The following is a 288,358-nucleotide window of genomic DNA, read 5'->3' on the forward strand; positions in this document are numbered from 1 at the left end:
ACTAAAGGACTTGTATGCATGCATATAAGCATAACCAATGGACATAAGACACTGGGTGATAGGGGAGGCTAGGGGACTGTCTAGGGCGGGGGGATAAAATGGATACATATGTAATACCCTTTGTTATACTTTAAGCAATAAAAATAAAATAAAATAAAATAAAATAAATAAATATTAGATATTATAGTCTATGAATTCCTTAACTATGATTCAATAGCTTTGTACAGCAAAATGATACAGGCCAAAATATAAAGATAACCACTTTAGAAAGAGAAAAGCCTGAGTTCACATATGAAGAATCTACATTAACAAAATAAATCTTCTCTGTATACCATATTTACAAAGTAACACGCTTCTTTCCTACCTTCCCATCTACATATACCACTCGTTTGCCGGATGTGGTCCCATGTTCAAATTCAATCCTATGAACTCCATCACTCAAAGCAACATCCCAAACGGCGACAAGATCTGTCATTTTTACCAGGCTATCCGGAGGGCTAAGGAAATAAAATACAGCAATTATAATAGGACAGCCAACCAATCCTTCCAAGATGAAAATAACAGATTTTTAAAACCCATAAAATTACAAAATATTAAAGTGATATTACTTAAGAAATCTCACTCTCAGTACATGTAACTATCTTCTCCCTCTTATGCACTCTTCCTTTAAGATGAAAGTATTCTCAGGGGTATACAGTCAGGTAATTCTAAACAAAGTCACCTTAACATTAATAGGATTAAGAATCTATGACAGTATCCTAAGCTAGGCTACAGAATAATGCTTGGAAAGGTCAGTAAGAAGTCTCTATTTCTCCCTCCCCTCATTGAAAAGCAGAGTAGAGTATTTTGTTGGGTGGTTTTTTGTTGTTGTTTTTTCAGATCCAATCATTCCAAAAGAAGAATTCTACAAACCTTTCATACTTAAACCAGTGACTAAGAATTAATTTTAACAAAAACACTTTTTAATTTACTAAAGTAAGACTGAGAAAAAGAGACGTCATGGAAGAAATGTCCTATAATAAAGGTTAAAATGTTACGGAAAATAGTAACTCTTGTCATTGCTATAGGAAATCTTATTTTTTTAAAAAGGAAAAAGAAAATCTTATTTAAAAAATAAAGGATTTTATTTAGTCAGGAGTTTCTGGCATAATTTAAACACACTTTAATATAAAACAAATATAAATATTTTAATATAAAACACGTTTCCTATGTACATGACATATATAATAATATATTGATAGAGGTTTTTAGCTTTGAGAGAAGTAACATGACAGCCTTAACGATCATCGCTAACAGTGAAGTGTTTCTGTGTGCCAGTCACTGTTCTAAGAGCTTTACACGTGTTAACTCATAGAATCCTCATCATGGATGGGCACTATCATTATCCCTGTTTTAAAGGTGAGGAAACTGAGGCTCAGAGAGGCTAAGGGCTTGTCTAAGGTCACAAGGACAGGAAGTGGGATGGGATTTAAACTTAGGACTCTGGCTCAAGAAGCTGTTCTCTTACCTACGACCAACCCTTCATTCCCTCTCATCTCCTCCATGTGCTCTAAATCAGAACTACTGGATGGGTTTTATATTATCTTGAAGTGATTGCCAAGAACTGTGTGCTGAGAGGGATTTGAAGATCTTACATCCAGGTCCTATAAAGGACGCCACGTTAGTGGTGCCCACCCTCGTGCCGGTGTGTACTACCCTCCTTCACCTCAGAGAGAAGCAAAACCATGCATTCTGCAATTGTACACAATGTGTCCTTTAACAAGTAGCCTGGATAAATAACTCTTCTGAGTGACTAAAACAATCTTGAAAGTTTCAGAAGCTAGTTCGATGGCAATGCAAGATATTTACCTTTCGTCATCTTCAAAGATAGGACTCTCATCTCCAGATGCCATGGTTGGCAAAACAGTCTTTAATCCAATTAGCAGCCAGGAAAGAAAACAGAATTGCAGGCAAGAAAGATTGAGAGCAATAAAGATGACATCTGTAAAAGGGCTTTTCTAATTTTGCAATCCATTTCTTAAAATGGAATGAAGTTTCTGATGAAACAGCTTTTACATACAATAGAAGTGCAATCTCTAATTTTCAGGGAAAGAAGTTAAGTCTTTCCAATCGGTTCATCATACTTTTCTGTGGTATGGCTTTATAATTCCCTAAAACTAGAGCATAAACTCTAGTTTATGTCAAGGGTTACACCACATCAGAGCATCACGAGACCTAGGGGTCCCCTGGGCCCCGTGCTTCTCAAATGGAGGCAGAAGGAGCCCCAAGGGTCTGAGGCAGTGGGTCAGGGAAAACATGAAACTGGAGGATAAACAGAACGCATCTTCTGGAAGCATCAATGTTACAGATGGTTACAAATTTAAAATGCAATCTTCATATTCAATTTTAGATGGCTACATTATGGTAGAATATATCCTTAAAACAAATTTTTTAGATAACTTCAAAGAAACGGTGAGTTTGCAGGAAGCAGCCAAGAATATGCTAGCTAGCTTTAGAAGAGCAAACTTAACCTACCTGTCTACTCAAGCCCACTTAATTTACTAGTGCCAAAAACGAATCCACAAAAATTATGTGGTTTGCTCAGGCCACTAGCAGGCCCAAGCCAAACCTAGAGCCCAGTGTTCCTGTGCGATTAACTAAGCGATAACAGGGCTATAATGCTAATTAAGTTTTACTGAGCTCAGAAGCACAGGTATACTCACATACACAGGAAACCCTCCATATTTGAAGATTTGGGGTTAACGGTTATTTATACCCCTGCCAAACCTACTAAAGAATGGGTTCGCTAATTTTTGCTCCCAAGTTCTAGCCTAGCCTAGCCTTCTTCCTACTGATGCCAAGGGTGCTCTCTCCTTGTTAGAAATGGAAGCTCAAACAACCAGAAGCCACAAATTGTTTTTTTTAAAGATGTTAAGAGATTAGCATCCATAAAAGCAATATAACAGGCAAAGAAAAGCTAAGAATTTTAGAATGAAAACTAGGTATTTAAAACACTTTGTACCTAAAATAAATCCCTCTTTTTTTTTTTTTATTAGCACCTGAAAATATTGTAGATTTTTCTATTCTTAGGAAGCCCTAGAGTACCTCCTATGAAAGTGGTGGGTAGATGGAACTTATTATGCTAAACGAAATAAGCCAGTCGGAGAAAGATAAATATCACATGATCTCACTCTTATGTGGGACATAATGATCAACATAGTTCGATGAACAAAAATAGATCCAGAGACAAATGGCAGGGGAGGTGTGTGTGTCTGTGGGGGGGGGGGGGGGGGTTAGAGAGCAACCAAAGGACTTGTATGCACGCATGTTAGCATGACCAAGGGACACAGACTCTGGGGCAGTGGAGGTTTGCCCGGGGTGGGAATGGTTTTGGGCGGGGGGGGGGGGGGGTCAATTGGGGAAAAAGGAGACATATGTAAAACTTAAGACAATAAATAAAAAGAAAGTGGAGGGTATTCTACAACTATGAAAGCAAAGGGAATACATAGCAATAGAGTAAGCCAAACAGTGTAATATCAACTTGGAGAAAGCATCTTCTGCAAATCAGAGTGGACTTAGGGATATCGTTCAAATTTTGCTCTACAACTTGTAGAGACCCTAGAAAGTTCAGTAATTCAGCATTCAAACTTGAACGAATTGCCCACTTTTCCATTACAAGGAACTTCAAGTATTATCGGACTAAGATAATGCATGGTACCATCTTAGTTATAATAACTTTTCATGTAGGTATAAAAGACAACACAACAAGTAAAAAGGGGGTTAGAAATCAATATTAAAATTCTTTTCTTTAAATTATCAACATCCATTCAAATAATTATTTATGGAGTATCTGTTTAAGATGTAAAAATGTTTTGGAAATAGTGGTGATGGTTGAACAACATTGTGAGTGTACTTAATGTTATTAAATTCTTAGCACTTAAAAATAGGTAAAGTGACGAATTTTATGTTGTATATATATTTACCACAACTTAAAAAAGCAATACTGTAATATACCAAAAAAAAATTGAATTGTATACTTTGAATGGATGAATTATATGGTGTATGAATTACATATCAACAAAGTTGTTTTAAAAAAAAAAAGGCCCAGGTGCCCTGCTGCTAATGTTTCTTGGAATGTAATTCACTTAAAATCAAGAGGTGATCACAGCTGCCCTTGTCACCTTACTCATCTGAATGAAAAGTCAGTCACACACAGATCTCTAACTTAGAAATTGGACTTAATAAACACGTCATATTCTGAGTGCATCCACCAGGCTAATAGTTATCAGTCACTTGTGTGCCAGGCACTGAGCTGGGCGCTAAGCTCAGAGTGAGGGACCCTGGAGAGATGAAGGCAGATCACAGCACCACCATGGGAGCGTCTTATACAAGGAACAGGAAAGGACAGTATGGGCCCCCGGAGAGAGGACCCCAGCCCTGCCAAGTGGCGGGAAGGGTTTGGTTTAATATTCGGGAGAAAGGAATCAATCCACTGTAATTTTTAAACTCTTATCTACACATTTAATTTTCAGGATCATGTGACCAAACAGGAAAATGATCACGACAAAGAAAAATTCCCTCTATTTTAGCACAAAACTTTTAAAATGTAAATGAAGTGAATGGAAAAACAAACTCCATGCATTTTCACTGATGAGGGCAATGTCACTCACTTGAAGCCCTTTTCAAGTCTTCAAGGAAAGATTTTTGAGTATCTAGTGACTAGCCATCAGCAGGATCTTAAAATCCCTTCCCTTCCAACCCAACACCCATGTTTCAGTGACTTAAACATTAAAACGTTTCCACGATCCATCTAAGCCCAGCTTGAATTTTGCATTAACCTACGTCTAACCGTACTGGGGACTGTGGTGGTTTGTCCAAGCTAAATCTAAATCAAATTTTAAAATTACTAAGATACTCATATTCCCTTTTCAGCAAAAGCTGTAGGTGCGGACAGCCACAAGGGACGTCACTCTTTAACAAATGGGTGTTGACAATTTGCTCCCTGTGCCTTGTGGGACCTACAACCAAGGCGACCAGGCAGTTCCGTGAACCAGGTATTCCCAAACACCAGTGACGGTAGAAAATCCAGAATAACCCTTCTAAGGAGCATTCTGCCACGTGCCTACACTGCAAGCCTGATGAAGGGGTCCCTGTAAACACAAACCAGGCGGAACAGTGCCAACAGCCTGCTTTTGCAACAGCCGAAAACGGAAAACCACCTGTATGTTCTCCATCAGGGAGGGAACCCATTAGGGAAATCACAGCCCGTCAGTCAACAATCCGGAGGTCGGGGCGGTCAGACTCCGGCCCCCGGGACCGCAGCCGAGCGGGCTCCACACACAGACACGAAGGAAACCCTTCGAGCCGCGGGTGCTGCCCGCGATGGAGAGAGAGAAAGACGCCGAGGTACACCGCTTTCCGATGCAGGTCCCGCAAAAGCACAGTCTGACCTGGTTTATAGGGAAAAGGAAGGAACGGCTGCACGTTGACCCGGCTGCTTTGCGGGCTCATGTGCTTCCCTCCTTGTGCTTTCCGGTCCCACTTTCCAACAGCGACAAGTTCTAACTTCAGAGCTGGGACGAGGCCGGAGGCCGGAGCGGCCGATCGCAGGGCCTGGCCGGCCCCGGGGTCCCCTCCGCTGCCCGCGCGGCCGGGCGGCCGGGAGCCGCCGGAACGCACCCCGCGGGCCGGGTGCCTCCCGCCGCTCTCCCCGCCGCGTGGACGCGCCGGCAGCTCGCAGCGCCTGCGGCTCCCGGAGATGGCGGCCGCCGCGCGGCGGAGGGGGGCCGGGGCTGCGCGCAGGGGCCTCCGGGGGGCCGGGCCGGGCCCCCGACCTGGGCCGCGGGTCTCACCTGTGCGCCGTGAGCTGCGGGAGGCTCCGGGCCTCGCCAGGGATCGATCGGTGCGGACTCGGCCGCTTAGGCCGCGGGGCCTCTCCCTCCGCCGGGAACCGGACGCAGCCCCCGCGGAAGCCGAGGCTCGGCGAGCGCGAGTCCCATGCGCGCCGGTTGTTTGTCGGCTTCAGGTCCCCGGGGGCGCCGGGCGCAGGCCGCCACCGCCTGGCCGCGCCGCAGCCCCGCCCCCTGCCCCCCCCCCCGCCCCGGGCTGGGCGCCGGGAGGTAACCTGGGGGCGAAAGCGGACCCTGTGCCTGCGGTGAAGACCCCGGGCAGGTCAATCTGGTCGTGGCATCCGCTCCTCGGAACCTCTTGATGGGTTCTGGCTACTGGTTTAGTTCAGAGACCCAAACCCCTTATGAGAGCCCTGAGGCCCGGCACACGAGGACCTTGCTACCTCGCTGGCCTCTGCAACGCTCCTGGCTTCTTCCCTTAGGTTACATCCACTTGGTTGTTGAGATTGTTCCGCATAGATCATTTCTTCTTAAGGAAAACTACTCTGGCCTCTTAAGATTTGCAGCACCTGTAACTCTCCTTCTTAGCCCCTTTCAAGGTGTGCAATTTTGTGTGTGATTTCTGTTGACTGTGTATCTTAGTAGAGTGCAGGCAGGGGCCAGGGCTGCTTGGCTGTCACTCTTACATCTCCCACACCTGCTCGGGGCAGGCTCACACAGAGTTGGCTCTGATGAGTGTTTGCTGAGTGAGTGAGTGAACATCAGGCCCCGGTGATGTTTTAGGCAGCCTTGGGTTTCACTTTAAGGAGGGGACGGTGTCACCTGCGGAGAGGGAGGCAGGTTGTTGAGTGGGCCATCTGAAGACAGCGATGGGTGGCCTTGGGACCAGCAACAAATGAGAGACATGTAAAGTGTTCTCCAGCGGTTCTGAGGGCCCCACAGATTAGGGGGCAGAGAGGCAGCCAGGCCCCTTATGTGATTTCTTCTTGCAGCTGATAATCCATGTAAAGGATTGTCACACCCTGGTAGGTAGCATGGATTTGTCTCTACATGCTGGGCCAGTACGCGAAGGAAGGGGGAGTTGGGAGACAACAGGTAACAACCTATTGATTAGGTTAACCAGTCTGCAAGGTGATAAAAACGGGTTCTTGAGCAAATTATGTTACAGGGATTCTGCTTAGACAGTGAGTGCTAAGTTCTTGTTTGCTACCCTGTGTTGAAAGTCCCCTGAAGACAAAGACTTTTCATATTTGCATTTTCTTCTGTACCCGTGTCTTGAACAGAGACTTTCCAATAAGCAATTGTTGAAAGAATGAATTAGGGGGGAAAGGTAAAAGGCTCCAGTGTGACAACATTTCCAGAGCTGGGACAAGGCTTGGTGAAGACACCTCCTTAATTCTTTCTTCCTCGGCCTTAGTACTTCTGAGAAACAATCCTGAGTAGTTGGGTTAGGACCAGGAAATCCTGGTTGGGGATATGTTAATGAAGGATCAGATTTTCTTAAGAAACTTTAGGAATCTGGATATTGTTTTATGAAACCAATACATGTAATTGAATACTCGCTATATGTCTTGTATATCATTACCTATAGTTCTTACAACAGCCCAGTGATTACATTTACACCAAATTACAGCATGTGGAGCCAGGCCTGGGGAATTTGAAATGTTCATGTTAGTAGGGCCTTATTAGAAAAGTGTTCATTATGACTGAAGAAAAATCTGAGCCCTGTCTTCGAGGCCTGGAAAGCTTCTCTGTCCAGGGACACCAGAGTCAGCGCATAAGGTACATCCAAGTCCGCGCCCAGAAAAGGCAAGGCAGTTTGCGATTCCGCAGATAACTTGTACCGTGCCACTATTTTCTCTTTGGGTCTAGTTTCTAGGATACCTGGAATTAATGAACATACCTGCATTTTCTACCTACTGATCCCCTCCGTCCAGGACACTGGAGGTAGGAATAGTGAATTGTTGCCAGACAGGATTGTTACGGAGAAAAATAAAGTCTGAACAAAACACTGTGAAAGGTATTGAGATTGAGTACAAAACATATTCACTCATTCAGAGGGATGCTGTTTTCGATTTTATTCTCACTCTGAGTTGTTTCTTTGTTTCCCAGGAAGTACCTAGATGCTTTTCTTTCCTCTTAAATGGCCTCTTACCAATTTGCCCTTAGACATCAGTGATTTATTTTAAGAGAGCAGCTAAAAATGCTTTAATTTACAAGAGTCCATGTTTTTACTGGGCCTCCTTTTGAAAAGGGAATTGTTAATGGATGGACTGATTTTCTGAACTTGTTTTTTAAACAGCATGAATGGAGATCAAAATAAAAGGAAAGGGTTACATAATGTGATACCTACAGATTTAAGATTTCCATGTGCCCTTCCAGAATTGTTTCAGTGTGACTACTGGTTATGTTAAAGGAAGAGGCACCGGCACTTTAGAAATGAGCTCAGGGCCCAGGATTCTGGCCTCAGAGGATTGAGTGTCAGAACCTTTGCCAGTAACTATAGCCTCATGCTGCTGGCGAGGCTCTCCCTCGGCTCAAGGAGGCTGTGGCACCAAATACAGAAAGCGGAGAGGCAGCAAACCAAGGGGATTTTGTAAAATTTCAAACCAGAAAATCTTGAGGAGAAAATAGGTTTGGTCTGAGTCATGTGGAGAGTGGGGTTTTTAGATACACCCTTAATTAGAGTGAAGAGCCAAAGGAAGGCAGTACCGACATATTTTCCAACTCGTTATGAGTTTTAAAATTTGTATCTTGTTCATTTTTATTTTTTAAAGATTTTTTAAAATTGATTTTTAGGGGGAGAGGAAGGGAGAGGAACAGAGAGAGAGAAACAGAGATGTGAGAGTGGAACATCAATCAGCTGCCTTCTGCCTTCTGCACACTCCCCATGGGGGATCGAACCACAACCTGGGCATGTGCCTGACTGAGAATCAAACTAGCAACCTTTCGGTGCATGGGACAACGTCCAACCAACTGAGCCACACCGGCCAGGGCATATCTTGTTTATTTTGAGAAGTTTTTAAAATATAGAGACCAGAGTGTAATTTCTACATTCTTGCTACCCAGAGTTGATTGACCATCATTAAATATTGACTCAATAAAAATCTTAATAGAAGAAAATGTCGCAGGTAAAACCCTATTTGACTTTCAATCCCAACGCCATTATATTCTTCTCCTTCCCAAAGGCGAGTGTTCTCGTGAATGTGGTGTTACCTTCCAAGTCCACTCTCTGTAGTTATATAGAGAGTATATACATAAGTAAATGTTCTTGGGTATGGATATAGTCCTGCTTTAAAAATTATTTAAATGGTACCACGAATGGCAGCTATCTGTTTGTTATATGAAAAGGATTGAGCTGAGTCCTGCGAACAGCCACATGTGTGAATTTGGAAGTAAATCCTTCAGCCCCTGTTGAATCTTGAGATGGGTAGCCCTGGCCAACAGGTTGCCTGCAAACTCATGAAAGATTCTGTCCAGACCATCCAGCTAAGCCACGCCTGTATTTCTGACCCACAGAAGTTCTGAGATAGTAAATGTTTGTTTTAAGCTGCTGTGATTAGGGGTAATTTATTGTTACACATCAATAGACAACTAATACAGAGACAGATGAAATAATTGCAAATGAAAATAAGTGCATACACCAACTTACAGCAGAGCAGATGCCCATCATGAGAAGTGGTATGATCACATGATTAATGGAATAGGTACTGGAGCCAGATTTTAATTTCAGATCCTGGTTCTGTCACATACTTGCTGTGAGACCTGAGTAAGTCTGGTTTGTTTGTTTTTTTCATTCTATTTTCTAATTTGATAATTTGTAACATAAGATAATAACAGTATTTACACTACAGTTGTTGTGAAGAGTCAACAGGTTAGAAGATGAAAATGTCCCAGGGCCTGGCACATTTTAAGGGCTCAATTAATGTAACTATGGCTATTCTGCATAGGTTCTTGAGCATTTGTTAATAATATATTTGCCTGAGCTATGCCTTGGTGGTCCATAAGAAGGGGATTTCTTTGGAGGACAATGAGATAGAGCTTCCTCCCCTCCACTTGCTACACACAAAATCCAGGAGTGATGAGAAAGGGGGCTCTATTGTTAGGAAATAGAGAGCAATCAGGCTTCTTGTGCTTTGAAGATTGTGAATACTGGTGATCTGTTCATCTAGCACCCACTGTCCTTTCTCTGCTTACAGGACTTCAGTTTCACTTATGTTGCCTCCACCTTCCAACCCGTGTGATTTAAGGAACACCCACCCCACTGCCAATTCCAGTTATGGTAATCAGCTTTTGCATGGGGGCCAGGCACAGAGATCAAACTCACAGTGCTCCCAGCTGCCTGGAATAAGGCTGTGTATGGACCCGAAACTATTGAGCTATGAACCTAAGACCTTCCTGTGAGAGGTACCATGGCCAATGTCTTGTGTGGGAGAAACCTTGTTGGCCATTGTGGGACCTGCATCGCTGCAGACCTGCATCATTTAACCAGTTGGAAAATACAGGTTGTTAACAGCGACATCATGTGGCTACATGATGCAATGACAGCGGTGGGCAGATGAGCCGCCTGGCCTCTTCAGGTGTGTGGAAGTTGGATTTTCCCTTAGGAATTTTTGGATCACTCAACTACCTATGAATTTTTAAAAATGGGTATGGACCCTATTTGTATATCCTCAGCTTATTAAACTGAGAACTAGACGATTGAGCTGACTTCCTTTTGTGAAAAAAAAATAAAGCAGCAATCATATTTGTATACTGTTGGAGCTGTTTTGTGTGGGTTTTTTTTTTTTTTTTTTACAGTTTTCACATGTATAACAGGATGCAAGAAAATTAGGCTTGAAGACACCCAGACAAAAAACAACAACTTTCCATTTCATGCCTCTTTTGAAAACTTGTCTAGTTCCCTATTACTCCAAGATAAAGTCCCAGCTTCTTAGCATACTTCCTGAGGCTTTCCTCCTCAGCCTCTCTAGTGATGTAACACATTCTTCAACTTTCTCAGGAAGCCCTCAGTAAGTCCCACAATATTTGTACATGTTTGGGGCATTAGGTTTTTTAGGGAGGGCAGATGTGAGCTGCACAGAAGGGACCCAGCCGGGCTTAATTACAAAAACAAAACAAAACAAAAAAAACAACAAAACGGTAAGGTTTGCTAAGCACTTGTGAAATAGGCATTGTAATGTGCTTTTGAGTTATTAATGTGCACATGAAGTTTTCTCTAACCTTTCTTCCCTGTATTGCTGGGGAATTCTTACTCATCATTCAGAATCATTCTTAAGTATTTCTCCAGGTTGGCCATTCTCTAGTATGGTTGCACATTAGAACCACTTGGGGAGCTTTCCAAACCATGGACACCTGGGTCCCACCCTGGAGATTCTGATTTAATTGGTCTGAGGCCTGAGCAACAAGGGTTTCAAGGCTCCCGGGTTAGTTCTAATGTGCAGCCAGGGTTGAGGACCACTGGTTTAGGAAGACTTCAGTGACTGACTTAGGTAAGCCTCCTTCTCTGTCCCTCCTGCGCCCGTCACAGCCCTTCTCTGATCAGATCACAATGTCTCTTAATTTCAGAGTGCATACCCATTCTCCTTAACTAGACGTTGAGTATCTCCAGTCAGCCACCTCTGCACCTCTGGAGCCCAACGGAGGTCCTGACGTTTTGTGGAGATTTGGAAAATGACGAATGGGAGGGTAAAATGTCACCAACAAACGCTTTTAGGGTCCTCCAAATGCCAGGCGCCGCAGTGCTCAGCCAGGTCTGGAACATAGAGAACAGCTGATGGGTCCTGCAGCAAGAACTCGCAGCGAGGGCTGGTGTGGGTGTCGGGCGGGCAGTCTGTGGCGGCCACGTGCCCCGGGCCTCCCTTTCACCGATAGCCTTAAATGTGTGTTTCTTACCAGTAAGTCGCCCGGGCAAAGTAGAGCTCCCGGTAGGTCAGGGGTTCTCAACCTTGGCTGCACATTAGAATCACCCGGGAATCTTTTTAAAATCCTGATTCCTGGGCCTCATCCTCCAGAAATTCTGTTTCTTTGTTACTAATGTTGTGGCCCCACCCCATAGCAAATAAACAGAATTTCCGGAGGATGAGGCCCAGAAATCAGGATTTTAGGAAGATTCCCCGGTGATTCTAATGTGCAGCCAAGGTTGAGAACCACTGCGGGAGGAGGTAAAACACCTGCGAGCCAAGAGCGAATGACAAGTGCGGAGGAAGCGCGCAGGCGCAGATGGCAACGCGGCGCCCGAGCTTACAACTCTTTTGATGTAAGCCCCGCCCCCAGCAGCGGAGCCAACCAGAGGGCGCGGGGCGGTTCCAGCCTCCCCCGCGCGCCCCGAGAAATCGCTCGCGGGCGTCCGGAAGCGGAGCGGAAGGAGACACCTCGACGCGCTCGGGCTCGATTGGTCGGCCTCCCGCGGCGCCGTAACGGTCGCAGAGGCGGGGCCCCAGGCAGCGGAGCCGGCCCAGCTGGGCGCGCTGCTGGTGGGAGACGGCCGGCCGCGGAAGGTGAGTGCGGCACTCGGGGTTCGCGGAGGCGGCGGCCGCAGCACCCCCAGAATCGGCTTCCTTTGGGCCCTGCGAGTGGGCAAACTGACGCTTGTTGTGGGGACTGGTTCGCGCCGATTGAAAATCTCAGTCGTGTGTTGGATCGGGTCCCCGAGGAACCCGGGTCCCTCCCCCGCTTTGTGATCTTCGGCGTCTCGGCGCCGCGATTTCTGCGTTTACCGAGCACAGCTGGTCCCTCTTGCCCGGCGCGGTGGTTGAGGAGGCCAAGGGGGGGCGATACGTATAAATCTTAGAGCAGCGACTTCCCACCCCTTCCCTCTCAGGGCACATCAACTAATAACGAAAATTCTGCGGCACACCAAAAAACATGTATTTTTTGCTGATATAATAAAACAAAAAAAGGTAAAATTTTGACTCATTCACCCCGGGTGCTGTTGTTGTGTTGGGCAGTGGAAGGGAACAGAGGTCGGTGCCCCGCGTAAACGGGCTGCACGTGTCAGCGGTGCCGCGGCACACCGGCTGACAACCGCGGCGTTGAGTGATGCCCGCGCCCGCTGGGCTCGGGTGCATTGTAGGTCGTCGGGAGGCTGAGGGGGGTGCGTGGCTGGTGGGCGCTCGGGGCGAAGCCGGGGGCCGTGTGTGCGAGGGGGGAGGAGGTAGGTGTCCTCTTCTCCGCGTTCTCCATGCTCTGTCCCGACTCGGGGCGCATCGGACTTTTGGGGGGCGTCTAGTAGGATTCCGTGAAGGAAATCCGTGAGGTGGAAACCTCGGAGGCGGAGAGACCAACCGGAAAGGGTTTCTGCCGCCACTTGTTTCCAGGCTGTAATATATTGTGTTAAACGCCGCGCAGGCATCACCCAGCTGCTGCTGCTGTTTTACTTTCCGTGTTGCCAAGAGGGCCCGGGCCTCCCCAGCTCCACTTTGGGGGGCAGGGGGCCCCACTGGGGTTTGGCCTCAGCTTGGGCTTCAAAGGGGGAGGGGGAGGAGGTGTGTTGGGGCCCCTTATGTATGTAACCTCTCCTGGGGCAGGATGGTTGGACTGAGATGATACCCAGTCCTAACTCCATGGCCTTATTTGTGGTAGATTCCGTTCTTTTCAGGAACGTTATTAAACAGCGTGTTGGCGTGTTTTTTGGAATAGAGCTTTTGCATTCGATAGACAGTAGAGACTTTGAAACAGTGCGTGTTCCATTTATGGCAATAATGTGAAGGGCATGCTTTTGAGAAAGCTAATCCCAGATTTTAACGCGACCCACCTGAGAAAGAACAGTGACTCGCCAGGGTTATTTCCAGCTTCTCCCCCACCCTCTCACCCCCAAATGGTGAAAAATATTTACATTTTAATGTACGGTGCGGTGCACGTTGCAGGCGTTTCAGGCCTGTCACGGGTAAGTCACCAAAGGGCTCTGGGGAAACCGGGACAGAGCCAGAAAATACAGCTGTGTTTTGCACTTGGCTTTCTGTGCCACAGACGAACCAGCTCCTACCCTGCAACCCTGTGCCCAAAGTCTTCCTTGAGGTGAGGTATCAGAAAGGCCCAGGTCTCTTCCTGCAGCTCTTCCTGGCACAGCTGGAGTAGGGAAGGGCCGCTGCAAACTATTGACATTAATTTCACCGTATGATCTCTAAAAAGGAGCATTTGGTTACAGGGGGAATTGATGCCTTTGCCTTTTATGTTCAGTGGTATTTATCTCTGAGCATGCTTCTTTTTAGTATCCTTGCAAATGAGAACATACTACCTGTGAAGCCAGGAGTCAGAATTGATGAAAGATAGATTTGGACCCCAGCAGGGAGAGGAAAGCTAAGAAGGGGTGGTGAGCATCGGAGGCCATTAGCGGATGACTTCAGTTGTTCAGCCTCAGTTTAGTGGTTACCAGTACCATGAATTCCTGCTCTGGGAGTATAACATAAGACCATTCCTACTAGGAGGTCGGACATTTTAAGATTTTGGCCTCTTTATTTTTTTGAAACCTAGATGAAGATCCAGTTTCAAACGTGAGATTCGAAATCAACTTGAATGACCAGATAAAAAGTGCAGGAGGAATGTGCTGTGACTGAGGTACGCCTAATGTGACATGACTCTCTGGATGTTGGGAGACCATGGAAAGAATCTATTGGTGTGTTTTGTTTTGTTTTAATCCTCAACGGAGGATATTTTCCCATTGCTTTTAGGCCAGGGAACCAACCAAAAACCCAGGTATGTGCCATTGATTGGGAATCGAACCCAGTGTAGGGGCTGATGCTCTAATCACTGAGCACACAGGCCAGGGCAAATCTATTGTTTATTGACTACCATACTGGGTATAATACATATATTTCCTTTTGACCTCCTGATAATCCTATCAGGTAGATATTTTAAATTCAGTTAAGGAAATTGAAGCCCAGAGAGGTTAAATATCTAAGTTAACACAGCTGATCACCCACTAACTCTAATCACCACTTCTGTCCTGCTATGTGCCAGGCACTGATCTGTTTCCTTTCTACAGGCAAAACTTTTTTTTATTGCACTTAATCTTTCTGCACTTCACAGATATTGTATTTTTTACAAATTGAAAATAAGGTCCTTTATCAGCAAAAAGATTACAACTCTCTGAAGGCTCAGATGATGGTTAGTATTTTTTAGCAATAATGTATTTTAAATTAAGGTATGTATATTTTTTTAGACATAATGCATTTGCACATTTAATATAGTGTAAGCATAACTTTTATATATGCTGGGAAACCAAAAAATTTGTATGACTTGCTTTATTGTGGTGGTCTGGAGCCAAACCTGCAATATCTCTTGAGGTGTGCCTGTATATTAACTCCCCTAATCTTCACAACTACCCTATGAGCTAAACACTTACTATTCTCACTTCATGATAAAGAAATGAGGCACAGAGAGATTAGTACTTTTCCTGGCTGTGTGGCAGAATCCACAATTCAAACGCAGGCAGTTTGGCTATAAAATTATACCAGGTTTTCTTTTGGTATTTCCTTGACTTTTATTATTACTTAATAAATTTTTTAAATAGTAAAATGAGTTTTATTATGAAATCAAGTAGAACACACATTCCAGATGCATAGCTTAATGAATTATTAAAAGACAGTACCATGTAGGTCAGGGTGTAGAACAGTACTAGCCATGCCACAACTGCTCTGTTGGCCCATCCCAAGCACAGCTACTTCCATTAGTAGCCATTCTTACTTTTATAGTAATTGCTTCCTTGTGTTTTAAAAAACATTTTTTTCATAAATGCATATTCCTAGATATTATGTAGTTTTGCCCATTAAACATTTTTTAAAAATATATTTTATTGATTTTTTACAGAGAGGAAGGGAGAGGGATAGAGAGTTAGAAACATCGATGAGAGAGAAACATCGATCAGCTGCCTCCTGCACACCCCCCACTGGGGATGTGCCCGCAACCAAGGTACATGCCCTTGACCGGAATCGAACCTGGGACCCTTGAGTCTGCAGACCGACGCTCTATCCACTGAGCCAAACCAGTAAGGGCCCATTAAACATTTTAAAAAATGTTTAATTTGTAGTTTTTCTCTGTTCCTTTCTTTTTTTTTACAATTTTGTTTTCTGATAAAGAACCTGAGTCAATTGACCTGTGTATTTTACAGTCTGGATTTTGCTGATTGTATAATCAGGTCTAGTTCATATGTTCATCTGCCTTGGGTAGTTCCTGCACATTAGTAGTTGGGTTGCAGACTGGATCAGACTTAGTCATCCCCTTGGCAGTTGTCTAAATGGTGGTTGGCAAGACCATAGGAAGTGCATAATGTGTCCTTGTTTCTCTCTTCCTGATCTCAGCAGCTGGTGCTACTCGATGCCTATATATCTATTCACCGAAGGTTGCAAAATAGTGGTATTTCTATCATATCTTTTTCACTTATTGGTTGGAATACTAGTCCCTTATCTATTATTTAAATAGGCAGCAGTATAATTCCTTCAGGAAAGGCAGCATTTATTCTTGATTCCTACCATTTACCAGTTTTCAAGATTATAAATTGGTTCTTTATTTCCTTTTTTTTCATTTTAGATATTATTGAATTTACATTTTAATGTAAATATTGATACTGTTAGACATTCACAAAGTTGAATTTTCCTATTTAAATGTATATATATTGAACATATTCACTTAACTTTAATAATTCTGGTCCTTCCCTAAAGTCAACAAATATTTTTTGTTTATTGTATTTCTTCTTAGGAAAGCATTTATGCATAAACAAGAAATTGAGTGCATTTATACTTTTCCCAGTGAAAATTATGAATTGTCCTCTACTTGATTTTTAATATACAAATATGTCTTTGAGATAATTCATAACCAGTACATGAAGAGCATTATTGTTTATATTTACATCTACATAATATTTCATTTGTCTATCCTGGTACATTGTATGTTACCAGAATTTATTTACCAGTTCCTAATTGATGAATATCTAGTTTGCTTTTATTTTTTTTATAAATAACATTGTAGTAAATAATATTGCTATTTTGTTGATGGTTTCTTTTGCTGTGCAGAAGCTTTTTTTTTTGATGTAGTCCCATTTTTTGTTTTGTTTTCTCAGTTTTCTTTGCTCTTGGAGATGTATTGGTAAACATATTACTGAGATGTCTGAGATTTTGCTGCCTATGGTTTCTAAGATTTTTATGGTTTCATGTCTTACATTTAAGTCTTTTATCCATTTTGGCATTATTCTTGTGTATGGTGTAAGTTGGTGGTCTAGTTTCATTTTATGCATTGCCCAATTTTCCCAACCCCATTTACTGAAGAGACTGTCCTTACTCCATGTCAAATATTAATTGAGCATAGTCTCAAATATTATTTTGAGCATAGTGGTCGATTTCTGGGTTCTCTGTTCTGTTCCATTGATCTATATACCTGTTCTTGTGCCAGTACCAGGCTGTTTTGAGTACAGTGTCTTTGTAGTATAACTTGGTATCTCCAACTTTGTTCTTCTTTCTCAAGATTGCTGTGGCCATTCGGGGTCTTTTTTGGTTCCATATAAATTTTTGGAGTGCTTGTTCTAGATCTGTGAAATATGACATTTGTATTTTACTAGGGATTGCTTTGAATCTGTAGATTGCTTTGGGTCGTATGGACATTTTAATGATGTTGATTCTACTAATTCATGAACACGGTATATTCTTCCACTTGTCTGATTGTTATGGCTAAGACTTTCAGTACTGTTAAACAAGAGTGGTGAAAGTGGGCATCCCTGTCTTGTTCCTGTTGTTAGGGGAAATGGTTTTAGTTTTTGCCCATTGAGTATGATGTTGGCTATCGTTTTGTCATTTATGGCTTTTATTGTGTATGATCCTTCTATTCTCTTTTTGCTGAGAGTTTTTATCAAAAAAGGGTATTGGATTTAGTTGAATGATTTTTTTCTGAAGCAGTTGCTATAATCATGTGGGCTGATGTTCTATCCACTGAGCCAAACCAGCCAGGGCCAGTTCTCATTTTTTTTTTAAAATATGTATTTTATTGATTTTTCACAGAGAGGAAGGGAGAGTGATAGAGAGCTAGAAACATCGATGAGAGAGAAACATCGATCAGCTGCCTCCTGCACACGCCACCAGTGGGGATGTGCCCACAACCAATGTACATGCCCTTGACTGGAATCGAACCTGGGATCCCTGAGTCCTCAAGCTGACACTCTATCCACTGAGCCAAACCGGTCAGGGCCAGTTCTCATTTTTATGAAGCCAGATTTGTTTATGGATCACGCTTTTGATGATATAGTTAAGAAATTTTTGCCTATTCCAAGGTCAGAAAGGTTTTCTATGCTTTTTTTCTAGGCACTTTGTATTTTTAGGTTTTTAGAGTTATGTCTATGATTCATTTTGAGTAAATTTTTGTTTATGGTGTGAGGTATGAATCAAAGTCTATTTTTTGGCACATAGATGTCCAGTTGCACTATTTTTAAAAAGACTATCCTTTCTCTGCTGAATCACTTTCTCACCTTTATCTTATATTTGTGGGTTTGTTTCTGGGCTTTATTCTTTATTTCTTTTCAAAAATATTTTTATTGATTTCAGAGAGGGTAACAGAGATAGAAACATCAATGATGAGAGAGAATCATTAATTGGCTGCCTCCTGCATGTCCCACACTGGGAATTGAGCCCACAAGCCAGGTATGTGCCCTGACTGGGAATCAAGCCATGACCTCCTGGTTCATAGGTCGTGCTCAACCCATGAGCCACACCAGCTGGGCTCCTTGATCTTTATTCCTTTCTACAGCTCTTTCTTTCTATCAAGGAATCTTCTGCATGAAGCATCTTTAGGATTTTTTATAGAGCAGATTTGTCCTATTTGTTTTGTTTGAAAATATCCTTTGTCTTTATTATTAATGGATATTTTCACTGGGTTTAGAATTTTAGATTGGCAATTATTTTTCCCCCCAGCACATTTATGATATTAGTCTACTCTTAGTTTCCATTGTTACTGCTAAACAGTTAACTGATGTTCTGTCACTCCTTTAATGATAGTCTTTTTTTCTCTAATTGCTTTTGAGATTTTTTTAATACTTTAATATATGTCTAGGAGTGATTTTTTTTTCTATCCTGATGCAAGATTATGTTGAGCTTCTAGAATCTGTGGACTTTTATTTTATTGGCTCTCACAGCTTCTTAGTTTTATCTCCAAATGCTGTTGCTGCTCCATTTTTTCCCTCTTTCTTGGATGTGCTAGTGTTCCTTCATTTGAAGTTGAATGTCTTCTGTGTTTTCCTGAATGCAGCATAGAGAACTAAAAAGGTGGTAGTCTCTTCAAACTTTCCATCTAGTTAATTAAATTTTCTCTTCTGTTCTTTCTAATCTACTCTAAAGCATGTGATTTAAGATCTTAATTTCAGTTACTGTAACTTTTTTGTTCTTAAGTTTTCATTCTTTTTCAAATGTGTTTTATCTCTTTTCAGTTTTAGTTCTCTGCCAGAAGTTTCAAGTTTTTATTTTTATGAACATTGTCAGCGTAGTTATTTTATGGTCTGTGCCTAACAATTACAATATTAGAAGTCTTTCTTTGTGGGTTAGTTTCGTTTGACTATTGGTTCCCTTCCCCTTATGTCTTGTTTCCTATATGTCTTGGTTATCTTTGGCTGTTTTCTGGATATTGTACTTGAAACTGTTTTTGTGGGAATAATTTTTAAAAATATATATTTTATTGATTTTTTACAGAGAGGAAGGGAGAGGGATAGAGAGTTAGAAACATCGATGGGAGAGAAACATCGATCAGCTGCCTCCTGCACACCTCCCACTGGGGATGTGCCTGCAACCAAGGTACATACCCTTGACTGGAATCGAACCTGGGACCTTTCAGTCCGCAGGTCGACGCTCTATCCACTGAGTCAAACCGGTTAGGGCTGTGGGAATAATTTGAGGCCTTTTTCCAAGGATTTCATTTGCTCTGCCAGCACTATTGTTATTTGGAGGCACTATTAATTTGGGACCTTGTTGAGATATTGGAATGAAATAGAGAAGTGGAAGCCAGGTTTCAGTTCATGGCCTAGATGGTTTACTTCTTGCTCACCTTTCTCCTGAGAGTTGTAGCACTTCCAGGTAGCAATTTTAAATAGGGTGGCTTTGCTCTTTTTAAAAAAATGTATTATATATTTACTTATTTAAAAAAAAATTATCTTTATATTTGAAAGTATTACAGGTGTCCCCTCCTTTCCCCCCCCTCCACACCCATTCTATACCTTTACCACACTATTGCCTGTGTTCATGGGTCATATAAGTTCTTCTGAGATTCGTCAGTCTGTTCCATGCTTCTGTGTCTCTGGATCTATTTTGTTCATCAGTTTATTCTGTTCATTAGATTCCACATATGAGTGAGATCATGTGATACTTGTCTTTCTCTGACTGACTTATTTCACTTAGCATAATGCTTTCTAGGTCTCTCCATGCTGTCTCAAAGGGTAAGAGATTCTTTTTGGGTTTGTTTTTTTTTTACTGCTGCATAGTATTCCATGGTATAAATGTACCATAGTTTTTTTTCCATGGTATAAATGTACCATAGCTTTTTTATCTACTCGTCTGGTGATGGGCACTTGGGCTGTTTCCAGAGCTTAGCTATTGTAAATTGTGCTGCTATGAACATAGGGGTGCATATATTCTATCTGATTGGTTTTTTGGGATTCTTAGGATATCTTCCTAGAAGTTGGACTATTGGGTCAAATGGCAGTTCTATTTTTAATTTTTTGAGGAAACTCCATACTGTGTTTGTTTTTTTTTTTAAATATGTTTTTATTGACTTTTCAGAGAGGAAAGGAGAGGGATAGAGAGATAAAAACATCGATGAGAGAGAAATATCATCGATCAGCTGCCGCCTGCACACCCACCACAGGGGATCGAGCCTGCAACCCGGACAGTGCCCTGACTGGGAATCGAGTCATTGGCCTCTTGGTTCCTTGCTGATGCTCAACCAATGAGCTACACCCAGCTGAGCCATACTGTTTTCCACAGTGGCTGCACCAGTCTGCATTCCCACCAGCATTGTATTAGGGTTCTCTTTTCTCCACATCCTGGCCAGCACTTGTCATTTGTTGATGGTAGTTGACTTTGCTTTTTATCACTCATTCTCACAGTTTTTTCTTTGGATTTGCAAATGCCTTCAGGGAAAAACTGTGTTCTCATTTTAGTAATTTTTTTTTTTTGTCCTGGTAATTCCTCATTATCTTGTTAGTTCTTCAGTGCTTTTAAGAAAAAAAAAAGTTTTATTTGGCTTTCTTAGAGGCAGATTGCCTATTTGACTATTACCAAAAAAAAAATAAGACTACTAATGTCCTGGAATTTAGTTTTACCTAGACATATTATGTAAAACAACTTATAACAGCTGAGTAATTTGTAGAAAAAGGTCTAAGATAATATGATTGTATGCTTAGGTAAGTTCCATTTTGTTCAGCATACTTGTATATAACAACTACCAATTATCTATACATTTCTATGTGTCACACACTTGTATTAAATACTTTCTACATGTTGTCTGACGTAATTCAACCTCTGAGGTGTAGATATTATTATTACTCTTTTACAAATGAAGGTATCAAGGATCAAAGATGTTAATTAGTTTGTCCATGTCACACAGTTTAATAAATGGTTAAGCTGGTAGTCACTCAGGCCATTTGTCTCTGAACTCTAAACCTCTATACTTTATTCTTTATAGTGCTACAAGAGCATATAACGAGAACCTGATCTAGTCATGGAATCAGGGGAGATTTCCCTGAAGAAGGAAATTTGAGCTGACATCAGAAGGTCAAGTATGAGTTAACTAAGTGAAGAAGAGATTGAACTCCTAGGTCTTGAACATGGAGGGAGATGGCATTTTGAAGATTAGAGAGAGGTCCAGGGTGGATGTTGGAAGACTGTTAGAATATGTGGCTCCATGCTTTTTGGGAGATTCTCTTACATTGATGTCTACTAACCTTATGTCTGGTTTACATGGTGTATTCTTCCCACTTTAAACTTTGGCTGATTACTAATGGTGATGCAGTAGGAAGAACAAAGCACTACCTCTGAATTATTCTTGCCATAAAATACTGAACTGAAATTTAATAAAGCTTCTAGATATAACCAGTTTACAAGAAATATAGGAGATGGATAAATATGTTAAATGATGAGAATGCAATAAGCTAAATCTGAAATGCGGGTAACTCTGAAGACAAATGGCCTATTTCTTTAACAAATACCATATTAAAAAGGAGACTGGGACTTAAAAATTAAAAGAAACGTGTGTGCTATATATGGAATTTTGAAAAAAATCACAAGATATTTGGGGAAGTTGAACATGGATTAGATGTTAGGTAATAGTAAAGAATTACTGTTATTTTTATTGGGTGTGATAATGGGTCTATATTTGTTAAACATGTATACCGAAATATAAGTGGGTAAGGAAGAAATGTAACAAGAATAGAAGAATGTTATTGGAGCTGGATTGATGACTACATGAGTTCATTGTAGTCTTTCTCTACTTTTGTGTAGTTTTAAAAAAATTTCTCGAATGAAAAGTTAAAAAGCTAGTAACTGAAGTTGGCTGACATTTTTTAAAAGGATCTTTTTATTAAAAAAAATATATATTTTATTGATTTTTTACAGAGCGGAAGGGAGAGGGATTGAGAGTTAGAAACATCGACCAGCTGCCTCCTGCACACCCCCTAACTGGGGATGTGCCTGCAACCAAGGTACATGCCCTTGACCGTAACCAAACCTCTGGGACCCTTCAGTCCTCAGGCCGACGCTCTCTCCACTGAGCCAAACCAGTTAGGGTCAAAAGGATCTTTATTTAAAATAAAGGCAGAAGGGTTTAATGTAGTAGGTGATTGAGTTATTGAAAGAGACCAGAGTTTAAAGGGAGAAAGGACTGATGTGAAACTGCAAAAATGGCAGCATTTGAGAAACTGTAATATGTTACTAGGTTTAGCTAAAAATAAATTATTAGTGACCAATAAATTGTTTAGTTGGATTTCACTATCTGAAGCAAGAAGGGTGCTTTGGATGAAACATTGAACTGGCAGGAAGGAGGCCTACCCCTAGTCAGTCCTGGAAAATTATTGCACATCTCTGGGCCTCAGATGGCTCTGGTACCTGATGTATTGGTACAGCTCTCCCTACACTCTTTTCTGCCAGCTATGAACAGCTAGAGATTTCGTATTAAACAATTTTCAAGGTCCTCTCAAGTTCTAAAATTCCATGATGCTAATGAATATGTGGGATTGTGCCTCTGGAGGGGAGGAATTATACCTATATATCAAACAACCCAAAGAATTTTTTTTCTATAGAATGGTACAGTCTTAGATAATGAGAGCAAGTGATGGTAGGTTAGACTGAATATAAACTTTGGTGTGTGCCTGTCAAACAGAATCCTTTGTTGCTAACCTCTGATTTACTTAGAAATAAAGTCCACCTAAGAAAGTGGCATTCCATTCATCCTTGGAGTCAGTCCAGTGAATTGTTAGACTGGCCCGTAACTTTTGGGTCAGGCACAATTCTTTCAGTTTTTTTGAAAAGCAGCTTCTAAAAGATAACAGTTTATTAGCATCATGTGCTTTTCATATCCAGTTAAAACAAAAATATTTTTCTTTGTGCTGGTATGTGTGTAAAACCCCATATTGTTTTATATCTAGACTAGATGAGAACATTGTAAGATAGGGTTTATTCTAATCATTCTTTAAATTAGCTTTCTAAGAAGTAACAAAAGTTTTGACACAGGAATGGCTTAAATTGCTCAAGAGTAGTGGTTCTTTTAAGTATAATTTCATTTAACACCTCTTGCACTTTTTTCTGTTTTAATTTAGGCAAATCAAAATTTTTCACTGCCAGTCTCTACTTCTTTGGTTCTGCAAAGGAAAACTCTATCTCCAGCAGCCCCTCAAGTCCAGCAGTCCAGTAAATCATCAAACAGACTCATGACTGAAAAACAGGTAAATGGGAAATATTTGAAACCAGTGTTTTTCAGAGTATGTGGTGGCAAATAATACTACATCTACAAATGTGAAAAATCTTAAATTCTTAATTTAAAAGATTTCAGGTGTACAGCATAGGGAGTATAGTCAATAATATTGTAATAACTATGTATGGTGCCAAGTGGGTACTGGAAATATTGGGTGAACACTTTGTAAAGTATATGATGATCTAACCACTATGCGGTACACCTGAAACTGATACAAAATAATATTAAATGTAAACTGTAATTGAAAAATAAAGTAAAAAGATTCTTTTATTTAGTAAAACTAGAGGCCCAGTGCAAGAAATTTGTGCACTGTAGCGTGTGCGTGTGTGTGGGGGTGGGGGGGGGGGCGGGGAGTTCCTCAGCTCGGCCTGCGCCCTCCAGGAACCCTTGGGGGATATCTGACTGATAGTGGGCCTAAGCCAGTGATGGCGAACCTATGACACACATGTCAGAGGTGACACATGAACTCATTTTTTTGGTTGATTTTTCTTTGTTAAATGGCATCAACACTAATAAAAGAGAAAAATGGTAATTGGCGTACGAGCTGCCCTTTTCATTGGCTAATCAGGGCTATATGCAAATTAACTGCCAACTATGATTGGCAGTTAACTGCCAACTAAGATTGGCAGTTAACTGCCAACAAGATGGCGGTTAATTTGCATATGTAGGCACAATGCAGGGAGGTGAAAGGGAAAGCAGGAAGAAGCCCCCTGCCACTGACAGTGATCGGAAACCCAGCGGGGAGCTAAGAGCAGGGGGGCAGGGCAAAGGCGGCCCTGGGGCCGCCTTTGCCCTGCCCCCCAGCCATGATCTGAGAATCAGGTGCCTTTGCTGCCCTGGCCAGTGATAGCAGGAAGTAGGGGTGGAGCCAGCGATGGGAGTTGGACACGGTCGAAGCTGGCAGTCCCGGGAGCTAGGGGTCCCTTGCCTGGGCCTAAAGCGGAGCCCACGATCGCGGGGCCGCTGCAGCTGCGGGTCCCCACTGCCCGGGCTGGACAGGCCTCAGGCCTGGTCAAGGGGCCGATCCGGTGATTGGTGATCGGAGGGTGATGAGGGTCAACTCCTCTGGCCGAGGCATCAGGCCTGGGCGGGGGCTGAGCCGGGGATTGGGGGGATATGATGATCCCCTTGCCCAGGCCTGAAGCCTGGGTCAGAGGCGTCAGGCTTGGGCGGGGGGTGGAGCAAGCGATCAGAGGGAGATGGGGGTCCCCTGCCCAGGCATGATTCCTGGGCCAGAGGCCTCAGGCCTGGGCGGGGGCCAGAGCCAGTGATCGGGGGGAGATGGGGGTCCCCTGTCCAAGCCTGACACCTCTGGCGGAGGCGTCAGGCCTGGGCAAGGGGCCGATCAGGTGATCAGAGGGTGATGGGGGTCTATGCCTCTGGCTGAGGCATCAGGCCTGGGCAAGGGGCAGAGCCAGCAATCGGAGGGGTCTGGGGGTCCCCTGCCCAGGCCTGATGCCTGGGCCAGAGGCATCAGGCCTGGTCCGGGGGCAGAACCAGTGATGGGGGGAAATGAGGGTCCCCTGCCCAGGCCTGTCACCTCTGTCAGAGGCGTCAGGCCTGGGCAAGGGGCCGATCCTGTGATCGGAGGGTGATGGGGGTCAATGCCTGAGGGCTCCCAGTATGTGGGAGGGGGCAGGCTGGGCTGAGGGACACTCCCCCCCACACACACACCCAGTGCACGAATTTCGTGCACCGGGCCCCTAGTTTAAATATATAAAATAAATATTAAAAATATACATCTTTGTTTTACTATGGTTGCAAATATCAAAAAATTTCTATATGTGACATGGCACCAGAGTTAAGTTAGGGTTTTTCAAAATGCTGACACGCCGAGCTCAAAAGGTTCCTACCAGCACTGCTGCGGAGGTGAGAGAGGCTCCCACCACTGCCTCTGTGCTCACCAGCCATGAGCCCAGCTTCTGGCAGAGTGGCGTTCCCCCTGTGGGAGTGCACTGACCACCAGGGGGCAGCTCTTGCATTGAGCATTTGCCCCCTGGTAGTCATTATGCGTCATAGCGACCGGTTGTTCCACCGTTCGGTTGGTTTGCATATCAGCCTTTTATTATCTAGGACTAGAAGCCCGTTGCAGGAAGATTCCTGCAAGAATAGGGCTTCCTCGGGCTGATTGTGCCCCCAAGCCCCGCAGCCCAGGGCCCCACACGGGGGTCCCGGCTGTCGGTGGGGCTTAGGTGGCACATGGGGGCCCGGATGGCAGCTTGTGCTGGCCTGCCCTGCCTGCAGTATGCAAATTAGCCGCCATCTTGGTTGGTGGTTAATTTGCATATTATGCTGATTAGCCAATGGTAGGCATAGCGAAGGTACGGTCAATTACCATGTTTGTCTATTATTAGGATAATTTTGGGAAATGCCAGGTTAAAAACTATTACATGATTTCTTTTTTTTTTTTTTATTGCTTAAAGTATTACAAAGAGTATTACATATGTCTCCTTCCCGCCCGCCCCCCCTTGACATTCCCCTGGCTTCCCCTACCCCCCTGTGGCTTATGTCCATTGGTTATGCTTATATGCATGCATACAAGTCATTCGGTTGATCTCTTACCCCACCCCCCACCCCCAAACCCTCCCCGGCCTTCCCACTGTAGTTTGACAGTCTGTTCGATGTTGCTCTGCCTCTGTATCTATTTTTGTTCATCAGTTTATAATGGTCTTTATTATCCATAAATGAGTGAGATCATACAGTCAATTACCATGTTTCTCGATTATTAGTTAGGATAATTTTGGGAAATGCCAGGTTAAAGACTATTACATGATTTCATTACTCTAAGATATCAGTCTCTAAAAGGAGACTCAAGTATAAAGTGTTCTGCAGCACATAACTTTGGAAAATGCTATTCTTAGCTCTTTTCAGAATTTGCAAACAGTTAATGTTATTCTTTCTCTTAAAAGGTATTAGAGGCCCTGGCCAGTGTAACTCACTTGGTTGGAGTGTTGTCCCATACACCAAAGATTGCAGATTCAATTCCTGGTCAGGGAACATACCAGGTTGCAGGTTTGATCCCCTGTTGGGGTGCATGCAGGAAGCAACCGATGAATGTTTCTCTCTCTCTCTCTCTCTCTCTTTCTCACTCTTAAAAAAAAAATCAATTGAAAAGATAAGGAGCAACTTGATCATTCAAAATTCATGACATTATTATTTACAAAGCATTTTGTCATTATGAGTCATACTAGCTAGACCTCCACTGAGATATCCACACAGAGCTTTTGGCTACTAAAACAGATATCAGTAATACTTTTTTTTATTTACTGATTTGAGAGGGGGGTGGGACAGAAACATAAATTTGTTGTTCCACTTATTTATGCATTTATTGGTTGCTTTTTTAAAAATTTTATTGATTTCAGAGAGAGAGGGAAAGGGAGAAAGAGATAGAAACATCAATGATGAGAGAGAATCATTGATTGGCTGCCTCCTTCATGCCCCCAACTGGGGATAGAGCGCACAACCCGGGCATGTGACCTGGGCTGGAATCGAACCCAGGACCCTTCAGTCCACAGGCTGATGCTCTATCCACTGAGCTAAACCGGCTAGGGCTATTGGTTGCTTCTTGTATATACCCTGACCGGGGAGCTTATCAGAACAACACTGTAACCAACTGAGCTACCCAGCCAGGCTATCAGTAATAATTCTAGTTCTGTGTCATTAATTTTTGTGACCAGAAGACCTAAGCATAAATAAGAGGAAAGGTTTGGGGAAGGAGGAGAAGTGTAGAAAAGATAAAGAAGGGAAAGAAAGTCAGCAATCAAAAGGAAAGATTTATTTGGTGCTGTGGGTCATAATGCTGTCAAAGAGTCATTAGGGTAATTTGTTCCTTTTTTGTCTTGATAAAATCTTTAATGTCAGAGGAGCATTTGGATGTGAAGAGTAATGCTTTTATTTGTACTTTGTCTGTCTAAATTATTATCATTATTATTATTATTTTTTATTAAAGTATTACAAAGGGTATTACATATGTGTCCATTTTATGCTGTCTAAATTATTAACCTTTAAGCTATTACAGTATTTATGTACTATCTATACTAATAAAAGAGAAAAATGGTAATTGGCGTACGACGATACCCTTTTCATTGGCTAATCAGGGCTATATGCAAATTAACTGCCAACTAAGATTGGCAGTTAACTGCCAACAAGATGGTGGTTAATTTGCATATGTAGGCACAATGCAGGGAGGTGAAAGGGAAAGCAGGAAGAAGCCCCCTGCCACTGACAGTGATCGGAAACCCAGGGGGGAGCTAAGAGCTGGGGGGCCGCCTTTGCCCTGCCCCCCAGCCATGATCGGAGAATCAGGCGCCTTTTCCACCCTGGCCAGTGATAGCAGGAAGTAGGGGTGGAGCCAGCGATGGGAGCTGGGCACGGTCTAAGCTGGCAGTCCCAGGAGCTAGGGGCCCCTTGCCTGGGCCTAAAGCGGAGCCCACGATCGCGGGGCCGCTGCAGCTGTGGGTCCCCGCTGCCCAGGCCGAACGCCTCAGCCAGAGGCATCCTGCAGGGGCAGGGGCGGAGCCCGTGTGATCGCGGCGCCCCCCGCTGCCACTGCGGGTCCCCGCTGCCCGGGCCAGACGCCTAGGCCAGAGGCATCAGGCCTGGGCTGGGGGCAGAACCAGTGATGGGGGGAAATGAGGGTCCCCTGCCCAGGCCTGACGCCTCTGTCAGAGGCGTCAGGCCTGGGCAAGGGGCCGATCCTGCGATTGGAGGGTGATGGGGGTCAACGCCTGAGAGTTCCCAGTATGTGAGAGGGGGCAGGCTGGGCTGAGGGACACTCCCCCCCCGCCCCCACACCCAGTGCACGAATTTCGTGCACTGGGCCCCTAGTACCAGTAATAAAAATGTATTTATTGTATAAATTATATTTTTTCAAGCATTTAAACATTGAAAAGTCACTCAAATTGGCTTTTTACAAATATTCTTTATTTTTTTAAAATATATTTTTTATTGATTAAGATATTACATATGTGTCCTTATCCCCACGTTACCCCCCTACCCCCACCCCCGCTCATGCCCTCACCCCCCTGTTGTCCGTGTCCATTGGTTAGGCCTATATGCTTGCATATAAGTCCTTTGGTTGATCTTTCCCCCTTACCCCTACCCTCCAAGGCCTGACAGTCCAATCAATGCCTCTCCGTCTCTGGATCAGTCAGTTTATGGTGTTCATTATATTCCACAAATGAGTGAGATCATGTGGTGTTTATCCTTCTCTGACTGGCTTATTTCACTTAGCACAATGCTCTCCAGTTCCATCCATGCTGTGGCAAATGGTAAGAGTTCCTTTTTCTTCTTCCTCTTCTTAAAGAATACCTTTCAGCATTTCATATAATGCTGGTTTGGTGGTGATGAACTCCTTTAGCTTTTTCTTATCTGACCTTCAATTCTGAATGATAGCTTTGCTGGATAAAGTAATCTTGGTTGTAGGTTCTTGCTGTTCATCACTTTGAATATTTCTTGCCACTCGCTTCTGGCCTGCATGGTTTCTGTTGAGAAATCAGCTGACAGTCGTATGGGTACTCCCTTGTAGGTAACTGTCTGTCTTTCTCTTGCTGCTTTTAAGATTCTCTCTTTGTCTTTAGCCCTTGGCATTTTAATTATGATGTGTCTTGGTGTGGTCCTCTTTGGATTCTTTTTGTTTGGGGTTCTCTGCACTTCCTGGACTTGTAAGTCTATTTCTTTCACCAGGTAGGGGAAGTTTTCTGTCATTATTTCTTCAAATAGGTTTCAATATCTTGCCCTATCTCTTCTTCTGGTACCCCTATAATTCTGATGTTGGTATGCTTGAAGTTGTCCCAGAGGCTCCTTACACTATCTTCATATTTTTGGATTTTTTTTCCTTTTTTCTTTTTCAGTTGGGTATATTTTGTTTCTTCGTATTTCAAATCTTTGACTTGATTCTTGGGATCCTCTTGTCTGCTGTTGGATCTCTGTATATTATTCTTTATTTCAGTCAGTGTATGCTTAATTTCTAGTTGGTCTTTTTTCATATCCTCCAGGGTCTCACTAAATTTATTGGCGGTTTCCATAAAATTCTTGAAAAACCTTATAAACGTGGCCTTGAACTCTATATCCAGTCGTTTGCTTTCCTCCATTTCTGTCATTTGTGACCTGTTTCTTTGTCTCCGCATTTTTTTGCTTCCCTGTGTTGATAGCGTGGGTTTGTGTGCTAGGTGTCCTATAGGGCCCAGTGGCTCAGCCTCCCCAGTTACCTGAGGTGGACACTCTTGGTGCACCCCCTTGTGGGCTTTGTGCACAGTCTTGTTGTAGTTATGCATTGATTGCTGTTGGTATCACTGGGAGGAATTGACCTCCAGGCCAATTGGCAGTGAGAATCAGCTGTGTCTGCAGTGGGAGGACTTCTGTGCTGAAGACACCCTTCTGGGGCAAGACTTGCTTCAGTGGGGCTTTGGTGCTCACTGAGTCTGCCCCCTGAGTGTGTCCCTTATGGATCTGAGGAGTTGTAATCTGGATGGTCCCACTCTGACCACTGGGTACACTGGCTCTTGGATCTAAGGAGGTGCTAATTTAGCCTCTTCCTGAGGTTACTCAGCAGGAGCTACGAAGAGAACTGCAGATTCCCCTTCCTTTTTTGGAGTTTGGAGGTGCCCAGATGAGGCCCAACTGTGAAGCAATGCAAGCTGATGTGGGGCCTTGGGCCTTCTCTTGGAAGTTCTGGGTCTGTCTGGCCCAGCTGCAATTTGTTAGGTAATTTTCAGGTTGCAAAGGGCCAGGGCATTCATATGCAAAAGCCTCTGCCGCAGCCTGGGTGGGGCGGGGTCTCGGAATCAAGGAGCAAGCAGCTATGGCTGATCCTCAGCCCTGCCCTAAGGGGCCCGCGAGTCTCAGTGTCCCGATAATTGCTGCAAGCACCTCTGAGGGAAAGCCGCCCTCAAGTTCCAAGTTCTGCCTGCTGCCAGACAGTCCAGTTTCTCTCCTTATGAGTCCTAGGTCCCCAGAGACTTCCCGGGACCGGAGTTCAGAGCAGTCGGGAGCTTGTGACTCCCTCCCGATTCAAAAAGACAGCTGCGTCCTCAGGTGCCGCCCCTTTCCGCGTGCGCTGGAGTCTCCGTACCTCTGCCACACCTCCTCTGAGTCTACGTGTGCTTTTCTTTTTCCTTCTAGTTGTAGAATTTCCACTCAGCCAGCCTTCCTGTAGTTCTGGATGATGTCCGTTTTGTCTTTTCGTTGTATTTTTAAAGTTGTTGTGGGAGGCAGAAATTTCCGGTTTTTACCTATGCCGCCATCTTGGTTTTCCACAAATATTCTTTAATACCTTAAAGAGCATGCAAAGCACCTCACACAGTGATTTCAAAATTGATTATTGTACGTAACATTAAAAGCCCATTATAAAACTATGTTAATATCAGGGATTTAAATGTGTCATTAAAAAATTATCTCTATTATTCCGATCCATCTTTTTTAAAATATATTTTTATTGATTTCAGAGAGGAAGGGAGAGGGAGAGAGAGATAGAAACATCAATGATGAGAGAGAATCACCGGTCAGCTGCTCACTGGGAAATGAGCCTGCAACCCAGGCACGTGCCCTGACTGCGAATCGAATCATGACCTGTTGGTTCATAGGTCGACGCTCAACTAGTGAGCCACGTCTGCCAGGCCTGATCCATCTTTTATGTCCTTATTTCATTTTTCTTCCCATTGTTACGTTTTTTATTTTATTTTTTTATTGATTTCAGAGAGGAAGGGAGAGGGAGAGAGAGAGACGGAAACATCAGTGATGAGAGAGAATCGTAGATCGGCTGCCTCACGCATGCCCTCACTGGGGATCAAGCCCGCAACTGGGGCAAGCGCCCTTGACTGGAATTGAACCCAGGATCCTTCAGTCTGCAGGCCAACACTCCATCCACTGAGCCAAACCAACCAGGGCCCCATTATATTTTTATTCACTTAATCTAGAGAGTTAGAGTTCCCCTCTCAGCTTTATGGCATAATGACATACTTAGAATCACTCAGAAAAACAAAAACAAAAACCAAAAAAAAAAAAAAAGAGAGAGAGAGAATCACTCAGAATGACTCTACTCAAATCGGTTACCTGAATGGACAGACTCCTTTTTATAGTTAGTTTCTTATATAATGGATATGATCTATTTAAATTATTGGCTCCAACCATTCAGATATGGTTTTATTGTGTGTGTGTGTCCTTAATCATTGTTAAAATGACACTTATTTCCAAGTGACTCACCTTCTCTTTACTATTCAATTAATGTAACTCAGTTTGCAGTTGTTTCTTTTGAGTGGGCCCTGATCTGGTTCAATTAAATGAAAAACCCAAGGTCTGTTTGATTCACTGCAATTACAAGGTGTTTTTTAGTTGTTTTGTTTTAATTTTAATTATTGTATGTACACAAAACTTAATATTAAAATTTTTTGGAGAAAAAGTTCTGTTATTCTGAAAATGAAGGAAATTATGTACAAGAAGGTATTTTTTCACTTATAAACTTGATCCTTTTCTCTCCTTTGTGATTGTAGCAGGAAGAAGCAGAATGGGAGAGCATAAATGTGCTGTTGATGACGCATGGCTTAAAACCTTTAGTTCTAATCAAAAGAACAGATCTTAAAGGTAACCAGATCCTATTCTTGCCCCCGATGGTAAAAAGCTGTTTTTTCCTTTACAATATTTTTTTCTTAAAAATTTTTTGCCTTACCTTTATTTTTACTATTTGTATTCGATTTTTAAAAAAATATAGATCTCATCGTTTTTGACAAACGGTCATCACAAAGGATGAGACAGAACTTGCAAACGTTGATGGAAGAAACAGCGCGTCAACAGAATGTGATCCAGGAGCTCATAGAAACTAATCAGCAGCTTAAGTAAGAAAATGGGGTAGGGGGACCTCTCTTGAATTTTTTGTATCTAGGTGGATGCAAATACAAATATATATTTTTAAAATATATTTTTATTGATATCAGAGAGGAAGGGAGAGAGAGATAGAAATATCAATGATGAGAGAGAATCCTTGATTGGCTGCCTCCTGCACATCCCCCACAGGGGATTGAGCCTGCAACCCGGGCATGTGCCCTTCACTGGAATTGAACCCAGGACTCTTTAGTCCGCAGGCCGATGTTCTATCCACTGAGCCAAACCAGATAGGGCACAAATATAAATATTTTTAATAGGTAATCTTTTGGTGATAGCTTAGCAAAGAAATTTTAGAAATTCATTATGTTATTAGATGAGTAGATTTGTTGATGTGATTTATGTTTATTACTAAGGAAGGACTTGTGTGTCTATCATTAGAAAAGAACTTCAACTAGAAAAATGCCGAGCAGTAGATCAGGAACAACGAGCTAATGACTTGGAAGAAATAATGGAGGGTGTGAAATCTAAAATTGGTGAATTGGAGGATGAATCCATAAATAGAGTTTGCCAGCAGCAGAATAAAATGAAAGATCTTCAGAAGGAGCATAAAGCTTTACAGGTACTGAGTTATATATTTCCTTACATAATAGTAGTATAAAACAGCTCACCAAGGTTACAGGTGACTTCCATGTTGCTTAATTCAATGGTCTTTACCTTACTTGGCCTATTACTGTTTCTTCTTGAGATTCTTCCCTTGTTTCTAGAATATTTTCTCCTTCGGTTTCCCTCTAACCCCACTGCTGATTCTTCTTATCTCCCTAACCTCTCAATGTTGGGATTCCCTAGTAGTAATTCCTTAGTCCTTTTTTCTTCCCTATATACTCTAACTCCCTTGGTGATGCTCAGTCTTTCTTAGCACCTAATTTAAATCTACAGTCCAAACCTCTTCCCTTACTTCCTGACTCATTTCCCACTACCCACTTGACATCACTGATAGGCATCTAGAACTTCACATGTCTAAAACTGAGTTCCTGTATTTCCTCTCCAAAACTTTCTTCTTTTAGTCTCCACTCTGGTCCAAGTCACCTTCACTTATCCCCTGCTTCTCTCTTGGGTTTGCTGCTTCTCACCTTGCCTTCTTTCTTTTTCTTTTTCTTTTTTTTTTGTTAATCCTCACTGAGGATGCTTTTCCATTGATTTTTAGAAAGAATGGAAGGGAGAGGGAGAGACAGAAAGAGAGAAACATTGAGGTGAGAGAGACACATCTATTGGTTGCCTCCTGCATGCACCCCAACCAGAGCCAGGGATTGAGCCTGTAACCAAGGGACGCGCCCTTGACTGGAATCGAACCTGAGACCCTTCAGGAAGGCCGTCACTCTACCTACTGAGCCAAAGCAGCTAGCGGTCCCCTTGGTTTTTTTTGTTTTTGTTTTTTTTAACATATTTTTTATTGATTTCAGAGAGGAAGGGAGAGGGGGAGAGAGAGAGAGAGAGAGAGAGAGAGAGAGAGAGAGAGAGAGAGAGAGAGAGAAACATCAATGATGAAAGAGAATCATTGATTGGCTGCCTTCTGCACGCCCCACACAGGGGATGGAGCCAGCAACCTGGGCATATGCCCTGACCAGGAATCAAACTTCTGACCTCCTGTTCATAGGTCGATACTCTCAACCACTGAGCCTTGCCTTTTTAATGTGCTCTCAAGATAGTAGCTCGATACTTTCCAATGGCTTTCCTTTTTCTTTAGTGTTAGGGAGATTCTCGGTTTCCTTTACTGTTATGAAACCTTGAATGCAAGCAGTTATAAGCTACAATTCCTCTATTTTATACCTATTTAACTTGTTAAATGTTAACATTTATGACTGTTTCTGGAGCTAGTACCTATTTAAAAACAGCCTCAGTACTGAAGTTCTTGAATGAAGCAGTTTGATAGAAACTGTGAAGATGGCTTTGTGTACAATACTGTTAGAACTGCATGTCCTAGATGTACATGTTGTAATTATGTTTTTTTAAAATTTCTTCTAGGCAAAATGTCAGCATTATAAGAGAAAACAAATGGAACAACAAGAGGCTATTGCTTTTTTGCAAAAGGATATCTGTAGATTATCAAAGGAGGAGGAAGAGCGCATTGCCACTCAAAACAGAGTATTTTCTTATCTCTGCAAAAGAGTTCCTCATACCATCTTGGATAGACAGTAATGTTTACTTTATTGATATGTGGATAGATTCATCATTTTTTAAAACTAATTTTATCTTGGGAGTGGTTACATATATCTCTTATAAATTGGGTTCTGCTTTCTATATAGCAGGATAAAAATCCCCAGGATTTCTGAGCAAAGAAATTAAGCCCAGAGACAGAAAGACAAGTTAATGATGAACTGTAATAGTCTACGTGGGAGATAATGAACGCCTGTGTTAGGGCTAAAAGAGAGATTGCAGAGATGGACAGAAATTGTCCAGACTGACTGGCTGTCGTTGTTGAGAGGAGGAGAGGAGTCAAAGATTATTAGATTTCAAGTTAGATTTGGGGAATGGAGAGGAAAGATGACAAATTCATTTTTGGACATGTGCCTAAGCACCTTGTGCCAGCTATGTAGAAATAGCAGGGCTGCAGTTAGAAGGACTGAACTCCAGAGAACTTACAAATTTCAGATAGACAAAAGAGAGGCAGAAGAGAAGTTATGTTTGGGCGTCAGGATAACCAAGGAACAGAATGTTTCAAGGAGAAGGTGGTACGAAGTGTTACATGCTGCCTCATCCGTGTATATGTTTACCTTCTTCCTGTCTTATTTGCTCAGAACTCCCATTTGACACAAATAACTCCTCACTACAAGTTTATTGAAGATAGCCGGTAGCAGTCACCCAGAATGAATGAAGTTTGCTAAGGAGGAAAAGATAAAAATGGAATGGTAGCTTAAGAGGGAAGTGTGGGGATGAGAGGGCTTGTGAAGGATAGAAAGGATGATATGTAAGCTAGTATGTGTGGGTATGGGGAAAGGTTGAAAAGAAAGACTAATCCATAAAGTTATAGTATTAAAAGCACAATTAGCTGAATTAGATTTAAAGGCAAGAGATTGTAAATTTCCCAAGATAGGAGAGAAATAGTATGAATTCTTATTTTAAAAAGAATAACATGTGAAAGTATAGTGTTATTTTATTTTTCTTTGAGGATTTTTTAAATTAAAAAAGCAGTACATGCTTATAAAAATTCAAATAATACAGAAGTGTTTAAAGTAAAATGTTATAGACCTGCCTGTCCCTCCTAATTACCACACCTTAGAGATAACCACGTTAATCGTTTGGTTTGTGCCCTTCCTAGTGTTTCACAACAGGAGGGCTCTTGGTATTTTGGGTGGGACATTTTATTATTGTGTAGGGCTGTCATGATCATGGATGAAATTTTAATATCTTGCCTTCTCCCCAACCAGTCTGCAGCCCCAACTCTGTTCCCTAGTATTATCCCCCAGTTAAGAACCTATAGAGTTCTTTTTCAATACACATACAAAATCACATACAATTATTTCTTTAAAAAATAGTAGTGGTATACATTTGGCTATGCAACATTAATTTTTCCCTTACTCCTTATTAGGACATACAAATATACATTGTTTTTCTAACGCTTCATCATTTTCTATAGTATGGATGTGCCATTATTTATTTAACTTTTTCCTTGTTGAAGAGTAAATTGTTTCTGTGTTTTCACCTTTCTAAATAATGGTGCAATGAGCAACTTTGTTCATCTTGACTACAACCTTGGGGCATATATTTCTGTGAGAGTGATTGCTACAGGTAGAACTGTTGGGCCTATGAGAATATACATTTAATATGCTGAAATATAATGATTGTGGTTATTTTTAAAACTATACTTTGAAAGTAATATATGATTTAGTATAATACTTCTGGCAAAACCACTTAAATTTTTTATAAACTTGCTAGATTATCTGTACACTTATCACTATAATTTGAAATTATGTAGAAAGAATAGTAAATGCTACAGTATCACATTTTGAAATAATTTATTTCCTGTTTTCTAGGTTGCTTTGCCTAATTGACTACTATGAATCCAAAATTAGAAAACTTCATAGACAAAGGTATAGCTAATCCTGTATGGCAGTTTTTAAAATACTATCCAGTTGTGAATCACACCAAAAGTAGTCAGCCTTTTGAAACCTAAAATATGCTTTGGAAATCTACCTAATATCTAACTATGAATTTTTTAATAAAGCTCTTGAAGACTGTATTTTACTACTTATGTTAAAATCTATTGTTGCATTTATATTAAATATATATATTTATTTCACCAAAATATTGGTTACAGAAGAAATAGGATTTACTGTATATTTTAAAGTATTATAATTTATTCTATTTGATGTCATCAAGCCATCAGATACTGAGTATATTCACAAAGTGATATAATTAGATTAGTTATCTACCAAAGTACAGTCTAATTAGTGTGCAGATTTATATGAGCTAAAGATAAAATGTCATAGAGAAAAATCAAGCAAGCATATAGACTAAAACATAGTTTACCTCTGATTAAAGAAATTAAAGGTAAAGATAAAAATAATGGTCTTCAATTAACCTAAAATAGCTGAATAATCTAAGGCCAAATGACCTAAAGTGCTTTCATATACGGTCATTAAAATAGTAGCTATTCTATTTCATCATTTATAGATGGGACAGTTCTTTTAACAGATACTTATTTGAGCACCTTCTTTGTGCCATGGTTTGGTTTAGGGACTAAGGATACCATGATAAACTAAGCAGATAAATCTCCACTTTCATCAAGCATACATTCTAGTATTCTTAAGAAAAATAACTTTCCAGAAACTCAGCAGGACCAGTGACAGAGCTGTGCTGGTTGCTGATTCCTTCTAGCCCCTTGAGACTTTAAAAAAGAGAGCAGATGGAGGGAAGAAGTGGAAAAAAGTGAAAGGAAGGAAAGACAAGAAAAGAACAGCTCATGGTAGAGTAACTCCTTGCTTCATTCTATTCAGAAAGCAGTATTATAAGTAACTTCAGGGACCTTCTGGTTTTCAAATGAAACTTGTGTTTTAGATGGTAGGCATGGTGTTAGCTTCTACAGAGATAGGACAGAGTTTTAGGTAGAATCCTTACATTCTAGGATTTTGCAGTCTGTTAAGGGAAATAAAATGTCCACTTATACTTTACATTTTTTCATATAGTTATTTTGGTGACATAAAAGTACTAGAAGGAAAAAAACAGTATGCTTTGTTTGTTTACTCATTCAACAAGTGCTTTTTCTTTTTCTTTTTTTTTAAAATATATTTTATTGATTTTTTTTACAGAGAGGAAGGGAAAGAGATAGAGAGTTAGAAACATCGATGAGAGAGAAACATCGATCAGCTGCCTCCTGCACATCTCCTACTGGAGATATGCCCGCAACCCAGGTACATGCCCTTGACCGGAATCGAACCTGGGACCTTTCAGTCCGCAGGCCAACGCTCTATCCACTGAGCCAAACCGGTTTCGGCAACAAGTGCTTTTTCATTCACTCTTAGGCTCCATACTCTTCTAGAAAATGAGATACCATGGCAAACAAGACAAAGTTCTGGTTTCCATTGATCTTATATTTTAATTAAGATGATAGCAGATATATTACTATTAGGTAGTAGTACCTAATACCTAATACCATTCTCTATAAGGACAAGTAGGAAATTTGGCTTAAATTTCAACTCATATTTGGGTTATCAAAATGTTACTAGATTGATTTAATTTTTGTTAGCTGAATTGTTCCTTTGAAGATAGATTTTTTCATAAGTGTACTGCATCTATTTTTTCATAGGCAATATAAAGAAGATGAAAGTCAGTCGGAAGAAGACTGCAGCAGCCTTGATGCCTCACCAACTTATAAAGGCCTTCTACTGGTACAGAGACTACCTGACTCGTACATACTTTTTTATAAAGTGAAGTAGTCATGTAGGAAAGTTAACTTTTTTTTTATGAAATGTGTTGCAGTCATTACAGAATCAACTGAAGGAATCAAAATTTAAGATTGATGCACTTTTAAGTGAAAAGCTGAATCTCCAAAAAGATTTGGAAACCAGGTGAGAGAAATTTAAGTAATTTTTATGTAATCTTTGAAAAGTAAACACATATTGGAATTTAGAATGTTAAATGAGTCATTCTAGCCCTTTTACTCTAAAACTAATCTTGAGGAAATTCATACTCTCATATTCATTTTAGTCAGTTGTCTGTCATATGATGGAAGGAATAAGAACACATAGGTAGGCAAGGGAAGTGAGAAAATAGGAGTCTACATTGAAAAGATAAAACTGGGTAGGAGCTCAGAATTGATTCAGTAGTAGATTCTTATACTAGTAGGTTTCCCATCCCCAAATTCCTTTAGGACATATTATTTCATCTTATCCTTATGTTATGGGAGAAGAATAAGATGAAAAGTTTAAATGGCATACTATAGAAAGGTATATTTATATACAGCATACTACCACAAAAGAATGAGACTCTACATGTGTACAGTGATTAGTAAGGAATGAGACATTTAATTCAACAAATATTTGTTGAACATCTATTATAAGTTAGACACTTTCCTAAGCTCTAGTATAATATAATGACCAAAACAAATACCTTGTTCTCATAAAGCTTATACTTTAATGGAGAGGGCACTGACACCTGTAGTATAAACCTCTTATATAAATTTTAACAACCTGCCACATAATAATATGGAAAATTATGATAATATAAATAATAAAAATTTTAAAACATGTATGGGAATCATGAACAGTGAATTCTGAATAGTGGTTACTTGTGTTATGCAAAAGAGAGGAATGACATTAATAAGGGACACACACGCAGTGTTAAGTATATGTATAATGTTTTAGTTAAGATAGCGGTTCTCAACCTGTGGGTCGCGACCCCTTTGGGGGTCGAACCACCCTTTCCCAGGGATCGCCTAAGACCATCGGAAAACACATATATAATTACATATTGCTTTTGTGATTAATCACTTTAATTATGTTCAGTTTGTAACAATGAAATACATCCTGCATATCAGATATTTACATTACGATTCATAACAGTAGCAAAATTACAGTTATGAAGTAGCAACGAAAATAATTTTAAGGTTGGGGGTCACCACAACATGAGGAACTGTATTAAAGGGTCGCGGCATTAGGAAGGTTGAGAACCACTGAGTTAAGAGATTTGAACCAAATCTGTTAATATTTAATTATAATATGGTAAAACTATTTGTAAAATACTATTTGTTTTACTATTTATTCTTGTCTGTACATTTGAAATATTTCATATATAAACAGATAATAGGTTTACAATGATAAAAATGGGTAAAAAGTTTTGAATAGAAAATAATAGAGAAGAAATCCAATGGCCAGTGAACCCTCACTAGCAGTCATATGATATTTTAAGAATTTTAATAAGCATATTTGTGACAAGTAACAAAGTATACACTATTGTTTATTATTAAATATTCTTACATGTTTTTTAATAAATTGAATATATTTAATATGATTTATTTTCTACAGGCCCACACAGCATGAATTAATACTTTATAAACAACAGGTGAAGAAACTGGAGAAAGCCCTAAAGAAAAGCATCAGGTAATTATATTTTATGAAAGTTACAAATTTATTAGGCTTTTGTATTTTATTACCTCTCATTTTTCCTCATAGTGAGCTTGGCTTAAAAATACCAGGCTGATGGAGGGAAATGACATTAAAAAGGGGTATTTCTGGTTCCACAGCTTAAAAACAATTTCTACTGTTTTGGATTTGGCTATATATTCATCTTAAATAAGAACAAGAAAACAGAATTTGCCTAATTTAATATGGACAAGATTTTAACTAGAAAATTGTCTTTGGAAATCATGGAAGGATTATAAGAGAATCATTGAAATTAGAAATGGCAAGCCCCAAATCATGGGGGTAGCCATGACCTGAAGAATATATAACCTCATCATACTTTAAAAGTACCAGAATGAATGCAGTGATCCATTTATATTCACCATTTGTATCTTTCTTGACTTTGAAAAGCACGTACTCAGAGGAGTTTCAAAAATTTTTCCTCTACTAGTGGTAATATTTTCTGAAGGTTATCTATGTGTACTCTTTGACTCAAGGGAAAGGGACTTAAGGGATCATTGGGATGAAATATTTTGAAAACTATGAATTAATATATGTATTAGAAGTATTATATCAACTGTATATAAGTTGATTCAGTTTTTAGTGACAGCTGTATTTCCTTCTTCCTGTGGCAACACATGCCACAGTGAAAGGCGAGTATTCTGGATATCCAAGAATTATATATTGAATTAAATAAAATAGTACAGAAGGAAAACTAAATAAAGAGAGAAGTGAAGGTTTGGGAAAGCTGCATTCATTCATTCATTCCATTAATATTTTTTTTCCTTCCTACTATTGCTTGACATTTTGGGTACCTATGATAACCTCCTACTATCTGCTTGGCATCTGGGTACTGGAATTACAGTGGTAAACCAAATAGAAAAGGTTCCTGCTCTCATGGAGATTACACAACGGGAGAAGGCCAGTGAAAATGACAGTTTTTATGTAAAAGTACTAAATGTAAAATAGTGTAAGAGTTGCTATTGTGTGAGTTTTGGACACGATCAAAGGTGGCAGTGGTGGAGGTGTTAAAGTGTTTGGAGTATTAGAATGGATAGATTGTGATAGATTGAATATAGGCAGCTGGGGGGCAGAGGGGAATCAAGACTTCTAAGTTTTAGGCCTGAATAACTAGGTAATTGGTAATTAGCCAAGATGGGACACTGGGTTGAGAAACAACTAGTAAAAGGAGGCTATAGGGGGGTAATAAGTCAGAGGAGAGAGTGTAAGAGAGGAAAAGCTTTTCATTAGCCCTCTTAGAGTCTCTGTCTGGGCCTGAAAACTAAACTGACAAGGACAGATTAACATGAGAAAAGCATACAAATTTATTGAATATAAGTTTTATATGACATAGGAGCATCCTCAAGGAAATGAAGATTTGAATATGCAGTTAAACCTGAGTGTTTTTATACCAGGTTTGATGAAGTGGAAAGTTGTGGTAAAATGTGATAGGACAAAAGAGTATGAGCTAAGGGTAGTAAACTGGGGGAAACTCAGATTCTTCTTGGTGTCCCTCTGTCTTCAGAGATAAAGTTGCTCCTTTCCTCCTGGTACAGGGAGGTACCTGTCACAGGAGGGCTTTATGATCTGCTTCAGGAAAGAAGAGGGAGGTCAGAAAGACCTTCCTGCACCTGCCATTTTCAGAGAGGATGAGAGAGAGAGAGAGGTCAGTGATGCGAGAGAATCATTGATGGGCTGCCTCCTGCATGCCCTGCACCTGCCATTTTAAAATTCCTTCAGCTTAAAACATTTCTTATGTCAATGTGGCATATTTTGTAGTGCCATATCTTGATCTCCTACAAAAGAATCTTACTGACTTCAAGGCAAGTATAATAGTGAAGACACATACCCACACACATGCATGTATTTATATATACAGAGATAAGAGTCAATCCTTATTATTTGCAGATAGCATGTTTGTGAACTTGCCTACCTGCTAAATTTTATTTTTAATCCCCAAATCAGTATTTGCCGCACTTTCATAATCACTCATGGACATGCCCAACACAAATGTTTCTAGCTGTTGAACAAGATGATGTTCTGCCCTCTTGTTTCAGCCCTTATATACTGTAAACAAGCATCCTTCTTGTTATCACAATGCCACTCTTTTTTTTTTTTTTTTTCATTTTTGGGCTTTTTATTGGTGATTTCTCTGAGATGGCTCCCAAGCCCTCATGTGACAGGTACCCTCCCTGTACCAGGAGGAAAGGAGCAACTTATCTCTGAAGATAGAGGGACACCAAGAAGAATCTGAGTTTCCCCCAGTTTACTACCCTTAGCTCATACTCTTCTGTATACACAAGAAGGCTGTGGTGTGCCTTACAGAAAAAATACATGCGCTAGGTAAACTTCATTTAGGCATGAGTTATAGTGCTGTTAGCCCTGTCTTTAAACATTCACACACAGTTGAGAAAGTGTGACCAGATGCATGCAGGAACCTGACCTGTGTTTCCCCTCGGAGCAGTGATTTAATCTTTGCTAATTTAGTGTATATTGTTTAATAAGCATATCTATGACTTTATAGAATATAGCTACCACAAATAGGAATGAACTAAATATGTTTTGTGTTGTTCATTTAGGCTCTGGTCTTTAAAAAATATATTTTATTGGTTTTTTACAGAGAGGAAGGGAGGGGGATAGAGAGTTAGAAACATCAATGAGAGAGAAACATCGATCAGCTGCCTCCTGCACACTCCCTACTGGGGATGTGCCCGCAACCAAGGCACGCGCCCCTGATCGGAATCTAACCTGGGACCCTTGAGTCCGCAGGCTAACACTCTATCCACTGAGCCAAACCGGTTAGGACTAGGCTCTGGTCTTTAGATTGACTTTTCACAATTAGCTTTTAAATTATGATTCAGAACCAATCCCTGCCATATTTTTCTGCTAAATTTGAAGAAATTATATTTTTTATTAATTTAAATTTGGAAGTTAAAACTGTTTTTGGCATATGGGACAGTGCTGCAACCAACTGAGCCACAGTGGCTAGGGCTTAAAAATCTATTTTTTTTTTTTTGAGTACCTACATGTGGAAACAGAATTTGGAATGTTAGATAACTTGCATCACATGGGTGGTACGTAGAAGAAATCAGATCTCTGCACACACTCCTAACCACCATACTAATAATTAGAACCAAACAAAACACCCAATGAAAAAAATTTTTTAAGGTAAAACATTTCAAATTTTTATTTTAAGTGGCAGGGGTAAAATATTTTTCAAACAACTGATGTTGGAGAAATAATTAAAAATATAATCTGTCAATCCAGTGAATCCTTTCTACATAAATAGAAAAAAAGAAATTGTTTCATTATTGAATAAACATTCAACCAGACTGATGTGTGCTATAGGCAGTCTGCTAAAGAGATGGCAAAGACAGAAAGAGATCTCGCCCTTTTGTACAGCCAAGCAGATGCTATCCATTACATACATGTGAATTGTCTTTATCCAAAGGGAAAAGAAAACTTTTCATAACCTTAGCCAAGCAAGAAGTTACAATTCAGAGCCAGGAGCCTTCGATAACCTCCAACAGGACGGAGACAAGGGACAGTCCTCCCTGATGTCCACATTCAGAGAGATGGTTCCAAAGCTTTGACGGCAGGCATTACAGAGATGTAAAGTTGGCAAGAGGCTTATGTAAATCTTACACATTTACATTTTTTTAAATATAGAGAGAGGAAGGGAGGAGAGAGAAAAACATTGGTGCAAGAGCGCAACATTGATCGTCACCTCCTGCACGCCCCCTACCAAGGATTGAGCTCTCAACCCGGGCTTGTGCCCTTGACTGGGAATTGAACTGGCAACCTCCTGGTGCACAGGATGCCCAACTAACTGAGCCACAGCATCCTTATTGTTATCACAGTTGCCACTCTTCTTTTGTGTGTGTGTGTGTGTTTTTTTTGTTGATTTCTCTGAGATGGCTTTTTGTTGGTGATTTACGTTATTCTTAAAGAGACAGAGACAGGATTTATAGCTACAAGTTTTCCAAAGGAATTACTACAAGAGAAGGAGGGGAAAGTCTCTTTCCCTTTTAGAATCAAAGAAGATTCAGTTTTTTTTCCCTTTAGAATTGTAGTTACCTTTTAACTAACCAACCTTCAATATCAGAGAAGGTGATTAATTTAACATGGGGAAACATGGACTCCTCTTGCTTGAGTTAATATTATGAACAAGTTAATTATAAAATTCTGTTGATAGGAAGTGATCAAATAGGTTTGCCATTGCAAGATAACCAAAGCACAGTTCCATTTCATTTTTCAGTGGTATTTGTATTTTGCGAGGAGGAAACAAAATAAGAGTCTCATCACCTAGTGTTGAGATGACAGCCACTGAGGTGGTCAGTTACACCAACAAGCCAAAGTGAAAGTAACAATGTAGGTATTATTCACTTACTGCAATAGTGTTAGCAAGGGGTCAAAAAGAAAAAGGCTGGGCCCTCGGTGCTCCATTTTCCCAGAGAATGGCACCAGGCAAGGGTCATCAATGACATGTAGAACAGATGGGAGGAAGCATCTCAGTGCCTTAGGAGCCTGGCACAAAAGACCCCTATTGTTTCATGGGCGTAGGAGGCGGCCCAGGAGTAGAAAACTAGAGTCAGACTGGAGAAAAGTGTTTCAGTTAAGGAGAAGTGAAAGCTCCCTCTCTCAGAGTCCCCCAATAATAAGGGCTCAGAAAGGAGACACTTGGGCTAGGAATGCAGAAATGCATATGAGCATGGCCAGCCGGGAGGGGAAAGGTTAGGGGGACTGAATTCTTGACAGCAACTCCCTTCAAAGATTGTGATGCACAAAGGCTGTACACCCAGTCTGGTGGGGGAAGGGCAGCTTTACTCCATGAGGCTTTCCAGGCAGCCTGTGTAATTGCCTACAGTTTGGGCCTGAAAGATAACACATAGGATTGGGGGCTGGAGCTGGACTCCCTCCCCTCCTAGAGAAACAGTTGCCTTTAGAGTTGTAACTGCTAGACTGAAGAGAACCATCCTTCTTTTCATCCTAATCATTCACAAAATCGTAGGAGTGTAGGGAAAAGGACTTAGGGAGCATACAACTTTGAGAGGCTCACATTGATGCAGATGTGTTTTGTATCATTGTGGCTAAATTAGCGTGATTTAAAAAATAAAATTGGCTTTCTACTTTTCAACTCGTTCCTCATCTTCGGAATGGAATCACATGAGATCATGGAAAGGCTTCAACAGATACAGTTGAAAGCTCTGAAGTGCCTGCACACAGAAAGTTATTTTATCGAGATAACACAGCATATTTTAAGTTGGAAGTGCAGTTTTCTGGTTTTCCCAGACTCCACAAAGAAGCAGTTGTCTACGTGGAATGAGTGTCTGCTAAGTACACAAAATATCCCTTAGTCACTCTTAGGGATGTTTATGGCCTTCAGGCCCTGCTCACTGCTTTGGAAACTACAAAACAACCCTAGCATATTTCTGAGTACAATATAGGTTTCTCAAACATTAACTTAATTGGAAAAAAAAGCTTTTCCTCGACTGCTTGAAGGTCAGCCACCATCATGAATGACACAGTAACTAGCTGGACCAGAAAGTTCACAACCAGTTGACTGCTTGTGCTGAAACAAATGGTCATTGATGTCCTTCACCCTGCAAGGCAATAGTACCTCAGACAGAAATTGGGGAAAAGCTAGCCAAAATGGATAAGACTGCTGGGAGCCAGTCCATCCTTGCTGTTTCAAGGGACCTGGCATGTATGGCATACTGTTCTTAGGATGTTTGCTCACCTTCTTGGCACTATGTGTTTTAACCAAGGTCTCTGAGAAAGGTTGTTTCCCCAGGTAGGGATTTTCCCCTGAAGTTGGGGAGGGAATAAAACCTCTTAACTAAGTGCCAGGCGGGTAATTGATCACTTTAACTATGAACAATCATACTTAAGCTACATAATCTTTACTCCCTGGAATGGAGTTAAGAAACGCCCTAACCTTTGTAATAGAGATTGATAGGATTGAATCAACTGGTATAAATATAGATGTAACAAGACAGCAAGACTCAGAACTTAGAACACAGAACTAAGAAGAGAGAACCTACAGACAGAACCTACAGACAGAAGAACTTCGCTGGAGAGAACATGGCAAAAGATCCTGGACTGAACCTGACTACAGAAATTGGCAAGAGAACCTGACTAGAACCTGGTGACTGAACCTGGCTGGAGAAGCTGGACAGAACCTGGCTGAAGAACCTAGTGAGGGAACATGGCTAGAGAACCTCGCTGGAGATCCGAAGCAGAACCTCTCTGGAAATCCAGACCAGAACTTGGCTGGAGATCCTGGCTGGAGATCCTGGCTAGGCTGCTGATCAACTGAACACTGTCTCCGTGTCATTCCTTCTTCTTTGCCGACTCCGTCCACACCTTTGGGGACCCCTGGACCCGCTGGGGCTGGACCCCGGCATAAGACCACACCAGATGTTATCTTTGTATTTGGATTCAGAGCTCACTTTGGGGATGGCAAAACTGGCTTCGGGATGATTTATGAGTCCTTGGGTTATGTAAAGAAAAATGAACTCAAACATAGACTTGTCAAACAAGGTCTCTATGAAAAGAGACGACTTCAAGAAAATAGTGAAAGGAATGCAAGAACAAAATGAAGAAAGTCGGCAACTACAAAGGCCAATGGTGCTGGCAAAAACGAGTCAGGATTCTTCAGTGACTCTCTGTGGTAATTGTGCAGATTTTTCATGAGAGGATTAGTAAACTAAGAACTTAAAAAAAAAAAAGGCCAAAATGAGACACAACAGCATTTTTGGTGGGATAAAAAAGAATTTAATACAGATTGAGACAGAAACTCAGTGTCCCAATTACAGGGTGAAAACGGGTTTTTATGAGAAAAGGAAGGAAACAATTATGTGAATAGAAGTGTTAATCTAAAAAAAAAGCCACAGTGAGCGACAAGCATTTGTTTGAAATCCAAAAGAATAGTTAATCAGGAAGCACTGATTCAGGCGGAAACCCAAAGTGTTCCAGTTGGGGTAATGGCAAATGGTTTATGAGAAAGGGAAGGGGAATAAGTACATGAATACAAGGTAGGAGTTTCTATTGATGTTAGTAAGTAAAGGAAGGAATTTCTATAGGGGCACGTAAGCTAGGTTATTGTTTAGCTACATATGGTGGTGCTTATTCTAAAGAATGTCTTTAATTTTCAGTCCAGAGTGTCTGAAAATTAGCTTTCCTGTTAGCTTTAGTTGTTTGAAATACAGTGATTTTTTAGGCCTACTCCAAAGGTTGTTTTGCTCAGTTTGAACATTCCAGAGGTTTAAGGAGCAAGACTGTAAAGTTAACTAACATTTAAATTCAAGGAGCAAGACTGTAAAGTTAACTAACATTTAAATTCAGATATATTGGTTTACTTGTATTCCCACTAGAGAGCATATTGGCTTTTCTGTCTCTTGTATTCTAGATAGTATGCTCTTGACTGCCTATAGGCAAAGCTGTGAAGTATGTGAATATGGAAAATAGGTGGGAAATCAACTGGAAAATGGATTATGAGGTCTTTGTGCCTACTAGAGGAAAGAGACTGACTTTTTACCTAGAGCTAATCCATTAATTAAATTTATTTTTATTTTGTCATATACTCACCAGAGAGCAGAGAAGAGCAATTGAGTGAAGATCAAGGGCAATACATGTGACTGGAGTAGATAATTGTAGGATAGTAGTAAGAGATGAGGTAAGAAAGAAGTCTGTAGGAATATTGGATTAGGACTAACCGCATGAAGAGATTCAAATGCTAACCCAAGGAGATTAGATTTAATTCACAAAGCAGTGGTAAGCAACTGATTGTTTTTTAGCAGGCAAATGACATGATGCATATTGCTATCCTATTTTACAGATGAGTCATGGAATCAGTTTGATGAGTCAAGGTTCTATAGGAAACTGATAGGCATACTCAAAGTTAAAGATAGTTAATTTGAAGTGGGTATAAATAGACCTGTTTTTTTCAAAGGTAGGATGGAAGCAGGAATGTCTACTACAGTTTGACTTCAGAAATTTTTGGAGAAGGGCAATGGTTGGCTTCTAGGTAGATACATTCATACATAGTTAGGTTTCTGGGCAAAGAGATTCCCCCAGCGTTCTAGTAGCCACCTGGAATAATGAATGTTCTCTTGGGTTTTTATGCCCTCTTGACTGGCCCATGCATCATGTTATCTGTGGAGCATGAAGAAGGAAGAACTATACTCTCTAGCTCAGTGGTTGCGAACCGGTGGTCCGTGAGGTCCAAAAGGTTGGTGACCACTGCTCTAGCTCTTGCTGATTCAGTGCCCAAACCAGTTGTCCTACCCATTGCTTCTTGCTTCCTTTCTCTGTAGCTTCCAAGCTTGGATCCCTCGGAAGCTGCTTCCATTCTTTACTGTAGTTCTTTCCTATTCTATATTTTTTGCAAGTGTTGGGGAGTGGTTAGAACTTTCTTCTTCAGTCTGATCCCTTTTGTTATCAGCAATTCCTTCTAATTTGTGGTCTATTGAGAGGACCTTCTTATTTCCAGTGACAATATGGTTTAAATTTTAAAAATTGCATGTATGCATGTGTGTGAGCACATGTACACACACACATAAAATGTTATAAAGCTGTTGAGAGGGTAGCAGGATCATTGACTGAGTTTGTTATCTTAATCCAGTATGTAGGAAAGCATTTTGTATTATCTTGATTTTTTCCCCCCTCTAGATTACAAGAGTGTCTCAGTCAAAAGACTGAGGACACAGAGAAAAAAGATGACCCCCGCAAAGATAACCAGCAGCAGGCCCTAATCGACCAGAGATGCTTTCAGGTATGGAATAGCTAGCAAAGAGACTAGTGTTTGTAGTCAACCTTGGTTTTAATTGCAATGTCATAAATTATCAGTTGGTAAGGAATATTTGTATCCGGTATTTGTTGTGCTTATCCTGTCATGTCTTGCCATGACATACCTGTTTGGCTAAAAACATTATAGTTAGCTTGACTTAGAATTTGTCTTTACCCTTAAAAGAGACTTTGGCCTAGTTCAAAGCAGGGTAATAAAAAGCTGGTAAGATTTTAGAAAGATTTTATCCTTTGCTCTCCATCCTTAAGCCATTCCCCTTTTTATTGTTTTTGGTATTATTATTATTACTAGAGGCCTGGTGCAAAAATATTTGTGCACTTGGGGGGTGGTCCCTCAGCCCGGCCTATGCCCTCTTGCAGTCTGGGACCCCTTGGGGGATGTCCACCTGCTGGCTTAGACATCCCTCTGGCAGCCCGGGAGCCCTTAGGGGATGTCCACTTGCCAGCGGGGAGCAGACCTAAGCTGCAGTCTGACAGCCTTAGTGCTGCTGAGGAGGCGGGAGAGGCTCCCACCACCACCACTGTACTGGCAGCCATCAGCCTGGCTTGTGGCTGAGCAGAGCTCCCCCTGTGGGAGCTCACTGACCACCAGGGGGCAGCTCCTGCATTGAGCGTCTGCCCCCTGGTGGCCAGTGTGTGTCATAGTGACCAGTCATTCCCAGTCTTTCTGCTGTTAGGGTCAATTTGCATATTACCCTTTTATTATATAGGATAGAGGCCTGGTGCACGGGTGGGGGCTGGCTGGTTTGCCCTGAAGGGTGTCCTGGATCAGGGTGGGGTCCCACTGGGGTGCCTGGCCAGCCTGGGTGAGGGGCTGATGAGTGTTTGCAGGCTGGTCACACCCCCTTCAGGGTGGGGGTTCCTACTGGAGTGCCTGGCCAGCCTGGGTGAGGGGCTGATGGCTGTTTGCAGGCTGGTCAAGCCCCCCAGTGGGGACCCTCACCACATGGGAGTTTGGCCAGCCTGGGTGAGGGGCTGAGGGCTGTTTTCAGGCTGGCCACAGCCCCTTCAGGGTGGGGGGCTCTACTGGGGTGCCTGGCTAGTCTGGGTGAGGGGCTGATGGCTGTTTTCAGGCTGGCCAAGCCCCCAGGCGATGGAAGCTCCCAGCCTCTCCTTTTTTCTTTTTTTCTTATTCTGGGGTTTATTTATCTTCTATAATTGAAACTTTGTAGCCTTGAGTGGAACCCAGGCCCGGCCAGGGCAGGTGGGAAGCTTGGCTTGCTCCATTGCCGGGGGCAACCCAAGCCTCCTGCTCACTCAGCTCTGTGACCACAGCGGCTGGAAGCCAGTATCTGGGATTTATTTATCTTCTATAATTGAAACTTTGTAGACTTGAGCGGAACTCAGGGCCAGCAAGGCAAGTGGGAAGCTTGGCTTCCTCCATTGCCTCCAAGCCTCCTGCTTGCTCCAGCTCCATGACCACCGCCATCTTAGTTGGGTTAATTTGCATATTTGCTCCTGATTGGCTGGTGGGCATTGGTGGGTGTGGCTGGTGGGTGTGGCAGAGGTATGGTCAATTTGCATGTTTCTCTTTTATTAGATTACTAGGGGCCCGGTGCACGAAATTCGTGCACTGGGTGTGTGTGTGTGTGGGGGGGGGTGTCCCTCAGCCCAGCCTGCCCCCTCTCACATACTGGGAGCCCTCAGGCGTTGACCCCCATCACCCTCCAATCGCAGGATCGGCCCCTTGCCCAGGCCTGACGCCTCTGACAGTGGCGTCAGGCCTGGGTAGGGGACCCTCATTTCCCCCCATCACTGGTTCTGCCCCCAGCCCAGGCCTGATGCCTCTGGCCCAGGCGCCAGGCCTGGGCAGGGGACCCCCAGACCCCTCCGATTGCTGGCTCTGCCCCTTGCCCAGGCCTGATGCCTCAGCCAGAGGCGTAGACCCCCATCACCCTCCGATTGCCTGATCGGCCCCTTGCCCAGGCCTCACGCCTCCACCAGAGGTGTCAGGCTTGGACAGGGGACCCCCATCTCCCCCCGATCACTGGCTCTGACCCCGCCCAGGCCTGAGGCCTCTGGCCCAGGAATCATGCCTGGGCAAGGGACCCCCATCTCCCTCTGATCGCTTGCTCCACCCCCCGCCCAAGCCTGACGCATCTGACCCAGACTTTAGGCCTGGGCAAGGGGACCATCATATACCCCCAATCCCCGGTTCCGCCCCCCACCCAGGCCTGATGCCTCTGGCCCAGGCATCAGGCCTGGGCAGGGGACCCCCAGCCCCCCGCCCAGGCCTGATGCCTCGGCCAGAGGAGTTGACCCTCATCACCCTCCGATCACCAATCACTGGATCGGCCCCTTGACCAGGCCTGAGGCCTCCGGCAGAGGTGTCAGGCCTGGGCAGGGGACCCCCAGCTCCCCGCGGTTGCAGGCTCCACCCCTGCCCAGGCCTAACGCCTCTGGCCGAGGCGTCCGGCCCGGGCAGCGGGGACCCGCAGCGGCAGCAGCGCCACGATCTCCCGCTCTGCCCCTGCCCAGGCCTAACGCCTCTGGCCGAAGCATTAGGCCTGGGCAGGGGACCCCTAGCTCCCCCCGGTTGCAGGCTCCGGCCCTGCCCAGGCCTAACGCCTCTGGCTTAGGCATCCGGCCCGGGCAGCGGGGACCCGCAGCTGCAGCGGCCCCGCGATCGTGGGCTCCGCTTTAGGCCCAGGCAAGGGACCCCTAGCTCCCGGGACTGCCAGCTTCGACCGTGCCCAGCTCCCATTGCTGGCTCCACCCCTACTTCCTGCTATCACTGGCCAGGGCGGCAAAGGCACCTGATTCTCTGATCATGGCTGGGGGGCAGGGCAAAGGCGGCTCTTAGCTCCCCGCTGGGTTTCCGATCACTGTCAGTGGCAGGGGGCTTCTTCCTGCTTTCCCTTTCGCCTCCCTGCATTGTGCCTACATATGCAAATTAACCGCCACCTTTGTTGGCAGTTAACTGCCATCTTAGTTGGCAGTTAATTTGCATATAGCCCTGATTAGCCAATGAAAAGGGTGGCGTCGTACGCCAATTTCCATTTTTCTCTTTTATTAGTGTAGATTACTAGAGGCCCGGTGCACAAAAATTTGTGCACTATGGAGGGGAGGGGGGTCCCTCAGCCTGGCCTGTGCCCTCTCGCAGTCTGGGACCCCTCGGGAGATAACGCCCTGCTGGTTTAGGCCTGCTCCCGGGTGGCAGAGGGCAGGCCCAATCCCTAGGTGCCGCCCCTGGTCGGGCTCAGAGCAGGGCTGATGGGGGGGTTGGGGCGCCGCCCCCTGTCATGCACAGAGCAGGGCAGATTGGGAGGTTGCGATGCCACCCTCAGTCACGCTCAGGGTAGGGCCGATTGGGGGGTTGGGGCACCGCCCCTGTCACACTCAAGGCAGGGTCAATGGGGAGGTTGCGGTGCCACCCCCTGTCACGCACAGTGCAGGGTCAATCAGGGTTGGGGAGCTCCCCCCTGTCATGCACAGAGCAGGGCCCATCAGGGGGTTGGGGAGCTCCCCCCTGTCACGCACAGAGTAGGGCTGATAGGGGAGTTGGGGCACCGCCCCCTGTCACACACAGAGCAGGGCGGATCAGGGGGTTGGGGCGCCGCCCTCTATCACCCACAGAGCAGGGCCAATCAGGGGGTTGGGGTGCCGCCACTCTCACACTCAGGGAAGGGCCGATGGGGAGGTTATGGCTCTACCCCATCACACACAGAGCAGGGCCTGTGGGGGGGGGAGGGGTTGGGGCGCCACCCTCTATCACCCACAGAGCAGGGCATATCAGGGGGTTGGGGCGCCGCCACTCTCACACTCAGGGCAGGGCCGATGGGGAGGTTATGGCGCTGCACCCTGTCACACACGGAGCCGCAGGGCGATCAGGGGTTTGGGGGGCTCCCCTGTATCAGGCACAGAGCAGGGCTGATCAGGAGATTGGGGCACCTTCCCCTGTCACAAACAGAGCAGGGCCGATAGGGAGGTTGTGGCCCCGCCACCTGTCACACACAGAGCTGCAGGGCGATCAGGGGGTTTGGGCGCTGCCCCCTGTCGCGCTGCCCCCTTTCACACTGATCCCGGTGCCGGGATGCCTTTCGGCTCCGCTGATCCCGGTGCTGGGAGGCCTCGCGGCTCCGCTGATCCCGGTGCTGGGAGGCATATTACCCTTTTACTATATAGGATAGAGGTCTGGTGCATGGGTGGGGCTGGCTGGTTTGCCCTGAAGGGTGTCCTGGATCAGGGTGGGGGTCCCCACTGGGGTGCCTGGCCAGCCTGGATGAGTGGATGATGGCTGTTTGCAGCTGGTCACACACCCTTCAGGGTGGGGGTCCCCACTGAGGTGCCTGGCCAGTCTGGGTGAGGGGCTGAGGGCTGTTTTCAGGCCGACTGAAGCTCCCAACTGCTCCTTTTTTTCTTTTTCTTTTTTTATTCTGGGCCAGCTTTAGCTCTGGCTCCAGCTCTGAGGCCCCTGTTGCTGAAAGCAGGTATCTGGTTTGTTTGGGTTCTGTAATTGAAACAATGTATAACTCCAGCTCTGAGATCCCGGGCTTACTGAAAGCAGGTTTCTGGGGTTTTGTTTAGCTTCTATATTTGTTACAATGTTTCTTAAACTGCAAGCTCAGAGGCCGGCAAGGCAGGCGGGGAATGTTGCAGTCCTCCATCACTGAAGCAAGCAAGCCTCATGTTAGTTTCAAGCTGCCTGGCTGCCGGCTGCCATCTTGGCTGGCAGTTAATTGCATATCTCGCTGATTAGCCAATGGGAAGGGTAGCGGTCGTACTCTAATTACCATGTTTCTCTTTTATTAGATAGGACTATTATTATATAAGTAAATTTTTTTTAATATATTTTATTGATTTTTTACAGAGAGGAAGGGAGAGGGATAGAGAGCTAGAAACATAAATGAGAGCGAAACATCGATCAGCTGCCTCCTGCACACTCCCCACTGGGGATGTGCCCGCAACCAAGGCACATGCCCTTGACCAGAATCGAACCCGGAACCCTTGAATCCGCAGGCCGACGCTCTATCCACTGAGCCAAACCGGTCAGGGCGTAAATTTTCTTAAGGTCTTTGTATGGTTCTTTTTTTAAATATATTTTATTGATTTTTTACAGAGAGGAAGGGAGAGGGATAGAAAGTTAGAAACATCGATGAGAGAGAAATGTCAATAAGCTGCCTTCTGCACGCCCCCCACTGGGGATGTGCCTGCAAACAAGGTACATGCCCTTGACCAGAATCGAACCTGGGACCCTTCAGTCCACAGGCCGATGCTCTATCCACTGAGCCAAACCGGTTAGGGCTGTATGGTTCTTTTTTTAAATTTAGATATTTAGTTCACCTGAAATTTAATGTTCTATGCGGTGTGATATAGAGATCTTACCTTACTGATTTTATAGAATAGGTAGATGAGCATTTATTGACTAGATGTGTAGTTAAGCCTGATTATTTACTGACTTAACTGGGCCTGCATTTTTATTTTATTGGCCCTACCCAGGGTTTTAAAAATTTTTAAATTACTGATATTTCTTAAATTAAGGGATTTTGCTTATTAACTTCTTATTTGTAGCTTCTCTTAAAAAGTGAATCTGGCAGCCTGGCTAGTGTGGCTCAGTTGGTTGGAGCATCATCCTAGGTATCAAAGAGTCATGGGTTCAATTCTGGTCAGGGCACGTACCAAGGTTGTGGGTTCAAATCTTTGTCATGGTACATATGGAGGCAACTGAGCAATGTCGCTATGTCTGCCTCTGTCTGTCAGTCTCTCTTTCTCCCTTACTCCCCTCTTAACCTCTCCTATGAACTTCTGAAGCTCAGCTAGCATCAATTCCCTGGTCTCTTTTAGGAGTGCTATTGCCCTCCTTACTTTTGGTCTGAGGCAGGAGGAGAAGGACTATGTGGATTCTAATATGTCATAACTACTTTCAAGTCTACATCATTTAAAAAGACATTTTAGGTTTTTTGTGAAGTTTATGGTTCTCATTAGAACTTATGTTTAATCATGTTGATGAAACTATTGTACTTCCAAAATATTACAAGCGTCAGTCTTATTAAAGACCTTGCTCTCATTGATAATTTAGTGGAGGGAAATATTTTCCCATTAAAATTGTATTAAAATAATTTAAATATAATAGAAGTGACATACTGAAATGCACTAAAATAAGCAATAAACCAAACTGCTTGTAAATAAGCATCAGAAGCCAAATTCTCAAGAGACCTGTAGCTTTTATGGGGAGAAAAGAAAAATAGCACAGCATTTTTCACTCACTAGTTCTGTCACTCCTTTAAAATACATTAATCTTGGTAAATCCTGTCCAATGAATCGCTAACATTTTCTTAGTCTGGTCACTATCCAGGATCAGTTTGATCACCTTTTAGCAAGACCTACATGATGCTTTTTAGGATTTCTCTTTAGAATGTGTTGGGCTTTGTAATTCATTGTCTTTACTCGGAACTTCAGCTGAAGCTGTGAAACATCAGGAACTGCTCCCATTTAATATCCAAATTAGCTTAAATATGAGAAGATAGGAATAGGGAAATGTGGAACTCTAGCTAAGGATATCTGGATGACGTTTCTTCTCTATGTGGATTAAAATAGGTCATAACTACATAACTACTTTCAAGTCTACATCAGTTAAAAATACATTTTAGTTTTTGTGTGAAATCTGTGGTTCTTATTAGAACTTATGTTTAATCATGTTGATGAAACTATTGTACTTTTGAATATTACAAGTGTCAGTCTTATTAAAGACCTTCTTAATGACCGCCTCAAATTAAATTTGAAAATGATGTTACATTGACATATAAAGCACTCCTTTTACTTATGTCACTTTTAAAGGATTATGGTAAAAATTTCAACTAAAAACAGCCTTTTTTTTAAAGGTACTGAGTAGCATCAATTCAATTATTCACAATCCAAGAGCTCCAGTAATACTTTATAAACAGAGCAAAGGAGGAGTCCAACATTTTAATAAAAATTTTGATCAAGATTGTGGATTTGAGCATCTTGTTCCTATCCTAGAAATGTGGGCAGATCAACTGACTTCCCTAAAGGTAAGGGGTTGTATAGTCTTTACATGCTTAGAAAATCTGTTGGCGTTGTGGACTTTATTAATAGGCTAGGCGTAATTTGTTTTGTTTGATTGTAAAGCTGAAACAGCTTATCTTATTAAATGTTAATCTTGCTACTTACATATCCATTGTAAGTACTGCCTGCTTGATGTTGTCATTACTATAAGCTGCCTCCTATAAGGTTCTACCAAACAAGACATTTTTTAGGCTCATTGCCTTGTTGGAAATCTATAGTAGATCCACTTTGACTTCTAGGTGCTTCCCTGTTCTACCTTCATCTCCCTCTTTTTGGTATCCCCATGGTACAGATTTTCCTGGCCCTTAATCCTCTTTAAATGTAATGTCTTATCCTTCATTCCATTTTAATTGAGAATGTTCCTTTTCTCTTCATATTTAAAATTATTATTTTTTTCTTTTAAAGTTTATCTCCATGTCTATTCTGTGGAGCAGATTTTGGTCAGATACCTAACCAGTACTGCTATTTCTTATTCTTTTTATCCATGGAAGATGAAATTTCCTTCACTTTAGAGAGTTGTATATTTTTGTTTGTTTGTTTTTGTGTTTTTTTAAAAAATATATATTGATTTTTTTTACAGAGAGGAAGGGAGAGGGATAGAGAGTTAGAAACATCGATGAGAGAGAAACATCGATTAGCTGCCTCCTGCACACCCCCTACTGGGGATGTGCCGGCAACCAAGGTACATGCCCTTGACCGGAATCGAACCTAGGACACTTCAGTCCGCAGGCCGATGCTCTATCCACTGAGCCAAACTGGTCAGGGCAAGAGTTGTATATTTTTTATTAACTTCAGGTTTTTCCAGTTTTTGTTGAGTAGCTCACTGAAAGGTGAATTGCTAAAGTCATAGTATTTAATTTCTGTACCCTTTAAATTTTTATTTTTTTAATTATATAGATATATATTTTAATATATTTTTTTATTAATTTCAGAGAGGAAGGGAGAGGGAAAGAGAGATAGAAACATGAATGAGAGAATCATTGATTGGCCGCCTCCTGCACACCCCCCACTGGGGATTGAGCCTGCAACCAAAGTATGTGCCCTTGACTGGAATTGAACCTGGGACCCTTCAGTCCACGGGCCAATGCTCTATCCACTGAGCCAAACCAGTTAGGGCTGTACCCTTTAAATTTTAGATTTTTCAATAACTAATACATACATAGCATTCCTCTGTTCATGAAGGTGTGATTCAGTAATAGTATTTGTCAGTAGAAGCCTTATCACAGGAAGTATAAAGGGTGCAGAAGATACGAGTAAGAATGTATAAGCTCCAGGGGTTTTGTCTTTGTCCTCTGATGTGTTCCAAGGAATCTCCTGATATATAACAAATGCTCAACATTTGTCAAAAGAATAAAGCAGAATAACACATTCCAAGGCAACAAAATAGAGAAGATAGTACTGAATTTTAAAAGTTTTTAATGAAAACACACCTGTAACTGATGAAAGAATCTTCACATTTCATCCCAATTTTTTCTTCCCATTTTAACTAGGCCTCAGTAGAGCTATAAAAAAGGAAAAATTTTAATTGAGTGACAGTGTTGGATTAATATACCTATTTTATAGGCTTGAGTTCCTCCAGTTTATATCTTAGGAGAGAGTGAAATAATTAGTGATTACTTATGTAAGTCATGGCATTTTCCAAATTATTACTTGTCAGGGGATTCTTCCGGAGTAGAGAATAGTGCTGACTTCAGTTCACTCCTTCTCAGGGTAGATGGGCTAAAAAATGCCCCAGCCTTCCCAAGACAAGGGCAAGACTAGAAGAGAAAGGAGGCAAGGAAGAATCAAAGAAATGGACAGTTACTGGTTATTTACTGTGTTCATTGTGGGAGGTATCAGAAAATGTGAACACAGGTTCAGACTAATTGGAGAGAGAAAACATGCTAAAATATATGAAATAAAATTTACCATAGGAAGAAATGAAAACAGATAGGCCATGAAGTGCCAAGTGAATGATGCAAATAATTTGTACTCCAAATTCTGGAGGAGGAAGGAGCTCCCAGGAAAAGCTTTACAGTGGTGGTGAGTTCTTGCTACTGTATATTTTTCCCACTAGAAGGAGACAAGGAGAATTTAATAATTAGAATATCCTGAGGACCCCCAACAGGGATTTAGTGACCTTGCCACTGAAGTAACTCAGAGATTTGGGGCCGTGTGTCAGGTATTTACCTTATACTGCAGAATCGGGATCCAAATTGAGGAAGTACATGAGGTTCTTTGAGGTCTCCTCATATGAAAGGTTTTCTATACTGTAGCAGCCTCTCAGTTTGGAACAGCCATTTTCCCAACTTAGTTTATTTCTCAAGTTAGATTTGGCTTAAAAGAGAAGGATAGAAAAAGCGTGGAGCTAGCTAGCTGTCTCCTTCCTTCCGTCTTTCCACCACCCACATTTCCCGAAAAGTTGAGCTACAGACTCTGTAGCTTTCCCAGCCCAATGCTGTGGTGTGCTGTAGCTTTCCCATCCCCTAGTGCTCCAGAGGCCAGCCATCCAAAGTCAGTCATGACCTGTACTTCTACACCCCTTAGCTGAGCAGTGTGGAGAATCTAGAAGACCCTCTTCTAGGTTTTTCAGGGCTTGCTTGGTGGACCGCTTACAGCCATCCTGCACTGCTAAGTACATCAGACATCTTCCCCCGCTTAATCTTGCTAAGACTTTTATTCTCAAGCAAAATTTTATAATTGGTGTGGTTTGTACCATAGGCCATTTGTTTATGACTGCATCTTGTTGATGGAACGTTGGTTAATGAAGATTTCATTACGCTGCAACTTTTGGACTTTTTAAAATATTCTGGTGTCACCTAATGTTTAAAACATTCATTTGACACTGAATGTATTGCCTTGAATTGCTACAATAGGTAATTACCTTCTTACCAAATGAAAGGTTAAAGATATCAATATGTGAAGTCTGGGCATTAATTGGAAAATGTTAAATAAGTGGTGGACTAAAAGAGTTGGAAAAGGAATTTCCTATATACCTGGTACTTCTTTCTGTATTCTGAATTGCACTACTACGGTAACCACCTGCCACACACAGCCTTGATCATTGAAATTGAGATGTGCTATAAGTATAAAATACACCATTTAGAAGACTTAGTGTGGAAAAAAATATTAAATGATAATAGTTCAGATATATTGGGTTAAATAAAATAAATCATTAATGTCAAGTGTTTCTCTTTTTAAAGTGTGGCTACTAGACAATTTAAAATTACTATGACTCACATTTCTTTTGGACAGCATTGTTCTAAAGGGCCAAGTACTGTGCTGTGCACGTATGGATGTTCAGTAAATATTTGTTTAGCAGTTGACCAGTCTTAAAGTTCTAAACTTTCAGTAACCTTGCCCCTATACAGTTTAAAATAGATTAGGGCAATGTGTCTAGACCAGGAAAACTAAGTAGGCCATCATCAAGATTAAATATAATTAATTTAGTCATCCTTTCAAATTAAAACCTGCTTGGAGATATATGCTATAGTATGGGTGAAGCTGGAAAATATTATCCTAAATGAAAGAGGCCAGTCACAAAAGGCCATTTATTATATAATTCCATTTTATGTGAAATGCCCAGAATAGGCAAATCCATAGAAAAAGAAAGCAGATTAGTAGTTACCCAGGGCCTAGGGTCAGGACAGAATGGAGAATGACTTCAAGTAGGTGCAGGTTTATTTTTGTGCTGATAATAATGCTCAGAAATTAAATAATGGCTTCATATCTCTGTAAATATATTAAAATAATTGTACACTTAAAGAGGGTGAATTTTATGCTGTGTGAATTACATCTTAAGTCTGTTATGAAAAATTCAAGGCCAAAATATAAAGAACAAGCTTATTTTTTATCCATCAATAATCAAGCCAATTACTTAAATTACATAAGCTAATAATAAAATAATATATAATTGCTTAAAACATCCAGTTCAAAGACAATTAATATAGAATGTTTTATGTAAGACCTATGTTTACCTGGAAAAAACTATTTTAATAGGCTTTCCTAAACTGGTAATGGTATTTAAAAACAATACTGATAATAATTAATGTACTTAGTAAATCCTAACATAAATACTGATTTAAAAAAATATATATATTTTATTAGAGGGATAGAGAGCCAGAAACATCAATGAGAGAGACACATCGATCAGCCGCCTCCTGCACACTCTCTACTGGGGATGTGCCCGTAACCAAGGTACATGCCCTTGACCAGAATCGAACCTGGGACCCTTGAGTCTACAGGCCAACGCTCTATCCACTGAGCCAAACTGGTTAGGACTAAATCTTGATTTTTAAAAAGACATTGAAACATAATTATATTTTATTAGTATTTTTATGGAAACTTATTTTTAAACCAATAAAATCTTGTTATTTCTTTTGTTATAAAGGATTTGTATAAGTCCTTGAAAACACTATCTGCAGAATTGGTGCCTTGGCATAATTTAAAGAAGCAGGATGAAAAGGAAGGTATCAGAGTTGAAGATCTGTTGTTTATAGTAGATACTATGTTGGAAGAAGTTGAAAATAAGGAAAAGGTAATACTTAATATTTATGAAAATGTTTATATTTTAACTAGAGGCCCAGTGCACAAATTTTGTGCACTGGGGTGGGGGGGGGGGAGGGCCCCTCAGCCTGGCCTGCGCCCTCTTGCAGTCCGGGAGCAGGCCTAAGCGAGCAGTTGGACATCCTTAGTCCTGCCACCACCACTGCGCTCACCAGCCTTGAGCCCGGCCATGGGCAGCTCCTGCGTTGAGCGTCTTCCCCCTGGCAGTCAGTGTGTGTAATAGTGACCAGTCATTGCACAGTTTGGTCAATTTGCATTATTAGCCTTTTATTATATAGATTATATAGGATGTAATCTTAACTTAAAATTGGTAACAATATGGATATTGATAGTCTACTAGGACTTTATTTCTCTTTTTAAAGTTTTTATTATTTTTTTAAAGATTTGGGATTATTTTTAACATGTGAACTTCCTTTTTCTCCCTCTTTTGGACAGGACAGGAACAAACCAAACTTTAAAACTTTGCAAGCTATTGTTTCTCATTTCCAAAAATTATTTGATGTGCCTTCTTTAAATGGAGTCTATCCCCGAATGAATGAAGTTTATACTAGGCTTGGAGAACTGAACAGTGCTGTGAGAAACCTCCAAGAACTCTTAGAATTAGGTGATGACCCTTAGTCATTTTGGGCCCCCATTTAAGAATTATTCCTAACAAATCAACAAAAAGTAGGTAAAAAAATTTAAAGTAAAAAAATTCACGATAAGTGAAGGATAATTGGTTTGATAATGATTTTGAGAATTCTCTTTTAAAAATACCTTATTCTTTTATTGTTTAAAGTATTACAAATTGTAGTATATGTGTCTCCTTTTTCTCCATTGACCCCCCCTCCCCCTGGCACATGCCCTCCCCCTTCTTCCCCCAGTGTCTTGTGTCCATTTGTCCATTGGTTATGCTTATATGCATGCAAGTCCTTCAGTTTATCTCTTATCCCCCCCCCAACCCTCCCCTACCTTCCTGCAATAGTTTAACAGTCTGTTTGATGCATCTTTGCCTTTGTATCTATTTTTGTTCACCAGTTTATAATGTTCTTTATATTCCACAAATGAGTGAGATCATGTGGTATTTATCTTTCACTGACTGGCTTATTTTGCTTAGCATAATGCTCTCCAGTTCCATCCATACTGTTGAAAATAGTGAGAATTCCTTCTTTTTTACAGCAGTGTAGTATTCCATTGTGTAGATGTTCCACAGTTTTCTAATCCAGTCATCTGTTGATGGGCATTTAGGCTGTTTCCTAATCTTAGCTTAAAATACCTTATTCTTTTATTTTATTTTTTTGCAGATAGTTCATCCTCATTGTGTGTGCTGGTAAGCACAGTTGGAAAATTGTGTAGGCTGATTAATGAGGATATGAATGAACAGGTTATGCAGGTATTGGGACCTGAGGACCTCCAAAGGTATTTGTTTTAAAAAGCTTGCAAAATATCATTCAGAATCATTAGAGTGGTGAAATTAAAGACACAACTTTTTAAGTTCTTTACCTTTCCTGTTTGGAATAGCATCCTTTAAATAACTTGAAAATCTAAAATAATCTCACACCTTAGGGATGGAGAGAATGTCAAGTATTTTCAAGATAAAAATAGATTGTAGAGCCCATAGCAGTGATGGTGAACCTCTTGAGGTCGGCGTGTCAGCATTTTGAAAAACCCTAACTTAACTCTGGTGCCGTGTCACATATAGACATTTTTTGATATTTGCAACCATAGTAAAACACTTATATTTTTGGTATTTATTTTATATATTTAAATGCCATTTAACAAAGAAAAATCAACCAAAAAAATGAGTTCGCGTGTCACCTCTGACACGCGTGTCATAGGTTCACCATCACTGGCCTATAGGCTTACGTAAGGTGTATATGTTTACATAATCTAGCATTATTGCTATAAGCCTGTTCTCAGGGGAAATTATATGTGGAGAAATTCAAACCTTGTTAGCAACTTCATGTGAGTTTAGAATGTATAAACCAGTTCTATTTTTAGTACACTGCATATTTGATTAGAAGATAAAATGTTAAGGAGTTGTTGTTTTTTAAATTTTATTGATTTTTTACAGAGAGAAAGGGAGAGGGATAGAGAGTTAGAAACATTGATGAGAAAGAAACATCAATTCAGCTGCCTCCTGCACACTCCTTACTGGGGATGTGCCCGCAACCAAGGTATATGCCCTTGACCGGAATTGAACCTGGGACACTTCAGTCCGCATGCCGACATTCTATCCACTGAGCCAAACCAGTTAGGGCAAGGATTTTTTTTTTTTTTTTTTTTAAGCTAGGCATCTCTATTATAAAATCTTTCCTCCCCACCCCCCACACAAATTTTATATTAACATATTGGAATGGAAACACACACTATTCCATATGTTCTATAAATTTTCTAAGAAGAACCTTTTCCTAACCTGACACTTTAGTTTTCTGATTCTTGATGCTTTTATTTTTAAATATATTTTTATTGATTTCATAGAGGAAGGGAAAGGGAGAGACAGAAACATCAATGATGAGAGTGAATCACTGATAGGCTGCCTCCTGCATGTCCCCCACCAGGGACCTGGACCAAGCCCACAACCAAGGCTTGTGCCCTGACCAGGAATCGAACCATGATCTCCTGGTTCGTAGGACAACACTCAACCACTGAGCCACACGGGCTAGGCTACTTGATGCTTTTAAAAGGATCATTTATCTCACTACTGATCTTTTTCCCCTTCCCACCATTTTACTGGCTACTAATACTTCATGTTTAAGAGAATACTGGCTATAAAAGCCAGTTATTATTTTTTTAAAATATATTTTATTGATTTTTTACAGAGAAGAAGGGAGAGGGATAGAGAGTTAGAAACATTGATGAGAGCCCTCACTGGTTTGACTCAGTGGATAGAGCATTGGCCTGCGGACTAAAGGGTCCCAGGTTCGATTCTGGTCAAGGGCATGTACATTGGTTGTGGGCACATCCCCAGTAGGGGGCGTGCAGGAGGAAGCTGATCGATGTTTCTCTCTCATCGATGTTTCTAACTATCCCTCTCCCTTCCTCTCTGTAAAAAATCAATAAAATATATTAAAAAAAAAAAAAAGAAACATCAATGAGAGAGAACTATCGATCAGTTGCCTCCTGCATACTCCCCACCGGGGTTGTGTTCGCAACCAAGGTACATGGCCTTGATCGGAATCGAACCTGGGACCCTTGAGTCCGCAGACCAAAGCTCTATCCACTGAGCCAAACCGGTTAGGGCAAAGCCAATTATTTTTTAATATATTATAGAACATGGTCTCTTAAGAATCCTTGAGCTACATGGTAGGGAAACTTTATATGAATTTACCTAAATTTAACCTTAGAACAGATATTTATACTGATAATAAGATATATATATTTTAGAAAAGTGATGTTTGATGAATGAAGAGCTCAAAAGAAATTATTACAGTAAATTATTAAATTTATATTTAAGTTAGGACAATTTCTATTTTGAAAATGTTCTATATTCAATCAGATGCAAGAACTTTAAGTTGGAAATTCAGTGTAAACTGCGTGGGTTTTTTTTTTGTGTTTTTTTTAAGCATTATCATCAAATTGCAAGAACACGAGGAATTTTTTCCAGCGTTTCAGGCATTCACTAATGATCTACTTGAAATCTTAGGTAAGATCTCTGTTAATGGTGTTTAAATTTCAAGTCTGAAGATGTCAGTGGGTTTGAGCGAAGATCGTTCTCCTTAGCCACTGAATTAGTGTTTTCACCTAGAGTGTTTGGTAGAAAGTGTCTGGAAACCATGAGTAGTTCTGCAAAACACTCTTAGCTTGCAGTTAGAGGTGTTTGGGATTAGTCTACAGAACAGAGAAGCACATATCCTTTAAGGAGTAAGGGGCTGCCTTTGTCCAGGGACCTTAAGATGAGAAGTGACAATTTACTCTGGCTAGGTCCTGACACTGATAGAATTTATGACCTTGAGTAGTGTTTTTTCTCTTCCTCCTCCTCCTCTTGCTCCTTTTAGAAGATAGTACTTATCTACTGTGTTTTTTAAATATACAAATGATTCCTGGCCGGTGTGGCTCAGTTGGGTCGAGCAGTGTCCCATCCACCAAAAGGTGGTAGGTTTGATTTCTTGTCAGGGCACATACTCAGGTTGTGAGTTTGATCCCCAGTATAGAATAATATGATTTTACTTGCTTCTGCATAGTTAACTTAAATAGTGAAGTTCTCATTATTAATAAATATTTTAATGGATGTACTGGTAACACTTATTTTAGAATCCTTCTATACAAACTTCCTCTCAGATGTTATCAGCATGGTTCATGTGAGATCATTTGCTTCAAGAAGCCAAGTCTCCCTGCAGGTGAAGTCTGCATTTTAGTCACAGTTGGAATTCTGGAGTTAAATATATATAACATTGGGAAAGTTAAATCTGTTTTGGCAAGCATGACTTTTTTATTACTAGATGTTATATTAAGCATCTAGCCCTACAGAGTGATGTACTGAATATCCGGTATGGAGAAGGACTTTCTTCCTTTCATATAATCTGAGAAAATTTTCGTATCAGCCAAGATTCTTCTCTGTGAGGTTCATTTATCAGGTAGATTTCCCATTTAGTGAGAAAATATGTGTGATTTCAGAATGGGGTTAGATAATAGCGTGCTCTTATACTTTACCAGGATGTAATGTGTGAACCAAATTCTATGTTGTAAATTTGCTTATATTTTTTCCTTTCTTTTATCTCGATGCTTTGTAAGTGGATCCAGACAAGTATTCTGACTGAAGTCAGAAGCTTAAGCAACATGGGTCATGTGTTTAGGCAAAAGGAAGAACGACCCAAATCCAGCTAAACATTGAGGGAGAAAGGTGGATACTAAGGAAGCATGTTTTATGTAAGGTTTATGAACAGTGGCCTAGCAGAATAATCTAGAAAAAGTGGTGAGAATCTAGAGAACCTGCCACTGGGGCTTACTTTAAGTAGGGTTGGAGTTTTATTTTTTTTTATTTTTTGTTGTTAATTCTCAGTTGATATTCTTCCATTGATTTTTAGAGAGAGTGGAAGGGAGAGGGAGAGACAGAGAGAAACATCGATGTGAGAGAGACACATCAATTGGTTGCCGCCTGCATATACCTTAATCAGGGAACCTGTAACCAAGGTACGTGCCCTGGACTGAATCGAACCTTGGACCCTTCAGTCCACAGGCTGACACTCTACCCACTGAGCCAGACCAGGTAGGGCATGGAGTTTAGATAATCAGAGAAAGGACTGTGCTTCCTCAGTAGCCAGGAGATTTCAGACAGAGTCTGATTTAGGCTGATTGGGAAAAGATCGTTTTAGGAAGAAAAATCAGATTCAGAAAGAAGCTGGTGGAGAAAAACCTGAACTGATTTATCTGGGAAGCTGGAGCAGGCTAACCTCTATAATACATTGCATCTGATATTTGTACTTTGGGAAGCTTCACATCTTTTATTAGATAGATGGGTTTCATCCTAAAAAGTATACTTAAGAGCGATCCTAATGAGAAATTTTTCCAAAAGAATTAAGGATAGGACTATGTTTCATGCAAAGAAATCCTTAGGGACCCAGGAGAGAGATGGCCTCTACCTGGGATTTCACCATGTAGGCTCACTCACGTAATTGTACAGACTTAAAGAGGCAGTAACATAATATCATAAATGTGGCCAGAAAGATCTATTAATAAAAGCATACTGCTAATGAATTTAATATCAAAGTCAGTGAATGCTTGTCGGTATGTGGTAGCTTTTACAAACAAGATGCCCTGTGAAGCATCTGTGTCTTAATTATTGCTAACTCTTACCACTATTGGAGAAAAATGTCATGTACATGAAAGCACCAGTGTTGTTGCTTTTGTGTTTGAGGTTTGCTTTTGCATAGAAATTCTCATTTCATCTGATCCTATCACTAGACAGTGCTACTCTTTTATTATTACTGTGTGTTTTTTATTACAGAAATTGATAACTTGGATGCCATTGTACCTGCAGTAAAGAAATTAAAAGTACTTTCATACTGAAAACAAATCATTTTTACTGTGTAAATTGCATTCTTAACATTCTAATTATTTTGTACAATTGAACTTACCATTGAGACAAGAGTTATAAAAAGTGTTTACTTTCAGACTTCATCCCCTTCTTTGTATTGGGTTCTCACTCACATTTTTTTTTAACTTTGAGATTCTTATGTAGAAAACAAGTTAAAGTAGTCAGTTAACTTTAGACCCTTTAATCATTTCTTAAGCAATTCTTGAGTGCTTAAAATTTAAGATTGATTTAAAGTATAGTGTGTAAGTACAAGAGAAACGATTGAAAATAATAGAAAGGTCATATTTAAGTTCAGGATTTAGTGACCTTTCTGGTTCTGGGAACAAGGAATGCCAATGGCTCTCTTAAATCCAGTAGGAAGATATTGCTTTCCTGGCAAGAAAATGGCACCTTCTATTAAGATATCCCTCATGGCACTTATCCTTTCAAAGCAAGAGTAAGAAAAGGAAGGAGGAGGAAATGTGTTAGGGTAGGAAATGAATTACGAGGTAACATAGATGAGTAGATAAAACTTTCTCATAAAAAAGTGTCTTTTTTTTTGCAATCTTGATGTAATGTACTTTTTATAAGGGCATGAGATCTTAAATAAAATTTTTATGAAGAATTTTCAAACATAAGCATCCTCAGTGACTTATTTGTATCACTCACGAATAATGAGTCATATTCTCTTACTAGGCTGAGCCTTCCTTGGGCAGCAGGTTCACCCTTGGCTGTCATCTACTTTTTCTTTATTTTCAATATTCAAGTCTTTATTTTCTTAAAGGACTAGTGTTCTGCCTCACATCTATGAGTATAAGCGACTTTGAGTTACTGCTGCTTCCCCCTACCACAGCCCTGTATCCCCTCCCCCCTCACTTTCATAAGTAGTAGGCCTAGGAAGAGTTCTTAGTTACTCTTGTTTGTGGTTGTGTAGAATATTCTAAAGAATTTCCAGGAAGCAGCAGGCTGGAGTGGAGAGAGTAATGTCAGTAGGTAAGCATCCAGGTCCTTGGTGTTGTGACCTTAGGGTTAGACATAGTTCTTTCTAGATTTAAAATGGTTTTGTTAGCCTGCAATTACATTTCCAAACACTAGCCCACAATTTGTGAAAGACCCTGTATCTGAGGGTTGGATAGAAAAAATATTTGGGACCTGGCCAGTGTAGCTCACTTGGTTGGAGTGTTATCCTGTACCGCTGGCTTAAAAAAAGGTTTTTCAGACTCTTCAGAGGCCTAGGAATTTTTTTGGAGGGCTGAGAGGGACAATGCCACTAGTAAAAATGTTAAGTCCTCTTTATCAGATAATTAGTTAAAATATAAGTAAAGTTCTGCAAATATTTAGCTCTTGATTTTCTTACAATTTTATTGATGTATAATTGACCTATGAATTATTCATATTTAAAGTATATAGTTTGATAAGTTCTTATACACTTGTGAAACCATCACCACATTCAAAATAATAAGCATACCATCACTCCAAAAGTTATTTCTTTGCCCTGGTAACAAATAATCTGCTTTTAGTCATTATAGTTTGCATTTGATAGGATTTTATGTAAATGGAGTCATACAATGTGTTCTTTCTTTTTTTTTTTTTTTAAGGGAAAATATTTTTTTTAATATATTTTATTGATTTTTTTACAGAGAGGAAGGGAGAGGAATAGAGAGTTAGAAACATCGATCAGCTGCCTCCACACTCCCTACTGGGTATGTGCCCGCAACCAAGGTACATGCCCTTAACTGGAATTGAACCTGGGCCCTTTGAGTCCGCAGGCCGACGCTCTATCCACTGAGCCAAACCGGTTAGGGCTGTGTTCTCTTCTTTTGTATTCTCACTTGAAATAATTATTTTGATATTTTCGCATGTTGTTGCATTTATTAAGTTTATTCCTTTTTATTGCTGTGCAGTATTTCACTGTCTGAATAGACCATAATTTGTCCACTCATTTGTTGTTGGAAATCTGGGTTATTTTCCAGTTTTTTACTATTTCTACAAATAAAACTCCTATGAATATTCATGTTCAGGTCTTTTTGTGGACACATACCTGATATTCAGTGTCTTGAAAACTATTGTTTTCATGTATTTTGTCTTTTTGTTATTTTGATTTTGGTTGGTATAGGTGGAAGGGTAAATTTGGTTTCTGTCAGTCCATCCTGGTTAAAAGTGGAAGTTTAGAAGAAAATAATTCAGGGTTGTCTCTTTATTTTTTTCTAATTTTATTGCATTGTAGTTAGAGAACATGGTCTTTTGGATATTAAGTATTTGGAAATTTGTTGACTATGTGATAAATTATATACCTGTTCTACATGTGCTTTAAAAAAGTCTAATTTCATATACACACACATATATAGCTATTATGTTGCTTAAATCTACTTTTTGTCTGCTTGACTTGTTAGTTTATGGGCGATACTAAAATCTCTGAATTTTTCAATTTTTTTTTTTTTTATTGCTTAAAGTATTACAAAGGGTATTACATATGTGTCCTCCCCCCCCCCCCCCCCAGACAGTCCCCTGGCCTCCCCTACCCCCCAGTGTCTTATGTCCATTGGTCATGCTTATATGCATGCATACAAGTCCTTCAGTTGATCTCTTACCCCCCTCCCTCCTGCCCTCCAACCCTCCCCGGCCTTCCCACCGCAGTTTGACAATCTGTTTGAGGCAGCTCTGCCTCTGTATCTTGAATTTTTCAAATTTTGTTTTATATATTTTGAATCCATTTTATAAGTATTTACAAATTCATAGTTGATAATATCCTCTTGATTAATATCTCTATTTATTGCTCCTAATGCATTTTGCCTTGAATGCAATCTTGTCCTTTTAATTAATAGTTGCTGGATATTCTTTTTCATTTATTTCACTAATCTTTTATTTATTGTAAAATATATGTTAAAAATGCTAAAAACCATAAATGTCAAGTATAACAAATGATTATAAAGTGAACACCATGCAACAACCAAGAAGTAGAACATCACAAGCACTCCAGAAGGCCTCCCCACCCACCATTAGAGGTAAGGAAGTGTTTATTTTGTAAAAATAGTTTGGTCATTTTTGTGTGTATGCCTAAACCAAGGTAGTTGAATTTTGCCTGTTTCTGAACTTTATAAAAATGGAATCATATGTGTATTTTTAACATTTCTTATTTTGGTCAGTACTATGTTTTTACTGTACATCCATGTTGTTGTGTAAGTCTAGGCCATTTGTTTTCATTGCTGTCTAGTATTCCTCTATGAATATTCTACAATCCATTTGTTCTACTGGAGATTGATATTTAGGTTGTTTCTAGTTCTTAGCTACTATGAACTGCCACTATGAAAGTTCTTGTACATGGAACTTTGTACACTTGTGTGCAAGTTTTCTAGAATCAATATCCAAGAAGTAAAACTGCTGGATCTTAGGGGAAAACACTTCTATATGTAGCCACAGAGGCTGTGTACTGTACAATGGAGGTAGTACCATTTCTATAGGTAACAATGTGAATGGAGCCTCTGGGATGATAGTGTGGCTACTTTTAATAGGGACTGTGTATCTGCAGTTTTAGAAGAAAACGCCAAGCTATTTTCCAAAGTTGTTGCACCAGTTTTATACTCGCAACACCTGTAAAGGAGTTCCTACTTTTCCATATCCTAACAAATACCAAGTAAATCAGTTTTTAAACTTTTTTTCCAGACTAGTGTATAGAGCTGTTATTTTAATGTTTATTCCTGTTGTTACTAATAAAGGTAAGCATCTTTTTATTTGGTTATTGGCCATTTATATTTCTTTTTTTTAAGTGCATTTATGTATCTTTATTTTTCTGTTGGACTGTCTTTCTATTGGTTTTTAAGAATTATTTGTATATTCTGGACATGAGCGATTTGACAGTTACATGTGTTGCAAATGTTTTCTTCCATTTTGTGTCTTTCCATTTTCCTATAGTTTCTTTTTATGAACTGCAGAATCTAATTTTGATAGTTATAGTTAGTGCTCTTCATGTCTTAGGAAATCTTTCCGTAGTCAGAAGTTGTAATGTTATTTTCCTATATTATCTTATAGCTATATAGTTTTGCCTTTCACATTTAGTCTAATATACCCCAAGTTGTTTGACTTGTGTATGTTTTTAAACAATCAAGACTTACGGAGGGTTACCAACATATTTTGCAGATTTCTTTACTCTCTACTGTTTCCCACACACCACTTCTGACTTCTTGCTGAAATACATCTGGCCATTTTTGTTTAATCTGCTTCATATTTGTAAATTATACTTTTTATAATTTATCCAGTGAGCTTCCCTTTAGGGCAGCGGTTCTCAACCCCTGGGTCTCGACCCCTTTGGGGGTCGAATGACCCTTTCACAGGGGTCGCCTAAGACCATCGGAAAACACATATATAATTACATATTGTTTTTTTGATTAATCACTATGCTTTAATTATGTTCAATTTGTAACAATGAAATTGGGGGTCACCACAACATAAGGAGCTGTATTAAAGGGTCGCGGCGTTAGGAAGGTGGAGAACCGCTGCTTGAGGGGAGTTATCTGCTGCAGTGGTCCACACGTGCCCTGGATGGGAAAGGCAACCCTAAGGGCCAGTTTGTGGTTGTCTCTTACGGGGCTTCACATGGTTCCAGGTTCCAAACCAGTTTTCACTTGTTTCAAGTTTGGGGGATTCCCATACCAAGTCAGTTGTGTTAACTTTAGACCCTGTGAACCCATAAGGGAGATTAGCTGACTGTTTTCACCCATTGCTGACAGCCAATTCCTTGTCTTTATTGAAAAGGTCTTTTCTTGATGACACTAAATTTTTCAGGCTCCTTGTCCCTCATATAGTAAGTAGCCTTGTCTCCTGGCTAGTGTATGCTAAAATTCAGGTTCCCTTCAACACTTAAACACCCCTTCAACTCCTATACATTGCATTAGATTGCCTCTTTAACCTTACCTGTGTTACTTTTTAATCAACCATGTTTAAAATAAATGTTCATGCTTTAGGTCAGCGGTTCTCAACCTGTGGGTCGCGACCCCTCTGGCGGTCGAATGACCCTTTCACAGGGGTCGCCTAAGACCATCCTGCATATCAGATATTTACATTACGATTCATAATAGTAGCAACATTACAGTTAGGAAGTAGCAACAAAAATAATTTTATGGTTGGGTCACAACATGAGGAACTGTATATAAAGGGCCAGAAGGTTGAGAACCACTGAACTAGGTTTTCTATGTGTTTGGAAGAGGAAAGATAGGTTTTCACTTGTCTGCTTTGCCAATTTGATCTGTTGTTTTAGGGTTACCAGATTTCAGGATATGATATCTGGTAACATTCCCTTTTACTTCACCATTTTCAAGACCTTTGTCTACTTAATGAACATGACAATGCCATTGTGAGGTAGATAGGACAGGCATCAGTTGCCCCATTTTATTATGAGAATTTGTCATTCAAGATAGAAATCTCAGCAGAAACAAATTACATATCTACCATGTATTTAGCATAATCTTGGATGTTGGAGGTGAAAATCAATTCAAATAGCTTATATAGTCAAAACTCATTTCTCCAATGTCTCCCAACTCCAACAATTCTGCTCTTGATCAAGTTGCTCACAGAAAAAATGTCTAGGTTGTGGAACCAAACTTCGGTTTTCAACCTGACAACCCTTTCATGCTGATATCTCAGCATGAAAGGCTCAGGCAACAAAGAGATAATGCTTTTGTTGCTGGGGAAGTCATTGATTTGCACAATTTTAAGACATAAAGGAGGCCAAGAGGTAGAAAAACGGTTGGTTTGGATAAACAAAAAGCAGTCAGTGACAGCCATTTCGGAGGCAGTGATAAATGAACAAATAAAGATGCTGCATGCTGACCTGAAAGTGATTCATTTAAGGCTAGTAGGGGGTGGTTTGATAAATTTAAGAAAATAAGTGCTTATTTATAGATTAAAAAGTACATTAGACATGTACTGTATATAAGAAAGATTAAAGCAGTGAATCATTTGGGGGTCTGGAATGGATTAATTGAATTAACATTATTTCTAATGGGAAAAATGATTCGGTTTTCGAACAAATCACTCCTTTAACAGCCTTCCAGAATGAATTAAGTTCAAGAACCGAGGTTCCACTATAGTTCAATTGGAGAGTAAATGGAAACAAAAAATACCAAACACAATATAAGCAGGGAATTGTTAAAATGAAAACTGCACAGTATTGACAGTATTGTATGCTATAGGTGGTGGGGAGAGGCCATTTCAGTGTGGATTGGCCTAGTGGAGGAGGTGGATTTGAGATAGGCCTTTAAGAGCTGAGTAGGATTTTAATAAGCAGGAGGTAATATTTGGACTATTCTAGAATAGAGCAAATAAAGTAGCAAAAAATTGGAGATTAGATTATGTTAAGTTTAAAAGGCAAATGGGCTTTAACCTTATAGAAAAGAGAAAATCATAGATAATTTATAAGTGAGAATAACAGAGTAAACTGTGCTTTAAGATGTTACTATTCTTAGAAAAGCTGCATCGGATGCAGTAGTGGGGAGAGAAACCTGATGGCAACGGGGCATTGTCTGAGTGGATAAAAGAGACAAGGACGTGACCTTCATAACAGCTCTAGGCACAGCTGAGAACAAGAATATTTGGTTTTATAGTTTGAAATGCAAAAGAGGCACTTATTTAAATATACAGTTTACATGGTTTGCTTTTTACATGTTATTAGGGGAACCAGCTGTCTCTTAGAAAAGTGGAGCTGAATTTCCACATCTGTCTGAGAGGATACTGAAAGCCCCTCTGGCACTGACTGCAGCAGAGTCCAGCTCTGCTAGGGGAGTGTAGACATAGACCTGAGTCTGGAACCTGGCCTGCATTTCCTATGGAAATAAGGCCACATGCTGGAGTTTGGTCCCAGGCCATCCACACTCGAGTATTTAACTCAAGGTGTTTAGGTATATCATTGTCTCATTGTTCCCCCCATCAGAAAAAAATACATTTTAGTTCCAATTCAGATACAGGAATAAATCCCCAGGCAGAAGAGTACCAGAGGTGGCAGTGGGCTTAGGTAGTATTATCTTTTGGCAATTTGGAGGTGGGTCACCTTTTAGTCTCATAAAAGCAGCCTCCTCCCCACCCCCTATGTCTGAGATAGGGCACTTTTGACACATTCAGGCAAGGCCTAAGTCAGATGGTCTATAATTACCTATCAAAAGTGAAAAAAATCACTCCTGAGGTTCTAATAATTGATTAGCCATGAATACCACATTTCTTTTGGGATTTGAACAATTAAATCCAACCAAGAGAGAGTAGTTCTGGCTTTTACTTATGTTTACCTCTTCCTAATACTATCCAGTTAAATTCACACAAGAATGTATGTATATATATTTTCAAATGGTTCTGAATTAAATTACAGACTATACATATGTACACATTTTAATATAAAGGTGATTATGTTGCTCATCAACTTCTGGGCTGTCCATCTGGAGTGAGCTCATACCTGTAAGACAATTGGGTTTGGATTTATGTTAGTATTGAGAGTGTGTTGTGATAGCATCAGGACAGTCTAGCCTGCATGGGTCTGTATGGGACCAGCAGAACCCATCTCTTTATAAGCCAGGATTAAGGCTAGAGCTGACAGATCCTCTAGGTAAGTGAGATCTGCAGATAGTAAAGGTGATTGATAATCAGCCTTCCTCCTCAACCAAAGGAACTGAAATGTTCTGAGAAGAGAAAAACTTTGGAGAGAGAATATGGGCAAATGAGACTATTAATGGGATAAAATGAAAGGGCTCACTTACCATTGTGAGAAGCCCATAATCAGATCTTCTTTTGATAAATCAATCAGCACCTAAAAAATCACAAATCAGTTCCCTTTAAAAAATGTTGCACTAAATGGAAACATACTGGGATAAATGAAATTGATCATAAAAAAGGTCTATTTGGCTTTCAACATGGAACCTCTCCAGAAGGACAGTGACCTCAATGTCCTGGGGAGGTGAATTGCTGTATACCCCAGGAATGTCTGTATGAATGTTACAGAAAGAGAGAACAGCTTGCCTTTACTCATTAACTGATCATAATTTAAAGCAAGACACTATAGTAGCCTCAACTGTAAAAATGGGGATAATATCACCTACTTCATAGAAGTGGGCTTTAAAAAGATGAGCATAAGGAAATGTTTATTAGAATACAACTATGAAGTATTGTACAAATATAATTCTTCTTTGCCTCCCCTTAGCATCTTTCTGAAGATTCTATTTCCTCTACTACTTTAAGCAAAATCCTATCATCACAAAAATATTGACGTAATAAGATCCTAGCTTTACAGCAAACAATGCTATATATGTAGAAATATATACAGAAACAATACTTCATACCATAGTAGATGTTCAAATACTTATGCAATAATGAATTGGGATATTCTTGAGTTTTTTACAGTAGGATTTATATTAATTTATTCATCTACATCTAGTTTCAAGAATATTTTAAGAAACACACCCAAAACCTCCCAATGAGGCCATAACTTCCTTGAATTCAGTTCTGGTAATAGTTAAATGATCCAATCAGAATTTCTACAATGGTGCCATTCCCAAGGAACTCTTGTACTTACTTTTCCTAGCTCCTTCCTTCTGTGTGAGCCAAGTGGCCTACTGTTTTTCACTGCAACATCTAGTGACCTCTTCTGTACTTCTTCCAAGGGAACAAAAAATTCAAATCTTTAAGAAGCAAAAAGTCAGGAAATCAAAGTTACATATTTTCATTGAAAGTGTGTCATCCATTTTCCTACTTTTGAAACAGAAGATATATAGACTATTGAGAATAGCTTATAGAACAGTATTGGCTCATAGCAGATACTCAGTGCATCACTGGCATGCATAATCAGTGTCCTGGAAGTGTCAAGAGCCTGTTTGCCTCTCTTAAGTCATTGGACTACTGTGCTTTGTGGTCCTGGTGCTGTTGTTGAACATTAGTTGATCATATAGGTGTGGGTTTATTTCTGGGTTCTCTATTCTGTTCCATTGATCTGTGTGTCTGTTTTTATGCCAGTAACATTCTGTTTGATTACTGTAGCTTTGTAATATACTAGTAGTTGAAATTGAGGAGTGTGATGCCTCTGGCTTTGTTCTTTCTCAAGGTTGCTTTGGGTTTTTTATAGTTTCATGCAAATTTTAGGATTGTTTGTTCTATCTCTGTGAAATATACCTGGGATTTTGATAGGGATTCTGTTGAATCTGTAGATTGTGTGGATAGTATTAATTTTTTCAATTCATGAGCACAAACTATCTTTCCATTTATTTATGTCCCTTTCAATTTCTTTCATTAATGTCTTATAGTTTTCAATCTACAGGTCTTTCACTTTCTTGGTTAAATTTTGGGATTAATTTATCCCCTGTTCATTAGTGTACAGAAATGCAACATATTTTTGTATATTGACTTTGTATCCTGTAACTTTCTTACATTTGTTGATTAGTTTCAACAGTTTTTTGTGTTGATTCTTTAGGATTTTCTATGTCATCAGTAACAATTTTACTTCTCTCCAATTTGGGGGCCTTTTATTTCTTTTTGTTGCCTGATTGCTTTGGCTAGGACTTCCAGTACTATGTTGAATAAAAGTTCATGAATGGGCATAGCATACTTGTCTTGTTCCTGATCTTAGAAGGTTTTAAGCTTTTTATCATTGAACATGATATCAGTTGTGGGCTTGTCATATATGGCCTTTGTTATGTTGAGAGCTTTTATTATGAATGAATGTATGTGAAATGCTTTGTATGCTTCTATTGAGATATTACTGATTCAAAATCCTTACTAGTAATTGGTCTATTCAGATTTTCTATTTCTTCATGATTGCCTTGGTAGGTTGTATGTATCTAGGAATTTATCCATTTCTTCTAGGTTGTTAAATCTGTTGGTATATAATTGTAGTCTTTTATGATCCTTTCTATTTCTGTGGTATCAGCCTGGCTCAGTGGTTGAGCACTGACCTACGAACCAGGAGTTCACGGCTCAAATCCCCGGTGCGGGGGCATGCAGCTGATCAGTGATTCTCTCTCATCATTGATATTTCTATCTCTCTGAAATCAATAATATATATATTTCTGTGGTATCATTTGTAATGTTTCTTTTTTCTGATTTTATTTTGTCTTTTTTCCTTGTTACGTCTAGCTAAAGGTTTATCAACTTTATCTTTTCAAAGAACCAGCTCTTAGTTTTATCTTTTCTATTGTCCTTTTAGTTTATTTCATTTATTCCCACTCTGATCTTTTTCTTTCCTTCTAACTTTGGGCTTTGATCTCGTTTATTCATTTAGAGATTTATCACTATGAACTTCCCACTTAGAACTGCTTTTGTTGCATTCCATTTTCATTTCTCTTGATTTCTTTGTTGACCCACTGGTTGTTCAATAGCACGTTGTTTAACACTAGAAAGACTGAAACTTAGTATATACCTATATTGCCCAAAAGCAGTCAAAATGACTGCATTGTGAAAGAATAATATCGGAGCACTCTTCACTTATGTTCCTTAGCTTTTCCAATAACTCACTTCTATTCAACATTTCTTTCATGAATTTAGGGCACAAAAGAAATAAAATAAACAACTTATTAGAACAAGTATCACTGCATAAAGATTCGAATAACAAGTACTAGTTTAGCTTATTGAGCAACTGCAACTTATCAAGTATCAACAATTTATCATGTACTTGTATGCTATCATGTGACGGTAATCGAAAAAAAATGAAAACTGTTATTTCAATACAGAGCCGAACTGGTCATATAAGAAATTTACTCAATTCAATAATAAGAGTCATTTGATTATTTAAAATTTCCCAAGCAGTCAAAATGACTGCTTTTGGGCAATATATATACCAGAAATGAAGGAGGGGGGAGGTAACTACAATTATTAATGAATGCATTTATATGTTGTACAAAAAGTCACAAAATTCTAAGACATTGTGTCCTTATATACATAATTGTTTTTCTAATTGAAATTAAAAAGCAGTCAAAACGACTTCCTTGGGCAATCTAGTGTTAATCTCCACATAATTGTGAACTGTCCAGTTTTCCTCTTTTAATTAATTTCTGATTTCATGCCATTTGATTGAAATCATATCAAGCATCTTTTCCAGTCTTCCTAAATTAAGACTTTTGTGGTCTAACATGATCTATCCTGAGGAGTGTTCCATATGCATTTGAGAATGTACCTCTATTCAGCTGCTTTGGATGGAATGTTCTGTATATACTTGTTAAGGTCAGTGTTGCCTTATTGATTTTCTGTCTGGTCCCATAGTCAAGGGAAGTAAAAGCTAAAATGGGTAGTTATTCTAAGATAAGAGGAAACCAAAATTATCAGGTATATCTTCCTTGGCTGGCTAGAAATGTCTTCTCAGGGTTCTGAAGAAGGAAGCAATTATGAGATTTTTATTTCTGTACCTTGAGGCCCACTTGAAATAAAAAATGGATAAGATTTACCACCACAAAGCCATCGAAAACAAGCAATGTCCCCCAAGGACATGGGTGGACAAGGTATTGAGGGTATCTGTCACCTATGCTTTGTTGTAGGAGGGAAGAGAGCCCAAAGGACTTGCTTTAGAGAAAATTTTAGGTTTATTTTTAACTTCTGCTCTAACACAGATTCAAAGAAAATATATTTAACCAGATTAAAATCCTTTTCCTGCCAGGCTTCATTTAAAGGTATGGAACATTACATAATCAGGAATACTTTAGCTCCTATGACCAAGTAAGTAGTCAGCTCTTTTCTTCCACTAAAGTATATAGAAGCTTCATGAAGGCATAGACCATGTTGTCCTGTTCAACCCTAGCCGTTCACATGATCTGGCAGACTGCCAGGCACACAACGGGTGCTCAGCAAGTACCTGAGTGGGTGAGGCACTCTGGGCAGGCCGACTGGACCACTTACGTCTCATCAAACCAGGGTTCCACGGTCTTCCGCTTCACTGAGGTCTTCTTACGACTTGCCCACCTCCTTTCTGGCAACAAGTAGATACGGACATAAGGATCAACTCCACTGCTGGTACAGCGTGTCAGGTTTCTGATTTGGTTTCAAAGACATTAAAGAAAAAAGGTCCTGATTTTCAAACATTGAAATCACTCATGTGGAGAAAGCTGTACTAGCTATTGAGCTTTAGGTGGCCTTGAGGATAAAAATGCCCAGGAGTCTAGATGACCAACAAAGCAAAAGTCTGTAGAATTGGGAGGACAAAACATCTGATGCGTGGTTTTGACAACATGAGTTTTCGTAGTTTGGAGTACAGCTAAATACTTTCCATCTCAAGGAAGTTGAGAAAATGTACTGACTCCCACTACCCCAGACAGTTTGGCAGCGCTTGCTTCTGAGCAAAGCCCTTGGCTTGAGCCCATCAACACCATTTGAGGACCTTGTCACTCATAGCAAGACAGCCTTCAAACCTCACTGGTTCCCACTGTATTGTCTACTAGTATCTTGGGGCTGCCCCTCTCTGCCAAGTGCCCCCCTCCATTTTGGGTCTTTACCTGCAGCCGTTGATTAGCACGCTGAGGCAGCGCCGCAGACACACATAACGCACCGTGAGCTGAATCTCGCCCAGCCTCCGTGGCCTGAAATCCCCGCCCCTGTAAAGAAAGGGCTTGTCACTTCTCCTGCTTTTACAAGTGTTGGCCTCTCTCCCTACCCCCAAGACAAAGCATGTCCTGCTTTCGGAACATGGGTTAATTTAAAAATTCTTCAGTTGGAAGTCAGTTCCATCCCACATTCACGTGTAATGATCCTGCTTTACCATAGGAAGAGCATGAGCCCTGGAGTGGGACCTGCCTTACAGCATGATTGCTTGTGGGACCTTGGGTAAGTTGACTTTTAGGATAGTAAATTCTATTTCAGAGGGTTATTGTGAAAATGGAATTAAATAATGCACTATCCCCATAATAAGCACTTACATGGCAGTCATTAATTACACAATTCCATATTATCCCTGTGTAACTCTTCAGAAATTCAGGAAAGATTTCTGCTGTAACAGCCAAAGTCCAGGGTCTATTTACAGTTTTGTATATAGACTGTTTGGTGTACATGTGCTCACTTGCTCTCCCTTCCACCCCACCCCGCCATGCTGCCTCTCGTGAAGCCATTCTGTGAAAAAACAGAACTTGAACAGAAAGTAAGTTCATATCTACTTTTCCCTCCAGGGAGTTATTTTTCAGGCAGGTGATATTAGAAAAGATTAAGCAAAGAAGTGCATACTCAATGGTGAGGCTGATATCTGTCAGGTCAAAGCAGGAGGTGGCCAGAGAGTTGAGTGAGGACATGCTGGGAGCCAGCCTCGCGGGTGGCCATGCGAATGGGGAGGCAAGGCATTTCATGGGTCTGGGTGACTTGATGGGCCCTGGAGAGTGGGAGCCTGGGACAGTCAGGAAGATGGAGGTCGAACTCTTCTTCTCCCCCATGGGCTCACAGAAACCTTTGGCACTGTCCTTGCCTTTCGGCTCTGGGCCTGTCGCTTGGGGTGTGGGCTCGGTGGCAGCAGTGGTGGCGCTGGTGGCTGTCATGGTGCTCTTGGAGGCTTCCTTGGTACCAGAAGCAGGGTCTGGGGGGCAGGGCAAGTCTGCAGGACCCTCTCCCTGGGGTGGATCTTTGGGACCTTGATTGGTGGCCACCTTCTTAATGAACAGAGGGCCTTTCTTTAGGGCTTCAGGTCCTGTGTATGGGCTCCCCAGCTCTCGTTCTTCCACACGTAGGAACTGCAAGCAAATGACAGGGTTGTTTATGGCTTGAGCCCACCACTTCCATTTCCCTCTCACCTTAACCTCTAGAAAATGGTTCCTTCTTTTTTTTTAAAATATATTTTTTTTATTGATTTTTTACAGAGAGGAAGGGAGAGAGATAGTTAGAAACATCGATGAGAGAGAACATCGACCAGCTGCCTCCTGCACATCTCCCACTGGGGATGTGCCCGCAACCCAGGTACATGCCCCTGACCGGAATCGAACCCGGGACCCCCCAGTCCGCAGGCCTACGCTCTATCCACTGAGCCAAACCGGTTCCGGCCCTTCTTTTTTTTTTTCCTGGGAGGAACAGTTTTCTCAAAACTCCCAATTCCTTCCTGACTACCCAATACAATTTTCCCTCCAGACCATGTTTTCCTTAACCTCTCTCGGCCTTGCCCCCTCTGACCAGTACTTCTCTATCTTCCCTCTTCCTCCTGCCTCACTTGTGGGTTTTCATGAAGACTCAGTCCTTGTCCCTCCTTGCTATACTCATACTGGCTGCACGAGAGTTGCACTCTCAGCATGCAATTCCCAGACCTACACCTTCAGTCTTCCCTCACCTTAATCTTCACACATATCACCAGCTACCTTCTGGATATGGTTGTTTTCCAACTGTCACCTATTCACCATTACTGTCCCTAAAATGTGTTTTCTATCCAGACATACCTCTGTAGCCTTAACACCAGATTTTCAAACTTCAGCCATTGCATTTCCTCTTTTCCCTTCATTATTTGTCAGGGCCCTTGCTAAGGGTTTCCATTTCTAGCAATATGGTGGTTAACATATTCTGAAAAACATCTTGTTAGGAATGCCCCAATAAAATAAGCATCCTTTTAAATAGCCAAAATCACAAAGTCCCTAGGGCTTAAAAAAAGGGGGGGGGGGAGAAAACTAAAAATAAAGGTTAAGCTTTCTGAGGGTCATTTATCAACCGTGGAATCCAAGGGATTAGGAAAAGAGGCCTTGGTCAGTGTGAGACTGGGAGTTGAAGTAGAACCTATGAAGGTGGGATCTCTTTAGTGAAAAAGTAGCCTAGGATACACATTCCACCCACCAGCAAAACCTAATGACAGGACACGTGTCTGTCTCAGCCTGAATCTGGTCGGGGGGAAAGTAAGCCTTTTCTAACAATAGGGCACCTGTAGGCCTCTCTCATGATTTACACTATCTGTGGTGTCTTGAAACCCAAAGTTAAAAATTAACATAGGCCCTGGCTGGGTAGCTTAGTTGGTTGGAGTGTTGTTCCAATATGCCAGGGCTGCAGGTTCAATCCCCAGTCGGGGCACATACAAGAGTCAACCAATGAGTGCATAAATAAGTGGAACAACAAATCGATGTTTCTCTTTCCCTCTCTTTCTCTAAAAATCCATACCTAAATTAACAAAAAGGAACCCATATTTGTAGTTCCCCTGAGGTTCTTGGCTGCAGCAATAGCAGAGTCTCTTTGGAAGTGAACAACCTCAATCCAGCTCACAAGGGAACACTGACCATGTTTCAACCCAAGTTGCCAAACGCAGAAATGAGTCATCATGAAAAAGCATCAACAGAAACAAAATTCAAATCATAAGATCTTCAGGTAATAGAATTCAGGTAATATGCCTTAAAAGTATTTTCAAATGACTAAAGATGAAATAAAGTTAGAGATGAAAAATAGCCTTTGAAATAAAGACCATGAACAGGTTAAAGAGCAGATTAGGCATAGCCAAAGAAGGATTTAGTGGACTGGAAGATCTGGAAAAATTTAGAATATAGCACCAAGAGACAAAAAAGTAGAAAATATGAAGATGATGAGACAGTTCAGCATGGAAGGGGCTCATGGAATGGGAAAGGCAATATTTGAAGAGGTAATGGCTGATAATATTCCAAAATTATGGAAAATATGAATCCATCTCCTAGCTTCTTCCCAACATAGAGCAAGTACTTAAGTGTTGGGGCCATCTACCTTGTACCAGAGCTCCACCCCCTACCTCTCGGGGCGGGGGGGGGTGGGGGGGGAGTTACCCGAAGCACCAGCCTCATGGAGATGAGGCTGTCCAGGCCCGAGTGGTCCAGCTGGAAGCGCTGCTCGAGGGTCAGGTCTGCATAGGGGAGAATCTGGCACAGGGGTAACTCCAGCACTCCCAGAGCACACTCCTGGTCGTCATCCAGGACCTGAGCAGTGGGCCAGCCACAAAACGAGAACCATCACCACCACCACCCTCTGGGCCTGGCCATGTCTAATTCACTTCTGTCAGCATGTACTGTGCTGCTACTGGCCCCTGGTCCTGTAACCGGGAATGGGATCAGTCCTGCTCCCTGCCTCCGTCAAGAAGAGAGGGACTCCATAAGGCAAGTGTGTCGGAGACAAAGGGCCTGGGGCTTTCAGGGCTGGTGAGCGCTGCTGTTCCATGACCAGACACCAGGCTGAGGCCCCAGATCCCCAAGGTCTCAGACACATCATTGTTTAATCCTCCATTCGCTCTTCCACAGATCCTTTGTGAAAATTAACATTTTAAAATAAATACATCAGAAATGTCCTGAGAAGATTTCAACACAGGCCACTTTGGGTGCTGTGTAACAGCCAGAAAGGCTTTCACAGGGAGAGGCAAGGGACCTGAGGGGTGTGCCCACAGCCTTTACCCAGTGACCTTGGGCACCAGCCTCCCTGGGATGTGGGAGGCCTTGGGGCGGGGCTGACTGGCCAGGGGAACCTGCTCGAGGTGCACTTCGAGCTCCCACCCTCCTGGCCGAGACACCTCTTAGCTCTGCTCCAACAGCCCAACTGCCAGCAAACCTTGAGACGCAGCTGCTCAGATGCCACACTGCACACAAAGAAGGAGAACACCTGGCTCCACACGGGGTCCTTGCTGCGGGGACAGGTCTGGGGACAGAGGAAGAGAGGCCATTAAAGGGTCTGGTTGGGCAGAGCAGGATACCCTGTGCGCTCACTCCAGCCCCCAGGGACCTCTGGTGGCCTCTGCCCATGGTCAGACCCACACATGCTTGTGGGAGGCATTAGGGCGGAGCAGCCAGACTTAAAGGGGCTGAGAGTCATGTGAGCGTGGTGCTCACTTGGGAGGGAGGTTTCTGCTGTTGGACTGGAGACGGGGTGGTGGAAAGGACTTAGAGTCACGCCTAAACTTGAACCCCAGCTCTGCTGCTTTCTAGCATGTGCCCTGGGGTAAGTCACTGATCTCTCACCCTCAGATTCATGAACTATGACACTATTTGTGAGGTTACTTTGGAGACTAAAATATAAAGTGTCTAGAATGGGTCCTGGCACCTACTTGGCATTCAGTGTAAGCTAATTCCCTCGTCTTTTGCTTCTCTCCCCGAGAAGGGCTGGGGCCCCCATTTCTGTACCCCATGGCTACACACCAAGCTGCCTTACCTTGCTCACATATGTCTTCTTGCCTACAGATAGCTTGACATAGGAAGAAGGGTCTCTGCTCACCTTATTCTGTGAGGGGAAAAATCACAATGAGGGTGGCATCATCAGTGTCAGCCTACGATGCACACCCTCACCCCACTCCCAGCCTCAGGGGCATCAGTGGGACTTGTGGCCAGCCAGCTGCTGCCGTCACTGTGCAAGCACCTGGACAGGGCTGACCCCCTGTGAACAGTGAACAGTGAGCTGGCTGGGTACAGGCTCTGGCTCCCTGGCATTATGGAGACACACAGGGTGGGTTCAAGTTCCAGCTCCTCCCTTAGGTGTGTGACCCAGGCCTTAACCTTCCAGGTCCTATTTGTAAAATGGCAATAAAATCGGACACGGTCATCGTGTCTCGCGGGCACAATGAATGTGGGGGATGAGTTGCCAAGCCCAGTGCCTGGCACCAGGAAATTTGACAAGGACAGCTCTTGCCAAGCCCAGGCTGTGTGCGCAGACTCGCCCGGAAAACATGGGCCTGGGGTTACTCTGGGGAAACCGAGTTCTGACTCGCTCTCGAGTTTTCAGCCGCACACACACTCTCACCTTGGCAAATCTGGAGAGTTTTTTGGCTCGATATTCACCATTCAGGTAGTCAAAAGGGTTTCTCTGCAGCACAAGAAGACATCTCCGTTTCAAGTGAGCATTAGAAAGGGGGGCACAAGGCAGGCGGGTGTGTGACCCTGACCAGGTCACCACTCACCGGCAGGTTGCAGGCGCTGTCCAAGAAGACCACGAGGATGGCAGTGGAAAGGCCCGCGTGGTCCTGCAAGCAGACAGACCTCGTTAGGTCCCCTGGAGGGAAGCCAGCCCCTGCCCTCCAGGCTGCTGACAAGATCCCTCAGCCTAGCTTTTCTGTTAGCGCTGAGACCCAACGGCAGCACGACAGGTGCAGGTCAGACTCGGTGGATTTTCCCTGTGGTCTAGGCCAGTGGTCGGCAAACTCAGCCAACAGAGCCAAATATCAACAGTACTTCTTCAAAGTAGACTCGCCCAGGCTGAAAATCGACTTCTGCGCACGGGCCATAAAGTTTCAATCGCACTGTACGCGCGCCCGCACGTGGTATTTTGTGGAAGAGGCACACTCAAGGGGCCAAAGAGCCGCATGTGGCTCCCGAGCCGCAGTTTTCCGACCCCTGGTCTAGGCTGACAGGCACCAGCAGCGTTTAAGGATCCCAGCTTCCCTGAAGGAGACTGATGCTCAGAGGAGAGAGAGAGAGACCAGGAGCTGCCCTGGTGGAGACAGGACTGAGGGACAGGTTCTCTAAAAGGCGGGGCTGGCCCGAAGATTAAGCAGGGTCTGGGGGCTCAGCCCACAGGTGACCAGCCCTGCTTTCTGCTCGGGAGGCCCAACACCTTGCACTCACCTCAGTCAGAGCCTCAGGGTCAGCGATCAGTGAAAGCCACTCCAGCCGCAGGTGCAGCCGCCCACTGGTTGTGTCATTCAGGACAAACCACTGCGGAGAGATGAGGGAAAGGAAAGCTTGGGGCCAGGGCCAGGGAGGTGCTACTGACCCTCCACAGGCAGCTCAGTTCTGGGACCCTGTGGGGCCCCCATAGAGGCTCAGGGAAAGGGGGAAGCAGCGCTGACTCTGGGCTGAGGGACTGGGACGTGGGTTAGGAGGAAGTGCTACAGTTGGGATGGACAAACCCTCCTGCCCAGGCCCAGCCCTGCAGTGTGACCATCCCCCCCCCCCCCCCCCCCCCGGCTGAAGGTCCTTGGTCGGGGCCTTCCAGGGACGCTTCTTCCCACCCAGGCCTTGGAGGGTCCGGGACCCATCTGTGTCTCGCCCAGCGCTTGGCCCTGGAGACCAGTATGTGTGGCTCAGCATGGGAGGGGCCCATTTCATAGACCAGCTGGGCTGAAGCATCCTGCGAGGGCTGTCCACAGGGAGGGCTGCACGCACAACTCTACCTCATCCACCACTCTGTTGGTCCTGACATCCCCGAGGCAGATCTGCAGGCTGGAATACACAGGGAGGGGTCAGCTCGGCTCCCAGGAGGCAGCAGCGGACTGTGGCCGCCCACCCTGATCTAGGCTCAAATACCTGAGCGGGCCCTCAAGACCCAGGACCTTATTCATGCCAGGGAACCAGTGGGAAGCCACGCTCAGCTCGAGGAGGAAGGGCTGTCTTAGCCATCAGGGCTGCTCTGGGCATGCTGCCCAGAGGCAGGTGGCTCCCACCCCCAGAGGGGAATAAGCAGGTAATGCTGGACACATCGGCTCCGACTTACCAGTGATGGTGCTACTGGCATTGGAGTGGAATGGTTTTCCATGGTGCAAAACTGCCCATGCGTTGCAGGAATTCAGTTTCCCTGTCCCGTGCCCTCTAAATGCCATGGCTCCACTCCCCGCAGTCATTGTAACAACCCCAAATGCCTCCATTTCCAGAACTGCCCCCAGTGCCTTCCACAGGATCAGCTGGCACGTGTGTGCAAAGAGGTGACACCCACAGTCTCAGCGTGCCTCCCACCTTCCCTGACTCAACCCAGGGGGGAAATTAATTGCATGTTACTATTAGAAGTGTGTTTGAGCTCCAAACACACTTGAAATCAGTTACACAAAATATGAACCACAAGCCACACTTCAAACCTGCAGTATTACGAAAATCACTAAGATGAGAAAAAAGATGAGCAGCATTGGCTTGCGCTGGTTCTCAGGCTGTCAGGCTGTGCCCCTCCCACTTGGTTTTGTTCGTTCTTTCTAAAATTCTGTGTTCAGGGAAACGGGCTAAACAACACGGGAGTATGAAGCTTTGTGTAAGATTCGTTTCAGCCGCCCAGTCCCAGCCCTCGGAGACGAGCAGGGTGAGCAGCCTGCTGTGTACATGAACACGTACGAACACACACACACAAGGGTCCCCCTGGGAAGGTGAATCGAACTGAGGGTCACTCCCACCTGCCCCTCTGCCGACTACATAACGGACGTCCTCCAGGTCCATACGCGGATCCTGCTCAGTTTAAAGCTGCAGAACATCCTCTAGTTTGGCGACAGCAAATTTACTCAAACACTCAGCCAGTGTCCTCTGAGGCTGGACACTGTCAGGCTCTTGCTTTGCCACCTCAGTTCTCCACTGAACACTTCCGGTTAAGGCTTTCAAAGGACCTGGAAGTGGGCCGTTGGGACCGGCAGCCCAGCCTGGCCGTGTCAGTCTGCACACACCCTGGGTTTCTGTGTGTTGCTGCCTGAGTGAGTGGCCAGGTTTCCCTGACACTGGGGACCGGCCATGCGTGTCAGCTTTGCCCCTGCCCCCTGCCCCAAATGGGGACCCTGGGTACATTATTAAGAGATCAGAAAGCAGGGCCTACGGCACATAAACCTTGGGTCCTCTCTGTATCCCTTGGGCCCAGAGTCCAGGGTGGAACACTCAGGAGAATGGAGAGAGGTGTGGACGGCCCTGAGACCGAAAGCCCAGCGCCCAGGCCCAGCTCAGCCCTCCTCACCTGCCCAGGAAGTCGTCCCTGTCAGTATCCTCGTCATACAGGTCCACCTCCAGGTCCTGCCCAGGGACTTCGTACACTAAGAACTGGAAGGAAAGAGGGGACGTGACCCGCAGGCCACGGCAGCGGGTGAAGCAGACTCACCCGTGACCCCTGGGAGCCAGGTTCAGCTCCACAGCTGCCAGCTGGAGCCCGGGCAGGCGCCGGCCTTCTCAGTGCCCGGGAAGCCCTCCTGGGAGAGGCCCTTCCCGGCAGGTGGGGGCACGTGGGGAGAGGAGAGGCAAGTGCGACCCATGGGGGTGCTCAGGGCACAGCAGCTGCAGGTGTGCTTGGCAGGCTTTGCAGCCTCCAGGGCACTTCACAGGCCGTGGGGCCCCCTACACGGAGTAGCGGGGGGGTGGGGGGGGCGGGGAGGGTGGTTAAGCTCAAGGGAGAACTTCAGCCCCTGGTGTCTGGCTCTGGCTGAGAGGAGGGGGCAGGACTGCCTTGAGGTTTTCCCTTTTACTTTGATTTGAAAGCCTCCAACACAGCTGACGGGGGAAAGGACAGGAAGCGCATCTATAAGCTGTCCCTCCGGGGCCACCGCAGCCCACCTCCGGGAGCACGGGGGTTTGGGAAGAGGGATACACAGCCCATCCTGCCAGCCCCCAAGGCCCACTCCTTTGGCCAGTGTTGCCCCACAGGCAGGTGAGGCCCATGAGGGCAAGGGGCCGCCTGTCCCCAATACGACCCAGAGTGGAGCCAGTTGTGGCTGAGGAGCCCCTCACCTCAAACACCTCGTTCCAGGTGGGGTTCAGGTTCTTGTAGACGGTCTTGCTGCGGAAGTGCTGCAGGCCGATGCCCACCTTGGCGTAGGGGTCTGACTTGCCTCGGATCCCCAGGAAGTGGTCCATCTGGGCCAGCTTCTCCGCCTCCAGCAAGTGGACTCTGATCACCCCCTGGAAACGCCCAGCGCAGGGCTCACCGCTGCTTCCTGGGCAGTACCAGCCCTCGAGGCCCACACTATCAGGCCAGAGCCTCGGACACCACCCCGCCCACCCCACCTGCTCCTGGGTCTGGATGGGGAGACGGCAGCCTCCTGGCCAAGGCCATGCAGCACGTGATGGCAGGGCCCAGAGCTCTGTCCACTGCACCTCAGTGCCCCGCCCACACTCCTGGCCTTCCCACCCGGCCCTGGGAATGGCTTCTTCCATGGCAGCCATTTCAGCTATGCCAGCAACCAGGGCAAACCAAGCCCCCTGAGGTTTCCTGTCTGTAACCGGCAAGCAGACTGACCTCCAGTGTCATTTCTGCCCAGTGCCCAGGTGTATACAGCCTGTGGGCACTGCTTGCTGCTGGGTCCCTGCCTCCTAGAAGCCCAGCCCTGTCTCACCCGACCCCCCTCCCCGGGCCATGTCTCAAGGCAGAACAGAGCCAAGGCCTGGGAAGAGTAGCCTTCCTGCCTGGAACTATTTCTTTTTAAATACCAGTAAGTACGTATGTCTTTTCCCTTGGACCCAGCCATCCCACTTTCTAGCCCTTAAGCCATACTGTGAGAATGTCCTGACAGCCTGTTTGTGCCAGCAAAACACAAGACGCAACTGTGTGTCAGGGGGAACCGGTGAAATGGGTGCAGCACGCCCACACGTGGAGCAACCGGTGGCCCCAGAATGAGGGCTCCACCCACACAGTCAGGGAGAGATCCCAGGACACGGCCTGACGCAGCAAGGCGGGGGAAGTGCTATGCGGCCGTCCACCGAGGAACGGGGGACCTGAGGACAGATATGCACACACCAACACGGGGGCGTATCTGCCTCGTAGAAAACAAACTGAGAAATCGGGGGGAGGGGGACCACTGCTTCCAGGGAGAAGGGGCAGAGTAGGTGGAGGGACAAGGGCTAGAAGCCCGACTCCTCAAACCATAACTTCGTCTTTATATTGCACGTTGGAAGCATGCACATGCTTTTATGATTGTAAAGTTAAGGTAAAAAACCTTAAAAATAGGAAATGGAGTGAAACAAATCGATATAAACATTTGTGGGCAGCTGGTGTCCCACACACACAGGCACGGTTCCTGGTGAGTCTAAGTCGCGGCCGCTTGACAGCACTGCTGGCGTGGGACACCCCTGGCGTGGGACACCCCTGGCGTGGGACACCCCTGAGGAGTGAGTGGCTGTGGCGCAGGTGGTGGCGTCGCGTTGTTAGTCTGCGCCTGCCTCACCAGGTGGGATGGAGCCACACTCCGCGTGGGAAGGCCGACAGGAGCCGGTCCCTCGCCCGCACGGCCTGAGGAGGCTGATGCCGCACCTGGTGCTGATGGTGAAGTGGGCACTTTCCCCTTTCCTGGGGCCCCGGCTCCCAGCCCTGAGGGCTCAGGGCCCCTTCTGTAGGGAGCCCCACGGCTGTCCTCAGGGCCTCCCTAGCTGGGCCCAGGATAGAGGGGGCAGTGGGGCTGAGCACCGAAGGAAGCCCCCGGCTGGCTCCGCCATTCTCCTTCCCAGTAGACCCCGTGGATGGAGCCGGAGCCTCGTGTCCCTGAAGGAGGCTGGGAGCTCCTGGAGGCTCCTGGGGCCGGGCTGACTGCCCAGCCCCAACCCAGGCCGCACGGTACCCGGATCCGGGAAGGAAGCCCCCTGGGCTTCGCCCGACCCTGGATGGGTGACTGGACAAGTCAATCCCGAGACTCAGTCTTCGCCCTGTGACCTGGAGGTGCCATGCGCCCCCCAGCCCCGTGAGAATGCATTCCCCTCCAGCCATCTGTCCCCAGCTCTGGGCCCGGGCCCGGGCCCTGGCTGGTGCGGGTACTCACGCAAGGCAGAGGGAAGCGCAGGTTGGTCACATCCAAGCCCTTCTTCACGGGCACAGTCACGCGGTTGGGCAGCACCAGGTGGGCGGCGATGAGGTCCTCCAGCAGGCTGTCTGACATCTCACTGGGACAGTGGGCACGACCATCTGTGAGAGGTGGCACTGCCTCCCCCAGGCCGCCTGTCCCTCCACCCATCCCCGGAGCCAGCACAGGAGCAGAGCGCCAGGGTGGGCCCTGCCCGGGAGCGTGCAGCCTGAGCCCGGCCTGCCGCCCCAGCATGGTAGCTAAGAGTGCCGACCTGACGCCGTGTTAGAGTCACAGAGGCTGTGTGACCTCTCTGAACCTCAGTTTCCTCATCCCTAACCCGAGGATAATTCCACCTGCCCCTTAGCAGTTTACGAGGATGACTTACATGTGTGAAGGGCTGAGGACAGTGCCTGGCGCCCAGTAAATGCTGGGTGAGTGGTCGCTACCTTAGCCCTCTGGTCCCTGACATCACATCCACATTCTCTTCCTCTGCTGGCTGACTCCATCCCCCAGAGAGGGAGCAGGGACGGTCCCTAGAAGAGGATTCCTCCCCGCAGGTGGGGGGCAGCTGCCCACGCCTGGCGAGCCAGGGTGAGTGCCCTGGCCGGCCCAGCTGGCCCTCCCTGCTGGGGCTGTGTCCACGCAGGGCTGGAGCCCTTCTCTGCTGGGGGCCTGCAGCTCTGGGTGCAGCACCCTCCCTGCCAGCCCCAGGAAGGAGGGATTTCCCAGACCAGCTCCTCCTCACTGGTGCCCCTTTAAGCACTGCCCGCTCCCAGCCTGTGCTTGTGGCCATGGTGGGGGCGGCCTCATGGGCTTCTCTCCACACACTTCTCACCACTCATGTGCATCCACACCCACTCGGCCACCACCACACACACCTGTGTTCTCCCAGGGGCCCCACGATAGAGGAATTGGGCTCCACTTTTACTGAGGAAGAGCCCAGAGAGGTGACGAAATTTGTCTAAAGTCACAGTTGCTACCCAACAGCGCCAGGAGCCTCAGTCCACACGCCTCCTCTAGGACATCCCATCTGATCAGAGCCACTCTCCCTGCTCTCCCACACACGTGTGTGTGCACATACGTGATGTGTGTGTGTGTGTGTTCTGAGCACAGTGCCTGCCCACAGAGGCCAAACAATGCTGTCAGCCTCCCACTCCCACACCCCAACGTTTCCCCCAGAGGGAGGGAGCTCGGTGCCTGCCCCACTCCTCACAGGGAGCCGGGAGGGAGGGCAACCACCGCCCGGCACTGACCACAGCCCCAGGTCCCACCTGGCTCTGCGGGCGGCTCTCGCAGGCACTCACTTGATTCCCGGCGCGTCCAGCAGGTTGGTCAGGCCCGTCCAGTTGATCTGCAGGTGCTGCGGGCAGAGGGGCTGCTAGTCTGGAAGGAGCCAGAAGCCCAGGACCGAGAGCCCTCTGCTCAGCGCCCCACACCCACCACAGGGAGAACCCAGCCTGCTGAGGGCGCCCTCTTGGGATGGGCAGGCTGTCAGACCTGCTGCTTCCTGCCAGGATCACGCAGGCGTGGCCCTGAGTGGCCCTGCAGCTTCCCCGAGCTGCTTCTGGTCTGGGGGAGAGCGGAGTCGGGTACCTCAGGCTGCCTTAGACTTCACGGGACGGGCATGTGGAGTGCCCGGGTCTAGGGAGGCTTAGGCATCTCCGTCCGTGGTTCAAACCCAGCGCCTGGGGCCCGGCAGGCACGAGCTCCCGCCCGGGGAGGGGCAGGCCTGCATCCCGGGGGCTCACCGGCTTCTGAAGGAAGAACACAGTCACGGCTCCCACGAAGGGCTTGTCCACCAGGAGGGGGTCCAGGATGACCCGCAGCGTGCCCTGCAACTGGATGGCACAGAGGGCTCCATGAGGGACTGCCTCCCTTCTTCCCACACCCGCTGTCTCACTGAGCCCATGCCACACACAGATGCCCAGGGCACGCACCGCTGGCTCGCCAGGCGTGGGCAGCTGCCCCCCACCTGCGGGGAGTGTGGTCACCACAGGGACCACGCTCAGAAACAGAAACCTGCGGCTCCCACTCAGCTCCCCAGGGGCCATGAGCTGGCCCCCACAGCCTTCCGAGGGCGGTGGGCTGAGGGCCTGCAGCTGCCCACATTCCCGGCCGGCCCAGCCAGCGGGGCCCAGGCGCGGCTCCCACTCCGCTCCTCGCCGCCTCCTCCTCGATCTGCCCGTTTGCAAGCACGGGGTCTGCATCACCCCACCCACAGAGCCTCTGCCTTCCCTGAGCCACGGACGTCTCTCTGGGGGGACTTTACAGACAGAGACAGGCATGGGCTGAGGGGCTCTGGGGCTGAGCCGCAGGTTGGGGGCCCAGCAGTCACTTCCTGGCCGTGTGACCTTGGGCACGGAATCCCTCAATCGTGACCTGTTTGGTGTCACCACCCCCTTTTGCAGCCTGCTCCAGTATGGGGCTGTTTTTCCCCACCCTGACCCCCCCACCCCACCTCAGGGACAGGAGTGGGGGCAGTACCATCGGGCCCCACTCACCTGGATCCCGTTCACACCAGCCTGTATCTTCTGCAGCTCCACGCTGATCTTGCAGTCCCCGATGTAGCTGAAAGGGGAGGGAGAAGGAAGGTCGGGAAGAGGGGCAGGTCCACCTCTCAGCGAGGTGGGAAACTTGCCCAGCGCCACCCAGCCCGAGCCCCGCCTCACCCAGATATGGTCACCCTCACCGTCTCAGCTTTTCTCGGCTCGTCACTGACCCAGGCCCCTGCACCCAGGAGTCCCATGCACATCCCCACCTCTGCCCGTGATGACCATGACTCTGAGTATCACCTTGTCCCACGACCCCATGGATGTGAAAGAGGGGCTTTTGGGGAACACAGGGCCCAGCCCTCTGCCTCGACTATGCTCCTGCCACCACCCCCCGCCGCCCCCACCTCGCCGCCCAGGTGTCTTTCCCATGGACAGAGCAGCCACACTGCCTACATCCAGCCCTCACCAGGCGGTTGCTGGGGGTGGTGGAGGGAAAAGGCAATGTTCTCAGGAGCCGAGTCCTGCTGGTGGCTCCTGCCAAGTGATGGGCACAGGGAGCTCAGAATGAGTGCCTCAGAGGCTAACGGTCCGGAGACCCTGTGAAAGGACTCGAGACTAAGGGGAGCGAGGCGGTGGCCATCAAATATCTGCAGGGCACAGGCAGGGGAGCTGGTATCCCCTGGAAGGTCAGGATAAAGCCTGGGGACTCAGGGAGCTGCCCGGGAAGCTGGGTGGGGAAGCCCGATGACCCTGACAGGCCCCAGCTGTTCACACAAGGCTCCGTAGCATGCCCTGGGGCCAGACCCCAAAGCTTTCACCATCCCGACACACTTGAGAACAGCCCCCAACTGGGGAAGGGCATTCCCAGAGCTGACCCTGTCTTCCCAATGTGCCCTCAGTGCAGCCTCTGGGATAGGGACACTGAAAGGGAACGGCAACATTCTGGAACCTCAGGAGACGATCCTGGTTCCTTTAAAACACAATTCCAATCTCACCACCTCCAGGAAGACTTCCTGGGTTCAATCTCCCTTCTCACCAACCCAAGCCTATTACAAACCTCATTCAAAAACAGTGCCCTTGCCCCACCCGCTCAGCTAGTCGCGCGTGTGTCTTTGCATCCTTTCGTTTTCCGAGGAGCCACAGGGCCCAGCTCTCCTGCTGGCGTCTCACAGCCGATGCGGAGCACCCTGGGACTCACCCCACGTCCCAGCATCTTGTCACCCGTGCTCCCTCTTGCTACATCCTCTCTGAGGCAGCTGCTCTGACCCTCGAGGTCAGACCTGGCCCTCGCCTCTAGGAAAGCTCAGCTCCTGGACCTTGGTACCCAGAACCCGCCTGGTGCCTGGTCTGATGGAGAAGCCGGGCCTGGGCTGAGGGGTCAGATGGTGGTGGCTCCCCAGGATCACCCTTCTGCTGAAACTCTTCCCCATCCCAGGCTCCAGCCCAGGGCAGTTGGGGGTATATCTGCTCTGAGGGGCAAATGAGTGTCTATATGCTACCCCATCTTCAAACTGCTGTTCCCACAGAATGTGCCCCGGACCCACCCCTGCCCCCAGGCAAGAGGCTCACCAGATCTGCAGGTCCAGGACCACCTGCCTCCGGTTGTGCTTGCTGATGTGCGCCTGGACCCCGTTGACCCTGGGGCACTGGAAGAGAGGCCGGGGCTGGGTCAGCAGAGGTCTCGCAGCAGGGAGGCTGCTCCCCTCCCAGCACCGGGTTCTGCCCAAAATAATCAACATGACCACTGCTCTCCTGAGGCATAAACACAGAAATCCACCCCATGGTCCCATCTGCCGTGGTCACCCTGATACTTCCCTCCCTAGAACGTGCACCCTTGTTTCTCTCTCTCCTCCACAGATATTTATTGAGCACCCGCGCTGCACCAGGCGCTGGCCTGGGAGCAGGTGAAAAGCAAGGTGGCCAGGCCTGTCCTCACAGCCCAGCAGAGGAGACGGTGGTGGTGGTGGGAGGGATGTGGGGAGGGAGGTGAGGTGCAGCCTGTGCTGTCACGTCGCCATCTGGGGACTTCAGGAGCACCACCCAACCCAGCTTGGGGTGGGCAGAGGTTAGAGAAGGCTTCCTGGAGGTGGCATTTAAGCAGTTCGGGCAGATGAGTAGGAGTTGGCCCCTAAGGGCAAAGGAAGATGCAGGGTCCCCGGCTAAGTGATCTGACCCTCGGAATGTAAGAGCCCCACGCCAGGACCACAGTCCCCAGGCTCTGGGCCAAGGGCTGAGCTCCTAGATCACCTTTCTTCCCCCTCTGCCCACTCTCCTCCTCCTGGCAGTGGCACTGGAGGAGGGTCTGGTTATTATTTAGCAAGAATCAAAAATAGGAGAATCAAGATGGCGGCACAGGTAAACACCTGTACTTGCTGCCTCTCACAATCACATCAAAATTACAACTAAAAGACGGAACAACTATCATCCAGAACCACAGGAAGGCTGGCTGAGTGAAAGTACTACCACTAGAGAGGTAAAGAAGAAAGCGCATTGAGACCGGTAGGAGGTGCAGAGGTGCGGAATGGGCTGGCACCCGGGTGCACTGCTTTTTTAATCAGGAGAGAGATAGAAGCTCCCGCTTGCTCTGAACTCTAGTTCCGGGTGAGACTCCGGGGGACCCAGACACACATGGGGAGAAACTGGACTGTCTGGCATCAGGGCAGGAATGCGAGGGCGGCCTTCTTTCAGATGGAGGTGCTCACAGCAGTCATTGTTCCTGCGCTGGGAACTCCCTGGTGCAGGGCTGACTGGCAGCCATTTGCTCCGCCCTGGTGATTCCCTGAGCCCCTGCCCCACCCGATTTACAACCCACCCAAGCTGTGCGCAGCGGCTTTTGCATATGAGTGGCCTGTCCTTTATCAGCCTAAAACCTGTCAAACAGGCAGCAGCGGGATCAGGGAGCCCCAAAGCTATTAAAAGAAGGCCCAACGCCGGCAGCAGCAGCCTGCCTTGCTTCACAGCTGGGCCTTGTCTGGGCACTTCCAAACCCAATACAAAGAGGAGGAATCTGCAGATCTCTCGGTAGCTCCTGCTGGGAGGCCCCAGGCAGTGGCTGACTTTGCACCTCCCTGCGGACCCAAGAGCCAGTGTACCCAGTGGTCAGTGTGAGACCATACCAGATTACAACTCTACACATCCATAAGCAACACACTCAAGGGGCAGACTCAGTGAGCACCAAAGCCCCACTGAAGCAAGTCCTGCCCCATAGAGATGTCTCCTGCACAGCAGCTCTTCCATTGTAGACACAGCCAATTGGCCTGGAGGTCAATTCCTCCCAGTGATACCAACAGCAATCAAGTCTTAACTACAAGACGGTGCACACAGCCCACAAAGGGGTGCACCAAGAGTGTCCACCTCAGGTGACTGGGGAGGCTGAGCCACTGGGCCCTATAGGACACCTACCACACAAGGCCACTCTATCAACTCAAGGAGACTTAGCAGCTCTACCCAATACATAGAAACAAACACAGGGAAGCAGCCAAAATGCAGAGACAAAGAAACATGTCATAAATGAAAGAAATGGAAGGAAGCAAAATACTGGATATAGAGTTATTACTCAAACATCTTCTAGAAACCTCCAAGAAACTTAGTGAGATCTTCAAGGATCTTAGTGAGAATGCCAAAAAAGTGGAAAAGGACCAATCAGAAATTAAGCATACACTGACTGAAATAAAGAATAATAAAGGTAAAGGTACAAATTATGAACAACAAATACATATCTATCAACAAGTGAATCTAAAAATCAAACGAATAAAAAATCTCATGAACAGAATAAACTGGTGAATGTAATAGAATCAGGGGCATAGAAAGGGAGCGGACTGACAATTCTCGGGGGGAAGGGGGTCGGGGGTGCAGGAAGAGATTGGACGAAGATCTTACACGTATGGATGAGGACAGTGGAGGGGCGAGGGCCTGGGGTGGGGTGGGAACCAGGTGGAGGGGAGCTATGGGGGGGGGGGATGGAGAGGAACATCCATAATAATCCGAATAAAGATTTTTTAAAAAGAATCAAAAATAAATTTCATTTGAATTTGATGCACATACTGAAGCAGACGGGGTGAGACTCACTAAGGTCTGGAATTTAGTGTGAAATGCGCTTTAGAAAAGATGCCAAGAGGGACAGAGGCATGGGCATGTGCTAAAGCATCACAGCAAACGGCTCACTGGGTAATCCAGATGTTCTCTCAACTTTGTTTTTGAAAAGTTTCATAATAAAATATTAAAGGAAAAATGTGATCAGACTAGAGGAAACACTTCATCATCTCTCTATTCTCCTAGAAAGTGATGTTTACATATGCACTGTCCCATGAAAAGTTATCAAAGAGCACAGAGCCAAACATGCAGGGAAAACAGTACGATAGGGGCACGTTGAGCAGTTAATTAAAATTATGTAGTTTTTCCAGAGTGTTTGATTTGTGTGGTATGTCAAATGTATAAGTTGCTGTGGTTTATTTTCTCATTCTCATATTTATTTAACATTCATTTTTGTCCTCATTTTACACTCTTTTTCTTTAAGGGAGTTCCCAGAATTGTAGAAGCTTCAGGCCCTCAGCCCCTGGCTCTACCCTGGCCCCCAGGGCTTTGGGGATAAAGGCCAGAACAGCCAGTGGAAGCCTGGGCTGTAGGGGGAGGGAGGGGCGGGGAGGGGGGTACGACATAACTGACTTCCCACAGCCTGGAGCCTGCTGCTCCCAGCGGGTCGGTGTGCGGACACCTGTGAAAGCTCAGCAGCCCCAGAACCCCGTCTGAGGACGGCTGCCCTCCTGAGCCCCCCCACAGGGAGGAAGGAGAGCCATCCTGTGTGCATCTGCTCTGCGCTGCAGGGCGGTCCTAGCCCAGGGCTCACAGCAGGCGAGGGCTCAAGGCTGGGTTGGGCCGCCCTGGCGGTCTCTCCAGGGGCCTAAGCACTACCACGCACACAGCCAGGCAGAGTGCCGAGGCCAGGCCCCTCAGTCTCACTCACAACCACCCTTAGAGGCAGGTCCTTTCCTTACAGATGAGGAAACAAGCTCAGAGAGGTTACGCCACTGACCCAAGGTCCTCACAGCACAGAGTGGAGTTGGGCATGGACACAGGAATCCGAGGAGCTGTAAACACTCAGGGGCATGAGGAAGGGCTGTGGTGAGAGCACTGGTCCTGGCCGAGCCCACGAGGGTCACTGACGAGTCCTCTGTGAGCCCCCAAATGGAGAGGAGTTGGGGGGTGGGGGGGAGAAGCTAGGTCGGGGAGGAGACGGGAAGGGCTCGGAATACCAGGAGTCGGGCGGGTACTTCTCCTGCAGGTCCCTGGCCAGGTTCCCCTGAGGTGCAAAAACCATCCTCGGGATCAGCCAGCTCTAGGCCTGCTCCTGCTGCCAGCAGGGGGCGCTCTCCAGCAGTGCCGCATCCCACCGGCACCACCAGACTGACTACCCGCCTGGCTGAGCAGGTTCTCTCCGCCTGCTGAATTCTTCAAATGCCAACTCAGCTATCACCCCTCCGGGAAGCCTTCCCTGACTACCGCGGCCCCCACTCCTGAATTCACGCATTCCTCCACCACGGTGCATACACTGCCATGCCATCATCCACCTGTATATGCATCTGCCTCCACACAGAACAGGGACTTTCCTGAAGGCAGGGACACAGCCACACCCACCTCCGTCTACAGTGGGTGCCTCCCACACAGCCATGCTCCATGTCATACGTGAGTGAACACAGAATGAACAAATGAACCAGCAGATTCTGGGACGAGCCAGGCCTGGCAGAGTCGGAGTGGCATGAGCCAGAATCTCCAGGGCTCAGGCAAGCCTGATCCAGCCCCCACTCGGGGTGGGGGGTCTGTGTGTGGGGGGGAGACATCCGAGCTGGATCCTTGCCCTGGGGCTGGCAGACAGCTCTCAGCAGACTGGCCTCACTCAGACACCTGCTTATTCCAGAGCAGATTAGAGGCCCAGGCCTCCGGTTTACTGGGCGATGACACCCCACGGTCCTCTGCCTGGGGATGCGTTTGTTAAACAGAAGCTTCTTTCACCCCGAGTCTGGGCTCTGGACGCCGACCGTCAGAATCAATGGACTGGTACAGCAACACACCCTGCTCCGAGGCGCTATCCACTCCCAGAGGCCCTGTTCTCCCCAGCTGGTGCCCGGGGGTAGCCAGTGTGACTTGGACATCTTGTATCTGGCTGGCTTCCCTGCATGACATCCTTTCAAACTCTGGCTGAAGAAATCTGGAATTGTTTCCCACCCCAGCTCTGATCCGAGTGGGGCTTGCTCAGATCTGCATAGACGGTGCTGGGACCCGGAGCCAGGGGTCTAGACGGAGGACCAGGGGCTGGGCAGTGCCGGTGGGGGCCGGGCCCCGGTGAAGCCCAGTGGGATCCTTTCCGCCTGCCGTGACGGGGTCGGCGGACAGAGAAAAGGCCCAGCCGCCCTTCCCGAGGCAGCACTGACCTTCCGTCCGAAGTCGAGCTTGGTGAAGGTGAAGGTCCTCAGGTGGACGCTCTTCTCCCGGATCTTGGGCTCGAGTTTCTCCCGGACCTTGTTTTCCATAATTAAGCTCAGGTAGGGCCAGATCTGGGAGATGATCTGTGGGGACAGGAAGAGGCCCTCGGTGGTCAGGTCTGTGTGCCCCACCCCAGACCCTCGGCTGCCTGAATGACGCTTTCAGGCCTTGGAGCTGGCCCTCTCTGGTCTAATCCCAGCCCGCACTAAAAACCTAACTTGAAGTTTCACTTCCAAAATTTAACAAAATTTTATATTTTAAAATTCCATTTTAAATATATGCATATAAGGGCCCCGGGATCCTTACTCTGCACTGCCCATCTGCCTGCCCGCCCATCTGCCCGCCCAGCCGCCGTCTGTGCGCCGCACAGCGCGTAACGACAGCACTGGTTCTCACTCTGGTGTAGGCAGCAGGCCCCCACGATCTGGTGCTGTTTGCAGAGCACCGTGAGACACACAGTCATGCGCTACACCCAGTGATGTGAAGCCCTTTGGTCCTGTGCTAACACATAAATGATCTGAATCCTCACTGTGGGATAAGTGAGTAGCAGCTGGCTAGAAGTTTAAAGAAAAAAAAATCATAGAAGAGAAACAAATTGTTTCCTGTGGATTTAGGCTTTTTCTAGCCATCAGAACAGGCTGCCTTCTCCGGCAAATTTCTATGCAGAATGACCCACGGCTGGTCTGGGCACCCCGTGCAGGGCCGGGGAGGGAAGGCAGCAGAGACGGGCCTGGTGCCCGGAGAGGGTGATCAGAGAGGAGCAGCGGAGGGAGGGCCAGGCAGCCGTAGGCTCCGCGCAAAGGCGTCTTCCTCTTCCTTCTCTCAGGCTGGGGCCTCCGTTTACAGATGCGCCTCCCCAGCCTGGAGGCGGGAGGCTCGTCCCCCCTCCCTCAGGGGCCTCTCTAGGGGCTGGTCCCATCCTCCCGTCTCGCTGCTCTGTCCTTTGCCAAGTGCCTCTGGAGCACTATGCTCTTTGGGACACACTTGCTGCCCGAGTGTGTGGTTCGTCTACGTAACTGTTTCCCATCCGGGAGTCTTAAACCTCTGGTCTGTGTTGATGCAAGACGATACCATGCATGCGGGGGCCTGTGGACTCCCAAGCACACAGAAACACACTACCGGGGGGCACAGGACACGGTTTGTCCCAGAGGCCCTGCCCACAGATATTAATTAATTAATTTATAGAAATTAATCCGCAGAAATCTGTTCCCTCTTCCTAAAGCAGCAAACTCCTTCCTCCAAATTTTACCCAGAGGCCGAGAACAATATATTTTTATTGATTTCAGAGAGGAAGGGAGAGGCAGAGAGAGAGAGAGAGAGAAACATCAGTGATGAGAGAGAATCATTGATTGGCTGCTTCCTGCACACCCCACACCGGGGATTGAGCCTGCAACCCGGGCATGTGCCCTGACCAGGAATCGAACACTGGCCTCCTGGTTCATAGGTCAACGCTCAACCACTGAGCCACGCCGGCTGGGCGGAGACCTCGGCAAAGACATTGGGGTAATATGAGAATGGCAGCCTTAGATGAAAAACAATCGGGCCCTACGTGTTTGGCTCAGTGGACAGAGCGTCAGCCTGCGAACCAAAGGGTTTCTGGTTCGATTCCAGTCAAGGGTATGTACCTAGGTTGCAGGCTCCTCCCCGGCCTGGTCGGGGCGTGTGCAGGAGGCAACAAATCAATGTGTTTTTCTCACATTGATGTTTCTTTTTGTCTCTCCCTCTCTTTTCCTCTCTCCCTAAAAATCAAGGGGAAAATATCCTCAGGTGAGGATTAACAAAAAACACAATGAGGAAATCCTTTTTTATATTTAACCTAAGTCATTCCTGTCCAGAACAGAGGCGAGGTTTGTGTTTAAGTCTCAAGGGGGACTGCATGCACCTTCACATACAGGGACAGCTTTGGGCAGGTCAGGGAGGAACAGTCTGATTTCTCACTGTAAGGGGAGGGAGCCTCAGAGCCCACCCTGGGCACCTGCAGCCGAGCCCACAGGCGCTCCCTGCGACCCTGCAGCAGTCACACCTGTGATGACAGCCATCCCGGCACCCGGCACCCACAATGCACCAGGCCCTGTGGTGCATTAATCGCCTCACTAATCCTCGCACCAAGCGCACGGGCAGGGACCATAATCACTCCACTGCACAGAGGAGGGAGCCAGCTCTCAGGCGTTCGGCAACCTGCCCGAGCTCGCCCGGCCCGTGCTGGCGGATCTGGGCTGGGAACCCGGCCAAAGCCAGAGGCAGCTGTGCAATCAGCGCCCTCCGCTCCGGGGAAGCTTCTCTGGGCCAGGCCGCTGGAGGCTGCACTTTTCTGTCTGCTCTGTATTTCCTAACTTTCCCGCCGCACCCATGCATGACTGACACAGGGAAAAGCATGGTTTTTCAAAGAAAAGCAAGTCGTTGGTGACAAGAAGAACCGGGAGGGAGGTAAGGGCTAAGGGGAGAGACCGGAGAAGACCACCACCCCTGGGGCAGGCAGGGCCTGGGCCCACATGCTGCCCGCCCCGCCCCTCCGCCCCATCCCTGCAGGTGACTCAGCAGAGGGCAGGGGGCGGCCCTGGAGTGAGGTCAGTCCCACGCACGGTGCCCTGGCCTTACCTTGTTGGCCCACTCGACCCGCTCCACGTCTGGGAAGTGGATCTAGAAAAAAGAAGGCCCGAGGGGAAGTTAGACTGGAGACCTGCACGCTCCTGGAACCGGACAGGCTGCCTGGGCAGGTCCCCTCCCTCCCGCAGGCGCCTGGCCAGCGACTCAGCCGGCCCTGCCCTCAAGGAGCAGCCCGGCCAGTGGGGCAGCCCGGCCAGTGGGCAGCCCGGCCAGTGGGGCAGCCCGGCCAGTGGGGCAGCCCGGCCAGTGGGGCAGCCCGGGCCAGTGGGGCAGGCTGCGAGAACCAGACAGCACCCACACACGGCTGACACTGACCGGGCACCAGACACCAGCTCCGCCAGTCCCAGGCTGGGGTGCCCTCCTGGGTGGCTCTGGGGAGACCCCTCCCTCTTCTCCCCCGCCTCCCCTTGGTCCACAGGCTGGAACCCCCTCATTCACTTGTGCAAGGAGCCCCCACCTGAGCCTCTCCTCGCATAACACTGAGTTTGCTCCTGGCAAATTCTGTCCCCCTGTTCCTTTTAATGGCCCAATACTCGGGAGAAAAACTAGAAGATGTAGCTAAGCCAAAGGGAAATATTTTATCACAGAATGCCACCAGTGGTAAGGTTGCAGTCGCCTTAGCAGGTTGATACATTTCCTTTCAGTCTTTTCCAGAAGCAAGTATGCGCAGTTTTCACAGAAATGGAGGTCACAGGGCTTTTTTTCACTTAACCATGTACTGTGATTGTGCAGACTCTAATGGTAACTGTTACCAATTTGAAAAGCCAGAAAGGGCATCCTGTTGCTTATTACACTAGCAAGTGGGGGATGGGCTGCTGAGGGGGACCATCCTCAGCTTCCAGGAGCCCCACCCCTTCCCCAGGAAGGAGGCCCCCCACGGGGGCTGGCCGGGGGGGGGTGGGGGGGTGGTGTCCCACAGCAGACATCTCTCCGGGTCACAGCCCCAGCCAGTGCCTGCTGCTGGGTCCTGCACATCCCGGGAGAGGGCAGGTCCCCAAGATGAAGTGAAAATCCTGTTGGCTAACCTTTACCGACCTGCTGGGAAGCAGGGAGCTTACTACCCTCCCACAGGGGTCTGTCTCCACGTGTATCTGCTGAGCTTCTCACCCCCTCCCCCGGGGTTTCTGGGATGGACAGAGGGCAGAGTGTACGGGGCGGCCGGCACAAAACACGGATCGATAACATGGCCACTGCTGCCGCCACGCCCCGAGTCCCAGAGCGCGAGGCCGGCTCGGACAGATCCACCAGGGCCCGCGGCCTCCCCAGGTGGAGAAAGGGCTCACTGTCCAGGGACTGAGCAGAGGTGCCCATGCAGCCCTCACACCAGTGCACACCCACCAAGCCCCGGATGCCCTCAAGGCCCAGACCCTGGCGAGACCACCTGCCCAGGGGAGAGCCATTCCCCAGGAGGCGGAGCACTGGATTCTCGCGGACACAGCGGACACAGTTCTTAACTTGCGAGGTCAGAGAAGCCCAGTCCTCCTGAGGCTCAGGTGCTGAAGGAATACTTCCTGTTCCCAGAAGGAGAGCTGGCCCAGGCCCCAGAACAGAAGGGGATGACGGGGAGGAAGTGGCAGGAGCTGGGGTCGGGCCCCCCAGTCCTGCTGGAGAAGAGCAGCCCGTTCACCACACATTCCCGGCAGCTGCCCCGGGCAGGTCCCACGCTGGGTACCTGGGGAGCGGAGGGTGGGACCTCCCCCTGTCCCTACCACAAGGCCCCGCACTGAAGTAAAAACGCCTGCACGAGGGCTCTGCGAGGGCCCCAGCCCATACCCTGGCCTCAGCCCCCAGAACAGCCCTCCCATCTGAAGTGCAGTCACCTTGACCTTTTCTGTCCCCAGCCAAGGCCGCACATACCTCTCTGTGGGTCTGCAGCACTTCCCTGTTCTCCTTTAATTACCCCGTTCATCACCATCCAGCCCTCACAAGTGGGGGATGAGTGTCCCTATTGCGTGGCTGCTGAGTCTCCCCCGCAGCATTTAGCACACGTTGGAGCTGCTCGCTCTCCCTGCCTGCCTCCTGACCGGACTGGAAGTTCTAGTGGGCTGACTCAGCCTGGGTCCCCATTATAATGGGCCTGCCCCTGGCATGCAAATGTCTTCATACATATTTGAGGAATGAATGAATGAATGAATGAATGAATGCAATGTGCTTGCCTTCAAGGGGCTCCCAGGCTAGTGAAGGAAGCAGGCAAGTCAGGGGTCAGAACCGAGGGGGCGGGCGGAGGGGGCATCACAGAGGAGAGTTTGTTTACAGCTGGGCTCTCACTGGCACCTTCAGGCTGGACTCCTTACGCTCCTCCCATCCTAACCACTGCACTTCCCACTCATCCTGCCCCAGGCAAACTTACATATATGTATGCCCCTTTCTCCCCAGGCAGTTCTGCACCCCTGGGAGCTGAGCGGTTCTCATCTCCTGGACCCTGGAGAGGTGACCCAGGTTGGCCACACTTGGGAACTAAGTCAAAGATCCTGAGCTGCCCCGCAGCTGCTGGATCGGTGCGGCAGGGCGGGGCCTCCCATTTTATTTTTAACAAGCTCCTGGCACGACTCTGGAGTTCAGCAGGGGTGGCTGGGAGGTGCCACTGGCCAGCCCATCTCTTGCTTTAGCGTGACCCACACTCACCCTGACGGTGAGGACGGCCACGGATGCCCGGGGCCCGCACTGATGACCTGTGCCTGGTGTCCCTGGGCCACCCAGGCCTGCACTGGAGGCTTCTTGCTAAGACATTCCTCCAGACAGCGAGCCTGAACCCCCAGACAGAGCAGCAATTCAGACCAAGAGAAGAAGAGACCATCAGGTTCTGCCTCGGGCACGCTGAAGGCCCTCCTCGGCCAGGCGGCCCCGCCATCTCTCCCCAGGGAGCCATACGGCAGCCGGGTGTATGGCTGTCCCTGACTAGGTGTCCCTGACTAGGACTGGACCAGGGAACGAAATGAAGAGACTGACATTTATGGAGCAGCTCCTAGTACCCAGTACTCAGCCCGACGTAGACAAATTAGTCTATTTTTCCATTATCATTGGTCTTTAGGGGATCTTTCCCTACTCCAAATTCTCAGTTACTCTCTGTTTTTATCTACTGGCTTTATTTTTTAGCTGTTGCACTTACATCTACCTCTACAATCTGGAATTTTTAAATAGTGGGTGAGATAGGCTTATCATTGCATTTCTCTCTACACTCTAAGGCAATTTTCTAACATCACATACTAAAAAAAAAAAAAAAAAAGTCCACTTTTCTTTTTCTCCTAACTTGTGAGGCTACTTCCCTCATAAGTCGTGTGCATTTTCATGTGTTGCTGAACTTGGTGCTGAACTTAGCATGGTCTGTTCCTGCGCCATTACCTTCTGTTTTAATCTCTCTGGCTTTGCAGTATCACCTGGGTAGGGTGAATCCCCTCTTTTTGCTTTTCTTTTTTAGGCTGATTCAGAAAACTGTAGGTATTTATACTTCCATATGAACCTTAGCATCATCTTATCAGTCTCAAAAAAAAAAAAAATCCTCCTGGGATTTTGATTGCTCTATTTTTTAATTTATAAATTGTAAGAGAACTGACATCTTTACAATATTAAGTCTGCATCCATGAACAGAATCTTTCCCTTTATTAATTCACATGGCTGTATTCACATAGGATCACAAACTGCGTTCTATGAAAGTCCTGGACATTTTTGTTAGCTGACTTTGCCGGTTTTACGGTTATTAGAAATTTCATTTTCTGGGCTACTTGGTTGAAACCTGTTACTAGCTCTAATCACTCACTGATTCCCAGAGGTTATTTACATACATTTATAATCTCCAAAAATAACAACTGTTGTTCTTTGCTCCCTGCCCTTATCTTTATTATTTATTTCTCTTGGGTGACTAGCAGGGTGGTAGCGAGCATCTCTACCTTGTCCCTGACCTCAAAGAGAACTTTCTAACACACTGCGGGCCAGTAGTTTTATTGCTAACTTTACCCAGTGGCCAGATAAGTTTCTACTGAACGAGTGAGTACAAAAAAACGTTTTACATAAATGTTAAAGGCACGATTTAAAATTAAACACCTATTGCATTTTGAAGTTATCACATGTTCTTACAAGCTTACAACTTTTTAAAGAATTCTCGTGATTGGCCACAAGCCTTCGAACAGAAAACACGAGAATTCTCGTGACCCGTCCGCAAGGTGTTGAGCACGATTTTTGCTGAACATTTTTAGAGGACGGCCTCTGTCAGGAGGAGGAAGTTCCCTTCAAATCCTACGCTCCCGAGAGCTTCATTATTTAAGGGTTTGAGCTCCATTCAATATTTTCTCATATCTAGTGAGATACATTATTTTTCCCCTTTTGTTCACGAATGTGGTCAGCTAAACTGACGTTTCTTTCTAAAGCAGAACCACCTCAAGTTCCTGGGTTAACCCCCCTGTTCGTAGTATGTTTAGTCGGCTGATAGTTCATTGAGGTTTGATACACTCAGGATTTGAAATGATACCTACAACTTCTGTTCTAGTTCAGTTCATATCTGGTTTTGACATAAAGATTTTACAATAAGTCGGAAAATGAGTGAGATAGCCGTTTCCTTATCTTTCTCTTTTCTGGAACGACTTATAACTATAGAAACTATCTGATTCATGAAGTTTAGGATGTCTTACCCAGAAAACCATCTTCGCCTGAGGGGGTGGTAAGTTACCATTGTTCTCTTTAGTGCTTAGCAATGTATTCAAGGTCTCCTCATCTCTTATCGCGGTAATTGTGGCATTCACATTTTTTTCTAGAAGTGTGTTTCATCTAGGTTTTCAAATGTATTGATATGTAGTTGTTTATAATATTTTATTATTTTACTACTAAATCTGTATCGTTATGTCTGTATTTATTCCTTTTTCATTCCATATTGTTTTTTCTTTTTCATAATCAAACTTTGACAAATATTTTGCCTATTGTATTAATCTTCTCAGAAAACTAACTTTTGTTAATTTTCTGTCCCCTTTTCCTTTATTTTAAATTTTCTATTTTCATCCTTATCTTTTTTATTTCCTTCCTTCTTACTTATTTGATCTAAATCTTACTTTGTGGAGTGTATGACTATCTGACCACTGTGCTGTACACTGGAAACTAATACAAATTAATATTGAATGCAAACTGTAATTTAAAAAATAAAACTGTTGCTTTTCTATGTTCTTAGAGTAGAACTCTATGAATCTTAGAGTTGAATAATTTGTTATAAATTCCCCTAAAATTTTTGACATAGTGGTTTCATTGTTTTTCTTTTATAATTTCCACTATCACGTCCTCTTAAACAATGACTTTTTAAAACAGTAATGTTTTTAGAAATCTACACATGAGATTTCTACAGCAATCCATTCATTATTGTTTTCTAATTTCATGTCTTTGTGGTCTGGACAGTCCATAGTGTGACAATTCATTGGAATATATTGATGATGCCCTTGTGGCTTAGTGCGTGATTAATTCCTATGACTGTTCCATGTGTGACCAAGTTATTAATCATGTCCTTTTAATATTCTTTATTCTTGTTTCCTCTTTGTCTACTTTTTTTATTTTCAGAGCAGAATGTGTGAAAACTTTTAAACCCAACTATTGACTTATCTCCTCCATGCAGTCTGTCAGTTGTTGGTTTATATTTCAAGTTTATTTTATACAATATATATGGCCATGATTATATCTTCTTAGTTATGGCTACTCTTATGAGACTACTAGAGGCCTGGTGCACGAAATTCATGCACGGGGTGGGGGGATGGTCTCTCAGCCCTGCCTGCACCCTCTCGCAATCTGGGACCCCTCGGGGGCTGTCCCTCTCACAACCTGGGACCGCTGGCTCCTAACCGCTCTGCCTGCCTGATTGCCCCTAACCACTCTGCCTACCTGCCTGATTGCCCCTAACTGCCTCTGCCTTGGCCCCCGCGGCTTCATCCGGAAGGACATTCGGAATGATGTCCGGAAGGTTGTTCGGCTGTCTGGTCTAATTAGCATATTGCACTTTTATTATTATAGATAATATCTTTCTTTGTCTTTATGATATATTTGAGTTATATTCTATTTTATCTAATATGAAATTGTTTTCTTTGTTTCAAAATTGCCCAGTTATATCTTTCTCCAATCCTGTTTTCAACCTTTTTGAGTTCCTGTTAGCTCATGTTATTTAATACTCACCTTAATTCCTTATTATAAAAATTAATTAAATAAGTAAATGGAGCTAGAGCTGCTATTCCAGAGGAATGGCCTTGCACACCTTATACCTCAAACCTTTGGAATGTTAAAACGGGCAAAAATCACCGTTGGACTTGGCCTAAAGCAGGGGTCCTCAAACTACGGCCCGGGGGCCACATGCAAATACAAATATTGTATTTGTTCCCGTTTTGTTTTTTTACTTCAAAATAAGATATGTGCAATGTGCATAGGAATTTGTTCATAGTTTTTTTTAAACTATAGTCCGGCCCTCCAACGGTCTGAGGGACAGTGAACTGTCCCCCTGTTTAAAAAGTTTGAGGACCCCTGGCCTAAAGCAACAGTATGACCCCAAAAACTGTTTGCAAAGATAACAAGAAAGTAGATATTATGACTAGCGAACTGATGACTACCAGACTGAAAATTCAAAACCTTATTTAGAATTAGCATCACTGTGCTGTGTTATCTGCACCAATGGAAAGGCCTCCTCCTGTCGATGCAACTGTTCCCCTTCCCCTCCTCATAAGTGCTACTGGCTTTGTCTCCTAATCGACACATGCTTTGGGCTTCTGCCTGAATCAGTGCCTCCCAAATAGCTACTCTTTGATCTCAAATAAATGCTTGATGCCTCTTACTTTGAGAGGCCTTTTATTTTTAGGTTAACAAGTTCCATTTTATAGATAAGAAAACTAAGGCTCAGTGGCTACTTAAAATCACCAGCTGTGGCGTGCTGGAGCTGAGTGCGGGCTGTGCTGCAGCCCTGCACCCCACTCGCTCCTCTTCTTTACTTTACACACTATGTTTCCTTTGGGGGTCGAACGACCCTTTCACAGGGGTCGCCTAAGACCATCGGAAAACACATACATAATTACATATTGTTTCTGTGATTAATCACTATGCTCTAATTATGTTTAATTTGTAACAATGAAATTGGGGGTCATGAGGAACTGTATTAAAGGGTCGCGGCATTAGGAAGGTTGAGAACCACTGTCTTAGATAGAAAGTCTAATTTAGCAGAGGGCCTGCCCTCAGACATTTTTATTTGTTCTTCTTGGAGCTGTAGAAGGTGAACAGCAAAAATACAATTATGCCCATTTTACAGATAAAAGACTAAGAGACTGGTGTGCACTTGCCAAGATCAGAACTCAGATCTTCCCATCTGCATTTGATTTGAGCTGAGCCTTCACATATTTTTCTCATTGTTTTCCTCTCCCCCTCTTCCACCTGAGATGTCAGCACTTAAAGTCCATTTATTAGTGTTTTGCTAACCTATTCTTGGCACATTTAAAAGTTAGCCTCTGTTAACCTCAGTTTTCTCATCCACAAGATGGGCACAGCACTGCCCACTCTACAGACTTCCTGAGAAAACTAAATGCGACTCGACAGTGCATGTAAGGTGCTCAGTATCCTTCCTGGCATAGAGGTGGTCACTTGTTGGAAGTTGTACAGACCCTGGAGGTGCAGACACCTCTGAGCTCAGGTGCATGCCAAGAACTAGGTCACCGGGCTCTGTGCCCATTTCTGCTTCACCCAAAGCCCAGCAAGTTCTCTACCGGGTCTCTCGGTGCCTCCAGCTCTGCACAGTGAGAGACCACCGAGACGGGAGAGTAACACGTGGGGAGAGGCTGACACAGCGAAAGTTCAGTCACCTGGTTGAGGCCACAGAGGAGGGACCACAGCTGACTTGTTTCCCTGGCCTCGGCTGACTGGCTGAGGGAGCTGTGCCCCCAAAGACGGCCACGGACAGTGGGCCCAAAGCCTGTGAGGCGCCCTGAGAAAGTCTGCCCACGAGGGGCGCTCCACAATGAGGTGCGGCAAAGGGGCCCAGGCAGGGCCTCTGTCTTGTGTCTTCCCCTCACCAGGCCACTGAAGGGAAGGCAGAAGAAGACAGGTGCCTCGCTCTCAGGCTGAGCCCCAACGTCACTGAGCTTTTGCTCCAATTCCCCACGATGCTGACGGGGAGACACCCACAGCCCCTGGCAATGCAAAGGGCTAGACTCGGGCAGTGGCTCTCAAACTTTTCTGCATAAAACCACCTCCTGGAGAGCTCAGAGAAGCATGGGTTCTTGGTTAGAGCCCCAGAAATGTTGCGTCAGGACTGGGGCAGGGCCTGGAAACCTGCATGTTTAACAAGCTCCCAGGCGGTTCTGATCCTGGAGGAGGAGAGTGTGGGAGATGCGTGCGCGGGGCTCCAGGCTGGAGGACCTGCTCAGGCCCTGGAAGAAGGTGGCTCCTGTGCCCCATGGGCTCCAAAGTCACAGCTGTCACTCCCGGGAGAACAAATTCTTACCAGTAGCCTACCGACCCCAATTCTTTTTTTTTTTTTTTTTTTAAATATATTTTATTGATTTTTTACAGAGAGGAAGGGAGAGAGATAGAAAGTCAGAAACATCCATGAGAGAGAAACATTGATCAGCCGCCTCTTGCACATCCCCCACTGGGGATGTGCCCGCAACCCAGGTACATGCCCTTGACCGGAATCGAACCTAGGACCTCTCAGTCCGCAGGCCGACGCTCTATCCACTGAGCCAAACCGGCTCTGGCTAGACCCCAATTCTTTTACCAAGGGGTTATTATCATTTGTGCCACTAAAAGCAAGGGGAGGAAAGAGCGAGCAGGCAGAAAAAACCCCCATAACATCATGATTCCACTGAGCTCTAGGCACTGCCCTTCCCCCTAACAGCGGAGCCACTCCCACCCCTACAGCAGCCAGGAACACCTCAGTGCCACTTCCTCCAAGGAGGCTGCCTGGGCCACTCCGGCCTGGGCTGGGGCCCCTCCCCGCGGCCTTGCACAGCTGCCTTGTCGACTCCTCACCCTGTATCAGGAAAGGCTGTTCTCGGGGCTCTGACGCCCCTCTAGCCCGGGCTTCCTCCAGGGCGGGACCTCGTGTCACTCGTGCTGTGGGCACCGAGCCTGGCATCCTGCAAACCCTCAGTAGATGTTTGCCAACTGAGTAAAGGATGCCTTAGATCCCTGTGCTGGGCTTGGAGGGAGGGAGGCCCACATTCTGCTCCTCTCTTGCCCAATCCTGGCCCAGGGCCTGGGAAGTCCATGAAGCATCGCGAAGACATGGGGCAGAGACTCTGGGGCATGGCTAAACCAACCTGCCTGCCTCCTGCTTCCTGAGGACGGGCCTAACTCCAAGCCACATGAATGACCTCGCCGGGCCGCGGGGGCCTCATGGGTAGGAAGTCCCCCAGTTCCAAGTGGCCTCCAGCCAGTCCTGATGTTCAAAACCAGGTTCCACACATGAGCTCCAAGAAGTGAGCTTTGTAATGTAATCTGAGAGCGCCCGGCCTAAGCTCAGAGCTGTCATCGCATTTTCTTCCCCTAATTAACAAAAGTCTCAGCGCAGGACAGATGGGACCGTGAGAGCCTGGGCCCTGGAAAACTGGGGCTCCACCCGAAGGAGGAATGCCGAGCTCCCAGGAAAGAAAAGCACTCAGCTTGGTTGTCCGCCTGGGCGGCTGGCACCGGGGCTTCGAGGGACCATCCCAGGGGACCAGCATCCCAGGGATGCTACCGTGAGCCTTGGGATGCTCACCACTTTAGGGGAATGGCTCACCTGTCAGCCATCTTCCATCAGATGCACCCGATTAGGTGGGGGGGTAGGCAGAAAGTTTGGGGAACAGGGTCCTGTGGGCAGGGGGCACCAGAGAAAAGCCAACTGGGGACGGATTAATCATGGCAGTCTCCTAAGTCCTCATCATGTCCAGAGAGAAATCGGGGACCCAGAGAAGACGGGACCTCCGCAAGGCCCCCAATGAATGAGCAGAGACTGCAAGTCCAGACCGCCACCAATCACATCAGCTCGCCCCACCCCAGCAGGTGCACAAGGGTGCACTGCGCCTAACAAGGCTGCCAACTGGTTGCTATCAGCTGGCAGAAGAGCTAGTCTGGCCAGGCCCGAGACCACAGGCGGACAAATTGCCACGTTTTCTGACAGTTTTTTCCTCTCTCCACCTGGCCTCAGGCCCTCATCCCCCAAACACCTCCCTCCTCTCACCGGCCCACTCTGGAAGGAGCAAAACAAGTATCAAACCACCTGAGCTCTGGGCAAGGGCTGGATGAATGAACATCATTGCTCGCAGCTGTGGAGGGGCCGCTGCATGAACCCAGGAGTGCGGCCTGCCCGGCTCCCACCAGGACCCTGCCAAGGGAGGTGGGGGTTGGGGGGTAGCAGAGCAGCAGCCAAGGTTCCCCCAGGTGGGTCTTGAGGAGCCCAGAGCATGAAGGAGCGACACTGAGGAGCAGAAGGGAGGTGGATGCTGGAGTCCCTGAACCTACAGGCCGGGCCCAGCAGAGCCGGGCGCAGGGGGAGCCTGGACAGCCCTACTCTGCACATCCCTCCTACTGCTCCACCCCCTGCGGTCACCCAGCTCATGTGCTGCTGGGACCCCTGGGAACGAGTTTCCCATTAGGAAGGTAGGGTCAGGAGGCCAGGGAGATTGAGAATACACGACAGCCCCCACGAGCCCTCACTGCTGGCTGAACAGGCAGCTTTCAGACACTCGGCTCACACAACTGCTGCGGAAACGCGTTCCAGGCTGCAGCTGCATGAGGGTGCGCTGGCTGTCACCAGCTCTGCAGCACCAAGGACCCCACTCCTGTCACTCTGCTGTCCCCTAGTCCGCAGCCTGGCAGGGAGGGCTGACCCAGGCAGCTCTCCATTTCTCCAAAAACAGCCCTAAAAGCTGTGTGCGAGGAGCACTCACACGTCCACACGGCAGCCACTCCTGTCCAGGGGCTGAGCCGGGGAGCCCCCGCCTGCTCTCTCCCTGTGCCCCGGCCACAGTCACAAGACAAGGGGTCCACAGGTTCTACACTCACAACCCTTCTCAGGCAGAAGCAGCCCTTCGCGCTGAATCGTCCACGGAAGGGAACCAGGCAGGCCCAGGGGGCTGGCGGAAGTTTTCACAGGTGGGAACAATGACTGAGGTCACCCGGAGCCCGGTGGTGAGGCGTCTCACAGGCAGGAAAGGCTGCTGGATTGAGAACTGAGCTCCAAGTCCCGGCAGGGGAGAGGGACGGTGTCTGCTCAGCCTCACCTGGCCTTGGCCTCTACCCCTCACAGGGCGGGTGTAAGTCAGAGGAGGTGAGAGCAGCAGGGGGCGGGCACGCACTGCACTCCCTGGGTGCCCCTCTGCGGGACCAGGTGGCAGCCACATCCAAGGCCGAGGAGACCGCAGCTTTTCTTCAATCCCCAACTACGGGTTTGCCGTGTTAATTTGGAAAATATGTCTTGATATCAACGGGGCCCTAAGCCATCAATCAGCCCCACTTCCATGCGAGAAAACCAGGTCTCAAGATGGGCAAGGCGGCGGCACAGTGCCGGCAGCAGGTAAGATAGAGACACCTGTGCTCCAGCACCGTGGGCAAGGGGCACGCTGCCCTCACGGTTCCCAGAGCCCTGTCTCTCCGTCTTCATAAACAGCAGGGGCTCCTGAGGAGGGAGAAGAATATTCGACGGAGTAGTTCCCAGGTTTTCCACATTTCGCCCCGCCCCCCAGCTAGTAAACCTTCCCCAGGCGGGTCAGAAAGCCCACATTTACACTATTTGCATACTCTTCACAGGAGTTCACATTTACACTATTTGCATACTCTTCACAGGGGTTCACATTTACACTATTTGCATACTCTTCACAGGAGTTCACATTTACACCATTTGCATACTCTTCACAGGAGTTCACATTTACACCATTTGCATACTCTTCACAGGAGTTCACATTTACACCATTTGCATACTCTTCACAGGAGTTCACATTTACACCATTTGCATACTCTTCACAGGGGTTCACATTTACACCATTTGCATACTCTTCACAGGGGTTCACATTTACACTATTTGCATACTCTTCACAGGGGTTCACATTTACACCATTTGCATACTCTTCACAGGGGTTCACATTTACACTATTTGCATACTCTTCACAGGGGTTCACATTTACACCATTTGCATACTCTTCACAGGGGTTCACATTTACACTATTTGCATACTCTTCACAGGAGTTCACATTTACACCATTTGCATACTCTTCACAGGAGTTCACATTTACACTATTTGCATACTCTTCACAGGGGTTCACATTTACACTATTTGCATACTCTTCACAGGGGTTCACATTTACACTATTTGCATACTCTTCACAGGGGTTCACATTTACACCATTTGCATACTCTTCACAGGAGTTCACATTTACACCATTTGCATACTCTTCACAGGAGTTCACATTTACACTATTTGCATACTCTTCACAGGGGTTCACATTTACACCATTTGCATACTCTTCACAGGAGTTCACATTTACACCATTTGCATACTCTTCACAGGGGTTCACATTTACACCATTTGCATACTCTTCACAGGGGTTCACATTTACACCATTTGCATACTCTTCACAGGAGTTCACATTTACACTATTTGCATACTCTTCACAGGGGTTCACATTTACACCATTTGCATACTCTTCACAGGAGTTCACATTTACACTATTTGCATACTCTTCACAGGGGTTCACATTTACACCATTTGCATACTCTTCACAGGAGTTCACATTTACACCATTTGCATACTCTTCACAGGGGTTCACATTTACACCATTTGCATACTCTTCACAGGGGTTCACATTTACACTATTTGCATACTCTTCACAGGAGTTCACATTTACACCATTTGCATACTCTTCACAGGAGTTCACATTTACACTATTTGCATACTCTTCACAGGGGTTCACATTTACACTATTTGCATACTCTTCACAGGGGTTCACATTTACACTATTTGCATACTCTTCACAGGGGTTCACATTTACACCATTTGCATACTCTTCACAGGAGTTCACATTTACACCATTTGCATACTCTTCACAGGAGTTCACATTTACACTATTTGCATACTCTTCACAGGGGTTCACATTTACACCATTTGCATACTCTTCACAGGAGTTCACATTTACACCATTTGCATACTCTTCACAGGAGTTCACATTTACACTATTTGCATACTCTTCACAGGAGTTCACATTTACACCATTTGCATACTCTTCACAGGGGTTCACATTTACACCATTTGCATACTCTTCACAGGAGTTCACATTTACACCATTTGCATACTCTTCACAGGGGTTCACATTTACACTATTTGCATACTCTTCACAGGGGTTCACATTTACACCATTTGCATACTCTTCACAGGGGTTCACATTTACACTATTTGCATACTCTTCACAGGGGTTCACATTTACACCATTTGCATACTCTTCACAGGAGTTCACATTTACACCATTTGCATACTCTTCACAGGGGTTCACATTTACACCATTTGCATACTCTTCACAGGGGTTCACATTTACACCATTTGCATACTCTTCACAGGGGTTCACATTTACACTATTTGCATACTCTTCACAGGGGTTCACATTTACACTATTTGCATACTCTTCACAGGGGTTCACATTTACACTATTTGCATACTCTTCACAGGGGTTCACATTTACACTATTTGCATACTCTTCACAGGGGTTCACATTTACACTATTTGCATACTCTTCACAGGAGTTCACATTTACACCATTTGCATACTCTTCACAGGGGTTCACATTTACACTATTTGCATACTCTTCACAGGGGTTCACATTTACACTATTTGCATACTCTTCACAGGAGTTCACATTTACACCATTTGCATACTCTTCACAGGGGTTCACATTTACACTATTTGCATACTCTTCACAGGGGTTCACATTTACACCATTTGCATACTCTTCACAGGGGTTCACATTTACACCATTTGCATACTCTTCACAGGAGTTCACATTTACACCATTTGCATACTCTTCACAGGGGTTCACATTTACACTATTTGCATACTCTTCACAGGGGTTCACATTTACACTATTTGCATACTCTTCACAGGGGTTCACATTTACACTATTTGCATACTCTTCACAGGAGTTCACGTAGACCTGCTTCTCATCCCGGATTCCTAATCCCAGGAATGGGCGCCAACTACCCCAATCAGAAGCCTCCCTGCCAGGCAGAGGGAGGAGGAGGCCTGACCCAGCCCCGCCAGCCTCTCCCCCGCCCCTCTCCGCCCCCTCCCCGCACAGCCATCTCTGGCCCTGCCTCCCGCTCGGTCCCGACCTCAGCCGAAGGCAACTAGTCCGCAGTTTCTGTCCCTGCATTTGCCCATCAGCGCAGCGCCCCGCGTTCCCTCTTTGACTCAACAGGCGGGCTGGTTCCCTCCTGAGTAACTGCGGAGGCGCGGACGCCCTTGTTTTCCTCCTGGGTGTGGCCCGCCCGTGACTTCTCTCCCAGGCTCTGGGCCCTACATGAAATCCAGGTCCCTCTCCCAGCGCAGCCGAAACAGAGGTGGGGATGAGCATGAGGAGGGCGAGGGGCACGGTCCCGCCCCCAGGGTACCTGAGTCGGGCCCGTGGGGGACCAGGCGTGCGGGGCCACCTGGCTCCTGCCCTCCCTCGGGTCCCCGCGTCCCGGCTCCCCGGCGCCCCGCAGGCTCCTTCCGAACCTCCAGGGGCCTCCACCCCACCCTGACCCCTGCCCGCCAGGTCGGCTCACCCAGGCCGGCAGGTGCTGGCCCAGCAGCTCGCGGCTGATGAACTGGCGCTCGTTGTCGAGGAACTCGAAGGCGGCCGCCAGGCGCCCGAGCTTCCCGCGGCGGTTCCTGCGCCACCACAGCCACAGCAGCGCGCCGAGCAGCAGCCAGGTGATGCTGAGCCCCAGGTAGCCGGCCAGGTAGACGGGCGCCAGGTAGAACAGCACGCGCGCCAGGAAGCTGTAGAGCTCGGGCAGCAGCTGGCGGGCCAGGCGTGGCTCCGGGCCGGGCGCGCGCGGCGGTCCCTGGGCACAGGGAGCATCGGGGGCACAGGGAGCATCGGGCGCACCGGGGGCGCAGGGAGCATCGGGCGCGCCGGAGGCGCAGGGGTTCTCCGCGGACATCTCCCGGCCGCCGTCTTGCCTTTTCCGAAAGCTTCACTTGGTCTCGGGTCCGTGAGCGCCGACGCCCGGACACATCTGTCCTCCAAGCGCAGGAACCGGACTGCCAAGCCTCACCTGCCCTGCGGGACTGGCCGGCGCCGTCTGGGCGCTCGGAGCTCGCGGTTCCCGGCAGCGGCACTCGCGCGGGCCTGGGAGTGCGCGCCGGGCAGCGCCTATCGGCTCCCAGCCCGCCGCCGAGGATGGCTCCGCCTCCAGGGGCGGGTCCAGGCGGAGGGGGCGGGGTCGGGAGTTGGCCTGGGTGTAAAAATGATCCTTTTTTTTTTTTTGGCAAGGGCTCCCTCCAACATCAACACCCCGCGCAGGCGTCAGAGGCGGGTGCAGTTGCAACAGCCGATTAGAAAACCCTGGGTGGACCAGGTGCTGCCCCGGGCAGTATATGACTCACCGAGACACGTGGACAAATGTCTTGTCATAGATAAACATCACCTAATGGCTGTCTCCTACACCCCATCTATCCACTCTAGTGTAGACTCTTGGTTGGGCATTCCAGGGCCTCCCGGCCCAGCGCGGACCTGAGCTTGTGTCTGAGCCTTCCAAGTGGCCCCGAGAACCCTGCATCCCCTTTTCTAGCATCTATAAAGCTTAGACCTAGCCCCCAGCCCACCTGGCCGAGCTCAGAGACCCTCCTGTGACCACAACACCCTTATTAACTGATAAAAAGTTAATTTCCAAAATATATAAAGAACTCATACAACTCAACACCAGGAAGACAAACAATCCAATTTAAAAATGGGCAAAGGACCTGAATAAACACTTCTCCAAAGAGGACACATGACTGATGGCCAATCCTATATAATATCCTATATAATAAAGATGTAATATGCAAATGGTCATTACGCCATGACACGTAATGACCGGATCATGGATCAGCAGGAGGGTGGGGCAGCAAGCTACAAGCAGGCAGGGGAGAGCTACAGGAGTGGGCAGGGCAGCAAGCTATGAGGGGGGGTGGGGCAGCAGCAAGCTACTGAGCAGGGATTAGTGCGCAGGGCTACTAGTGGACATATAAAAAAATGCGCAACATCACTAACCATCAGAGAAATGCAAATTAAAACTACAATAAGGGTCTAGCCCAGGGGTGGGCAAACTTTTTGACTCGAGGGCCACAATGGGTTCTTAAACTGGACCGGAGGGCCGGAACAAAAGCATGGATGGAGTGTTTGTGTGAACTAATATAAATTCAAAGTAAACATCATTACATAAAAGGGTACGGTCTTTTTTTTTTTTTTTTTTTTTTTTTAGTTTTATTCATTTCAAACGGGCCAGATCTGGCCCGCGGGCCGTAGTTTGCCCACGGCTGGTCTAGCCATTTTGCTCAGTGGATAGAGCGTTTGCCTGCAGATTGAAGGGTTGGGGTTCGATTCCAGTCAAGGGCATGTATCTCAGTTGCAGGCTCCTCCCCAGAGCGGACCCAGGTCGGGGCTCATGCAGGAGGCAACAATCAATGTGTTTTTCTCACATGGATATTTTTCTCTGTCTTTCCCTCTCTCTTCCACTCTATCATCTAAAAATCAATGGAAAAATATCCTTGGGTGAGGATTACAAAAATAAAATAAAGAAAACAACAATGAAGTATCACTTCACGCCTGCCAGAATGGCTATGTCAATAAACCAACAAACAACAGACGCTGGTAAGGATGTGGAAAAAAGAGAACGCTAGTGTATTGCTGGTGGGAATGCGGACTGTGCAGCCACTGTGGAAAACAGTATGGCCGTTCCTCAAAAAATTAAAAATGGAACTCCCATTTGACCCAGCAATCCCACTTCTAGGAATATATCCCAAGAATCCCAAAACACCAATCAGAAAGGATATCCGCACCATGTGCTCATAGCAACATTATTACATTAGCTGAGATCTGGAAACAGCCCAAGTGCTCATCAGTAGATGAGTGGATAAAAACGCTGTGGTGCCTTTCACAATGGAATACTATGCAGCTGTTAAAAAAAAGAAGGCTCTCTCACCCTTTGAAACAGCATGGATGGACCTGGAGACTATTATGCTAAGTGAAGTAAGCCAGTTAGAGAAAGACAAGTATCACATGATCTCACTTACATGTCAATCTAATGAACAAAATAAAATGACAAAATAGGGCCAGAAGTATGGATGCATGGAACAGAATAACAGATCTCAGTGGGGGTGGGGGATGGGGAGGAATAGGAAGAGATTACCCAAAAACATATATGCGTATGTGCATAACCCATGGACACAGACAATAGTATGGGGAAGGCCTGGGGTGAGGTGGGGGTTGGGTGGAGGGAGGTAAAGGGGAGAAAATGGGAGACAACTGTAATACTGTCAACAATCAAGAAAAAATTTTAAAAATGGTGTATTCTGTAGTTGTTGGGTATGATATTTTATGTGCCATTTAGATCAAGAAGATTGATAGTATTGTTCAGAATTTCCACATCGTTTCACATTTTTTGGACTAGCTATTCCACAACTTACTAAGAACAGGGTTTGATTTGTCTGTCTTCTTTTAGTTCTGTCAAATATTGCTTCGTGTGTTTTAAAGCAGAAATTGGGCGCATACACATTTATAGCATGTTTCCCTACTAAATTCACCATTTATATAAAATGTCACTGCTTATCTCTGATAGTTCTCCTTGTCTTGACGTCTATTTTGCCAGATCTGAATATAATCACTCCAGCTTTTTGGTGCTTACTGTGTGTATGACAATATCTCTTTCCATCCTTTTATTTTCAACTCATCTGTGTTCTTATATTAAAGTGTCTCGTATGCATAAAGTTGGGTATTTTTAAAAACTAGTCAGACCATTTCTGTCTTTAATTGTCATGTTTAATCCTCTTGTATTTAAGGTAGCAAGTGGCATACTGGGGTTTAACTCTGCTGTCTGCTCGTCGTTCCATCTGCTGTTTCCTTTTCCTCCTTCTACCATTAAAAAAATCAAGCAAAGGGAGGGCCAACAATTCTTCCATCCTAATTGGGGGTTTTAACACTTCTTCCTCAGTATAGGTAGACCTGGACATAAAATCAGCAAAGATTTAGAAAATCTGAATGACACCATCACACTGACTTAAATGACACTTACAGGACTGTACCACAAATGGCCAACTCTACTTTTCAAGTGTACATGGTGCCCCATATGCTAAGCCATTAAAGTAAAAGGATTGAAATTACACAGAGTAAATCCTCCTACCACAGTGATATTGAATTAGAGCTCAATAATAAGATAACTAGAAAAACCTGAAATATTTGGAAATTAAAACACTTCTATCTACTCCATGGGTCAAAGAAAAAAAAAAAACCACAAGAAAAAATGGAAAATATTTTTCTAATGATAAAATACAACACATCACATTTTGTGAGATGCAGCTAAAGCAATGCTGAAAGGAAAAGTCTAGCTTTAAATGCTTATGTTAGAAAGAAGAAAAAGCTAAAGCCAATGATCGGTGTCTCTGATGGGGAAAATGAGACATTTTTAGGGGGCTAGCGATCTGAATCTGTGCCATGAACCTAACGCACATTCTTGTTAGCCTACAGTCTAAGAGCACCAGACAATGGATTCAGGACCCACTCTAAAGCTCATGAGAACTTTATCATGAGATCTTTAACTGAATCATATTTCCAAAGATCCTAATTCCAAATAAAGTCGCATTCATAGGTTCTGGGGGTTAGGACTGGGGGTTATTTTGGGGGGGGGGGGCCACTATTCGACTCACTACACCTCTCTCCATAGAATCATAAGAAGTGGGTTGAGGGTTTCTGAGAAACATACATGTTTATTTGTAATTAGAAAAAAAAATCTACGTTCTGACAGCTTCCAGCATCACTGAGAGAGCCTTGTTTACATGATGCTACCAGCTCCATTTTCAGAGGAAACGCGTCCATCTTTCCTCTCTCACTGCACGTGTCCGGTGATCTGGATGGCAATGCTGAGTTCTATGAAGTTCCTCTCTGGGAGGTGACGGGCAGGGAAAGGAATGAACGGGTCACACTTCCTGTCAAACGTCTATCATCTACTGGAGATTGGGAGCTTGTGTGTGGGGCTGGCACCTCTCGCTCCTCCAGGAACCACGCTGCCCCATCCCAAGCCTGGTCCCTCCCAGGGCCAGGGGCTCTCATTAACATTATGGGGGGGGGGGGGGTGTGCAGGGCCTGAGCCTGCATCTCCTCCCCTTCACACGGTAACGCATCAATGCCTCAGGGCCACCTCCCCTTGCCTCGGGGAGGAAAATTGTAAAACTGTCGGAAACAAGATAGACCATGAAATCTGATCATCTGTGAAGTCCCCTGTCACAAGTCAGAGTTCTGTTTGCTAAGCAACTGTAATGAAAACATTACACATTTTCATCAAGATAAAAACTAAAACCGCAATAGCTTTGAGCACCTTCATATGGGAAAACACCCATCACAACCATGCCTGGTGGCATACCACACAGCCCACTAACCGCACTATTGACACAACACTTGGCCCCGTAGAAATGATGAATTAGACCTACCGGACCTCTGGCGAGAGCGATTTGGCGGTGTCTGTGGAGCAGGTTCCTGCAGCCACAGACGAGGGGGGAGTGCAGGCCAGTGTGCCTCAAAGCTCAATGCCGCCCAGGCGCCCGCCCGGAGGGCTTGTTAGCCACAGATTGCTGCCCCCGCCCCAGTTTCTGATTGGGCAGAATTTGCATTTTTTACGAGTTCCCAGGTGATGTGTAGCCGTGGTCCTGGGACCTCACCTGGAGAGCCACTGGCCAAAGTGGGGCTTTGGAATCTGCCTGTTAATAGGCTCCATCTGTGACTGAGGCCCTCCCACAGCGTGCTGTGAAATGCTGGCTGCCCAGCGAACAGGCCAGGGGGCCGGGACTGGGGTCTCCCCAGGTGGTCGCAGGGTGGGAGGATGAATGTGTGTGGCGCCTGTCTGAAACTCCTTCCTGAGGCCCACGTCTCCTTGTATTGACCTGGGAAGCTTGAAGCAGATGGAGCCATCCAGCCCCAGAAGACAATTGAGATCCGCAGTGAGGGTTTGGACTGTCCACAAGGAGCCAGCCTGGCCCGCGGGGGAGCTGAGACCCAGAGGGCTTCATCACACCGTTTCTGAGAAGGCCTGCCCCTGCGTGAACCACTGACAGCCTATACTGTGAACGTGCTGCGGTCCAGACCCTGAGTCCCCAGGGTGCACGTTTACCTGGGTACAAGCAGACCTGGAGGGCAGGAAGCCCCAGAGAAGCGGTTCTCAACCTGTGGGTCGCGACCCCTTTGGCGGTGGAATGACCCTTTCACAGGGGTCGCCTAAGGCCATCCTGCATATCAGATATTTACATGACGATTCATAACAGTAGCAACATTACAGTTAGGAAGTAGCAACGAAAATAATTTTATGGTTGGGTCACAACATGAGGAGCTGTATTTAAAGGGGCGGAAGGTTGAGAACCACTGCCCCAGCGGGTGGAGGTGGAGCTGGGGCAGGGAGCAGAAGGGTCTGGCCTTTGACCTCCCCGGGCCTCTGGGAGCGCAGGGCTTCCCTGGGAACCACACTGAGAGGCTGGAAATGGACCCGCTGGCTCTGCAGTGCTGCCACCTGGTGGACAAAATGACACGAGTCGCACTTCCCAGGCGCCCGCCCAGCCGGCTGCAGGGCGGGGAACCTCAAATGGGGATGACAATACCAGCTGCAGCTACCGCAGTCATAATGCTGAAACGGCAACTCCCCGGCATTGAGAACTTTCTGTGTGTCTGACCGGCAGTATTCCTAAGCTCTTTGAATGCATCAGCTCATTGAATCCTCACAACCAACACAGAGGTAAGTGCTCGCACAAGCCCTGTTTTTCAGGTGGGAGCTCTGGCAGAGTCCCCGCTGTGCCCCTCAGGCCTGTGAGACCTGGGGGAGTTACAGCGGGGCCTTGACTTACGAGTTTAATTCCTTCGGAGACCGAGCTCGTTAAGGAGCTCGTTAACTCAAATTACTCTGTCAACTCAATGCAAAAAATCAGCCGAGAGACAGCTGGTATCTCAAAAAACTCGTTAGTCGGGACACTCGTAAGTCAAGGCCCCACTGTACTTAACTTCTGCGAAGCTCAGTTCGCTCACCTGAGGGGCGTTTCGCTCCTCCTCAGACTCAATGAGAAGTGACTTGAGGAAAACTCTGGCACGTGTCTTGGCAGCTGTGCGGGCCAGGGGGCGCCACTGGCACGAATGCTCTGTGCGTAGTGCCAGATAGGCTGGGCCAGCACGGAGGGGCCCTCAGAAAGTGACCTTCAGCGCTTAGCCACACAAAGAGAGGCACCTCTGTCAATAGCTCCATCTCCTCCCTAACCTTTGATAGCATGGCCCTCAGAGAAGACGGGTCGCTTCTGAAAAACTTCCTCACAGAGGCGAAGAAGAAGAAGGAAGAGCAGTGAACATTTTTGCGCTTCAGACCATGAAAATCTGGCCCTTATTGGACCCAGGAACCAGCAATGGCCAGATAGCCTGGCTGGGTGACCCCCAGTGGATAGAGAACCCCTCACCCCCTCACTACTGTCCGGTGCAAAACAAAGGGCTCTACCTGGTGATGCTGACTAGGTTGGGGGGCAGTTGGGGACCTTGGCCGAGAAGATTCAGTGGGCTGGAGGGGGGAGAGAGGAGGGATGTTAGAGAAAACGGGAATCTCGCTGCCTCCAGAGGTCAAAGTGAAGGATTTGTAGAAAGACTGAGGCTGAGGCACTGCACCTGGGCTGGGAATGGAGACAGCAGGTGGTTCTGCACCCCATCCTTAGGAAACCTGTTGGGGCAAAGCTCTTGAACTTGGCACCGGGAAAAGTGAGCAGGGAGTTTGGAGTAGCCTCTCCCCCAGCTCAGAGCTCGGCTCATTCCAGCACAAGCTTTTAAAAATATATATATTTTTATTGATTTCCAAGAGGAAGGGAGAGGGAGAGAGAGATAGAAACATTAATGATGAGAGAGAATCATTGACTGGCTGCCTCCTGCAGGCCCCACACTGGGGATTGAGCCTGCAACCTGGGCATGTGCTCTGACCAGGAATCGAACCATGACCTTCTGGTTCATAGGTTGATGCTCAATCACTGAGCCATGCCAGCGAGGCCAGCACAAGCTTTTTGATGAGGACAGGGTGTATTATGAATAAATAATGTTGGGACAACTGGCTTAACGCAAAGCTAAAACCTATTTCACATCTGACTCCAGAATAAATCTCCAATGAATGAATGTTTACATTAATAATACAGCACCTACTATGTGCCAGTGATTGTTCCCAGAGCTTTCAAGAATTCACACATTTAATCTTCACTATAACGGTATGGAGTGTGAACAATGGCTAGAAAGTCATCTGGGGGAAAAAGGTATAAAGGCATTATATATAAATATTTATATGAGAAAAGACCTCATTAGCATTACACCAAAGACAAAAACCATGAATGATAAAATGAGAGCTTTGAATATTTAAAATAAAAAATATATAGTGTAAAAATAAATTATAAATAAAATTAAGAGAGAAATTACATTGGGAAATTTGGGGATAAATATAAGATATAAGTGGTCAGTAAACTTAATATGTAAAAGCTAATAAATAAGAAAAAGAAAATCACCGAAACCGGTTTGGCGCAGTGGATAGAGCGTCGGCCTGCGGACTGAAAGGTCCCAGGTTCGATTCCGGTCAAGGGCATGTACCTGGGTTGCGGGCACATCCCCAGTAGGAGATGTGCAGGAGGCAGCTAATCGATGTTTCTCTCTCATCGATGTTTCTGACTCTCTATCTCTCTCCCTTCCTCTCTGTAAAAAATCAATAAAATATATTAAAAAAAAAAAAGAAAAAGAAAATCCCCAATGGCAATTGAAGAGAGGGCATACATAGGCATCCCATAAGGAGTAAAACTGGACAAACCATAAAGAGTCCAGTCTTACTCGTCAAATAATGAAAATAAATAGAAGTTGATGCCATTTTCTCCACGTTTCCACTAAGTGAGGATTTAAGAAATGATTATAACACCCAGGGATCATGAAAGTACAGGAAATGTAGAGTTCCTCTGCTGATTCACACATCTTCTCTTAATAGTTGGACAACATCCCATTTTATGGGTATAACATTATTTCCTTAACCTTCCCCAATTATTGTTCACTTAGATCATTTCCAATTGTTTGTCTTATGAATGCAAAGATCAGCTTTGTTCATCATTCTGTGCATCTTTGATGATATCTGTAGGAGAGTGGAATTTTTAGGATAGAGAATTTTAAGCCTCTTGATGCCTGATGCCAACCTGCCTGCCATGTGGGTGGACTGTATTGTTTGACAAGAGGAGCCTGGTGAAAGCAAAGCTCCGACTAGCCCTGGGTCCCACGAGAAGAGAGGGCAACAGGCAGAGCGAGTGGAGTGTGGAGGCTGCCTTTCAGGGGAAGTGCGTTGGGGCACGGGGGTGAGGCAAACAAGGGAGTGGCTGGGGGCCAGGAGCTGTGGCCAGAGGATGGGGGTGCAGGGCAGAGCCTTCCAGGCCAGCGATCCAAGGGAGAGTGGTGATGGAGTGAGGCTGAGCCTCCTTGCTGATGCCTGGCCTAGGACCTGCCCTGCAAGGGTGGCAGAGGGGATGCTATGTTGGCCTGGGTGGGATCCTGGCACCCCACTTACCGGGCCGAGTGCTTGGGCAAGTCACCCAGCAACTCCAAACCTTAAGTGAGGTGACCCATGCAAAGCACAACGACTGGTACTTGCCAAGTGTTCAATAAGTGGTGGCTATACTTACTGGTAGGCACTCCCAAAGCATTTAATGATCTGATTCTGGGATCTTGGCTAACATTGAATTAGAGATTCTATATGCCAGCCATTTCTTCTGGAAGTATATCTCTAATTCAAACCCAACAATAGTCCAATCGCACTAAAAGTACAATTATTATCATCAACCCCATTTGACAGATGAGGAAGTTGAGGCATAGAGAGGCTGGGCCACAGCAAAGCTGGGCTAGACCTGGGCACCGCCCCACACACCCTCTGTGCACCAAACACGTCAGAAGCTCAGCAATGCCAACCACGAAGGCACAACAAAAAACCTGGGCTTATTTTTGCGGGGGAGAGGGGTGGTTCTATGAGCATTGTAGTGCCCTGCATCAAGGACTCGCGGCTGGGCGTGGGAGGAAGCCCAGTGCAGACGCTCCGGAAAGTGGCAGTGGCCTAACTCGGTTCAGAGCGCTGCTGCTGAGTCACCAGGGGAAGCGGAGCTGCATTCGTTCACTCGGATGTGGGAGGTGCATGGAGAGATTTTCCCGAAACAAGTGAAAATGGAAAGGGTGGGGTAGCCAGCTGGGATGAGCTCGTGCTCCGCATGGCGGGGGTGGTGGCAAACCGAGAAGGAGAGAGCTGGGTGCAAGTTCGGGCTCAGTCACTCCTGGGTTCCCCTGGACCGCGGGGTTCCGCTCGATGAGACAAGCGCCACATCACCCACCACAGGGTCCCTGCCGCGGGGATTACACGAGTGCCGGCTCACAGTAAGGGCTCCGCAAAATGTTCGCTGGTCACTCGTGCCTGCAGTGCGCGTTGCGAATGTGTGACATGCATGTGCTAATTCAGGGTGTACGAAGTGTGGTACCAGACCAGGGGCATCGCATTCGCAAGACGTTGCCGTAAGGACAAATTCTGGGGCCCCACCCCAGGCCGGCTGATTCAGAAGAAAAGCCTGCATTTTATCCAGCTCCTAGATCAGCGGTTCTCAACCTGTGGTTCGAGACCCCTTTGGGGGTCCAACGACCCTTTCACAGGGGTCGCTTAAGACCATTGGAAAACACATATATAATTACATATATTGTTTCTGTGATTAATCACTATGCTTTAATTATGTTCAATTTGTAACAATGAAATTGGGGGTCACCACAACATGAGGAACTGTATTAAAGGGTCGTGGCATTAGGAAGGTTGAGAACCACTGTCCTAGATGATGGTGATGGTTGATAAAGTTTGAGAACTGCCACCTAATTTATCGTGATTCATATTGTTCTAGATCAGCGGTTCTCAACCTGTGGGTTGCGACCCCTTTGGCGGTCGAATGACACTTTCACAGGAGTCGCCTAAGACCATCCTGCATATCAGATATTTACATTACGATTCATAACAGTAGCAACATTACAGTTATGAAGTAGCAACGAAAATAATTTTATGGTTGGGTCACAACATGAGGAACTGTATTTAAAGGGCCAGAAGGTTGAGAACCACTGCTCTAGAACAAGGTGACAGTTTTATTCTTACTAGTAGGGTGACCAACTATTGGACTTATTTTGGGGGAGGGGAGTGGGGAGGAGCTGTTATATGAACATTGTTTTGCCGGGACTGTGCTGGTGTTAGCCTGAAGATCCATGTCCCAGAAAAGCCCTCAGTCCTGAGCAAACTGGAAACCTTGGTCACCTAGTAACAACCGGAACCACACTTGAGCCCAGGAAGGGATTATGGGATCACAGCAAAGGAAGGTGAGAGGATCTGAGGGAGGGGGCTGGCGGTGGGGGAGCACAGGGGGTGGGGGAGGGTCTTGTGGAGCATGGGCTGGTGGCCAGTTGAGAGGCCCAGACAGCAGAGGGACCAGCCCTGGGACCCCGGAGTCCTCAGCAAAGCGCAGGGATGGTGACAGAGTGGGGTTTCTTTGTGGAAACTGAGGCAGGGGGGCTGAGGAACAGACCGACGTGGACATCACTGAGCACCTGACCCTTGGGAACGATCTGAAGTCTGCAGCTGGCCTTGGGGCGCCATGGGCCATGGGGCTGCAAGCGGAGAAGGGGTAGGAGCCGTCTGACTGAGGTGTTAAGGCTGGAGGCCCCTGCTGGTACCTGTAGTAATTATCCACTCCTTTAGTAAACACGTGTGAACTTCGTGCCGCCAGGCCTTCCATAAACTTGGAAGGGACGTGAGGGAATGAGGTGTTGGGACAGATTGTGAGCAGATGAGTCGGCAGGTCAAGCCAGGCTCTGGGAGCACCAGTGAGGAGAGAGATGCCTGTGGCAGGTGTCCGTTTACAAAGGCGGGAAACCGGCGTCCTGCGTAACTTCAGGCACGGGCTCCTGCAGGCAGCTGCTTCTTGTGTTAACCAATCATCACTGAGAAGCACAGTATCCAAGGGGCCAGAACCCCATGGACCCTGGCTGTGCCACCGAGTCACCTGGGGAGCTTCAACAAGTCTTCATACCCGGGCCCCTACCCAGGCCAATGGCTCCAGATTCTCTGGGGGTGTGGCCTGGGCCTCGAGATGCCCCCCCCCCCCAACCTCCTGAGTGACCCTAATACTAACACACAGTCCTTTCCAGCCACTGGCGTACGTGGTTATGAATCCCAGGTGATGGCATCGGACTTGAGGCGGCTCTGCTCCCTGCCTCACACCCCTCGTCTGCCTGCGTTTCCCAGCAGGGTTCCGACCCAACCAAGTCTTCCCCGGCTGCCACAGCACCCAATTTCCTCTCCTCTTTTGTCAATTCTGAGTGGCAGGTGCTGCTAACCACGGCGGGGAGGCGGTGGGTGAGTCATGCGTGGGTCGTGCACTGAGTCACCCGGGGGAACTGGGAGAAGGGAGGCGGGCCCCTCCCTCAGGATGCCGGGGGGGGGGGGGCATGTGCAGGGATGTGTCAACCAAGTGAAGAGCTTTGTCCGGCTCCTTAGAAGGGGAGGGAGATGGATCTCCACTCCTTTCATTTCCTCTTCCCTCTCAGCGGCCGTTGAAACTACCGGCAGGGCCTAAAGTTGGAAAAGGAGGGTCAAGGGGTCAGCTCATCGTTCCTCTGGGCAACACATGGTGGGTGGCACAGTGAGGACCGAGAAAATGATTGTCCCCCCAGAATAGACACCATTCTGCATGTGCGGGGGCCCCTGGGGTTCAGATGCAGGCAGGGCCTGGGCCACTTGGTCCAGACAGCCAGCTGCTGCCTTCCAGGGGAGAACGAACCAGCTGCCATTGGCCTGCGTGCGATGGGGTTTTCATTGTAATTCGGGGGCTCTCAGACCCGAGGGAGCACCGGAATCTCCTGCAGGGCTGACAAACCCTCCTCCACGCAGAATTTCTCACTCGCGGGCCTGAGGCGGGGCCAGGTCATTTGTTTTTCCTACAAGTTCTCAGTGACGCTGAAGCTGCTGACTGGGGACCAGACCTGGAGAACCACTCATCCAGGTGTTTCCCCTCCACCCCTCAGCGCAGGCGCCGGTGCCCCGCTTGGCCAGGAAGCTGGCGTGAGCCAGAGCGCACGGCTTACACATCGCTGCCGGGGGCACATTCTCCTGAGAGCACCCATCAGTTCTTGGATCCCTGCAAACTCAGCCTTCTTTTCTTCGTTTACTTCCCACATGAGCGTGTAATGAGCTATTTGGCACGATGTTCGCTGTTCGAGCCTAGAAAGTGCAAGTCCCGGGACATGAGAGTGGTTGGCACAGAGCAGCTCACCTCCGTGTGCCCGAACAGGGCCTTTACCCGTTTCCAGCTCCGATTGTTCGAGTTCTCTTGTTCTTTACATTGAGCATCCTTGTCCACATTTTTTCCTCCCCGTTTTTTTTTTTTAATTTTAAAAATTGATTTCAGAGAGGAAGGGAGAAAGAGGTAGATAGACACATCAATGATGAGAGAGATTCATTGATCGGCTGCCTTCTGCACACCCCACCCTGGGGATCGAGCAGGCAACCCCGGCATGTACCCTGACTGGGAATCGAACCGTGACCTCATGGTTCCTAGGTCGAGGAACCATGTCCCCAGTTGGGCAGTTGTCCACATTTTAAGAAAAACACTAGAGGGTTTGAGAAGCAAACCTGGAGCCCACTTGCCTTTGCGGAAAAGCTTCCCACAGTTAAGGGAACCACGTGCTGACTGCGGGACGCTTCCGAGCTCGCTGCCTTCGCCAGGCAGAATCTTGCCGCTGTGGCAGACAGAGGCGCAAACTCGAATTGTTGCGACGGATGCCCAGGCGGCTTCTTCTGGTTGCACATGGTTGAACTGGGCCGCGGAGCACAGGGCGTCCAGGGCTGGATTCCATTAATGCTGAGTTTATGTTAGGGCAGTGGTACTCACACTTCAGTGTACCTGAGTCACCTGGGGTTCTCCCGAAAATGCAGACGCTGGTTGAGACGGTCGGGACAGAGCCCACGAGCATGGGCTTCCAGCATTCTGAGTGATGCTGACGCTGCGGTGCTGACCGGGGTGCCCCCTGGCTTCTGTCCGTAGGTGGTGGAAGAGGGGGAACCAGCAAAGGAGGTTAGGGAGGGACCACAAGGAAGAACCACCAGATATGGCGGCACCCCAGAGGCCAGAGGGAGACAGTTTAACCAGGAAGAGGGATAGTCAGCTGTGTCAATGCGGTAAGCAGATCAATGATGAGAAGACTGAGCCCGCCACTGAATTCCACATGATGGGAGCCACTGGGGACCTTGACAAAGGCGGTGGGAGAACGAGGGGTGAACGCCTCTTTGGAGCAGTTTAAAGAGAAAGGAATGAGAGGGGTTCCTGAGAGTAAGCACAGGCTACTCCTTTAAGATCCCTTTCTACAAAAGACAGCAGAGAAGCAGCGGGTCGTATCTGGCAGAGGACGTGGGTCCAAGGAAGGTTTTGTTCTTGTTTGTGCTAAGATGGGAAAGATCCCATAGAGAGAGGGCTCAGATGATACAGGAGAGAGAGGCTCAGCTTGGTCAAGTACCCACCAGGTGCAATCAACAGAAAAATGACATCACAGGGGGCCGGGGGCAGTTTCCATGAAAAGCGCGTCAGACAAGCCCGCAGGTGGCCTTACGGAGAGCGCCGTTTCTGGGCTCCTTGCTGTGAGCTCCCTCCGCCCACACTCCTGCCCCGTTCCCAGGCGGGCAGCTGAGCACTGAAGCAGGAACCGTGCTCAGGGGCCCAGACAGGCCGGGGGCAAAGCTCCAATCCCGCTGCCGACACCAAGGGGCTGTCTCCGCACACCGGCCCTCCTCCCCGGGCTCCGTGAGGAAGGAGACGCCTCCCAGGCCCCCAGTGGTCTCCTTACTCGAGGTTCGCCCGTGAGAGATGGGTGTTCTGAGCCAGACACTGTCAACGGACAATGTTGTCAGCAAAACTTCAGGCATGTTCGAATAAGAGGAAATAAGACACGTGTTCCTCTTCATTTCTTTATTAATGAGTTGAGATACACAAAGACTTAATAAAAAGTTACATAAAAGGCTCACGCATCGTCGAGATCTCCAGGCATCGCTCTCGTCTCACGACAACGGCCACCTGTTAATACTGCGTAACAGAAGCGGGGCGCGCACGGGCGCTCCGTTATTCAAGTATCTTTCGTTCTCAGTAAACCGACATGGGGCTTCTAATCCAATGGGCTGCGAATGGAGGCAGCCCGTCTATGGCTCTGGGTTGACTGTCGTCACACGTGAAGGTCCTTTGAGCTAGAGCTGCCACGTGTTAGCGAGACAGGCCACCAGCCACGCTCCACAGCGAGGTGGGAGGCTAAGTCCTAAGAAAAACCATCCAAACGCCCCCTGCGTGGCAAAGTGCAGGGGAAGTCCGTGGCCGGGCCCCAGGCGGTGGGGGTGGGAGAGCGGCCAGGATTACCAGTGGGGGAGAAAGGAGCCCTTGCAGGGGGAGGGTGTCGATTTTAGAAGGAAGGCTGAGAGCACACAGTGGCGAAGGCATGGGGTGGGGGCTTCAGGAAGGGTGTGCTCAGGGGCTGTGCTATTCAGCTCGTCTGGAAAAACAGTGGAAACACCGGGATGTCACAAAAGACACAAGTCCCGTTGGGCTCCTCAGTCACCGACCGGGTAACAGGGCCAGCTGGTTCCAAGACGGACCTGCCAGGAGGCCATGGAGAAAATGTTGTGCTGGGGCTGCCCCAGGGCACACGCCACTCTGGCCTATCTGGCAGCCTTCGCGGCCAGGCGGGCTCACGGTTCTCTCAAACCCAAAGACCTGTCTTTTAAAAGTGTTATTTACCCATCGCACCTGGAGGAAAAGGAGGTCATGGGAGATGGAGGCTGACCACCGGCTCCACAGCAGAGGCCGCGAAGGCCATCCCTGACCCAGGTTCCCTCTCGGGCACTGAGGAGTGGAGCTGTGGGCTGGGTGCAGGATGGATGCCCTGGAAGATGGGGTCAGGCAGAGCAGGTGCACTGCCCGTTGGGTGGGGGGGCCCGGGAGCGGTTGGAACCCCTTTGTCTGTTATCTTCACGGCCAAGGGCTTCACTCGAGGTCAGCTTATCTGCTTCCGAGACTCTCCACATAGTGCTCAGGGCTTCGCAGGCTCCCCCGTGGGCAGGTGCACCGGTGGTGGTCCGTGTCTGGGAGATGTTTTCCAACGGTGGACACTGCCCCATGTGCAGGGCCCCTGGTCCCATGCCACCGCTGCCTCGATACGAACATCTCCGCCCGACTTCCTGCCACCGGCCTTGCCTCGCTCTCACTGGCCTGCGGCCACCACCACAGGGCACACGGGCCGTGGCTCAGGGGAGCATACGGGTTGGAAAGAGCCTGGTCCTGTTAGTGTCTAAGATGTCCATTCATTAACAGGATAGGTTCTTGGGGAGCTGTGAGGTGCCTGATCTGGAATGTTCTTTATTATCCTTTCTCTTAGGGTCAGAAAAAAAAGGGACATTTACACACATAAAGAAGCTTGATTTCCAACGAAACTCTCGGCTGTTTCCTTCTGCAGCAGGTCCCTCCGGGCTGGCCCCTCGGTGCTCCCTCAGAGCTGGAGAAGGATCCGGCGTCCCCATGTCCAGCCGGCACTCGCTCTCCCTGGTCCTTTCTCCAAACGGTGGCCAGGCCACCTGCTAGGGGTGCTCCAGTTTGCCCAGTGACCCGATTGGTCACATTTGGAAAATAAGGTCACAAGGTGCGCCACTTCATCTCTGACCTCCTCTCAGGGGTCACTGCCGTGCCTGCTGCCCCTGCACCCTGACCCCGGCCCCCAAATCCAGTCTTGGGCTCTCACCAGCAGCACTGAGGGGGAGGGGGCCATCACCAGGGAGTTGGGGGACTGCCCCCTCGTAGAAACGGGTATGGGAGCGATGTCTTCACCTCAACCTTCCTTTCTCTTCTGATCACACGTTGCAGTTAAGATCTGAGAGGTTCACACCAGCCTTGTCAGTATGAGCCAGGGAGGCGGCCTGATGCTGACTCTGCGAAGGGTTCCCTGGGCTCCAGGAGTGGTCGCCAGTTGATTCAGAGGGAACACGGTTTCGGGTGTTGGTGCTGTTTAGGTAACAACAGTATTGGGTCACTTCTGCGTAAGGTTCAGCACAAACCAGAATCCCAGATGGTGCCCCGAGGAGCGCACGGTGGCGTGGAGAAGCATGCAGGCCGTCAGTGTGTCTGTGATGGAGAGCCGTGGGCAGCACAGGCCGGTGGGGACAGGCTGAGCCCACGCCGACGGGGAAAGACACGAACACCTGGGCAGATCTGTGCCCTTGAGTCTCTACATCTCCAGGATCACGAAACCCCTTTTAGAACTGGCAAGCCTGCCCTGACCGGTTTGGCTCAGTGGATAGAGCGGCAGCCTGCGGACTGAAGGGTCCCAGGTTCAATTCCGGTTAAGGGCATGTACCTTAGTTGCAGGCACATCCCCAGTCGGGGGCGTGCAGGGGGCAGCTGATTGATGTTTCTCTCTCATCGATTCATCGATGTTTCTAACTCTCTATCCCTCTCCCTTCCTCTCTGTAAAAAAATCAATAAAATATATATATTAAAAAAAAAAAAAAAAAGAACTGGCAAGCTCGCACCAGCCTCTCCCCTCAGCAAAATGAGATTCTGTTTCCTGATATCGGCCATGAAACCCTCCTGCTGGGCACGGCTCTCATGGCTCCCATTTTCAGGCCACGAGCAGGGACTGCTGCCCCTGAGGCCTCCCGCTTCGGGCCCCAGTCACCGCGGTCTCCCAGTCACTGTCCCTCACAGTGAGGTGCGTTTGGCACTGCCGGGAAAACTCAGAGAAAAACAACCACGGTGTTCCGGACGTGCTGTCAGGGGGATCTGCTGAAGGGTGAAACTCCCCCAGACAGTGGGCACAGACCCCCTCGAGACAACAGTGATCACTAAAATAATTTAAAAACCTGACAAAAGACGCCCAAGCTCAGACACCGAGGACTGGAGACAAGCGGGGAGCTGGGTCATGGCTTGTTTCGTACGCTGTCCATGGAGGGTAAACGTCCACCTCGAACCGACGCGACGCAGTCCAAAGAAACAACACAGCCGCCAGGAGCCGGAGGAGCCGGAGGAGCCGGCTGAATCACACGCGGGGCTCGGATGCTGGGTCTTGTGAGACACGAAGCCTGTGCCCTTTCGAGGAAGCCGCACCCCCTTTCCTCCCCGCCCACCCTCCCCGTCTCCCTTCCTGCGCCCAGTCCTCGGGTCAAGGGTCACGGTTAGAAACGGTTCCCGGTGAGGTGGGGCAGTGGAGGGGTCCCGAGGGCTGGCCAGTTCACGGTGACTGTGCCCAGGGCCCCAGGCCCCTCACAGTATCACACACTGAAGTTTGTGGGTACCCGTGGCCCGGTCTCCCCGCCATTTGGCTTTCTTCTTCTTCTTCTGGCTCTTTTCTGGAATCTGTTGCCTTTTGAGACAATGAAAGGCAGAAAGTCAACGTCAGTGTGGGCTTTGCTTCTCCCTGTGCCTTCCCTCCCTGGGCCCTGGGTCTGAGGCAGGGAGGCTGGGGATAGGGGTGGGGGTGGGAGTGGCAGAGATGCCGCTGTCCTAGGTGCTGAAGGAGGGCATGGCCTGGACAGTGTCTCATCGCTACTGCTGAGAACTGCTCCACCATGCTGTGGCCACATCGATTTAAATCATACTCTACGTTATGTGTATATAATGTTCCCCTCTATTTCCATGTTTCCTATTTTAAATAAAATGACAGGTCAGCCGAGCACAAGCTTTATACATGTTTTCTGTTCATAGTTCCTATGTCTAAAACCTCTCCTGGGAATTACAGGTCTGTAACCAAGACTTTGCCACCTCCTGGTGATAGCATATCCTAACTGGAGGCAAAATGCCCACGAGAAAAATAATTTTGAGAGTGCAGAGATGCAGCCTGCAACGTCACAGCCGGAGTGCGCGTGCGTGTGTGTGTGTGTCTGTGTGGCTCTCTGTGTGCACACGCATGTGAGTGTGTATGTGTGTGCGTGCGTGTGTGCATGTGTGCCTGTTTGCTGTGCTGGGGGCTGAGGGTGGCGGCCAGGAAGGACACCGTTAGAGCCCGGTATGTGGTTTCACACCTAACTTGAAGACACTGGAAATGGGAAAGGTGGATGACAGGGAGACCAGCCGGGAGGCTGTGTCAGGCTCCGCAGCACCAGGTGACTGTGGGGGAATGTATGAGAGGCTACTGACTGGGGTTTCTGACAATCCTGTAGACGGACTGCGGGTGGGGTCTGCAAAGGGATTTGAGCCTGGGAGTCAGAATGCTGGGCGTTCAGGTGAAATGTCAAAGGGCAGCTGCGGTGCCGGGGGGACACGGAGGGCAGGATGGAGGGAGCTGCCTCAGGGAGGCCACGCTGCAGGACCCAGGGGAACCCCGAGAGGAGCCGGAGCTCAGGGTGCAGGCACCTCCCGTCAGCTAGTGATGCTTCACTCAGAGACAGGGGGGTGAGCAACGGGAGGTGGGAAGAGGGGCGGGTGAAGAAATCTAAAAACAGGCCCAGAAGTGCCCAGCCTCCCCTCAGAGCCGGCCCTCCTGGCGCCCACCTTGCCCGGGGGCCCTGTTTGTAGGGCGGGCCCCGTGCTCACCTGATCACTCTGACCAGGTCATGGAAGGCTTTGTCCACGTTGAGAGGTGGGTCCTTGGCACTGGTTTCTATGTAAGGGATCTGGAAGGCAAAGCGCCCTCTCGGTGAAAGGGGCACTGAGGCCACATGCGAATTCTCAGGGGCCCTGGGAGCCGGATGCTTTCAAAGCCCCGCAGGACCCTGGCCCGACACCCCCAAGTCCCGTGGTGGCTGCTCCCTCTGCAAGTTCCAGTGACAGTTTTTCCCATTCCCGCTTGCTCTCCAGCCACAGAGATATTTAATAGCTCCTTAAAAATAGAATTCACGTGACCGTTTTCTATACCAGAAGACTAAAGACTTTCACTTATCAAACTAAAATAAACTCTGATTCTACTCGTTTTCCTTCCCGAGTCTATTTCTCTACCCGGGGCACTTCTGCTCCTCTTCCCAGGGCCCAGAGAGGACGCGGGCGGGCAAGCCTAAGGCCAGGCTGCCCCACGGCCAGGACTGCGCACCCTCAAACTAAAGAGATCTAAAGCCACGCTCCTGGTCTCCCCACACACTTGCTCCTGGAGCCTCCCCGGCCCAGTGTTCTGAAAGTGACTCCGCCCCACACCTTGCAGTCACCCCAATTCCTCTCCTTCTCTCTCTCCTCACATCCAATCTGTGAACCAACTCTGTTGTCTCTCTTAGAAATACACCCAGAACGCATCCACTGCTCGCCACCTTCGTGCGCCCCACTGGCCCACGTCGGCCTGCCCCGGGCTATTGCCGCAGTCCCACCCCGGCCCCCACCGACACTCTCAACACGGCCACCTGGGCGAAGCTGCTCAGCCATGAGTCAGACCACCTCGCTCCTCACTCACAACCTGCCACGGCTTCCCCTCTCGCTCTGAGTGCAAGCCCATAGGCCTTCCACCATCTCTCTGACCTCACGCTGCTACTCACCCCTCCTGCTCCTGCTCCTGCTCCAGCCACACAGGCCTCCTGCTGTTCCTCTTGTTCCTCAAACTCCCGCCTCCGAGCCTCTGCGCCAATGACTCCTCTGCTGGAACCTCTTTCCTGACACCCGCAGGGCTCAGTCCCTCGCCTCCTGTAAGTCCTGGCTGACATGCACCCTCCCAGCAAGGCCTTCCCTGCCACCTATTTGGAAAAGCACCCACTGCACCCCACAGTCCCAACCCTCTTCCCCGATTTACTTTTTCCTCAGCACATGTCACCTTCTGACCCACTCGAACCTGCTGTGTCTGTTTGTCTGCTGTCACCAGAAGGAAAGGACTTGTGTTTCCCGGCCTAGGGGTGCTGAATGAATGCGAGCATGAACGCAGAAGGCAGAGACAAGCAGAACGACCTTGCAGTGAGTCCCCTTCCTGTGCTCACAGAGCTGGGCCCACGGGGCAGAGGGCCCGGGCAGCCTTGCAGACCTCCGGGCAGTCAGGGCAGACTTCTACATGCCTGGCCAATGAGGCCAGGGCAGGGGCTGTGCCGATGCAGGGAGAGGTGGGAAGAGTCCAGTGGCCCCACCCAGCACCACCCAGCCGGCAAAGGGGTGTCACGGCGGACTAAACACGCATAGCATGTCTGCTGACACTGTGGCCTGGGCGGACCTCAGGGTGAGTCCCTGAGTGAGGGAGATCATCGAATCCACCTCAGTGTGTGGCTGTGAGGGTGCCCCAGCACAGCGCCTGGCAGCTGACCCGAGGAGTCTGAGCGTCATCAGGCAACCGGCCCGGAGACAGGGGCAGAGCCTGCCCTCGGCACAGCCCAGCGAAGCTCTGCTGAGTCAGGCCTGGGAGGTGCTTGTGCCCGCAGCTTGCAGTCCCCTGCGAAGGCACCTGCTCCCCACATGAGGGCCTCTAATGACTGACACGAGGGTGCTTTCTCTCTGGCCCGTTGTTCTGTTTCACAAAATATCCCACCCTCGCATGTGCCCGCCAAGCTTCCCTGTGGAACCCAGCCCACTACCAGCGAGGCTCACGTTCCATCCACACAGACCAGGACGGCAGGAGTGACCTTTATACATCCCCTGGCCCCCCAACACACACACACACACACACACACACACACACACACACACACACGCGCGCACACACACACGCAACTTACGTTGTGTTTGGTCGCCATTTCTTTTCCTTGCTCCCTGGTGATTTTCCTCAAATGCATCAAGTCGACCTTGTTGGCCACGAGGATCATCGGGAATGACTCCCTGGGAAACAAGGAAGAGCAGCTTTGAGGTTTCGCCGTCCCCACCCCCCTGAAGGCAGCGTAGCCACACCTCAGGCCTCACACAGCCCACAGACCTCTGGGAAGGGACAGGGGCCCGGGGGTGCTGCCTGCCCTGGTTTGGAGGCTTAGGCCTGTTCCGAGGTGAGCGAGGGGCCCTCCGGGGAACCCCCTGGCTCAGCACTAAGTGAGGACACGGAGGGGCCCCTGGGCCAGGGGTTCCCAGACCTGCTTCCTTCCACCTCCAGCCCCCCAGATGCACCCACCGTGCCGGCTGCCGTGGCCATGGGCAGTGACCCGTGAGGAGCGCCAGAGCCACGCTGTGCCGTGCAGTTGGCACTCAATGAATGGGGGCTGCAGAATCGGGATGGCTCCCAGGAGGAGGCGGGGCCAAGGGCATGTCTGCCTCAGAGACTCCCACTGACACCTGTGGCCCAACGCGGTCCACAGTGAGTAAATGCCCGGCTCACAGCAGCTGGCAGCGCCGGCTATTTCTACTAAGAAAATCATAATCGGGCGGGTGGAAACGGAACTTGGTCATATTCCCTTGCACCTCTTTAACAGCTAGAAGGTTGAGTATTTACCCACATCCGAGTCATTTGTGTTTTCTCTTTTCAGATTGCTATGGTCAGGGTTTTAACCCACATTTCTCTCTTAGAGGTTTGTGTGAGTGTGAGTGTGTGAGTGTGAGTGTGTGTGTGTGTGTGTGTGTGTGAGTGTGAGTGTGTGTGTGTGTGTGTGTGTGTGTGTGTGTGTGTGAGAGAGAGAGAGAGAGAACTGTGTATTCCTTTACCTTGTAAAGTTATTAATATTTTGCCTTTGGAATAGGTCTTAACTGAATTTTGGGAATTTACTGAGATTTGCTCAAAGTTTGCCCTTTTACTTTCTTTCCATTGCCTCTTTAAGATGCAATTAACTGGAAAAAAACAATCAGGCTTAAAACAGACTACAAATTATTTAACTACTCCATATAAGCTAAGGGAAAAAAAGAGCCTTTAATTGGGGGGCTCGCATTCAAATGCAATTTAACCAACTACAATGTAATCCGGAGAAAAAATTCACTTTTCTTTGTAATAAAACATCTATTAAATTGGAACAGTCTGACCCCATAGAAAGAACCAGGGTAGGAGTCGGAGGGAACAAGGTCTGAATTCAGCTCTGCCCCTTGTGCCTCAGCTTTCACCTGAAAATCAGAGAGGGATTCAGACAGACAGACAGACAGGAAGACAGAGGCTGCTGGGAGCCAGGAGCGGGGAGCCCACCCGCTGTGCCCACCTGTCCTTGACGCGCAGGATGAGCTGGTGGAAGCGGTCCACGTGCTCGAAGCTGGCCTTGTCCGTGACCGAGAAGACGATGAGGAAGCCGTCCCCCGTGCGCATGTACTGCTCCCGCATGGCACTGAACTCCTCCTGTCCGGCCGTGTCCAGAACTGGGGTGGGATGGGCCAGTCAGGGTTGTCACCAGTCCCCCGGGACCCCCCGCAGCCTGCAGACCCCACGCTGCTGCTGCCCCCTCAGTGGCTCGATCCAAACTGGCCCCACGAGAGCCACACAGGCCCCTGGGCTGGGCTGTGGGGGTCCAGGCGGGGCCTCAGACACCTCAGTGTGAGGCTCTAATTGACTTGCTTGTGGCCCCACAGATCCCAACCCATGGTGCTCCCCGGGCCTTGGTTCTTGGTCTACAGAAAGGCCTGTGATCAGCTGGGCTTCCAAGTCCCTCTGGCCCGGGCATGGCTCCCCTCTGCGCCCTCCCACAGGGGTTCTTGGGGAGTCATCTGACTCAGCTCCTTTCCTCCTCTGTAAGTGGAAACAGTGCACCTGCTGGCAGCCCCTGGCGGGGGGTGGTGGGGTGGGGGGAGGTTAGCTTGTTTGTGGATGTGCCCGGGGAGAGCCCGACGGGCCACCTGGGTTAGGAGGCTCCTCAGCCGTGTGGACAGATACCAGGAGGGCCCAGGGGAAGGAGTGGTCCCTCGAGAGCCAGGGCTATTTGCCTCCTAGGATGAGGATGTTAGAGGGGTGCTGGGGGGGGGGAGCCAGGGCTAGAAGAGGAGTGGGGAGCTGGGAGAACCATCTCAGTAAAGGGTTCCCCCCAACCATCCCCTCTCACTGCCCAAGTCACAAATCTAATAGGAGACATTTAGTCCTGTCCTTGAAGGAGGAACAGAAGTGGGGGACATTTAATGTTGCCATATCCAGATTTTTAAATGCAGAAATTGACAAATTCCATAATCATTGTGGGAGAATTGAATGGGCTTCCCTTAGAGATGGACGAGAGACAGAGAGAACACACTTTACACTCAAACAGGAAATAAGTATTTCAAATACACATGAAATCATCACCAAAATTGGCCATATGTTAGACTATAAATAAAAATGTCAACCAATTCCAGAAATCAGAACTCATGTGAGCCATCTTTTGCCTACAATACAATAAGATCATAAGTCAACAGGAACATGGGTATAAAAGAATCTAGCCACTTGAAAGTTTAAAAAGCTATGCCGTTCTCTAACTCTCCAGTTAAAGGGAAAAGCAAATCAGAAGTTACAAACTATTTAGACCTGAACAACAATAAACAGTAATAAAACCTCTGGAGTGAGGCGAAGTGACACTCAGAGAAAAAGGCAGCTTGCAACGCACTTTTGAAAACAAGAAAAGACTGAAAATTAAGTAAGCATTCAAATCAAGAGGCTAGAGAAGGAAAATAAATAAAACAAACTAAAAGTAGAAATTTAGAGAATGGGAGGAAGGAAAAAGTATTGATATCAATAAATTAAAAGCTGATTCTTTGAAATGACCAATTAAAAAGAAACACCAAAAACCTTTACCAATTCTTACCAGAGAAAACAATGAGAAAACAAATAAGCATTTGGAATGAGAGAAGGCCTATGACTATGAGTAGATATATTTAATTATGAAAGAAAACTATGTGCAGTTTTATAGCATTCAATTTTCAATTCTCAATGAAATGGATGATTTAAGAAAATATAGCCCTAACCGGGTTGGCTCAGTGGATAGAGCGTCTGCCTGCGGACTCAAGGGTCCCGAATTCAATTCTGGTCAAGGGCATGTACCTTGATTGCAGGCACATCCCCAGTAGGGAGTGTGCAGGAGGCAGCTGATCGATGTTTCTCTCTCATCGATGTTTCCAACTCTCTATCCCTCTCCCTTCCTGTCTGTAAAAAATCAATAAAATATATTTTCTTTTTAAAAAGAAAGTATAAATGAGCAAAATTGGTTCTAGAAAATATTTAAAACCTGAGTAGGCCAATAATCAGTGATGAAGTTGATGAGATAAAATCTTACCCCACGAATGTTTTTGTAACCTACCAGTCGTTCCGGAGCACGGGAAATAGAGGACCTTTCTCACTCAGCGTAAGAGCCCAGCATAATCCTGACACACTGGACGGGGACAGCATGTGGGTGTGGTGACTGCCAGGCCCGCCCACTGTCGGGGAGAGAAGCAGCCTGCCTGTGGCACCCTAAGGGGTATCAGCCATCCATTCGTCAATTGTTTGCTAAGTACCTACTCTGTGCCCACCGTCCTGTGTGGTCCTTCGGGTGATTAAGGCTAACATGCATCTGGCTATCAAGCTCCTTAACATTCCGGTCGGACTGAAGGAAAATCAGAATATGAAACAGAAAGTGATACATGCTATGGGCGATCTGGGGGGAGAGGGGGTGGTCTCTTCAGTTTAGAAGGATTATGAAAGGTTTCAGCAACAGGAGACATTTAATCCTGTCCTTGAAGAAAGAATAAAAGTGAGGGACACTTAATCCTGCCCTTGAAGGATGAACAGACTTTGACATGAAAGGATGGGGCTGAGGAAAGGTCTTCCAGGCAGAGAAACAGCCTGAGCAAGGGCCTGGGGGCTGGAAAAGGGAGAGCAGTGAGGAGGTGGGGGTGCAGGGTAAAAGGTTTGTGTGTGTTGGGGGCGGGGGAATAGGAGGTAGAAAGAGGAGACAGGGAGACCACAGGCTGGGGTCCTCGGGTCCTAAATGCATGTGCTTGAACTCTCTGGGCACTGGGGAGCTACTGAAGGGTCAGAGAAGGGAGAGATATAGTCAGAGTTTGGCAGCCAAAGAGGCAGGGAGGCCTCTGAGGAGGTGGAGGAAGGACCCAGGCAGAGGCAACCAATCAGAGGGCTGCTGGATGGGCACTGGGGGTAGCAGAGGCGGCAGCAGCAACGTTTAATGGCTCGGAAGTATTTCCCCATTTTATCAGCTGGGACAGTAGTACCGGAGCATGTTGGCTGGAGAGCAGCTGTGCTCACCTGCAGAGTGTTCACTCCAGTTTAGCAGGACTGTTACAAGGATGAAATAAGTAATATCTGTGAGCCCTCTGCACTGGGTCTGGCCTTCAGGAAAAGAGTGGTCAGCGGTAACTGCTAACGTTGCTGTGAGGGCAGAAGGAGCAGCAGGGAAAGAGGGCTTGGGAGGCAGATCTGGCTGCAATGTAAGGAGGGGCTCTCTACCAGCAAGCACTGCCCAGGCACCTTGGAGATCAGTGAGCGCCACGTTCCTGGAAGCAATCAAGCAGTGATGGCTGACGGAGCCAGGATCAGGGGTGAGGCAGGGCCCTGCGGGGCTGGGCTCATCATCTGAGGACAGCAGCAAAGAGGAGCAGTCGTCCCACATCACTGGGAGCAAGAAAGGGGAGGCTGGGTGGAAGGACCGGCCAGCCCTGCCTGCACCCCTCTCAGCTGGAGCCATGGAGAAGTGTCTGTTCTGAGTGGACCTGAGGGCTGCCGAGCACAGAAGCCACACGTAAACCCCTCGCTCAGAAAAAGCTCCCAAGGAGTGTTCCTTTGGCTCTCATTGCCCTTCCACTGTCCTCCTCCCCTTTCTCTCCCCAGAAAGAACGTGGATTTGAGTGTTCGGGGAAAAGCCAGCTCCAGGCCCCTCCGAGAAGACACCAGCACTTGTGTCTGAGGTTTGGGCAGAAGCCATGGTGGAAGCATCCCAGCTTCCGAGGGTGCAGAAGAGCCAGGGCTTTTGCTCTTTGCAAAGACCGAGCCACCCTGTGGATACGCGGACAGAGCGGCCGCAGAGCTGGACCCAAGGTGGATGGGTGTCTGAGACTCTGGGCCCACTGCTGTTTTCTGTCGATGGAAGAAAGATGCAAGGTTCCAGAGGCCGGCTGGGCAGAGCTGGGCCTGGCGGCCATATGAGTGCAAAGGCCCAGAAATACCTGCCCTTATTGTCAGTGGGCAGAGAGTTTGATCAGCATCCTACCCTGCAGGCCCGAGACTTGGGCCAGCTGAGGAAGCAGCACAACAGGATGGGGGAGGGGTAGAGTTAGGGGTGCATGGCAGAGTCAAGAGCCCTTAGGACCAGCTCTGCCTCTAGCTAGGTCTGACCCTGGGCAAGTCCCTTCTCCATCGCCTCCGCCTCTGCCTCCTCCTCATGCTTTTGCTTTTGCTCTTTCTGAGTTTGGAAGAAGAGAAACCCCAGAGCTCAGAGCACTTGGAAGGCATCCCAGGCTTAGCACCCCCATGGTGTGGTCTCCTCAGTCCTGTGGGTACAGAAAACGGTTTATATGCCTTTAATTCAGTATGTCCCATAGTATATACTCGAATGGGTGATGTATGAGATGATTGTAGAAAGTTCCTAAATGTTTTTGATTTTAATAGAGATGATTTTTAGTTAGATATATTTATTTTACTGTGTGTTAGAAATAATACAGCTAGCACATCAAGCCTGTGACTGCACATATATTGTTTAGGATTCATGCATGCATGCATTCATTCACTCCACATTTCCTGAGGATTTACTAGGAGTCAAGCAGTATTCTAAATGCTGAGGATATAACAGTAGATAAAATAAACTCCCTGCTTCCATAATTTTATATTTTACTGGGGAATGATAAAAACTGAAACAAATAAATCAATGTATTAAACAAATATATGCTCAATTGTAAAAGGTAGCATAAGAAAAAAGAGTCGGGCAAGGGACAGAAATGACAGGGGCAGGGTGGGTACCGAAGTGACATTTGAGCAGAGACCTAAGTAAAGTAACAATGCATTTCTGCAGCAAGAGTGTTCTGAGCAGAGAGAACACCAAATGCGAAGTCGCTGAGGTGGGAACATGTGTGGTACCATCAGGCACCTGATGGAATTGTCCAGTGTTCCAGGGCTGCTGACAGGCTGATGAGGGATGATGTTTTGTAAAATTCAGATACGATTCAAATAGCATAATATTCATCCTTTAAAATATAATAGAATCAGGGACATAGAAAGGGAGTGGACTGACTATTCTGGGGCCTGGGGAAGGGGTGTGGGGGGTGCGGGAAGAGACTGGACAAAAATCGTACACCTATGGATGAGGACAGTGGGGGGGGGGGTAAGGGAAGAGGGTGGGGTGGGAACCAGGTAGAGGGGAGCTATGGGGGAAAAAAGAGGAACAATTGTAATAATCTGAACAATAAAGATGTAATTTAAAAAAATGTTTTTCACTTAAAATTTCAATGTAAAATTCAGTGATTTTTAGTACACACAAAGTTGTGTGTTGGTTCTGGCCAAGATGGAGTAATAGGGACAAGATTTACCTTCTCACCTCAAACAACCAAAAGAAAAAAAGAGAAAAAACCACAGACAAGAATATATAAAACAATGGTTGTCAAGACACTGGACATCAGGCAACAAAGGGTGGTGACCTTGAGAGAAGAGATAAAGAGAGGGAGGGCACCTATGAATGCCAGCTTACTGCCTTGAGAGAGTTTCCAGGCCCCAGTGCAGGGAGGAGAACCAGAGTTAAAAGAAAGTCATTTTGCAATAATAAAAGGGTCAGTTCATCGGAGGGTGTGTCAGTTTCAAACACCTATGCACTTAATAACAGAGTGTTCAAATACATGCAGCAGAAACTAATAGGAAAAATAGGCAAATTCACAATTACCCTCTGAAATTCAACACCCCTCTCTCAATAAAATTGACAGCACAAATTGACAGAAAACCAATACGGATATAGAAAACTTTGACAACACTATCAACCAACTTGATCTAATTGACACTGATAGAATACTTCATCCAGTAACAGCAGAAGATGTGTTCTTTTCATGTGCACATGGAACATTTACCACGACAGACCATATCCTGGGCCATAAACAAACCTCAATATGTTTTAAAGAATTCAAAGGATATACTGTTTATTCTCTGACACAATGAAATTAAAACAGAAACCAATGACAGAAAGATCTCTGGGAAATTCCTAAATACTTGAGAACTAAATAATATATTTCTAAGTAGCCAATGGGTCAATGAAGAAATCAAAGGGGAAATTAGAAAGTATTTTTGAACTGAATGAAAAGAAAAGCATAACTTATTAAATTTTGTGGGATGCAGCTAAACGTGTAGTTAGGGGAGATTTATAGCACCAAATGAATACCTAGGGAAAAAACAAATGTTCAAATCTATGACATCAGCTCCTACTTTAAGAAATTAGAAAAAGAGAGCAAATGAAATCCAAAGTAGGCAGACAAAAGGAAATAATACAGATGAGAGTGGAAATCAGTGAAGCCAAATGGGAAAAAATCAATGGACTAAAAAAATGGTTCTTTGAGAAAATCAATGATATTGATATATCTCTAGCCAGCATGATCAGGAAAAAAAAAAAAAGAAAAGATGCAAACTACCAATATCAGGAATGAGAGAGAGAACAACACTAGAGATTCTACAGATACTAAAAGGACAATAAAAGAATATTATGAACAACCTTATGCCAATAAGTTTGATAACTTTGATGAGCTAAAATATTTTGAGACACAAACTACCAAAGCTCACTGAAAAAAAAAAAAAAAGATTACCTAAATAGCCCTATTAAAAAATTGAATTTGTAGTTTAAAATCTTCATAAAAAGAAAACCTCAGGCCCAATGTCTTCTTAGGTGAATTCTACTAAACATTAAATAATATCAATTTTATTCAGACTCTTCCAGAAAATTGAAGAGGGCATGCTTTCCCATTCACTTGATAAATTCAACATTATTCAACATTACAAGAAACCTACAGACCAAGATCTCTCAAGAACATAGATGCAAAAATTCTAACCAAAATTTAGCAAACCAAAGCCAAGAATATATAAAAAGACAATTCATCATGACCAAGTAAAGTTTATCCCAGGGATGCAATGTCAGTTCAATGTTAGAAAAACCAATGTTAATTTGTCATGTTAACAAACTAAAAAAGAAAAATCATGATTGTCTCAGTAGACACAGAAAAAACATTTGACGAAATCCAACATCCACTCCCGATAAAAACTCTCAGCAAACCAGGAATAGGAAGGAACTTCCTCAACCTGATAAAAGGCATCTATTAAAAACCTACAGCTAACGTCAAACTTAAGGCAGAGAGCGAACACTTTCTCTTTAAGATCAAGAACAAGACAAGTATGTCTTTAGTCAGTGAAATAGGCAAGAAAAAAGAAATAAAAGCCAGCCAGATTGGAAAGAAGTAAAACTATCTTTACTCATAGACATGATCATCTATGCAGAAAATCCAATGGAATACAAAAAACAAAACAAAACAAAAACTAGAATAAGTGAATTTAACAAGGTTGCAGGTTACCAGATTAATATACAAAGTTCTATAGTATTTCTATATATTAGCAACAAATAATTGAAAACTAAAATAAAAAACCCAAATATCATTTATTATACATATGTATAAATCTGACAAAAGATGTAAAAGACCCAGGCACTCAAAACTACAAAACAATTAACAAGAGACTTAAAGACTTAAATAAATGGAGAGGATACTGTGCTCATGGGCTGGGAATTCAGCATTGTTATGATGTTAATTCTCCCAACTTGATCTATATATTCAATACAATCCCAATCAAAATCTAGAGTTTTAGAATTTAACTGATTCTAAAATTCATATGGAAATGCAAAGCACCTAGACTAGCCAAAACAATTTTTTAAAAATAACGAAGTTGGAGATTTAACAGTACCTGACATCAAGACGAATTATAAAGCTACAGTGTTCAAGACAGTGTGGTACTGGTTTTAAAACAGACACACAGATTAAAGACATAAAATAGATAAACAATTCTCACCACAGGCACAAGAGACAATTCAGTCAGGAAAGGACAGTCTGTCAACAAACAGTGCTGGAGCCATTGCATACTCATATACAAAAAACGAGCTCCGCTCCATGCTTCATACCATACACAAATGTTAACTCAGGGGAGATGATAAACCTAAAGCCGTGAACCTTCTGGAAGAAAATAATGGGAAAAACTTTTGTGACCTTGGGTTAGATGACGACTTCTTAGAACATCAAAAGCACGGTCCATAAAAGAACAAACTAATAAACGGAACTTCGGGACATTTTAACAATCTGGTCTTTGACAGGCACTGTTAAGAGAATGAAAAACAAGCCACAGGCTGGGAGAATGTATTTGCAGATCGCACATCTGGCAGAGGACTTAGATCCCAGTGGTTTTCAAAGCTCCCCTCCGACAATGACAGTCCAGGAGTAACGGCTCTTTCTTTGTTTAAGGGAGAGACTCGGAGTTTGAAGTCACAATCGGGGGAATCTAGAACAGTGGCTCTCTGAATTCAGCATTACCTGGAGGGCTTGTTAAGGCACAGACCGCTGGGCCTCACGCTCAGAATTCCTGAATCGGTAGGACTTGGGGGACTTCAGTTTTGACAAGTTTCCTGGTGACGCAGCTGCTGCAGGCCGGGCTACCACACTTTGGGAACTGCTAATCTAGACCAACTAGGCTCAACTAGCAACACAACGTCAGATGCAAGATTTTCCCCTCCAAGGGACATTTACCCACTAAACTGTGTTTAACTGAGAAATTGATTTTCCACTTTTTTACTAGCTAGAGACATCTGTAACTGTTAATCAGAGCTTCTGATCAGCAAAGAAATAACCAACATGACATCACTGAGTTGGCATGAGTCTCGCCCTGCCTCTTTGTTGAATACACATTTTGGTTTCCACAAAGCTGTTCAGAATTCACCCTGGAAACCATACATGGCCTTGGACCAACTGCCTCATAATACCAACTGTTCCTTAATGGCAACTAGAAGAAAACCATCGTGCCCCACTGTAGCCTGTCAACTTTCCCTGACCCTTTGCCTCTAACCCCCAGGCCCCTGCAGGGCTGCCAGCCAGGTCTCACCGTCCAAGATGGCCCATTGATTGTCGATCTCTGTGTGTTTCAGGTAGGAGTCTTCGATGGTGGGGTCGTAGTCAGGCACAAAGATCTTCTGGAAGAACTGGATGGTGAGGGCACTCTTGCCCACGCCCCCATCCCCCACCACCACCAGCTTGTAGGTGGGGAGGTTGTCACTGGGGACGGCGCTGGTTGCCATGTTTCCTGTGGGTCAGACCTGGGGAAGCAAGACGTGAGGAGTGAGGCAGGGACCTTCTCCTCTCTGACTTAAGGGGAAATGGTCACGGGTTTTCTTGCCTTTTTACGGAGTAATAAACACTCCCGATTTTATAAAGTTTTGAAAATGAAAAAAAAGCACATGAATATCAAAATGTCACCCCTGATCCCACCACCCAGAGACAGTCACTGTTAGAATGATTGATTCAATCATTTACTGAATCCCAACCCTGTGCCAGGACTGGCCTCGGGGACACAGTACTACTAGATGCCACATGGTCTCTAATAAGCACAGCCAAAAGCCATGTCAAAGAAGCTTTCCCACCACTAAACTCTGCCCTGTGCCTACCTGTGCAGGTAAACATGAGGTTGTGGTCTGAGCAGGGGCAGCATGGAGGTTCACCTTTCCCATCAACTCTGGCCCATTGGATGAAGAGTTGGGAAGGATTTGAGACCATCTTTGCGTAAAGGAAAGAAGGCCCCAATAGCGTAGCACACCTGAGCTCAGTCAGGGTCTCAGGGGCCTCTTCCAACTCTCCCAATTCTGTGATCCTGCCTCCTTCCCCTCCGCTGGCTTGACTGTTATTATGCACAGAGTCGTGCTGGAATCTCACGGCATCTGGTCAACCCGCTCCAGTTGGGGGGAAGGAAGGGGAGGAGCAGGGCTCAGTTTTGTTTTGATGATGTTGAGTCCAGCTAAGGCAACGGTTCTCCACCAGGGGCAATTCTCCCCTCCATCCCGGGATGTTGCAATGTCTGGAGATATTTTTGGTTGTCAAAATCAAGTGGGTGCTACTGGCATCTAGTCAGCAGAGGCCAGGAATGCTGCTGAACATCCTACAATGCACAGGACAGCGCCACCAACCCCCCACCCCCCACCCCCACGGCAAAGAATTGTCCATCCTAAAGCATCAGAAGTGCCAACACTGAGAAACCTTGAATTAAGGTGCCTAGGAGGGGGCTGGAAATATGGGGCTAGGATGCAAAAGAATAATTGCGCCTGAACAGATGAGGCCTGATTATGAAGAGGCAACAGCAGAGAAGTAGAGTGGCCTCTGGAAATGGTGTCACAAAGTGACAAGGAGAGGCAGGCAGGGAGCATGGAAGGAGCACTCAAATAGGGGGCCATGCTCTGGTTTCTCTTCAGATCGCATAAATCTTTCGCCTTTTCAAATAGGGGGGACGCCAGGACCTGTTATAACAATGGAAGCCCACAGTCTCCAGTAGCAGGAGGTTGACAGCCCCAAACATTAAGCACCATTGGGAGTGAGGGAGAGTCACCTAAAGAACAATTTGAGGGTTGCTGCCAGGGACCTAAGCTGCTAACTGCGGGCCCAGCCAGGGAGATGCAATACCACCTCCTGGTGGGCATTCCTGGGCAGCATGACAGCGGGCACTGAGCTGATGGGGGGAGAAGGCTTGAGTCTACCTCAGTGTACCAAGCAAGTTGGGGAAGGTGCAGTGTATGTGTGACTGGGAAACTTAAGGACTCACAGCAGAGTGTGAGGAGGTAGTTGCCTGGGGGAAGGGGAAGGGCCCCAAACTGGGTGTCCTGTGTGCATTGCTGCTGCCTGGGAAGGCCACTGCCTCTCTGAGCCATGGTTTCTCACCTATCGGATGAAAGGACTGGCTTTTACAGTTATTTTCAACTCCAGAAGAGTCCTCAAGTCTAGATCTCAACAGAAAGGGTGTTAGATACAAATGTGGGTTATGTGGCCACACTGATTTGCATGGGGCTACAGGCGAGAGTCATTGCATAACCTCCTGCAGTTACTGAAGCTTGATGTTGACATTTAGGATTTCCCTGCAGTGTGGGGAAGTAAGGGTGAAAGTGCAAATCTGTCCACGCTGGTCTGAGACTGCACTTGCATCAATATAGCAACATCTCAGATGGACATGCCCTCTCTTGTAGCTGTACCAACATGTGAAAACTTATTCTAAGGAGATATGCAGACAAGTGTACAATCTGTTAAGAGTCAGGAAAGAAATGAAAAGAACTTAAATGTTGGGAAGGGTCGGCTAAAGAAAAAGTTACCCACACAATGGAACACTATGCGGCCACTAAAAAAAGATGGTATTCAGCCCTGGCCGATGTGGCTAAGTTGGTTGAGCGTCACCCCGTGTACTGAGAGGTCACTGGGCCAATGCCTGGTCAGGGCACAAGCCAGGGTTGCAGGCTCTATCCCCAGTGGGGGAGGTGTGCAGGAGGCAGCCAAGCGATGGTTCTCTCCCAACAATGCTTCTCTCTTCCTCTTCCTTCCTCCTCCTCTCTCTCTGAAGTCAATAAAAACATATATTTTTAAAAAGGATGATATTTACTTACCTAGAAAAAGTTTACATTATGTATTTAAAAAAAAAAAAACAGGCTGCAAAACAGCAAGTACCTATGACTGTACTTCCATAAAGCTACCCATCTGTGAACCCACATGCCTAGATCCAGGCCAAGAGGATTGGCAGGTGGCTGTGTCTGATGCAGATTTCAGGGAACTTTCTCAATTTTCTTTTCTTTAAGAAGCATGTATGATAGTTGTATATTAGAAAAGCTTAACCATATTAAAATGTTTCCAGCAAAATAAAATGTTTAAGCCACCTGAAAACGTGTGATCGCCTCTCCTTCGAGTGGGGGATGGAGCGGCCAGGGCCAGCTGCAGCCCCCGCATCTTGTGGTCTCCCTACAAAGATGGGGGAAAGTTGAGACTTCAATGAACTATCTCCCACATGACAGAGATGGCGGTCCAAGGGGCCACAGAGGCCTTGGAGGGAGACGGAGAGGGGGAGAGGTGGGAGAGAGCCAGTGCCTCACTGCCCCTCCTGGCCGGGGGTGAGTGGTGACGCTGGGCCCGGGTGCGTGTGTTTGTCTGTGAAAGAGGCTGTTTTTAAAGCTCCCTTCCACTCTCTGCTGGCAGCAACATGAACAAGAAATACTAAGTGGGTGGGAAGGTATGGGGAAGGAAAACTGATTCTCTTGATTTCCTTCTCAAAGTAAAACAAGATTAAAAAAAATATGCTAGTAAACATGATAGAGGACATGAACTGAACCCATGAGTCAGCGCTCAGACCACCCGCAACAGACTCACCAGGGACTTGCTAATAATCACCCTCTGCTTGTCCTGCAAGGCTGCGGGCAGGACGCTGCCAGAGGGGGGCCCCTTCCTTCACTTGGGGGTTGAGTTCCCGAGAGACCACAGGAGGCCAACTCGGGGTTCCATCCCAACTCAGACGCAAAGGAACAGGGCTGGAATGCACAGTTAGCACCAAAATTGGACTGGGACCCGTGTGGTAAAGACCCTTTAGTGCTGCCCACAGCTGATAGGTCAAGCCCGGGCTCCTTCACTGGACACTCAAGGCTGTCACTGGCTACCATCACGGACCCTCCCGTGGTCGGTACCTGTAGCCTCTCACACTCTCCTCTCTCCCCCGACCAGCTCTGTGTTCTCCCAGGGCATCCTCTGCACACCCCTGTGGCCCCAGAAAGAGCAAAGATCTCCTCACAGGTCAGGCCTGAGCCTGGGAATCGCACTCCCCTGAGAGGCATCACCTCTACCCTGGGTTTGAGATCCGGAGTTCTGGTACAGAGGCCACCACACACCTAAAATCTTCTACGCCTGTATTGTGCACAAAAGGGCAGGGACTGCCTCTGGTCCCTGTCTTAGCACAAAGCCCGGCATAGCACCAGCATGGAGCAGATGCTCGCTGAAGGGACTGGAAGCTCAGCCCTGGCATTTCCGAACAACCGTCAGACAACTACTGCCCAGCACTGGCCTCACCATGCAGAAGGCTAAGGGGCAAGTCTCCCAGCCAGCGGTTGGGATTATCGTCCTTCCTCTACCAAGTCGAACCCATTACACTGATAAGACCTTTCTGGGAGCAGTTGTGAGCCCAGGAAGAAAAGAAGGGGTTGCCAGGGTGGGAGAATGGGTCCAAAAAACTCCCCAATTCATAAAGGCTCTTGGCTGCATCTTCTCCTAATGGACGTGTTTTTCCAGTCTTCAATCTCCCCCAGATAATCCCTGACTAAATGATGTCTTTGTAAATGGGGAGGGAAGGCAAAATGCCAAAGGGCATGCACTACTCTCCGCAAAACAGGCTGGTCTCACGTGGTGCAGAGAAAGATTTCTTTTTAAAAATCCTTACCCGAGGACATGTTCATTGATTTTTAGAGAGAGGGGGAGGGAGGGAGAGGGGGAGGGAAACATTGATGTGAGAGAGAAGCATCTATCCGTTGCCTACTCCACGGGCCCCAATCAGGGCCAGGGATTGAACCTGCAACCTAGGTACGTGTCCTGCCTGGGAATTGAACCATGATCTTTTGGTGTATGGGCCGACACTCCTACCAACTGAGCCACAGTGGCCAGGGCGAGAAATATTTTTTAAAAGTCACCACAGGATGAAAAATTGGTTGGCGATTAAGGAGCAAACTGCTTATATGCACAGCCTATTCAACTGGAAGGCACCTTGGAGATCACTCTAGAATGTTGGTTCTTGACTTCGAGTCAAGATGGCAGTGTGGGTAAATGTACTCCTTGAATCTTCCCACAACCACATCAGAATTGCAACTAAACTACAGAACAACCGTCAGAACTGCTTGATATCTCGCTGGATGGAAGCCCTACTACTAGGGAATTAAAGAAGACGCTACACCAGTGATGGCGAACCTATGACACGCATGTCAGAGGTGACACGCGAACTCATTTTTTTGGTTGATTTTTCTTTGTTAAGTGGCATTTAAATATATCAAATAAATATCAAAAATATAAGTCTTTGTTTTACTATGGTTGCAAATATCAAACAATTTCTATATGTGACACGGCACCAGAGTTAAGGTTTTTCAAAATGCTGACACGCCGAGCTCAAAAGGTTCGCCATCACTGGGCTACAGGGACACTGGTGGGAGGAGCTGGGACGCGGAATGGGCTGGTCCCACACCCATTGGGGCAGATAAAAATCAGAAGGGATACCTTGGCTCCAGAGGTCCCCCCTGGAGGAGCAAAGGGTCCCAGAGCCACACCAGCCGCCCCCCTCCCAGCCCAGGGTTCCAGTGCTGGGAAGAGCAGTCCCCACAACTTCTGGCTGTAAAAACCAGTAGGGACTGTGGCACGAGTAACACGGAGGCTGCTGGAGTTCCAGGCATTCCTCTTAAAGGGCCCACACACGAACTTCCTCAGACTCACTCCCTCTGAGCTCCAGTGCTGCGCAGCAGCGTGAAAGGAACCAGGGACATGAGGGGAGGAACTGAATTGTCTGGCATCAGGGTGAGCGCTGTGGGGGTGGGAGGGGGGGTGGGGGGGTGGAAGCTTTCTGTCTGACAGAAATGCTGGCAGATGCCATTGTTCCTTTTCTGACACCCCCAAACCCACTGAGCCGGCAACAGAAAATCAACAGTACAGCAGATTAAGCCAAGAATCAAATCAGCGATGTGTAATATAAGGAAGCAAAAAAAAAAAAAAGACCCAATCAGAACAGCAAAAAGAAAAAAAAATCCAAAAAAATGAAGATAGTGTAAGGAACCTCTGGGACAACTTCAAGTATACCAACATCCGCATCATGGGGGTGCTGGGAGGAGGAGAGAGAGAGCACAAGAAATTGAAAACCTATTTGAAAAAATAATGACAGAAAACTTCCCTCACCTGGTAAAAAAAAATATATATATATGGACATATAAATTCAGGATTTGAGGTGGGAGGGTGCTGAAGGTGGACGTGAGGTTCTCCTTAAAGTTTCCCCACACGATTTTCTGTGCTGGATCTTGGGCATGTTCCCGTTCCCAGCCTCAGTTTCTTATCTGTGAGATGGGGTTGGTTAGAGAATCATATTTTGCAGAATTGCCTTAAGCATAAAATTAAAATGCATGAAATGAGCCCAGCTCAGAGAAGGAGCTCAAATCTTTGTTCTCTAGCCTAGTTCTGTGTGTGTGGAGGTGTGTGTGTGCAAAAGAGAGGGCGGGAGGGAAGGAGGGAGAGAGACTTTCCCATGGTTCCTCTGCTCTGAGGCTCCCCATTCCCAGCCTCCTGCCCCTCCCCCACTAGAAAGCTCTGCTGCCATCGCAGCGCCAGGCAGTCAGATTAAAAGGCGTGTGTGGGAACGTCACCCATCATTTAGAACATTGTTTCCATGGGAAATGGCTCTGAGGTTCCAGGCAGCCCCCTCCACTCAGAAACCAACTTTTGGAACAGCAGCCACTTGGCAGATGAGCGCTGGCTCCCATGGTAACCACCGCTGGAGAGCCGCGCCCAGCCCACGGGCAACCCGAACCTCGCTCTCCTGGCAACTTCTTTCTAAAAGGCAATGCCTCTGCCTCGACGCTCCCCATAATGTGCACGTGGGAACGGCTGTCTGTCCTGTGCTCCCTCCTCTCCCCAGGGTCAGCACCAGCTGGCATAACTTGAAGTTGTTCCCTAAACGGCAGATTCGCCTCCCCAGGCAGCGTGGGAGCTCCATGAGGACAAGGGCCACGTCTTCTTAGTCCCTTGCCGCTCACAGGGCCAGGCAGGGCCCAACACGGGGAGGCCCAGGGTCTGTTCAATGACCCCATGCTGCCCCGAAGCAGCCTTCTACCCACCCCGTCCTCCCTTGGGCAAGGAAGCAGGGGGTGAGCCTGCTCTTCTGACGGGCAGGCGCACACCCCTAGGAGGTGGGGCTGGGGGACTGGTGACCCCAGGAGAACTTTTTCAACCAGCAATTTCAAGTGTGCTTGGGGGAGGGGGTGACCTCCTGGGAGCAGTCTTGGGCAGAGCGCCCCTCGGTCTCTGATATAGATGCCTTGTGTGACCTAAAGCCAGTTTCTTCATTTCCAGGAGCCTCAGTTTCCCCATTTGTAAAACAGGAGAACAGAATGCTCAAGAACGTGTACAGTCCCAGTCTTAAAACAAAAACACACAAAAAAACTGGAGGGCCTCCAGCAAGGGCATCTTTGCCCTGATATGCAAAGTCCTGGGTCCCGGTCTCCCTCCAATCTGGCAGACGGCAGTGATCTGAACCATTTACCTGCCCCATCCACACTGTGTCAGGTATAATGCCTGGAACAGCAGTGCGCTCCCAGCAGCCTCCCCTCCCACCACCATGGCAGAACTCTGGTTAGATCCCCCAATCTGCCCCCTCCTTCCCAGGTTTCCAGTTTCTAGGGCTTCTACAGAGCTTATATCCCAAAAGGACACCCCAAAACACTGCCCATTTTTCTAAGTGGGCACGTGAAAGACATGGCTTCAGCTGCAGACACAGTTAAGGGGTCATGGCTTCCTGGCCTCTCCATGCACCTCATCTCCCCAGCCATCGCCATCTCCTAAGCAGCCTCCTGCCGTCCTGGCCAGAACAAGTGGTGCCAGGGGAGGCTACAGAGCAGTCACACGGCGTGGATGCCCGCGCTGGCCTGGCCGGACACCACCGGTCAGGCTGGGAACCATCACACCCACGGCCTTGAGTTCTTTGGGCAATTAGTTTTGTAACATCACAGGACTTCTCTGTGCCTGTCGCCGTGATTCACTAACCCGCAGAGTTCATCCTTGTGGCTGCCTCCCTGGCCCTGACTCTACGACCAGGGACTCTCAGAGCCGGGGCAGTGGCCAACACAGTCTCTCCCAAGGGTGAGGCCAACTTTACTGAAGGCGTAGTTCTTACTGCTTTTGCTTCTCTATTTCTATACTAATTATTTTAAAGATTCTCCCAAACCCCATCAGTTGAACTACAAGTTGTCTAGGGAAATAGGGCTGGACGAGGCGGGCATAGTCACTATTAACGGAGCTCTTGGGAGAGTACGGGACTTCTATTCACATTGAGCTGAATCAGCCCTGGGAAGCTAATCTCCTCTGTCTGATATCTGGGTGTGCCCACTCAGCGGGATGAGGACACAGTGCGGGGAGTGACCCAACCCACGTGGAGGAAATGGCTCTGAATTCCAAGAGCTGCCCTTCCCCTCTGCACAATTCCCAGAAATGGGCTGCTGATTGGCAGGCTGTGCCTCCCTGGTGTGTGGCCCGGCCAGGGTCCAGGCCCCTGGGTATCCCTTAGGGCTTCACTCTTCCCTCCCCAAGACTTCGCTCCAGCCCTTTGCCGCACACCCTGGCTAACCCAAGCCCAGCCCTGTCACTGCACCACTCAACCCTCGCAGGAAGCTGCCAGTGCATTCAGCTCACTTCATTAGTAATACGTAACCACCCACCCAACATGTACGTGTTATTTTATGCTGTAAAGGACCTTAACATCATTAGATCTAGATGGTGAGTATGTGACATGGGTGCTGCCCCTCCCAGTCCAGAGCCATGGCAGACATCACTAATCAATCACGGTTCTCTTTCCTGCTCAGTCTTAGAATCCTTTGCATGCAGCACCCTTGGCAGCCAGAACTGGATGACTGGTCCAGAGAGGAAACTTGTTTGCCATCCCAGGTCTAACCCACTACTCATCTGGTCCCCTTCAAAACATCCCACCTAGTTAGTGGCCGTCCTGCTCCCTGGGAAGAGCTCAGGACCTTTCGGGGTAGCCTGCCTGATCATCTCTGGAGATAACCTGCAAGGCTCCACTCTCCCCTCCTCAAGACTTAGCTCCGGGCCTTCTGTCTCACACCTTTGCCACCCAAGCCCAGCACTGTCACTGCACCATTCTGGAGATAACCAGCTCTTCTGTTGATTGACAGATTGTATGACCTAAGTCTTCTGTTAACATATCAGCCCTGCTTTTCTATCCCATCAAATCCAAGCTCCTCTGCCAGGATCACACCTGGACCTGCTGGCAGAAAGAAGACAGGAATCCAGAGATCCAGGCAAAGGGCAGGGCTCCAAGTCATCCAAATGCGGGACACCATGCCCTTGGGCTGACTCACAACCTCCAAGCACCTCGAACTTCCTTACATGACAACTGTTGGCACTTAGGTCTGATCGCTAGTGTGAGAGCGCCTCCTGGGCAGGGCCTGGAGACTAGCCAGTGAGGACCCAGCTCTGAGCCCCAGAGCAGGTGCGCAGAAGCCACCTGGCATAAGAGGGATAACAGTGATCATGTTAAAAACAGTACAAACACTTCATGGAAGTGGTGTGCCTGATGCTGCTGGAAGATTTTACCAAATTCACTCATTTAATTCTCACAACAACCCTATGAGGTGTGACTGACTCTAATTGTCCCCATTTTACAGTTGAAGAAACTGAGACACAGCAGAGCAGAATAACTTTTCTAAGGTCGACCAGGCAATGCCAGGATCTGAAGCCATGTAGTGTGCCTCCAGAGCCCTGGGCAGCCCATCGTACTACTAGGCGTCCTCTGAGGCTGGCAGGGGGTGGGTGGCAGCAGGTCCAGGAGTGTGGGGAAGAGGTCCGCATGAGCCCCGGAAGTGGGGTCACAGTCAGGGAGGCCTCCAAGGCCAGATGGCTGTCCCTGTGCCCATACCAGTCACTGAAAACAGACATGCCCCTCATCCCTACTGGGATAAAGTCCAAACACAGGACACAGCTGTGGTACTGCCAGGTGGCCTCCTGCGCTGAGGACCAGGGAGGAAGCTGGGGGTATCGGGCAGCTGCCCACATTGTGGGAGCACCAGGTGGCTCTGACACCCTCATTTTCCAGCACCTGTGTCTGGGACCCTCTCCACTGTGCTGGTCCCTGCCCCAGCCCCAGCCTGTCGCCTTGTGGTCCTGCACACAGGCTTGGGGCTGGCTGCTCACCTGGAGCCCCTCACCCAGGAGCGTGGGCTCTGGACCCAGACAGCCTGCAACCTTAGCCAGTTCTTTACCGCTGAACCTCAGTTGTCTCTTCTGTAAAAGGGGGGACAGTGGCAGCATGTGCCTCGTGGTGGTTGCAAAAGGCTACACATGGATTTGCTTGGCTCAGCATCTGGCCCACAGTGAGGCTCAACAAACAGAACGTTGTTACCCTCACCAGCAACCTTCCCAGCGTGTCCCAAGCCCTCTTCCTGGGGAAGCCCTCCCCTGTCTCCAGGGTCCTTCCTGAGTTCACACCTGCAAACTGGCAGGGTCCACAGAGGAAGCTCACTTCAGCCCCTCACCACCCCCGCCCCCCCCCCCCCCCGTGTGCTCTCACGCCACCTGCAGGCTGGGCTCTGCCTTAAGGGCAGCACCTTGGCCCAGCCTGCCACCGTGCCCACAGCAATGCCGCAGGACAGACAGCCCCCAAATGCTGGCAGAGTGACGGTGAGATGTAGGCTCCTCAAAGACACTGCCCTCAGCATTCAGGAGATGCTTGGTCACGGAATAGACTGCGGAAGATACCAAAATACGGGAACTCGGCATTAAATACGGGTCTCTCTCTGGTCTTTAAGTCCAGGAGTGCTCTCCATTGCAAAGCCCAGCCCCTCTCTGGATGCCTCTGTGGAAAGAAAGAAAAACTAACAAGACACCCGACACCGGAAAGAGCCCCGGAGAGTGAGCTGAACAAGCCACCGGTGCTGCCGCCCTTCTCCGGATACACACGCCGACGGCAGAAGACGCTCCCAGAGCACTCAGTGCGCCTGGCCCAGTGCAGGCCCGGCCTTAAGGCTCGCGGTGTGTGGTGGGCGGGGACAGACAGACAGACAGACGGTCACAGCGTCACAGCGCACAGGGCTGAGCTTTGTGGGAGCACAGGAGTGAGGGCCTCTCACCCAGCCTGGGGCCCTGCAGGCTTCCTGGCAGAGGCAATGCCAGAACGGCCTCTTGTAGGCCAAGTAGGCGTAAACTCAGGTGAGTAACCGCGACAAGTGTATCCTAGGTGAGGGTCAGAGCTGCGAAGGTGGAAAGCATGGAGGGTGGAAAACCCAGGAGGCACAGGTACCCCAGGTGGGGGTGGTGAGGGAAGGGGGTGGGTGTAAGGTGAGTGGGAGGGAGGCTGGATACCCAGACAACTGAGCATCTCCGTGGCTGCATCCCTAGCACCGAGCACAGTGGCTGGCACACAGTGGCTGCCTCAGAGCGCTGAATAATGCAGGAACCAGTGCCGGCCTCAGGGCGAGGCAGGGGAGAGTGTGCCGGGAGGCCCTCAGACCCTGCCCTCCACACAGGCCCACGGGAGCAGGGTCAGCTCGCTGGGCAGCTGCCCCTCCAAGGGGCCCACATGCCTTCTGATGACCCCAGTGAGGTTGGCCAACGAGAAAAGACCAGCGGAGACTGGACAACTGGCACTGGACAAACTCCACGTGTTCCAGAAGCCCCAGGGCGAGGGGAAGCAGGTGGGAAAGGGCTCCAGGGTCAGGTGGGAGCAGGAAGGTCACACGGACGGTGTGGCAGAGCCACAAAGGCCTGAAGGCAGGAACCTGTGTGCGGTGGCATTTAATGCCCCCATTTTGCCAGCAGGGACAGAGTCTGAGACAGGGCACAGCATGGTGAAGGGCGAGTGAAGCTGAGATCTGGCACCCAGGCCTGGCAACTAAACACTAAAACTCGCCTCCACTCACCACCCAGCTGGCCCGGGGCACCTGGTAGGTCTGAGAGGCTCTCAGATCCGAGGGGCCAACGAGGGCCACACAGAGTTGCAGGGTCCACACAACCCGTCAGAGCAGCGTGCCCCGCTGGCACCCCTGGGTCGTGGGGGTGCTACCACCTGGCCACTTGGCCGCATGGCCTCAGAGTCCCACTCAGCCCCCACTGTGTTCCCACGCCCAACCACTGACAACAAGCCGGGGAGGGAACTCAATCCAGGGCTGAGGGGCAAGGCTCACCACCTCCCCCCTGTTCGAGGCTGGCTCCCAGCTTGAGTGGCAGCTAGGGACAGAAAGGACGAAGTGACTTTATGTTTAAAGCTGCTGGATTCTCAGACCTGGGGGCCTATTAATATTTTCCTAGGGCCGGGACAGTCTCACCCCTAATTAAGAACTTCTCAGTTTTAGGAGAAATCTGCATGCCCATTGGGAAGGTCATTCACACCTGCCCTCCTTTGGGGGGGTTCTCCTTAACACTCGGGGATTCCCCAAACTTGGCAGGCCACTGCCTTACCCCTTCCCCATTCGGATTCAGCTGCCCCTCAAAGGAAGACTCCTGTGAGCCCCTGTGTCCTCAGGGCACCTCTTCGGGCTGCTAGGGCTCAACCCTTCATATGCTGGACTAGGCCAGCACGCCCTCCAACCCCCACCCCACTGCTCACCGCTCCCCTGGCCTCCAGACCCCCTTTCCCATCTTTTTGCCTGGCATTCTCTTCCTCTTCCTCGCCCAGCAGCTCAAACCTCCCTTTACTCAAATCTGAGGCCAAGGCCTGGCAACTTTGCCATATGTGGCATGTCCACCTCAGTGCTTGGCTCTGCCCTCTGCCCGGGCCTCTGCAGGCACTGCCCTCCACCATACCAGCTTCACGGCCCCCTGACCAACCCAAGCACACTGCTCCTCCCAGAACACTACCCACGGGTGCCTGGAGCTCTCCCCGTGATAGGGCGTGCGGGCACCCCTGCCCCCTCGTGCAGCCTCTGCTCCTGCTGATTCCCAGGATGGCATCCTTGAGGACAGGTGGCACCTGATTTGTCAGGGCTCCAGCCCCTGGCAGGGCACCGTGAGGTCTGCCCATGAGTCTCTGCCAGCACTGGCTCCCCGCCGGTGAAAGCATGCCCTGGGGAAGAAGCAGCCTCCCCGTCTCCCTTAGGAAGCCTGTCTCAAACCCACGCTCCCGAGTGATCCCTCCTTCCTGGGCCCTCCTCCACCGCCCAGGCCTCCTCCCACCAGGCCACCTCGCTCCTGACTGCGGAGCGCCCCCAGGTAGCAGGTGGCAGCCAGAGTGCTCTGCAGCCATTGTCCTGTTGACTCCCCACAGCCTCCTAACCAAGAAGGCATTGCTCAGCTGTCAGTGATGAGGAGCCCTGAGGTCACAGGTCTGTGCTTGTACAGGCCACACACCTCCATCTGCAGGGAGCACGGAGCTCTGCCTCTCCCAGGAGCCGGCCTCTCTCCTCTCCTTCCCTCAGTTCTAGGAGCAGGAGGTGTTCTACTGTCATATTTACCCCCTAGGTGGGGCGGGGGCGGGGGGGAGGGGGCGGAGGGCTGGACCTCGTCTCCTGTATCTCAGGATTCATCTGGAGCCCTGGCACAGAGACGCTCCAGGCATCAGCTGTCTGCATTTCCAAAGTCAGGGCTGACAGTGGGGGCCGCGAGGGAGTCTGGCTTGGGTGGAGGGTAGGGCAGAGGTGGTGTGGGTGCAATGCCCGGGGGCCACGCAGAGCCCAGAGGAGTGGGGTGAAGCCCTCCTCAGGGAGATGCCATGCCAGGAGACCCACTAGACATACGTGGCACCAACCCAGCAGGAGGAGCAGGTGGCAGGGCGGAGCTCCTTCCCAAACATCAATCGGTTGCCTCCTGCACATGCCCCGACCAGGGCCTGGGCCAGGGAGGAGCCTGCAATGAAGGTACATGCCCTGGATCGGAATCGAACCCGGGACCCTTCATTCTGAAGGCTGACGATGCTCTATCCACAGAGCCAAACCGGCCAGGGCCAGAAATCTGACTTTGTATGTGAGACTGATTTTTTAATGTTGGCTACCAATGAAAAAGCTTTACACATTATCTAAGCCGAACAGATCACTGCCCTGGGTGCCCCAGCTACCAGGTCTGCCCGGAGTGCGCCCCAAGCAGGCACACACCCAGGGCCCTGGCCACTCCAAGGCAGGCCACCCTTCGCACTGCCTGGGCCCGGCCCGGCTTTGGCCCCGAAGAGGTGTGAGGTTCGAGGACGTGGAAACAACACCGGGCAGCAGCTGGACTCCTCAGCCTGAGGGACACTTTCCAGTCCAGCGCCGTCAGGGGCGGGCACAGCCACTGAGTGCGTCAGAGCCAGGGGAGGGGGAGGGCCGGCAGGCACCTTCACAAGTGGCTGTTGCTTTGATGTGTTTCCTTCGTTTATATTCAAACTGTTAAACACCATAAGTGAAAAACGTGACCATTTTTATGTTTGACCCACAACTAGAAGAAGCCGGCCCCGGCTCTTTCCCGAGGTGGGGCCAGCCAATCCATCTCCCTGTTAAAAGAGTCATCAGACTTTGAGAGCCCAGCAGGAGCCAAATCAGGGAAACTTCCTGAACACGAGGAGGGCATGGCAATGAGCAGCCTGGGGCGTGGGATTTTCCTCTGCAGAGGCTGTAAAGCCGGCCTCAGAGGGGGCGGGGGGGGGGGGGCTGCCTGGCTCTGGAGGGTTGGACAGGGCTGAAGGCGGGGTGGAACGACTGATTTAAACTCTGATGTAAGCCCACTCCGCGGGAAGGCCACTTTTCACCTTTCTCCCCAAGCTCTCCACAGCCGCCGCATTTTCCCTGGTCTCCTAAGCAGCCTGCCCAGGCTGGACGACTAGCCCTGGATGGCAGAGAGGGGCAAACAGCAGAGTGGGCAGACCTGCACCCCCCCCCCCCCGCCCCCGGGGATCAAACCCCCAACCGAGTATGTGCCCTGACCGTGAATGGAACTTGAAACCTTCAACCACTGAGCCACTTGGCCAGGGCTTACATACAGCACTTTATAGAAGGTCATGAATCAAAGCATTCGACCTTCTGCTAGGCATGCAACCTTGGGCACATGGCTCTACCCTTTGTGCCTCAGCTTCCTCACCGGCAAAGAACAGTACCCACCTCGCAGGGCTGTTTTAAGGACAGAATGAGCTACTATGAGCAAGTACTTAGAACAGCACCTGGCACATGAGGTGCTTGCTATTATTATTCTCATTGTGTCGTAGGAACTCTTGTCAAAGTCCCCCCTCCACCAATCTGGCCAGAGGGGTGCCCGAGCCGCACGGGGCGGTGGGTTTTAGACTGTCCCGAAGTGCTCAGGAGAAGGGGAGTGGGGGGAGACAGGCGCTCCCTTGGAATCACCTGGTACAGCCACTCCCCCGGGAGACCCAGCCGCTCAGCTAGGCCACCCTAGGGCTCAACAGGAAGCACATTTTACTTCTGATGACAAGAGGAATAATCGCGACCCGCAGTCCGTGCTGGCTTGTCTCAGGAGTGCAGATAAAGGGAAAAGCTGATCCCCAGCACTCTTGCTGGTTCCTACTGCGGGTAAAGGTGTGGGACTGGGGTGCAGAACTCCTGTTTAGGCAAGTCCTTAAAAAAAAAATATATATATATATATATATATATACTGATTTCAGAGAGGAAGGGAGAGGGAGAGAGAGATAGAAACTTCAGTGATGAGAGAGAAACATTGATCGGCTGCCTCCTGCATGCCCCCTACTAGGGATCGAGCCTGCAACCTGGGCACGCATTGAACCCGGGACCCTTCAGTCCGCAGGCGGACGCTCTATCCACTGAACCAAATCAGCCAGGGCTTTAGCCAAGTCCTATAATGGCTCTTTTCAGATATAAAAGGACAGGCCTACGGCCTAGTCTAAATAGCTGTCATTATTGCTCTGCAGTCAAAAGTAATGGAAAATTGGAGTTTTCAGAAGTTCTGGGGATACTGTCCAGGAAAACTGGCCACTGGAAAACGGCAGTCAGCTGAGCCTGAGGAGACAGCCAGCCAGCAAGCAATTCTCCAAGGGCGTGAGCAGGCAAGGCGGCTGTCTGAGGAGCTTAACTTCTGCCCTGCTCTGAGCAGCGGGTGACCCCTTCCTACACGTGGTGGGAGCTGTTACAGACAGCAGCCTCGTTGCCTGGTGAGGCTCAGGAAATGAGGAAGCCAGTGGCTACTGTGCGCATGCAAAGCGTGGCAGCTGACCCCGCCGAGGCCAGGCGGCCAGCGGGCACAGGCCCCGCCCGAAACCCCTAGAAATACTGCAGATTTCGTCAATGCTTGACTAATTTTTTTTTTTTTAAATAATATACTCAGAGCACTTCTACAAGGAGAAATCCTTCGGGAAGAATGAAGAAATATTGGGGGAACCACCGCCCCAGTTCCACATGTGTGGGTTGAGGCCTGACCCCATATAACTGGGCTAGAGCAAAAAGAGGGACAGGTGGCTGGGACATCTGGCCCCTGTTACAAACCTGGCAGAGGAGGCTCACAGCATGGGGGACAAGCCCAAGGTCACAGAGACCACAGGGAGGGCAGAAATTGGAGCTCACGCCCATGTCCCAGCCCACTTTCCTGTGGGTCTGCTGAGGAAGGAAGGACGGACTGAGGGTTCCCTGCGGGCCCTCTGGCTGCCAGTTCTGCCGCCCTGCTGGTGGGCCCAGACCCCTGCCGGGGGCCCACTCCTGCCACACAGAGGCCCACCCAGCCCTCCGCCCAGCTCCCCTACTCACACCAGCCCCAAACAGAAAAAGCCCCGTCACACGCTTTGTTAGAACGGTTATTTTGTTAAAGTGCCAAGTGACCTGCTCCTCTCCCCCTTTCCATGCCTCCAGCCGGCCCCAGTTTGAGTCCAGAAGTAAAACAAAGGCTTTGTTTCTTTATTTTGATTTCCTCCGTGAAATCTCAAGCATGCAGGAAACACCCACCCAGGCCCAGAGAAGTGGACTCGGGCCGCTGTCCGCTTCGGGAGGGTGGGTCTGGGGGTCAGGGAGGGGGGTGGGTGCGAAGGCTCTGATGCCAGCTGCCCTTGGCTCCCGGGAGTGCCACCAGGACACCTGGGGCCTGGCTTCCTTCGCAGGAAAAGAAGGGCCTGGGTGTGAGGGGCACGGGGCCGTCCCAGCTGTGCTGCCCAAGCCTCTCGACCTGAGGAATGTGGGTGTGGAGGGATGGCTGGGAAGACACATCTCATACAAGTCATATTTTTTTCCCCCATAGATGCCCCAAGGCTTCGGGACAGTGGCCCCACCCTTTCCCATCATCTCCGGCTCCCATAAAGCAGCCATTGAAAGAAGAGCATGACAGAGGCTATTTTGGGCTGCTGAGCCTGCTTGTGAGAGAATGGTCCTCGCCAGGAAAGGCGGGTTTGCCTCCATCTCTTCCTTGGGACCTCGCTTCCAGTGGAGTGAGAATGAAAAGGGCCGAATCTGTGGGTTATCTAAAAAGGGAGATTTTCAAGAAGCTATGTTGAAAATCTAAACGATGAAACGAAAATCCTTACACTGAGTGAAAATTAACTTTGCTTTTGAAATGATCATAGAATGCTTTGGGGAGGCGAGGGGCCGAGGCCTCCCAACCCCACCGCACCTTCAGCAACCTCCACGCAGCTCCACTGCCTACGGACACTTTCACTTTTCGTCTGGGTCCCTGGGACACGAGGGGCAGCCTAACACACAGTAGGTAGAGCAGGTTCTTTCAAAAACAGAACTTTCCTTTAAAAAGTGGGCCTGCATACTCTACCCGGCAAAGCTGTCATTCAGAATTAAAGGTCAGATCAAGAGCTTCACAGATAAGAAAAAGCTAAAGGAGTCCATCACCACCAAACCAGGATTATATGAAATGCTGAAGGGTATTCTTTAAGAAGGGGAAGAAGAAGAAAAAGGTAAAGATAAAAATTATGAACAACAAAGGGACAACAAATACACATCTATCAACAAGTGAATCTAAAAATCAAGTGAATAAAAAAACTGATGAACAGAATAAACTGGTGAATAGAATCGAATCAGGGGCATAGAAAGGGAGTGGACTATTCTGGGGGGGGGGCGGTGGCGCGGGAAGGGGTGTGGGGGGTGAGGGAAGAGACTGGCCAAAAATCGTACACCTAAGGACGAGGACAGTGGGGGTGGGGGTAAGGGCATGGGGTGGGGTGGGAACGGGGTGGGAAAAAAAAAAAGTGGGCCTGCAGCCTCATTGCAAATGAAAAGGTTTGACAGACTTCGGGAGACACTCTTCTGGTTCATTGGCCTGTTGATTCCTATGCAGAGCAACACAGCGCGCATTCCTCCAGTTTTGTAGTGTATTTTAACGTGTGGTAGGACTAGCCCCTTCCTACTTACTAAAGGGTCTATCAGCAAGGGAATAAATGCTCCAATCTGATTTTGAGATACTTCATTTTGGTTAACTTTAGGATAGATGTGTGTGTGGGGGGGGGGGCAGGTAAAATTAGAGATAGAGAGCCCTGCCAGGTAGCTCGTTTGGTTGGAGCATCGTCCCCATGTGCCAAGGTGATAGGTCGGATCCCCAGTCAGGGCACATAGAGGAATCAGCCAATGAATGCATGGATAAGGGGAACAACAAACTGATCTCTCTCTCCTCTCTCTCTCTCTCTAGCTACCTTCCTCTCTCTCTAAAATCAGTAAATTTAAAGTTATTTTTAAATTAGAGATAGAGAAGCCGTTCCAATGCTATTGCAGTAATCTAAGTGAGCGATGTTAAGGCTGGAGCCAAAGGAGAGATGGTTAGAAATAATGGGGGGAGTTTAAGAAATAACCAAAGCCATCAATATTTGGAAAAAAGAGTAGGTGTGTACACATAACATGCATGCATATTTGTGTGTAGTCAAATGGAATTGGTTTTCTAATATGTCTAACTGCCTTCACTGGTACAGTCCCTGATCACTTCTGGGGGAGACAAACCCCAACAAAGCAGGTTCTCTCAAGGTCTGCGGCCCCAGCCCTCGCTGGCTTTGCAGCATCTCCACCCGAGGGAGGGAGGAGGGCACAGGCAGGGACAGAACACATTTCCACTCCTTCTTACCACTTAATAAAGAGAACACGGGGGCCACCTCAGGTCCCCAGTGTTTTACTATGAAATCAGTTCAGATCTTTGCTCCTGATGGTGCATGACTCCCTGCAGATGGGGCGTGTGGACGGCTTTTCCAGAAGCATTCGCATCGTCCCTGCCCAGCTTTTAAAAGCACTGCTCTGCTAGCTGCTCTAACCCAAGCTCCAGCCCCACGCAAGCGGGATGGGGGGGCGTGGAGGCAGCCGGGGGTGGAAAGCAGAAGGTGCGAGCAGTTGGGTGAGAAACGTGTCCTGCTGTCATGGAGCGCTCACACCCTCTGCAGCTGGGGAGCGGCCTCGCCCTCGCCCTCCCGCCCCCCGGACCTGGGGCCAGGCACCCTCTTTCTGGGAAGGCTGAGGAAAGGGAAACATGGAAAGGTGAAGTTAGGGTTTAGAAAGGTTCTAGGTTGGACTGCAGCCTTCCTTCCTTTAATGTTTCTATTCCAATACCTTAGAATAGAAAATATATTTTGTTAAAGATCTTGTAAGTGAGCTGCTCATCAAATCGTTGTCATATAATTATAAAATGAAAACCATGTTTATTCTCTCTCTTTTCCAAATATATACACCCACCGTGTAAATGACAGTTCCGTTTGCACAGCTGCCGCTACATTATGCTCTGCAGTCTGGCCTGAGCCCACAGGGTGAAGGCAGATGTTCTCTGAGGGTGAATCCACTTTTTTGAAAAGGGTTAAATCCAAAAATGCACACTCATCTTACTCCCCTGTGGCTCCTCCCCAGCGTGGTCAGAGGCAGCGAAAGGATCCAGCGACAACCGCCATGGACAAACCAGGAGGTGTTTTCATTGAACCAGCTGAGGATCTGAGCTGAAAAAGCCGGTGCGTGGGAACCCCGGAGCCAGGCTCCGAAAGCCGCCGCAGGCTGAGGACCCCCACACCGAAGACGAGGGGTGTGTTTTAGGTCCTGCACCATCATGAAAAGGGCCACATGGGCAGTAGGTAGATGGTATTTATTATACCATCCCTTATGGTTTTGGCTTTTAATTTCTTTTTAATTCAAAAATATACCACGTGCACAAATGATTTAGAGGCTCGTGATTGACTGTAAGATTAGTGACAGCTCTGGCTGGGTGGCTCAGTAGGTTGGAGTGTCGTCCCGTACACCAAATGGTTGAGGGTTTGATTCTCCGTCAGGGCACATACCCGGAGTGTGCGATACGATCTGGTTGGGGTGTGTGGGGGAGGCAGCAGATTGATGCTTCTCTCTCACATCAATGTTTCTTTCTCTCTCTCCCTCTCTCTCTCTCTCCCCCCCACCCCCCGCTCTAAAATCAATGAAAACATATCCTCAGGTGAGAATTAAAAAAAAAGATGAGTGAGTGTCAGGGAAACCCACTGTCATCAGGGTCCTCTCTCCGCCTCTGCCAGCAGCCGCTCCGGCACCTCTGTGGCCTCTGCTGCCGCCTACGTCCTGTGCTCCCTCCTTTCTCCCCGGAGACCTCTGCTCCACGCTTCGCTGATTACATGTGGCCAGGCCCCGAGGACATGTCCCGTGAGCAGCAGGAGAGAAGGGACGTGCCGCTTGGGTTCCCCAGTGCTGGGAGCAGTGCAGGGTGACAGGAGCACCTGCTGTGGGACCAAGCAGAGTCCTTCCGGCCTGCTTCTCCGGCTGGGGCTGTGGGTGGCCTGCTTAACCTCCCTGGGCCTCAGTTTCCTCATCTGTAAAAGGCTAATGGCAAAATTATAAAGTAAAATGGCGAACAGAGAGAGGCTGGCCCATGAGTCTTCTTTGTTGCAGGAAAGATGGGAAGGAGGAAGGGTGGGGAGGGAAGGAGGGAGGGAGGAGCGGGCGGACATACAGAGAGGCTGTCTTTAAACCCCGCCGTTTGAGGAGCAGTTGACGAAAGTGGAGCTGCTGGTGCTGGAGGAAAGCATGATGGTCACAGGTTTGTGTGGGACAGATCCAGTGGGACCGCTCGCGTGCGGAAGGAGAAGACTTTGCAAGGGTGACAGACCCCCAGATGGAGGGGCCTGACTTGGGCAACACGCTCCCTGCCTCTAGAAGGGTCCAGCTGAAGCCCACAGGCTGCACTGCAGGGAGGCCTCCCCTGCCGAAAGTTTCCCAGCCTGAACTCAAGGGGTCACTTAAAAATCTTCCTTTAGCCTTAGTTGGAGCTAAATATCCATTTAAAAAAAAAAAAAAAAGGCTTGAGGTGATGCCTGCATTTTTTTTAAGTGTAAACAAGTCTCTAACTAATCAAAGCTGTATGTGACCCACCTAAGATCATGGCGCTCACCACGGAGAAATAAGCTCTCTGGGTCTGAATCCAGTCCACACAGGCTCCAGGGGGCCCCGCCGGGGCTATCAGCCTGTTATCTGAGGGTTGCTTGAATGCTGATAATGCTCTTCATTTTTATAACCCTTTCTGGTTTCCCAAGCATGTTCTCATCTGTGTATTTCATCTAATCCCCATGACAACCCTGAGGGCTCAGCCGAGAAGTCACAGATGGTGCCTGGGCCCCTGCAGCACGGGACCCACCCGAGGCCCTATAGATAGTCACAGAGGCACGGAACCAGCTCAGAGCTCCCAACTCCCCACCCCACCCTCCTGCATGCTGCACAGCCAAATCCTTCCCTGGTGCTCCCCCAAAATCTTTCCCAGTGCTCCCCGGAACCTCATTAGCAAAACATTAGGTGTCAATTTAGATAGACACATGCCAGGCTCTTTTGATGAGACCCAGGATGTCACGTCAACAACCGGTAATGACCCACACTGTCATTTGGCCACTGGCCATCCGCAGGCCTCACTGAGTAAGCCACCAAGAATACTAAAGGACAATGAGCACTAAAGGACATGGCTACGTTAGGAGCCCTGCAACAGAGATGGCTGCAGAAGGCTGCCTCGGGTCATGCTAACAGGCTAAAAGGGCCTAGGGGCTCAGTGGTGGGGGCCAGGCCAAGGAGGGCCAGGGGGAGGAGTCTCTGAGAATAGGCAGGACAACCTCATCACAGGCAGCAGGAATGCTACCCAGAAGACTGGAGACGGACACAGGGAATGCGTGGCAGGTACCAAGGAGTGCAACCATGGCTGTCTGACGCATGAGGCGGCGGCAGCACTGCTGGCCTTATGGTCAGTTCCGCAAGACAGACCCGCTGGCGGACTGCATAGACTTCAACTCAGGCTGAGAACTGACAACCGTCCACTCTGTTTCCATTCTTGTCACTGCCTCTAACACGACGGCACGCTGGCCTGGCCGGAAGGCAGAGGGACACCGTAAGTCTTAGGTAAACAGCACCGAAGTAACATGGCTTAGACCGGGGGCTCTAGCTGGGACCCAGCCCTCGTTTTCAGAAGATCCATGAAGCCTCTGAACTGTATGCCCAACTTTGTACATCTGAGCAACTTTTCTCTGGGCTTCTCCCTGGCATGTTGAAGAGGCTGTGGCCCAAGAAAGTAAAATCCACTGCTCTGTACCTCAGACCCTCAGCCTACTTGGCTGCCTGTTCCATGCAAGAACTTGCTGGAAGTGGCACTAACAACCATCCCAATCCCTGTTTATAGACCTCACGTGAGCTGAGAGCATCTTTGGGAGATCTAAAGTCTGCTTAATCCACCAGTACTTGGGTTTTCTTATTTGCAGCCAAAAGCATCCCCACTGACCCAGTACCACAGGGCCCAGTGACATCACCCAAGACTACGAGGGTTGGCAAGGCCTCAGCGCCCACCAACAAAATTCCTCTCAAAGCGCGGCCTCTAGAGCAGCGGTTCTCAACCTGTGGGTTGCGACCTCTTTGGGGGTTGAACGACCCTTTCACAGGGGTCGCCTAAATATATCCTGCGTATCAGATATTTACATCGCGATTCATAACAGTAGCAACATTACAGTTATGAAGTAGCAACGAAAATAATTTTACGGTTGGGAGTCACCACAACATGAAGAACTGTATTAAAGGGTCGCGGTATTAGGAAGGTTGAGTCTAGAGAACGGGCACCTGCCAGATGCCCCAGAGCACAGGGTGCTCCCCCAGCTCCTTCCTCTTTCTCCTCCGCAGACAAAGGTAACTGTGCCGCCTAGCCAGCCAGATGCCCGCCCTGGGCCCGGAACTCCGTGCACACCCTGCGGACACCTGAGGGCATTCCAGCTTTGCACAGGAAGGTGCGCCCACTGGGTTCCCGTGCGTATGGGTTGTCTAAAGGACGCCATGCCCCTGAGCAGGTATGTTTTCAATCACTTGCAGGGAGGCACCCTCCATCTGGGGGCATTTCATGGGTAGAACAATGATTACACCAGATGTGGAATATAAAATGGAGGTCGCACTTCCCTGAGAACGCACTCGATCTAGCAGGCTGGCCAACATGTGATTCTGACTGATGTCAGAGCCAGCCGCCCCGGAGCTGGTTCAGTCCATCGGAGCCCAGCGGGTCCCCCTGGTTCCAGGATCACTGGCGCCCGGAAAGCAACCCCAGGGATCACACACTTGTCACTTTATAGGCAGCTCAGATCGCGGAAGGCATGAAACATCTGCGGCTAGAGCCAATAATAAAATAAAAGTTATACCCGTCACAAAAATGTCTTATGTAGATGAAAACAGGAGTCGTGGAAAAATACAAACTGCCTTATGCCGGAGCAAAGCTGGCAACTCCGGGAGGCTGTGGATTGCCTCACAGGGCTCCGTGGGGGCCCTGGCCCCCCCACTCCCCCCCAGAAAGAGGCTGGCAGACCCTGCCGCTGTGAAAACCCCAGAGCATCAAAGCCCCACACCTCCTGCCCTGGCAGCGAAAGGACAAACAACACCGCCAACCACGGACGGAGACTCCGGCTGGCTGGCCGCTGGGCCGCGAGAACAGGCCATGGGTGAAAGCTGTGGCCTGAAACATATTCCACCCCCATCAGCAGGGACATGCAATTTACAGGAAATTAGGAGACTTACAAAATGTGAGCCAGCTCGAGTTTCTTCCTTCAGAAGAGCAGGAGCAAGTCTAAGAACTGTCTCCGTGGAAGTGCACTGTTCACAGCGAAGCCCCTGACACGTGTCGGTTATTGAATACGAACAGCTCACCACCCCACACTCCAACTCACCAGGGGATGGCCATAGAGCAAAGTGTAACCCAGGCTGCCCCTGGAGCCTTCCAGGCCAGGACAGCCGGACCCTCACCGCTGCCGGCTCTGAAGCCTGATCCCAGACAGGATGGTGGGCATGTGATGGGCCTTTTAGCCCAGTTCACCCCCCGCTATGGGGGTAATAATAAAACCTTTCGGAAGGAGTCTCCTCAGATGATGAGCCAGCACGTCCCTGTCTGGGGTGCGTGTGCCCTGATGGCTGCTCTGTCAGCAGAGCCTCAGGGTTTTCCCAGTCAGATCTCCTCATTACTCCCGCTGCCAGGAAGGTCACTCACGCTTTTGCGGCCACAAGTCTGAGCCTTGTCCGTCACTCACCCTCTCGGTCAGGTCCAGGGGCAGAGCTGGGTCCTGGAGCGGCAGGAACCATTCCAGCCCTGAGCTCCTTGATCAGGGCCATGATGACAGTGGCTCTTGTCCACCTCTCCAGACGCCGCCAGCACAGACCTCGGGTCCGGCCACAGGCTAACTGGGCGTCCCGTGCCCAGGCTCCTGCCAGGCACCAACTCCTCTAGGAGGCCCTCGCGGACCTTCCACACTGTCTGCTCCCAGAAACCCTAAGCTTCCCGCAGCCCAGGACCGACCACGCTGAGCTGTGGCTCATTGCTCCCGGCCCTTCCCCGCGAGCAGCAGCTGGCACTGTGCCCCCCGAGACACACACACACACACACACACACACACACACACACACACACACACACACACACAGTGGGCGCCCCAGCCAGGTCTGGTCAATGAATGAGCCCAGCCCGACCCGTGAGCAGAGCCCCGCGCGCAGGGAAGGCTTGTTGATGAAGAAGGTGCTGTTTGTTATTCAGCTGGATCTGACAACTCTTCCCGCGGATCCCAGCGCCCGTCAACGCCATTTTAGAAGGGGAGAAAGCGCCCCCCCCACCCCTCCCCAGCCCCACCCCACCCCAGCCCGCTACCCACCACCCCGCGGGGTCTCGCCGGGGCAAACAAGGAACCCAAGTGCGGTTATCACAAGAGGCTTTGGGGGCGGCGGGCAGGCCCTCCCCACTGGAGTCTCACTCGTGGCCGATTTCACGACCGCACACCGTTATTCGGGAGCCTGGGGTGGCGGCCCAAAGCCGCTCGGCGTCAGCCCCGGAGCGCACGCAGCTAGGAGCGCGCGGCCCGGCCGGGGCGGCCACACCTCCAGCCCCGGAACAAAGCGCCCGCCCGGACCGGGGGCCGCGCGGCCGGGCCCCTTCCCCTCTCCTCCGCTCGGGGCCCCGCCTGCCCCGACCACTCACCGCACGCTCCAGCCCTGGCGGGGCTCCGGCCTCAGGTCGCCTCCCTCATGCTCCAGCCGGACTGACGGCTGCTGGCCCGCCGGCCCGCCGGCGGCTCTGGCCCGTCCCCGCCCCGGCGCCTCCTTAAAGCGACCGCGCCGCCCGAGTGCGCCCCGAGCGCCTGCCGCGCGGCGCATTCCTTATATTGCAACAGCGCTGCTAAAAATAGAGCGCGGCGGACGCGGGGGGAGCCGGGCCCCCAGCGGCGACCCCGCCGTGCCCGCCTGCACCCCGGCGCCCGCCCGCGCAGCCCGCGAAGTGCCAACCTCCCGTGCGGACTCCCCCGGCCCCGGCAGGGCGCGCGAGCCTGACCGCAGCACAGGCCGGCGCTGCCGCCTCCCCCGCGGCCCCGCGCACTTACCCGGGTCCGACGCGCGGTGCCGCGGAGCAGGCTTTAAGGCGGACGCAGAATGGGAATTCGCCCGGCCCCTTTAAGGGCCTCTGCGCTCCGACCTTTAAATCTCCGCTCCGCTCGGCCAACTTCTGAGCCGCCCCGGTCCTCGGCGACCGGGATCGCCACCCTCGCCGGCTCCCCGAGAATCCCGGGGCGTGTGTCTTCTGGATCCTGCCTCCAGGGCCGCCTTTCCCTCCGGCTGCACCATGCCTGGGCTCAAAGTTCGTTCACTGGGACGCGGCTGGGACAGGCGACACTCACGCTCCGTTTCATTGTTTCGGTTCCGCTAACTCCTCCACGGGCGTTATTTTCCCTCTTTTAAAAATAAAGGTACAATTCGCATACCATAAAATTCCACCCTTTATTCAATTTAGTGGTGTGTAGTGCATTCCCAAAAGTTGTGCAACCCTCACCATGATCAATTTCCAGAACATTTTCATACCCCCCCCCCCCCGCGTCCCCAAGGAACTGTGCCCATTTGCAGTCACTCCTCCTTTCCGCCCCCCTGACGCCTCACCACCCACCCCCACCTCCCACACTCCCTGGAAATCACTAACCTAAGTTTTCAATTTGCCAGTTCAGGACATTTCGTATGTTGAATCACACAACATGTGGTCTTTTGTGACCAGCTTCTTACACGTTGCACAATGCTTTCAAGGTTTATCTACGTTGCAGCATGTAGGAGCACGTCATTCCATTTCATGACGGAACAGTATTCCATCCTATGTGTACACCACCTTTTGTTTACCCACTCATCAGCTGATGGACAGTTAGGTTGTGTGTGCTTTGGGGGTATTCTTATATAATAAAAGCCTAATATGCTAAGTGTCCAGTCAGCCATTCAACTAATCAAAGTGTAATATGCTAATGATATGCTAAGGATGCTCAACTGCTGGCTCTGACGTGCACTGACCACCAGGGGGCAGACACTCCAACCAGTAGTTTAGCTTGCTGTTGGGATCTGGCCAATCCTGGACTGAGCGAGATGGGCCAGACACGCCCTGGAGCCCTCCTGCCATCTCTCCCTGGCTGGCCAACCTCCTGTCCCTCCCCAGCCCCAACCCGTGCACCAGTGGGGTCCCTCAGCCTGGCCTGCGCCCTCTTGCAATCTGGGACCCCTCGGGGGATGTTGGAGAGCTGGTTTTGGCCCAATCCCGCAGGCCAGGCAGAGGGATCCCACTGGTGCACAAATTTGTGCACCGGGCCTCTAGTTATGAATAAAGCTGCTATAAACATTCTTGTACAAGTCTTTGTATGAACATGTTTTCACTTTGGATATACACTTAGAAGGAGAATTGTGGGTCATGTGCTAACTACGTTTAACATGTTGAGGACTCCCCCAACTGTTTTCCAGAGTGGCTGTGCTGTTGGACATTCCCACCAACAATGTGTGAGAGTTTCAGCGTCTCCGCATCCTCATCAACACTTGCTACCGTCTGTCATTTTTATTATAGCCATGCTAGGGGAGGGGGGCGAAATGGAATCTCAGTGTAGTTTGGATTATCAGTGTCATTTCTGAGGATGCTTTTTTTGTGGGTGGACCTTGGTGATGCCTTAGAACCAACGTTACACACCCAGAGAACCCAACCCCTTATCATTTTGAGAGTTTTGCCCTCCACCCCAGGCCTGAAGGGACCTCAGCTCCCTGAGTCCTCCGTGCCACACTGGGGCTCCCAAACTGATGCCGGTTTTCAGTGGCATTCCAGGAGCCATGGAGCCATTCCGATGAGAGCCACTGTGCCCCCCGCGTCCCCACTTCCACCTGTTGCTCTGAAGGCCCCATGGACCCCTAGACCCTGTGGCAGGGGGAGTGGACTGGGTGCCATCAGGAATTTTTACCTTGGTAGGGAGTAGCAGAACTGGTCGAGGAGGGGGCTCGAGGGACAGATGTTCATCTTGGCTGGCTGGGTCTTGCCCCAGAACCTGCCCTTTCTTCCCCTTCCGTTTACCACAGGCCTGGGGGGCGGGGGGCGGGGGTCGAGGGTCTGTGGGTTTTGGTTGTCTGTCAGTCCCTCCTGGGCCCTGACTGGCACAGTGGCCAGACTGGTGCCCCCAGCTTGAGCTGAGACGTCTGCACAAGAGTGTTTAAAAGATTTGCCTTTATACCACATTCATATCCAAATCTTCAATAAACTGTCTCTTCGGAAATGGAATTTAAACAGCTACCAGTAGTAATCACGCACCGGTATCTGAGACTCTCTGAGGGTGAGTTAAACCCTGCAGGCTGTGGCTGGGGTCTTACAACAGGGCACCTGTCCCATCTGGGCTGCCTCCTCTGCGCTTTAGACCCTAAAACACAACATGGCTCCGTTGCTGGCAAATAGAAGCTTCAGAGAACAGGGTCACTGAGCAGAAAAGTGAGGCCTGGTTTGAGAGTTCATTCACCCAGTAAACACTACCAGAGCACCTATTGTGTATCAGGTGCTGTGTAGCACCTACTGTGTGTCAGGACCTACCTCCGAGCAAACTCAGAGTGCCACTGAGGCACAAGGGTGTGGAAGAGAGAGGCACCAGGGGGGCCACAGGCTCCCAGAAGACGAGTGCCTAAGCCAATGCAGGGAGGTGGTGAGTGCCAGGGCAGGCTTTCTGTGAGAGAGGATGATTGAACCAGGGACGGAAAGACAAATAACCATCAGCTAGACTGCTGAGAGACAGAAAACCTTATATGCTGAGGCATGCGTGAGTTGAAGTCTTTCCAAAAATTCCTGCAGATCTGCATGGCTGAGCAGGTGTGTTTGGGGCCTGGTAGAAGGCCAGACTCCTGGCCAGAAACCCAGGCAGGACTCAGGCCCAAGTTCCAGGTCCTGAGGTCCAAGGCCGGCCACAGGCCTGGAACCAGCACCTGGAATGGGGTCAACATCAGAGCAGCTGGCCTGACCCAGAGTAGAACTTTCCCGCTCAATGACATGAGCGAATGTGCCTCATCCACTGTGATGTGTCCTGGGCTCGCCTCCCTGTCAGGAGGCTTGCTGAGTGCCATGCCTGAGAGCAGACCCAAGCTGGTGCCTGGGGGTTCCGTGGGAAACCTGGAGGGATGGGGCGGGGGGGGGGGGGGCGCTTCAGGGCCAGGAGCCAGCCAGGTCATTGTGGCACAATCTTCCTCCAGAACTCCCTGCCCCAGTGTGGTCCTGGGGGTAAAGGCAGCTCTGGGCTCCTGGGCATTCATGGTGTTTTGGCATGGTCAGAGTGATGGGCCTGCACACCTCCCAGCAACTCGTGCAGAAGGACTTAGCCACCCTGTTTTCATATATTTTTATTGATTTTAGAGAAGAAGGGAGAGGGAGGAAGAGAGATTGAAACATCAATGATGAGAGAGAATCATTGATCTGCTGCCTACTGCACATCCCCTACCGGGGATCAAGCCCACAACTGGGCATGTACCCTGACCAGGAATCGAACTGTGACTTCCTGGTTCATAGGTCGCTGTTCAACCACGGAGCCATACCGGCTGGGTCCCACCCTGGTTGTAGACGTAAGCCCAAGCCCAATCCCAGCCAGTAAACTGAGCTACAGTCTACTAGGTCCTGATGGGCAGGTCAGTGGTGTGTGTGTTTGGTGTTGAGAAAGCAGGGAAAAGGTGAAGAGGACACTAGCACTCGTTCCATCCCAGTCTCTCAGGCCTGTGGCTGAAATTAGATCTTTTCTGACCCTGAAGCACCAATTATGGGTTAGCAGAAGGGCCTCACCCCACCCACATACTAGTATGTGTTCATACCATCAGCTGACCTTTCTTCTGTGCCAAGTTCAAGGCCGTTCTTCCCCGGGCTGCCCATGATATGGCACCAAGAACTGCTTTGTCTTTTCTCAAGGTTTTCTTTTTATTTTTTATTTTTAATGATTTCAGAGAGGAAAGGAGAGGGAGAGAGAGGTGGAAACATCAATGATGAGAAAGAATCATTGATTGGCTGCCTCCTGCGCACCCCATACTGGGGATTGAGCCCGCAACCCGGGCATATGCCCTGACTGGGAATCGAACCGTGACCTCCTGGTTCATAGGTTGACACTCAACCACTGAGCCACGCCGGCTGGGCTCTCAGGATTTCCATGGCCTTTACTGATACAGGTTCAGTCATTTCTCATCTTTAGCTCTCTCTGTGACCCCCACCTGACCTCCCCCTCACTTGCTGCATTCGAAGCTACGCCTAGCTTTCCTTCTCTGGTGCTTATTGTCCTGATGCTTATGGTTCGCCTCTCACATGGGCTCCCTCTTGCTTTCTGGAGCCAGAAGAGCAGTTTTCAATCAATCTACTTCTCACTCATGGCCAAACTTCTCCAAAAAGTTGTCCATACTCAACTAATATATTTGTTTCTGATCATTTGTTTTTCTCCTCCATGGCTCTCCCTCTGTTTAAACTAAAATCCAGTGACGTTTAAACATTTTGGGCTACAACTCATAGGAAAAAATAGGCTTACATCGCAAACCAGAACACACGCATTCACACACAAGTGAAATAAAAATTTTATGAAATGATACTTACCTTGACTATGTGTGATGCATTCTGATCTTTTCTATTATTTTTCACTAAAAATTGCTAGCAAGACCTACTAAATTGATTTCATAGGCTGTGACCTACAGTCTGAAAAACATGGATTTGTATCTTGACAACCCAGAACTTCAAGGTAGTGACATTGCAGCCAAAATTTGTTAAGAAAGAAAAGTCAACTCTAAGATTTTGAAATACATGCGAGAGATGAAAGTTTAAAAAGAAAAGATTTTTTATTTTCAAAAGCCGAGGAAAGTTTCTCTTCTAGGCAGGATGTAGTAGGTTCTGGCAGGCCAGAGCTCCTACCGCAATGAAATGGGACGAGGTTCTCCAGCTGTTTCTCTCCCCTTCCCCAGGACATTTGCCAGTTTGGGGTTCTGGCCAATGATCAAGCTTTGCCCAGAAGGAAGACCTCTAATGGAAGAAAGAGAAACCAGCAAAGCTTTTAGTGGCCATGTGGTACTAGAATGGCAAATTAGAACACAGGTGCCCTTAGAAATACAACCAGTTTTCTCCACCTGGCATTTGCTGAGTTCTGGGCCTGAAAGTGCTTCTAATACGCAGAATGGAATCTTCCATAGTCCCATCGTGCTTAAAACACAAAGGCTCCCCAAGAAGAAAGGGTCGCCTCAAATACAGGTCCAGCTCCTCCCTCATGATGTTTGCCACATTTTTCATCTCCGTGGCAACAGAGCCAGGAAAGCTAGACTGGGAACCTCTGAAGGGCAGCTCTGAATCTCCACCGTCTTTCATGGATGAAGATACAGAGTTACCTGAAGGTTCTCGATTAAAATGCACATGGGAGTGGAAGGGGTAAACCAGGGATAGATTGTCCCGCAAAAGTTAAAATTCAGCCTCAACCCAGCTCAGTTCTTCGCCGAATTGAGATGATCATCCCTCACTCCTGTCTTAAGAGAAGAAAGAAGGAACACTTTGGTTGGCAAATTACATCATCTGAAGTCCCCATACCTCCTATGTGCAATGTCTGCATATAGTAAAAAATAACTAGGCAGATGAAAAGGCATGAAAATAAAATGGACAAGCAAGAGAAAAAATAGACAATAGAAGCAGATATACAGATCATTCAGATGTCGGAGTTAGTAGGCAAGACTTTAAACAACCGATGGTAGAGGAACTGGAGCTCTCACACATTGCTGGTAGAGGTGTAGGCTGGTGTATCCACAGTGATTTGGACAAGGAATTTTTAATGTACAGAATGAATAAGTATAAGAGGGGGCTACCTATTAAGGGGGAAAGATAATTTTTAAAGAATATAGTTAAAGCCGATATAGAGAGCATCCTCAAGGCCTACGGCAGATCACCCAAGGAAGGAATAAACCTATATGAGGTCCTGACCCTCACCTTCTTCCACCAAGCTAAGATCCAGACCTTGTTGGAGCCGGGGCAACCATGGCTCACTGGATGAGGAAGTCCGCTGACATTCCATGCAGATGGAATTCACTGGAAGGCATTCCTCTTGGGTGCTGAGGGAAGCCTCCATGGGAAGGAGCCACACTGTGGAAGTGGCTGGAAAACTTCCCACAGGAGAGATGCGCTGGAAAACCGACCTCTGGGGTATTGGAGGAAGCTGCCCACAAAGATGAGCTGTGTGTCTCTGTGTGGCTGCAGGCGCAGGAGCCAGGCGCTGCAGGAACCTGCCAAGTGAGCACACCAGAGCCAGGAAGAGGAGCCTTTCTCCTGCAGAGGCTGTAGTGCCTCTAAGACGAAGCTTAACATTACGCCAGATGACAGAGGGGACATACTTGCAGGGTCCAGCTCCATTAACACAGAGCAGGCACTTAAGGTTGGATTTGGAGCCGAGAGGCAATACATTGATAACTGGCACAACGGGCTTTGAAAAACTGTTTAGAAGAATCTACTAAAGCTAAATATACGCCTACCTCTGATTCAACATTTCTCCTTCTAGGTATATATCTAAGAGAAATTAGTAAATACATTCACCAATCAACATTTATAAGAATATTTATAGCAGCTTTAGTCACAATAGCCAAAAACTGGAGACAACCTAAATGTCTATTAACTGAAGTATGACTAAATAAAGTTTGGGTTAATTATATAATGAAATACTATACTGCAATAAATAACAATGAAGTACTGATGCATAAATAACACAAATGAATCTCATGGACATTATATCAAGTGAAAGGAACCAGGTGAAAAAGACAACATTTATGAAGTCCAGTAAAAAGTAAAATTAGCCCTGGCTGGTTTGGCTCGGTGGTTAGAGTGTCGGCCACAGACTGAAGGGTCTCAGGTTCGATTCCCGATCAAGGGCCCATACTTCGGTTGCCGGCTTGATCTTCGTCTCCCTGATCAGGGTGCGTGCAGGAGCCAACCTGTCAATGTGTCTCTGCCACGTTGATGTTTCTCTCTCTCTCTAAAAAAACAAACAAATATTCTCGGGTGTGGATTAACAAAACAACAAAAAAAGGAAAATTAACTGATGATGATTGAAGTCAGGATAGTGACTATCTCTTGTGTGTGTGTGTGTGTGTGTGTGTGTGTGTGTGTGTGTGTGTGGTGGGGGGATGGGGGGTGAAAACCAAGTGGGAAAGAAGTGCTTGGAAACGTTATGTATCTTGACCTGGGTGGTGGTTACATGGATATATGCAAATGTGAAAATTCATCAAGCTACGCTTTAATGATGAGCAGATTTATCTGTGTTACACTGTATGTGATATACTTAAAAATTCAGATTATCCCATCTACAGTAATATGTTGAATAAAATAAAAGATAAAGTAGATGAAAGAAGAGAAAATGTCACCAAATAAGTGGAATCTACAAATAAAATAAAATGAGCATTCTAGAACATAAAAAGTATAACAACTGAAATCAGGGACTCATTGGATAAGTGTAATAGCAGATTAAACACAGCTGAGCACAGGGTTAATGTACTGGAAAGCAGGTTAAGAATATATCGAAACTAAAGCACAGAAAAATGATCAATAGAAAAAGAGATAATAGTATAAAAGACATGCGGATATATTCAAATGTTTGACATTCGTATCATATCACTGCAGTCCCAGAAGGAGAGGAGAGAGAGAGTGGGACAGAAACGATATTCTAAGAGAAAATGGCAGAAAATGTTCCAAAACTGGTGAAAGACATAAATTCAAGGAACTTGGTGAATTCCAAAAACAAAAAAAACTCATGTAGGCACATCATATTACATTGCAGAAAATAGGGTTAAAAATAATTTTTAAGGACTGGACATCTTTCTTCATTGAAAAAAAAAAAAGGCTTTAATGAGTGTTTTCTGGAGCTGATAAGAAGCAGAGTTTGGCCCACAGCCATTGCCTGCCCGTGAGCAGCGTGACCCGGCCTCTCCACGGGGACTCCCTCAGTGACACTCTGCAGCCAACACCCGGAGCACATCTTCTCGATAACACCCAGCCCCAGCTTGCAAAACAGTGGGAGAGTGATTGCCATTTGCAGCTACATGTTTTCCCGAGTCTTAGCATTTGAAATATTGTAGTAACAAAATCAGAGAAAGAAAAATTGCCTGGGATTTGAGCCTAAAATGCAGAGCTTGCTCATTCAATGTTGCTCAATATTCTGAAATCCAATGCCATCATCCTATTGACAAACAAGATAGGAAACAGTTTTTAAATCCCCGATGGCTTAACTTTTAAAATATTATGTTTACATTAAAGCAGATACGGATATGGCATGTAGTATTCCAAAATGCACATACATCTTTGAGATAAATATTAGCAATGTTAGGGAATTCAGAAAGCCATTTAGCATTACGCCTTCCGTCTTCAGGGGCGGTCATTCGAGAAGCTTCGGGGACACACTGGTGGAGGGGAGTCTTTGGTAATGGGGTCTTCCTGAGTTGACTGGGATCCAGGTCTGTCTCAAAAGCTTCTTTTGTTGGACCAAATAGATGGGCAAGGAGTTGTGTTCTAAATGGGAATTTAGAAGGGAAATAGGTCCTGCTCTCCAATCTCCCAGAGGAGCCTAAACAACCAAGGGACAAAGCTCATCGCCTCTCTAGAGGTATCAGGAGCTGTGAAGGTCTGAGATGTCATCCCACTTGCAAGCTAACAAGTTATCTTCCCACAGTTTGATGGATGCTGGCAGAAGGTGTGAAACTCCTGGGTTGGAGATGAAGAATAGGTTATTACTCACAGCAATGGTAGTAGCCAGGGTATTAACATTTTAAAAATTAAATGGAATGAGGTGACATTGGTTAATAGAATCTGCAGTGAGGGGCTGGCCCAGCTCATCCTTCTAGAACCATCTCACCCAAGCCTGACTGGCAAAACCAGGTTAAGATTCTGGGGTCCCAACTAGTTGAGGCACCCAGAACCCACCAGGACTCGGCAGTCAGAGACACTTGGTCCATCCCCCACGTAGATAATGCCTGGATGCCTAGAGCCCATCCCAGATGCACGATGATGGCACGTGTCGCCAAGACATCCAGCTTCTTGCAAGAAACCTCAGTGGTTCCCCCCAACTCCCCACTCCCAGGGCACAGGTTCCAGTGCTCAGAGTGGGAACCCGCGCTCCAGGGCTCTGGGTGGAGCATGAAGAGGCAGCTGGGGAGCCAGGGAGACAGGAGGGCGGCTCCCACACATGGGGCTCCCTCCTCCACCATGAGGTGAGCGAGTGAGTATATGTAAGAGACAATAACAAAAGGACATTAGGAGGGGGAGACGAAAGCATTCCTGGTACATTCTTCCTAAAAACAAAGCACAAAACTAAAATAAAGACTACGCAGAGCAAAAAGAAAATGTTCCTGGGTCTCAGAAGGGTTTCCCTTGAGCAAATCGCCCCCTTGTGGCAATGAATGTGACTTGCAGGAGGAAGAAAAAGGTTTTGTTTTTCCCATCTTTCTCTGAAATGCTGTAGTAACCCTTAATGTTAAAACTTTTTGCATTAAACAAAGCAAAACTAACATAAAAAAGGACTTCTCTTAGGGTAGGTCTAATTAAAGCAGATGTCTTTGTTTTGTTTTTTTTTTTGTGTGTGTGTGTTTTGTTTGTTTGTTTTTTTAAATATATTTTATTGATTTTTCACAGAGAGGAAGGGAGAGGGATAGAGAGTTAGAAACATCGATGAGAGAGAAACATTGACCAGCCGCCTCCTGCACATCTCCTATTGGGGATGTGCCCACAACCAAGGCACATGCCCCTGATCGGAATCCAACCTGGGACCCCTCAGTCCGCAGGCCGACGCTCCATCCACTGAGCCAAACTGGTCTGGCTGTGTGTGTGTGTGTGTGTGTGTGTTTTTTAAATATATATATATTTTTATTGATTTCAAAGAGGAAGGGAGAGGGAGAGAGAGAGAAATATCAACGTTGATTGGCTGCCTCCTGCACACTCCACACTGGGGACTGAGCCTGCAACCAGGCATGTGGACTCAACTGGAATTGAACCCAGGACCTTTCAGTCCGCAGGCCTATGCTCTATCCACTGAGCCAAACCAGCTAGGGCAAAGCTATCCAATCACTGACCCATATCATAAAATATGTAAAAGGTGGAAATTTCATTAAATCAAGATATAAAAATCTGGGTGACCTAAGGTGATCCATTTGGGGAAATTTGAAGAGGTTCTGTATTGTCTAAACTCTACACTTTTGAAAGTAAAAAGAATTACTATTTTTTAAAATATATTTTATTGAATTTTTACAGAGAGGAAGGGAGAGAGAGAGTTAGAAACATCGATGAGAGAGAAACATCCATCAGCCGCCTCCTGCACATCTCCTACTGGGGATGTGCCCGTAACCCAGGTACATGCCCTTGACCGGAATCGAACCTGGGACCCTTCAGTCCGCAGGCCGACGCTCCATCCACTGAGCCAAACCGGTTTCGGCAAAAGGATCACTATTAATAAGTACACAGGACAACAGGTGTGAAATTGGGGACACGTGGCTCCCCTAAATTTGTTTCTGTGGTTTAGTCCGGCAAAGATGTGGCTACATTTTATAGCAGAGATCATGTGGCAAGAAATCTAACCCTTTCAAAAAGAATAAAAAGTTTCCAACCTTCCGTGTGCTGGCAGGAATTTAGTTTCTGGTTTGAATTTTATAAACCATTCAAAGCTCGAGTAACCACCACCTTGTGGCAACAAACACCACTTGCAGCTAGCAGACCCATTTTGCAATGCTGAATCCCAGAGATCTTTGTATGGATGTGCCACCGTTGGATTACTCATCGAAGGACATCTTGATTACTTCCAATTTTTGGCGATTACGAATAGAGCTTCTCTAAACATTTACACGGAGATTTTTGTGTACCCATAAGTTTTCAGATCAACTGGGTTAAGATGTAGGAGCATGACTGCCGGATCACATGGTAAGACTACGTTTTGCTTTGTAAGAAACTGCCAAACTGTCTTCCAAAGCGGCTGTATCGCTTTACATTCCCACGGGCAATAAATGAGTGCCTGCTGCTCTGTATCTTTTTAAAAATTTTATTTATTGACGAGAGAGAGAGAGAGAGAGAGAGAGAGAGAGAGAGAGAGAGAGAGAGAGAGATACTTTGATTTGTTGCTCCACCCATTGATGCACTTATTGGTTGACTCTTGTATGTACCCTGACCGGGGATGGAACCCACAACCTTGGCATGTCAGGACAATGCTCTAACCAACTGAGCTACCTGGCCAGGGCTGCTCTGTGCTTCAACAGCATTTAACATTGTCAGTTTGAGATAGCAGACATTCTAACAGGTGTGTAGCAGTATCCCATTATGTAATTCCCTAATGACAAATGAGGTTGAGCATCTTTTTCATTTGTTTGCTTTATATCTGTATATCTTCTTTGGTGAAGTATGTGTTCAGATCTTTTGACCATTTTTAAATTGGGTTGTTTGTTTTCTTACTGTTGAGTTTTGTATATTTTGGATAGAAGTCCTTTATCAGATATGTGCTTTACAAATATTTGCTCCCAGACTGTGGCTTGTCTTTTCATTCTCTTAAGTCTTTTGCAGATCATGAGTTTTTTTATTTTAATAAAGTCCAACTTACAGTTTTTTTTTTCTTTCATGGATCATGCTTTTGGTGTTGTCTCTAAAAAGGCATTGCTAAATCCAAGGACCACCTAGGTTTTCTCCTATGTTTTTTCCTAGAAATTTTATACTTTGGCATTTTACACTTATGTCTATGATCCATTTTTAGTTAATTTTTGTGAAAAGATTGGCTAGCTTTGCCCAAAAGATCCAGATTCATTTTTCTTTTGCAAATGGATATCTAATTATCCCAGCATCACTTAAAAATATGTTTTGTATTGATTTCAGAGATAGGAAGGGAGAAGGAGAGATAGAAACATCAATGATGAGAATCATAGATCGGCTGCCTCCTGCATGCCCCCTACTGGGGGGTTGAGCTCACAACCTGGGCATGTGCCCTGACCTGGAATCGAACTGTGATCTCTTGGTTCATGGGTTGAAGCCACATGAGCCGCACCAGCCAGGCTCCAGCACCATTTTTAAAAAGACTTTCCTTTCTCGATTGACTTTTCTTCGTCCCTTTGTCAAAGATGAGTTAACTACATTGGTATAGGCCTGTTTCTGGACTCTCTATAATGTTCCATTGATCCATGTATTGATTCTTTTACTAACATCATGCTGCTTTGCTTATTGTAGCTTTATAGCAAGTCTTGAAGTCCAGTAGAGTGAGTTTTCCAATTTTGTTATCCTTCCTCAGTATCGTGTTGGCTATTCTGCATCTCTTACTTTTTCATATAAACTCTAGAAGCAGTTTGTTGATTTCCACAAAAGAGCTTGCTGAGATTTTAACTGAAATTATGTTTAATCTATAATCACAATGGGAGGAATTGACATCTTGACAATATTGATTCTTTTTTTTTAATATATTTTATTGATTTTTCACAGAGAGGAAGGGAGAGAGATAGAGAGTTAGAAACATCGATGAGAGAGAAACATCGATCAGCTGCCTCCTGCACATCTCCTTCTGGGGATGTGCCCACAACCCAGGTACATGCCCTTGACCGGAATCGAACCTGGGACCTTTCAGTCCGCAGGCCGGCGCTCTATCCACTGAGCCAAACCGGTTTTGGCAACAATATTAATTCTTTAAGTATTTTCAGTTTCTTTCATCAGCTATTGTTGATTTCTAGTTTAATTCTATTGCAGTCTGAGAACACACACTGTATTACTTTTATTCTTTTAAATCTGGGAAGGTATGTTTTATGGCCTACATTGTGGTCTGACTTGGTGAATGTTCCATGTGACTTGAGAAGAATCTGTACTCTGCTGTTGTTGAATGAAGTATCGCTTAAATGTGAATTCGATCAAATGTATTGATGCTGTTATTCAGTTCAACTATATCCTTGCTCATTATCTGCCTGCTGGATCTATTCATCACTAAAATAGTGGTGTGAAGTCTTCAACTCTAATAGCGGGTTTATCTGTCTTTCCTTGCTGTTCTATCAGGTTTTATTCCATGTATTTTGATGCTCTGTTAAGTATTGTTATGTCTTCTTGGAGAACTGACCCCTTTAATATAATGTAATGCCTTCTCTTTATCCCTGATACATTTTCTGCTTTGCCTGCAGTCATTTAGCTATTCCAGCATTCTTTTGATTAGTGCTATCATGGCATAGCTTTCTCCACCTCTTTACTTTCAACCTATCTGCGTCTCTATATTTAAAGTGGATTTCTCACAGCACACAGTTAGGAATAGTTTTTATCCACTGACAATCTCTGTCATTTAATTTGTATATACTATTTGTATAGACAATTTGCACCATGTTTGTAACTGCTTTCTATTTGTTTCACTTTACTTTTATACCTAATTTTGAATTTGTAATTTTGTATTCTCTGTCTTAAAGGGAACCCCATAAAAACTGAAGTCACCCTTAATGTCTGGCATGCATTAAGCAACGGTAAAAGAAAAAGGAAAAAAGTTGCAGACCAGCCCTGGCGGGGCTGGAGAGATGCAGGGATTCCGGACGCAACTGTGTAATATAATACCGAGGCAGGCGCATGGTCTCTGCTGGGTGGGTCCAAATCTCCCAGAAACTGACAAACACCTCAGCCAATGAGAGTGTTTCTTTCGTCCAATTCTGACTGCAGGGAGCCCACCTGCCCTTCTGCTGGGTCCGGAGTGGGCGTGGCTTACATGTCGCATGTTTATTGCCTGGCTAACTTGGTGTTGGTCTGCGTTGCCAAGACGACCATGGCTGAATCACTGACGACTGGCTTGTAAACTCTTGCTGCACGTTGAAGACTGTGTACCTGTTGAAGATCATTCACGGTGGTTCAGTTCCCCAGGAATACACTTACCAGTAGGAAAAAACAGGATTCTGTGGACGTTTTCACCCGAATTCTTTAGCTGCTCGGGTGCCATCGCCTGGCGCCCCTCTGTGGGCTCCGCAGTAAATGCCCTCACCCCAGCCCTGCAAGCCATGACCCCCGCGGGCTGCAGGCTCCGCTTCCACTGTGGGGTGTCCATTTGCATCAGTGCGCTTATTTGCTGCTGTTTATGTTCACCTTAGACGGGTGCGGGGTTGGGGGCGGGACGGTCTAAGGTAGGCTCGCGGATCTGCATGCGCTGCGGGTGTGTCGGGAGGCGAGCGTAACAGGGCTTCTGTCTTTGCAGAGCCATGGGAAGCAAGAAGAAGGAAATCGCCCTGCAGGTAAGCCTCAAGGGGTGCTGACTTCCAGCACTTGGTTGGGGTTGGAGGATGAGGGTGCTGTGGCTCGGGAAGAGCAGTATACAAGTGATCCTCTTTGCCAGCGGTATTTGACAGGCAGTTCCCAAACCTGGGTGTAGATCTCGGTCTGGTAGTGATGGCAATTTTTTGTGCACTTAAATACAAACAGGTATAGCATTGGGTTTAAGCTCTTATGCTTGCTTACAGTGCTATACCGCCTTGAAACTCTACAACACTTTTATAGTTTTTAAAATGAAACTAAACAACCAAGAAATATTGATCAATATAATTTGATGTGACCTATTTATTGTTGAAATAGAATTGCAACTTGCTGCGAGACTATGATATAGATTCTTTTGAGTTTGTAAGTGTGTGCTCTCTGGAGACCCAGTTGTCCCACGACTGATCTATTCAATCAGTTGCTTACTCAACAAGTATGTTTTGATATTTTACGTGCTGTGTGCGTGCATTTGTCTTAGAAAGTGCTTCACTTCACTTGCGCCTAAGATAAGTGAATCCATAAGCCGAGCCTGCTGTTTCTTCCCGGCCCTGGACAGTAAGTCGCGGGGGATTCTAGGCCTGTGGTAAACTTGCAGGCATGGGCTGTGGAGTCCAGGGGAGTGCTTTGTCATAGGAGACCATCTGGATGATCTGTAATATGGGTACAATTTAAGGCAAACTTTAAAATGTCTGAGTCAGCTCCGCCCATCAGGATAAATGCTCAGGCCACAGGCACCCCCTGGAGAGTAGAAAGGCAGGGTCTTGAGACACATAACTTCACTTTCATTGTTCTCTGTGGCACCAGCACTTCACATGTGGATTTCGAAAGCCTAGTGATTTTTTTTTTTAAAGGGAGAAAGCATTGTCAGTCTAAGGGTAGTGCATGGGGGGTGGGGGAGGGAGGAGCTTTAGACTGGAAGCCTGACAAGGCTTTGGTTTGTTTTGTTAATCCCGGAGGATATTTTTTCCATTGAATTTTTGAAAAGAGTGGAAGGGGGAGAGGTAGAAAGAGAGAAACACCGATGTGAGAGAGACACATTGACCGGTAGCCTCCTGCAGGTGCCCCAACCAGGGCTGGGAATCAGGGCTGGGGATTGAGCCTACAAACAAGATACGTACCCTTAACGGGGATTCAAACCCAGGATCCTTCAGTCCGCAGGCCTTCGCTCTGTCCATTGAGCCAAACCGGCGAGGGTCAGAAGCCTGAAAAGTTGATATAGTTCTTGAGTCTTAGACTCAAGAGATTTTGGACAAACCACATAACTCTGAGATTTTGGACAAACCACATAACTGCCTATCTGTAGAAGAAGGGTATTAGGGGAGTTATCCCTTATGGCCTTCCAGCCTTTATGTTCTAGCAGTCTAGAGCAGGGGTGGGCAAACTTTTTGACTCGAGGGCCATAATGGGTTCTTAAACTGGACCGGAGGGCCGGAACAAAAGCATGGATGGAGTGTTTGTGTGAACTAATATAAATTCAAAGTAAACATCATTACATAAAAGGGTACGGTCTTTTTTTTTTAGTTTTATTCATTTCAAACAGGCCGGATCTGGCCCACGGGCCGTAGTTTGCCCACGGCTGGTCTAGAGTCATGAATCTTGCCAGCTGTGCATGTTCTGTCTGTAAATAAATTCTAAGCCCCTGGCCCTAGCACTTATGCTGCAAAAATGATTTTCTCAGCTTCTCTGTGCCTCTATATCCTTTATGTAAATGAGAGGGAAAATCCATAACCTGAAGAGAGAATGGTTGTGACAAAATTTCTTTACATAGTCCTAGCCAGTTTGGCTCAGTGGATAGAATTTCGGCCTATGGACTCAAGTGTCCCAGGTTTGATTCTGGTTGAGGGCACATGCCCGGATTGTAGGCTCGATCCTCAGTGTGGGTGTGCAGGAGGCAGCTGATCAATGATTCTCTCTCATTGTTGATGTTTCTATCTCTCTCTCCCTCTCCCTTCTTCTCAGAAATCAATAAAAATATATTTTTAAAAAACAAAAACAACAAAAATAAAACACCATAAAACTTCTTTAGACACTTCCAGGCTAGTCTGAATGCTGTCTGTGGTGGCTCTAAGATTTTTTGTCTCATATGATTATCTTTTCATGTGTCTAGATCTGCCAACCCAGGAACCCTGTTCCCTCTCTGGCTAAGACTATTTAGGGTTCCTTCTAAATAGAAATAGAAATAACAGACATCCAGAGACAGTGGAGCCAAAAGGTGCCACACACTCCCCATTGGTTCCCTAGTGGAGTCTGCATGTTCCCCACACTGTTCTGCTCCTTCAGTTGTCCAAAGGGCCCTGGTGGCACGGCAGGTGTGGCTAACACCGTCACAGGTGTGCTCCACGGACAGTTGCCACTGACAGCGGAGCCTCTGAAAGCCACTGTTGTGAGAGAGGGTGGGGGTGGCGTGGGGCTCCTCAGAACCCTTCTGTCACTTCCCTCAGGACTATGGCTGTGGGCCCAGCATGACATCAGTCCAACGTTCTTCTCTCATGTTAGGCATCAAGAAGGCTTCTGTTTAAAAAAAAAAAATCAAAACAAAAAAGTATGAAAACATGTTGTCTTTCAGAAAGATGGAGCTTTAATAGAGTATTTGCAGATACTAGGTTTTGAGCCCTTTTAAAGGGACAAAGACCTTAGCATACCTGTATTAAGAATAAGTAGTAATTGTCATGGTCTTTTAATTTATATGGTTTCAAACTAGCTCCCTACAAAAAATAAAAATTAAAAAAAAAGCTTACTAATTACAAAGGGAAAAGAGAATAATTTCACAGTGGAGGGGCCTGACAGACCACCTTAACAAGTGATCCAAGTAAACATCAGCAGAAATGAGGGAGATGGAAATTGTATGTCACCTGATAAGTTGCCATGGGAGGAACATTCTTCTGCTTCTCTGACACTCCAACCAATTCCAACCAACTCCAACCAATCCAACCATCTCCAACCAGTTCCAATCAGTTCTAACCAATTCCAACCAATCCAACTAATACCAACCAATCTGGCTAATTCCAACCAATCCAACAATTTCAACCAATCCAACTAATTCCAACAACTCCAACCAATCCAATCATCTCCAACCAATCCAACCAATTCCAACCAATCCAACCAGCTCCACCAATTCTAACCAATCCAACCAGCTCCACCAATCCAACCAATTCCAACCAGCTCCACTAATTCCAACCAATCCAACCAGCTCCATCAATCCAACCAATTCCAATCAGCTCCACCAATCCAACCAATTCCAACCAGCTCCACCAATTCCAACCAATTCCAACCAGCTCCACCAATTCCAACCAATCCAACCAGCTCCACCAATCCAACCAATTCCAACCAGCTCCACCAATCCAACCAATCCAACCAGCTCCACCAATTCCAACCAATCCAACCAGCTCCACCAATCCAACCAATTCCAACCAGCTCCACTAATCCAAAGATGCACAGCCTGACTGTAATCAGGAGGAAACACCAAACACACTCCAACTGAGGAATGGTCTACAAAATAACCAGTATGCAGAATTTAAAAGTGTCAAGGTCATGAAAATCAGAGACTAAAGAACTTTTCCAGACTGAAGGAGACTTAAGAGACTCCTGGCACATGATTCCGATTAGAGCTTTTGCTATTATGACTTTATTGGGAGGATCAGTAAAATTTGAATAGAGTCCAAGAGTTACATAATAATAATATATGTATTTATTTTTTATTTTGAGGGTTGTATTGTGGTTATGTAGGAATAATGGGCTATTAGATTAGTAATTTACTTTCAAATAATTCAAGAAGAAAAATTCCTTTATATTGTACTTGCAAATTTCCTGTAAGTTTGAAATTGTTTCAAAATAAAAACATACAAAAATGTATACTATTTATGAAGAGGGATAATATGTATTTCCCCTTGTATTTAATATTTGATATAATCCAGAATACTTTGTAGATAATAGAAAATGTGGGGAAGTGGCCATAAACTCTCTGTCAATTTCTGATGTGGAGAAAATTAAGGAAGATTTAATAAATGATGAGAAACAGCACATTCATGGCCTGGAAGACTCAAAAGTTGTTAATACTTCAATTATTTCCTAAATTGATCCACAGAATCAATGCAATCTCAATTAAAATCTTGACAGGAGTTTTTGCAGAAATTGCCAGGCTGGCTCTAAAATGTTTGTAGAAATGCAAAGGACCTGGAATAGTCAATACAACCTTGAAAAAGACAATATGGAGGCCTCACACCGCCTGATTCCAAGACTTGTTGTAGAGCTACAGGAATGAGGGGGGCTGGGGGGACCTGTAGCAAATATATCAGTGTCTCCCCATTCGTGCCCTCAGTAATACAGTATTTGTTCTTCTTTGATGTTAGGCCAACATCAGCACCCAGGAGCTTTGGGAGGAAATGCTCAGTTCCAAAGGACTAACTGGTAATTTAAGATAATTGTGGAGGTCCATCCTTTTAAAAATGGCTACATGACAGATTTACCAAGAAGAGAAAAGCTGCAATGACCACCATTTTCCTGTAACCTTGAGTTTCATGAATGAAGAACAGTTGATTTCTTTGCACATATAGATCTGGCTTGACCATCTATCTGCTGGTGAGTTCTGTTCAGGAAATTCGTCAGTACTATCCGGTAGCAGGCCTCCTGGTCAGGTGCAGGCAGAAGAGAGGTTCCCTCACACCCACCCCTGGCGCACAGCACAGACGGGGACCGAAGACCACAGTATCTAAGTTTCCACCCGGGTCTCTATCAGAGTCACTTTCCAGGAGAACAGTGTTGACTTTCTAAAGTGAACAAAACTCTCCTTTACCCAAAGCAAGTCACTTGTAATTCATCAGGGGAAAAGGTCAAAGCTCTGTTTATTATCAAAGAAGCTAAGAATTGACTGTATGCTGACAGGTCACCTATAGTGGCTTCTTCCTTTTAGAATAGATGGTTTCAGTCCATTCAAATATTTATTGAGGGCCACTCTGGGCTAGGTCTGCACGTAGCCTGCAAATTCCTTACGGTAAAGGGATCATGGTAAGCAAATGATTTCCCACCCTACACGACTTCACTGTGTTTAGAATTCAGAACAAAGAGTTGCTGAGAATGAGGGATAGCTGTGTTTCCATGATCGCTCATACTCTGACGGGATAATAAATCCTGTAACCATTAATGTCCCTGCAAACGACATCCATCTGAGGGAGCTAGCATGTGCGGGTGTAAACTTGGCCTGACATGCTGGACGCTGGGGCTCACCAGAGCCTCCCTGCTTCTCTCCCGGTGCCGCGCAGTGGTCGATGTCTATCAGGGCTGGTGTGGCCCCTGCAAGCCTGTGGTGAGCCTCTTCCAGAAGATGAGGATCGAGGTTGGCCTGGACCTTCTGCACTTTGCATTGGTAAGATCCTCTCTCAGTGGGGCTGTCGCTCAACATTGTAAGAAAAGGCAACATTTCAACACAGGAACAGGAAGTGCGAGCTCCCTTTTCAGAGCACTGAGTAGCTTTTTATTCGTCATGCTGCCTCGCAGTTTCTCTGGGGATGAAATCCTCCCTCAGCCCCTCACTGACCGTCACTCTGGCCGCAGGGCCAGAATGCCTGCCACTCCAAGAGGTGTGCTCCCTCTTAGCTCACAGACGCTGTGGGCTCTGGAGTTCCCCTTCAGAGCTCAGGGTTTCAGGATCTCTATCCTCTGCTCCGCAAGGGGGACTCTGAGTAAACATGTACTGGATTAGTGTATGGAAATGGGACCAAATTCCGGAGACGTGTGCAAGAGACACTCCGTGGGTTTGCGGTTCAAAGACTGAACACAGAAGGTGGGCTTCGCGCTAACCTCGCCACAGGTTTGGCTTCAAGGGCTTTGGCTCCTCCCGCTCTGGGAGTCCGTGTGGACGCTTCTGCAGGGCGTGGGGGGGAACGTCCGCGGGCAGGTTTCCCAGACACAGGGCACTGGGAGGCCCTTCCGCCCCTGAGGCTGCCGGTCGGGCAGCAGCAGGACTTAGTGAGCTTCCTGGTGCCGGAGGAGTAGCCGGTGGGGAGCAGGGGAAACCATCTTTCCTCCTCGTTTTATTCCTCAAAAAAGTACACTGCCAACAATTTTTACCAACATATTGACAGGACAGTTGTTAAGATTCTGATGAAAAAACAATAGAAGCATGAAAGCAAGTCAGGGCTTCACCTGGGGCGGGCAGTCACGGTGTGTGGATGTGTGGTGTGCGTGTGTGCAGTGAGTGCATGCAATGTGTGTGTGGTGTGTGGTATGTGATAGGTGGTGTGTGTGTGATAGGTGGTGTGTGTGTGTGGTAGGTGGTGCATGTGTGTGTGATATGTGGTATGTGTTAGGTGGTGTGTGTGTGATAGGTGGTGCATGTGTGTGATATGTGGTGCATGTGTGTGTGATAGGTGGTATGTGTTAGGTGGTGTGTGTGTGATAGGTGGTGCATGTGTGTGATATGTGGTGCATGTGTGTGTGATAGGTGGTGTGTGTGTGATAGGTGGTGTGTGTGATATGTGGTATGTGTGTGATAGGTGATATGTGTGATATGTGGTATGTGTTAGGTGGTGTGTGTGTGTGATAGGTGGTGTGTGTGTGTGTGATAGGTGGTGTGTGTGTGTGGTAGGTGGTGCATGTGTGTGTGATATGTGGTGTGTGAGTGTGTGATAGGTGGTGTGTGTGTGATAGGTGGTGTGTGTGTGTTAGGTGGTGTGTGTGTGATAGGTGGTGTGTGTGATATGTGGTGTGTGTTAGGTGGTGTGTGTGTGATAGGTGGTGTGTGTGTGATAGGTGGTGTGTGTGTGATAGGTGGTGCATGTGTGTGTGATATGTGGTGTGTGTGATATGTGGTGTGTGTGATATGTGGTATGTGATAGGTGGTGTGTGTGTGATAGGTGGTGTGTGTGTGTGATAGGCTGTGTGTGAGTGTGTGATAGGTGGTGAGTGTGTGATAGGTGGTGTGTGTGTGATAGGTGGTGTGTGTGTGATAGGTGGTGCATATGTGTGATATGTGGTGTGTGAGTGTGTGATAGGTGGTGAGTGTGTGATAGGTGGTGTGTGTGTGATAGGTGGTGTGTGTGTGATAGGTGGTGTGTGTGATAGGTGGTGTGTGTGTGATAGGCGGTGTGTGTGTGATAGGTGGTGTGTGTGTGATAGGTGGTGTGTGTGTGGTGTATGAAGTGCAGTGTGCATGTGGATTGTCTGTGCAGTCCCTGCCATCATGCCCCTGTACCCGCTGTGCCCAGGGACCTGCTGGCAGCTTGTTTTCTTTAGGCGGAGGCAGACTGTCTTGACGTCCTCGAAAAATACCGCGGGAGGTGTGAGCCCACCTTCCTGTTCTATGCGGTAAGTACGTTTTTTTTTGTTGTTTTTTTAAAATATATTTTATTGATTTTTTACAGAGAGGAAAGGAGAGAGATAGAGAGTTAGAAACATTGATGAGAGAGAAACATCGACCAGCTGCCTCCTGCACATCTCCTACTGGGGATGTGCCCGCAACCCAGGTACATGCCCTTGACCGGAATCGAACCTGGGACCCCTCAGTCTGCAGGCCGACGCTCTATCCACTGAGCCAAACCGGTTTCGGCGGTAAGTACATTTTCAGAACCAGGACTATGTGATGGTTGCAGATCTTTGGGGTTCAGGTGGGTGAGTCTCACAGGCATTAATTCTCACTGGGAGTCACCAAGGGGTCACACTGATCCAAACCCGTGACTGCCTTTATCATTTTGGCAGAGGACGATGTCCTGAAGTCCTGGTGATGCAGGCCCCAACTGGCCGGCGGCCGGGGCCCTGCTCACTGGCCGGCGGCGTCACCTGAGTGGGGGCAGCTTCGGCCAGGCCGTGCAGGGGAAGAACAGGAGTCACTGATATGCTGCTTCTGGCTGGTGGACACTCCTGACTGAGGTTTCACTCTCAGAGCAGCGTTTCAGCTTCCTGTGCTCTGCTCCGTGGAGGGGAGCTTACAGCACACCCAGTACCCCTTCATGGGTGGACGAGCTCTGCATGCAACTTTATGTATCATAAAACGTGAAGGTCGTTTACGGAAAGTCAGAAACGAGAGGGACTATTGAGGACAGACAAGCGGTGCAGTGATTTGAAGGTAACTGGGATGTCTTTGGTATGACATCCGTGCTCATACTCCGAGGGCCCACTGTCACTCCTGGCTCTCTAGGTTTAGGTCTCCTGACAGGCACTGAAGGCAACTGAATGACATCTTCTTCCTGACCCAGTCCAGCCCCCTCCTTATACTGGGAAACTGGGGGCTCTCCCCACCCCCCCATCCCCCCAGGCCTCCTGATAGCCAGGTCAGGGTTTAGTTTGGAAACGTTTGGGCCTCTCAGCACTGCAAGTATTACAGATCGGGAGCTTATGATAAAACATTTGCGCCTGGAGTTTTAGTCGGGAGACTGAAGTCATATGATGGAACATGGGTGGGGCGGGAGGGAGACGTGGGAAGGAGCTAAGAGGAGCGTGCTCCCCAGCCACACGCTGCTGAACAAGTGAAAGCAAGAAACCCAGGTTCACCCCAAACACCACCTGACCTCCCAGATGGAGTTGGGAATAGAGTCTTGCCTGGAATTCCAAGCATTCTGTACACCCCCCATTAAAGCAATGACCTATTTGCTTTAGAATGACCTTGTTCTATTGTAATTGTTTGTTTGATGATCACCTTTCTGCCCCCACTCGGCTCCCCACTCACTGAGGGCACGACTGTGTCTTTTCGTGTTTAGTGTTCATAGCCTTTGCCTGGGTCTCGGTGCTTGACAGGTAAGTGCTTAATAGATAGATACATGTTGAGGGCATGAGCCAGGTATAGGCAACTCACATCCTGTCCCTCCGTTAGCCGACTCCCCATGGCCCTGAAGGAAGTTCTGAAAGGAGGGGCCTGGGGTACAAGGCAGAGAAGTAGATGGAGGCTGTGGGCCTGGGGCCGATGGGCCTTGGCCTTGACCTTGACCTTGGGCACACTCCTAAACAAAGCGCTTGGACACTCCCACTGGTTCTTGAAGAGATTAGCATCTGGGTTTCCTGTGGCTTGAGCAGCACATCTGTCCTGTTGCAGGGAGGGAAACTGGTGGCTGTGGTTAGAGGAGCAAATGCCCCACTGCTGCAGAAAACTATCCTGGACCAGCTGGAGGCCGAGAGGAAGGTGCTGGCTGAAGGCAGAGAACGGAAGGTGGTAAGGCGGCCACTCCTGCAAGCAGCAAGCTCAGGCTGTGCTCCAGACCTGCCATTCCCTCCCCTTCCCACTAATTTTCCTGGGCCTGTCAGCTGGAAGCTTCATTAAATGCCCACCTGAGTCCCCGCTGAGAGTGCAGGGAGAGCACGAGGCCCCGCTGACACGTGCATTTTGAAATCTTCCTTCTGGAGCCTTCTTTCAAAAAGCTGCCCTTCACCCAGAACGCTTCAACTTTCTTTATCCACTTCCCTTCCTCCCCTCCTGCTACTCATTACAGGGTTTCTGGATCCCTGACAATGAAGTCAGAAATGAAAATAAAGGGATGGAATCGAGGAGTGGGCAGGCGGAGCCCAGCCCCAGGGTGAGATCTCTCCTGGTGACCTGCCGCCCTCACCTCGATTCCTGGAAGTCTTACTTGTGATCCCAGAGGGCTCGCGTCTTCACTTTAGAAATTAAGCTCTGTCAGGACCATGAGAAACAGCCTGTGGTTCTGAGATACTATTTCCACGATGACACGGGCTGAGTTTTTCATAAATCACTGGCTGCCTCCGAAGAACGACACACCTGCGGCAGAGAGAGGGACACATCCTGGAGCTCTGAGCACCTGCCAAAGGGGCCTTCGTGGTCAGCGTTCATTGTTCCAGTTCTCACATTCAATTCCAAAGGGCAAAGTCCTGTTTTTATAGAATGGACAGGCATCGAATCATACTCTCCCCCCCAGGAAACTGGCAACTTCCCCCCAAGAAAGGCGTTCCCAAATGCTGGTGCTCTCTCTGTACTGCTCCCCTGCACTGTGTGGGCAATCGCTTCATATTTACTCGCCTTTCAGTTCTTCCGTTGCCAGCTCTGTATGTGTACACAGTGCTCGTGGAAACAGGCCGACTGTGAGCTTTAAGCTCAGCACGGATTTCCTTGTCTCCAAACACTCAGCACCCCCTCCCCGCACCACCGCACAGCCGCTAGCAACGCTCTCCTCGTTTCCAAGATGGATCATCTTGGCCCTTTTGTTGCTCTGTATTTTGAACCTTTATTTTGGGGGTTTCTGCAGGTTTTTGTGGTCATTTAAATTAATTAATGACCTCATTAATTAATTTAATTAATGACCAATTTGTATCAGATCAAAGACGAGGCTCTCTCTGAGGAGGAGGAACGCTTTTCCCATGAAAAGGACGGTGGCGAAGACGCGGACGTGGGTGAGTGCCCAGCCAACCGGCAAGGCCAAAAGGCCAAGCAGACTCCGACTTGATGTGTTTTTAAAAAATATACAAGTAGTCAGTTTATCGAGCCACCTGAGCCACTTGTAAAACGTTTTGCCTCTGGCCACCTGTCCTCCAGCATCATTTCATATCCCCTTTCTGTCCTTTTTTGGGCACTTTTCACGGCTTTCTGATCATGTTCAAATAGAGCAAGTGTGACTTTCACGGCGACTTCGGGCGTCAGGAAAAGCTCCCTGGAATAAAGTGGAGGATATCGACACTAATATTGTAAAGTTACGATGCTGATGTTTCCTTAGTCCTTATCTCAGCTAAAGAGCTCCAGTTTCTTTCTTTTTTTTTCTCTCACCTTTTTTTCTGACGTATCAGAAAGTCAGCTGAACACCTTCTCTCCCCACAGCCCTGCACCCTCTGCCCTTGCTCCCCCGCCCCGTACAGCTCAGGATCCTACACGGCCCTGCCGGGCAGGCCTTCACGAGCCTCCTGACAGTGTGGGGGGGAAGCCCACGTCAGCCAGGCTGCGGCTGGGGAGGAGGGAGGCCACTGAGACACCAGAGGCAGCCAGGCCTAAGTTCGGGGACAGAGCTGGAAAGAGAAGGAAGATTCGATGACTGCACGAAGCAGAAAGGCTGTGTATTGGTGTGTGGGCAGTGAGGAGTTTGAGTTGGGTTCTAACAAGGAGAGGCCCAGTTTAGGAGGGCGAGACGGTTCCAGTGTGAAAAGAAAAACCGTCCATTTGACTTCTGTAGGACACATTTGTTGCCTCCTTTTTGGATTATCTCCTGTGAGTCCCCTCCCCCTTATTTTCCTTCAAATCCAATCTCTCCGCCTAGAAAACAATGCAAAACCCTGGCCTTCCTCTCCCCCACTCTGAGCTTCCGGAACTTTGTCCACACTCCGGGGGCCACCCGACCTGCGGCTGCCGCCCGCTCCCCCTGACCTGCTCCTCCCAGGGCGCCACTGACCTTCTCCATGCCAAATCCAAGGGACCGTTCCCAGTCACGTCCTACGGCACCTTCCTACAGACGCGGACGTGCGCAATGTCTTCCTTCTCCAACCCTCTTCTCTCTTGGCTTCTCTTGGTCACGGCCTTTCTCGGTGTCCCCCAACGTGTCCGGCCTCTCCTCAGCCTCCCCTTCACTGGCGTCTTTTCTTTTACTCCCTTTTCAAGCTGGAGCTCTCCAGGCCCCTGCTCTGGCCAATTCTCTTCTCACCGCGTACCTCTGAGCTGACCTCACTCACTGGTCAATGTATAAGGACATGTATGTAAGAGCCCCATAAGGTCTAAGTGCTCATAGCGCTCATAGGATGTTTTAAGTGGAATTCACAGGGAAATGAGTAGAGATGTTGCTTCAAATAATTCACGCCTTGCAGTACACTTCTTTTGAGGTTTTTCGGGTCTTGTTAAGTCTCATTGCAACACAAATGATGTAAAAGTTGAGACTAGAAGAGGATAGGAGGACACAGAGTCTGTGGAGAGCAGAGGTTGGTCCCCAAGGCCCCGCTCATACAAACAGGAGTACAACAGGACAGCCTCAGGACTGGACACCGGGCTCCCTGCAGCGCCGGCGGCCTGAGCGGTGGACTCTGGTTATGTGGCATCTCCCTCAGCGTCACGGCTGATTGGACCCATGGACACGGACCAAAGGGCAGCCAGTCAGTAGACGCGTCGGTGAGCTATGACTGGTGCCTTAGCTGCAAACAACACGCTGGCCAATCTGAGCTCCTCTCCGGGGAAACTGAACTGAGGCCGAGAAGACTGGAGAGCTGTAGTTTGGTCGTGTGCGCTGGCGCTGAAGGGTCATGTGGACTCAGGGCCCAGGGCAGCCCTCCTTGGCCATGTGCCAGGGGAGTAAAAAAGAAGCATTGGCAAAGGAGCTCGCAGAGTGAGAGGAGAACACAGCAGTCAGCAGTCAGAGCCAGGAATCATGAGAGGGTGACAGGAAGGAACAGGAGTAGCCAGGCCTGCGTTGCTTCTGCCACGGCCCCCCCCCCCCCCCCCTCCTGCAGGCCTCCTCTCTCAGCTATTTCTGGGTTTCTGTTCCTTGGTAGTCTTTGATCTCCTCCCACTCCTCCCTTGCTCCTTCCCCCTTCATCCCCTCCCCCACTCCCTCCCTCCCTCCCTCCCAGGCCTGTGTCCCTAGCATGTCTCCGTCCCCTGCAGCCAGGTTGAGGTTGAGGTTGAGGTCTGGAGCCAGACCCGTGCTCCCACTAGATTCCAGGTTTGCAGGGGCACAGCCAGAGGCCAGGCGAGGGACCCCTGGGAGCTGTGTGCAGAGGCTGTGTGGTCCCTGCAGGTGGCCTCCTGAGAGCCTCCAAGATGGATGAGCCCAGCGCCTGACAACACCGCCCTTGGCTTATTACAGCTTCATCAGAGAAGACCTGTACCTTGGCGATCATTAAACCAGATGCAGTCGGCCACGGGAAGACTGATGAGATCATCATGAAGGTAGAGGGACAACACGCACCCCGCAGGCTGTCCTCGGGTCTCCTCTGGTGGAAACAGGGGTGGGCATCGTGGAGCAGTGTCCTTCCTAGTAGGGAGAGAACGCTTTTAAGGAGCTTTAACCAAAATTCCATTTATGTAAATTAAAATTAAAAAATCTAAGCAGGAAAGATATGATAAAGATGAGGATTTCCACTGTTTTTAATGTTGCCTTTTCTATTATCTTCTACTTTTCAACTCATTTAGATGGGAATTTGGGCTGCATTTACCCTTTCAGAATGTGTGTGTATATTCTGCAGATCCAGGAAGCTGGGTTTGACATTACAATGAGTGAAGAGAGGACCATGACGGAGGCAGAAATGCGACTCTTCTACCAACACAGAGCTGGAGAGGTCAGCTCGTCCGCTCCCATTGTTCAACCCACTCCCGTCTCTTCTCTTTCGAGTATGATCACAGGTTACTAGTTTGGGAGAAAATAGAGAATTAGGAACAGCAAGAATATAGCAGGAGGCGGCTGTGAATTGGTTCGGTCATGATGCTGCATTGGTGAAGGTGCTTTGGCTGCAGGAAGCGATTTGGACTCTGCCTTAAGTAACAAAATAAGGGATTGATTGAAATGATACTCCCTGACTCTGGGAACTGAAGGAAGAGTTGAATGAGAAGGTGTTGGGGAAAAGAACCAAGACAGTTGTAGGGAAATTCAGGAGCGGAACCTCAGGGACAGTCACTTCGGGGGCTGGGGTGCTGCCGCTGGACTCGGGTTCAGCCACCTCCCTTTGCATCTGCTTGGCTCATGGACTTGGCGGAAGGAGCTGGCGGCATAACTTGGTCACCCTCCCTCTCGTTGAGGTGTGTGTGCATGGGAGGCATGGGGGTGTGGATAGACATTACGGTTGTCAGCCAGACTAGGGCCAAATGATGGGGGAAGGGCTGTTCAGGAAGGAAAACCAGAGAGCTGTTACTTGAAGGAAGAGAAAGGATTCTAAAGTACTGCCCCCCAAAAACAAACAAACAAAAAAAGTCTCAACTACACCCCACCCTTGGTTACCCAGCATCCACAGGATTTTCATATGTGATTTTTAAAAATGCCCCTACCTAATCCTATATAATAAAACCCGAATATGCAAATCGACAGAACGGCAGAATGACCAGTTGCTATGACACACACTGACCACCAGGGGGAAGACACTCAACACAGGAGCTGCCCCCTGGTGGTCAGTGCTCTCCCACAGCGGGAGCACCACTTAGCCAGAAGTGTCTCCCACCTCTGCAGCAGCGCCTAGAATGTCCAACTGATGGCTTAGGCCCGCTTCCCTCGAGTGGGTCTAAGCCATCAGTTGGACATCCCCTGAGGGCTCCTGGACTGTGAGAGGGCGCAGGCCAGGCTGAAGGACGCCCCACCCCCTCCCCAGTGCATGAGTTTCATGCACCAGTCCTCTAGTTTCGTATAATCTCACTAGAGGCTCGGTGCACAGAATTTGTGCACTGGGGGGGGGGGGGGTCCCTCAGCCCGGCCTGCACACTCTCACAATCCGGGACCACTGGCTCCTAACCACTCACCTGCCTGCCTGCCTTATCACCTCTAACTACTCTGCCTGCCTGTCTGATCGCCCCTAACCACTCGCCTGCCTCATCACCCCTAACCACTCTGCCTGCCTGCCTCATCACCCCTAACCACTCTGCCTGTCTGCCTTATCACCCCTAACTACTCTGCCTGCCTGTCTGATTGCCCCTAACCACTCTGCCTGCCTGCCTGCCTCATTGCCCCTAACCACTCTGCCTGTCTGCCTTATCGCCCCTAACCACTCTGCCTGCCTGCCTCATCGTCCCTAACCGCTTCTGCCTCGGCTCCCGCCACTGTGGCTTTGTCTGGAAGGTCGTCTGGAAGGATGTCCGGAAGGTCATTTGGCTGTCTGGTCTAATTAGCATATTATGCTTTTATTATAATAGATGCCCAACCCCAAATGAGTCAACCCAGTGTCTCCTCTTCCTGCCTTTAGCTTACACCTGGTTCCTCTGGGTGTGGGGGGGCATCACCACCACCCCTCCCAAGGGCCCTTCAGGGGCCTGCTGGCTGGTGGCAAGGCTGCTCACTGACCCTGCCCATCCTGTGGGTGGGACGGGCCCCGCTGACCCCCGGGCCCGTTTCCCCTCCCTGTTCCAGGAGGCATTTGAGAAGCTGGTACATCACATGTGCAGTGGGCCGAGCCACCTCCTGATCCTCACCAGGACTGAGGACACCGAGGACGTTGCCACCACCTGGCGAGCCCTCATGGGACCCTGTGACCCGCACGTGGCCAGGAGGGAGCAGCCTGACAGGTGATGTCACTAGCTGGGGTCCCTACATCCACCTCAGAACCTGCATCTGGGGAAGCAGAGAGCCCTGCCTGATGCTCAGCCCCGAATCATGGGTAACACAGAGGGCTCTCTGATGGCCACGATCCCCCTTTGTTGTAATTTTGGGGGAGACCCTGACATCCTCACCCTCTGATCCAGTCCCCTGCCCTTCGCCGAATGCCTCCTTGCTGCCTCCGTTGCCCAATTCTGAAGGCTGCTGCTGGACCCAGGCCTCACTGTTCTCTCTGTAGCCAGAAGGTCCCAAAGGGTGGTCTCAGGACCACCTGCCACACTCACCCAGGAAACACAGGTCCCAGGTCCGCCCCCCCCCCCTCAGGCCAGCCAAGTCAGAGCCTGGGTGGGGTCTAGGAATATGCACTGCACTCAAGCCCCTCAATGCCTACTCCCCTCCCTGGGTGCCCTGAGCGTGAGCACGCTGTTCTGCATATTGTCCTTGGTCTGCTCCTTGCCCCTGTGTGTTTCTAGCCTGACCCCACCAATGCCAAATCCACCACATCTTTCTTTCCTTTGAAGCTGTGAGAGGCCCAGCCAACAGGAAAGAAATGAGCAAGAGGCTAAGTAACCGAGGTTGCACCTTGTAGCTGTAGGGGCCAGGGACATTCATATATGAGGCGGCCTGGGCTAGCGAAAGACAGCCCAGTGCTCAGATCTTAGGTTACCATATACTCAGGCATGGCCCTTCTCAGGGTGTCAGTTCTCTCATCTGTAAAATGGGGATCTGAGCAACTATCAAGGGGGCTAGAGAGTACCATGGTTAAGAGACAGATTTCAGAATCTCTCTTCTTCCTCTTACTGTGTGACCTTGGGCCATGCTTTAATCTCTGCCTTGATTCCCTCATCTGAAAAATGGGTGCTATAATGGGACCTGCCTCAGATGTTGATGTGAGGATTAAGTGAGCATATATATAGGGTGTCCCTCAAAAATGTAACACACACTTCGAATAATTTTAAAGGCAGTCTTTATTAAAATGCATTTCACTTTCAAAACGGAGCTGCCAGCTGTTAAAGTATGCACACATTTTGGGGGAGACCCTGTATGTATGAAGCACAGTGCTTGACACACAGGAAGTCCTAGCAATATTAGCATTAACTGATGGGGGTACTGGGGGTTGATTCTGGAGCCCTGTCTGAAGCCCTTGGCAGGTGCCAGCCCCTGGTTATGATATCAGTAAAACGGCTGCTCCTGGGCTTCCACCACAACTCGACTCGCACCGTTCCCTCCCAGGGCTGTGGCACAAGTGAAACGAGAGCACGTTTGAGAAGCACCAGGCAGCGTGCCCAGAGTGCTGCCCTGGCGGGCGGGACAGATGTCAGCTCCTGTCACCCTGGCTGCTGTTCTTGGCATTTCCAACCGAGAGAAAGCCATTTCGCAGAAGTGCAGGGTGCCCATTGGTAGCTGGCGACCACGTTGCCAGAGAGCAAAACATTTCTCTTTCAAATGAAACAACGGTGTCTTGTCCATGTTGCCAATGCTCCCAGTCTCCGCGCTCAGTACGGCACGGAAGTGCCCTTTAACGCGGTCCACGGGAGCCGGGACGCGGAGGACGCCCGCCGAGAGCTGGCTCTGCTCTTCCCCAGCTTTACGTTTGCAGACCACGTCCCGGAAGCCGCTCTGGGTAAGTCATCCAGGCAGGTTTGGTCTCTATTCATCTTTAGTGAATATATGGGGAGGGGGGGATGATAACCATGTGGTAACCAAGGCTCCAATCTGATAAGGCTGCTCAGACAGGAGCCATTACACAGCTGCAGTCGCAGTCCCCATCTGCTTGGATTTTCAGAGTAACAGCGGCTGTTAAGGCTTATTACATTTTTTTTTGCGGCATTACTTTGGGGCCATATTTTCATTGCCAAGTTTCTTTGCATTTTTCTGTGGAAACCACTGGGAAAATAGAACTTTCTGGAAGCCTACATCCAAGCCAGTGAGTGGCCAGATGTCATCCCCACACTTCCCCTGTTCTCTGCAGGCCCCATGCTAGGCCCTTGGTGAGGTCGCTGAGTGAGGGTTACACAGAAGGGCCCTCTGTCACCCTCGTATCCCTCAGCCCCCACACTTTGGGAAAAGCATACTGGGTCATCACCTCCAAATATGGGTGAGAAACCTAAGACGTCCCCTGGGGTAAGGCGCACGGGACTTACCCCATTCCACGCGTGGAGAGCCAGGCCTGGCCCTGCTCCTGCTGCCGAGGTCTGCGGTTCTAGTTTGAGCCTGAAGGGACCAGAGGGTGAATATCCTGGGAAAAGCAAAGGATGTGAGGTGGTGGGGAAGGGATTCTTGGGAGGAGGCCCCATGCAGATCTGAAATGGTGATAACCCGTGTGTGCCCAAATGTTTAATGTATTTACCTAAATGTTTGCTATGCTCCTCGTTTTTTCAAGATCTGAATGCAGCCAAGTAAGAATAGGTGTTCTGAGGGTAAAGTAAGGTAGGACAGGCCCCGTTGAATCCTTGCCCCTGCCAGCTGAGGGCAAGCTGAGTGTGCCATGGATTCTAGGGAGGTGAGAAATCCTGGCAAGTACCGAGTTCACACACCCGAGTGTGAGTTGCGATTCCTCAAAGCCATGCCCCGCGGGAGGTGCTCTGGGGGCACTGTGAGGGCCAGCTTTCCTCCCGCACCTGCCCTCAGAGCCCCCGGTGCATTTCCTGATGTCCCCAGGTCATGGGACAGGGTCATCCTTTCTGGAGGGGCAACTGGAAACAAGCAGGTCTCCCTGAGGTCCAAGACTGAAGTATAAGGAGAGCGAACTGGCTGGGAATACTCATCGGGGCCATTGGGGGGAGTGTTGGGAGATCATGAGGCTGACTTTTGGGTCTCAGGTGATCATGCGTACAGGGGAGAATTCCAGAAGGGCTGAGGCCAGATCACAGCCCGGGAAAAAGTGCACAGCCTCACAGGATGCTGACGTTCCTCCATTTGCTTGATGGGTCCTGCTTTTCTAGTCGTCAGGAGCAGAGTGTGCTTCCCACTTGCCCAGCACTTTTTCTGCTAAGGGGCAAGGGTCAAGGTCACTGAAGACAGGTAACCCAGGGTTTGAATCCTGGCTCCACTATTTACCAGCTGAATAGCCTCTGGAAAATGATTTACCTTTTTGGTCCTCAGTTTCCCCATCTGTGAAATGGAGATAATGACAGACCCATTTTAGCCCCATAATAATACCTCTGCAGTAAGGGTCTTCCTCATAGGGCTGTTGTGAAGGCGAAAGGAGACCATGGGTGCCAGGTTCTTAGCCTGGTGCCTGACACATAGTAAGCGCTCAACCAATGTTACTCATTCTCCTACTTCTTTAATTCCTGGTCCCCGACACACAGATCAGGACCTCTCTTTGCCGTCCCTTCCCCCCTGACCCCTCACTTTATTGTCTGTGATGTAGCTAGGTCCCCTTTTCCTGTGTTTCTTTGTGGACGGTGTGTGGGACAGAGGACTGGGACGGGGCTGTTTCAGGAATCCTACAGAGCATCTGTCGTCCCACAGACCGCGAGGAAGGAGTGGTGGGCCCCACCGAGGTGCTTCCCTTCCCTGAGGAATTGCACTGAGATGGACGTGCAGCCTCCGCAGCACGGGACCCAGGGCGCGGCCAGCAAGTGAAATGCCAGTGCGTTCCCATCTGCTGCGCATAAGGAAAGCTCTAGAATCGGAGCTTTTGAGCTCCGATTTCTTTTAGTTTAGCTCTCTTTCATGAATAATAAAATAGTTTCCTGCCTTATTAAACAGTATATAGCACATATACTTTTCTTTTGTGGCTGTTTCTGGAATTTTACAAAGTAAGTGGACATTAGGCGTACTCTGCTATGTTGTCTTGGGGGAAACGGAGTTAGTTACACAGGACAGTGTCTCCCCTATAAACACTGGAATAAATCTACTTTATGGCTTAAACAATGTCAGAGCTTAACTGGGTAACTAGGAACCTGAAAGCCGTGCAACAGGATTGGACACGACACTGCCAGGCCGATGGGCTTGGAGGCAGACAGGGGAAGCCCGGCCTTCAGCCCTCATGCGGCCTGTCCACGCCACACGGGCAGTCCGGGGATGCCGCAGGCCTGCCCCTGGGTCCTCAGTAAATCGGGGTGCTCCTGAAGCAATGCTGGGGGTTACATTGGAGCCAGGTTCATCTATTTTCCTGATGCTCCCTTCCCCGACTCCTTTCACGTTTTGGGGTTAGATTCTGGCTAAAGCCTATTTTAAAACCCGAGAGCTCCTCGTGGACCCGGTGGCCTCCAGCTTTCACGGAATTGCCCGACTTTGCCCTCCCTCCATGGTTGTGCCCTCGAGGGAAACCGGTTTTCAGTAAGAAGTAACTGTTATTACCCCATGAATATTAACATGCATAGCCACTCCCTCTTACCGGTTTGCTTGTAAGTTCATTAAGCCCAGGCATCACCTTTCCGCTCAGAGTGAGCAAAAGGCCGTGTTCTTCTGCATCATGAGGCCAATGTCAGCGATTTCCTTCTCACTTGCTCATTTTCTCCAGAGAACTTCGCTCCTCTGACTTGAAGTTCTTTAAACGGGCAGTTCGCCCCCAGAAGACTGCTTTTCACGGGAGCATTGCTTTCTGCAGCCTCGGGCATAGGGCACATGTGCTGGCACTGGAGGCAGAAGGCTGAGCCGAGCTGCATGAAAGTGGAGACCTGAGCCACCTCACGATGGAAGCACGCTGTCCGCTGTGCTCATCAGCATCTGCACAGGCCCCTGTGGGGAACAACGGAGCCCTCCCTGACAGGGCACGTCGGGAAGTTGAACCCACTGTTGCAGACCGCCCATCGTGGGGATGTGCTCTTCCCTTTGGGAGTGGGCTCAAGAGGGGGATTCAATTGCTCTGTGCCTGCGTGAGAGCTGGCAAATGCCTTGGAGAATCGCCAGAGCCCTGGGCCTGGTTTTCCACACCACGGATGCTGTATGGCTCTGAATGAGCTGCTTAGGAGTACACCCAGCTGACAGCTGTCTGATCTCCCCAGAAGCTGGGAAGCCAAGGATCTTCCATCACCGGAGAGGTGAGAGACGAGAAATGAAGCCGGGGCGAGAGAAGAGTAGGCGAGGACTGAGCCTGGGTGGAGGAGGATGTGTTGGCGTCTATGACCATCTTAAGCCTTCCCAGGAAGTGGCTTGGAGTGGCAGGGTGGGGGAGAAACGGGGGGCCCTAGGTGACAGGGCCGGAGTGGGAGGAGTGTTGATACACTCTTCCTTCCTTTACACAGTAGGGCCTTTTTCTCAGAATCCACAAGGTTCATGGCAGAGGGATGGAGGTGGTAGGAGATGGAGGGGAGAAGGGTCCAGAGGTTGGCTAAAATGTCAGCCCACTCTGCAGGCAGAATTCCTTGGCAGAGCCCGGGCCTGGCTCCCTCCAACAGAAGAAAACCTGGGGCTGCAGGACGGCTGCCATCTGGGGTGGGAGTCCCTGACAGGGTGGAGGCAGCCCAGTCCCATGGAGGCAGGGAGGCTCCTCTCAGCAAGAGGACCGAGTGCCTGGCAGACGAGGTCAGGAGCCGGGGCTGCTGACAGAGGGGCAAAGGCAGGTGGCTCAAGTGGACCCCATCTGGCCCTTGGGATCGGGGTGCCCCTCAGCTACCTCTGAAGTTAGGTCATGGATCAAAACTCCCCTCATGCTGGGAACCGACATGTGCCTCTTTGCCCACCAATCAGAGAGTCAGTAGAAAGCGGCAGGGCTGGGGCAACGAGTTGGGATCGCTCCGTCGACTCTCCATCAGGATCTGGGGTCAGTCTCCCATTCAACTCCTCTCTCAGGCCTCAGTTCCAAGTTTCCTCTACGACAGGAGAATTCCCTCCCCTGCCAATCACCTCCCCATCTTCCCCTCACGCTCTAGGGCAGGTGTCCTTGGCTTTCTTCCTGTTTCTAGTGAGACCAAGAGATAGGAGGTGCTTCTCTACATTCTAGAGGTGGGACAGGAACAGAGGGCAGTGACGTCCCTGTGGGTCCCTGCAGAGGGACAGCGGCGGCTCATGCACCGTGCAGCTGGTCATCTGCCAGGCTTTGGGCCCAAGTCCAGGTGGCATACTAAGGGGAAGAGGAGAGGACGGAGGACGATACAACATTGGGGGCATCCTGGTGGCTGGGAGTGGCCACCTGTAAAGGGTCTGCTGGCCTTCAGGAGGCCAGGAGAGGGGCCCCCAGACTGCTGCAGAGGCCCCTGGAAGCTGTAGTGACCCTCCGGCACCAGCCACCCCCTCTGAAATGTGAAGTCACTTCCTGGTTTCACATTCACCAAGAATCACATGTTGCAGAAGCCAGTACATTCTATCTTCTAATGTTTCCTAGCGTTCCAGACGTTTGGAAAACAGACTCCTTTATAGAAGTTGCCATGGTCTTTCTTGGCTTTTATTAGCATGTGTTAAAATCATATCATTCAAACACTACCAGGAGAACACGTATTGTTCCACATAAAGTGCTCAAGGGAAAAAAATGCAACTTATTAAACTGGACATTCTTTTCTAGTTCATAAGTTTTGGGTTACAATCAGGGCACAAAAGGAGAAACAGAATGCAGTATTAGAGAGAGCGAGAAGCTTAGTTAAGAACTTGGGTGAAGACACAAGATCACATCCCATTCCTCCCACCTCTTGCTGACAGAACACTGCACCTGTGTAGAGCAGCAAACAGCTTTGTTTTAATAAATACATTTCCTTCATTGAAATCAGAAAAGTTAATTATAGTAAAGCACTTTTTCTTTGATCATCTGTTTATAGCCACAGGCAAGATTTATCCACAGAGGTTAAGTGTGAACGTGTTATTTCATTGGGCCGTTAGCTTCCTAATGCTATCTGGGTTCAAGATTGTCTCAGCAATTCGTTATTGGTTTCTGTGTATTTACCTGGTACTTTTAAATACCAACTCCATACTGTTTTGTGTTACAAGTGCCAAGCAAGGATGTCCTCACATTAGCACACTGACAGCTGCACAAAACCCAAGTGCCTGTTGGGACAGATTTTTAAATCAATGATGTTCTGAGAAAGTAACAACTTGGAAATCTCTGTGTTTGAATCGCGTGTGGTCAGGTTGAGAACAGGAAAAATTGCGTTAAATACATTTAAAAACATTCATCAGCAATCAAACACATTTGAATCTTCCAAGGAAGGTACAGGTTGGTGGCGGGTGCCCGCGATGTGCGCGACCTCATCAGGAGTGGCTGGTGGGCTCGGGACCTTGTGTGGCATGTGCCCACGGCAAGCTTCTGGCCGCAGACTCCCTTCCTGGCCACAGTGCCTTTGACCGTCTTTTAACAAAGGGAGAGGAAGGCTGGTTCTACCTTCAGTCAAGAGCAATCTCGGTTGAGTTCACTTCGAAGCTGACCCGGCAGGTGGAAAGGATTCCTCTTTGGTCCTCCCAGGGAGAGTCCCTTTCCTTCTCTCAAACTTCAGTGTTTTTGGCTTCTTGCAGGAAAAGATCTTAGCTGCATCTCTCACTAACATTCCTATTTCCTTTTACAAAAGGACACTCAATAGCAGTGTCGCTAAGAGAAAACAGCTTTCCACACTGTCCTGCTCTTGGCTTCTTTCCACAGATGGTCTGAAGAGCGTTCTCGAGGTTCACAGCGATGTGTGCTGCTTCAGGCAGCACAAGGGGACCAGACTTTGTTTCCAGGAAGTGAGGAGCTACTTTAGTTTTGAGCACAAGGTTCTGTGACTGGTTCAGATCCTGCCAGATACTGCTGCACCAACGGCAGGTTGAGGGCGGCTGGGAGGCACTCTGTGCCCAGTTCCGGCCAAGGGCAGCCCAGAGTTATGGCTGGGCTTCCACTATCAGTAGTATGTTTCCCTTTGATGTTTCAAAAAACCTATGGTGACTCTGTCCCCTCACTCTCCTTCACCCTGTCCATCCGACCTGGAAGTCTGAGAGCTTATTGAATTAGGCTGATATTGACGGCAGTAAGATGCTAGCTTACTATTTTGCACAGCACCATATATCGTGCCTGTTATTCAGGCCAACTATAGCCAACCTTTTCTTTTTCTTTTTTTTTTCTTTTCTTTGTTCTTTTATAAAGAAAATCTATGTAAGTTGAGGTTCAGAAATGCATATATTTTTTACTTACAAATATTCATCTGATCAAAATTCAACATAACCTTTATGGAACACTTAACAATTGTTTTGTTTTTAAAATAACATTTCATTCAAACTGTATATAATTCAGTAAAGTTATTTTATACAGCAAGCAATGCTTAAACCCTGGAAAATCTGTAGAAAAGAGATTTTCACACAAAATAAGAAAAGAAAATTTTGAGGTATCCCCCTCACACACACATCCATTCATCCTGACTCACGTGCACACACACACGTACACATACATCTGTGTATGCACAGACACACTCATTCTCACTCACAAAGTGGCTGCAGCATAGGCAAAAAATTGTAGGTCCAAAGGAAAATGATTGATTGTTCTAATAAAGAGTCCAGGTAGCTCAGAAAACCCCCCCAAAACAAAACACAACAGTCCTCTGAGGAAATTACTACCTCAAAAATATGTTCTCAAGATGAATTTGAGATCTAAGCCTACCAAATTGCTTTTGCAAAACAGCTCCCTGCAGTCCAAGGTGACATGTGCAAATAGAAGGAATCAAATGAGGCTAGTTCCTGTACTTCCTTTACCAAGGATGTGGGATGCTTGCGGGTGCCCCGGATGCTCCCGTCACGCCAGATACTGCTGCAGCGCCGTCTTGGCCCTGAAATCACAAAGTTCCTGTCAGTATTCATCTCAGAAGTATTAAAAAGGGGGAAAACCCTGTGGCTCAAAGATGGTAGCGGGGAAGTCTAAAATGTTAGGCTCCCCAAAGGGAACCGGGTGAGCCCAGCTGGGCACCTGCCCTCAGGGGCAGAATTCTGCAGTCAGAAGACACTTCCACACCAGGCTGGCTCCATTCCTCTTCTGTGGTTCCCTTAGACAGGGCTGCTCTAGTCCTTACACCTGCTGCAGCCCAGTGATGGTCTATAGTTTTCCTTGTCACTAGCAGGAGGTTGTCTCGGATCTGGAATTATGTTCTATTGCCATGCAGGTTTTACCCAGTGCTACAGGACACTGGGGAGGAAGCTTAGGGTTTGGGAAACTAAAATTGACCCAGGAACGTGTTTAGGTGCTGATTAAAGGTGCACAGAAGGGGCCAGAAGCTGATGGGATGAGGCTGTCATGGTTCCAATGCCTCAGAACGGATTACAAGCTCATGTAGATCTTCTTTCTCCTAATGACACTGACAATGTGGGATGTGCGTTTGTTGTGACTGGGAAAGAAGGTAACTAGTTGGAGAGGAAAGATGCAATGTGGGCAGTGATTTGAACTTCCTGATCCTTGTAAAGGTGTTCTTCCTCTGAGCTAGGACTGAGGGGGCCTCCTTTACTGCTCCTGTTATGAGCTTGTGGGAATTAGGAAGTCAGGTTTTAGCAGTGGTCTTCCCTTCTATGTTAATGGAGGAAAGGCTAACATTTTCAGTTACTATTGGCTGATGAAAGTATACCAAGTAGACTGGGCATGCAATAAGCTGGCCTCAAGTGCAGTTTCTATAGCAAAGTAATAGATATAATCTACAGTTTAAAAAGTGGTATACTAAGGGATATTCTTGCAATTATCTAAGACTCTATAAACATGATAGTTCAAATAGAGCAACCCATCAGAACAGAAAGCTCTATTCAAACTGTCTCTAAGTTATGAGTTGAGTTTTACAAGGAAATTTTCCTACAGAAACAAGTTTATGGCTGATACTACATCCTGCCCCTGAATCACCATATTTATATGCACAGCCCCACTCTTCCAAGTCCCTCGTTTATCTAATAGGCATCGCAAAGTTGGCTCGCCCAAACAAGAACTTATGATCTCCCTCTCCCTACCCACTTCGCTCATATTCTTCACCATCTTGGTCAAGGACAACCCATTATGCAGTTGCTCAGGCAAAAACTCTAGGCCAGCGGTTCTCAACCTGTGGGTCGCGACCCCTTTGGTGGTCCAACGACCCTTTCACAGGGGTCGCCTAAGACCATCCTGCATATCAGATATTTACATTACGATTCATAACAGTAGCAACATTACAGTTATGAAGTAGCAACGAAAATAATTTTAAGGTTGGGTCACAACATGAGGAACTGTATTTAAAGGGCCAGAAGGTTGAGAACCACTGCTCTAGGCAGTTTCTTTTCCTCTCTTTCCTTAACATCCAAATCGAATTCCTGAGCAAATCCTGTTGGCTCTACCTTTAGATTAAGTCCTGAATCTGACCACTTCTCAATACGTCTACCACTACCACCCTCATCTCTTATGCACAGGACAATAGCCTTTAGTCTCCCTGTTTCAATTTTTGCTTTATTACGGACGATTTTCTACAGCCACCAGAGTGATCTTATAAAACTTCAAATCAGATAATGTCTCTTTTGCTCAAAACTCTCCAATGACTTCCTATTAAACTCTGACTGAAATCCAAAGTCCTTACTACTGGCTACAAGGCTCTTCACGTGCTCACCACCTCCTCCCTGAGCTCCGTTCTATCACTCTCCCCCTGGTTTCATTTCCTCCAACCCCAGTGGTCTTCCTGCTATTCCTTGAACATGTCAAGCTCATTACTGCCTCAGGGCCTTGCACTTTCTGCCCCCTCTGCCTGGAACACTCTTCCTTTGAACATCTGCCTGGCAGACTCATTTCATCCAGGTCTTTGATCAAATGTCACATTTTCAGAGGCCTTTATTGACTAATCTGTGTGAAAATTTTCTTACTCTCCAGTCCCTCACATGCTTTTTGTTCATAGTAAATCTCATTTCCTGCTATCATATTCCATATTTATTTGCTTACTGTCTGTCTTCTGTACTAGAATGTAAGTGCCATGAAGGCAAGGACTTCATTAATTTTATTCACCGTTATATCACTAATGCCTAAAACAGTGCCTGGCGGAGGTTAGTATTAAAAAACAAACATTGCTGAGTGGATGGGGATTCAGAGCAGAGGAGAATGAATTGGTGAATCAAGATGAACATGAAGATGTGATACTGGAGAGGGCAGGTAGGGTGGGCATGGGATTGGAGGGGGAATGTAGAGGATGAGAAAGGCAGGACCAGGCTTAGGTTGTGCTTAAGAATCTGGAGATGAGAGCTGATGCTCGTTGCTGTAGTCATTGTTATGCACGGAAGTGAGCTGAAAAGCGAAGGCTGCAGTATAAGGGAGTGCACACAGCTAGGAAGAACACTTTTAACTATTTTGAGGTTAGAGGGATCTCTGATTATGATTCTTGCTTCTCCCAGGAAAGGGTGAGCTCTTTGACAACAGGGACTCCTCAGTGGTCACTGCTGCATCCCCGGCAGCCAGGCTAGACAGGCAAAAGGCAGTGCTCAGGGAGGTTTTGAGCTAATGTTTTATTAGTGAATGTCTTCTTTTCTGAAAGCCACATGCATTTCTATTCTAATGACTAAAGGAATGTAAGGAATGGCCTCTGGATCCTTTCCAGGTACCCACTAAGACAGCCCAGACTCATGTTAATTCAGAGTAAGATGAGGACCTTTATTAATTTGCTAATTACTAGTTTATCTCTTACTCAAATGTCACACAGTTGACTCACAGAAAATTAAAAAGGGAATCCAAGAATCTAAAAGATTTTAAGTTTGGCCATGTTAATTGCTAAACAATTCAAATTCTTCATAAGAGGATCCAATGTACCCCAAAGCAGGCCCTTTCGATACTCACTTGTCACATAGGTTTGAATCTGGTGACTGACTCAGTTTGTGTAGAATATCTACAATGCCCATGTCTCGTAATTTATCCTGGCGTTCTTGTGAACCTAAGAGATTAAAGCTAACAGGTTACTGGGCACATGAGCCAGACAGTTGCTCACCTTAGTGTACAATAACAACCTGGAGCCTTACTTTACCTGTGTTCGTCACTGTCCCCCCTCCTTCCCCTTGGCCTCCTCTCTCCCTGTGTATCGGATCCCCTCTGGCTTGGATTCTCCAACAGATTTCTAACTGGGTTCCCTGCCTCTCGACCCTCCTTCCTGCAGTCCATCCTGAGGTCTGCTCCTCAGTTAACTTCTCCATGGACCGGTCAGCTTCTTCAGCCTGGCACCGGGTCCTCTGTCACCACCAAGCCGGGCTCTTCCTACCCACAGCAGGTCTTGGTCTCCTCTTTCTGTTCTCTTCCACCTTCCACTGACCTCCCAGCACTTCCTGCTGCCTCTCGTTAGCGTGTGGCAGTTCCAACTTCACACGGCTCTGGTCTAGCTTCCAACTAGACTAGGACCTCCTGAGGGCAGCCTTGTTTCCCTGGCACCAGACTTGGACTCTGGGGTCTGTACGTTGAATCCAGTTTCTCCTCCTCCTGCTTTGTTCTGGATACAGCTGCTGAGCAGAGGAATCACCTTCCTCCCCACTGAAGAGCTTCCGTGACTCACTCCTGCACTGACCCCGTCTAGACCGAATAAACCAGAATCTCTAGGGATGGAGCCCAGAAATCTGCATCTTCAAAAGTTCCCCAGGTGATTTTTATGCAGCCAACCCAGCACTGAGACCCCGTGCGCCCCTGCATCAGGGGGTTGGAATCATCTGGGGAGTTTTAAAAACTCTTTTGCCTGGAGCCCACGCCTACGGATTCTGATGTGATTAGTCTGGTGCAAATTCCCCAGAGGTTCTAGTAAACAGCCAAGGTGGAGGACCTCCTGACAGACTGCCTGCTTCACCGTCACACGTACTGTTCATTTCTCACCAATGCACCCTCTTCTCCATTAAGCTTACGTGCCCGTAGTGCCGACATGCACGCCTCTGCAACAGTGAAAGGCCTGTCCTCCCACTCACTCCCACCTCTCGTCTTCTTCGAGTGCATCTCACTGCCCTCCTCCTCAGCTCTCTCAGAGCAGGGACTATCACTTACTTCTACAGTGTTGACTTTAAGGTGGGGGCTCAGTGTTAACTGTCCAGCTGGCTCAGGCTAGTCCCACAGCTTCTCAGGGCGATGCTGTTGGGTGCTTGGGGCCCAGTGAGCAGTGCCTCAACCCAAGATCTCAGGGGCGCCTGCTGCCTTCCCTGAGTGGGACTTCCTTCCCATCATTTCAGAACAAATCTCACCAATCTCTTACCTTCCTCTTCATTCCATATGAGGTTTGATATACAAAACATAGCGGCAAGCTGCAGCTTGACATGTGAATGACCCTATTTGATGCAGAAAAGGAAAATAAAAATAGAGGTAATCTCATTTTAGACCATCTTTTTGTGGCATACTATAAGCAATCCCAATAGCCTAAAGGTTTTAAGCAGGGGCTTCAAACTCAAATGTCTTGAGGGGCCACAAAGTTAGCACTAATGGGTGAACGGACTGGACTAAAGACAATAGGAAATGGTGGAGAATCTGGCAAACAGGGAAAGCCTTGCCCAAACACTCACATCCACATTTTAGACATCCTCTGGCGGCCACACAAAGCACCGCCAGGGCCACAGGTGGCGCCTGTAACTTATCCTTTAATCCACACTGACATGAAAATTCCGTGCTTTAGGTTTAAGCTAGGCCTTATTCTATTAGAAAACCTTCAGGTCACTAGCAGCCAATAAACTGGATGGGTGTGCATTTGGTATTTATCTCTTCAGCTGCTGATAATCTGATTCAAATTACTCTCATTTCTGTAGGAACATCTCCAAAAACTTGACTCTACTTGGTTTATCTTGAATGTCTCCTATTGTTAAGGAGCCACCTATTGGTCTGAAACACAATTCTATTTATTTTTCTTTATGTACTGAAAGCACAACTATTTGGATCATTTATCATTTATGCTTTCTCCTAAATGAAAAAGGGCCCAATGGTTAAACAGTCTTTACAAGTGGTTTTCCTACTGGTGTAAAAAAAACACAAACTCACAAAAAGTCCCCAGTACACTTAAATAATTTATTCATATCTGAGAAATGCCAGTGATATATGCTAGGACAGACTTATCTGACCATGCAGGACTCTCTCTCTACTAAGCACAGACAAAGAAATGGATGTGGCTTCCTCAAATACATTCTATGATTAGTGGAGTGGTTCTTTTCTCCTTCTACAAGCCAACACTTTTTTTTGGGAGGTGTCCAGCTTGGGCTCCATTGAGACAAACAAAACAAAACTTATCATCTGCTCTTAGCCTCAGGCCATATTTGTTGAATAAATGAACTTGTATACAGTACAGCAATAAGCATTTACTATGTGTAAGTTCATCATTCATCCAAATAAATATGTTTTTAGAAACAAATTGCTGTGATAGAGAAAACTGGAAGGTGGAGGGGTAGGAACCTTATTTAGGTGGAATGTACAGAAAAGATCTCTTTGAAGGAGGCGACATTTAAGCAGAGACTCGAAGACGATGTCAGTTGTACAAAGAGGAAGGGGTTAGGGGTTTTGAGAGGAAGGGGAAGTTCCTGAAAAGGTCTGAGGTATGAAGGAGCTGCATAGCTGGTGTGAACTGAGGAAGACAAGTCAGGTCATGTGGGACTTCACAGGCCATCATAGGAGAGGATGGATTTTATTCAAGGTGTAACAGGGAACCACTGAAGGATTCTGGCTTCTTTTCTCTTAATAAAACAAAAAGTGAGCTGCCTCCTGCACACTCCCTACTGGGGGTGTGCCCGCAACCAAGGTACATGCCCTTGGCCAGAATCGAACCTGGGATCCTTGAGTCTGCAGGCCGACGCTCTATCCACTGAGCCAAACCGGTCAGGGCTCAGTGGATAAAGTCTTGGCCCATGGACTGAAGGGTCCCGGGTTTGATTCTGGTCAAGGGTATGTAGCTCGGTTGCAGGCTTGAGGAAACCAATCACTGTTTCTCTCTCTCTCTCTGTTTATCCCCTCCAACTCTCTCTAAAAATCAATGGGGGAAAATAATTGGAAAAAAAAGAGAGAGACAATAAGGGTGCCAGCTTGCTGGAGAACCACAGGAGGGCACTAGGCAGTGCTGAGTGCCTATCTGGGTTCTGGAATGAATTTAACAAGAAACCAGCCAGCCTAGTTCTGTGCCATTCTCTATAGCAGGCAGCTCTGACACGGCAAAGAGAACACAGGGTCACCCATGTTTAGGGTGCTGCAAGAAGACATCAACAGTGAAATGAGCAAGAATGTTTGATAGCCACATTTTGGCAACAGGCAGTTTCTGGTGGTAAGATCTAGGGCATCGTCATGAGAGCTGGTGGCTGAAATGTTTGGAAGCAGGTGGCAGATTGTGTTTGAAAGTAAACGGATCAAAGAACAGGTGCCAGAGGGCTGGAGCGATCCTCCACATAGGAATGAAGCCTTGAGGGAAGACAGGGGTTGGGGACGCTGACAGCCAAACGCCTCGGTCTTCACTGAATAAGAGGGAGGCAATCAGATGACTGGGGGGACTGGGGTGGTGACTGGGGTGGTGGGTGGTAACACTGCCAATGGCACAGCCTCAAGGACTTGCTGTTGTTTCTTCTTCTTCACGATAGAAGAGAGCTCCCTGCATCTGTTAGAAGTCCCTGCCTTCTAATGTGCGGCTAGTGTAGAGCAGTGAAAGGAAACAAAGGCCTACCATGTAATACTTGATTTTCTGCAGGATGTCATCATTGGTCATTATGAGTTCTTTTGCCGTTGTGCCATCTGCGATGTTGGCTAGGATGCACAGTGTCTGGAAAGAACAAAGGGCCAGTGATCAGGAGAACTCTGAAGTCCCTGACTCAGCTCTCTCAAGAATGTGAGCCATTTGCCAGGAAATTAGGATTTTCACACATTCCACTTTGAATGTCTTAATTTCTCACTCCCTGGCCTCACTGCCAACAAGCCCAAGGAACCCAAACACTTCAGTGGTTTCTTTCCTGGCATAAGTCATCGCTGGGCAAAGGCAGGCATGTCTTATAGTTCACGCTATCACATAAATGAAAGGGAAAACATAATTTAGTATTATTTTCTTGAAAACTCCATTTCTGAGAGAAGCTCTTGTTACTTCCCTACACGGTTTCCTCAAAGGGGTCGTCTCTTTGGTGGAAGCTTCAGAAGTGTTGCAAGTCCCCTCTCTCTCCAAATGCTACTTGTTCACAAACGCATGACCTTCTGGGTGAAGGCCTGAGCCCTGTCCATTAGCCATGTGCAATTAGAACCCAAACTTTTTTGAAACCTACTAGGGCAGTGGTTCTCAACCCTCCTAATGCCGCGACCCTTTAATACAGTTCCTCATGTTGTGGTGACCCCCAATTTCATTGTTACAAATTGAACATAATTCAAGCATAGTGATTAATCACAAAAACAATATGTAATTATATATGTGTTTTCCGATGGTCTTAGGCGACCCCTGTGAAAGGGTTGTTTGACCCCCAAAGGGGTCGCGACCCACAGGTTGAGAACCGCTGTACTAGAGGAACACGAAGGGAAACAAAATGTGGATTAAAGTTGGAGAAAATTATCTCCACTTCTCTTCACTTTGAGTGATTCTTGACTGACCGTGCTCCTGGACTCAATGTCACTCCCTCCAAGAAGCCTTCCCTGCCTTAGTTGGCATAGTCGGCCCTCAGAATGACAGGTCCCGGGTTTGATTCCAGTCAAGGGTAAGTACCTTGGTGCACAGGACAACGCCCAACCCACTGAACCACACCAGCCAGGGCCAGGGGGAAGAATTCAAATCTTTCTTGGAATAATCAGAAGATATTCTTCAAAGGAAGGGAACACATACCTGTTCTTTGACTTCAATGTTATGCTCCCCTTCCAGAATAAGAGTGACGGCTTGCATAATCTGCTTTCCATGAGTGCTCATGATTTTATCTATATGCTGCAGAACAATGGGAAATCCGCAATTATCACTTGGGGAACAAAGGAAAATTCCACAGGAGAGAACAGAGGCTTCTAAATATACAACTATACTTCAAAGAGAGCATCATAGCATACAGAACTAGGTGCCAAAGAATTGTGTTTGAACCTTCAACATTTTTTTTTTATGACTTTAGGATGAAGAGAGCGTAGACTTGGCTTGATAGAATATGGAGTTATAATCACATGGGATCATCAAATGCAAATATATCAAAGAAAAAGTAGGCACATAAAAATGGGTAAGGGAGATGTGGAAGCCAGAGATGTGGAAAACATGGTATAGATATACTTGCTATCTTTGAGCATAAATGTATAAAGAAGACTAAAAAAACAAGTGAAATATAAATAATAACACATAATAAATAACATGTAAGATATATGTTTATATAAATAAGAATATTATGCTCATAGATACAGAGACAGTTTGGTGGCTGCCAGAGGCAGAGGGTAGGGGGTAGGATGGGAGAAATGGGTAAACTGGTTTTTTTCTTTAAATAAATTGAATAAAAACAACAAGAACAAGTGAGGCACAGAGAAGAAACCACTCTTGTTTTTTCATCTACATGAAAGGCCCCTGACAATGTTGCTCAGGGACCATTAAAGAACAATGAGAGGGACCTCAGAGCAAGGCTCAGCCTCTCCTGCTCTGACATATATCCACTGTTCTCCATACTGACATCTTCAGCAGTCCAGTAACTGTGGGCTGGGTGAGTGTGGGGTTTATGTCTATGGAATGGACCTGAGGGGATTCTCTAAAGTGAAAGAATCAGAAGCCCCAGAGATAATTACTTAGGCTGGTAAGAACACCCACATGGCCAGCAAACCAGGTAAGAATAAAGTAACCAATTAAGACAAGCTCATATGCAGCAAGGCGGAAGGAGAGGGAGACAGGACAGGCAGTGAAGGAATGCAGGGTCAGGTGGCCATATATGGTGAAGCAGCTTCCAGAGCACCTATGAAGGGGACAGGTTTAGACATCAACTCCTTGCTTCTCTGGGAAGAAGCAGTTTTTCGATCACACTTGTGGGTAGATGTTGCTGGGAGGAGAGGGGAGGGCAATGTGTTACGATGCATATGCAGAGGTAGCTCATCTGGAAGCCTGGGTGGTTTTACTTACAGGTCGAGTGGAGAGGAGATTTCTAAGAAGTCCCAATGTTTTCATCAGCACATTCAAATCTGAATCTGACAATAACCGGAACAGCTGTTCGGTACTCAAGCTTCGTAAAATATCTGCTTTTATTTTTTGTTCAGCCTGAAATGCCATATTCTGAAAGGATTAAAGGAATTTCAAGAATTATGTCTACATTTGCTTTATTAAATTATATTTTTAATAGCAACTCTGGCCCTAGCTGGTTTTGCTCAGTGGATAGAGCGTCAGACTGCGGACTGAAGGGTCCTGGGTTCGATTCCGGTCAGGGGCACATGCCTGGGTTGTGGGCTCGATCCCTAGTGTGGGATGTGCAGAAGGCAGCCAATCAATGTTTATCTCTCATCACTGATACTTCTGTCTCTCTCTCCCTCTCCCTTCCTCTCTGAAATCAATAAAAATATATTTAAAAAAATAGTAACTCTGATTATTTTCAAAGTACTAATAGAATCTGCAAAAAATCCTTAATTATGTCACATTATTTTTCTGATTCCTATTCATTACCTATAATTCTGTCAAGAGAAAGATAACTATCACTTCAATATATATTCCTTTATTGGGAATATGATTACTTTCTACACAGGCAGTTGAGTATCTTTAAGATTTCTCAAATAAAGACAAAATCCATTATTACCTTTGAGAATATCCTTATGGTTATCAAGTTGCCTTCTATGTACTCTAATAACAAAATGACTTATTAACAACTATACTGTGCCATGCATTTTGAAAATGACTTAAAAGTATTTGCTTATTATGCATAACCAATGGACACAGATAATAGTGTGAAAGCCTGGGGTTGGGCAGGAGCTGAAAACAGGGGGATAAAGAGGGAGGGACATCTGTGACACTGTCAACAATAAAATAAATAAAAAATACCAAAAAATTAAATAAATAAAAATGTAAAAAAAACCCCAAAGACACAAAAGTGCTTTGTAAAGTAGGTAGCTCTGCCCCAATGGGTTTTGCTCAACAGTTAGAGTGTTGGCCCTCGGACTGAAGGGTCCCAGGTTTGATCCTTGGCTCAAGGGCACGTACCTCGGTTGTAGGCTCGATCCCCGGCTCCCAGTCGAGGGGCCATGCAGGAGGCAACCAATTGATGTGTCTCTCTCACATCGATGTTTCTCTCTCTGTCTCTCCCCTACCTTTCCACTCTCTCTAAAAATCAATGGAAAAAATATCCTAGGGTGAGGATTAACAAAAAAATAAAAAATAAAGTAGGTAGCTCTATACAGATATCAATATGTTCATGATGAGGAAAATTTGTTTTCCAAAATTAATTTAAGTCAAGTTTCAACATCTGTCCACTTTTCTTATTAGTAGAACAGAGGCACACAGTGGCCAAGCAACTTGCTTAGGTTTAAATCTGAAAGCTGAATATGGAGTCTGCTAGGTCCTAGGTCATTAGAAAACTGAGATTAACCAAACAATTTATATGCACATATGAGCAGCCCATGGACACAGACAACAGTGTGGTGAAGGACTGGGGAAGGGTGGGAAGTGGAGGGAGTGGGCAACGAGGGGAAATAAGGGACATCGGTAATACTGTCAACAATTAAAAATAATGAAAAGTAAATAAATAAAAGGAAACTAGGCTAAAATAGTTAAGGTTTTTTTAAACAGAAAACTCCACGTTTCAAATAGTACCTTTTTAGCTTTAACTTTGAAAATAGCTCTATTCTCTTTGCAAATGATGACATACATAAAAGAGTGAAACGTACCATAAGAGCCCAAATTCCATTCACTCGTAAAGCGGGGTTTTCACTTTGTGTTAATCCACAAAGTAGCTCTACAGCTCCTGATTCTAAAATTGGCTGCCATCAGAAAGGGGGGAAAAAAACACACGGCTTTAAGTCAGGTTTGTGAACTAAATGTGTCCATACCCTGGCACTCTGCTTATGATTTTGTTTGCACTCTTACCCAAGTCCAAGCAACTTTCACAGAGCAGGGAGTGAGGTGGCCATAAAAATCACCTTGAGAAGGGCAAGGACAATTATTCTCTCTCAAATCTAAAAACACAAACAATCCCTGTCATTTCCTGTTTTTCTGGTAGCCCTGAGAGACTCAGGAGATACCCTAGCCATCAGTACATTTCACACATACTCATGACCCCACCACCTAGTTCCACAGGCTCTTTCTCACCATCCTGAGAGGGCATCACCCCAGCTCTGTGCAGGCACAGACCTCACTATCTCATGTGTTTTTCCAAGCTGTGACTATGAAGCAACAGGCTGATTCAGAATGGAGCCCAAGATAAACTAACTATCCTCCTTCCACACTGCCAATCTCATTCCAGACAGAATTCATCTTTTAGAACCACTTTCAGGACTATTTCTCAATGATACAAGCAAAATAAGTCTTGTACTTACAGTCATACCATGTTTTATACCTAAAATAGCACATTTTTAGCCTGACCATTTAATTTATGATACTTAGCTGAAAATGGGTTTTGTTAATTTTATAAAAATTCAAATCCTAAAGGACTGATTTACTATCACCAATGAATGCTTAAAAGGCCATCTTTCAAGTGGATTCTAGAAACGGCTTAAGCAATTGATATTTATATGCCAAGAAACAGAGCAGTGCCTTTCATGATGACATTTTTGAAGGACACACATTCCTCTACTTGTACAAATTGTGGTATGTTTTTTAAAACTTTTTATTTTTAACTAAGTTCAAACTTATAAAGTAGCAAGATTAATACATGGAGCTTATATATATTCTTTTCCCAGATTAACCAACTTGTAACATTTTGCCATATTATTTTGCTTAATCATGAGCTCTTTCATTCTATATACCCATATTCACATTTTAAAATCTTTTCTGAACCACTTGAAAGGAGAATGCATACATCATGTCCCTTTATTCTTACTACTTCAATGTTTATTCTAAGAACAAGAATGTTCTCTTAGAGAACCACAGAGCAGTTACCGAATTCAGAGAAGTTAACATCAAAACAGTATTTTTGTTGAATCTATAGTCCATGTTCCAATTCTGTCCTGGTCCAATAGTGCTCTTATTACACTTCCTTACCTTCCAATTCAAGATCCAGTTTATTATTTATTGAAATATAACTGACATACATTATATTAGTCTTAGGTATAAAATATTATTCAATATAAGTATGTATTGTAAAATGATCATCACAGTAAGTCTAGTTAAAATTCACCATCACACAGTTACAATTTTGTCCCTTGTGATGAGAACTTTTAAGATCTACTCTCTCAGCAACTTTCAAATATACAATACAGTACTGCTAACTATAGTCCAGTTTATTTTTAATATGAAAAACCAGTTGTATTAGTGATCCCACACCTGAGCTCATCTACCTTACTGCATAACTAGAGCCTAAATATTTTGAAGGTGGATCTGAGGCATCACAACAGCTATGCAGGATGATTAACGGTGTCACACTGACTGCAACCAGATCCTCATCAGACCAAGATCCCCGCCACCAGGGCAGAGAACTGATGGAAGCCCTGGCATCGTATCTCGCCTATGTCATCCTTCAGAATAACTGCCAGTCTCTCCGTTTTGTTCCAAGATTACTGCTGGTAAATAACTGTCTCTGAACCTCCACCTTGTTACTAAAGCCTTCCTAATTACCAGTCAGAAGCCTGTAGCTATTACAATGCAGACAAGTTAGTTCAACCAAAATGGGTCTACTAAATGCGTAATAAAAGACAGTGTCTAAACCTCAGTTCATGACTGGGCAGACCAGAGATATTTTAACATGATAACATTAACTGGATAAGGTTTTCTCCTTCCTTTATTAAAGTTGATTTTAATTTTCCCTATAGAAATAATACATGCTCAAATAATTCATAAAATGTATAAAAAAACAAGGGGAAAATATCTACACATGTAATCCTTCCCCAAACAACTACCAGTAACACTAACCATTAAAAAGATTATTTTCTGGCCCTGGCCGATTTTTCTCAGTGGTTATAACATTGGCTCTAAGATTGAAGGGTTGCAGGTTCGAGTCCGGTCATGGGCACATACCTCAGTTGCAGATTCAGTCCCTGGCCTTGGTTGGGGTGAGAGCAGAAGGCAACCAATCCATGTGTCTCTCTCACATCAATGTTTTTCTTTCTCTCTTTCCCTCTCCCCCACTCCCTACCACTCTCTCTAAAAATCAAGGGAGCCCTGACAGGTTTGGCTCAGTGGACAGAGCGTCGGCCTGCGGACTTAAGGGTCCTAGGTTCGATTCCAGTCAAGGGCATGTACTTGGTTGCGGGCACAACCCCAGTAGGGAGTGTGCAGGAGGCAGCTGATCAATGTTTCTCTCTCTCATTGATGTTTCTAACTCTCTATTTCTCTCCTTCCTTTCTGTAAAAAATCAATAGAATATATTTTAAAAAAAATAAAAAATAAAAATCAAGGGAAAAATACCCTTACTCCTAAGGTAAGGATTGAAAAAAAAAAGATTATTTTTCTGATGCCAGCAGAAATTACTTATAATCCTGGTTTTACAAAATTGTCTTAATTTATTAGTAATGATAGTTTGAAAATAGTCTATTATTTGTGTATTATTTCTTACATTTACAGGCAGTTTAGAGTGAATGCAAACTATAATATCTTTTAAATAATCTGAATATGCCAGGCAGAATAAAAGCGATAACAGAAAATTATAATAACCATATTTAAAAATGATTTATTTTGCTACTCTCCTTCTTGCAGCATCAAAAGTAGTTTTTAAAACTAGTCTTCAAATTTCAGTGTCAACTACTATGAAAGTTATTTGACTAAGCCCCTGGTAGGACCAGGCAAAGTCTAGGAAGAGAAAATCAATACTAACCTCTTTGCTTGGAGAAAATTCAAGAAGAAGGTTACATAGCATGGAAGATGCTACTACTAAGATTTCATCTGGTGCATTTTGCAAAACCTAGGGAATTAAAAAAAGGGGGGTACTATTAATGGTTTAGAAACATGGAGATGAGATCATAAGAATGAGGAAAAACCAAATTTATCCTGATTTCTCGTATTTGAGAGCTGGTTAGGAAAGATGGACCTGATATCGTGTGAGCCTTTACCTAGTGCAATAATTCTGACTACGGCCCCACACCTATCTTGCTGGAGAAGCTACAGCCCCACTGCCAGGGTGGGAGTTGCTGCACAAAGAAGACAGGCAAGACAGGGAGGGGTGCCCCATGCAAAGGTTTAAAGATCGTGGGACTGCTTTGGGGAAAGTTAGCACATTCTACTTCATTAACTCGGGCCATTTATGAAACACACAATTGCCCAAGGGCCCAAAACTTTCCGATGTGTCTCTAGTAGGACTTGTTTGACCAGGAGCACAGATGGATTAAGCTGCTGCACAGGCCGGGTAATGAGGGGACTGGAATCACACAGCCCTGGTTCCAACTCTGACTCCTCCACTTATGAGATGTGTGCACCTTAACCTCTCAGAGCTTTTGAGTTGAGGAATTAAAGAAAACAACACTTTGTTTATAGGACTATTTAGGATAAAATGTGATATAGTGAATAATAAGGGAAGCATAATTGCAAAAAGAACATAGACTTCCTGAGTGAAAATTTCAGCCAACCACTGCATAGGTATATGAATTCCTTGGCTGTTAAATGGGGATAATAATAGTACCTGTTTCATAGGGTTTTCGTGAGAATCAATAAACGAAAAGATTTTAGACTAGTAACTGGCACACAGTAAAGGCTATATAAGTAAGGTTTTTAAAAAGGTAATTTATTGCTATAGTTTTTGTTGTTATCAGGCACAAAATCAGGCATGGCAGGTCTAGAGTAAACTAAATGCCATAGACGCTCACTCAACTCAGAAGACAACAACATGATGACAAATGTTAGCCACCACTAACTATTATCAGAACCTGTTCTTTCCAGTTTCTAAGAGGGAAGGCTTCATAAACACTACCACTTCTATGCACTAACCACTCCGCCTTAAACCCTTTGCACTTGGGAGCAAATCCGGATAAGGCTTGTCATCCCAAAAGGCGTCCTAGGAGCTCTCGCTATGCAAACTGGACATGGAGAATCGCAAAGAAAACAAAAACAAAAAACTAAAAGAACCACAATAAAAAAAAAAGAGTTAAATATATTATCTGCTTTCTTCAGCTTAATCAAGCCTGACGTTCCCAAGAATAATCAAGAATTACAAAACAGAAGCAGTTCTCCTAAGATACTGTATTTTAACTTTCCTGTGACTTGTTAGCTAGTTGATAAAATAAATCTCCTGTTATGTGTGCTGATCTCTGTCTGCCACACCTCCTCTAAGACACTGTTCACCTTCCCTTGCCTTTCCATGACCTTTCTCTATCTCTCAGGCCCACCCCGTACCCATGCTTGTAAGGCCATCTCCTTCCAGAAGCCTCCGTGGAGCCCTTCGCCCTTCCAGTCAGAAGTCATTCTATCCTCCCCTGTGCCACTGTTTATGGCCTCTTGTAGGACCTTTATTACTGTCCACACTGTTCAAATTCTATGTGTAGACACGCCAACCCCCTTTTCTATTAACAAATTTCAGTGTCTGAAGGAATAATCTACAGATCTATGATCTAATTTACCCTGGCCTGTATCAACCGAATGACACTGCACAAAATGGGTGCTCAATGAAGGTTGGCAAAGTAAGAGCAATAATCATTTTCCAAAATTACACTACTTAGAATCATTGGTTTAAATAAGTTAGTGTGTACTAAGGCTTTAAAAAGTTGTTTTGCTTGATATGATTCACTTTTTAAAATATTTATTGTTTTATAGAGGTTAACGTGCTTTTATCAAGTTTTATTTTCAAATTAGATAACAATGAATGATAAACTAAAACAGAAGAGAGTCTGTGAAATTCTTGAAAACATTTCCTCAATGCAGTGTAAGACAGCGTAAAATTTGGAAGTTGACCTCTCACACTAACCAAATAGAATTTCACCAAAATAGTAACAAAAAATAATGACAAATAAACATTTTAATTAAAATCAAATGGCTATTCTCTTGTGGTTTGCTAATCAACAGTTAACTACATGGAAAAGTAAAAGAGGAAAAATCAATAGACACGCAAACAGACTTTGAAGTAAGAGGAACTGAAATATCTAAAATAAATTATTGATCTACTTTTGAGCTTTTAATAGTATCTATACTTTAAAACTGCAACAAAGTAGTAGTTTGATAGTAATTATACCCACATGTACCCAAGTGCACAAAACCCTCCCAGATTGCTCCAACCAAGCCACACCGGCCAAGGCTCCATTTTTTAAAAAAATTAAATATGTTTTTATTGATTTCAGAGGAAAGGAGAGGGAGAGAAACATCAATGATGAGAGAGTCACTGATTGGCTGCCTCCTGCATGCCCCCTCTGGGGATTGAGCCCGCAACCTGGGCATGTACCCTGACCGGGTATTGAACCGTGACCTCCTGGTTCATAGGCCGACATTGAACCACTGAGGCACACAGGCTGCGCCAGGGCTCCATTTTTGAATCATATGAGAGAGGGGTACTTAGCCGAGCAATCAGAGAAATTGGCTCCAGAAGAAATATTTAAAAGTTATTTTGGGAAACAGGGCACAGTTAAAGAAAATCGTGAGTAGACAGAATCAATAAAGATTAAGCTGCTATGAAAAAGGTGCACTTTAAGGACAAGAAAGAGTGTCAATAGGAAAGTCACTCATCTGAAGACAGCACTGGTCTAACTCTTCACCTGGGGCTCCTAGCCCGCCCCTCTCCTAGTCACAGGCATCCTTACACTTCCTGCACACGCCGTAATGTAAAGTTTCTGTTCATGCTGCTCCTCTCTCTGGCTAATCCTCCTGCCTTCCTTCCTTTTGCCTTCAAAGTCCATTCCATACCCCTCCTGCCTGGACCTCCCCTGACTATTTCTACCACAGTGATGCCTCTACTGTAACCCTGATGCTTTAAGCTGAAGGCAAGAGCTCTACAGTAAAAAAAAAACTTGGTAGCCTTCCTATACCCAGAGGCTTTCTTAGCAGGTAGTAAAAAACAAAAACAAAAAATTCTGATTATGAAATGCAAGGTGTATGTTCACTTAAAGAGAAAAATGAAGATGGAACAGAGGCCAAACTGACTGTGCTTTTATTCTAAGGCTCAATTCAGATTTAATTGACCTGAAAAACATTATTCTCCCTCAAGAAAAGACCTAAGACAAAAAGAAGTTAGAAAAGTAGGAGGCAACAATTGTATTTAAAAAATATCAAGGGAATGACAAAAGACTAAGAACAGATTATATCTGTAAATGGCAGATTCCTTTCCTTTTAGAACTAAAAATTACAAAGATGACTTTGGATGTAATTCCAAAGTGTAATACTAAACACACAGGGAGAGCAGATGAGTAACTCAAACTTTAGTTAATAAAAGAAAACCAAGCATGCACTTCCCTGTCACATGAGATGCTGACCTCAGAAACACACTCCGCAGGTGTAAAGATGCTTAGGTAACTGCTTAAAACGCTCTACACAAAAATCACACATGCTCCTAGACCACGGAATGCCGTCAGCTACCTCAGCTCAGTAAGGGCTCCGTGGGAATGGCTGTTACTTGCTGATCCTTCCTTTCCTTACCTTCATTAAAGGTTTCCACACGGCGTGATCCTGGAAGCTGGTTCGAAGCTGCTGCACAGATCTAGATAAACTGTGCAAACATCTACAAAGAATAATCAGAATTAGCTTCACAAGAAGCTGAAACTTACACTTTTCAAACACACTGCTTGGCATTTCACAATCACTAGTATACACTTCAGGTATAGCCACAGACATTATTAATTCAACTACTTCAGAATACTTGGTGGGCTTCCCAGGCTCGCTTCTCGGTTTAAATGTTAACACTGAATTCACCTGAGCAGACTTTCGAGTAACACCTGGATTCTGTGCTTACTTGGTGAAGGTCCGGGAAGGAAACAGGTTAAACACATGGCAAGGGGTTTTTATTCAGACCATTTAAAGCTCATACCTGACAGCAGCTAACCGCACCTTGACACTAGACTCAGACAAGCCAGTCACAATTCGGTCCATCATATTTTCAGTCTCAATGATCTGGAGAAAAAGGTTAATGCTGCATAAATAACAACACAAAGATGACACACTTCGCTGCTTGTAAATGCAAGTAGGCTAACGTCATTAAAAGTTTAATGTTGGCTTTAGTGAGAGTTTTTACCTCTGGAACCATCAGTTTGTGGTGGGGGCAGGCATCTCATCAGAAAGGTTGGGCTACCCCCTAAGGACCTGCCAGGCTGAATGACAGGCGTAAAGGCCGATTATGCTTGATTATTTTTAATTAACACTTAAAACAATACCCACACGGCATGATTAGTGCAGAGGTGTTGCATAAATAGTCTTAAGAAAGAGAAAACGGACTACCATTGGAAAGGTTCCCACGACAATGAGATTTTAGGGAAATAATGGTCCACACAGCCCTTAGGAAATGTAACCCGTGGGTTTCTGACAGAGCCACCTCTGGCTACTTTCTTTCCAAGCAAATTGAAAAGTTAAATATTTAGAAAAGTAGCCTTTGCCATTTTCCACTGTAGCACCAAGCCCTGCTTCATGTAATCACTACAATCATGGAGCTTTTTTTTTAATTTAAAAACAAAGCCTACAATTTTTCTTCATTAAGCAATAATGTATAGATACAAAATAAATAGTGTGGGGAAGAAATTGAGTTTAACTTGTGTGGTCCTATAGGAAAACAGCATATTTTAAAAAATGCTAACATAATCGCAACACAAATATCAACAAAACTAATATTTGTAGAGTACTTCTTTGTGCCGGGGTAGTGCAAATAAATGTTCCATTATCTGGTTTATCTTATCCATTTTGTGGCCATTACAGTTATGGCCATCAGCATATTAAGAAACGGAGGACTTAGATAAGACAGAGCCTGAGTCCTTATGCGTAGCCATGCTTGTAAGAGGGCCCTGCTGGAGAAGTAGGCCTGTGCTCACCAGGCGGTTCCCAGGATGGGCAACACATGAACGGCAGTCATTGCTCCTATGGGGAGATCATCTGGGGAGCTTTTTTAAAAAAAATCCAGGCCAATGAAATCAGTCTCTGAGATGGGGCCTAGGCACCTATTTTTTGTTTTCTTTTGTTTTTTAAGCTCCACAGGTAGAGCCCAGTGTGCCGCCATGGTTGAGGATCAATGACCTCAGAGTAGGAGGGGGTGGGAAATCTCAGGATGTTCAAACCAAATGAGAAGAGAGAAAAAAAAGTTAAAATTAAGAGTGATGGGGAGAATGTCAACTATTAAGTACAGGAAACCACACTGCAGCTGTAGGGCAGTAATGGTAATTTTTATATAGTGATCTGCAGGTTCCTAAGTGGCTGAGAAAACTTATACTTCTCACCCAAGAGCAAACTTAATCTCACCCTTATCTTTATGCACATCCACCTCTGACCCCATTGTCACTTCTAGCCCCTAAATGCCTTCCTTTCTACTGCTTACTCTTTTCGACCCTCATATACCTTTCTCCCTGACCTGGATTTCTTGCTCAGATACTCCGCTTAGTAGACAAACGCCTTCTTTTCACTGTCCTCCCACCACTCACTCCTGTTTCACATCCCAAACTGCTGATTTACAGTAGAAAATTCAGCAATCCTGGCTGCCAGATCTCTGTGTGTGCTACCCCATCTCGGCGGGACCCTCAGCGCTCCGCCAGCCTTGCACTCACCTGCAGGATATTCCCATCTTCCCTATGTGTTTCCGTCCTTCTTCAAATTCTTCCTACCTCCCTCACGCCCGCAGGCCCTCTGTGCCCACCTCATTCTTGCAGGGACATGGCTTTTTTTTTTCCTGGGACACAGGTTGTCTCAACTTCCTTCTTCTCATTAAAGTATCTCCATAATTTTCACTCTTATTACACTGAAGTTGGGTACTTCATGCTCAAAGACCTTGCACCTTGATCCAGAAATTACCTCCCCCCACCTCTTTCTTGCAACTTTACTCTGCCCCATCCCACTGGGTCCTTTCTTTTGGCCTGTGCCCTCCCACTTGCACCCTATTTAAAAGACATAAGTGCTCCAACTGTAATCTCTTTAAGTTACAGTCCTCTCTCCCCTACCCTTCCTTAAGTGGACATGTGTTCCAAGGCTCCCTTCATCTCTCATTCTACATATGACAAGTTTATATCTATTCCATACAGAAGCTGCCTACAAAACAAAATGCTGTAAAAGTACCTCTATGGCATCATTAACTCTGGAAGCTTCCTTTCTAAAATATTAATCTACAATATAATCACATCTAGGCAGGTCCCTTAGAAAAATATTTTCAATTGATGCAGAAGTAATACAGATTTTGTGAGTCAAAACTCTGCAACAACAGATTTTAATATTTTGGAAGGAGAAAAGTGGTAACACTTTGAAATAAACTTCTTCATAGGAGATGACTCTTCCAGACCCGTTCATACAGGCTATTTTAATTAGAGTCATATCTTAATCATATCTGGGTGTATTAATCATGCCAAAACTGGCTTTTAGTATAGACAAGACTTATACACACACGAGGCCCTGGAATTACTATCTACCAATTTAGTGTCTCATCTCCTTAGCTATTTTGAACTGTAAGCTCCTAAAAGGTACACACCAGTCTTCTGCTTCATTCCTGGACACACAGGAGGAAGCATTTCATAAATGTCAGATGAAGAAAACGATGTAATTAAAGCATCTCATTACCCATTTTGTACCAAAAAGTATGTGAGAGAAAACATATATATTTTTTTCTGAATCTAATGTTTTGTAACCAGCTAACAAAATAACCAACCTGTACTTCAAACTTTAAAAAATGAACAGGAACTGTAATTCAATGGTTTATGCAACGACAGTATCACAATTAGTAGTACAATACTCAATGTTATGTCTCCACTTAATGAACGTCTGAAATCAATATTCATTACTTGGTTTTATAAATACCTCTGTTTTGTATCTAGCATTACCCCTCCCAGGTGTGCTTCTTTCAGTATGCAGAAGGCCAAGCGGCACAGCCTGGTCCTGTCATCATTAACTCTTTACAAATACTTACCATCATCAATGAATGCTGCGGAAATCATTTACAACTCTTTGGTAGATTAGCCTTAAGACGATAACTAACAATTTTACCACAGATTAAATCCATGGATTCTGAATTCTGAATGAATTTGTTGTTATTCAGTAACAGAGCCGAGTCCTGAAGGGCGCTACTTCTGTGGTACCGTTGAAAACCTTCAAAATGTTCAAGGTGCTTGTTTCAACTTGCAGGCTAAGGCTTAGAAATCGCTCCTTGCATCTGCCTGATTTCATGGCAGAGGCATACAAAATTTTGACACTGTGCCTTTTAAATTTCCATTTAGAATTACTGCACTTTGTAAAATATTTAAAAATATAAATTCATGTTATAATTATACTGTTACTCAGAACACTAACTAGTAATAAAATCAACATATAACAAATCATAAAAATGTTTAAAGTGAAATACTTAGCAAGTTTCTGAGATGGCAGAAAGATATTTTTAAAAATTGATTTAAATTCAAAAATATACTTTAAAATCTTATAACTTTAAAAATATAGAGAAGAATTTACATTTGTTCAAATTTTGAACATGCATATTTGAGACAGGGCTTCATATGAATAATGACTCTGGAGAAATAACATCTAGGGCAACCATGGACAGTAATACTTAGATAACCAAAGTTAACATTTGGCCTTCATACTTTTCCTAACATATCTATTACCTCTGAATTCAACCAATTATTGATTTATATTGTATATTCTATTTAACTTAAAAAACAACAACCCAAAATTTAATTTGGTGCTTTGAAAGGCATGCTAAAGCAAACAAAAAGTTTTGAAAACCAGAAATTTAAATCCATTCTAAGAGAGTAAGAAGTCATCCTGTAATTAATAAGAGATAAGCTAAAGAAAGAGCCTCTATGCTTCTGAAGTACAAATATTCTTTTTCTATAAAGAATAAATAACTAACAGAACTGGAAATTTATAGATTAAAGTCACTGTCTTCATTGAAAACCTTTTTTATTTATGCCCCAACATTGTTCAGTGTTTCTAGTACAATTTAAAATACATATTTATTTTTAATCTCCCAATGAAGTCATTTAAGATATTCTAATAAATGCTTCCATTTGTTGAGCACTTACAGGCACCATATTAAATATTTTAAATACATTGTATCTTCATCCTCACAATGACCCTGTAGATATAATTTCTTTGCTAGGAAAAAGAAGGTAGAAGACAAATTCTCGTTTTTAATTTTTTTTTACTTTTTATTTTTTTCTGCCTATACTTTTTAAAAGAAATTATTCAGTTTAAAAGGAAAAAAATATCCCATTCTTGACTACCTTATTCACGTAATATAAAAGCAGGGTGACTGGATGCCCCCCTCCCCCTGTAAGAAACAAAAACTTCAGATTTCATGTTTTCAACTCTTGAAAATATGAAAGGCAGTTATAAAACATTAAAAATGACAAAAACATTAAATTATTAATTTCCAAACTGATTCAAGAATAGCCCCACTGAAATCAACATGTCTATTCTAATTGTTTTCAAATAATTCCTTAAGCCCCTCACAAATTCTTACTGGCCATTCCTTCCTGTTCTCTGACTTACTGAGGTTTTATTATAAATGCTGAGTTGTACGGCTGCGTCTTATGGCTCTTCGTCTCACTGCACTGCTTTCCTTCCTCCCCCACCAACCAGACAATGTTTACACTTTACAGAATAGGTTGGTTTCTGAGTCAGGCTAATTTCTATAAACCAAATCATGCTTTTATCCCTAGGAAAAAAATGGGTCCAGATTCACTTGTGATAATATACATTATTTTTAAATCACACATTTTAAAGGAAAAAAAACTAAAAAATAATGGTAAAAATTATTTCAAAATTAAACAAGTACCATACCATAAAATAAGTTCTCTTTGATCTATATCAAAGTGAGTAGAAGACATGTCCTTGAGATTGTCTGCCTCTTGAAAAATGAGAATTTCCTGCATTTTCTTTATGCCAAAGTATAGTGAAATCCCTTGCCTATATGATCAGATTTTATTTTTCCTATTTTAAATTTCCACTTTCACATACTCATAGAATTGCTAATAAAATTATAAATGTTCTTAATGTGTGGAGGCCCATACATAATTTGATTGAGGGTGCTTAATAATGTAATTTTGCAATATGATTCATTCATCTATTTGTCCATTCATTCATTTTTTTCATTCATTCATTCTTCAAATATTTGTTAAGTGCTGTCTATGCATCCGGCAGTGTTGTAGATGCTGGGAATACAGCGATGAACAATATGTAAAAAAATCCCTGCCCTCGTGGAGCTTACATTCTAGTTTTTCAAAAGGAATCTCCAGCTAAAATGTAAGTACTCAAAATCCAAGAGGAAAGCTTTCTGAAAGTCTCCATTAGTAAGATACCTCAAAGGAGCAAAGGCTACACCAAGTACTACTTTTAACATTTGAAATGTATTTTATTTTTATAAAAAATAAAAATAACATCCTGTTAAGTTTATTAATTTCCTTGAGTTAATTTATACTTACTATTTCTAATTTTCCTCAACTTATACTTTCTAACTAATAAATTATACTAATTCCTTAAAGAGAGTGAAGAGAGACAAGCCGTTAAAATTTCCAGCCTAATTTATGATCAACAGGTACCAACCAAGTAATGATCTTCATAAGAACAATTCTTTGTTATAAAAGAGTCAGCCTCACAATTACAGGACTGCTTACCACTGCTGCGCCTGCATGACTTCACCACTGACTGGGGTTATGACTGGAAATGCCAGCACTTGCAAGAATGTTAGGTATCTTTACTTCTTTCTTTTTTACTGTCCCATTAACTGAACTTACGCTTCCTAGTCAGCATTAATATGTGGTCAAGGCCATTATTAAAAACTAGACTTTGCCGAAACCGGTTTGGCTCAGTGGATAGAGCGTCGGCCTGTGGACTGAAAGGTCTTAGGTTAGATTCCGGTCAAGGGCATGTACCTGGGTTGCGGGCACATCCCCAGTAGGAGATGTGCAGGAGGCGGCTGATCGATGTTTCTCTCTCATCGATGTTTCTAACTCTCTATCTCTCTCCCTTCCTCTCTGTAAAAAATTAATAAAATATATTTAAAAAAAAAAACAAAAAAAAAACTAGACTTTCCCCATGGCAGAGATTATAGTGAATTGGGTAGTTACTGCCAATGAGCTCTGGACCTTTCTTCCACGGGGTACTCAATTCCTACCTCTGCCCTTGCTTAACCTAACAAATTCTTGGGTTATTCTAAGTTGAATATGGCCAGGCCACACGGTCAAGCTCAGTGGTCCATCTTTTCTTAGGCTTCTCCCTTTTCATGTCACAGCCAATTGGTAGTGTTTTCTACTGTCATCTGAAGAACTCTTCACACTGCTTGACTCTCTGACAGGACACCACAGGAAGTCAGGAAATTTGTAAGTATGCCACAGAGTGATGAAATGCTGGGAATTAGAATACCAACTTTGCTCAGCACAGGATACAGAGAGATCTGGGCATATTGAAGGAAATGTCACTCTGTGTATGATTTCTGTATTTTCATTTCTATATTTATTCAACAAATATTTATTTACTGGGTGCTTATTAGGTTCCAGGAGTTGTTATATAGTTGATATCTTTTAATGGGAATACACCAACACTGCTCCAGAGCAGGAGTGGTATATCTCTGACCTAAGGGTCATATCTCAGTCTTCATCTTAATTTTGTCTGGCCCAGAGAGAAGGTATCAAGAAATGAAATCACAGCAGGTCTTCAGAAGTCTTTAGAAGCAATGAGAGAGAGAAACATAATTCTATGAAGACAGAAGGCCTGTATCTTTCTCCTTTACAGCAGTTGGGTATATCTCTCATTGTCTACCTCTTATAGCTTCAGTTTTTTCTTTTTCATTCTGCTTCATTTCCTGAACTGATCATAACAGGGCAATGGAATATATCTTACCCCCTGTACTTACTGAACTGCATTCCCATTTTCAGTTTAAAAGGCAGACCAACTGAACATTTCATATTTTTATACTTGTGTGTGTGTGTGTGTGTGTGTGTGTGTGTGTGTTTGGGGGGTGGGGTGGGGCGGGGAGGAAATAGCTCTATGATCCTTGAAATTTCTTTCAAAGATTCTCCTCTCATTAACTCAGTAAACTGAAATTCCAACTTGACAAGCATAAATATTGAATTAAAAAAATAAAACAATTAACACTATACATCACGAAAATATAATCAAAGTTAATAAGGCATAAGTGTAAAAGGTAAATAAATATTTCATAGAGAAGTAAATAAAAATCTATCCAAATAATTATGTCAACAAAAAATGGAACAGAAATAAAGGCATTAAAAGAAAAAGGGTCATCGTCATTTTTTATGCACTGAAAATAAGGATTCTCCACTCCTAAGAACCATTTTCATGTAGGTTTTATCACAATATAACTTATATTTTCCATTTTACAATATCTCTCTTCAGTAATTACTATGAACTGTAAATTATTCAAACACTTCATTTTTCCAGAAATTAAGTATCTTCCTAAAAACTATATAATCCCCATTATATAAGAATATCACAGTATCTTTGCTTCACCACACAAAAAAACTATAATAATGATAACTTATTCTTTATTTGTCATCTTTCTACAGAAATTATCAGGATTTAGCCTTACCAGGAAATTATACACATTATAAATACAACTTTTAATAGACTGATCATCAGACTGTTATGTTGCATTTCTAGAACATGATATCACAAATTAAGTCATTAATTCCAAAACAATAGTTTATTAACAAAAAAGTACAAAGAAGTACAAATGGACATCCTATTTCCCCCTTTATAGTCCATCTATCTATCTCCCTTTCAGTCCATGGCATAACCTTCTTGAGCTAAAAGAATGGGCAAAACACTTCTCCTCTTTCTAATGAGTCCTAACAACCATCCAAAAACAAATCATTATGTATATAAATTATACAGTCCATGTCAATTTTTAAAAAATGTTTTATCTATGAGTTGCCATAAAAGCCTTTTCCTAAACTGAACGAAGCATATCAACATCCAAAAGTTATGTTTGTCAGACATACGGAATACCATATCACTGGTATGTTTACCTTTAAGTAACAGTTTACAAATGAAAGCTTCGAGGTGTCAAGAAAGATTTTCATAGATATTTACTAAGAACACTTCAAGTCAAAAATTCTTGTTAGTTGAACTAAATTGAGGTACATGGAAAATAATGAGTTTAGTTGCTTTTTTGCACTGATTTTAAATCAATGCTATTTACATATCTAATCTTACTGCTTATTTCAATTTTATTCAAGAATGGTTCCTTTTCAATTGATTTCATGAAACCTATGGCTATGCCACACCTCTCTCTCAAGCCCAAGTACTTCTCTGAATCATGACAAATTCCCAGTACTTTGTAATTTCCCTCAGAAATACCAATATAGATGGAAAGACTTAGTAAAGTGCATGTTCAGTAAATAATGCCCAATTGGCTCTTTCTGCTATGGCTCATCACGACAGAACATGTGGGATTACTTTACTGATGTTCCTAAAAGCCTTGTGTAAAATTTATTAGATTATGTTTATTTTTTGAGTGGTAGATCCAGTTTTTTGGTTTGAGGAGGGAACCAGGTCAGAGCTTACAACTATACTTTATTTTCTGCTTAAAACTATTCTCATAAAAAACATGAGTTCAGTGTTGGACTAGGCTGTTAAAACATAAGGTGCTACACCAGTGATACATTTTTTGGGACCTGAAAATTCACATGATCACTCACTAAACATAAAATCACCATTCCACAAAGATTTTATTCACATCAAACTTGCACAGTAGCAAAAAAATCAAAACATAACTAAGCCACATGTCAAAGAACAATATACAATAGATTTAAATTTCTCAATGGCATTGGAAAGTATTTTCATAAATAACATATACAATTCTAGTGTTAGGACTTTCAAGGTGTCTGAAACTTCACAGTGCTAGAAATGATTTTTATCAGAACACATGCAAAAATGTGCAACACAATAATCCATATTAATGACACAGGAAAACACACCAGTTATTTGTCATTCCAGCACGGCCATGCCACTCTATGTTCTAAAAACAAACAAACAACCCCCCAAATCCGGGTCCCATTCATTCTTCAATTATGCCTTTAGTCACTCTGCTTTATTATATTCAAACAGTCACTGTTAGTGCTCTTCACCACGACTTTCAGGTTGGCGTCACTCCCTGCCTGCTGGCTGTCAGGACTGGGGGACGCCCCTCTCCCAGACTCACCTTCTTCCGGATGTCTTCATCATTTGCTCCAAGGGAGGCATAGAGCTTGAATGCAGCCTGGCGGAGTTCGTGAGCATGTTTTAAGTCATGATCAAGCTATGGGAGAGGAGAAAAAGATATGTTCCAAGTCGGCCCACAAATTAAATTTTCAATAAAACCCATTGAGTAGAGTTGAAAACATGTTTAACAACTATGAACATATGAGTACTCTCACTGAATTCCTGATTACTTTTGGGTTCTGCTCACATGATTGAGACCTCGGTGTGTTTGTGTCAGCATTATCTGGATACACGCTGTCTGCTTCTGTCTAAAGTGAATGCCAGAGTGTTTGACACTAGTATATGTAAACCTTTGACCCCTAAAAATTCAGTCCTAGATTGTAGCTTCAGTGGCACTAATGCTTGCTTGCACCGGCTCTTCGAAACGCCCTCCTCCAAAACAAGGCACACTCAGGCCTTGCCAGCCCCAGAATACAGCTGATAATTTGAGTGCTGTTGCAACAATGTCTTTAGCAGGTTTCCCAAACATTAAGAGTAGTGCTAGCCTAATTTCAGTATTTCAGATACTTTTAGAAACAGGGAAAACTTTTGTGAAAATCCTTAATGAATGTTATACCATGGTAATCATTACTATTTATCTATTGCTGTTATCTGAGACTTATGTTCAGGAGACTTTTTAGATACATTTATTAAAACTACTTACTGGTATGAAACAATTCTACCTTTCCATATGCATAACTGGCTTCTAAGTTATCAATTTTCTATACACCTGATTTGTCACCAAACTACCATAATAAAAATAGGACAGTTTCAGTGACTATGAACCAGTAAATATATAAGGCATATCAATAATGTAAATAATTTTATAACTAAGAGACATAACTTCTTCATCCAAGTGACTACCACTTTCTTCAAATGATTTGCCTTCAAAATGTTCTCTTATGCAATTATATAGCTGCTGTTCAAAAATAATCAGAGACCCTCTTTTTAAACTTCCTAAAGAGCTAAGTGGCACTTTAGCTACAAAACCCTGAGTAATGTATGTATGAACTAAGAGAGTTTGCAGTTAATTGTCAATGACTGTCATGTGTGAAGATGGGGAAATCCAGCTGGGTAACCTTTAGAATAACAAATAAAACAAAACACCCTGAAACTCATTTGGGGTAGTTCTGAAGGCAATTCTTAAAAGTAGTTCCAAAAATATTCTGATCAAAGCAGGCACTGATGGATTATGGGAGGAATCTCCCAATATATAATGAGGAACACTCACTTTGATATGTAAGACCTAAAATATTTATTCTTAAAGTTTTAACTACTTTTTAGTCATAACATATTAGAATACTGAGTTGGACTAATATATCACGAAAATCATACATTTGTTAACATGTAAGAATTTCTCTCTATGGTCAATTACTCAGACTTTTATGGTCAGAAACCACTGGATAATCCATCATTGAAAATAAAGATGACTTGCCCTCGCTGATGGGCTCAGTGGTTAGAGTGTTGACCTACACACTGAAGGGTTTCAACTTTGATTCCCGGTAAAGGGCATGGACCTGGGTTGTGGAAACCCCTGGCATGGTCAGGCATGTGCAGGAGGCAACAATCCAATCGATGTGTCTCTCTCATATTGATATCTCTCTCTCTCTCTTTTTTTTCCCCACTATCCCTCTCACCTTTCCACTCTTTCTAAAATAAAAATTTTTTAAAAAAATAACCAATGGAGGAAACATCCTCGGATGAGGATTAACAAAAAGTAAAAACTAAATAAAGATGACAAAACAAACTAATGTTCAAGTTTGGCATTGAGTTAATTTTTAAAAATTATTTCTATTCTAGTTTTATTGTAATGAAAATAAAATGGAAAAACCTTAATAGCAGGGATAATCTACATACTAGTTAAATGATTTGCACCTGCTTAGGCTAGAAGTTCTTGTAACTATATTCCCTCACTCTCCTGTCCAACAAAGTGTTCTATTTGCCTTGCTGGGATGGTCAACTAAGGGTGTCCATGAGGCCATAACTAGGACTTGCCCATGTATCTCTGTACCAGTGAGACACTGTCAGTGTGAGCAAGTAGCCAGAGGGAGAAGAGACAAGGCAGATGGTTCAGTATAACCCATCACCTCCACTGGAAAAACAATCATACTGAAGGAAGAGCAGACATAACTTGAATACACAGAGGGCAATATACATCATTAACACAAATATCAGTGAAAGCATTTTAGGTCCTTCCTGAGACAGAGAAAATATATACCCTCAATAGTTTATTTTATTTTCAGTATCAAATGCCAAATGAACAGTTGGTTGCCAGATGAATTTTCTTTTTGGAACTCAGGGGCATGAGAGAGGTCAAGAAAACAATTTTTAAAAATTTACCATTGGGACCACTGGTATAAAAAATACAGTCATATTCATGAAACAGTACTGGTTACTAATTAGGAGGCAATGTTTCTTCTACCATGACCTTCTTAAATAAACTTTCTCTAACATAATATTTATCTCCTATGCTTAGAGAAGTAAACATGACAAATAGACTCAGAAAAACAAAGTCAAAGGAATATCTACCTATCCTAAGGAACTTATATTTTGAGAAAAAGTGAACACAATTTGGTTCTTGATGGTCTCAGTCTAGAGGTTAAATGATGCTTTAGCTGTCACTAGCAGACCAAGTACAGTATAAGACTGCAAAAAGGAGAGAGAAGAAGATGGCAAAAGTTAAGAGAAGTAGCACAAGAGAAAGACAGCAGGGGAGAGTAAAATAAGGCCACTAAGTTACACATAGCAAAAGATCACGTTGACCTAAAGAGCGAGTACAATGCAATAGAGGTGATTCTGGGAACACAAATAGGATGAGATAACATTATCAGAATGTCAGTAACCTGCTTAGAGACCAGAACCCACTATTTGGGGGTTTTAGTTGGGAATTAGGTACATAATTTTCTTCTTTCCTCATTATTTCCTTAATAAAAAATTTCTGCCCAGCTGGTGTGGCTCAGTGGTTGAACATCAACCCATGAACCAACAGATGGCAGTTTGATTCTAGTCAGGGCACATGCCCAGGTTGTGGGCACGATCCCCCAGTAGGGGGCATGCAGGAGGCAGCCAATCGATGATATTTCTCCCTCATCGATGTTTGTTTCTCTATTGCTCTACCTTCCTCTCTCTAAAATTCAATAAAAACATATTAAAAAAATTTCTGAACATGAAACAAATTGGACTCAAAAACTCATAAAACAACTATCATCTATGTTACCAAAGGTAAAAGATTCCTTTATTTAAAAGGGCTTTGAACTGTATTATCAAGTGGTTCAAAGTAGTGAACCGTAAGTAAAACTTTTAGGAAGCCCTCTCTAGAGCTGCTGAAGGAAGAGAACATACCCTTTTAATGTCAGTGATGGCACTCACAGAGCTGGGATACTTGAAATAGTCAGCAAGCATGGCAATGAGGTGATCAGTAATGCTGGCAATTCTCTGTAGCTCGACATCTGGTTCAATCAGATAGGCGAGTGTCTCAGCTCCTTCAACTCTCTCCTCCAGTAATCTCTCCTTACTGCACATGCGAACCAAACATGGCAACGTCTGAAAGGTAGTGACATTAATTATTTGCTTTTTGGTAAAGGCAAAAGCTTGGAGATCATATAGTGACTGAATAAACTCAGTGATTTTTATTGGGAGTCATGCTTGCAATGAAATTTTCAATGAAGACTCACAGAGAATAAGAGAGTTTTTTAATGTAAAAATATATAAAATTCAGTGCATATTAATCATTTATGCTGGTACACTAAACTCTAATCATACAATCAAAATACAATAATACAAACTCTATTCAGGCTTTTGTGATCGATTAAGACTAAAGCCTTATGGTACAACCTTAAAAAAGACATTTCAAGAATCCCTAATAAAGCATGTCTGGTGCTACACCATGTATGTATTTATTTAACTAACTGAGCTCCAACAGTTTAACCAGGAACGATTTTGCCTTAGAAAAAGTATGCTATTTTTTCCTTAATGAGCAATATGGCTGGGATGACTTTTATTTTTTGTTTGGGGATTAATATCTACAGGAGCAAAAAAAAAAAAAAAGATACAGCTTTAAAGATTCCGTGATCTTACCATTACTCAGATTCCATCAGTTCTCCTATAATGCAAGTGAAATGCATTAATTATAGTTCCTAGGTTTTCCAAAGAGCTCCTTGGAAAGACTAATATCTAAACCGTCCAATTTTATTTCTGAGGTCCTTCAAAAATCTTGGCACTGGTCTTGGTTGGTTATCTATCAATAAAAACATCCCATGTATTTACTATTTCTAAGGCTGATGAATCCACTTTAAAGAATAATGTGGAAGTAAAAACTGAAAAATATTACAATTATAGGAAACCTCTCTCAACTCCCAGCCAGCTGTGCTTTGCTCTTTTCCAAGTCCCCATTACATCTTTACCTAGGCTTCCAAGAGGAAAGCCTTATTCTTATTTTCTTTTGAACAGTCACTAACATTATCAAACCATAGATACATGGATTATTGAATTTCTCACAACTACTACACCAAGAAAGATACTATTAACCTAGTTTACCAATGAGGAAGGAAGAAAAGAAGTGGTAGAGGAGTAAAGAAAATAAACCAAGGTCCTTGCACGGAAGCCTTTAGCACTCTATGCAGAGTTGTTTTCTTAGGGGGTTGTCAGATCTCATTAAATTAATTGACTTGCTTCACCAAAGACTAAAGCAACCATTAATCTTTTTTTATCCTTGGGTTGATTTTGAACACTGATAGTGAGAGATCTCACATTCATAAAATGACACACAATGAATTTATTTATACTTGCTTTGTTCTTTATAGCTAATAAGACATTTAATGTATTGTTATTCTCAAAATAACCCTGTGGGATAAATGAGCAGGAATTATTGCCTCCATCTTCATAATTAGGAGTCTGAAGTGCCAACAGAATAAGGGGTGTGCCCAAGGTTACCAAGCTAGGCAGTAGTGGCAATGCTAAAAGCAGATTCCAGGTCTTGGGACTCTTAGGGCTAGTCTCTTATCTGGGTTTTTCTGACTTCTCATTGATTTGGACATCAATGATAATGACTGTTTTCATGTGTTATTTACTTATTCCTTCTCATTTCGCCTTTTGATTACCTGCCATGAGAGTGATTTAAGTCTTTATTTGCAGATCTAATGAACTGCTTCCTATAAAACTATTGCAAACAATAAAAATCAAGAGTTAAAATATATTTTCTATCACCTGAATTTTACATATTTTTACACTTTCTACATCCCCCTTATTACCATAAAAATAAAGTATGACAAGGAAATAATTATTTCACTTTGACTTTCAAAACACATATAAAACCAATTTTTAAAAACTACATTCTATCCCATCAAAAAGAAAAGCATGGTGCTTACTACTATTTTATTCTATGCACACATACCATAGTGACAAATAGGAATACCAAAATTTATATTCAACACATATGAGTGGATACTTTTCATAAGCCTTTTAGAGAATTAATTAGCTCACCTTCAATACAATACAGTTGTCGTCTGTCCGAATTGCTCCAGCTCTACACATGTAAGTTAAACTGGAATAAGATGGCAAAAAGTAAGTTTTTGCTTGTGTTTTAAAGCTTTAAAAGGAAAATTACTTACTTGCCTTTAATATTTTATGGGCCAAAAATAAGACAACTACTCTCATTTATTTTGAGAGAGGCTTTGACATTCCCTTATCTGAGGTTCTGTTAACTTAACAGTCAAAGAAAACTAACTGATACCAATGTCATAAGCCAGATATTAAAAAAACCCAAAACCCTACCTACAAAATTTTTAAAAAATAAATGGCCTAATAGGTGGACACATTTCGAAGCTAGATGCTGGGCACATTAGAGATCTTTATACTTTTCTGTTTAGTTTTAAATTTTCCATAATAAAAAGGAAAAAAAATAAAAAGTTAACAAAGTATCTAAGTTTAAATGAAGTTAAGCTGGTATTCCAACTTCAACAGGAGAAGCATTTATCTTCTAATGCTTATGGGTGTCCATAAGAAATTAATTAATCAGAGGTTATCAGTAGTGGCATTAAGAATTAGGCAATGATTTGGTTTTATTGAAAAACAATTTACCTTCACAATTATATCTGATTTTGAATAAGAGTAAAATTACTTTGCACTCCCCAAGAAGGTAATGAACATTAAGCACTTCAGAAACTTGAATGAATTTCCTTTTTCAATTACATTCCTTTAGTAAGCTGGGTGAAAAAAAACACCCATATTGGCTTTTAGGGGATGCTATAAACAAATCAGTAAAATACTTATATTATAGAGAGGGGTAGGAAACGTCTGGCCCGTGGGCCGTATAAAGGCCTGAGAAATCATTTGGTCTGGCCCTGCCAAGGCCTTAGGGGCGAGTTAATTAAATGTTTGACCATATATAGCAGGCTAATTTTTAAGTTAATAATTTTGTATGGCTTGCAAATTATGTTATAAATATCCAAATGGCCCTTGGCAGAAAAAAGGTTCCCAACCCCTGTTCCAGAGGGTTGGATCCTTTATAGCTGTCATTATTTTAAGGCTTCTTATCCCCACTGTTTTTAAAGGTTCTATGACAGGGTTACTTCACCAACAAAGAAGCAAATAGTTTTGAAGTTAAAACAAAAAGCAAACAAACAAAAAATACAAGTAATATAAACAAACAATAAACAATTCATAATTCATGAGTAATTCACTGAAAATTTGTCATTCTCATCAAAATATCAGAATTTCTTAAATACTGAAATAAACAATTCATTTAGCATAGAACCCTATACAACAGGTGTTCAACCTATCTGTTAATGTATTGATACAGAATCAGCATGTATTGAAGGCTTATAGGAGCCAAGAGTTATGCTAATAAGAACTTTATGTAACTACCTTATAAATTGTTACATCTCTATGAGAATTTTTTGTTTTGTTTTTCCTAAAATGAGGAAACCACATTCTCTGAAATCGTGCATTAGTTATCAACTTTAATTCTCATCCATATTTCTATATCTTTATATTTTCCTGGGTTAATACTTTTAATATTTAGCATAATATGTGATGGTTAATTCTCATTGAATTCCATATTATTTCAACAGAAATACAGGAAGGGAATGTGATAAAGTAATTTTCTGTAGGTAGTCTTAGATGTTATATGAAAGAGAGCTCCTGTTCTGTATGCTACTAAGTAAATGGAGTAAAAACCATGTCCATTTAAGAAAATGTGAGACAACCACATGACTTTCAAATTTTAAAAAATCCCCAAACAAGGCTGGGATTGAAACTGAACCAGTCAATCTGTCCCAAAATACTCTAAGATATTGAGAAACACTATCTTTCTTTCCACATTGTCTTGACTTTTACCATTTTGCTGATGTGAGTTGCATCTCAATAGGCTTATCCCTCTGTAACATCTTCACAAAAATTTGTGGTAACAATTCTCCATCAACCAAAACTAGAAATAAAACAAACAACAAGCATTGAGAACTTCTTTAAATCTACAAAGTTTATAAATTAAATCATGAAGATTCCACTGAAAATTCCAGCCTACCATTTACCAGGGTCATCGATACCTGGGGGTTTTCAAAAGCTAAAACTGAGAAGCATTTCAGTGCTTGCATTCGAACCTGTAAAGATAAATGAACAAACAAATGTTTTTATTTCAGTTTTGCAAATATGCATTTTTTAAAAATATATTTTTATTGATTTCAGAGAAGAAGGGAGAGGGTGAGAGAGATAGAAACATCAATGATAGAGAATCGTTAATCAGCTGCCTCCTGCACACCCCCTGCTGGGGATCAAGCCAGCAACCTGAGCATGTGACCTTGACTGGAATCAAACCTGTAACCCTTGAGTCCACAGGCCGACGCTCTATCCACTGAGCCAAACCAGCTAGGGCACAATTATGCATTTTAATGTCTCAGAATCTAAACTCTTCTGAAGAAATAACTATTTAAATCTGCCAAAGTACTAAAGGAAGGACTCAAGGGAATAGAAATAAAACCTGTATATCTAAGGAGTGCAATACGTTAAAATTAATGAAGTAATGAAAAAGCAAAAACAAAATGGCAACTAAAATTTAAGTAGATAAATCCCTAATCAAACTTAAGAGAACACTGTACCAAACACAATGTTGGTAAGGCAAAGGGAACTTAAAAGCAATTATTAACTGCCTTTCAAATGGGACATTTCTTTTCCCAAATTACAAAAAACAGATACTTAAAGGAGGGAAAAAAGAGTACTCTACTCTTGTGGTTGCATATGGGGTAAGAATGGGGAATAGAGGAAACAAAGTTACAATAAAAATTTGAAAAGGACTAAATTACTTTACCTTTTAAAACACCTATAAATTGTGCCACCATTCCTTAAAACTGGGTAACTGGTCTGGGATGATACCAAGGAAGGGCCCAAACTCTCAACCACATACAACATATTTTACAATTTGCAGGAGCTCCTATAAGAGCTATTTTTTTTTTAAACCTTTCTGTTCAGTTTTCACCAGATATCTAATCCTCACTTCCAAGCCTGAGCCTATATTTGATGTTCTTTTGTGGAACCTGGGACTGGTAGGATAGGTAGCTGAGATGTGAAGAAACATGTCCCTCACTTGGGCAGTACAACTATCCTTGTGAGCTCTTCACCAAGAGTGAACTTTGGGCATCTGAGGTAGGGAAAACATACATATTAGCAGGCTGCAATAGAGCTAAGAACCAGAAGAGCAGAGTGAGGTAAATACAAGTGGATAGAAGACCAAATGACGGCTTCTCTGCTCTTCAGGAAACTCCTGGTAAACCCAACTCTAATGTGACACAACAAGGACAATGTCCCAATATTTGCTACAATTTTCTAACTGAATAGCAATGAGATGTCCGAAGTTTTAGCTAAACGCTTAGTAATATATCATGATGCCACTTACCTATATATAAAAGACAGTAAAGAACATTCAACTAACAAATCTGAAAACCCTTGACTTTTAAACTCAAATAGAAAAAAGAATACATTTTAAATGTTTATGTATATATGGATATATACTGTAAGTTTGAGTCACTGTGGCTAAAGGTCTCAAATATGAAAGCCAAAGTTTTTCCTAATATAGCAAGCCACTGCTCCTATATACTTCAAGGCATCAGCTTTCGCACGAACATCTAACTGGAGGAGATTGTTAATGATCACAGGTGAAAATCAATAGCAACTCATGCCACTACCATATCCTGAAAACAAAATAGAAAGGGTAGTTTTTTTTTTTTTTTTTTTTTAAAGCAACTTCTATAGATAAGAAAATGCCCCATAACATTTTACTGATAAAAACTACGCTTGGTCACAATATCTGACAAAGAAGGAATAAAATATGTGGGTCTCTTTCTAGAGCAAGATTTTAGAAATCAAAATAAAGTATAAAAATCTGGACATAATTTTTAACATCTTACTTTGTAAGATACTGAGGTTAGTAGGTGAGCAATATTCTGAACTGCACCATGGTTAAATAAAATTGTTTGATGATCTGGACCCTGTAAGAAAAGAGAATATAGCAATACATTAAAAAGAGCAAGATTCTTTCCAATAAAACATTTACTTAAATGTAGAAGACCACACTCAATACAATGTGGAATTCTCAGTTACCCTTCTCTTACATAAACTCACCCCCGAAAAAAGCAGGGAAACTGGATCACTTATGGAATATCTTTATTGATGGAGTTATGTTTATAAATGATGACAAGATCAAGCACAATGCAATTCTCTGACCACAAGGGTTCCCCACTACTAACAAGATAAACTGTTCTTTTTTAATCCCTCAAATTTTTTACCCCAAAGATTGTAGCAATATTTGTTACAAAAGCTCTTCCTCTTCTCTGTCCTACATAGGATTGCGTAAAAACAACTGCAAGAAAGGAATTAGTGGCTGCACCAACTAGAGAGGAAGAGCTATTGTTTGATTCTTATCAAGTCTTTCTCATCTTTCCAAATCAACCTGCATGAACCTAGGGTTATGGAGGCAGCAGCCACAGAGTAGGAGGCACATAAGCCCTTATGATCTTAAACTCCAAAAGACAGGTCTCAAAAATCTGAGTAACTGCTTAAGAAGAGATAAAAATTTAGAAGTTAGAGCTCCAATTAATATTATTACTAGCCTTTTTCAGCTTTTTAATAAATCAGGGAGAGAAAATTTCAAAGATATAACTATGATTAGCTTATAACACAAACATTTTAGTCATCTCTCCTCTTTTTCTGTCGCCTCTCCCTCAAGTATGTATATTTATTTGATATTGATATCAGCATATACAAACTTGTGAATTTTAAAATTGTATTATGAATTTTATATGTAAACTGACCAACATGAAAATGAAAGGTTTTTACAATTAATGACATTACAGAGATCATGAGATCAGTTGTTTTCAAAGACATATATTGTTAGTGTATCAATAGAAAGATTAATATTGTATTTTAGGCTATTTCTATTGTCATTGGGTTTATAAATGCTATAATGTTTCCTGAGGTCTAGTTCTATCTCAGAACACCTGAATTTGATCATTTAATTACAGTAGCAAAGGTCATTATCAGGCTAAAAGAAAGCCAAGTTAAGATGAATTTCTCTGTTGTCTTCAGTTCATGAATGCCATGAGGGTGCCTGTAAGTTTCTCTCCAACACAACAACTAGTGATTTACTGGTATTCCTTTAACTATGATTCCAGCTAAAACAGCATTGACAACTTTCACATAAGCAAACCTAAAAGTGGTGAGAAATTTATAATGAGTAATTCTAAAAGTGATTTGGGTAACTTCAGGAATGGGATCATTCAAATTTCTCATAATTTAACAAAATTTGACATGCAGTAGTTATATACATCCAGGTCCAATCTTCAGTGCCCTTTTGGGATTATTGTAGTTATAACTAGTAGATGCTGTGTTTTCGAGCACACTTGGGTATAGGTGCTCAAAGATTTGTAATGATGCACAGAGTTCTGGAGTATTCTTTTCTACCTGCCAGGGCCAGCTACAAGACATCATTTCATTGTTGAAAGATTTTAGACCCTGTTAGGTTAGCTCATTTTTAGTAAAATGAATTTCAACAAAAGTACTGTTTTCTTAAAGCCTTTCCTTGAATCAAAATGTGTATTTGTAACTTTACCACATATTGTAAAAGTTAAGGGATCATTTGACATCCCTGGTTCTGTGAGTCAGCTTACACACTGTCAAAGCAATCTGGGAAGAGAAACTTCAAAGATTATTTATTTATTTGTTTGTTTATTTATTTATTTATTTATTGCCTAAAGTTGTACATATGTCTCCTTTTTCCCCAACTGACATCCTGCGCCCCGCCCCGCTCCACCCAGCCATTCCCACCCCGGGCAAGCCCCCACCGCCCCAGCACCTGTGTCCACTGGTTATGCTAATATGCATGCATACAAGTTCTTTGGTTGCTCTCTAACCCAAGCCCGCTCCCATCCCCTGACATTGTCTCTGGATCTATTCTTGTTCATCAAATTATGTTGATCATTATATCCCACAAATGAGTGAGATCATGTGATATTTACCTTTCTCCGACTGGAAAACTTCAAAGATTTTTGACAAAAATCTTAAATTCTAAATGTCTTAAATAGAATTAAGTGGGCTGTTCACTTCCTTTAGGATTTGGGAAGGGGTTTAAACATTTAAATTATAATCAATAGATAATTTTTATGGAACCAAATTATTTAATTTTCTTTTATTTGGGAAACTGTTCTAAAATGTGATCTGTGATCTTCCTAGTGTAGTATGTAGGTGTTCACTTCTCTTTCCCATCTTTCCTATAGTTCCCCAAACTCCTTACTTTGTATTTGTATTATAAATGATAGGTGAGTAATGTTGCCCTGAAAACTTACAGAATCATCAGATGATAAATAATTATTTAGTTAGAAGTTAGCAAATGTGTAGAAATTATGAAAGATCTCAAATAATCACCCATTGCTATCAAAAGAGTACACTCAATGTGTAAACTATAGAACAAAATAAGTAGCACTTCAACTCGTCAGGTTAGGTTCAGGTCCCTTAAATAACAGAAATTTCTCTCAACAAAGAGCAGAATAACCTCTCAGTTCTGCTTGTAAGAGATCACTTAAAATAATTTCCAATAATGTGGAAACTGAAGGTGTAGGGAAGCAGTCATGATCACACACTGCTGGTAGGAGTATAAATGGTACAACCTCTACACAAGACAGTGTATGATAAAATTACAAATGCACACACTCTTTGATGCAGCAGTTCCATTTCTTATAAAATATCTTACATACAAGGTATTTGTTGCAGCATTGTTTTGTAATAATATTAAGACGGGAAACAAGCTAAATGTCCAACAACAGAGGACTAGTTAAATAAATTACTGAACATCTACACTATATGACTGTTTGTAAGAAAAGAATAAGGGAGCTCCTTATGTACTGATCTGGAATAGCCTTCAAATTATGTTAGGTGAAAAATGCAAGGTGCAGAAAGTATGCAAGGTATACTTTCATTTATTTCAGAAAAAGGAGGGGGAGGGTATATATGCAGAGGTCTGCTTATACGTATAGGTTATCTCTGGGAGGATATACACAGGCACATCTCCTTAGGGCACATAAGATTTTACATTATACTGACTATTTATTCTGGTTCTTACTTTACAGCAGTGTGAGAAGATCTGACAGATGTACTCCTGGGTGTAACGGGACTTGCTAAGCAGCGCCATGAGGTGTGGTATCACCGTAGCATCCTGGAGTTGAAGGGAAGGAGAGCACAGCAACAAGAAACTTAGGCATGTGGAGCACATCTAATGAACTATTTCCATGAGCAGGTACTTATGTAAGCCTCTTATCTAAATGACAGTAAATCAGATCTGCTTAAGAAACACTGGAAAACCAAAGCAATACAGCCACCAAAACTGTCTGGGCAAAGAATAAGGAGAAGGGCTTTAATGTTCATCAATCGACAATAAAATATAAAAACAGAAAATTCTCAATTTCTTTCCCATAAACAGCCTATATTCTCACAATAAAACAAAATCATTTCAGTAAGACTTGACAGAAATCTATTCTGAAACCCAAATGTGAGGTAAAGATATACAATAATAAATAGCTTATAAGGAGGAATCCTATATAATAAAAGCATAATATGCAAATCGACTGAAAGAAGGAATGACCGGTTGCAATGATGCGCACTGACCACCAGGGGACAGACACTCAATGCAGGAGCTGCCCCCTGGTGGTCAGTGTGCTCCCACAGGGGAAGTGCTGTTCAGCCAGAAGCCAAGCTCGTGGCTGGCGAGTGCAGTGGCAGGATGGCAGAGGTGGGAGCCTCTCCCGCTTCCAGTAAGGAGCGAGGGGTCCCGGACTGCGAGAGGGCGCAGGCTGGGCTGAGGAACACGCCTCCCAACCATCAGTGCACGAATCTCGTTATTGTATAAAATACAATTTGTATAAAAATAAACTTGGCAATTATGATTTCTGAGATGTTATGGTAAGTATCAGTAATCAGTAGCAATCTCTCACAATGACTATAGTTTGGTAAGTCAATCTTTGCAATAGCAACTTCTCATTTATAGCATACTCTCTATTGACACTTAGCAACATACATGATGGTACAAAAGAGAGAAGAATCCACCCAACTTGCTGCAGGGCTCTCCAAAAATCTCCTTTTTCTCATTTTTTCATTCCTGCATTTCTTCATACCTGCCCCCCTTTCTGCCAATTGTCATATATTTGCAGTTTACAGTTGAGTAAACATGCAAAGAATAGTTAATATAATTTGCTCACTGGATAATGAGACTTCAAACTAGACATCCTGCCCTCTTCCAATCTGACTGCTGTCTTCCGTTTAGTGCCCGAGTTGCCTCGGCAGCTGGCCTCTTCATTGTCCCATATAGCACTACACTCTGTCATTATCCTACCAACACTTTTCATGGGTTCTCCATTGTCTCTGAGGCATAAAATTGAGATGCTTCATAATTTACAAGTTCTTACTATGAAAGTCACACAATGTCCTTGAGTCTTAATTTTTTCATGTTAGAAAGTTAAGTTGCCATCAATCGGAGTTTTCCAAATTATGCACTATAATTCATTAGTGGGTTATGAAATAAGTTTAGAGTATAAGGAGGAAGGAATTAAGACAGCTGGCCAGGATCAATTTCCCTCTATTACTGACTGGGCTGGGGGTTAACGGGAAACTTCTAGGGCAGTGATTTTCAACCTTTTTCATCTCATGGCACACATAAACTACTAAAAATCCTGCGGCACACCAAAAATGTTGTTTCCCTCCGAACTCACAAAATAAAATAAAATAAAATTAAAAAGGTGTAATTTTGATTCATTCACATTGGATGACTACTGTTGTGTTGGCTGTTATCATTTTTTTATCTGACAATCTAAGGGAAAAGAGGTCAGTGCCCCTGACTAATCAGGTATCGCCTGTTTTAAAAATTCTTGCAGCACACTGGTTGAAAATCGCTGACCTAGAGTAAAGAAGACTAGTGACTGGTTTAACCTCTTTGTAAATAAGACACTAGGACCTTAGGAAAACAGACTGATATTCACTAGGAAGAGAGCCCCGTGGAATGCTGTGAGGAGAATTACCAATGTAGGGACTGCTTATAGTACCAGTAGTTCTCAAAGAGTACTCCAAGGACCAGCAGCACTTACGTTACCTGGAAACTTGTGAGAAATGCAAATTCTCAGGCCCCACCGAGATCAGTGAATCAGAAACTCTAGGTAAGGTCCAGCAATCTGTATTTAACAAGACCTCCAGGCAATTCTGGAGCATGCTCAAGTTTGAGAACCACTGCAGTATACACTTTCCAGATTTATGAGGCATAGCTCCCTGAAGAATGTCACACAAATCCCTGACATATACAATTGAGATGTGTCATTTAGAGCCTCCCTGCTGTTCGAGGTGACTCACAAACCTCCTTTATAATACTACTAGAGGCCCGGTGCACGAATTCATGCACCAGTGGGGTCCCTCAGCCTGGCCTACAGCATTGGACCAAAACCAGCTCCCTGACATCCCCCAAGGGGTCCCAGATTGCAAGAGAGCGCAGGCCAGGCCGAGGAACCCCAGTAGTGCATGACCGGGGCTGGGGAGGGACATGGGAGGTTGACCAGCTGGGGAGGGACCGTGGGAGAGCTCCTGGGCATGTCCAGCCCGTCCAGATCGCCTGGACCCCAACAGTAAGCTAACCTACAGGTCGGAGGGTCTGTCCCCTGGTGGTCAGTGCACGTCATACCGACTGGTTGACCAGTCAACTCTCTGCCCCCTGGTGGTCAGTCACATCATAGCAAGCGGTTGAGTGGCCTTAGCATACATTAGCATATTACTCTTTGATTGGTTGAACAGACGACTGGACAACCAGACACTTAGCATATTAGGCTTTCATTATGTAAGATGTATCCTTACCAGCCAGGGGAACACGTGTCTGATGTGGGAAGGACAGATTATGAAGCCACATGACATGTCCCCCATCTCTGATTGTTTTGCCTCTTGATTGCTTATGTTCTTGAAATATTTGTAAAGCATGATTCTGGGCAAGATTTCTGATTCACATGTGTCAGATTTGACATTCTGATTCAACCACCATTTTTTTTTTTTTAAAATGAAAAAGGATGTAATAGAAACCAGAGAGCATCACATTTATGGAACTGTTTTGTGAAGACCACCTCAGGTTTCTCTCTCTCTCTCTCTCTCTCACACACACACACACACACACAAATTTGCACATATGCACAGTGTGGCAATAAAAAATATATTTCTTACTGTAAATTGAGGATAGGAGTATTTGAAAGTTATTGGCCTGGATAATTTTCATTAAGAAAGCACCATGTAACCCACAAATAAAAACATCCCCTAATAATCCCTGAGGTTTGTGAAAACTACTGAATGATTCCAAAGATCTTTGGATTCTCTAACATGAATTTTCTGTTCTAGCCTGGCAAATAAGGCTCTTGCAAGCTGATTCTGCTCCACCTCTCCAACTGAACTAACACTGATACCCCTCCTGCATTAGACTATCCTGCCCTCTATCCTGCATATTCTCTTACACAGTTCTCTCCTACACTGGCCTCTTTACTCTCTAAATCTTATCCATTATTTAAGACCCAGGTCAAATTCTAACTTCTCTATATAGTCTTCTCTGCTGGATTTAACCTAGAATGAGCAGAGCTCCCTATAACTCATTTAGCATTAAATATGTTGCCTTAATTTGTATGTAGTAAGAGATCAAAATGGGTCTTAGAAAATAGCTTATAAATCCCTCAAGGTCTGAGACTATCTTTCACTTCTTTACAAAGCCTAGATTATTTGACATTTGCAAATTAGCAAGAATTAGTACTTCTTGAGACCTTTTTATAATGTAACACAGTTGAGTCTTGAGATGCTAAATAGATTAGAAGTACGATGACAGTGAATGTAACTGATGATTAAAATCATCTAAAACTCACTGTATACAATAACTCCTCCGGAGTGACGGGACTGGTGAAGATGGTGCGCAGACATCGAAGGCAAGCTTCAATGAACTTCAGGTCTAGAGATAACAGTCCTATTAACAGAAAATAAATTAAAGGTTCACCTTTTCAGCCATATTTAAAACTGCAAACTGATTCTTATTTTTACTTGTATAAATATGACTTCCCTACATACCTTGCAGTAAGGCAGGGATGATATGGCAATCTAATAGAGACTTGACATTGTTTTCAGTACCCATAGCAAGACTTCCCAATACCACTGCACATTCGGTTTTCAGCTCTGTACTTGAGGTTTCTTGCTGAAGCAAGTACAACAATCTAAAAAGAATGAATTTGATAAACAGAAGAGACTAAAAAACTTAAACAAAAGTAAATTACCTAAAAGTAATGTGACAAAAAAAAGACTACCAGTACATCACACATACTAAAAATACTGTTGACAAGCTTATAGAGGATAGGAAATGGTCATTTGTTTTATCAGCTGATAATTTAATAAAGAAGTGTTTGGAAAAGAAATCTAAAAGATTTTCTTCATTTTGAGCAAAAGAATAATCATATAGTCTCAAGAGTTTATCAGAACTATAAATGTAAAAGTTGTCTAAAGTGGTCTCTGTAGAAACTGCAACATCACAGTCCCTGTTATCTGCCACTTCAGAATATGAAGACAGCCAATGCCAAGTGCTGCTGGGTCTTACATTCAGACTAGATATGGACCTTGAATAACCAGAGCTATAGCTTAGAGATCACAAAGGTTGAGCCTACAAGGAATATTCAGAATCCTTGTGTAGCTCTTCAAGTAAGAGGAGCTCTCCTCTTTCTTTAATTCTCCGATTTGGAGAATCGGGGGATCATCCCATTTTCATTTCAGCCCAGCCTTCCAAACAACTACTCTTCAAATTCTAATTATCCACCACTTATGACCATCTTCCTTATTCTAAGGAAGGACTCTCATGCTCCCTAAAGCATATTTATTTTTTAAAATATGCTTTTATTGATTTTTAGAGAGAGGAGGGAAGAAGGATAGAGAGATAGAAACATCAATGAAAGAGAAACATCATCAATCGACTGCTCCTGCATGCCCCCTACTGGGGATTGAGCCTGCAACCTGAGCATGTGCCCCCCTGACTGGGAATCAACGGATGACCTCTTGGTTCATGGGTCAATGCTCAACCACTGAGCAACACTGGCCATGCCCTAAATCATATTTATATACTGGATACTAATCCTCTAAAAAGGCTACTGAGTGCTTTATGGTTACTAAAGTATATATTCGAAGTTGGTTATGATAAAAACAATACAACCATTAATCCTATATCAAAAGATAACAGAAAAACCCCAAAACATTTAAAAATTCTGAATGAAAAACTTACAGCAACTGCACATAAAACTTAGTTCGAGTAGTAACAGCAAATCGAAAGTTATACAACTGTCATTATCTGCCAAAAGGAAGCTTATTAGATTAGAAGAAATCAAACTTTCTGTTAAGTTAAAAAAAAAAATTTTAATTAGAAATTAAATACAGAAAAACAGAATTAAAGACCAACCAGGTCTCTCTCTCTTTTTAACTCAAAAACAGATTTTGAAATCCTGAGAAACTGTTATCCATTCATACAAAAACTGCCAGGGCTCTCAGTAGATCGGGAAGGATCAATCAGGTTGGTGTACATTGCCTCTCTATCCAACAATCTTTTATTGCAGAGTCAATGATCTTCCCGAATTTCCAACAAGTATTCATATGTTCACTTTACTGCCCATTCTCTGGTATCTTAATTTGTTTTGTTTTTTACAGATGCTTCAAAGAACTCATGGCATTAATTTAGGAAATTAAGAGGCTGTTCAAAAATAGAATAGGCAATACAGAAAAAATATCAGTCTTATGGTTGAGATGAGAAATACATTAGAACTAGTAGATAATGGAATGATAGCAAACATACCTTGGGACAGCTCCTAAAACAATGAGGTTGGCTTTCTGCTTGTTGTTTCCAATTACAGCATTTTTCATGTCTCTGAATTCAGGGGAAGAGAAAAGGGTACAATATGTTGAAATATCATAGAATAGAAATCAAAGACCAATTCTCCCACTTTATGTTTATTACGCCACATCTTGGATTGGCAAGTACAGAAGTTAGTGACAAAGTCAATGCACTGACCTTTCCCCCCTGGAACGCCAAAGAGAAGGGATAGAAATAGGTGCTGAGTGAACCTGGGGGCTGTAAAACAGGACAGGAGTGGAGTGGGGGAAGTGGGAGATATCCTGAGTACTGGCCAAAGACTCCCAATACTAAATGCCGAGTTCTTCAAAAAAGGCCACCAAGCCTTTGAATATAAAGAAATGCAGATCACCTTCTTACTTACATCTGGGAGGGGAAAATAAAAGCAACCAGTCCACAGAACATACCTGACCTTGTTTCAGGGAGAATGACTTTTTTACTCTTTTTTTCTGACTTCTTTTGGACTGAATATTTCTTATTCTATTTTATCTCCTTTATTACCTTTTTTTAAAAAAATATATTTTATTGATTTTTCACAGAGAGGAAGGGAGAGAGATAGAGAGTTAGAAACATCGATGAGAAAGGAACATTGATCAGCTGCCTACTGCACACCTCCTACTGGGGATGTGCCCGCAACCAAGGTACATGCCCCCAGCCAGAATCAAACCTGGGACCTTTCAGTCCGCAGGCTGACGCTCTATCCACGGAGCCAAACCAGTTAGGGCTCTCCTTTATTATCTTATTAGCTGCACCTCTTTGGGTTTTGTTCTGTTGTTTTTTAGTGGTTGCTTTGCAACCTATAATGTGCACGTTTCAACAGTCTTCAAGGGATATTATCCTCATTTCATGTGTATTTTAAGATCACTGCAAAAATATGTACTTCCACTTCTCCATCCATTCTTTTTTTTTTATTTTTTTTTTATTTTTTATTTTATTTTATTTTTTTTATTGCTTAAAGTATTACAAAGGGTATTACATATGTATCCATTTTATCCCCCCGCCATAGACAGTCCCCTAGCCTCCCCTATCATCACGTGTCTTATGTCCATTGGTTATGCTTATATGCATGCATACAAGTCCTTTAGTTGATCTCTTACCCCCCTACCTCCTGCCCCCCAACCCTCCCCGGCCTTCCCGCTGCAGTTTGACAATCTGTTTGAGGCAGCTCTGCCTCTGTATCTATTATTGTTCAAAAGTTTATAATGGTCTCTATTGTCCATGAATGAGTGAGATCATGTGGTATTTTTCCTTTATTGACTGGCTAATTTCACTTAGCATAATGCTCTCCAGTTCCATCCATGACGTTGCAAATGGTAAGAGTTCCTTCCTTTTTACAGCAGCATAGTATTCCATCGTGTAGATGTACCACAGTTTTCTAATCCATTCATCTACTGATGGGCACTTAGGCTGTTTCCAGATCTTAGCTATGGTGAATTGTGCTGCTATGAACATAGGGGTGCATATATCCTTTCTGATTGGTGTTTCTGGTTTCTTGGGATATATTCCTAGAAGTGGGATCACAGGGTCAAATGGGAATTCCATTTTCAGTTTTTTAAGGAAACTCCATACTGTCTTCCATAGTGGCTGCACCAGTCTGCATTCCCACCAGCAGTGCACAAGTGTTCCTTTTTCTCCACATCCTCTCCAGCACTTGTCGTTTGTTGCTTTGTTGATGATAGCCAGTCTGACAGGTGTGAGATGGTACCTCATTGCTGTTTTGATTTGCATCTCTCGGATGATTAGTGACTTTGAGCATGTTTTCATATGTCTCTTGGCTTTCTGGATGTCCTCTTTTGAAAGGTGTCTATTTAGGTCCTTTGCCCATTTTTTGATTGGATTGTTTATCTTTCTTTTGTTAAGTTGTATGAGTTCCCTATAAATTTTGGAGATTAGGCCCTTATCAGATATGTCATTGGCAAATATGTTTTCCCACACAGTGGGTTTTCTCGTTGTTTTGTTGATGGTTTCTTTTGCTGTGCAGAAGCTTTTTATTTTGATGTAGTCCCATTTGTTCATTTTTTCTTTAGTTTCAAGTGCCCTAGGAGCTGTATCAGTGAAGAAATTGCTTCGGCATATGTCTGAGATTTTGTTGCCTTTGGATTCTTCTAGAATTTTTATGGTTTCCCGTCGTACATTTAAGTCCTGTATCCATTTTGAGTTTATTTTTGTGTATGGTGTAAGTTGGTGGTCTAGTTTCATTTTCTTGCATATATCTGTCCAATTTTCCCAGCACCATTTATTGAAGAGACTATCTTGGCTCCATTGTATGTTCTTGCCTCCTTTGTCAAATATTAATTGAGCATATTGGTTCGGGCCGATTTCTGGGGTCTCTATTCTATTCCATTGATCTATATGCCTATTCTTGTGCAAGTACCAGGCAGTTTTGAGAACAGTGGCTTTGTAATACAACTTGATATCTGGTATTGAGATCCCACCTACTTTGTTCTTTTTCAGGATTGCTGCAGCTATTCGGGGTCTTTTTTTATTCCAGGTGAATTTTTGGAGAGTTCGTTCTAGATCTCTGAAGTATGCCGTTGGTATTTTAATGGGAAGTGCGTTGAATTTATAGATTGCTTTGGGCAGTATGGACATTTTAATGATGTTGATTCTACCAATCCATGAACACGGTATGTTCTTCCATCTGTTTATGTCTTCCTCTATATCTTTTGTCAACGTCCTGTAGTTTTCTGAGTAGAGGTCTTTTACCTCTTTAGTTAAGTTTATTCCTAGGTAGCTTAATTTTTTTGGTGCAATGGTAAACGGGATTGTTTTTATAATCTCTCTGTCTGAAAGTTCACTATTGGTGTATAGAAATGCCTCAGATTTCTTGGGGTTAATTTTGTATCCTGCTACATTGCCAAATTCATGTATTAAGTCTAGTAGCTTTTTGATGGAATCTCTAGGGTTTTGTATGTATAATATCATGTCGTCTGCAAATAAGGACAGTTTTACTTCCTCTTTTCCAATTTGGATGCCTTTTATTTCTTCTTCTTGCCGAATTGCAATGGCTAACACTTCCAGTACTATGTTGAACAGGAGTGGTGAGAGGGGGCATCCCTGTCTTGTTCCTGTTCTTAGGGGAAATGGTGTTAGTTTTTGTCCATTGAGTATGATGTTGGCTGTGGGCCTGTCATATATGGCTTTTATTATGTTGAGGTATGATCCTTCTACTCCCACCTTGCTGAGAGTTTTTATCAAAAATGGGTGTTGAATTTTGTCAAATGCTTTTTCTGCATCAATTGATATGACCATGTGGTTTTTTTCTTTCAATTTGTTTATGTGATGTATCACGTTTATTGATTTGCGGATATTGTACCATCCTTGCATCCCTGGGATAAATCCTACTTGGTCATGGTGTATGATCTTTCTGATGTACTGCTGGATCCGATTTGCTAAGATTTTGTTGAGGATTTTGGCATCTATGTTCATGAGGGATATTGGCCTGTAATTCTCTTTCATTGTATTGTCTTTACCTGGTTTTGGTATTAGGGTGATGCTGGCTTCATAGAATGAGCTTGGAAGTGTTCCTTCCTCTTGAATTTTTTGTAGTAGTCTGAGGAGGATAGGTTTTAGTTCTTCCTTGAATGTTTGGTAAAACTCCCCTGTGAAGCCGCTCCATCCATTCTTTAAGCTTATACTGTCACACGTTTTATTTTTAAATTAATTAGAAACAATAGAATATTTTGTTACTATGTTTGCTTAAGCAGCCAATTATCTTTTAAGGAGATTTAAAAATAAATGTTTTATATTTCTTACATATTCATCAGTAATTTTTATTCTAGCTAAACTCATATCTTTACTTCACCAGGAATAAAACTGTATTCATAGAGTATCTCCTATTAATGACCAACTGATTCACAAACATGTGGTTGGTCCCAAAGGACAGGAAAAAAAAAGCTCAAAATAAACCTAATACCACTAATAAAATGTTTAATAAAAATACTCTGATTGGACCTAGCTGGTTTGGCTCAGTAAATAGAGCATTGGCCTGCAGACTGAAAGGTCCCTGGTTTGATTCCAGTCAAGGGCACATGCCTGGGGCATGTGGGAGGCGACTGGTCAATGATTCTCTCTCATCACTGATGTTTCTATATCTCTCTCTCCCTCTCCCTTTCTTACCTGAAATCAATAAAAAAAAATATTTAAAAAAATACTCTGGCCCTAGCTGGTTTGGCTCAGTGGACAGAGAACCTGAAGGGTCCCAGGTTCGATTCTGGTCAAGGGCACATGCCTGGGTTGTGGGCTTGATTCTCAGTAGGGGACGTGCAGGAGGCAGCCAATCAATGATTCTCTCATCATTGATGTGTCTATCTCTCTTTCCCTCTCCCTTCCTCTCTGAAATCAATAAAGATATACTAAAAAAAAAAATACTCTGATTGGTCAGTAGCCCTATCTTAATATAGAACAACTATGTGATCTACATAGCCGTGGTTCTCAAAGAGGGAAAGAGGGCATTTCAGCCCCCTACAGACATTTCAAAAGTTTGAGGTTTCTAAAAATTTCTGGTCATAGTTTTACAAATAGAAAGCATATTTTTGCAGTTTTAAAAATACATATAATTTTCAGTATTATACCTGCCCTATAAATAAAAGGGAGGTTATACTTTTTGTTAGGAGTTATTTCATTTTGGAAAATCAGGTCACTAGCACACTGGCACTCATGGTATTGGAGTCATCAATACCATACACCTGTATCAGCCCACATTTGTAGTCCTTGCATTCACACTGCTGTTTTAAGTTTTCTAACATAGTCCCACTTAAGCATTTACATACTGAAACATTAGAAATTACCTTCTTTTATATTTCTCCTTTATAGTATATGGAGGGAAGGCATTGTTTTTAGTTATGTATGTGAGTTTGTTATATTATGGATTTAATTTCAGCACAGTACAGAGGATGTTACAAAATACTTATAAGGGGAAGTCAGGTCCGATAGCATTAAGGCCATTGCTATAGAGCAGTGGTTCTCAACCTTCCTAATGCTGCGATCCTTTAATACAGTTCCTCATGTTGTGGTGACCCCCAACCATAAAATTATTTTCGTTGCTACTTCATAACTGTAATTTTGCTACTGTTATGAATTGTAATGTAAATATCTGATACGCAGGATGGTCTTAGGCGACACCCTGTGAAAGGGTCGTTCGACCCCCAAAGGGGTCGCGACCCATAGGTTGAGAACTGCTGCTATAGAGCCTCGAAGTTCTTAGCTCACCCTTTCTTTCTAGCCCCAAATAAGCTTCCCTAGATACTTGACCAGCATCTCTTTTGACTTCCCCTCTTCTAGGTGGCAGAACTCTACAATATATAGGAATTTCTTGTCAATACTGAAAGTTATAATCCTGAAAAAGTTCCATAGTTAGCAAACCAGTATCTTGTAGGAAAGCAAAGTAGAAAACAGAGGGGGGGGGGGGTTACTTTAAAAAACACCAACAACTAATTGTTACAATCAGCATGTATTTCCAATACCAACCAAATTCACTGGCATTTAAAACACTAGTAATAATTATAATATCCTTCTCCTCCATTACCTTCTTTGATTATTGCAGAAAAATACTACTATGGCATAGCGCTCTGCTGAAAGCTCAAGCCAAACACTGTGCATCTACCCAGTCTTCTTTCATTAGCTCAGTGCCTGAGCTGTCTCTGTGAACTATTAGTCAGATCTTCCATATGGTTCACAGAGTATAGTAGGAGTATTATTTGCTTACTAAGGTTCTTACCAAGTTCTGATACTTGATTTTAAAACTACGTGATATCAAAGCCTCATTTATCAAAACATAGTTGTGATACTGGACATCCAGCCTCCTGCCTCCTTGTGGATGCCTGCAGTTTTCTTAAAGCTTACTTCAAAATTATCAGCTTACACACCCAAACAGAGCAGTATGCCATTTACCTCATCTTCTTTCCTTCTCTTACTGTGATCTGCCTACACCAGTGTGGCACATTCATTTGTCCAGCAGCTATCTATTGGTGCCATTCTGGATGCTCCCTCTTTCCTGGAACTCCCAACCATAACATTTTCCCAGATTTCTCCCCATTCTCCCTAAACTAAGCAGAAATGAGGTATCCCCACATTACCATATAAACACATTCCAAATATCTGAAATCATGTCCGAGTGAATGTTTTTAGAAAAGCAAACAAAAACACTTCCAACTGTCCAGTACTCTTAAAAGTTTGCAAAAAGGACACAGAGGAGCCAGCTCTAACCAGTAAAATATGCCCATGCTAGACAAGGAAGAAGAGATGCAAATGCCTGGCAAATAAATTCTATTCAGCTATTGCTATAAAGGGATGCTATAAGATAATTTCTATGAAAGAGTTAAAACAAAAAAAGATGATAATTATCACAATACCCATCTTTAGCAGATCTAAGTACAGCGTAGGATCCCATTTCAGAGCCAGAGCCAGCTAGATGAAGTCTCTTGTTCCAATAACTATTCTCTCATCTCCTTATCCCCTCACTTCCTGGGCTAACTACTCACTTTTCAGGTCCACACTTTTTTGTCATGTCACTTCCTCCAAGAAGCATGATCTGACAACTCCCAGGTATGGGTTAGATGGCCCTCCCAGGTACCCTCTATCATAACACACTCATTACTTTTTATGATAGAAATCTGTCTCATAGAGGCAATAAAGTCATCCTGGCCTGGAACCATCAGAGAAGCTACTATCAGTGGACTATAAAATGTACCATATAGAAATCCATATTTCTGTAAAATGCAAACTCATAACTATCATCTGACATGGAAGCACAACAGATCTGTGCAAGATGTATATACTGCTTTGAAGTTTATAAAGCATTCCATAGCCATTGTTTATTTAATCTTCATCACAACCTTGAGTAAGATGAATCCCACTTTACAGATGAGGAAGCTAGACTCAGGTTTGGGGATTTTCTCAGAGCTCCACATTAAATGAGAGAGCTGGTATCAACCTATATACATATTTTTTTGTTAATCCTCACCCAAGGATATTTTTCCATTGATTTTTAGAGAGAGTGGGAGGGAGGGGAAGAGACAGAGAGAAACATGATGTGAGAGAAACACATTGATTGGTTGCTCCCACACATGCCCCAACCAAGGCCTGGATGGAGCCTGTAACTGAGATACATCCCTTGACTGGGAATAAAAACTGGGACTCTTCAGTCCACACGCTGACGCTCTATCCACTGAGCCAAATTGGCTAGGGCTAAACCTATATTTTTATACCACGTATTTTTCCCATTACCTCCGGCCTATCAGGCATTTGGAACAATCTAATAAAAAAGACAAAAGAATTCAATAAATATGTTTCCCTTTTTCCTCCTGTGTTTCAATTTTACATTTTTATACAAAATAAAAGTATTTCTAACTTTCAGTCAAAGACATCCTTTTCCCAGTAGATCAAAGAAATATATCACATACCTACCAACTTTTAATGTTGGGGGGAAAACGCCCTACTTATATACTACAGATAGCCAACCATTAGTTTTGAGCTCAGCATGTGCTAGGCTCTATGAAGGATACAAAAGTATCATATAATGGGATGCTTGATCTAAAGAGTTTACAATTTCCTTGGAAAGACCAAAATAACACTAACAATGTAAGGCTACATTATAAATTGAGTGCTTATAGGGCTGAGAAAAGTACATGAAAAGGACAAGCTTAACAGATTTTGAGGCAATAGTGAGAACTAAGATGAACTTTAGAAAACAGCCAAGATCTGAATAAGTGGATGGGGAAGGCAAAAAGAAAAGCCACTCAGGTAAAACCATCCTGAAAATAAAAGTGGCATATTTCTGGGACAATCCCAGAAGCCTGGACTGAAAATTATTTAGGAACATAAAATTAGAAAAGTGATGAAGAGATAAATTAAAGGGAGGAGGATTAAGGAGCAACCGTGTTTTTGACAGAAAACAAACATGAAGGAAGCAATAAGGACAATAAGCTGAATGTGGAATGGATTGGAATGCAGATATCACTTAAGAGAGATAACTAAATGGCTAATGCCCTTCCTTTGTGGTACACCAAGGCCACCTGCACTTATCAATCACTAATCAAACTATGGTGACTATCTCTTTAGTTATCTGTCTCCTCCTTTAGACTTTTGGATCTTCCAGAGCAGTACTGCTTTATCATTATACTAGAGGCCCAGTGCATGAAATTTCTACACTCGGGGGGGGGGGGGGTCCTTAGCAGATGTCCGACTGCCATGGAGCGGGGAGAGGCTCCCGCCACTGCCACTGCGCTAGCCAGCCATGACCTGGCTTCTGGCGCACTGACCACCAGGGGACAGCTCCTGCGTTGAGCATCTGCCCCCTGGTGGTCAATGCGTGTCATAGTGACTAGTCATTCCACTGTTTGGTCGATTTGCATATTAGCCTTTTATTATATAGGATAGTTCCACACTATCATGATGCCTAGAATTTGCTAGGCACTCAACAAATGTTTGTTAAAGGAATTAATCTATCCAGGTATCTAGTTGTGACACTTGATTAGGGTGGCAACCATAGGAATCATTAATACTAAGGACTTTTGAGGAAGCATTTAACAAGGTGATTTCATAGGTACAGGATATGTGATATGTGACATATCTTGAGTGACTACTTCAAGTCTGGGTGCCTGGGTGCCTGGGTGCAGGGAACACCAAGAAACTTGGAGAATAAATCCCTTAGCAATACAAGGATCTCTCTTAATTTTGGACACACTGAATTCTCTCTGAGGTGAGATAAGAATATCCAGATAGAAAAGCCAAAAAAGTAAGCCTTGGGGATATGCCACTCTTTGAGAATTGGAAAACAAGAACCAATATTAAGATGTTACAAACATGCCGAAACCGGTTTGGCTCAGTGGATAGAGCGTCGGCCTGCGGACTGAAGGGTCCCAGGTTCGATTCCAGTCAAGGGCATGTGCCTGGGTTGCGGGCACATCCCCAGTGGGAGATGTGCAGGAGGCAGCTGATCGATGTTTCTCTCTCATCGATGTTTCTAACTCTCTATCTCTCCCTTCCTCTCTGTAAAAAATCAATAAAATATTAAAAAAAAAAAAGATGTTACAAACATGCAATTGTCTAAACATTTTTAGCTGAAATCTAGCTAGAATCTTAAATTTGCCCACTAATAAATAAACTCAAGAGGCACTGAATTTTACATGGAAATTAATGTTTCTACTTCTTGTCTTTGCATGGTAAAGAGAAAAGGCTCAACTATTAAAACAACATATATAGTGCCTACAATGGCATATGTCTAAATTAAGAGTATTATGACGGTGATCAAAACCAAGAGAGAAAGTAAGCATTGCATAGTGCCATTAAAACAGTAGAAAAAGTAAGAAAAGAATTGAGATCTAGCTCTGCTGGAGAAACAGTTTCAGTCAGTCGTGTATAAGCATATTTATTCCTAAACAATCAAAATAGCGTAAGTTTTAGGTGAAAACATAATATTATCTAAAACCAGAAAATTATTTTTTAAATTATTGAAGGTGGGAGCTTGAAGCTAAAAGATCCATTACGTCACTTTCACTTTGAACCAGTATTACTTTTTGCTTAACTGAAGAAGCTCTTGTTTGGAATATTGTACATTCATTTTTGGTCTAATAGGTGTAATATATCTAAATTAGAATTCTAGCCTCTCTCCCTCTTCTTGAGTTTGAATTGTTTTATCTGTTGAATATTTTTTATTTGCAGTTTCCTTTCTCTTCTTCAAGGAGAATCGTCATTTTGGTGTTTCTTTTTCTTTTTCTTTTTTAATTCTTACCTGAGGGTATTTTTTCCATTGATTTTTAGAGAGAGTGGAAGGGAGAAGGAGTGACACAGAGAGAGAAACATTGATGTGAGAGAGAAACATTGATTGATTTCTTCCCACACACAAGCCTACCACCCAGTTATATGCCTTTGACTGGAATCGAACCTGGGACCCTTCAGTCTGCAGGCTGATACTCTATCCACTGAGCCAAACTGGCTAGGGCTTCATCTTATTTCTGAAATTGTTTTATATTAGGGCCGTTTAACGATTATCCACTTTAGTGCTAATTTGTAGTACTAAATTTTGTATGTCTGACTTAATTCTTACAAGTTCGCAAGATGGGCAGTATTACTCTCACTTTAAAGATGATGACGCTAAGGCTCAAGGCAATAAAGCAACTGGCCTAGCACACACTAGAAAAGGACTCCACTACAAAATGTCAGAACCAGGAATTCAACATACTGTTGTCCAACTCCAAAGCCCATTCTCATTCCACTCACCATCCCTTCACAAAACCTTTCTTACCTGTCTTAGCTAACAGCTAAGTGTCTGAGACTTGACAAGTTCTTAAGAGGCACTAAGGCTAGAAAATAGAAAACTACACCTTAACTCGTTATTACAATGTGCTCTTCCCAACTTTTTTATGCTTTAATATTTTGCCAACTTTCAAGAAGCTACAGTGTTCTTTGGTAAATAAAAAAATTCTGAAATTGACAAGTGACAAGCGAGTCATATCAGACAACTCAAGATATGTCTTTTACACAAAATCATTGATTCATAACCTTAGTTCTTTTCCTAAATACTACTATGATTATAGTAGCAATGAAAAAAGTAATATTATCTTCTACTATTATTCACTGAGCACTTAATGAGTCTGACATTTTCAACTAAACTATTTATTGAGGAATTTTAAGTGATTCTTAGTCTGGTGATTAGATTAAGTCACCTCGTGATTTCTAGGATTATCAATATAGACTATCTGGCTGTGTGTGTGGAGTGTCTGCCTGTCTAAGGAGAAGTATTACATTAAACCTTTCCTCCTCTCAACTAATCTGTGTATGTAAGTATAACGCAACCTGATTTAACAGATGGATTTAATACCATATTTCCTGGCAATAATCAAACTAGCCTAAAAGGGGCTGATGAAATCATTATAAAGTCCCCTAGTTAAGGGGACAAAAGCACAGTTAACGCAATGAGAAAACAAATACCATCTCCTATTTCTGTAAACTGAGAAGATACAGTGTCAAGTATACCAGGTGGGTCTCCATCCAGCTCCTAACTTTCCCTTCCAGCCCAACTTGAACAGCCAAGCAACTTTACTCACTTATCTAGCTTCCATGTTACAAATGCACATTCCCAAGACATCCCTTCTACAATTCCTTGGGGGCTGAGAGGTAGGAGAAGGGAGGTTGGGGTTGAATAAGAATTGCAGTCAGTAGAAGCATCCTAGCCTTGCCATGGCTGAGCAAGAGTTAAACTGAAGGTACCATTGGCTGATAACACTAGCAGGGTAAGTAAGAGAAGAAGAAAGGGACTCATTTGTGCCTTTGCTGCTATCCCAAATGTATCTCATCCTGACCCTTGTTTGTGTCCTCCTTCCCTTGAACACAGTTCAGGACTGCAGGTGCTATGTGGTTCCCTTAGGCTAAACCTTATCGCTTAGAACTAAGGTGTTAAGAGCATGATAATCTGCACTTCGAAGAATTCTGTCTTTCACTCAGTTACAATCTTATCACACTTGTCCCAATTAATTTTTTAAAGCATAATCAATCACTTCAGGTATGTTGTTTAAAAATACGTTCTCTCATTAAACATGGAATTTTAGATAAAAGAAGGGCATTTATGTTATCAAGAGTTTATTTAAATTTCTAATGACCGCTTTCTAAATTCTGATATTTAAGACATCATTAGTGTATTAGAACCTTAGAGACAGTTGAGTTAACCAAAATCAAAACAAACAGAAAATCCTCTGAGCTATTCTCCTAACCCTTTTCAATTATAAAAGATCATCAATTTTATTCTCTTGCTTTTGCTGGAGATTAAAGTCACAAAAGCATTCTCCAAAGCAACATTTTTTAAAATGTAAAACAAGTATCCTATAAAAAAATGAAGCTAGCCATGTCAGTTAACTATACAACAGACAATTCTTTAACAGTACAATATTAAAGTCATGACTGTTAAGGGGACTTTCCAATACGGCAGAAAAAAATTTCCTGCATTTTCAGAATTATAATATTTATTTGGCAGATTCAAACAAGAAAACAAACAAGACTTGATAGACTCTTAAATACATACTACTTACATGACACCTTGTAGAACTTTCTGGGGATCAGGGTCAAATAGCCTGTCAACATAGTGGCGACTGCTAGCTGTTACTTCCTAGAAAGTGGGGGAAAAATTATGACATCTGAAGCCATGCAAATCACAAATTCACAGCATCACCCACAATATCAAATAGCTATATAATCTAACTTAAGGTAAGTGCACTAGAATGTCTACAAAATGCTTATTATATTAAATCATTCTGAAAAGTTGTGACAAGATAAATAAAAAGATGAGGAAGAAGATAGCTGGTTCTCACTGAAAACATAACTAGACAGTAGGACCTTTGCGCTAAGCCCTGCAAGTTTTGCCAACAGAAGTACTGGGCATTAAGAAGCAGTTAAGTTTCTTAACTAGCTGTTGGATGTCACCTATGTATGAAAAAGAGAAAGGAACATTGCTTCTGTTTAGTGCCCACTAAAGGGAAAGAAAACCTGGCTCTCAGCAAGGAAAAGGGGTAGGGACTTCATCAATGGTCTTCGAGGGGTAGTCTATGTGCAAGAGAAAGTGCCTCAGATTGCTGTACAGTAGCTGCACTGCTAGAATGTAGACATATGCAAAAATATAAACTAAAACAAAGGAGTTGTCACTTTCTGTGAGGGGAAAATAATTAGGAATTAGAGTGATTGTTCAGGTCCGAGACAGTTAGTTAAGCTGAAATGGCTAAAGCTGGATATAAGGGGGAGAGTGAGCGCATAAAGAGCAAGAGGAGACACTTACCTCCCTTTATTTGTATCATGGGGCTTGCTCTATTATGTTATTTCTTACATATAATAGTGATTTTTTTTACATTTAATTCTCAATACTTAACCTTATTTAAAACAAAGAACATTCTTAATTATTAGTTTAAGAACCAGAGAAGAAGCATTTTTGTCCCTTGCTTTTTCTTTCTGATACCTGCTGAAATATACTCATGTACCCATTAGCAATAAATTATCACAGAGAAGAGGAAATACTTTTCAAATTTACCCAGAACCCAGATCAGTAAAGAGTTCATTGCCAACACACAGTGCCAGCTTAAGCTTCTGAGTCAGCAAAAGTAACTGAAGAAAAACTACATAAATTCTAATTGCCTGACAATACAGTTAAAAAAAATCAAAGCATATTTTCATGATATGAGCTTGCAAGCAAAATATATTCACAGGCAACTCAAATGCCCACGTTAAAATGTACTCCATTTATAAAGAACGAAGCCAGAGGTATATCACATTACCTGACTTCAAATTATACTACAGAGGTACAATAATCAAAACAACATGGTATTGGCAGAAGAACAGACACACAGACCAATGGAACAGAAATGAGAACCCAGAAATAAAAGCACAGGTAGTTGGGCAAACAATTTTTAACAAAGGAGCCAAAAACACACAATGCAGAAAAGAAAGCCTCTTCAATTAATGATGCTGGGAGAATTGGAAAGCCACATGCAAAAGAATGAAACCAGATTATAGTTTGCCCCCTTGTATAAAAATGAACTTGAAATGGATCAAAGATCTAAATATAGGATCTGAAACAATAAAATCCACAGAAGAAAACATAGGTACTAAACTTTTGGACCTGAGTTGTAGAGAACATATGAATTTGACCCCACAGGCAAGGGGAAGTAAAGGCAAAAATAATTGAGTAGGACCATATCAAACTAAAATGTTTCTGCACAGCAAAATAGACCAGCAACAAAACAAAAGGGCAACCAACGGGATGGGAGATGATATTTGCAAACAATAGCTCCAACATGGCATTAATACCCAAAATAAACAAAGAACTCATACAGCCCTACAAGGTTTGGCTCAATGGATAGAGAGGCAGCCTGCGGATTGAAGAGTCCAGGGTTTGATTCCGGTCAAGGCACATACCCCGGTTGTGGGCTCGATCCCCAGTGGGGGCATGCAGGAGGCAGCCACTCAATGTTTCTCTTTCATGTCAATGTTTCCCTTTCTCTCCCTCTAAAATAAATACAAAGACATATCCTATGTAATTAAAGCCCATCGACTTAATGGCGGGATGACCAGAACGACTGGCGACCAGTTGCTATGACGCACACTGACCACCAGGGGGCAGACGCTCAACGCAGGAGCTGCTCCCTGGTGGTCAGTGTGCTACCACAGTGGGAGCACTATTCGGCTGACTAGGATGAGCAGCTGCTCCCGCTGCGAACCCCAGGCTGATTGGGCAGGAACTTGGGCTGTGATCCTTGCCTCCTCGACCCAGGCTCCTCCTCCTCGCTCCCTCCCACCTCCTCCAGATGCCTGCAGGCCGTGCAGTGCTGCCGCTGGGCTCGCAGAGCTGACCCTGGAGGCTGGTTCTTGGCTGCCATGGGACTGAGGCTAACTGCACCGCCTCACAGTGCTATTGTCCCTGGGCCCAGCCCTGACCGGGTCCCCTGGAGAGGCAAGTGCTCCAGCTCCACGGAAGACACCGGACCAGGGAGCAGCTGCTCAGAGGGCAGGTCCACCGCCACTCGGCAAACTGGGATGAGAGGCGCTCAGGTGGGAAAAAAAAGATAAATATTTTTATAATACCTGACACTTGTTTAGTATGTTACAGTTTACAAAGCATTGGCCTATCTATTTTCTCACTTAACTCATATGCTATTTAGAAATTAAAATATTATAATACACTTTTCAAGGGGGAACTGGAACTGTGACCCCTAAGAAATGAAAGTTTAAACTAGCAACTGCCAATCAAAATTTAATGTCAATTATTCCACAAACTACTAGGAACTTCAAGAGAAAAGTGTTCATAATGTTTGTTCATTCAGGTTTGTTAGGGAAAATCTTGGTTAAGGGAGACATGAAAGAAATACAACCAAAAAAACCCAGGATGTTTGAACTCTAAAATTTAGTTTAAAACCTATTTCAGGCTGAAATTGAACATGTAAATTAAATATCTTTAATTTACCAGGTGTTATGTTAGGTCCTGGTAATAGAGAGATAAGATAGAGTCCCTTACTCTCAAGGCGTTCACAGCACAGAAAAGAAGCAGATATGTAAGAAAGTTACAAATGTAACTTGAAGCACACGATAAGTGTAACCATAATTTATAGAAAAGTAGTAACTGAGTATTTACTTAAATGGTATATATTAGTTTCCTGCTTTTTCTTACTTAATACAACTGGGGCACTGTGTAAATTCTTAAAAAGTTACAATGTGAGGATAGTTAACTTACCTATGAGTTTCACTTCAGGAAAAACTAGCTGGTACTACAGAATGTTTTAAGAAGAGGGTGTTAAGACTGGTACAGTTGGGAACCACTAACTAAAATAGCTAATGTTCCAGTTAACTGGGAGCTCCAGAAACCCTTCCCCATCCCCAAAATTTGATTTTCTAATGTCTCTAAAACTCTCAGTCCCTTCCTCTCCCAAATGCTTCCTTTGGTTGCTTTGAAAATTTTCTGAGATGCCAAATTCACAATAATTCATTTTAAAGCCCAGGGGCACTTGATATGTTTGTATTTGGCCATATAGAGCTTAGGGTTGCCACAATACAGCATATCAGAAATCAATACTTTGATATCAGCATTTTTTCTTAAATTGTGCCGTAATTTCTAATCATATGTTCTCTTTGGTTCTGGTGAGAGAGTTCAACTCACAAAATCCTAAAAACTACTACCTACTGTTGCTTTGAAGAGTTCTGGTGATATGTAATATTTCTCTGCTAGAGGCTTATTTCATTATTAAGCAAAAGTAATCACTGCACAATTCCTTCCCGATTGTGAGGGAAAATATCTGCATCCTTCTGGAACAATACAAACAGGCTAATATCACCAACAAAGAACGACCTTTTCCTTTCAGACAGCTATCATGGCCTTCCACTATACTCCAAAATTCCCACTGGCCTCCAAAAGGAGGAAAAATTAGAACAAAATGCAAGTACTAATTAAAACCCAAGATTTTGGTGGTTTTTTATTTTCTTTTTCTTCTTGTATTCTGGTAAACTTCTGACCCCATTAGGATTTTCATTCAATTTTTTCAGACCAATCTTATATTTTTGCAACTATTTTTATCCTTAATTTTTTTAAAATCATGCATTCATTCTTCGGTGTTTCTATAGGTTCACAGCACCCTTCCTCCCTCAGATTAATCAAAAGCCTGCTTTTCTGCAGCCTCTAGCAACTTTGGAAAGTTTATAAAATGGCACCTGACAGCTGGGTGGGTCCTATCAGTATAGAATGTAATATACCTATGACAACCAAGATGCCTGGAGTATAATCTGCTTTAGTTTCACAAACACAATCATGAAAATTCTTAAATATATAATTTTAAACTTAATCTTCTTGGGTAAGAAGCAATAAATAATTAAGACAGAAAATCCTTTACATGTTAAGAGAATATATTTTAAAATAAATAGTAAATAAATTAGTGCTCATAAAGTTTGAAAATAAAATTCTCAAATGTAAGGCTGTGCACACTTTTTTTTTTTTAATTTAGGTGTTTGGAAATCTGACTGACACTTTAATAGGACTGCAGGCAAGTCAACCTTTCTGGTTCTGTTTTCCCTGTTGAAAAAGAAAGACAAGAATGAACTAGAGATAATCTGCAGGTTTCTTCCAGGCAAAGATTCCATAATTTTACAGTCACACAAAAAGAAATCTATATATATAAAAGCCAAGCAACTAGAACACCAGAACTGGAACGACCAGTAGTTATGACGTGCACTGCAACTGGCCAACCAGCCTGATTGGGGGGTGCTCCCTCCTCCCCCCGGCTGGATCAGGGACAAGGTGAGCCAGTCAAACTCCCGTGGCCCCTCCCCCTCACTGGCCTGGCGCCATCGATCCTCCTACCTTGATCAAGGCTGGGGCTGGCCAGCCAACCACCCATGGTCCCTCCCCCTCACTGGCCCTGCTCTATCAGCCCCCATTGGGGCGGGTTGGCTGGACCCTCCCCCTGTGCACGAATTCGTGCACCAACCTCTAGTTTTTTTCATAATAGAAAAACTAGGCACAATTAGATTAAAAGGGATATGAAGAGTAGCCTTTATTTTTTCTGTAATGAGTGTTTAAAGTAATAAAATATTAATATAGTCCTGGCATAATATTGACAATTATAAACATGCTTTGGTGATCACAAGAACTGAAAGCAATTTATATTCATGCTTCTTTCAGGTGCTGCAGTGGTTCATCCTTTTAAAGTATGGTACAAATCACAAAGAACTATATGTATCTAGATAACCGCTAAAGCTCCCTCTCACCATTAAATTCTATTTGTTCACTCTTCAATGTAGACAGAAATGTTTGAAGACCAAGGGCCAAGGAGGCATCCCTCCAGATAGAGTAAATAAACTAAGTAAGGATGTATGGTACAAAACATCATAATCTGGATGTCAAAGAGAGCAAGAACCATCTCTGGGGCATAAGAGTGACAATGTTTGTGAAGAGTGTTACAAAGATTGAGATATTCTCTGGGTTGGCTGGGGTTCATTGAAATGTCTCCAAAAATGATAAGCTACCTCAGAAAATCCACTAGGATGCATTCAAATGCCTACTTCCCGATCCTGAATGACAGTGAGGCTATTCAGACATGGGTGTGGTGTTGTCCTGGACCTTAAGAATAGTTTAAATTATTCAAGATTGCAATCACGTAATGATTTAAGAGATCCTGGGTTCCATCTTTCATGGTATACCTCAGAAGTAGCATTGTCCAGACAGGCTCGCTGTCTCCAGATTTTAAAAGCCCTTATTTGCTTCAGATGTTTAGAGGCAGTGAACAGACTTGGCTTGGAGCTATCCATGGTGCTGGACTCAGAGTCAGCCCACCACTCGCAGCAATTGGTACATTAGCTTTCCTATTATAATACCATGAGGAGCTGCTGATCCATCACCCACATTGTGGCCTAAGACAATCATGAGCCACTTGTGTCCATCTAGTCCTCTCTGCCTTGTGCCCAGACCCACAAGTGCCTTACTTTCTCCTAGCTTGGATCTGCACCTAACCTAGCTCTGCCTCCCAGGCCTGCTATACATCTACTACACAAAGACCTTTCTGTAGATATAGTGCATCTCATGGAAGATCACTGACGTACTCTGGGCAACAGATTATGGTTCTTCAGAGCCAAGTACCCCACATGATACCTTACATGAGTTTTAAACCATATTGTTATAATTCTTACCATTTCGAAATGATTTTATATGACTTTAAAATTTTGCTATGTTTTTGTGGTTGACTTTGGGATGGGTAAAGAATAGGAACTGTTAACTCAAGATTGATGTGTGGGTTTCAGGGAATCCTTACTTAGAAATTATGTGATTCTTTAGGCATCTGCATATACTTCTGGGAAAGAGGGTGTTAAGACTATTATTCTTAAAAGGTTAAGAACCACTGATAAATATGCTGGTGATTCCCAAATAACGATCCCCTTTGTATCTGTGGTGTAATAAATATATTGGGTCTTTGTCCCAGTTCCTGGCACAGAGCTCATAAAACCACTGGAATTTCCTTACTAATATGAATATCTTTGGTTATTGATAAGGAGCCCCTTTTGAGCACACGAGTTAATGCTAATGAATGATTAAGCTAAGGCCCCTAGAAAGCCTCAGGATGGGACTTATTACCAGAAAGAGCAAGTGATTAGAGGGGTTGAATTTTTTTAATATATATTTTTTATTGATTTCAGAGAGGAAGGGAGAGAGATAGATAGAAACATCAATGATGAGAAAGAATCATTGATTGGCTGCCTCCTGCACGTCACCTACTGGGGGGGTGGGGGGAAGAGGGGAGAAATCGAGCCTGCAACCTGGGCATGTGCTCTTGGCCGGAATTAAACCTGGGACCCTTTAGTCCGCAGGCTGACGCTCTATCCACTCAGCCAAACCAGCTAGGGCAAGAGGGTTAGAACTTTCAATCCAATCCACCAACCTCTGGGAAGGGGAAGAATAAGGGACTGGAGGTTAAAGCTCTATAAAATTTTCTGGAATAAAATTTGACATTCACATGCCAGAACCCAGTTTTACTGGGACAGAAATTCCTGTACCTGGGACCTTTCCAGATCTTGCCCTATGTACCTCTTCATCTGGCTGTTCATTTGTATCCTTTATAATAAACTACTACACATAAGTAATTGTTTTCCGGAGCTTTATGAACTGTTCCAACAAATGATCGAATCCGAGGAGGGACTTATGGGAACCTGATTTATAGCTGGTCAGTCAGAGGTACAGAAGAACAACCTGGACTTGAAACTGGTGTCTCAAGTGGGAGTCTGTAGAACTGAATCTTTAACTTGTGGGATCTGACATGATCTGCATGTAGATCATTCAGAACTGAGTTAAATTGTAGAACACACAGCTGGTGTCCACAGAGAATTGGACAATTGCTTGGTGGTATTGGAAATATTCCAGAATATCCAACTGCCTACTGGCAACTCTAAATGGATGTCCAGAAAATACTTTAAACTCAGCATGTCCAAAATAAAACTCATTTTTCCTCCTTCTACCTTAACACATTCCTCTCCTAATCCTCAACATCTCAGTATATGATACAACCTAGTTTAAAGGTAAAAATCCTGCAAATCACGCTTAATCGTGATCATGACTCTATCCTTTTCCTCATTCCCCTTATCCAATCAGTCACCACTGACAGCTTTTTGAAAGCCTAACAATTCTTAAAAGAATCATGTGCTCTGTAATAATTTCCCAGGTAGTAAAGACCTCCAAATATTAACTGATCCTGAGGTGAGAGATTCTTCCCAGGGGTTAGAAACTCTCCCAACTTTTCATTTTTAACAGAAAGCATGCCAATCTTAGCATTCCCCTCTCCCAATAACTGTATTATGAATATACCACAGAATAAAGCTAACTCTTTATTCTTCTGATTTTACGGAACAAAGTCAAAACAGTTTTCCTTTCTCAAAGAGACAAGTGGGGGCTATTTCTGCAAAACAGCTTTTAACTTGAAATACCTTTCATTCCTATGTAAGTGGTCCCAAGGATCATAGTAAAACTGTCCAGTGAAGGCAGCTATTCTTCAACTTACAGAAAGTTGAATTCCATATCCTTACCCAAAAGCCAACATGACAGATGGCACTGCAAAACAACTGCCAAATCAGAAATAAAAAAGATAACTAAAAATCACTGAAATTCATGGTCTCTAGCACTATTTTAAAATTCTTTATGAGTCCTAGCCAGTTTGGCTAAGTGGATAGAGCATCGGCCTGTGGACTAAAGGGTTTCGGGTTCGATCCGGTCAAGGGCATATGCCTGGGTTGCGGGCTTGATCCCTAGTAGGGGGAGTGCAGAAATCAGCCTTTCAATGATTCTCTCTCATCACTGATGTTTCGATCTCTCTCTCCCTCTCCCTTCCTCTCTGAAATCAATAAAAATATATTTTTTAAAATTATTGAGAATGAAGAGAATAGGAAGGCTAGATCTCCAAATGAAATAATAGAATCCAACACAAAGATTATTTTAATTCTTCTTTTTTTTTTAAAATATATTTTATTGATTTTTTACAGAGAGGAAGGGAGAGAGATAGAGAGAGTTAGAAATATCGATGAGAGAGAAACATCGATCAGCTGCCCCCCGCACATCTCCCACTGGGGATGCGCCCGCAACCCAGGCACATGCCCCCGACCGGAATCGAACCCGGGACCCCCCAGTCAGCAGGCCGACTCTCCATCCACTGAGCCAAACCGGTCTCGGCAAATTCTTGGTAAAATTTAAACGACTTCTTGAGCACTTATTGTCTAAATTCAGGTGGCATTCTTTCCTTAAACAGACAGCAGGATGTCTGGAAAGAAAGACAATGAGCATCTTTCATTCTTCACACATTGCCAGTAAAGATTAGGAAGTTCATGCTAATTAATTTATTTTAGGACCACGTCCAGACATATATACCCTTGCTTTTCTGGTGCTTTGTAGAGTAAACTAATGGCAGACTTTAAAATATGCTGACCAGATTTTACTTTGCATGTATTAATAAAAATGAATAGATGGCCAGGCCGCGGTGGCTCAGAGATTGAGCATCAGCCTATGAACAGGGTGGTCACAGTGCAATTCCCGGTTGGGGCACATGCCTGGGTAGCGGGCTCGATCCTGGGTGTGGGGCGTGCAGGAGGCAGTGATCGATGATTCTCTCTCATCATTGATGTTTCTATCTCTTTCTCCCTCTCCCTTCCTCTCTCTGAAATCAATAAAAACATACTTAAAATAAAATAAAGTAAAAACCAAGAAAGGCCAAATTTGTGCTTATAGCATAGTTGGCTTAAAACTTCACAGAAGCTGAAACTGGTTTGGCTCAGTGGATAGAGCGTCGGCCTGCGGACTGAAAGGTCCCAGGTTCGATTCCGGTCAAGGGCATGTACCTTGGTTACGGGCACATCCCCAGTAGGAGATGTGCAGGAGGCAGCTGATTGATGTTTCTCTCTCATCGATGTTTCTAACTCTCTATCTCTCTCCCTTCCTCTCTGTAAAAACTCAATAAAATATATTGAAAACAAACAAACAAAAAAACAAAAACTTCACAGAAGCCCTAACCGGTTTGGCTCAGTGGATAGAGCGTCGGCCTGCAGACTGAAAGGTCCCAGGTTCGATTCCGGTCAAGGGCATGTACCTTGGTTGCGGGCACATCCCCAGTAGGGGGTGTGCAGGAGGCAGCTGATCAATGTTTCTAACTCTCTGTAAAAAATCAATAAAATGTAAAAAAAGAAAACTTCACAGAAAACTCTTTTCTAACTATTGTCAGTTGTCCATGTAAAGAGAAAAATCAATATGCAGCTTGAGTCCAACAAAATACTTACAGTCCTCAAGAACAGAACAAAATTAAGGAATATCCAGAGTTGGAATATACTATACAGTTCTAAAAGCTGCTTGTCAAAAAGGGTAATAGTAAAGAAGGCTTAATTAATAAGTGCCTCAGCTGTCCATATTAGCCTATATTGCATTTCAAAAGCATTTCATTACCTTGCCTCTCTCAAATAATTACAAAGTAATCAAAATAAAATACAATCATCTTCTTAACAGGGTCTTTCAAAAGCATACATTTTCATTTTAAGTCCAGTTATCAATTGAAAAAAGAATAGATCAAGCCTTTGGTATTATGTCTAATTCTTCACCACGCCCAAGGTTTTGCAGATTTTCTCCAGTTTTATTTTCCCTAAAAGTTTTATTTTGTTTTACAATTAAATCTATGACCCATTTTACTTTTTGTATGACATGTGAGGTTGAGATAAAAATTCATTTTTAACCTATGGTTAAGAGGACAAAAAGGTAAGTAACAGGCTGGGAGAAAATATCTGCAAAGCACCTGACAAAGGACTCGTACGTAGAATATATGGAGGAATTTCAAAACTCAACAGGCAAAAAACAGTCCAATTAGAAAGTGGTCAAGGGACATGAAGAAATAGTTCACTGAAATATTTAATTCATATTTTAATAAAAGATGGATTTTATTAAATAAATAATGAAGATATTTTTTACACTACTAATCATTATGGAAATGTAAATTAAGGCCATAATAAGATATCACTACACATCTATTAAAAGAGCTAGCTGGATGGCTCAGTTGGTTGAGCTTCCACCCAGGCACTTAGAAGATGAGGTTCGAACCTGGATTGCGAGCTCAATCCCCAGTAGTGGGTATACAGGAGGCAGCTGATCAATGTTTCTATCCCTCTCCCTTCCTCTCTCTAAAATCAATAAAAACATATTTTTTAAAAATAATGACAATATCAAATGCTTATGAGGGTGCAGAGAAACTGGATCTCTCAGACATTATGGGTGGGAATATAAAATGGTAGAGCCACTCTAAAAAAGTTGGTTGGTTTCTTTAAGAACTAAATCACACAATGTAGCAATTGCACTCTTGGACATTTTCTCAGGGATACCAAAAGTTATGTCTTATTATGGTTGCAAGATGCCCTTCAGCAATAACCATCAGAAAACTAAATAAGGTTCATTACTTGCAAGATCATGAGATGGTGGGAAGCACACATGCACATGGGTCTGGGGTTCTGCTTTTATTGGAGCTGAGGCTAGGGTTTATTGGAGTGAGCCTAGGGTTTCACTGGCTCACTCTTTATTCATGAATTTAAAATACAAAAACCAGAATTTAAAGCTTGAAAAGAATAAAAACAAGCGACTCAAAGGTTTGGTTACTGAAATCAACTAAAATATCTAAAATAAAGGCACTCAGTGGAGGGACTTGGTCTGGCTCTTTATCTAGTCCTGCAGCTAACAATGTTTATTGGAAACTAGAGGCCCAGTGCATAAAATTCGTGAACGGGTAGGGTCCCTAGGCCTGGCCAACGATCAAGGCTGATCAGGGCCTTCTGGCTGCTGGCCAGGGCCTTCCTTCATTCTGCGCCGCCCCCTGATGGTCAGCACACGTCATAGCGAGCAATCAAACTCCTGGTCGAACTCCCAAGGGGACACTTTGCATATTAGCCTTTTATACATAGAGATAGAAGATAGGCATCCTTGAAGTGGATACCTTTGAAGTGGATGCCTTAGCAATCAAAGCTTAAGTCAGGCACTTACATTACAAAAGAAAAAAAATTATCAAAGTTTACTCTACAAAGGTCTAACAGGTAAATGATTAAACTAATCATAATATATCCATACTAAGAAGTATTACTTAGCAATAAAAAGGAAGACACAACTGATACACACAACAACTTGGGCAGATCTCAAGGATACTGTGTTGAGTGACAAAGCCAATCTCAAAAGGTCACATACTGTATGACTCCATTTACGTAACATTACAAAAAATGACAACCTTATAGACATAAAGAAACTAGTGGTTGCCAGGGGTTAGATAGTGGGGGAGAGGGAGTAGGTAGGTGTGACTACAAAGAGGTTATAGGGAAGATCTCTGATTTTAAGACTAATTCTGTATCTTGACTGTGGTGGTGATTACACAAATATACACATGTGATAAAATGATAAAAACCTGTACACATACCAATATCAATTTCCTGGCTAAATGTAACCAATTGGGGAAACTGGGTAATCTGTACACAGGAATCTCTGTACTATCTTTGCAACTTACCACGAATACATAATTATTTCAAAATAAAGCTTTAAAAATGCAATGTTAAATCATCCAAAAGTTTGCGAAACATGAGAGAATTTTTAAATTTGTTGAAAAGGGTGATGTAATGCTAAGTGAAAACCAAAGAGCATTATGGGTGATCATGGTGCAGCCTAGAAAGAGCTGAAGTGTTTGTTCAACTCCCCAAAACAAATAGTTCCAACATTTATTGAGTACCTAGTATATGCAAGATAGTACTGGAAACAGTACTGGGATTAAGAACAAGAAATTAATGTACTAAGGAGATAAGATAGAGTAACTATTAAAGGCACAGGGCTTCTGCAAAAGCAGTTCCCTTTGCCTGGAATGTTCTTCTATTTTCCTAGTTTGTTCTTACCCATCTTTGAACTCAGCTCACTGTCATTTCTTCAAGGAGACCCTCCCTAACTCTCCTCACTGCCCTCCACATTAGATCAATTTCCCTACTACATGCTTGTAACAGTGCCCTATATTTTTCACCCATAACACTAACAGCCATTCACAAAGAACTGTGTGTGATGACTTGATAACTATTTCCCCCATTAGATTAAAATCTCCAAAAGGGCAGCGACAGATCTGTGTAGCTCACCACTGTGTTCCCAAACCCAACAACCATGCCTGGAAAATGACAAAGGCTCAAAGTATATCACATGAATAAATCTATACAAAGCTATAATTCATCCGTACAAACAATCAGGCAGACAATAAGTTACTGGAGTTTAGAAGAACCCTACATCACTTCAACTTGAGAAAGCCAGTTTATATGGCATAGAAAGTTCATATAGAAGGATAAACAATCTTATACCCAAAGCTGAAAATGAAATGTCAGGCCTTCGGCAATAAAAACCCAATAAAGCCCGGCTGACATGGCTCAGTGGTTGAGTGCTGACTTATGAACCAGGAAGTTACAGTTCAATTCCTGGTCAGAGCATATGCCCAGGTTGTGGGCTTGATCCCCAGTGTGGGGTGTGCAGGAGGCAGCCAATCAATGATTCTCTCTCATCATTGATGTTTCTGTCTCTCTCCCTCTCCCTTCCTTTCTGATATCTATATATATACTAGCATATGTATGTGTGTGTGTGTGTATATATATATATATTTTTTAAATCCACTAAAAAATTAAAGCAGGGATGTGGCATATCCAATGTGTTCTATAGAAAACTTAATGTGGAGAATGAACTTGAACTGAGAGGGTAAGACAATACAGATAGTAAAAATATTTGAGAGAACACTGTTAATGCAGGCACAAAATGAAAGGGTGACCATGGGAACAGAGAGATGTGAGAAACACTAAGAATAAAGAGCCAACAAAACTTAAGAACTAATTAGATATAGGGGCACAAAAGGGGAAAGAGTCTGAGGTAATTCAAGGGGTTTATAGTGAGTGATCAGTTAAAGATAGTATCATTAATAGAAATGGGAAATCATGATCAAGTCTTCTTAGGAGATGGAATGTGATTAGTTGCAAGTGATGGACCACATCCACACAACTGACGATGTGAGACCAGATGGAGAAAAATCAAGGCTGGCAATGTATATGGTATGAGCTGATTAGAGTTAAGGTTACAAAAGTGAATAAGGTCTCTCAAAGGGGAGAAGGTAAAAAAGGCCTTAATAAAAATCCTTTAAAACCATTTGATTTGCCCCTTGCTTGAATTATGTTTATCAAGCTACAGAGTCATTCAGATTGAACTCCCTAAGGGCATGTCTGCTCTCATCCTTGTACTTTCTCAAGTATATATTACAGGTGCAGAATAAGTAGCCTATTAAGAGAATCAATCATTTTAAAGATACTTTCTGATTAATATTTCCTGTTCCACCTGCACTTTGTATTTCAAAAGGTGGTGTCCTAGGTAGTACTTTGAAAGGAACAATCTTCACTTGAGTATCATCAGTGAGTTTAGACGGTTTAAGTCATTTCTCCAAAGATCTGATTTCCCAAGGCTCTAAGGAAGTGCGGGGGGAGGGGAAAGCAGCACTTTTGACAGCAAAGTACTGGGCCAGAGAAACCAGACTTTGAGACTGTGAAAATCTTTCTGTTTGTTTTGTTTTAAAAAGCCCCCAGAGAGACTAGGACTAAAGCAAATCCCCACTAGAAGTAGGGAACATTCTTCAAGAAGTTTTTGAATAAAATTAATCAGAAACGATTTACTGAGAGAGTGAAATAAAAAATTTCAATTGCATGCACTACACAAGTCGGCCATGGACAAAAAGTGAAGAAGTTTTGGGTGAAATGAAAGACAAATGAGATAATAAAAAGGAATTGAGAACAGTGTAGACACATACTTTTTTACAAACATGAGGGGAAAGTCACTGGCCTGCTCTCCCACAAAACATTTCCTGGATATTCCAGCCAGAGGTGCAGCAATGGGCTAACCTGATTCAATACTTAGGCGAACAGTATTTCCCAGTTGCCGTTTTAAAATAAGAAAAAGGACTACTAAAATGGATTAGGGGAGAAACTTGTGTAGGACCGCCCCAAATTAAGTGACCAAGGTTGCAGGACGCCAAAGTGCTCTAACCCTGAATCATAAGCAAATGTCCTAGGTGTCTCGGGAGAGCTGAGTGTGTTGGCGGGAGAAGTCGGGGGAGAGAAGAAACCGGTTGGAGTCGCAGACTCTAGGCACCTGAGAAGCCATCTATAACCCACCTACCCTCTCAGTGTCAGACGACCCCCCCTCCCCGCCCCCCAGCCATCGGAAAGGTGGTCCACCAGCGCACACCGGCTTGTTTCCAGGGACGGCAACTGGACCACCGATAAACGGTCCATTCCCAACTAGACGGGTCTCATTTGCTGCAAAACCCTTTGAAGTTATCGCCCAGTAAGTCACCTCTGGCCCCGGATCTCTCACGAGCACCACCACCAGGAAAGCCCTGTTTTGTTTAAGCTTAAAACAACCACCACCACCACCACCAGGTATTATTACTTCCTGGCATGTCAATATGTTCCCTTCCTTCAATAATAGGAAAATTGGATCTTCCTTCTTTTTCAAGATCTGAGTCCAAGGAAAAAAGAAATGCCAGGCACAAGGTAAGCTCCTTCAGACTCAGGGCTGCACCCTCCCGAGCGGAGAAAAGGGGCTGAAGTAACTACACCCACCTGACGTTGCAACTGATAGGAAACCCCCACTGCCAAGCAGCGAGCTCCCCGGCCAGCGCCCGGCTGCTGGGGCGCCACGGAAGCCGCACAGACCTGGCTTGGCAGCTCTGAGGGTGTGGAGGGCAAGAGGCCCGCACCCCCCTCCTCGCCTAAGCCGCGGGGGGCAGGGTGGGCGCTCCTTCCCCGGCCGCCGGCACGCCCCGCGCTCCCAGGGCAGAGCCCCCGGGCCCGGGGAGGCGGCATCGCTCAGTGAAGCGCTGGCAAACCCCGAACCGCGCCCGCCCGCCCGCCTCGCCACCCCGCCCGCTGGATGCCGTCCGGAGAACCTGCACCGGTGGGAGCTCCGGGAGTTGGAGGCGTCTCTGGCTCGGCCTGGGCTCCGTCTAGCACACCCGCCTACCCTCCCTCACTCCCCCGCCCAAAGCAGAGTCGCGGGTGACCCCAGGGGGTGGTGCTCCAGAGGCGCACGGCATTTGGGGTGAACGCTGCGCGCCGGGCCCGAGCTCCCAGGCTTTTGGCGGCGGCGGGTCACTCACCGAGAGGACGCTCATGCGGATTGGGGTCTCCAACAGGCACGCCATCTTGAGCCTTCCCACCCGGCTGCAGCGGACGCCGGCGCGGGGGCCGGCACTTTCGACAGCCAAGTGTCGGGCCAACCACAGGTACCTATGCGGAACCAGGCAGGTAGGCGAGAACGGACCACGCTCCAGACACGGCGGGAGGACGGCCAGGGCCCGCAGAAGGAAGGACAAAGGGATACCGCACGGGGGGCCTCCTTACGAATCGTCCGCTGGGAAACGGCAGCTACTCTCAGCCTGGGTTAGAGGTGGGAGCGGACGGCAGTCCGCGCATGCGCACAGAGCAGCTGCGGGCCCCACCTGCCGCGCGCGGGGGGCGGAGCCTCGGGGGCGGGGTCTCGCGGCGCCGCTACTAGCCTCGCGGACCGATTGGTCGGAATGAGTTCGCGTATACATATCCCTAAGCACTAGTGTGTGAACCCACGTCTATAATTTGAAGCACGTTTATCGCACTCCTTTTTTGCACCAAACTTGCACATTTATCGCACCCCTTGTTTGCACCAAACAGGTGGAGAAACCGTGATCTCAGCACATGGCCTTCAGCCACCCAGTAAGTTTCACAATCCGGCGCTGAAGTGTGACCAGCGTTAGCGTGGTCTTGCCTTACCCACCGATTCCGGCGCTGTGCTAAGAGATACTCGAGTCAGAACGCCTGGGTTTAATCCTTGCTGCTTCATTTACCCGCTGCATTACCCGGGCAAGTTACTTAACCTCCTTTACGTCAGTTTTCTCTTCTGTTAAAAAAAAAAAAAAAAAAAAGGGTTAGGAGGATGGAGAATGTAAAGCTCTTAAAACATGCCTGGAATGTAGAAAGCGTTATATATGTTAGCATTTCTCCAGCCTCTGGGTCCAGTAGGAAAAAATGGCGACAAATATCTGAATAATTCACACTGAAACGCTCTGATAACTGAAGCCAAATGAAAAATATGCTTCAAACTACAGTGTTTCTGATTGATGAACTCACCTCTCCCACTTCGTGTGTGTGTGTGTGTGTGTGTGTGTGTGTGTGTGTGTCCCGGACTTGGTCGGACAGGTTTCACCTTTGTGCTGCTGGTAACCAGAAAGGTGTTCACAGGATGGTTACAATGAGCCTGTTCCGTTTCTTGTTCTTTCATTTCCATAAGCCACTCTCTAAATTTATTGTAGCATTAATCATCCTTGCTTATGGGTCTATGTGTCCCTAACAAACTGTTGAGTTTCTGGAAAGCAGGAATTTTGTTTTAGATTTTCCTTCCGAGACAACACTGTTTCTCAAACTTTAGTAATCTGCATACCATTCCCACGATCTTTGCCAATCTGCACCCAGGTATTATTATTCACTCAATATCTTTCTAAAGCTAATTTCAAATCATTAAATAATTTTAGCCTCATCCTAAACCATAATACTCTGTAAAATCAAGTTTATTGTACTCTTTATTTTTATTCTAGTACGCATTAACATAACTACAAAGTTTAAAAGTCCATCCATGTATTACCTAAAATCATGTCATGTATTGCATACTAACAGCACAAAACATAACCACTACACAGCTCCTACAGGGGTATCAGTTGATTTTTCAGTTGATATTTGCGTGGTATAGAGTTGTTATAGCTGTGTTTGATCCACACTTCATCTATTAGTTCAAGCCATACATCCTCCAGGAAGCCCTTCCCCCAAGTTTAGATTAGATGACCCCTCCCTCATGTCTTCCTTCATCATTTTGTTTTTGCCAGTAACACAGCATTTCTAACAAAATATTGTAATCATTGTTTATTTGTTGTTTTCCCCTTTATACACATTATGGCAGGCACTAGGAATTTTATCTTCTACGTATCTTGTCTCACTGTGTCCCTTAGGATACTCAGTAAATGTTTACTGAATTAATTTTTGGCTTAGTTTAGGTGCCCCAAAAGGCAGGTCCTGGGACAATGATTTGGATACTGATAGTTTATTTGAGAAAAGTTTTCAAGGAACAGAATTGATGGGTCAGGGAGAGTGAGAAAAGAAAGAAGAAAAAGTCAATATAAGCATCCATTATTAAAGTCATGCTTGCAGAGTGGCCCCCTGGGTATCCATCTTGAGGTTGGAGCATTTATTTTCCATTTGCATCCTGTACAAGCTGGTTGAGGTTTTCTCCGGGACTCTTAGAACTCCCTATCATACTGAATTGTACTTGTGCACAGAGTAGAGAGGACTTCCTTACTTGATGTAGTAAAGCAGAATCTGTAGGTAGGTGTGTTTCACAAAGGAGAAGCGAAGATAATTTATGCAGTTTTTTAAAAAATATATTTTATTGATTTTTTACAGAGAGGAAGGGAGAGAGATAGAGAGTTAGAAACATCGATGAGAAAGAAACATCGATCAGCCGCCTCCCACACATCCCCCACTGGGGACGTGCCCGCAACCCAAGTACATGCCCTTGACCGGAATCGAACCTGGGACCCCTCAGTCCACAGGCCGACGCTCTATCCACTGAGCCAAACCGGCCTTGGCATGCAGTTTAAATCTGATCTTTTCACCCTTTTCAATTCAAGAATGGAATCTGGAAGTCATAAAACTTATAAAGGAGAGGTATTGTGTGTCTGTGTCTGTGTGTATGTTTTCTGATGAAATTAGAAAGTCCAATGAAATGTCTGACAAGTTTAAGACTCAGAGGCTAGAGACACTACACAGAACTCTTTTTATCCTTCTATGATTGACTCTGTTCAGTTCAATCACCGCAGACGGGCTCTCTCCAGAGTTTTCCCCAAGTGTGCTGCCATCTGGTGGTGGTAGGTGTCATAATCACCAAGTTCAATTACTATAAGATGCGGATAGCAAGGATGGATGTTTTTCCTCATGTTTGTAACATTTTATACACTCACTTGAAAACTCATTGCCCAGAAATCGCCATAGCTCACTCCCTTATTCATGGAGGTTTCTGCTCAATATGTCACCATATCATAATGGTCTTCCAGAACCATCTATATTTATTCGTTAAGTACCCTACTACCGTCACTATGACATTTCCTACCCACTTAATCTGCGCTATTTTTAATCATCTATCTTTTAAACACAGTTCTTCCTTTCTGTGTCCTTTATTTTTCTCCAGCATTTGTTTGATTAGATTTTACTGTTAAGTCTTTTTTTTTTTTTTTTTTTTCAAAAATGGCCCGTGGGTATTCCTGGATTTTTTTTTTTTTTTAATGGTTGAAAACATCTGCTTGTTGACTTTTTCTTGAACATAACTTGGCTAATACAACATACAGGAAAACAGAACACATTCTAAGTGTTTTAAGCAAAAAGATTAGAAAATTGTTGGAAGAACTAATGATGCAAAGAGGGATGGAGAACTTTACTTGAGATCAGGAAAAACAGGAAGTTCACTCCACTGAGGGAGCCTGGGGTGTTGGGCTGCCACAATCATTGCCAAAGCCAGAAGAGAAAAGAAATCTTTCTTCTACCTTCTACACTCGGCGAGAAAAAAATTATGAAATATTCTAAATTAAAAACAACAACATACAATTGCCTGAGAGTAAAAACCAACAACACACAGTTGCCTGAGAGTGCCTAGTTAGCCTGTTAATAGCGGTGGACCAGCTCTGACATTCCTGTAATCCCAGGAGCTCCCACTTCTCATTTACAATGAACTTTCCAATCTGCTGTCCACAATGAATCCACGGGCGTGGACACTTCTTTGAGGACCCTGATGC

The 288,358-nt window shown here is 45.4% G+C and overlaps 6 protein-coding genes and 1 pseudogene across 24 annotated transcripts in view; 3 read left to right on the forward strand and 4 right to left on the reverse strand.

Moving 5' to 3' along the window:
* Window positions 1–6,062, reverse strand: part of FAIM (Fas apoptotic inhibitory molecule) — an 11,056-nt gene extending 4,994 nt beyond the window's left edge. Inside the window, exons 1-3 of one of the 3 annotated variants that reach the window (XM_059663811.1) lie at window positions 5,832–5,935; window positions 1,849–1,907; window positions 365–497 (exon numbers count right to left, since the gene is read on the reverse strand). In XM_059663811.1, the coding sequence (XP_059519794.1) occupies window positions 365–497; window positions 1,849–1,892 (177 nt within the window). In that variant the 5' untranslated portion in view covers window positions 1,893–1,907; window positions 5,832–5,935. Of the gene's footprint in view, window positions 1–364; window positions 498–1,848; window positions 1,908–5,389; window positions 5,588–5,831 lie in introns of those variants that run through there. The other 2 variants (XM_059663812.1, XM_059663810.1) reach the window with 2 other exon arrangements.
* Window positions 6,063–12,196: 6,134 nt separating this feature from the next.
* On the forward strand, window positions 12,197–67,226 carry CEP70 (centrosomal protein 70). Of its 4 annotated transcripts, XM_059663822.1 has the most exons (19): window positions 12,197–12,328; window positions 14,304–14,387; window positions 21,483–21,571; window positions 23,611–23,736; window positions 32,255–32,345; window positions 32,473–32,596; window positions 33,024–33,204; window positions 34,608–34,777; window positions 36,617–36,673; window positions 38,389–38,470; window positions 38,562–38,650; window positions 40,106–40,180; window positions 48,875–48,977; window positions 55,831–56,001; window positions 60,405–60,551; window positions 61,016–61,184; window positions 61,864–61,978; window positions 64,126–64,205; window positions 66,507–67,226. In XM_059663822.1, exons 4-19 carry the CDS (start codon window positions 23,722–23,724, stop codon window positions 66,566–66,568), a joined length of 1,731 nt encoding a protein of 576 aa, XP_059519805.1. In that variant the 5' UTR covers window positions 12,197–12,328; window positions 14,304–14,387; window positions 21,483–21,571; window positions 23,611–23,721; the 3' UTR covers window positions 66,569–67,226. The 4 variants fall into 4 exon arrangements, with proteins under 4 accessions (XP_059519805.1, XP_059519806.1, XP_059519808.1 ...); XM_059663823.1 differs by lacking the exon at window positions 21,483–21,571; XM_059663825.1 differs by lacking the exons at window positions 14,304–14,387; window positions 21,483–21,571 and having other exon boundaries at window positions 12,241–12,328.
* Window positions 67,227–69,215: 1,989 nt separating this feature from the next.
* On the reverse strand, window positions 69,216–116,761 carry ESYT3 (extended synaptotagmin 3). 9 transcript variants are annotated; one of them, XM_059663815.1, is made up of 23 exons: window positions 116,247–116,761; window positions 101,502–101,543; window positions 98,852–98,986; window positions 93,993–94,069; window positions 92,433–92,499; window positions 91,680–91,763; window positions 91,236–91,291; window positions 89,908–90,028; window positions 87,887–88,057; window positions 87,123–87,205; window positions 85,594–85,642; window positions 85,046–85,135; window positions 84,382–84,444; window positions 84,225–84,287; window positions 83,640–83,708; window positions 83,043–83,129; window positions 82,271–82,420; window positions 79,746–80,242; window positions 79,025–79,123; window positions 78,432–78,563; window positions 75,127–75,232; window positions 74,315–74,364; window positions 69,216–74,013 (listed from the first exon to the last, which is right to left on the reverse strand). In XM_059663815.1, exons 1-23 carry the CDS (start codon window positions 116,625–116,627, stop codon window positions 73,977–73,979), a joined length of 2,709 nt encoding a protein of 902 aa, XP_059519798.1. In that variant the 5' UTR covers window positions 116,628–116,761; the 3' UTR covers window positions 69,216–73,976. The 9 variants fall into 9 exon arrangements, 8 of the variants coding, with proteins under 8 accessions (XP_059519798.1, XP_059519799.1, XP_059519801.1 ...); XM_059663813.1 differs by having other exon boundaries at window positions 69,217–74,013; window positions 91,680–91,769; XM_059663816.1 differs by lacking the exon at window positions 101,502–101,543 and having other exon boundaries at window positions 91,680–91,769.
* Window positions 116,762–130,710: 13,949 nt separating this feature from the next.
* Window positions 130,711–173,353, reverse strand: MRAS (muscle RAS oncogene homolog). 3 transcript variants are annotated; one of them, XM_059663828.1, is made up of 6 exons: window positions 173,054–173,353; window positions 147,653–147,863; window positions 138,801–138,954; window positions 137,409–137,508; window positions 135,325–135,404; window positions 130,711–134,155 (listed from the first exon to the last, which is right to left on the reverse strand). In XM_059663828.1, the coding sequence occupies exons 2-6, from the start codon at window positions 147,843–147,845 to the stop codon at window positions 134,056–134,058; spliced, it is 627 nt and encodes a 208-aa protein (XP_059519811.1). In that variant the 5' UTR covers window positions 147,846–147,863; window positions 173,054–173,353; the 3' UTR covers window positions 130,711–134,055. The 3 variants fall into 3 exon arrangements, with proteins under 3 accessions (XP_059519811.1, XP_059519810.1, XP_059519812.1); XM_059663827.1 differs by lacking the exon at window positions 173,054–173,353 and adding an exon at window positions 172,654–172,957; XM_059663829.1 differs by lacking the exons at window positions 135,325–135,404; window positions 173,054–173,353 and adding an exon at window positions 172,654–172,970.
* Window positions 173,354–186,867: 13,514 nt separating this feature from the next.
* NME9 (NME/NM23 family member 9) lies at window positions 186,868–206,179 on the forward strand. The gene is made up of 11 exons (XM_059663830.1): window positions 186,868–187,196; window positions 191,565–191,622; window positions 192,474–192,577; window positions 194,446–194,517; window positions 196,238–196,354; window positions 197,472–197,547; window positions 199,935–200,017; window positions 200,314–200,406; window positions 202,179–202,333; window positions 203,852–203,988; window positions 205,842–206,179. Exons 1-11 carry the CDS (start codon window positions 187,164–187,166, stop codon window positions 205,901–205,903), a joined length of 990 nt encoding a protein of 329 aa, XP_059519813.1. The 5' UTR covers window positions 186,868–187,163; the 3' UTR covers window positions 205,904–206,179.
* Window positions 206,180–208,669: 2,490 nt separating this feature from the next.
* On the reverse strand, window positions 208,670–284,780 carry ARMC8 (armadillo repeat containing 8). Of its 4 annotated transcripts, XM_059663834.1 has the most exons (22): window positions 284,645–284,775; window positions 268,991–269,067; window positions 256,908–256,979; window positions 255,149–255,291; window positions 254,950–255,047; window positions 251,142–251,234; window positions 247,936–248,016; window positions 246,060–246,135; window positions 245,873–245,963; window positions 244,019–244,079; window positions 241,880–242,080; window positions 238,500–238,595; window positions 229,188–229,270; window positions 228,800–228,881; window positions 225,063–225,149; window positions 221,983–222,075; window positions 220,235–220,384; window positions 218,984–219,079; window positions 217,850–217,945; window positions 215,417–215,489; window positions 214,033–214,126; window positions 210,861–211,039 (listed from the first exon to the last, which is right to left on the reverse strand). In XM_059663834.1, the coding sequence occupies exons 1-22, from the start codon at window positions 284,687–284,689 to the stop codon at window positions 211,006–211,008; spliced, it is 2,022 nt and encodes a 673-aa protein (XP_059519817.1). In that variant the 5' UTR covers window positions 284,690–284,775; the 3' UTR covers window positions 210,861–211,005. The 4 variants fall into 4 exon arrangements, with proteins under 4 accessions (XP_059519815.1, XP_059519814.1, XP_059519818.1 ...); XM_059663832.1 differs by lacking the exon at window positions 214,033–214,126 and having other exon boundaries at window positions 208,670–211,039; window positions 241,907–242,080; XM_059663831.1 differs by lacking the exon at window positions 214,033–214,126 and having other exon boundaries at window positions 208,670–211,039.
* Window positions 284,666–288,358, forward strand: part of LOC132215524 (aarF domain-containing protein kinase 1-like) — a 7,608-nt pseudogene continuing 3,915 nt past the window's right edge.

This window comes from Myotis daubentonii, chromosome 14 (assembly GCF_963259705.1).
Source record: "Myotis daubentonii chromosome 14, mMyoDau2.1, whole genome shotgun sequence".
NCBI classification, from domain to species: domain Eukaryota; kingdom Metazoa; phylum Chordata; class Mammalia; order Chiroptera; family Vespertilionidae; genus Myotis; species Myotis daubentonii.

Coding starts and splice junctions, on each gene's coding strand:
- CEP70 (XM_059663822.1), top strand. Junction 33,205..34,607: donor AGGAGCATAAAGCTTTACAG/GTACTGAGTTAT, acceptor AATTTCTTCTAG/GCAAAATGTCAGCATTATAA. Junction 40,181..48,874: donor GCCCTAAAGAAAAGCATCAG/GTAATTATATTT, acceptor TCCCCCCTCTAG/ATTACAAGAGTGTCTCAGTC.
- ESYT3 (XM_059663813.1), bottom strand. CDS start 116,627: ATGTCCGCGGAGAACCCCTGCGCCTCCGGCGCGCCCGATGCTCCCTGC. Junction 91,292..91,679: donor TGTTCTTCCTTCAGAAGCCG/GTGAGCCCCCGG, acceptor CTCTGCCCGCAG/CACCTGCAGATCAACTGGAC. Junction 85,643..87,122: donor AGGGACGACTTCCTGGGCAG/GTGAGGAGGGCT, acceptor TGTGTATTCCAG/CCTGCAGATCTGCCTCGGGG.
- MRAS (XM_059663828.1), bottom strand. CDS start 147,845: ATGGCAACCAGCGCCGTCCCCAGTGACAACCTCCCCACCTACAAGCTG. Junction 135,405..137,408: donor AAATGGCGACCAAACACAAC/GTAAGTTGCGTG, acceptor TTTGCCTTCCAG/ATCCCTTACATAGAAACCAG. Junction 134,156..135,324: donor GACCTGGTCAGAGTGATCAG/GTGAGCACGGGG, acceptor TTGTCTCAAAAG/GCAACAGATTCCAGAAAAGA.
- NME9 (XM_059663830.1), top strand. CDS start 187,164: ATGGGAAGCAAGAAGAAGGAAATCGCCCTGCAG. Junction 197,548..199,934: donor TGGCGAAGACGCGGACGTGG/GTGAGTGCCCAG, acceptor GGCTTATTACAG/CTTCATCAGAGAAGACCTGT. Junction 203,989..205,841: donor CGTCCCGGAAGCCGCTCTGG/GTAAGTCATCCA, acceptor GTCGTCCCACAG/ACCGCGAGGAAGGAGTGGTG.
- ARMC8 (XM_059663831.1), bottom strand. CDS start 284,689: ATGGCGTGCCTGTTGGAGACCCCAATCCGCATGAGCGTCCTCTCG. Junction 251,235..254,949: donor CGGAGGAGTTATTGTATACA/GTGAGTTTTAGA, acceptor CTTCAACTCCAG/GATGCTACGGTGATACCACA. Junction 211,040..215,416: donor CATATGGAATGAAGAGGAAG/GTAAGAGATTGG, acceptor TTGTGATTTCAG/GGCCAAGACGGCGCTGCAGC.